General features: G+C 55.0%; 13 protein-coding genes, 1 long non-coding RNA gene and 1 pseudogene across 31 annotated transcripts in view; 4 read left to right on the plus strand and 11 right to left on the minus strand.

The window, feature by feature from the left end:
• Positions 1-2180: 2180 nt before the first annotated feature.
• Positions 2181-41026, plus strand: LOC142014962 (integrin alpha-L-like). The gene is made up of 30 exons (XM_074998294.1): positions 2181-2310; positions 12607-12715; positions 18006-18100; positions 18180-18244; positions 18545-18659; positions 18765-18895; positions 19624-19769; positions 19937-20075; positions 20788-20935; positions 22076-22143; positions 22669-22801; positions 23121-23269; positions 24302-24439; positions 24716-24919; positions 26851-26981; positions 27139-27299; positions 27418-27569; positions 28292-28417; positions 28544-28614; positions 29830-29971; positions 30504-30611; positions 31417-31496; positions 31924-32010; positions 32419-32494; positions 35021-35131; positions 36256-36342; positions 36799-36906; positions 37317-37406; positions 39061-39171; positions 39701-41026. The coding sequence occupies exons 1-30, from the start codon at positions 2247-2249 to the stop codon at positions 39851-39853; spliced, it is 3498 nt and encodes a 1165-aa protein (XP_074854395.1). The 5' UTR covers positions 2181-2246; the 3' UTR covers positions 39854-41026.
• Positions 41027-46703: 5677 nt separating this feature from the next.
• LOC142015180 (uncharacterized) lies at positions 46704-58575 on the plus strand (annotated as a pseudogene).
• Positions 58576-69226: 10651 nt separating this feature from the next.
• Positions 69227-87711, minus strand: LOC142014920 (uncharacterized). Its single transcript, XM_074998200.1, has 7 exons — positions 87426-87711; positions 74289-74430; positions 73985-74076; positions 72535-72618; positions 71415-71541; positions 71068-71181; positions 69227-70809 (listed from the first exon to the last, which is right to left on the minus strand). Exons 2-7 carry the CDS (start codon positions 74389-74391, stop codon positions 69344-69346), a joined length of 1986 nt encoding a protein of 661 aa, XP_074854301.1. The 5' UTR covers positions 74392-74430; positions 87426-87711; the 3' UTR covers positions 69227-69343.
• Positions 87712-105595: 17884 nt separating this feature from the next.
• On the minus strand, positions 105596-112653 carry LOC142014913 (uncharacterized). The gene is made up of 5 exons (XM_074998186.1): positions 112518-112653; positions 112230-112318; positions 111170-111296; positions 110822-110935; positions 105596-110499 (listed from the first exon to the last, which is right to left on the minus strand). The coding sequence occupies exons 1-5, from the start codon at positions 112618-112620 to the stop codon at positions 108113-108115; spliced, it is 2820 nt and encodes a 939-aa protein (XP_074854287.1). The 5' UTR covers positions 112621-112653; the 3' UTR covers positions 105596-108112.
• A 3387-nt stretch (positions 112654-116040) lies between these two features.
• Positions 116041-129524, minus strand: LOC142014967 (uncharacterized). Its single transcript, XR_012646075.1, has 4 exons — positions 129389-129524; positions 118051-118242; positions 117551-117688; positions 116041-116125 (listed from the first exon to the last, which is right to left on the minus strand). It is a non-coding gene; the product is annotated as an uncharacterized LOC142014967 (long non-coding RNA).
• A 12275-nt stretch (positions 129525-141799) lies between these two features.
• Positions 141800-150670, minus strand: ITPA (inosine triphosphatase). Its single transcript, XM_074998292.1, has 8 exons — positions 150537-150670; positions 150004-150061; positions 149837-149901; positions 148568-148641; positions 147057-147088; positions 144660-144775; positions 143280-143356; positions 141800-142178 (listed from the first exon to the last, which is right to left on the minus strand). Exons 1-8 carry the CDS (start codon positions 150597-150599, stop codon positions 142055-142057), a joined length of 609 nt encoding a protein of 202 aa, XP_074854393.1. The 5' UTR covers positions 150600-150670; the 3' UTR covers positions 141800-142054.
• Positions 150671-151777: 1107 nt separating this feature from the next.
• BORCS6 (BLOC-1 related complex subunit 6) lies at positions 151778-153024 on the minus strand. Its single transcript, XM_074998287.1, has one exon. It carries the CDS (start codon positions 152952-152954, stop codon positions 152235-152237), a length of 720 nt encoding a protein of 239 aa, XP_074854388.1. The 5' UTR covers positions 152955-153024; the 3' UTR covers positions 151778-152234.
• A 352-nt stretch (positions 153025-153376) lies between these two features.
• LOC142015181 (uncharacterized) lies at positions 153377-174256 on the minus strand. Its single transcript, XM_074998596.1, has 9 exons — positions 172372-174256; positions 171906-172016; positions 170179-170252; positions 169870-169996; positions 169211-169327; positions 168140-168699; positions 163204-163289; positions 160351-160511; positions 153377-158830 (listed from the first exon to the last, which is right to left on the minus strand). The coding sequence occupies exons 1-9, from the start codon at positions 174089-174091 to the stop codon at positions 157170-157172; spliced, it is 4617 nt and encodes a 1538-aa protein (XP_074854697.1). The 5' UTR covers positions 174092-174256; the 3' UTR covers positions 153377-157169.
• A 6484-nt stretch (positions 174257-180740) lies between these two features.
• On the minus strand, positions 180741-188985 carry LOC142014943 (uncharacterized). 5 transcript variants are annotated; one of them, XM_074998252.1, is made up of 6 exons: positions 188878-188985; positions 188289-188408; positions 187674-187805; positions 186472-186627; positions 186155-186253; positions 180741-185152 (listed from the first exon to the last, which is right to left on the minus strand). In XM_074998252.1, the coding sequence occupies exons 2-6, from the start codon at positions 188379-188381 to the stop codon at positions 184256-184258; spliced, it is 1377 nt and encodes a 458-aa protein (XP_074854353.1). In that variant the 5' UTR covers positions 188382-188408; positions 188878-188985; the 3' UTR covers positions 180741-184255. The 5 variants fall into 5 exon arrangements, with proteins under 5 accessions (XP_074854353.1, XP_074854349.1, XP_074854352.1 ...); XM_074998248.1 differs by having other exon boundaries at positions 187674-187811; XM_074998251.1 differs by lacking the exon at positions 188878-188985 and adding an exon at positions 188774-188808 and having other exon boundaries at positions 187674-187811.
• Positions 188986-208651: 19666 nt separating this feature from the next.
• TGFB1I1 (transforming growth factor beta 1 induced transcript 1) lies at positions 208652-222550 on the minus strand. 3 transcript variants are annotated; one of them, XR_012646071.1, is made up of 12 exons: positions 222422-222550; positions 218463-218661; positions 218137-218204; positions 217543-217685; positions 217068-217164; positions 216733-216838; positions 214749-214988; positions 214086-214259; positions 211800-211881; positions 211251-211399; positions 210253-210782; positions 208652-210219 (listed from the first exon to the last, which is right to left on the minus strand). XR_012646071.1 is itself a non-coding variant. In XM_074998220.1 (11 exons), the coding sequence occupies exons 1-11, from the start codon at positions 222547-222549 to the stop codon at positions 210516-210518; spliced, it is 1653 nt and encodes a 550-aa protein (XP_074854321.1). In that variant the 5' UTR covers position 222550; the 3' UTR covers positions 208652-210515. The 3 variants fall into 3 exon arrangements, 2 of the variants coding, with proteins under 2 accessions (XP_074854321.1, XP_074854322.1); XM_074998220.1 differs by having other exon boundaries at positions 208652-210782; XM_074998221.1 differs by having other exon boundaries at positions 208652-210782; positions 218463-218617; positions 222422-222539.
• A 1763-nt stretch (positions 222551-224313) lies between these two features.
• On the minus strand, positions 224314-230713 carry ARMC5 (armadillo repeat containing 5). Of its 2 annotated transcripts, none has more exons than XM_074998173.1 (6): positions 230388-230713; positions 229322-229429; positions 228095-228932; positions 226451-227925; positions 225360-225492; positions 224314-225176 (listed from the first exon to the last, which is right to left on the minus strand). In XM_074998173.1, the coding sequence occupies exons 1-6, from the start codon at positions 230692-230694 to the stop codon at positions 224378-224380; spliced, it is 3660 nt and encodes a 1219-aa protein (XP_074854274.1). In that variant the 5' UTR covers positions 230695-230713; the 3' UTR covers positions 224314-224377. The 2 variants fall into 2 exon arrangements, with proteins under 2 accessions (XP_074854274.1, XP_074854275.1); XM_074998174.1 differs by having other exon boundaries at positions 230419-230552.
• Positions 230714-236144: 5431 nt separating this feature from the next.
• LOC142014952 (carbonic anhydrase 4-like) lies at positions 236145-242369 on the plus strand. The gene is made up of 9 exons (XM_074998283.1): positions 236145-236162; positions 236522-236627; positions 236736-236765; positions 237267-237431; positions 238052-238200; positions 238801-238890; positions 239110-239182; positions 239898-240061; positions 240514-242369. The coding sequence occupies exons 2-9, from the start codon at positions 236549-236551 to the stop codon at positions 240712-240714; spliced, it is 951 nt and encodes a 316-aa protein (XP_074854384.1). The 5' UTR covers positions 236145-236162; positions 236522-236548; the 3' UTR covers positions 240715-242369.
• Positions 242370-246906: 4537 nt separating this feature from the next.
• SLC5A2 (solute carrier family 5 member 2) lies at positions 246907-259378 on the plus strand. 5 transcript variants are annotated; one of them, XM_074998205.1, is made up of 15 exons: positions 246907-247003; positions 251547-251618; positions 252177-252281; positions 252365-252424; positions 252712-252816; positions 252958-253063; positions 253163-253243; positions 253630-253859; positions 254120-254255; positions 254383-254490; positions 255208-255358; positions 255505-255673; positions 257833-258048; positions 258314-258464; positions 258696-259378. In XM_074998205.1, exons 2-15 carry the CDS (start codon positions 251550-251552, stop codon positions 258920-258922), a joined length of 1914 nt encoding a protein of 637 aa, XP_074854306.1. In that variant the 5' UTR covers positions 246907-247003; positions 251547-251549; the 3' UTR covers positions 258923-259378. The 5 variants fall into 5 exon arrangements, with proteins under 5 accessions (XP_074854306.1, XP_074854307.1, XP_074854308.1 ...); XM_074998206.1 differs by having other exon boundaries at positions 253708-253859; XM_074998207.1 differs by lacking the exon at positions 253163-253243.
• Positions 259379-260336: 958 nt separating this feature from the next.
• Positions 260337-266426, minus strand: LOC142014951 (phosphatidylserine decarboxylase proenzyme, mitochondrial-like). 5 transcript variants are annotated; one of them, XM_074998277.1, is made up of 7 exons: positions 266239-266426; positions 264118-264274; positions 263754-263984; positions 262669-262795; positions 262358-262489; positions 262081-262241; positions 260337-261618 (listed from the first exon to the last, which is right to left on the minus strand). In XM_074998277.1, the coding sequence occupies exons 2-7, from the start codon at positions 264238-264240 to the stop codon at positions 261394-261396; spliced, it is 999 nt and encodes a 332-aa protein (XP_074854378.1). In that variant the 5' UTR covers positions 264241-264274; positions 266239-266426; the 3' UTR covers positions 260337-261393. The 5 variants fall into 5 exon arrangements, with proteins under 5 accessions (XP_074854378.1, XP_074854381.1, XP_074854379.1 ...); XM_074998280.1 differs by lacking the exon at positions 266239-266426 and adding an exon at positions 265868-265899 and having other exon boundaries at positions 264118-264241; XM_074998278.1 differs by lacking the exon at positions 266239-266426 and adding an exon at positions 265868-265885.
• Positions 266427-266531: 105 nt separating this feature from the next.
• RUSF1 (RUS family member 1) overlaps positions 266532-276678 on the minus strand; it is a 10734-nt gene continuing 587 nt past the window's right edge. The window contains exons 2-15 of one of the 3 annotated variants that reach the window (XM_074998242.1): positions 274352-274537; positions 273839-273916; positions 273486-273600; positions 272617-272662; positions 272285-272317; positions 271680-271785; positions 271356-271457; positions 271162-271232; positions 270802-270986; positions 268294-268351; positions 268035-268105; positions 267724-267882; positions 267222-267299; positions 266532-266816 (exon numbers count right to left, since the gene is read on the minus strand). In XM_074998242.1, coding sequence (XP_074854343.1) covers positions 266722-266816; positions 267222-267299; positions 267724-267882; positions 268035-268105; positions 268294-268351; positions 270802-270986; positions 271162-271232; positions 271356-271457; positions 271680-271785; positions 272285-272317; positions 272617-272662; positions 273486-273600; positions 273839-273916; positions 274352-274501 — 1347 coding nt within the window. In that variant the 5' untranslated portion in view covers positions 274502-274537 and the 3' untranslated portion in view covers positions 266532-266721. The remainder of the gene's footprint in view (positions 266817-267221; positions 267300-267723; positions 267883-268034; positions 268106-268293; positions 268352-270801; positions 270987-271161; positions 271233-271355; positions 271458-271679; positions 271786-272284; positions 272318-272616; positions 272663-273485; positions 273601-273838; positions 273917-274351; positions 274538-276678) is intronic. The other 2 variants (XM_074998240.1, XM_074998241.1) reach the window with 2 other exon arrangements.

A 276678-nucleotide genomic window follows, 5' to 3' on the forward strand; every position in this document is an offset into this window, starting at 1 on the left:
AGAATCCACCATCACGTGGGGGGAGTTGTTCCCCTGACATTATCCTCCCTGTGAAAACCTTGCCCCTATTCCCAGTCTGACCTCGCCTCGCTTCAGCCAACAGCCAGGAGAGCTTGTGATATGCAACGTAACGGTGTCAGTGAAAAAACCCACCAAAAAATCCCCAGCCAGCCAAGCTCTGCTGCTCAGCAATCAGGGATGGACGCAGTCAGGCAGGCAAAAAACACCCTGTTCCTGGAATAGCTTCTTCTGTCGAGAACTGACCTAGGATATGTAAAAGACCTCGTCTCATGATCTATGTCTGTGCAAGGGTATGTCTTCTGTAGCTCTTCTGCTAGAAGCATTTCCCAGACCGGATGAAAAGCTCCAAGGCTTGGCTCTCTTACCAATAGAAGTTGGTCCCATAAAAGACATTTCAGCCCCTGCCAATGGTCCTTCTAAACTTTCCCACCCATAGGTGGATTTTTTCCCCATCCGCGTGGAATAATTTTACGTGCACCAAGGCATGTGCAGATGTGCACTACCCCAGGGAAAAATCTTCTCGCTGTGGATGCTCTGCTAATCAGGTGGGCAGCACTGGACTCTTGTCTGAGCAGCTGCACAAGCACATAGCATACAGGAAATGCTGGTGCCACCCCCACCTTGTGTCTGTTGCCCTCAGCCCAACCCAGTTAAAAAAATGCAGCATAAGCTACACGGTGCCTCTTCCTCGTGTAGACAAGACTCAGCTGCAGGTGGCTAGACCGCATGAAGTGGGCTTTAGGAGTCTATCCAGCCATGCAGCAAGGATGTATGCTGTTAAATCAACAAGGCCTGACATCCAGTTCTCTCACTGGCCCTCTGGCAGTGCAGTGGGGATAGGGAATTATTACCTCTGGGGAGAAGTTATTGACACCACCCGCCCCTCCCAGGTGCTGTTAGAGGGACTGGCAGCAGGCAGGTCTCCGCACAGTTACAGGCCTGCTCTGAGGCAGGAGGGGATCAGTGTTTCCTGTAAGCTGAGCGCTTGGGCAGCTGTTCTGGTGCGAGTCAGGTGCTGCCCAGCTGACCAGCAGAATGCTCACAGCCGGCAGCGTGTGTTCTTCGGTGGTGCACATCCACACATGCCTTGGTGCACAGAACAAATTTTTTTCCACACGTGGATGGCAAAAATTGTTACATAGGGAGCTCTCGCCTGGTGCTGAGATGCAGTCGCTTCTGGAGTGGAGCGCGGGGCTGTTTGACAGGAATACAGCAGAGGGAAGTGAAAGAGGCTCCTGTAGTCAGCTGAAGCCACAGCTGGGGGTGGGGCCCAGGGTGGACAGAGGGAAGCAAAATGGAATTACCCAACCAGGACGTTACTATTTTTGCTGTTTGTGTTACGGTAGCTGCCAGAGGCTGTAAGTGGGGTCAGAACCCTGTAGTGTCACTGCTGCCCAGACCGTGTGAGACGGTGCAGCCCCCAGGGACTTACAGCTTCCATCGCGCACCGCGGCTCAGTGGCCTGAGCCGGTTACCAGGAACAGAAGGCGGGTCTCTCAACCCAGGCCCTGCCCGCCTCTCAGTCCAGCCAGCCTGCCATGGGGTCACCACCTGATGCTGGTGGGGGGAAAGGAGCCAGGAATAGCTTCTTCCCCTCAACCTATCACAGAGCGGGATCACCTGGGGTCAAAAGGCACACCCCCCCTGCTCCCACAGCAAGAGCACCCTAGGAACAGTGTTCCCTCTTTGTTTTTTCCATCCATGTGTGGAATATTTTTGTGCACTGAGCATGTGCGGATGTGCACCACCCAGAGAGCCACAGGCTGTTGGCTGTGAGCACTTTGCTTGCAGAGAACACTGCCCAGCACCCCCATTTGTGCATAGCCCTTTTCAGGTCTGCTCAGATGCTGCAACCCAAGCTGCTGTTGGGGGGGTCCACCATCCAAACCCCGCAGGTTTCTCCAGCCTCCCCCTCACCTGGTGTTTTTAACCTCCCCGGATGTGAGCATGAAGAGCGGAAGGAAAAGCGCTCGCTCGGCTGCTGCTACGCTCCTCTACCCCTCCCCCTCCCCCGCAGCCCCACGACTGGGCCCTCCCTCGTGGGAAAAAGTGGGGGATAGAAATCTGCATAATCATTTCCTCCAAGCTCCACTGCCAACGCCTCCCCTCCATGCCTCTGCCCGGCACTGTGGCCACAAGGTGCCGGTGAGCCTCCGGGTGGAGTCGTCCCCTGTGTCATCTAAGCCCCCAGCTCCCTGAGCTGCTACCGCGCGCCCGGCGCCAGCATGGCCAGGACCCCGTGCGCCCTCCATCTGCTTCTGCGGCTTCTATTCGTGTCGCCTCTCAATGGTGAGTTGAAGGAAGGAGGACAGAGAGCCCTCTTCGGGGGGGCATGTGCCGGGGTGGGTGTCTGGTGGTCCCACTGATCTTTCCCATCCATTGTGTGGATTTTTTCTGTGCATTTACTGAATAATTTTTTATGTGCACTACCCATAGAAACAAAGGCCAACTGTGGTGCTCAGCTATACAGCTGGATGGAACTAAACGTCTCCTGGGGGCTGCACAAACGCCCGGCTTACTGGGAACCCTGGTGTCTAAACTCAGAGCACCTGGTGGGGCCAGAGATTGGAGGGGGAGGCAGTAGGGCAGAGGTGTTAGCATGGTATCGGCCCCCAGTTTTGGGGGAGATGGTGATTGGGGTGTGAAGACCAACCCTGGGCATGGCCATTGATTCGTGGGTTCCTCTTATTGTACCCTCTGCGGGAGGGCTGGCCACTTGGAAAGGGAGGGGTGACCAGAGAGAGAAACAGAAGCGTCCCGGCTGCCTGGCTACATCTGGTGTGGCCCATAAAGGGAGGGCAATGGGGTTTACACCCCTTTGCCCTCACTTTTGCCAACCCGATTAGATGCCCTAAGTCATTAGAGATCCCCTGGGCTAGATGGCCTTGTTCCTTTCCCTAGACATTGCGTAGCTGTGTAGCCTCCAACCTGGGCTGCGCCCGAGCAGCGTCCAGTCTGCAAATCATTCCCAGCTATTTCTCTGTGTGCTGCAGCTGGCCAGCTGCGCCCTAGCTTGTCCGAGGCTTGTTTATACTATAGGGTGATTTCAGCTCACTCCCAGACTCAGATTTCCCCCCAGAAATCTATGTCCTTTACAGCCCGACCCTGTCCAGAGGCCAATCCACATTCATATAAAGTCCATCCTGTTATTCATAAAAATAACATGCCCTCCTCGTGTTCATCTTGAGCTTCCTGGACACCTCAAATAAGACACGAGATTGGATAAAGCAGCAAAACAATGTTGCGAACTGCAAAAATGGAGACTGGGAGAGAGTACAAGTAATGAGCGGGACCCTGCAAAATTCATGGTCCAATTTGGTCATTTTTCAGGTCATAGGATTTTAAAACTCGTAAATGTCACGATTTCAACTCTTTCTATCAGAAATGGCACTGAGCTGTAATTGTAAGGGTCCTGACCCAGAAAGGAAATGTGTGTGTATGTGGTAGGGGTCACAAGGTTATTGTCAGGCAGGGTTGCTGTACAGCGACCTTTATTTCTGTGCTGCTTCTGGTGACAGCAGGGCTCTCAGAGCTGGGGGGATGGAGAGCAGCGGCTGATGGCCAGGAGCTCCACCCTGAAGGCAAAGCCACTGCCAGCAGCAGTGCAGAGGTAAGGATGGCTGAGTATGGTATCGCTACCCTTCCTTCTGGGCTGCTGCCTGCACAGTAGTAGTAGTAGTAGTAGGCATCCTTCAGTCTGCATAGACTATGGATCTCGCCCTTTATAGTTTCAATTGAGGACTTCATTTAGGTAAACACTGGTCCCTTAATCAGCAGCCACCATCTGACTGCCCAGCTCTGAAGGAAGCACAGAAGTAAGGGTGGCACTACCACATCCTCTAAAATAACCTTACGACCTCCGTGGAACTCCCTTTGGGTCAGGAGCCTCAATTTGAAAAATGCTGGTCTCCTCCATGAAATCTGTGTAGTATAGACCTCGGGTCCACCATCACTGACACACTGTCGTTGGACACTGAGCTAAATAGGAGGATCGGAAAAGCAGCCACAACTCTGTCCAGACTCAGCAAGAGAGTGTGGAATAACAACAAGCTGTACACTCACACCAAAATGTAAGTCTACAGAGCCTGCATCCTCAGCACCGTCCTTTATAGCAGCGAGACTTGGATCCTGTATGCCCGCCAGGAAAAGAGGCTGAACGTCTTCCACTTGCACTGCCTCAGGCGCATCCTTGGAATATCATGGAAGGACAGAGTGACCAACACCGCCATCCTCAAGCAAGCTGGAATCCCAACCATGCACACCCTCCTCAGGCAGCGTCGGCTCCGCTGGCTTGGCCACGTTCACAGGATGAATGATGGAAGGATTCCAAAAGACATCCTGTATGGTGAGCTAGCCTCTGGCAAAAGACCTCCTGGACACCCCCAGTTGCGCTACAAAGATGTCTGCAAGAGAGACCTCAGAGAGGTAGACATCGAGCTGGACAACTGGGAAGAACTAGCAGATGCCCGCAGCAGATGGAGGCAGGGGTTACACAAGGGCCTTCAGAAGGGCGAGATGAAGATCAGACAGCTACCAGAGGAGAAGTGAGTGCACAGAAAGCACAATAAGGACTTGCCAGACACCCACCACATCTGCAAGAGATGTAGCAAGGACTGTCACTCTTGTGTGGGTCTTCATAGTCACAGTAGACACTGTAAATGAAGTCTTCAATTGAAACTATAAAGGGTGCGATCCATAGTCTGCAGACTGAAGGATGCCTACTACTAGAGTAAAAGCACACTGAAGCCTGGATTTCCCAGGGGGAGGCCAGATTACATGGTCCATGATTTGTCTTTTTAAGAATTTGGTAAGGCTCTAGTAGTGAGGCACAAAGGTGAGAGAGGATCCCCAGTGAAGGGCCTCTATGGTGATATAATTAGAAGGGATGCCTCTTTGTTTATGAGAAGACTTATGGTTTCAGAGAACAAGGGACTTTCATGGCTTTGTTTAAATCCTTTTCAGCCAGGGCCTTGAGCAGCTAAGCTAAGTGAGGCGACTGGCGCCTCACTTAACACGCTGTGTTAAATTCAAAGCGAAGCTTTCTCAGCAGTGTGACTGACCAAACTTCTTAGGACAGGACCTTTCTCTGCTTCAATAGCTGCCTTGTTTGTCCTTTCTGGTGCCATGAATCGATGGCTGTAGAGGTGGAGAGGAGGAGGAAACTTATCCGTGGTTCTTTGGAGAGGAAGCCTATAAGGAAAGATGCTCCCTGCTTGTTTGGTGTCCCGTCCTGCTTGATATGTCTGTTTTCAGCATAAATGCATATGAAGCAGAGCGTCCTTCCCTTGCCTGAGAGAGGCCTGTTTCATTACCATCATCATCAATAATGGTGGGCTCAGCTCCCATTGGTGTCTGATGCCTCTCTGACGATTTCCTTCCATCTTTCCCTGTCCCGTGCAGAGTGACTTAGTTTCTGTAGACTGACTCCGCGTCAATCTACTACATCATCTATCCGTTCTCCGTGGGGTCTGCCTCTCTTATTCGAACCGTCCACTATGCCAAATACCAGGGTCTTGATTTTTCGTTCATCGTTCATTCTGCAAATATGCCCGCACAGTTGCCAGCCTCCATTTGGAATACGTAAAAACAAAGAGTCGTCCTCCAGCGCCTTAAAGACTAACAGGTTTATTTGGTCAGAAGCGTTTGTGGGTAAAAACCACATGCATACACCTGGTGGAGTGCTCCTTATCCATTAAAGCTTTTGCTCAAGTGAATCTGTTGGTCTTTAAGGTACCACGGGACTCCTTGTTGTTTTTGCAGATACAGGCTAACCCGGCACCCCCTCTGAGGTTTGGAATCTGTGTTACCAAGGCCAGAGGGTGCGCTCTTAGGCCTGGTCTACACTAGGGAACCAAGTAGATCCCAGATATGCAATTCTAGCTACGCGAGCGACTTTCTGTGCTAGTGCAGATCAGGGCACTGATGGCCGAGCCCAGAGAGATCGATTTGGCTGTGTCTTAACACGTGGCAAAATCGAACTCGGGAAGCTCGACCGTGGCACGGTGATCGTCTCATAAGTTTAGATGTACCCTTACAATGTCACACAGGATGCAACCACAGCTATTTCGTCAGGGCAGTACAGACGAGCAAATGGTGATTGGTCAAATCATCCCTTACAAGCAGGACTGCTGTTGGGTGGGGGACCCCAGGGAGCAGTGCGCTCAGGGCTCGGTGATTCAGAAGGGCCTGGACCTCCCAGCCACCGCCGCTGCTATGGCGGGAGTGGTGCTGGTCAGAATCCTGAGCCCATTACATCACCACCGGAGTCCCAGAGGTCTGAGGTACTGAGACAGCCTGGAAGAAGCTAGGTCCAGCCCCGTCTCTTCTACCCAAGGCCACGCCCCTTCCACCCAAGGCCACGCCCCTTTCAGGGCCTCTCCCCTCCTTGCCCAGGAGGACACCAAATCTGTCAGCCCTCTGCTCACAAGGCATCCTTTGTACAAAGACTATTACACAAGGGTGTAGCATGTGGGCACAGACAGCAGAGCCAACAGACCATGTGGCAAGGCTGGAGGGGGGCACAGCTCTGTGCCCCTGGAAAGGGTGGGGCCAAGGGTGGAAGGGGCGTGGCCTAGGGCAGTCATCGGTGATGCCCTGAGTTGACAGACATACCCCAGCCTGGACCTCCTTGGTGGTTAGAGACACCTGGGCTGGGTGCCCTGGGTCATCAGGGATATCCGAGGCGAGACGCCCTTACTAATTTCAGCCATTCTGAGCTGGAGGGCCTTAATCATCAGTGATGCTCCAGGCTGGACACTTGAAACTTTGTCATGGGACCCTGTCAACTTTCCCCTTAACTCTGCCCAACTTTAAATCCTTGGAGGGGGCGGTTTCCCCTCCTGCCAGTGGGCCCTTCCGCTGAGCAAGTGCGGCTGTTCGGAGGGGAATAGCTGTGCCCAAGGACGGCTCAGATCCCCGGCTTCCAAACATCTGTGGATCCCTTATGTAAGGGGCACCCAGCCATGAGCAGCTTGTGAAACTCACGGACCGTGGGGCTCAAGGGCAAATCGTTCCCATGCTCCAAATCAACCCAGGTGAGTCAGCAGCTCAAGGGGATGAACGGACTCCTCTTCCGAAAGGGGCAGCCCCCGCCGAGCTCTCCGGCCTGTCACAATCTCCGCTGGTCTCTCTCCTGCTCAGCACCCACTCCCCATCCTGGTCTCATGAGCACCCCCACCAGTGTGGGAACCCTCCAATGCCCCCCCCCCCGATGGGCATCTCTAATCCCTGCTCCATGCTGATACAGGAACCCTGCAGCAGCCCCCACCTAAGCAGTACCCCCAGTTGTGAGCCTCTCAACAGCCGGACCCCCTCCACCCACCTCCACGCAAGTACAGCCTCCTGTCTGGGGTCCCGCCCCCTCATGGGAACTCCCTCAACATGGTCCCCCCAAGTAGCACCCCTAATCTGTGATTCTCTCCATTGCAGGAACCTCTCCCCCAGCTCCCCAGCTAGCACCCTCTATCTGTGAGCTCCCCCCATTGCGGGAACCCCTCCTCCAGCCCCTCCCCCACCAAAGCCTCTGACTTCTCCAGCCTCCAGGACACCTGGATCCTTCGGGCTGAGAGCCATGCAGTGTCATCAGCTCACCCTATTTGGCATTTCACGTAAAGCCCCAGCTGCTGGACTCGTGCTTGAATACGAGTCGCGATTGGTTTTAAAACACAGTGAAAATCTCCAGGCCTTGCTGAGAACTGCGAGCAGCCATGACCCTTGGTGGCTCAGAAGCCAGATCAGGAAAACTGCTTATGTATCGCTGTAACAGAAAAAAACCAAACCAAACCAAAACAACCCTCTCGAGATATTTTAAAGCAATCTCATTATACCAGGGCTCTTGCCACATGGCTTTGGAGTGCCTGGGGACAGAAATACAGCAGCAGAAGGGTAGAGATTCGGACAAAAAAACACACACCAGCTTTCTGTATGATTGTGCTAAGATGCCGACAACAGCTATTTCCTTGTGGGCTGTGGTTTGGTGTGTGAAGAAAGCTCACAAAGCAAACCTCTGCTTTCCCCATGTTGATTTCCTGCTAATAGCCTTGGGGTGAATAAGCTAGAGCTGCTCGGGGGCTGGAGTGGGAAGTGCTGGCAACCAGAACTCCTGGGTTCTAGCTCCACCTGTGGAAGGAGACTAGGATTCAATGCTCCTTGTAAGCTGAGTGTTTGGGTGGCTGCCTAGGAGACATTCAGGTGCCTCCCAGCTGATGCATGGACCATGTGCCTCAATTCACCTAATAAAACTTATTCTACCAATAGATGGAAAAATTAGAGGGACCATAGGTGGGGATCTAGTGATTTGGAGCCAGAATGAGCAAGCTTTGCTGTTGCTCTGTCTCCCCTGGCCTGCAATGGAGTGAAAATGCCTCTCGGGGCTGGCAAGGACATGCAGCTGCACAGTTGTACTGCTCCAACTCCATTCGTGAGTCCAGTTTGGCATGCGCACCCTGAGTTTCACTTCCATTTCCCAACAGCAAGCGTAAAACTACAAAAGCCCCCCAGCCACGCTGGCAGTGAGCGATTGCTGATTCTTTCATACCACCGAGTTATCATAGAATCCTAGGGCTGGAAGGGCCCTCAGGAGGTCATCGAGTGCAGCCCCCTGCCTAAAGCAGGATCAACCCCAACTAAGTCATCCCAGCCAGGGCTTGGTCAAACCAGGACTTAAAAACCTCTAGGGATGGCAGTTCCATCACCTCTCCAGGTAACACATTCCAGTGCTTCACCGCCCGCCTGGGGAAATCATGGCATATAAAGACCGCTCGTCCATGTCAGCCTGGGGAGAGCTTGAACCAACGCAGCATGAGAAATGCGAGGTTGGCCCACTTCTGCCAGCAGCAACGGCGGGAGCAGCTCTAGCAAAGAGCACTTCAGTTGGTGTAACGTCGCTTGTGAGGGGGATGATCACACCCGGAATGACATGAGTTGCAGCTGCCGAGGCCGTAGTGTAAACATGGAGCTTTGAGCAGAGTCTAGCAGGTTGCTTGTTTCACACTCGGGCTTTCAACACAGCAGGGCCTCTTCCTCTTTCAGTTCTTATCACCTGCCCCTACGAAACAGGCTGGGGCCGGGAGCAGGTGGTTAGCGCAGTTGCTGACACTGGGGGAGCACTTAGCAATGCCACGGCGCACCATGCAGGGAGTTAAACAGATGGATTATAGCAGGCGATAGAACCGCTGTCGCTAAGGCTTGGTAGATGATTACGCTGCGTGCTCTAAAATCCACACACCCACTCGAATTGGCTGGAAAACTGCTGTTCCTGTCGGGACAGTGGGCCCGATGTCAGCGGATGCTCACACATGCCCCCCACTGATGGCAGGGAGAGCTGTTATCTCTCCCAGCAGCCTGCGTCTTGAGCAAAAGAGTCGTCAAAGAGTAAGGGTAGAATTTGGCTCTTCGATTGTGGGGCACAAGGCTCTTGCAGCCTTGCAGCTTCTGAAGCTAAGCACCACCCACGTCATGAAAGTCTGTGTAGGCTACAGCCTATGCCAGCGTGCCTTGCATCACTCGCGGGGGCTGGAGCAGCTACGTGACAGCAGAGCTTAGAGCAGCGACGTTAGAGAGTGTGTTGGGGCATGGAGGCCTGAGTGTGGCCTGGTGGAGTGTTATGTTCACTAGCTGGTCTCAGCCTGCAGGGGACGCCTCGTGGAAATTTGGCTTCTGTTTAAGAGCCGCTCTGCCAAAGGCCGCCCGCAGATTTGAATCTTGTTCCTGTGCTATCGTCAAGGCAGAGAGCATCATATGAATTCCCTGACAGCCTCCTTTGTGAGCACAGAGTTAAGGTGGCCCTGGGCGGTGTTGTGCCCTTCCACAATGCTAAGTTCAGCCGAAGTCAGACCTCAGAAAAGCAGGAAATAGGGAGCTCAGGTGAAGGCCCACATAACCTTAACTCTGCCCTCCTAGCAACGCAGCCAGAAGCTGGGGGAGAGGAGCGGGGCAGGGCCACGTCACACTGCTTTCCCCTGCCAGTGAGGTGGGGGGGGCTAGGGTTAGGGTTGGGGTTGGGGGGGGCTGACCCCTGCTGTGAGTGGGGGGGGCCGACCCCTGCTGTGCAGGCCTGGACCCCCAGCTACACCCTCAGTGTGCCCCGAGGCTACGGCCCTGAGCCCCTCCCACCCATGCCGTTTGGGGGGCGCTTGTGCCCCATTCGTCGGCCCCGACTCTAAAACGTAGCTCCCGCCGCCGTGACTCGCCCACTGCACCGGTGTAATAACCCCTCCTCCGGGGGGGGCGGCATGCTCGCCTCCATGGAATCACAACACAGCCTCGCTTCCCTCGCCTGTTGGAGATCAGCCCCCACCCCAGACATACACACTGCGACACTGGTGCAAGCGCGTCTGGTGCGGATGCTCACTACTTATGCACCGGGCTGGTGTGGCTGGGAAACACGGCTTTCACTGGTCTCTGTGGCCGTGCTGGACTGGCTGGGGCAGTGAAGCCACGCTCCCAGCAGTGTGGGCTGGCTGTACGCTCCCCTAAGCCTCTTCTCAGCTCCCACACAGGTGGCAGGGCCGGCCCAGATGCTGGTTCATAGGAATCCTGGTGGGTGTTCCCCGCTAAGACTGCAAAATCCCATTCACCAACCCAGTGCCAAGCTCCTGCCCCTGGTCAGGCCAGTAACTTTAAACAGTGTCCTCCAGTGACGGAGCCACCTGAGGGCTCACACTGATTTGTTTCCTCCTGTAGTTCCAGGGGAAAGCAGATCTGAAGGAAATAGCAGAGTCCAGAGAAATGCCCCCCTGGAGGCATAGAAAAGAGGCTCGAGTTGGCAGCTCAGCAGCTGTTCTGTGCTCCCTGGTGTCCGCTGTCTGCCAACAACTTCCCCCCAAAATGGGAAATTGTTGCCCAAATGATGGAGTATTGTGTCCGGTTCTGGGCGCTGCATTTCAAGAAAGATGTGGAGAAATTGGAAAGGGTCCAGAAAAGAGCAACAAGAATGATTAAAGGTCTAGAGAACGTGACCTGTGAAGAAAGGCTGAAAGAATTGGGCTTGTTTAGTTTAGGAAAGAGAAGATTGAGGGGGGACATGATAGCGGTTTTCAGGTATCTAAAAGGGTGTCACAAGGAGGAGGGAGAAAACTTGTTCTCGTTGGCCTCTGAGGATAGAACAAGAGGCAATGGGCTTAAACTGCAGCAAGGAAGGTTTAGGTTGGACATTAGGAAAAGTTCCTAACTGTCAGGGTGGTCAAACACTGGAATAAATTGCCTGGGGTGGTTGTGGAATCTCCATCTCTGGAGATATTTAAGAACAGGTTGGATAAATGCCTATCAGGAATGGTTTAGACAGTACTTGGTCCTGCCATGAGGGCAGGGGGCTGGACTCGATGGCCTCTCAAGGTCCCATCCAGTCCTAGCATTCTATGATTCCATGACTCTATGGAGGCAGATAAATGTAACCCTCAGAAAATGGGGCTGGCAGAGGTCTGGTACATGCTGCTCCCCTCGTATAACATTAGCTCTGCCCCCATGGAGCGATGCCCCAGCCTGGCCTTGCTGCTCTCCGCCCAGCTGGGACAGAGCACTGTGGGGACACGGGAGGAAGGGTCAGAACTAAGGTGATCGGCAGTCGCATGTAGCTGGGGAATGCAGTGCAACACAGACAGCAAGAGGTTCACTGACTCAGTCCCCATGTCTGCTTCCCAAGGGCATCCTTGGCTGGCACCTACTCAGAGCACAGGGGTGGTCCTTTCCCCTGAAGGGGGCACCAGCCCCAGGCTCTGTGGCACAGGGTATGGGACATGGGGCCTTGCACTTCTAGCTCCAACTTGGGGGGACCAGGCAGCTTAAGGGGTGGGAAGAGATATAGGTCACCGGCTCTGACTCCATGGCTGAAAGCGGTTCTGGTCTGACACCTCTTCAGAGGTTCCCACTGTGAGCTGAGTTTGTCAGATCTCAGCACGAATTTCCCCCTGTCCCACAAGTTGCACTAACCAGCCCCCGGTTCATGGAGGGTGGCTGGGGGCTGGAGAGAATATACTGTACAAACTGATTGCCCATCCTATGATTCCCCCCAACCCAGTTCCTATGTGGGGTGCTCTCTCAGCTCTAGGTGCACAGCAAGCTGGCTGGTCTCTTACCCGCTAATGTTGCAATGACTGCCGCATGATGCAAGCAGGGTGGGAAGGCGTGAGGTGACAGGAGCTCACCAGGGCTAAGAGCAGGGCTGGTGTCAAACCACACAGCACAAAAGACAGAACCAAAGCGGGGTTCGCACGATGGAGAGATGGTAAGAGCGTGGCGCTTGAATTAGACACCAGGTCAGGGTTGTGCGCAGTTGGGCATCACCTCTATGCAGCAGAGATCACAGGGCAGGGGGAGGGTTGGAGGAGGAGTGAAGGAGTCTCCCCAATTTTCCCACTAATTTTTTCCATCCATGTGTGGAATAAGTTTTGTTACGTGCACAGGGGCATGTGATGATGTGCACCACAGCAGAAATGCAGGCAATGAAATCTTTTCCTGGGCAGCTGCCCAAGCACTCAGCTTGCAGGGAGTGCTGGTCCCCACCCTGGATGGGCAGGGGGCTGCCTGGAAGGACACTCCTGGGGGCTACTCTGACTCAGTTTCCATCCATCCCCTTCTCCCCTGCAGGTCCAGCCCCGACCCTGGGGTACAACATTGATTCCACTCACCCGAAGGTGCTGGCCCCCAACGCAAGTAAGAATTTCGGGTACCAGGTGCTCCAGTCCAAAGATGAAAGGTAAGAGACATAACCCCACACCATGAGAGACCCAGTGTCCTGTGAACAGGGGAGTGGGATCTTGGGAAGCATAGGGAGGTGAGAGGCAGGAGTCCCAGGTTCGGTCCTGGCTATGGGGAAGGGAGCAGGAGCTACTGGCTCAGAGGGGCAGGGAACCAGGACTCCTGGGTTCTCTCCTGGCTGCAAGGAGGGAATGGGAGCTAGCGGCTTAGGGTGGGTGGGACTGGCTTTCCAGACCCTTGGGGTCCATTGTCGGCTCTAGAAGGCCAAGCAGATTCATTCCTAATGCAGGAGGCAGCGTCCTGCACCAAGGCCCCAGAGCATGGTGCGTTTCAGTGGCTACAATCGCCAGCAGTGGGCTCCATTTCAGACGGGGGAGGGCAGCTGTAACCAGGATTCCATTCCAGGCTCTTCTCAGGCACCAGGAAACTCCCGGGGGGCGGTTTTGCAGGCGGCAACTTAGCAATTAACTGACAGGAGCAGCGACCCTCATTCTCCTATAAATACCGAGGAGAGCTGTAGCATAAGCACTGTGTTGATGTTTATGGCTGCCTTTTACATATTTTCTCTAAGGCAACACCTTCCAAAGAGACAGTGAATGAAACAAAAACACCAGCCCACGGTGGCGAAAAATAAAACAGGGGGAAACTGATTCACTTTTCTTTTTTCAGTTCATCAGGGTGGGGAACCTCCAGCCGCGGGTCTGAATCCAGACTGCAGCTTGTCTGCACCCAGACCCTGCGGCTCAGGGCTCTGCTCCACAGCATCTGGCCCACAGTGGGGTTGGGGGTACAGAGTGCTGAGCCTCATGGGCTGGATCAGGCAAGCCAGAGCCGGATCCAGACCATGGGTTGTGCTGGGATCTGGGGGTAGGAAGCGACTCCAGGCTCCATGGCTGCTGTTCCCCCAGCTGGGGGAAGGGGAAGGGGAGTAGCAGAGCCACCTGGAGGCGGCATACTGCTGCTCTGATTGGCTGGAATTCTGGCCAGTCAGAGCAGTGAAGGTAGCACCTGGGAGCAGGGCTGGGGCCCAGAGCTGTGAGCATCAGGGATGAACTGGTAAAGCCGACCCTGGGCACCTCAGCCCTTCCTGTGCCCCCTCCAACCCCGACTCCCCATTTCCACCTTCCTGCCAGGTCCCTCGGCCGACCCTGGCCCCTCCCTTCCAGATGCCACACCCCAAATCCTCAAGCACTCTTCTTCCCACCTAGAGGCACACCCCCAACCTGCACCTGTACCCCCTCATGCCTAGACCTCCACCTCAAACTGCTCCTGCCCCCTCCCTCCTGCTCAGACCCCCACCCCTTCCTGCACTTCCCACCCCCCCACAGCCACTCTGGACACCCCCATGCAAATTCCCCACCCGCAGCCCACTCCTGCAGCCCACTCTGGCCCAGATCACCCACCCCCAGCCAAATCCTGCCCTGTCCCTCCTGCCCATCCCGCCCCCAATTTCCAGCCTGCCCCTCCCTCACACCCAGGCCGCATAGCCCTGGACCCCGTGCACTCAGGGACCACATCAGGACCAGAAAAAGGCTCCCCACCCCTGAATCACATAGAAGGCTTAATAATTTCGGTACTTCCCGCTACTGTGGCTGGGTTAAAAAAAGAGATGAAATATGACACATCATTTAAAAAAATACATACCAGAAAAGCCAGGAAACCGAACCAGCAAAAATCCAATTTCGACAGTGCACACTCACATAAACAAAAACCAGCAGCCCAAAAATAGCCCAACCTAGTTATTTAAACCATTTCTTTATTGCCCCATTGCTCTATAGACCTTTAAAAAGAGCCGCTTTCAAGAGTCTAATTAAATGCTGGATGTTAGCAGCATAGATCTATAACCAACAAATTTTGTCAACCAAATCTTGGCTTGGATTTAATTATATGCACTGAATGGTTTGTGCAAAGAATTATGAATAAACACAAACGATTGGAAAGAGGTCCCTGGCACGTCTAAGGGTCTGAGAGTATAACCCTTACTTCCGTGAAATTCACCGAAGACTTTGCCACCAGCAGAAATATCAAAGCCTTAAGTAAACAGAAGCTGAGACTACTTACCAGTTGGAAGAGAAAGATGCACAGCGCTGCAGACACAGCTGTGAAAGGGCTGGCTGCTTAGGCAGCATTTGTTTGTATCTGCCCGTGGAAAGGACCAGCAGCTCCTTAAAAGGTGTTTTGGAGAAAAGTCCTAGAATTCAAAAGTTCAGTTTCAACCCTGCTGAGGACTCAATATCTGCGTGTAACAGTCTGTTGAGGCCCCAGTTGGTAACCTGAACCACACCCCACTGTCGTCAAAGGAAAGGCTCTCATGGGCAAAAACAAGAGTAGATGGCCACCAGTGTTCCTTGTAAGCTGAGCACCTGAGCAGCCGCCCAGAAAAAATTCAGGTGCCTTTCAGCTGATTAGAGGAGCACCACCCACAGCCGGCAGCCTGTGTTTGTATTGGTGGTGTACATCTGCACATGCCTTGGTGCACGTAGCAAAATTTATTCCACCCATAAATGGAAAGAAAAATAGAGGGAATCCTGATGGCCGCCCTCAGGTATTGCCATTGGCTCCAAAATTGGAGAAAACGGGAAAGTTTTCAGTGTAATTGAAGCAATATTTGTAGGGTGGTGCCTGGTGACTGTTTCTCAGCAAAAAGGTAAGATCCCACATGGTCATTTCTTAGCTCTGCTGCTCGTGCAGCGAAGCAATGAAACATCCAAAGCTGGGCTAACCTGAATGTGCATGGGGCAGTAGCCCCTTCCCCTGCCTGAGCAGACCCATGTCTACAAGGGGCTTGCTCTTCCCAGCCTTTGTAACAGGGCAACCTGTGAGGACAAGGGCAGATCTGCAGCAATCATCTCTTGAGCTTCCTTCCCCACCCAGGCCTCCCTGAACCGGCTTATCTCAATGCACTTGAATAAAGTGCTGCAGAAGTTCCCAGCCCTGCTTGTGGATCTGCCCGATATACCTCTCGTAATATACTGGGGGGGTCCTGGGCCAAGCTGAGAGAACCAACCCTAGGCAAATTGCTTAAAACCGGGCCACTTACAGCCCAGGCTAGATTCTCCTTGTCAATAAGGCGAACCAAGCCAGCCACAAAAGTACATCAGCTGCCCGTCTGGCCAGCTAGAAGCTACACAAGCAAACCCACAGATTCTCCAGATGCTCCTAACACCCAGACCAACAACCCTCCTTACTCAGGAGAGGTTATGAACACCTATTTCACCAAATCCACACAGTCTTCTAGGCCCCCAAGGATGTAGCCACATTCCCAGGTCAATATATACTTAGATCTTACCCACAACAGCACACTGGGCCAATCCTCTAAAATCTAAAGGTTGAGAAAGAAAGAAAGAACAAGGTGAGAAAGAAAACTTGTTAAAGTGGTACGTTACATACATCAGTTAGAGATACTGGTGCAGGCCACAGGGATGATATAGGCTGCTGTTCTTGAAAGTCTGAAAAAACATCCTCGGAGGGATAGGTCCCCTGGTCCACCCAGGCTTAGTTCATGAGGACTGAAGAAGAACAAGATGCTCACTGCCAGGGACATATTTATAGACTTCACATGTGGAGAGAAAAATCCTTTCTTCTTCACATAGGCTGTGGCCGCACTCGGCTAAAACTTCAAAGTGGCCATGCAAACGGCCATTTCGAAGATTACAAACGAGGAGCTGAACTGAATATTCAGCGCCTCATTAGCATTAGGATGCTTCCGGCCGTGGCGCTTCGGAAGCGCCGCTTTCAAATGCGAGCGGCTGGGCGCAGCTACACGGGGGTCCTTTTCGAAAGGACCCCACACATTTCAAAATCCCCTTATAAGGGGATTTCGAAATGGCCATTTTTGAAGTTTTGGCCGTGTGATCGCAGCCATAGGCAGTGGAGGGTCCCCTGACCAGGTGACCTGTTGTGGCATTCTGCCATTGGCCACGTGGTTGGACAGCACGTCTAAGTCACTTTCTGTGCGAAGTGGAATCCAGGGCTGAGCCTCTGTTCCTTTGTTCAGCCCATGTCGCCTGACTGGAGGGTTGATCACACCTTCCATTGTCAAACAGAAATGTGTGAGCATAAGCTTTCATGGGCAAAGACCCACTTCATCAGCTGCAGTATGGGTCTTTGTGCACGGAAGCTTATGCTCATACATTTCTGTTAGTCTATAAGGTGCCACAGGACCCCGGTTGCTTTTGCAGATCCAGACGAACGCAGCTACCCCTCTGATACTTGACACCTTCCATTGTGAATCCTTAGCGCTAAAACATTTCTAATATGGGTAGAGAGCCCATAGCTATAACTTTGCATACAAAGATGGTACAGATAAACTAGTAGCATAAACAGATTCAGTGAATCACCAGCTTTCATTAGACACCGCACCTGGCCCACCTGGCACGAGATTTGGGGCACACTTAATATAGTGGGTGCAGAAATGGTTTTCATATTTAATTTAAAAATCGAGTAACAGCACATAGAGCTGGAAAGGACCTTAGGAGGTCATTAAGTCCAGTCCCCTGCCCTCTTGGCAGGACCAAGCACCATCCTTCTATTTTTTTTTTTCCCTATTTGCCCCACGTCCCAAAAGGGCCCCCTCAGGGACTGAGCTCACAACCATAGGTTCAGCAGGCCAATGCTCAAACACCTCTGCATGCCTGCTGGTAGAGCAGAGACTAGCCAGCCCCAGGGGAGGAGAGGAGAGTGCACTATCTTTTCAATCAGTGTGACTGGGGAGGAGGGAGAGACAGGATGGGAACAACAGCTTAAGTAGCTTTGGGCTGGCTAATGAGGGGAGAAGAATAAGCCAACAGAGGCAAGAAATCACTGTGGCAGCTCACCTCTGCGTCTGTTCTGCTCTTGCCAGGAATGGAACCAGGATCTCAGACGCTCTGATTCTAACCCAGCTGCTCCTGATTTCAGGGGGGCTGCCAGTCCCTCTTGCCCCTGCTACATGGCATCCTGGATTGCCAGGCCCCTGTCAACACTTTCCCTTATGGAATCCCACGCCCAGCCAGTGTACAGTCATTCCTGGGTCATCCTAAACCACGATGCCAATTTCCTGTTCCACTTTCACTACCTGAAACCGTGCTGCATCTGCCAGGGCCAGACGGGAAGTGAAAGCATGTTGGGGGGGGGGACCCACGGAGGGGCTGCCTGGAACACAGCCCTCAGAAAGGATGTGGAGTCTCATCATGGGTTAGAGCAGCGGGGTGGGAGGGCTGGGAGCCAGGCTAGCTGGGTTCTCCCCCCTGCCTGAGCAGTGTCCCTGGTGGGCAGGTATTTCCCATCTCATCCGCCTTGTTTCCCAGTCTCCTCGTGGGAGCGCCAGGTGACCAGAACACCACGGGGCAGCTGTACTGGTGCAACGTGAAGAGTGACGACTGCCAGGCCATCGCCCTGCCAGGTGGGGCTGAGGAGCAATGGGGGCGGCAGGGAGGCCCTGCATGGGGCACTGCACTGAACCCAGTTCCCTCTCCTTGCAGACAGTGCTCAGATGCCGCACCTGGGCATGTCCCTGGCCAGTGACAGTGCAGGCGACCAGCTGATGGTGAGCGTGCAGGGGGTGAGGGGACACCCGCTGCTGGAGGGGCCCTGAGAGGACATCTTCAGCTCTGCTGGGGAATCAACATCCTGCCCCACATGGGGACAGGCTCGATGGGGTGTCTCTCTGCCATCTCCTTGTGGGTTCTCCTGCTCTGTTGGGATCACACCTGGAGACCCAGGCCCCTTCCCCAGCTCCCCTCCCTGTCGGGGGTGGCTCCGTTATAGGGGTGCTGATTCCCAGGACTAAGGGTGCCCCCCGAACCTTCTACCTGGCTGGTCACTGCCTGCTCGGTGCCTCCCTTAGGCCTGCGGCGCTGGGCTGAACCGGACGTGTGATGGGAACCTGTACCTGAGTGGAGCCTGCTACCTCTTCAAGGGAGACCTGAAGCAGCCCAAGGAGATCACGCCGGGGTATGAAAGTAAGGAACAGACAAAGTTCAAAGTCCCCAGCCCCCATCGCTTTCCCACAGAACCCACGAGTCCTGACCCCCCCGCACTCCAGCCCCCTCTTTGGTTCCCCACAGAATGCCTGAAGGGGAAGGTGGATCTGGTGTTTCTCTTTGATGGATCCAACAGCATGACCACGGCACAGTTCAATGCCATCAAGGACTTCATGAGCGATGTGATAGAGAAGCTAAGAAACAGCACGATACACGTACGGGATCAACTCCTGCCCTTCCTGGTCCTGGGGGCGCTGCCCTGCAAACACTGACCTGGCCCCATCTCCCCAGACGGGGCTATGGAACTCTGCCCCACATCACAGTCATGCCCCAGTCCCAGCTTGGCACTAGGGGGCGTTCTGTTACAGGGCTCTGACCGTGCCCTATCTCCCAGATTAGCACTAGGGGGCGCTGTGTTATGGGGCTCTGACCGTGCCCTATCTCCCAGATTAGCACTAGGGGGCGCTGTGTTATGGGGCTCTGACTGTGCCTTACCTTCCAAATTAGCACTAGGGGGCGCTGTGCTGTGGGGCTCTGATCGTGCCCTATCTCACAGTTTAGCACTAGGGGGCGCTGTGTTATGGGGCTCTGACCGTGCCCTATCTCCCAGATTAGCACTAGGGGGCGCTGTGTTATGGGGCTCTGACCGTGCCCTATCTCCCAGATTAGCACTAGGGGGCGCTGTGTTATGGGGCTCTGACCGTGCCCTATCTCCCAGATTAGCACTAGGGGGCGCTGTGTTATGGGGCTCTGATCGTGCCCTATCTCCCAGTTTAGCACTAGGGGGCGTTGTGTTACGGGGCTCTGACCATGCCCTGTCTCACAGTTTAGCACCTGGGAGCGCTGTGCCGTGGGGGGTCTGGCCAGGCCCTATTTCCCGGTTTGGCTCGGGGGCAGGGGTGTGAGTCCTCAGTGCTGTTCTGACAGCTCCTTTCCCCACCAGTTTGCCGCGGTGCAGTTTAGCAGCGAGGTGAAGACAGAGTTTGACTTTAACGATTACACACGAAACCCAAACCCCCGGAAACTCCTCAAGAAGGTGCAGCACATGAAATCCCTGACAAACACCTTCCGGGCCATCCAATATGTTACGTGAGTCACCTGGGAAGTGGGAGGGTGAGCCTGGGGTTGTAACCACATCCCACACCCAACCCCAGAGGTGGCTGCATCTCTGTGCTGGGGGTGGGTCCCTGAGCAAACAGCTGCTGTGCCCAGTTCTAGAAGCGGACGCTCCTGAGTCTTTCCCCTGTGTCCTGCAGAACGAAGGTTTTCACGCCCCAGCGTGGTGCCCGGGAAGGGGTGAGGCAAGTGATGATCATTGTCACAGATGGGGACCCCACTGACCAAGGGAACGTTCAGGATGCCGAACAGAAGAAAATTGTTCGCTATATTATCGGGGTAAGGAATCTGGAGTCCTGCCTCCCAGCCCTTTGCTCTGACCACCTGCCCTCCCACCACGGGGCAGAGAACCCAGGCGTCCTGCCTCCCAGCCCCCCAGTGTAACCCACTAGAGCAGGGGTTCCCAAACTTTTCAGCATCACATCCCTCTTTTGATTTTTGAGAAACCCTCCCACGTCCCACCTCTTTTTTACCATGGGCCCAGTTGCCCCAGCTGCCTGTGAGCCGCCTGCCTGAGCCCCTCTCCTCCCCCAAAGCCAGGCACCACCAGCCCCTCATCTAACCCCATCCTGTTCCTCTTCCCCAGCCCACACTCACTCACCCACCTTTGCAAGAGGCAGCTAACTCCATGTGGGTCTTTGCCAGCTGCCTGCTTTTTATAGTGGTCACCCACCTGAACTGGCAGGGTCTGAGAGCTGGAATCAAGGGCTGGCTTTTTCTTCTGGTGGGGAAAATGTCTGGAGGCGGGGCTGGGTTGCCTTGCCTTCCCCCGGGAATTTCTTCACACCCCCTGCGGGGGCATGATCCCAGTTTGGGAAATCATACTGTAGAGCCCCCTGTGCTACCACCACTGGGCAGAGAACCCAGGCGTCCTGCCTCCCAGCCCCCCACTGTAGCCCTCTAGATCCCCCTGCGCTCCCACAGCAGGGCAGACAACTCCGATGTCCTAGCCCACTAGGAATGATGTGGGCTCCCCTCTCCTTGTCCGCAGATTGGCAATAACTTTCAGAAGGACAAGTCCGAGGTCTTGAAACAATTCGCCTCCAGCCCCACCAGCGAGTTTGTGAAGGAGCTGGACAGCGTGGAGAAGCTCAAAGGCCTCTTCAGCGAGCTGCAGGCCAAGATCTACGACATCGAAGGTGCCAGCACCTTCCCGTGGGGGCTGGATAGAGGGGACAGCCTGGCAGCATGCCCAGTCCCCATCACCCCCTGGTGGTTACACTAGATGCACACAAGGCCCAGCGCCCCATGGTGGTTACACTAAATGCACACAGGCCCCAGCACCCCCTGGTGCTTACGTTAGATGCACACAGCCCCAGCACCCCCGGTGGTTACACGAGATTTAGCGACAGGGAGATGGGGGGTGCTCCCCTGCTGCCGCTCCAAGGGCTGCCTCCTCAGCTGACATCCCCGGCTGCCCCATGCCTTGAGCAGTCAGGAAGGAAGCAGCAGTGGCAGCCGCATGGGTGGGCTCCCAGCTCCCTGCACCTCGTGGAGCTGGGAAGGAAGCGGCAGCAGTGCTCATGCCTCTTCCGGCTTTCCTGAGCCCTGGGGAGGCAGCAAGGAGGTGGAAGCAGCTGGTGGTTCCCCCAAGCCTGGGGGAGGTGAGACAGAGCTCCTACCTTTTTAGGGCCCTGCTGGCTCCCTCTTCCCGCGGCTGGAGAGCAGGCACTCACCTACAGTACATGCCCTCTGGCCAGCAGCTGGTGAGGGAAAAGGTTGGCCGGGATCCAAATACAGGACAATTGGCCCCTTTTTTAAAAACAAGTAGGGACGCCTTTATCGGTACCTTAAATATGGGACTGTCCTGCCCAGTACGGGATGGATGGTCAGTGCACCTAGATGCACACAACTGCCAGCGCCCCCTGGTGGATGCAGTAGAAGCACATAATTCCCAGCGCCCCCTGGTGGATGTACTAGATGCACACGGCCCCCAGCGCCCCTTGGTGGATGCACTACCTGTTCACGGCCCCCCCGGTCCCCCAGTGGATGGTCTGGACAGGGAGAACAGCCCAGAGCGCACACAGGACACAGAACTCAGCAGCTCCCCCACGGCTGACAAACTGAGGCAATAATCAGAACCCAGGGGTCCTGACGCTGCCTCACCTCATTTCTCTAACCCAGTGGACCTCACTCCCCCTCCAGAGCCTCTGGTAGGACCCAGGTGTCCGGGCTCCCAGCCCCCACCCCACTCCTGCACTTAGGTGCAGCTGCCTCTGGGGTGCAGAGGTCATGGGTCATGGGCTGCTCCACTCTCCTACCCCTCCTCTGTCTTGCAGGTACCAGCAATCGCAGCTCCTTCCACCTGGAGCTCTCATCCAGCGGGTTCAGTGTGGACCTGTCCAAAGTGAGATACAAGGAGGGCCCAGGGATGTGGGGGTTTGGGGTGGTGGAGGGGCCAGGGTTAATGAGTGACAGGAGGGTGGGGGAGGGCCCAGGGATGTGGGGGTTTGGGGTGAGGGAGGGACCAGGGCTAGTGAGTGACAGGAGGCTGGGGGAGGGCCCAGGGCTAGTGAGTGACAGGAAGGTGTAGGGGGAGCCAGGGCTAGTGAGTGGCAGCAGGGAGCGGGCTGTGGGGGTTCAGAGTTGAGGGGGCTGGAGCATCAGGGGGTTGAATGGGGCCCTGGGCCGAGGAGGTTTGGGAGGGTGGATACTCTGGGCCATGGGGTTTCAGAGGGGGCACGGGGGGGGCAGGGCTATAGGGGTTCAGGAGGCAGGACCTGTCCTCTGAGGGGCTGGGCTGTGGGAGTTCAGCAGGGCCTGGGGGGTGCTGAGCTGTGAGCATTAAAGGGATCCCAGAGGGATCCAAGCATGGAAGTGGAGGGCTGCCCCATTCCTCTGCCCCATGGTGCCCCCCTCTCTCTCCATGCAGGGCCAGGTGATGCTGGGGACCGTGGGGGCTGACAATTGGGCAGGGGGCCTGATTGAGTTGCACAGCGACCTGACGCAGGAGACCTTCATCAGCAGCCCCTTGGCCAGGGAGGAGATAAAGGATGCCTACATGGGTATGTGACCCCCCAGCCCTTAGGGCCTCCCAGGCACCCCAGTAGCCCCCACCTGTGGGATGGGGAGTGGGGGTCCCTTGACTGGCTCTGTGATGCAGCTGCCTCTGGGATGGAGTGCGGCAGCTGTTTATACAAGGATCCGTCACCCAGCTCGCACACAGGGGAATCCCCAGCTTGTTCCTGTAGCCCTGGGGTGAGACCAGCAGGTCTGCTGTGAAGCTCTCCGGCTGCTGATCGGGGCACCCCTGCCGCCTGGCTGCACCTCCGAGGGCAGGGTCTGTGCAGCCCCCTCTCACCCCGAGGCCTTCCCTGCCCCCAGGCTATGCGGTGAAGTCCCTGTGGCACCAGAACAGACTGTTCTATGCTGTGGGAGCCCCCCGCCACCAGCACATTGGGGCCATCGTCCTGTTTCGAAAGGACCCTGAGAGCTTCAACTGGACAGATACGCAGTCCATCAAGGGTGTGCAAGTGAGAACCAGGGCCCTTGCGGGTGGGCTCTTCTGCAGGGCACGAGCAGGAGGCTCAGCAGGGGCCGCTGTGCTGGGGGGTGGGGCGGGGGGCTCAGCAGGGGGCGCTGTGCTGCGGGGGTGGGGTGAGGGGCTCAGCGGGGGGCGCTGTGCTGCGGGGGTGGGGTGAGGGGCTCAGCGGGGGGCGCTGTGCTGTGGGGGTGGGGTGAGGGGCTCAGCAGGGGGCGCTGTGCTGCGGGGGTGGGGTGAGGGGCTCAGCGGGGGGCGCTGTGCTGTGGGGGTGGGGTGAGGGGCTCAGCAGGGGGCGCTGTGCTGAGGGGGATGGGGCCGAGGGCTCAGCGGGGGGCGCTGTGCTGTGGGGGTGGGGTGAGGGGCTCAGCGGGGGGCGCTGTGCTGCGGGGGTGGGGTGAGGGGCTCAGCGGGGGGCGCTGTGCTGCGGGGGTGGGGTGAGGGGCTCAGCAGGGGGCGCTGTGCTGCGGGGGTGGGGTGAGGGGCTCAGCAGGGGGCGCTGTGCTGTGGGGGTGGGGCAGGGGGCTCAGCGGGGGGCGCTGTGCTGCGGGGGTGGGGTGAGGGGCTCAGCAGAGGGTGCTGTGCTGTGGGGGTGGGGCAGGGGGCTCAGCGGGGGGCGCTGTGCTGCGGGGGTGGGGTGAGGGGCTCAGCAGGGGGCGCTGTGCTGTGGGGGTGGGGCGGGGGGCTCAGCAGGGGGCGCTGTGCTGCGGGGGTGGGGCCGAGGGCTCAGCGGGGGGCGCTGTGCTGCGGGGGTGGGGTGAGGGGCTCAGCAGGGGGCGCTGTGCTGTGGGGGTGGGGCGGGGGGCTCAGCAGGGGGCGCTGTGCTGCGGGGGTGGGGCCGAGGGCTCAGCGGGGGGCGCTGTGCTGCGGGGGTGGGGTGAGGGGCTCAGCAGAGGGTGCTGTGCTGTGGGGGTGGGGCGGGGGGCTCAGCAGGGAGCACTGTGCACAGGGAGCAACATGCTGCCCACTAGGAGGCGGTGTGGTTGCCCCCACCCCTCTGATCAGCACCTCCCTTTGGTTGCAGATTGGCTCCTATTTCGGGGCGGCTCTGTGCTCGGTGGATGTGGACGGGGATGGGGACACAGACATGCTGCTAGTGGGGGCTCCCCTGTACTATGAGGAGCAGAGTGGGGGCCGGGTCCACATATATCGCTGGGGTCAGGTGAGTAACCGCTCTAGGAAGCAAAGAGAGAGCTGGGGGGCCCAGCATGGGGCTGGCAATCCCCCCGGCAGGGGGTTCTCTCCTGCAGGGGCATTAGGGAGTCCCCAGGGCTGTGCTGGGGTCCCAGCAGGGGGCGCTCTCGGGGGGATTCCCAGGGTATTCTGGGGTCCAAGCAGAGGCGCTCTTGGGGGGACACTAGGGGGTTCCCTGGGCTGTGCTGGGGTCCCAGCAGAGGGCTCCAGCTCTGTATCTAACCCCTCTGTACCTGCTCTGCAGGATGAGCTCACCAGTGCCGGGGTGCTACGGGGAGACGCAGGGAACCCGCTGGGCCGCTTTGGCACAGCCATCACCGCACTGGCCGACCTGAACGGGGACGGCTGGGCTGATGTAGCCGTGGGGGCGCCGCTGGAGAGTGAGGAGCGGGGCGCTGTCTATATATACAACGGCCACAAGAGGGAGCTCATCACGCGCAACAGCCAGGTCAGAAGAGGCAGAAGGGAGCGCTGTGCTGCAGGGCTTCCTGGCTGTGCCCCACCTCCGTGAGCCATCTCCCAGCCTGGCACTAGGGGGTGCTGTGCCCTGGGGGAGGTCTCAGCCATGACCCATCTTCCAGCCTGGCAGTAGGGGGTGCTGTGCCCTGGGGGAGGTCCCAGCTATGTCCTGTCTCCCAGCCTGGCACTAGGGGGCCATGGGGCAGGTCCCAGCTATGTCCTGTCTCCCAGCCTGGCACTAGGGGGCCATGGGGCAGGTCCCAGCTATGTCCTGTCTCCCAGCCTGGCACTAGGGGGCCATGGGGCAGGTCCCAGCTATGTCCTGTCTCCCAGCCTGGCACTAGGGGGCCATGGGGCAGGTCCCATCTATGTCCAGTCTCCCAGCCTGGCACTAGGGAGCACTGTGCCCTGGGGAGTTCTGGCCACATGCCATCTCCTGGTATTACCCTTGGGGATGATACCAAGCTGAGAGGCTTTGCAAGTGCATTGGAGGATAGGGTTAACATTGAAAATGTTGCGGAGAAACTGGCGAAACAGGTTGAGGTGAGTAGGATCAACTAAGAAGAAATGCCAAACATGCCGCTTGGGGAGGAACAATCAGTTCCAGGCATACAAAATGGGAAGGGACTCGCTAGGAGAGAGTACGGCACAAAGGGCTTGTCTACGCTAGTCCCCTCTTTGAAGGGGGCGTGTAATGGAGCCCTACTGAATAGCAATGAGGCACTGGGCTGCATATACAGTACCTCATTAGCATCATTCCCGCCATGCAAACTCCAAAGTTGCTAACGTCGAAGCGCCGGCAAGCCCTGTAGCCACGAGCACTTCGAAGTGTCCTTACTTTTCCCTTATGTTTTGGGAGTAAGGGCACTTGGAAGCTGCCTGGGTACTTCAAGGTGCCCACGGCTACACGGCCCACCAGCACTTTCAAGTTAGCAACTTGGAAGTTCAGGTGGTGGGAATTATGCTAATGAGGTGCTGCATATGCAGAGCAGCTCCTCATTGCTATGCTTTGATCAGGCTCTGTTACATGCCCCCTTTGAAGGAGGGAGCTAGTGTAGACAAGCCCAAAGGGATCTAGAGGTCATAGCGGACCACAAGCGAAATATGAGTCAACAGTATGATGCTGGATGCAAAAAAATCAAACATGATTCTGGGATGAATTAACAGGAGTGTTGCGGGCAAGACACAGGAAATATTTCTACCATTCTACGCTGAGCTGATTAGGCCTCAATTGGAGGACTGTATCTAGGTCTGGGCACCACATTTCAGGAAAGAAGTGGAGAAACTGGAGAAGATCCAGAGAAGAGTAACAAGAATGATGAAAGTAACAGAGAGAAAGCTGTGCTAGTCTATATACTATCAAGACAAAAAAGCAGTCTAGTAGCACTTTAAAGACTAACAAAATAATTTATCAGGTGATGAGCTTTTGTGGGACAGATGAAGGGTCTAGAGAACATGAGCGATGAGGGAAGACTGAAAAAACTAGGCTTGTTTAGTTTGGAAAAGAAGACGGAGAGAGAACATGATAACGGCTTTCAAGCTTGTTACAAGGGGGAGGGAAAAATATTCTTAACTGCTGAGGATAGGACAAGGAGCAATGGGCTTAAATTGCAGCAAGGGCAGGTAAGGTCGGACATTAGGAAAAACTTCCTGGCAGGGTGTTAAGCACTGGAATAAATTGCTTAGGGAGGTTGTGGAATCTCCACCACCGGAGATATTTACAAGCAGGTCAGCCAGACATCTGTCAGGGATGCTCTAGTGGTGCTTGGTCCTGCTGTGGCCCAGGGACCAGACTCGATGACCTCTCAAGGTTCCTTCCGGTTCTAGTGTTCTGTGAGTCTGTGATTGTGGGGTATTTGCCATAGGGACTTTGCCATTCACATTCTCACGTGATCCCGCCCCCACCTCCATGTCCTGCAGAGAATTGAGGGATCAACAATCTCTCCAGGCCTGAAATACTTTGGCCAATCCATCCACGGACAGATGGACCTCAGTGAAGATGGACTAACGGACATCGCCGTGGGGGCTCTCGGAGAGGTGGTCGTGCTGAGGTGAAGCTGTTTAGTGGATTTCTGGCTTCTCTTCCGTGAGAGCGGGACAGCCCTGCGCGGGGTCCCGCCTGGGCTGAGGGCAGTGGGGGTGGCTGGAAGAGGAATGGAGTGCTCTCTTCAAGGAGGTGCTGCTTGACGCTGTCGGTTCTTCCCCCAGAGCTCGGCCTGTCCTGACGGTGGTCCCCACAGTGCAGTTCTCACCCAAGGAAATCCCTGTAAAGCAGGTCACCTGCGCAGGGGGGTCTTCCTCCCAGCAGGGTGTTCAGAGTAACCTCACCATCTGCTTCAACACCAGCCAAGCCACCACCCAGTACCGAGGTCAGAATCTGCCACCCATGCGGCCTTCCACTGACCCACCCCTGCCCCAGAGCTCCCAGCCCCCCCTGTTCCAATGCCCTCACCTCTGTTCCAACCTTCCCCCCTTCTCGCCCATCAGCGCCACTCTCGGCCAAGCTCACCTACCAGCTGGAGGTGGACGACAACCGCGTGATGAGCCGAGGGCTGTTCGGGAATGGGCAGAGGAACATGTCTGGGATCCTGAACATCATGGATGGGAAGCCCTGCATCATGGAAGGGATCCAGATAGCGGTAAGGGCTGCTCTGGGACCACGGCAGCCACCTTGGCAGTGGGGCGCCGCGGCTGTCAGTCTGTCACCCAGTACCACAATGTGGCCACTTCTGGGGTGGGGCACAGGGACTGGTTATATAGGGGTCCCTGGCCTGGCACTATGATGCAGCGGACTCTGGGGTGGGGCGCAGGGATTGGTTATAGGGGAAACTCCTGCAGGTGACACTGAGATGCAGCTGCCTCTGGGGTGGGGAGTGGGGACTCTATAGGGGAATTCTTCGCCTCACGCTGAGATGTGGCCACCTCTGGGGTGGGGCACAGGAACTGGCTATAGAGGGATCCCTTGCTTGGCTCTAAGATGCAGCTGATGCAAGGGTCTGTGGCAAGGACTGGTTATAGGGGGATTCCTTGCCTAGTGCTGAGATAGAGCTGCCTCTGGGATGCGGTGCCAGGACTCGGTATACAGGGATCCCTTGCTTGGCACACAGGTGCAGTTGACATGGGTGGGGCACATGGACTGGTTATGGAGGAATTCCCAAATGAGGCACTGAGATGCAGCTGCTTCTGGGGCAGAGCTCAGGGACTGGCTGGAGAGGGATTCCTGAGCCACCACTGAGATGCAGCCACCTCTGAGTGGGATGCAGGGACAGGTTATAGGGAGTTCCCTCGCATGGCTCTGAGGTGCAGCTGCCTCTGGGCTGGAGCAGGGGGGCTGTTTATACTGAGCTTGCTCTCCACGCAGAGCTGCATTAAGGACTACTTGACTTCAATCAAGATCTCGCTGAGCTATGCCCTTCAAGAGGACGACGTCTCCAGCGCGCTCCCACACCCGGTGCTGAACCCCCTGTACACATTGTCTGTGACGGAGGTGAGGGGAGCCCCAATGGGCATCACGCAGCGGTCGCACTGGCTGGGCTCTGGGGCTGATCCCGGAGGTGCCCAGCCTGGTCTGCCCGAGCTGGCGTGAACTCTCTGGCTCTGTTCCCTGCTGCAGATCCCCTTCGAGAAGAACTGTGGAGTGGATGGGGTGTGCGAAGCCGACCTGCGAGTCCACTTCCGAAACAGGTATCACACAGGGACCTGGCAGCAGGAGCTGGGCAGGGGCCCAGCAGGGGGCGCTGTGCTGCAGGGGGCAGGCAGGGGCCCAGCAGGAGGCGCTGTGCTGCAGCGGGCAGGGGGGGGCCCAGTGGGGGGTGCTGTGCTGCAGCAGGCAGGCAGGGGCCCAGCAGGGGCGCTGTGCTGCAGGGAGCAGGGTGGGAGCCCAGCAGGGGGGTTTTGTGCTGCAGCGGGCAGGCGGGGGCCCAGCAGGGGGGTGTTGTGCTGCAGCGGGCAGGCGGGGGCCCAGCCGGGGGGCGCTGTGCTGCAGGGGGCAGGCGGAGGCCCAGCCGGGGGGCGCTGTGCTGCAGCAGGCAGGCAGGGGCCCAGCCGGGGGGCGCTGTGCTGCAGCAGGCAGGCAGGGGCCCAGCAGGGGGCGCTGTGCTGCAGGGGGCAGGCGGAGGCCCAGCCGGGGGGCGCTGTGCTGCAGCAGGCAGGCAGGGGCCCAGCAGGGGGTGCTGTGCTGCAGGGGGCAGGCGGAGGCCCAGCCGGGGGGCGCTGTGCTGCAGCAGGCAGGCAGGGGCCCAGCAGGGGGGTGCTGTGCTGCAGCGGGCAGGCAGGGGCCCAGCAGGGGGGTGTTGTGCTGCAGCAGGCAGGCAGGGGCCCAGCAGGGGGTGCTGTGCTGCAGTGGGCAGGCGGGGGCCCAGCAGGGGGTGCTGTGCTGCAGCGGGCAGGCAGGGGCCCAGCAGGGGGTGCTGTGCTGCAGGGGGCAGGCGGGGGCCCAGCCGGGGGGCGCTGTGCTGCAGCAGGCAGGCGGGGGCCCAGCCGGGGGGCGCTGTGCTGCAGGGGGCAGGCGGGGGCCCAGCAGGGGGCGCTGTGCTGCTTTGGTGACCTCAGTGCCCCAATGTCTGAGTATTTCCAATATCTCTCCTCTCACCATGGTGCCATTAACCCTTTAATCACCATGGAGGGACAGTGACCAGTTGTGCTCCCACCAACTGTGCCCAGCTACTCCCACCCACCCCCCAATGACCCTTCCCCTGCCAGTCATCCAGCTCTGACCATAAGGCTGCCCCTTAGCCTGGGGGATGGGATAGCAAATCCAGTCTTGGGGGCGGGGAGAGGGGTCTGCTCCCATGCACCGCAGGTTTCCCGGACACCTGGGTCCTTTGCCATCCCTCTCCCCCAAACATTATGGGCTGCTCAGCTGGAGAGCAGCTGCTTACAGGCCTCTCACCCCTGCAGCTCGCAGCATGTGCTGGTGTCGCCCTCCGAGGAGCTAAAGGTGGAGGTGGAGCTCGTCAACAGCGGGGAAGATGCCTACCACACAGCGGTGTGCCTGTCCCAGCAGCCAGGCCTGTCCTTCCGCAAAGCCTCCGTGCTGGAGGTAGGGAGGGGCTCAGGCTCCTCGCAGACCCAGCTGCATTGGGACATTCAGGGCAGCTTTCCTCCGGACCCAGCTCAGGGCAGCCTGGGCAGTGTTCCCTGGAAGCTGAGGGCTCGGGCAGCTGCCCAGGAGAGAATTCAGGTGCCACCCAGCTGATTAGCAGAGCGCCCACAGCCAGCAGCGTGTGCATCTTGGGTGGTGCACATCTGCAGCTGCCTTGGTTCACAGAACAAAATTTATTCTGCATGTGGGTGGAAAAACTTGGAGGGAACACTGGTCAGGGGAAGGGGAATAGGACATGCAGTCCTTCCCCTCTGGCGGGCACCAGCTCTGATTGTGCCCCAGGCTCCAGAGGGTGCGGAATGGGCTATGGGCGTGCCAGCTCCGACCTGCTCCAGCTCTGGTGGCCCAGCTGGCTCAGGCTGTGGGTGTGGTCTCTCAAGCATTGCTGGCTGGGTTTGGGGTTTTCTCCAGCTGGCAGGGATTGGGGCGTCTGTCCCCCTGACGTCTTAGGGGTGTTGTCCCCACACAGTCCAGCGTCCAGACCAGCCTGAGCTGCAATGGCCTGGAGGCCCCAGATGCTAAGGTCAGGGACTTGTGCTGTAACATCAGCCACCCCATCTACAGGGAGGCCAGCCAGGTGAGTCAGCAGCATGCTGGGCCGTGGTACAGAGTGGGGGAGGAGGTGCCATGTCATAGGGTGTGCTGCGGGGAGCAAGCTCCATGCAGTAGGGGGCGCTGTGCTGCAGGGAGGGGGCACTCACTTGGGGGTGCTGTGCTGCAGGGAGGGGACACTCACTAGGGGGCACTGTGCTGCAGGGAGGGCTGTTCTCACTAGGGGGCGCTGTGCTGCAGGGAGGGGACACTCACTTGGGGGTGCTGTGCTGCAGGGAGGGGACACTCACTAGGGGGCACTGTGCTGCAGGGAGGGCTGTTCTCACTAGGGGGCGCTGTGCTGCAGGGAGGGCTGTTCTCACTAGGGAGCGCTGTGCTGCAGGGAGGGGACACTCACTAGGGGGCACTGTGCTGCAGGGAGGGCTGTTCTCACTAGGGGGCACTGTGCTGCAGGGAGGGCTGTTCTCACTAGGGGGCGCTGTGCTGCAGGGAGGGGACACTCACTAGGGGGCACTGTGCTGCAGGGAGGGCTGTTCTCACTAGGGGGCGCTGTGCTGCAGGGAGGGCTGTTCTCACTAGGGAGCGCTGTGCTGCAGGGAGGGGACACTCACTAGGGGGCGCTGTGCTGCAGGGAGGGGACACTCACTAGGGGGCGCTGTGCTGCAGGGAGGGCTGTTCTCACTAGGGAGCGCTGTGCTGCAGGGAGGGGACACTCACTAGGGGGCGCTGTTCTCAGTAGGGGGCGCTGTGCTGCAGGGAGGGCTGTTCTCACTAGGGGGCGCTCTCCCCTCACAGTCGGTGCTGACTCCCATCCTTCTTACCCTGGGCAGGTTGTGATCCAGCTGCTGTTTGACATTCTCAGCAACAGGTTCTGGGAGGACTATCTGGAGCTGCAAGTCAGTGCCAGCAGGTGTGGGGAGAGCACTGGACTAACCGCTTTAGAGTCTGGCCTGAGCTGCCTCTGGGGCCAGCCATGTGGCTCTGAGTTGTCCCTCCCACTGCCCCACAGCCACCGTGGCTGGGACACTGCATGGTTGAGGCTTGTGCCCAGTTGCTCCTCAGACACCCCACCCAAAGCAAGCAGGGCTGTGTCCTGGCACCCTGCCCCAGAGGTGGCTGCATCTCTGCACCAGGGAAGGGACCCTGTGTAACAGCCCCCACGTTCCACCCCACAGACAGGTGTATTTCAGAGCTCAGGGCGTGATGGAACATAGCACACGCTGTCGGGCGTTTAAGGAACCATCGATATCAGGGCCGTCTGGTAGGCTGGAGCTGGTGTCAGGAGCAGATAGCCCAGCACTCATTTGCCTCTTGTCCATCTGATTTTCCCCTGACAGCGACAATGAGAATAAGCAGACCCTTACAGATAACAGACACACTCGGAAGATCCCAGTCCTCTACCCCGTAAAGATCATCACCAACAGGTAAGACTCCTCCCCTCACCCCTCCCACAGCCGGGGTAGAAGCCAGGAGCCCTGACTCCTTCCTGCTGGACAGAGTTCCTTCTCAATTTTTCCATCCATGTGCAGAATAAATTTTGCTTTGTGCACCAAGGAAGGTGTGGAGGTGCACCACACCTAGACACACCCGCTGCTCTTCTAATCAGCTGGACCACACCTGACTCTCTCCTGGGCAGCCACCCCAGCGCTCAGCTGCTGGGGAACAGTGCTGCCAGACCCTTCTCTAACCCGCTATACCTTATGCCCCTTCCAGAGCTGGGAGAGAACCCAGGAGTCCTGCCCCCCGCCCCATGCCTGAATCTCTCTCTCCCCCCAGCCGGTGGGTCAGTGCCATCCCCAGTTTCTCCTCTCACTGTTGTCCCTCCCCTGCAGACTGGATGGCTTCACCCACTACATCAGCTTCAGCTCCCTGCACCCAGAGAACATGACCGTGCAGCATTTGTACCAGGTGAGGGGCTGGGCTTGGCTGGGCAGGATGTGTCCACTGCTCCGGGATCCAACGGGAGGCGCCCTCCCCTCCAGCTCTGTGACACTGACCTTGGACTTGCCATACAGTGAGCCGCACGGTGCTCTCCACCGTTCGCACCCCCCCTTGTGTGTAATCCAGGACGTATGGGCGGCCTTGCCGCGCCCCTCGCTCAACTTCCTGGAGCGAGCCCTGTGAGAGGGCACCCCCCACCCCCCGCCCCACTGCAACTCCTCCAGCGCTGGTTTTGGGGCCCCAATTCCACCGGTCTCCCCCCCGCATGCTCCTAGCCGGCTGCACCAGTTGCAGCTGGTCTGTGTTAGAACCGCACCTAGAGCACATCTGCACACACTTGTGCTCCGCACTCTCCAGTCCTGCCCTGGCACCAAATGGCAGGACAACCTGACACCTAGGGAGGGTGAGGAACGCAGTGGGCCAGCCTGTATTCCACCTTGATCCCAAGGCCCACCGGGGACATCGGTTGGCAGCTCCTCCATGGAGCTGTGAGCCTGGGCGTGTACTTGGCGCGGTTCACCCCGTCCCTGAAGCCTGTCTCCTTCTGTGGCGTGAGGGAAATCCTGGCGCACACCTAGCTAGAATGTGCCAGGTTGCAACCCCTGTTCTGGCTCCTCCAGAACATCCTCTTGAGGTTCTGGCTGCCCTTCTCCCCGCACCTGTTCCTCTTCGCACACCCTATCCACGGCCCCACAAAGTCACGAGTCCTCCTCGTCCACCTCCTCCTGGCCCTTGCCAAAGCTGCGATCTATCACACCAGGAGGAGGATGGCGGACAAGGGGTGCGCTGCGACCGTGGGGCCTACTTCTGTTCCTCCCTTATTTCGCGCATCCAGGCACAGTTCTCCTGGGCAGCGTCCACTAGCTCCTTAGCCAGCTTCGAGGAGCAGTGGGCGCTGTCCGGGGTTCTCTGCTCAGGGTCCCCTTCCGGTTCCCTCCTGTGACCCTCACTGCCCGCCCCTAGGTTTTTTTTAATTTGCTCCAAGAGTTTAGTTGAGTCTGGGTCGAGTAGCCCCTCCTGCTAGGCTGAGGGAGGGGCCTTGGTGATAGGTTTAGCTTTACCACCACCAGCACTCAAATAGTCCCCCACTGCAAGGTCTGTCTTCCTTTAGGAAACCCAATAACTCAGTAACTGTACTGATTTTTTTTCCATCGTGACTGATCACACTGAACCATTCTCATTTCATAAAGTCTAAAGCAGCGTCATCAAATCTGTCCCCCTCGGTGACCTTGGCCGTGGAGTTTCTGTACAATAATTCCTAGAGCAGATCTTTTAGAAGCATATCCAAGCTTGACTGAAAAGCTGTCAGTGATGGAGGCAAAAAAAATCACAGCTGCTTTCATTTCACTGCCTCAACGTGACTTCAGAAGGGGCTCCGTTACTCACAGCTTTTGTACTGTTGAGGGACAAGAAAAATTATTAATGCATTTGTGTGTATCTATAATCCCTTAATGTACAAGCATTTGTCTTTGCAAGAATAATTACAAGCCTAGAAATTGGTCTTCCAAAGACCATTACTCACCAGCCAGAGCAAAATCCACTCAGACTTGTTGCTTGAAAATTAAGAACATGGAGTTAAGAGATTCCATAGTTATTTGTCTCAGATTATTGATTCATTTTACATTTGGTTTTACTTCCCTTGGTGAAGAGAATCTCTTTCCTCCAACTTGATGGCTCACACCTGGTCACTTGGAGGGACTGAAACCTGCTATTAGATTTTGCACACTCAGTTCTGGTATTGATTTATTGATGGCCAGTACCCAGAGGCAGAGACCTCACACTAGGGTGAATGAAGTCTCTGCTCTACAGCCTTGCCTGAGAGCCAGCTGGCCTTTAGCTCCTGTGGTAGAGCACAGGGCTTTAGCCCTCTATGAGCCCAGGTTCAATCCTTAGTGCTAGCAATCCAGGCCTGTTGGGGTTACACTTGTGTAAGAAAGCCACAGCCTACTAGAGAAGTGACACCCGCAGGGAAGTGGTTGGTCTGCACAGTACTTACTTTAGCAAAATACCAATAAGCACAGTGGTTTCTTTGTTTTATTGTTATGTTTTTTTAATAAATATCAATTTAACTTCCCAAAAAAAAGCCACAGCTCCTTTCTCCAGCTCCCGCTTGGCTCACCGCCCATGCCCTGTGCCCCAGCCTGTGTGTAGCACCCCCCTGCCACCACCACACCTGAGCCCCTCAGCTAGGGCCACCAGATCTCCCTGTCCCAAATACAGGACGAGGAGATATGGATGGGAGGGGCAGCTCCTCCCGGCTGCACTGACCCTCGGGGAGCTGGGGAGGAGGCGGCCCTCCCTGGGAGCCCGGGGAAATCGGCAGCCACTGGCAGAAAAGGTCGGGGTGGGGTGGGACGGCCCAAATACGGGACAGTTAGTTGAGGGTGCCTTTTTGGCAAACCAAAAACAGGACCGTCCCCACCCGCAGCGTCCCGCCCCTGCTGCCCCAGCTGCAGGCCCTGAGCCCCATTGCTCTTGGCGTTTTCCCGGCAGGTGAAGAACCTGCTGCCAGGGAGTTTCCCACAGCCAGATGTGAAGGCATTTGTGATGGTGCCGCAGGCACTCCCAGATGGGCTCAGCTGGAAGCTGCAGGAGATAAAGACGGTGGGTACAACAGGGAGGAGTGAAGGCCAGAAACAGAGTGTGTTGCACGGACACCTAGTGCCAGGCTGGGAGACAGGCGCAGCCCCCTACAGCCAGGCTGGGAGACGGGCGCAGCCCCCTAGTGCCAGGCTGCGAAATGGGCGCAGCCCCCTAGTGCCAGGCTGGGAAATGGGCACAACCCCCTAGTGCCAGGCTGGGAGACGGGCGCAGCCCCCTAGAGCCAGGCTGGGAGACAGGCGCAGCCCCCTAGTGCCAGGCCGGGAAATGGGCACAGCCCCCTAGAGCCAGGCTGGGAGACAGGCGCAGCCCCCTAGTGCCAGGCCGGGAAATGTGCACAGCCCCCTAGTGCCAGGCTGGGAAATGGGTGCAGCCCCCTAGAGCCAGGCTGGGAGACAGGCGCAGCCCCCTAGTGCCAGGCCGGGAAATGGGCACAGCCCCCTAGTGCCAGGCCGGGAAATGGGCACAGCCCCCTAGTGCCAGGCTGGGAAATGGGTGCAGCCCCCTAGTGCCCGGCTGGGAAATGGGCACAGCCCCCTAGTGCCAGGCTGGGAGACGGGCGCAGCCCCCTAGTGCCAGGCTGCGAAATGGGCGCAGCCCCCTAGAGCCAGGCTGGGAGACGGGCACAGCCCTCGTGCCAGGGCAGCAGAGGAACACAGACAGCCTCCTAGTGCCAGGCACGGGATGGGCTATGGCGGGAGCCCCAGAGCACACACCCCGTAGCACTGGGCTGGGTTACAGGACACAGGCAGGAGCTGACAATCAGCTGTTCCAGACGCCCACACCTTCGGGCAGGTGACCGTATCCGGGACAGGGCGCTATGGTGGGGAGGGGAGGCTCCTCCCGCCTCCACTGAGCCCCAGGGAACTGGGGAGGTGGCGGCCGCTGTCAGCCTACCCGGGAGGCCAGGGACGTGGCAGCCGCCGGCACTCCCCTGCTTTCCCGAGGTTCAGGGAAGTGACTCCCTCCAGCAGCTGCTGGGGGGGGGCTCAAATGCGGGACAATTCGTCCCTTTTAAAAAATAAGTCAGGACGCCGGTTTGGTGTCGCAAATTCGGGACCATCCCGGCCAGTATGGGACGGATGGTCACCCTTCCACATGGCAGAATCACCTCTTCCTGCCCCCAGGATCGCAACATGCCCTGCCTGCCTGTTTCCAAGTCCAGGACAACCAACGGGACCGATGCCGTCAGCCCCTGCTTCCGCCCCACCGAGGTAGGAGTCTCTCTCCCGGACAATGTGCAGGACACACTTCTCAGCCCCAAGACCTTTATGGATTCTCACCTGCTGCTGAGATGCAGCCACCTCTGGGGTGGGGGAAGGGCGATGGGCTGTGTATTCAGGGGTCCCTTTCCCAGCACTGAGATGCAGCCACCTCTGGGGTGGCGATGAGCTGTGTACACAGGGATCCCTTTCCCAGCACTCAGATGCAGCCACCTCTGGGGTGGCTATGAGCTGTGTACACAGGGATCCCTTTCCCAGCACTCAGATGCAGCCACCTCTGGGGTGGTGTGGGGGGTGGTGATGGGCTGTGTAGACAGGGGTCCCTTTCCCAGCACTCAAATGCAGCCACCTCTGGAGCAGGGCACAGGGGCTCTTTATACATCTCAGGTCCCTTGAGAAAAGAGCTGTTTGTGCTCACACACACACACACACTGTGCTTCTTCCTAGAGCTGCTCCCCTGCAAACGTGGACTTCTACGCGTGCAGCCTGGGCCCAATCAACACGTCCTCCGTCATCACCGTCACTGCGCTGCTCTTGGCCCCCAGAGACATTCAGGTCGGGGCTCGGGGAGCCGGGGAGGCTAAGGGGCCTTTGTTCTCTTGGGTGGGGCTCCTGGCTGGCTCAGGGCCAGGGAGGGAATCCCAGGCACTACCCACCCCCTCAGCAAAGGGCCTGAGCCCCTCACCCCGGCTTTCGGTCTCAGTTGGGGACTGGGCTGTGTCCTGCTCCTGTGCTGATCCCTAACCCTAATCCTGCCCCTGGGGGAGGCGGCTGTCTGTGGGGAGCCCAGCAGTGCAATGCCGCCACCGCTGGGGCAGGGCTTGGGGACTGTTTGGACAGGGGGTCTTTGCCCGAAGCCGAGATGCAGCCGCCTCTTGGGGGGAGGGCGCCTGATCGACCCCACAGGCCAAACCTCTGACAGTGGGGGCCAGGGTGTCTGAGGCCCGGTGTCTCTCTCCCTCCAGCGCTCCTCCCAGTCCCAGTTCTGCACGGCCGTGTGCCTCACCTTCAACACCAGCAAGTTCCTCAGCCAAGACAATTTCACACAATCCGAGGTAATGAGCTGGCCCACAAGCCCTGCCCCTTTATCTACCCCTTGCTGCTTGTGAGCAGCTGCCCCGCTGCCAACCCCACAACTCCACCTCCGAGATTCGATGGTCCCTGTGATTTTGTTCCACATGGGTGGAATAAATTTTATGTGCACCGAGGCATATGTGGATGTGCCCCACCCACAACAGCGCACACCGGCAGCTGTGGGCGCTCTGCTAAGCAGCTGGGCGGCATTTGCATCTCTCCTGGGCGGCCTCCCACGCGCTCAGCTTACAGGGAACCCTGCTCCCCACCATCCTGCCCAAACCTTCCCCTGGGGATCTGCTCCTCCCCGAGGGCCGCTCAGCCCGCGTGCTGTGTCCGCCCTACCCGGAGACACGAGCACAAGCAAGCAGAGCCTGTTTGGGTGCCCAGTGGCCTACAACAGGAAATCAGCACAATGCCCTAAGCCCCCTCCCTGCTTGGGGAGGAGGTGAATTGACGCAAACTCCGGCAGGTGGGGTCTGTTACAAGACGTACTCGGGATCTTTTTAGAGGGACAAGGCAAGAACGCTGCGTTTACTGAGAATACAGCACCATTATATTATATGCATATAATATGTATCGTTTACACACACACACACACACACACACACACACCCTCTTGTGTCAAGTATCGGAGGGGTAGCTGTGTTAGTCTGGATCTATAACAGCAACAAAGTGTCCTGTGGCACCTTATAGACTAACAGAAAAGTTTTGAGCATGAGTTTTCATGAGCACAGACTCACTTCATGTGATGCATCTGATGAAGTGAGTCTGTGCTCACGAAAGCTCATGCTCAAAACTCTTCTGTTGGTCTATAAGGTGCCACAGGACCCTTCGTTGCTGTTACCCCTCTTGTGGTTGCTTATAGTTACCAGACGTTGCTCGCTTGAATCCATTGACCAGATGGACGAGAGGTGAGCGTGGAGCCAGGTTCTGTTCATCCAGATCGAGGCTCCGATGTTGACAAGAGGAGAAGAGGAACCCAGCCCTGTAGGGATGCACACGTCTTTTATAGCTCTTAGCTCACAGTTCTGGTTCTGTCCCACTGCCCCAGGCACTGTGAGTCACCAGTCAATGGCAGACGGGCTTGACCCTTTCCCACTGCCCAGGTTTCTGTGCGACTCATCCCCTGCAGATGGGACTCAATCTTCCTCCCTGGGTGGGTCACTGCTGTAGAGTCCAGTTCTTATTGTTCTTCACCCACCAAGTCTTTCTTGCCCAGAGAGGTGGCTCCAGAGGGTAACTCTCTAAGCATCCACATTCACGCTTCCAGGTGACTCTCATACACCCCCATTGTCACACACAGCACAAATGTTACAGGCTTATGCAAGAGTAAAATGGAGTTTTCAGTACAATATAGAATCCGGTACAAAGTGTCTTGTGAATATAAAATGACCAATATATAAAGGATAATACGAAGGCAGAAAGCAGGGTATAAAATTACAAATCTAAAGAGTAATACAGAAGTCTGTGGCCTGTTAGAAAGATACAGGGTGAGACCAAGCGACATAGAAATGCAAAATGCTATTAAAATACACCCAGTCATTTAGTAGCAGAGAGATAGCCGTGCTAGTCCATTTAGGGTCTCCCCCCCCACACAGCGCGCCCCATTATGCCCTGTGTCTGTCCCTGCAGATCACCACCAAGGTGGAGCTGGTGCACGTGATGAATTACCTCCCCGTGTACATAGGCAGCGGTGTAGGGGGGCTGCTTCTACTGATCCTGTGTATCGTTGTCCTCTACAAGGTGAGATGGGCTGGGTGGGTGGGGGGCCCCTGGTCGCTCTGCAATGGGGTGTTGCAGCGGAGTTCCCGGGTGAAACAGCAGATAACATCACTTCATCTTTCTCCAGCACCGTTTCCCCCTCTGGGATCCCAAAGGCCCCTGCAGATTGCAGGGACCGTAGCCCTCCCTGAGTGCTCCTCCTGAAATGCAGCCACCTCTGGGGTGGGGCACGCCGGGGGAGGGTGTTTCTCCAGTGAGCCCCTGCGGGGTCATGAGATGACTCCATCTCTATGGTGCCAACAGCGCTGGGGAGGGACTGAAACAGAATTCTGTGTCCAGCTCAAACCGCCGTGCAGACCTGGCTGGCTCAGCGTGGAGGGGCTGGGACACGGGGCCTTTCTCCTCTCGGGGCCGCTGGCTCCAGTACGAGGGAAGAGGGGCAGAGAATGGAGCACAGGACCTTTCCCCTTTAAGGGCGACCCCAGCTGCAGTGCGTCTCAGTGTTTCTCATCCCCTTGTCATCGAGGGTGGTTTTGTCTCTTCCCGGCAGTGTGGCTTCTTCAAGCGCAATTTCAAAGACAAGCTAGACTGCGAGCCAGCAGCTTCCAACGGGGCGGCACCCGCCGAGGCCGGCAAGGAGGGGGAGGAAACGGGAGATGGAGAATGCAAGGAGGCTCTCACGGACGGTGCTCCCGCTGAATGATCGGACACTTCCTGCCCCCAGACCATGCAGCCAAGACTGTCTCTTCACTCCATCCCCACCTCTGCAGGCACCTCCTGCCCCCAGCTCAGCCAGGAGCTGCCCCCAGAGGCCCCTTGTCTCATGAGGGCAAGGGGCTCTAGCCTGGTCTAGGTGGAGCAGCTGCCCCCCAGGACCTGAGACCCTCCTCGCTGGCCTCCACCGCAGAGCCAGGGGCTGAGCTGGCTCCACTGTCTCCTGAGGGGGAAGGGGAGACTCAGGTGTGATGTGCTGGGGGCGTTCCGACTGCGTTGAGCCCACTTAGGGAAGGACACCACTTCTCCAGGCCTTCCCAGCCACAGGCGCCTCCTTGGCAGCCAGTCCCTTGAAATGGGTAAAGTCTCTGCCGTCGGGCTGCCAGCACTGCCCAGATTTGTGCCCTGGGACACCAGATGTGGACCGTAATGTGTGTTTGCGAAGCCAGATCAACTGTTGCGTGGGGTGTGATTTAACCCACCTGGGGAAACACCAGGACCTTGTTGACTGGGCCTGTGGCTTGAGCAGCAACTGTTTACTCTTTGTCGAGGCCCTGGCCCAGCATGAATGCACTCGGTCTTCCTGGAACCAACTCGATGCCTCATCTTTTTATCTGCTGCCACCTTCTTCACGCATTTACTTGTGTCTCTGTGTTCCGGCGACATGCGGCACCCTATGCTGGGGCTCCCACCGCAGGGTGGGATTTCTCTGGCACGTGCCTGAGTTTCCTCTAGTTCTGAGACAAGATGATTTTACTTCTGTATTTGGCACGGGCATGACCACAGCCAGACTCCTGCAGCCTGTTCTAACACCTGTCGTTCCCTGAAGATGTGAATACATTGGAGAGGGTCAAAGAAGAGCTGCGAGAATGATCAATTACACAACCTGCCCTACAGGGAGAGACGGGTGGGGGGGAGCCTCAATCTATTTTGCATCACAAAGAGAGGGCTAATGGGGGCCTTGCTCAGCGTCTCTAAGAAAGGAACAAATATTTGTTACTGGCCTCTTCGAACTAGCAGAAAGTATCCGGACAAATTCAGAACCCAGGGCTCTGTTTTGAACAGGGAGAGTAATTAGCCATTGGAAAAGTTTACCCAGGGCTGAAATGGATTCTCTACCGTGCCAAGTTTTAACTCAAGTTTGGAGGATGGTGTAAAAAAAGCTCTGCCCTGAATTACTTTGGGGACATTCTCTGGCTTTTTTTTTTTCCTGGTAATTTCCCAGCGGGTCGTACTAGAGGCCGCCGAGGGGGCTGTGGAATCCATTGTGCAGTGGCGGGGGGTAAGCTTTTCCCACGGCCAGGACGGAAAGCCGATCCTCCTTTTGTAACGGACGCGGCCCTGCTGGTGAGCAGATCCCCCGTGCAGGGAAGGCCCCAAATGACTCTCCTGCAGCAGCTGGATGCTAAGGCCTAAACCCACCGAGAGAGCTTAGTGGAACCCACAGCCCTGCGCTAGGTGCCCAGGGAAAGAGGTTTTCAAATTCCAACAACCTGAGCAGGAGCCTCCTCCAGTAGGAGACACTGAGGGGTGGGGGGATCGGTCCAAAAAGGTGCCAGACCTATGGGCCAGAGCTAGGCCTCTCCTGCCATGTGGGATTCCCAGCTGTAAACCCCCACCTGGAGTTAGGGGTCTCCACCAGCCCAGAGCTTTCTTACGAAGAAACAGTGACAATGATCACCAGCTGCCCAGCACTCCCCTGGGAGCTAGGTGGCCCCAACCCCCCAGTTCAAGCCCCCTCACATACAATTATTTAAGCCCAGCTGAAGTGCATCAGGAGAGCTGCCTGCCCGGAAAACCCCATCAGCCAGAGGCTAGGGAGCTCCCCTGGGAAATGTCCTTAAGGGCATTGCTGCAGCTCAAGGCAGAGAGGGAAGGCGAACCTGTCTCCTCCCCTGCCAGCCCAGGGCTCTAACCAGGGGAGGGGTTAATAGGCCACCCGCCAGATGTCCTGTGGCGTGCAGCATTCACGGCCCCGGATCGCTTTGTAAACCCACCTCCCCAAAGCCCCAGTGTCGGGAATTTCGTGGGAGTGGAGCCTGGCTTTGACACCCAGGAAACAACAGCTCTGGCCTCTGGTGGGAGGGAACCTACAGGCCCCTCTCGCTGGTGTCTGGGCTCAATGTTCAGTCCAGACACGAGGGGGCAGACAACCATTGGGCTGATTTAACCTGCTCGGGAAACCAGCAGCTCCTCCAACCTCTTGCTGCGATCTCTGGAGATACAGGGAAGTTGTAACCAGGGCCCTGCCGCATTCAGGGTGGAGAATTCCCCCACGGAACCAACCCGGCAGGGGCCACCGGGGAAGCTGAGGCTGGAGGACTTTTAAGGACTGAGCGAGTCAGGGCATTAGCTGGCGGTTTTGTTGGAACACCAGCAGCTCTGGGGCTCTAGCAGGGCCCTGAGGTGGGCGCCGGCTGGTGGAGGAGAACATTCCCTGCTGAGCCACCCCTGCCCCAGCACTGGCTAGCACCCAGCAGGGGCTCCAAGGGGACAGCTCCCCCAGCCGCTGGGTTTGAACCTGAGCCCTCTGGGTATTCACGCACCAACCAGCCATCGCTGTGCTCAGGGCCAGCGCCCAGGGCGCTGCTCGTAGGGCCAGAGCACGGCACAGACGGGTTGTCCTGCGTGCCAGCTAAGCCTGGACTCCCCCGATCCAGGCACCCCAGGGCTGGGCTGGCCCCGGGGACAGAGCTCTCTGGGGGAGGGCTGGGCCGGGAACTCAGCCAAGGTGGGCTGGGAGGAATTGTCATACGCCCCCCATCTACTTGTCCCTTCCCTTCCCCTGCTGCCTTTTGCCCTTCCTGCCCAGCGTGGGGGCACCGGGGTCGGCGTGGAGCCGGAAGGCCTGGCCGCAGTGGGGGCGGGGGAAAGGGAGCTCGGGCGTATGGGAGCGCTGGTGGTCACCCCGGAGCGCTGGCTGCACGGCGGGCAAGGGACGGGCTTCTCGCCCCTGGGCCCCCACCAGGGCTGCACCGGGTCCAAGCCGAGCCCGACACTGCACCTGCGCTCCCGGCAGTGTCGGGGCGAGAAGCCCTTGGGGGCGTGCCCAGGGGTGAGCAGTTGGAGCGCTGGCGGAGGCCTTGCTGCGCCCGTTCTGCGGGTAGAGCTGCTCGCCGGCGGGGGCCTTCTGCCAGGAGCGCTGCCCGCACGTGGGGCAGGCGTAGGGCTTCTTGCCCCGTGCGCGTGGCTGTCGTGGGCCGGGTGCGAGCTGGTGCCAAAGCGGTTCCCAGAGGGGGGCACAGGGCGAATTCCTGTCCCCGAGGGGTCTGGGGAGCTGCTCGGGGGGGGGGTCTCCCCACTGCTGTCCTGCCACATCAGTGTCTCCCTGGAGAAACTCCACCCCTGCAGGTCCTGCAGGCTGGGGATTCTCCGGCACCGGCTGGGAGACAGTGAGTCCAGATGGGCCGGCACGGGGGTGTCACCGGCTGGAGCTGGGCCAGAGCCCCCCCAGACCCTGCTCAGACGTGCTGGGTCCCGCTTGGCATGGCAGTGGCTCTCAGCCAGGTCAAGGCCCCATTGCGCCAGGTGCTGCACAGACCCAGCCAGGGCAAGGCCCCATTGCGCCAGGTGCTGCACACACAGAGTAACAGGCCTGGCAGGCACTCAGCCAGCCGGGCACTCAGTTGTCCCAGCACTCAGCCATCCAGGCGTGAACTGTCCAGGCCCCCAGCCCAGCCTCTAGCAGTAGCAGGGCAGCTCCCCCGGGCTGCTCCCAGAGATCCCGGCTGGAAACCACACAGAGCTTTGCTCCAGCTCAGGAGGACGCTTTGGGCGAGGCGCAGGCGGCTCTGCAGGCCCCAGCTCCTGGCAAGTGTGGAACAGGCTCACGGGGGGGATCCCCCCTCACCCCCCAGCCGGCGTCTCTTCCCCCACCTGTGTAACCGCCTCTGGAGCTCTCACCCCCCCACCACCCGGGGGTCCAGGACCTGCAGCTCCTCCCCCGGATCCAGGCGGGAGGCCGGGCACCTGCGGGGGTGGAGGGAATGAGGCTGTTTGTTCCTGGCTTTGCTCCAGCCCCAGTTGCTTGGGGGGTGTCTATAACCCGCCCCCCCCCCCGTGGCTCTGATTCCCCCAACCTGCTGGCCCAGGGCTGGCAGGGGGCTCTCACCTCCCCCGCCTCCTACTGCCCCCGAGCTGCCTGGGGGGGACTCTCTCGCCCGCCCCCCTTTGGTGCTGAGCTCTCTATTTCACACTGCCCCAGAGCTGTGGGAGGGAGGGGTCTCCAGCCGCTGCTTGGCTCCAACCTGCCCCACCTCCTGCTGCCCCTGAGCTGGATGGGCGGGTGTCCAGCCCCCCTTTGGCTCCGACCCCCCCTCACAGCTGTGTCCTCCCCCAGCACCGTCCTGCCCAGCTGGGCTCCCTCCACGCACCGTTCACGCCTGTGCTCTGGGTGCTGCAGTCGGGGCTTTGTTCGTGCTCAGCCCCGGCCGCCAGGGCAGGGGGCACCAGGAAGGGCCCTGTGCTGGTCCAGCGCTTCACACTGGCCTGGCACTTCCAAGGCCCTTCCAGGAGCCAGCACCACAGCGGGGGATGCGGGAGAGCTCTGCCTTCTCCTGGCCAGGCAGGGATGGGGGCTCCAGGGGCAGGCGGGGGGAGGATCCATCACTGCAGAGAGCCCAGGCCAGGAGCTGCTATTGCTTCAGCATCCACTGGCGAGTCATTCCACACAGGCACTAGCAGGATCAGCCTTGAGATGCAGCCACCTCTGGGGTGGGGCTGGGTATCCCAGGATCCCTCCCTAGGGGCTAAGACGCAGCCACCTCTGGGATGGGGCTGGGTATCCTGAGATCCCTTCCTGGGGGCTGAGATGCAGCCACCTCTGGGGTGGGGTGCAGAGGCCATTTCCACAGTAATCCCTTCCCAGAAACCCCCTCTGGGGTGGAGCCAGGCATAAAGGCCAGAATAGGTTAGGCCTAAGGCCCACCGAGCCCAGTCTCCTGTCTTCTGACAGAGGCCGATGCCAGATGCCCGAGAGGAACAAACAGAACAGGGTATAATTAAGTGATCCATCCCGGTCAGCCATGGCCAACCCTGACAGAGGCGAGGGACACCATCCCTACCCAGCCTGGCTTATAGCCATGAAGGACCTACCCGCCATGTGTTTACCCCGGTCTTCTGTGAGCCCCATTACAGCCTTGACCTTTCCAACATCCTCTGCCCGGGAAGGCTGCAGGTTTGCCTGTACGTTGTGTGAGGAACTGGAGGATCAGCAGCTGGGCAGCCGCTCAGGAGAGATTCAGGGGCCACCCAGCTGATTAGCACAGTGCCCGCAGCCGCTTGCACTGGGCAGCTTGTGCTCCTGCGGGTGGTGCGCTGCTGTGCGTGCCTGGGTGCACATAATAAAATTTATTCTGCCAAAGGATGGGGAAAAAATTAGCAGGAACCCTGGTGAAGAAACAAGCCCTTTTGTGTGTTTTCAACCCGCTGCCTAGGAATTTCACTAGCTCGTGCGTAGGAGTACATACCACATCCTTACTTACTTTCTCATAAGAACGGCCATAATGGGTCAACCCAAAGGTCCATCCAGCCCAGTAGCCTGTCTGCTGACAGTGGCCAGTGCCAGGTGCCCTGAGGGGGGGCGGGGGACAATGATCAAGAGATTAATCTCCTGCCATCCATCTCCAGCCTTTGACAATCAGAGGCCAGGGACACCATTCCTACCCTTGGCTAATAGCCTTTTATGGACCTAACCTCCATGAAGGTATCTAGCTCTTTCTTAAGTTCTGTTCTAGTCCTGGCCTTCACAGTCTGCTCTGGCGAGGAGTTCCACAGGTTAACTGTGCCCTGAGTGAAGAAGAACTTTCTTTTAGTATTTTTAAACCTGCGACCCATTAATGTCATTTGGTGTCTTCTAGTTCTCCACACCAGCCTTCATTTTACAGACCTCCAGCGCACACCCCCTTAATTATCTGTGCCTTGCTGAAAAGTCCCAGTCTTACTACCTGCTCCTTGTATAGAAGCTGTTCCTTATTCTTAGCCGTTCTGTTCCCCTTTCCAGAACCTTTTCCAATGCTCAGCTCTCTTTTCTGAGATGAGCTGACCATACCTGCCTGCAGTACTCAGGCTGTGGGCATACCCTGCCTTTGTACAGAGGACTATAAGCTCTGAGCCAGGATCCATGTACAGCAAAACAACAGACATCCCTTCATCACCGATTAGCACAGCTTGGTGGCTGGAAGATTCCTGCACACTTGATGCGACCGCTGAGTTGTCGCAATATCTTGGGTAAATCATTCCTCTGCCTCTGTTTCTCTGCCAGCCTTTGCCAAGCTAATTATTTACCTATTCTACATCCAGTAGTAACCCCTTAGTCTGACCCTGGGCACCACCCGGCGCGATGGAACTCTGAGCTTCCATGAGGCCTGTATGTTGGGTTAATTAGTAGGAAAAAAAAAAAAGAAACTGTAATATTGTATTTGGGAAAAATGAAACTGTAATGTTATATCAGTTCTTTCTATGGTAAGTAATAAGATAACTCTGAACACAGCATTAGTCTAATGCTCTCAGTTTATTATTGTAATTTATATTTATAATTCAAGTTATGCTGTCATATGTACCATTAAGGACAAAACCAGGCTCCATATTGTAACCAAGGGTCCATTGTGATCCCATACTCCATTCTGGAAAGCTCTGTTGAAACCAAACCTCTACCTACATTGAACAGGAACAGAGGCTGGTCTGGTCTGGCCTGGCCTGGTCTGGCTGTGGGCAGAAGAAGTGGGTCTGTCCCACAAAAGTTCATCGCCTAATAAATTGTTTTGTTACTCTTCAAAGTGCTACTGGACTGCTTGTTTGTTTGGATTCTACCTAAATGGTGTGACTAGGGTGGGAATGGGATGAGCTGTGTTAATGGGGAGTGTGTGATTGACCCTCAGCACCAGCCCGTCCTGCTGATCAAACACCAGTGGCTGAAGAGTGCAGACGACTCCCTGAAGGCGAGAAAACGATCCACCCCGAAGAGAAAAGGACAAAGTCCCGTTAAGGAGGAGGTGAAAGTCATGTCTGAACACAGAGGCAACGTGACACAGCAGGACCCATAGGCTGACATCTAACTTGAAATCTATAAAAGAAGGGGGGAGAAGGGAAAGCCTGTGGGTAACGTTCTGCTTGTAACACCAAAGAGCATCGGGGCCCCCGACAGGGACCCAGCTCCTCCTTGTTCCTGGCTTTCCTGGCCAGTTAGCCACCACGGGCTGCGAACTCAAGCCACAGACTCCAGCTAGGATCAGGACTGGTAACTATATAGCAGCTGCAGAACACTTGGGGTGTGTGTATGTGTTAACACTTGGTGGGGGTGTGTAGAGGTATTAGGCATTAGATATTGGTTACATTCTTATAATTACTGCCTTGTCCCCTGAAAAGATCCTGTGCATTTTATCTGTATAACATGCAGGTGCTACTATTAAGATTAATTATAATAAGAGTAATTAATTCATCATTCTGCTGTTCCCAATCTTAAACCAAAGCATTTTCGGATAAGAAAAAAATAAGCCCAAGAGAAATTATAACTGGATGTCTTTGCAAGTGACAACTACACCCCGCCTCATATTCAGAGCCATTATGGAAGAGTGTGGGGCAGGGTTCCCTGCAGGGGGAGCCCTTGGGCAGCTGCCCAGGAGAGATTCGGGTGCTGCCCAGCTGGTCAGCAGAGCTCCCACAGCTGGCAGCCTGTGTTTCTACTCCTCTGAAACACGCCCCCCCCCCCCCCAACACACTCATTCATCTGATGAAGCCGGTCTTTGCCCACAAAAGCTTATGCTCCAACGCGTCTGTTAGTCTACAAGGTGCCACAGGACTTCCTGTTGTGTTTCTTTTGGTAGTGCACATCTGTACAGGGTCTGGTGCACATAACAAAATTTATTCCACAGATGGGTGGAAAAAAATTAGAGCACGGGATCATTTACAGTCCCAGCTGGCGTCTCCAAAGAGACTAAACGCCATTGGCCAGCCCTGTGGTGGGGTGAGAAGTGGGGAGGTTGCAGCTCTCTGATCCCATCAGCAGAAGGAGAATCCAAGCGTCGCCAGCAGAGCAAAATTCAACAGCTGCGTTTGTCTGTCCCCACAGGGAGGGGCTGTTATTGGCGTGCGTGGGAAAGTTCTCATTGGCTCAGTTCCCCAGGGAAGGTGAATCACCCGTAGCACAATTGGTGTGAATTGGCCGGATCCCCAGCAGGCATAAAAGCGCTGTTGACCCACCCACATCAATGGAGTTAGGCCAGTTTACACCAGCTGATGCTCTGGCCTGTGGATTTGGCTGGGAATTGGATCAGGCCCTGAACTTCAGGACTCAGGCAGCTACCTTGAATCTCTTTGGAATCTCTGCCAAGCTCTGCTACGCGGAGTGAGACTCAGTCCCCTCTGCAGGGCCAATGCCTGGCAGCTGGAGCAGTGGCAGGTTAACACACAGGCCCGCAGGGGCCCTGGCCAATTCCATGGCTCGGGCAGGAGGACTGGAACTCAGCCCCCCATCCTCCTCTTATGCCCACAACCTTTCTCCTCCGCAGCCTGCACCCAGGGCAGACTGCAAGCCAGAACCAGGCTGTGTAGGGTGAGCGTAGTTCACACAATCTCCCTGCACAGAGCTGGCCTGAGCCATCCAGCACCTGAGCCTCCCTCCTCCCCAGCACAAGGCTGACCTGAACCCCACTGATCCTTCCTTCCACCCCCTGCAAAAAACACCCCCCCCACTGTTTTGGCAGCCAGCAGGACAGATGCTCAGTTTTGCCAAAAAACTCGGGCTGTCCAGGGCAGGGCTGAAAATGGCCTACCCTGGCCACAACAGGACGTAGGCTGTTGGGGGCAAAGGAAGAGTATAAGCAGCAGAAGAGTTAAAAATGAAAGTTATGGTCATGCTTTGAAATGAATGTGGTCTGAACCGTCTCCTTGGCTGGTAGATGTTATCTGGCCCTGTATGCTTCTAAGTGGGCTCTGTCTCAACTGTCTCCTTGGCTGGTAGATGTTGTTGGGTCTTACAGGCATCTCACAGTTAACGTACAGAGATATGCGTCTCATAGAGCTGGAAGAGACCTCAGGAGGCAATGGAATCTAGTTTTCCGCTCTCTTGGGAGGATCAAGCATCATCTCCCCTTTTTTTCCTTTGCCCCAGGCTCCTATGTGGCCCCCCTCAAGGGCTGAGCTCACAACCCTGGATTTAGCAGGTCTATGCTCAAACCACTGAGCTACCCCCACCGCCCCCTGCTCCTGTCACCTCCTTTTCCCATCCCTGAGTGACTGCAGAAGGATGCTCATGGGAAATGGAAAACCAGTGGGAAAAGTCTGTGGTACCCAACGGGTGCAAGAAAACAAGGGAGCAGCTAAAGGCAAAATGAGAGACGCCTGCAGGCGCACCAAGTAAGGAATGAGCAGCGATCCATAGAAGAGAGAGGACCACGGTGGCAGGGGCCAACCATCAGGCAGAAGCTCCCGACGGTGCCCTCTGCTCAGATCGCCTGGCCGGCCGACCAGCTCAGGAGCCGCCAGGAGAAGACAGCATGAACCGCTTCCAGCTTGTGCTGATATACTGCCGCGAACTGGAAGTGTGCTTGAAAGTGTGAGTGAGTTCCCTTTTCCCCTCCCAGCGTTCATACACTCAGCTGCAGAATCCTAGGGCTGGAAGGGACCTCAGGGACCTCAAGCAACTCCTGTAAGGCGATCCTTTCTCCTTCACGCCTCAAAGCAGCTGCAGCCCTTCCCCTTGCAACATTTTGGTATAGAGGGGAAAGGTGTAATGACCAGTGCAGGTAGCACCTTCCCCAACAGCTGGCCCATTGCTGCCTTAGTGTTAATCTGGCTTGTTTTCATACTGGGTGCTGTCCTGGCGGGAAAGGGCAGAGTTAAGGGTAAGGAGACCACTTGCCCGGTATTGACCTGACTGGTGCTCTTCCTGAGACATTTGTGTCCTGTTCAGTACTGGGATGAAAGCAGACAGGGTTTTGTCTTGGACGGGGGACAGTGTCCTACCACTTTTCTTATGGCCTGTCCTTGCACAGAGGTCAGACTCACAACAGTGGGGACAGGGCATTGTTTAAGACACTGCCCCCATGTGGCATGATTTAGCACTCGCCAGGAGTAAGGGGTCACACCTAGGGGTGCCGGGTGGTGCTTTTAAATATGATGCCCGTCACGTGGTGTGAGCTCACACACGCTTTGTCCTCCCAGGGTCTGGAAGTATCAGCGTGTTTTCTGGGGGGTCGCCTCCTTTCAAATTGATTTCAGCTGGACCACCCCCCCGCCCCCACCAAAAGCCCCACCTCTTTCCCAAAGCCACGCCTCCTTCACCAGGCTCCACACACCCCCCTCTCAGGCCCTGCCTGCTCCTTCTCTGGTTCTTGCTTCTTCTCCCCAAAGCCTTATTTTTGTTGTTCACTGGCCATTGTCCCCTGCAACTTGGTCTCTGAATTGCCTCCCCCAGCGGGTCTCCCTTTCCTCTGGGAGCCTTCCTGCAGGCGGATGGGGCTGAGCAGGGGTTGACCTCCTGACCAGTCCATGGTCATTGGACTTTGTACTAACCACACACTGCCACATCCCCATTTCAGTCACACTTCCTGGTTGAAAAGCAGATGCCTGGAAACCCTAAACAGCTCCAGGACACAGGTGTCGGACCGCCAGGAGAAAACCCACAGGGGTAGCAAATCTAGTGCTCCAGAACCTGGGAGCAGCCACCTGAGCTCCAAGTAGGAGGACATGTATCCCATCTGTATGTACTGGAGTACATATTGTTGTGCAGATGTGGAAAAGGTCCCCAGAAAGTTACTTGAGTAAAAGTACAGCGGAGGGGGAGATCTACTTAAGTACAAGGCACCAGTGTTCCCCTGGAAAACAACTTGACTAAAAGCACAACACACCCCCACACACGCTCACATACACAAACATTGTACTCAGGGACCCAGCAGTGAAAGCAACTGCACTTTTACTCAAGTCCCTTTTGGGGTATTTCTTCCACCACTGCTGTTGTATATTGGGTTGTGGTAGTGATAGATCTGGCATACTGGGTTGTCCTAGCAACAGAGATGGTGGTTGTCATGGTAACTGTGAGAGATCACTAGGGGGTTAGCCCAGGTTTTGGTTGGTACTAGCTTGTGGGGCAGGGTGTCGTAACTGGCAAAGCAGCTCTGCGCCCCCCACCACAGGGTTTTTCGGCAATAACTTACCACCAAGTTCTGACATCTAACTAAGTCATTTGGGAACAGAGGCTGCACACAGCCAGAGTGCGTCCACACGGGCGAGGCCCAGTTTGAAATAAGAGCAATGATGGGCTACGTCCTGGGGGCTCGATTAAGTTGTAATTACCTCTTTTGGGTGCACACTGAAGCTGCGTCTATACTACGAAGAAATTCGAGCTTAAGGCAGCTAACTCGATGGGACGAAGTGACCGTTTTCACTGCAAATACCAATAGCTTGATTTAGGGAGCAAAAGATCATGGGAGCCGGATGGGTGTAGTGTCAAGTTTGAATAAAAGTTACTGTGGAAGGCTGAGTGGCCCTGCTACACCTGGTTCCCTGCCACTCAGGGGAGTTGGGAAACTGACCAGCACAGCAGCCCTGGTCAGTTTACCTTGCAGAACCCATGAAACTGACCAGCGCAGCTCCTGGGAGCCAGGTGCAGAAACCCTGTTCAGTTGCAGGGCTCCCCGCAGCTGTGGGACCCGGGAAGCAGGCGGCAGGGTGAGCACTCCCAGCACTGGGGGCGCAGCGAGGGGAAGAGGGACAGTGCAGAATGGGGGGCAGAGGGAACCATGGGATAGGTTACCACAATGTACTGTGGCAACAGTCCATTATTTGGCCACTCCAGTGTGGCAGCAGGAACCGGGCTGTGTGCAGACTCTGTGGGAAGTGAGGCTGCTCCGCATCCCATTGCTAACCCTCCCGCCCCGACACCCCATTAAATCGACTTCAGTACGAGGGGAATCTACCCGGCAGTGTCGACATAGCTTGAGTGAATTCCGAAGCCCGAGGGCTGAAAGTGGCTGCTGGGGGTGGAGGGACCCAGCCCAGCCTGGCGCTGTGCAGGCACTTGTGCACGTGCGCGCACGAGGAGTGGTGCACTCACCGCACCAGGGTCGTTACCAAACCTGCTCCCCGCGCTCCCGCCCAGCGCTGCGCATGGCTGGGCTATCTTGTTCAGAAGGTGCTTTTCTAGGCCGGGGAGTGAGGTATGGGGCAGCTGCGGAGCAACTGGAAATCCAATGGTGTATCCTTATAGGCTGCAGTTGTGACTGGGGGCAGGGGTGCAGGGATTCAGGGTGTCTCTGGAGCAAGGGGTGCTGGGATTTGGGTTGTGACTGGGGCAGGGGTGCCGGAATTCAGAGTGTCTCTGGAGCAGGGGGTGCTGGGATTTGAGGTGTGACCCGGGGCAAGAGCTGGGGTGCCAGACACTGCACAGCAAAGCAGTGAGCACTCTGGGTCCATTCACCAACCTCCCTGGCACAGCCCTGCCCTTGGCTGCCCGCATGTGGCCGCTTCACTTTCCTTTAGCATTGGGTTTATTTTTTCCCTCCAACTCAGTCTGATTTGCTGAGCAGGAGCCGATTCTCAGCATTGCAGCCAGCAGGGCAGGTCCCAGGGTACCTGCAGCAGCTCCCGCCCCCTGGTTACAGCACCTAGGCCCAGTCTTGGGTTTTCACTCTGCCTCCCGGCACCGATCCAGCTGCCCTCAAGCACAGCTGCCAGTGGCAAAAGGCCATGCACCCTGAGGAAGTGGGGTCTGCTTATGGAAGCTCAGGACCTAATACAAGGGTCTGTAACATGCGGCTCCGGAGCCACGTGTGGCCTTTTAAGGACTTCCTTGTGGCTCTGGGTGCTGTAATTGGAAAGTAAATAAACCTCCACCTGACTATTTCTGATAAATTGTGAATACCTAAAAGCCCAACAATGAACAACTCGTATCGAAATAGCAAGCAATATGTGAGCCCGAAACATTGGATAACTTCCCCTTTAAGAACAACAAGAAGTCCTGTGGCACCTCACAGGCTGACAGGTATTTTGGAGCATCAGCTTTTGTGGGCGAAGACCCGCTGCCCAGAAGAGCTTATACTCCAAAATCTCTCCATTCCAAACAGCTAAATGTAGGGCCTTGCGTGTTGGATAGTAACAGCGAGGAAGCCGTGCTAGTCTATCCACTATCAAAACAAAAAGCAGTCAAGTAGCACTTTAAAGACTAGCCAAATGGTTTATTAGGTGATGAGCTTTCATGGGACAGACCCACTTCTTCAGACCATAGCCAGACCAGAACAGACTCAATATTTAAGGCACAGAGAACCAAAAACAGTAATCAAGGAGGACAAATCAGAAGAAGATAATCAAGGTGAGCAAATCAGAGAGTGGAGGGGTGGGGGGGAAGGTCAAGAGGAGTACGAGGAGGGCGTCCCCTTACCCCGGGAGGCAAAGGCCCGTCCTGACCAGCAGGTTAGGCAATTGCAGCTCAGCTTGTGTCTGCTGCCAGGCCTTACTTTATACCCCACTGGTCAGGTACACCCTTCCTTATCTTAAGACACCGGCTGTATTCTGTAGCCTTGAAGGTGCCAGGTTCGAAAGACCGTTTATGGCTGAATTTACTTGGCCAAATTTACATCTGTTTGTTAAGGGATAACCAAATCACTTAGACAGGACATTCCTTCCCTTATGGGCATAATTCCTCTCCTGGAACGGTATGTGGGCATATCAATTAACAGCAACAGCTCCAGGGCATCCTGAGGCCCCAAGTTTCTGGGACAACATGTTTGCCTCCTCTTATCTATCCCTTCTTTCTCTCTGGTTACGATGACCCAGCACATTTGTGCTGCGAGGTATGCGGGGGGCAGGGGCGGGGTTTGCCTGGCTACAGCTGTTGAGTGGGGCAGTCTCGTCGGACTGCAGAAGGAGGAAGGAGGGCCAGGATCCTGGATCAGGGACCTTTCCCCAAGGTGGATTGTACTGATGGCTTCTGGTTTGTGTGCTGACAAGTCAGTTCTGTGCTGCGTCCTTGTTGACTAATAAACCTTCTGTTCTCCCTGCTGAATGAGAGTCGCATCTGACTGTGGGTGGGGGGGCAGGGCCTGGGGACCCCCCCACATTCCATGACACCCTCACCAAATAGGTTTTGCTTTGTCGGCAGGAGAGCACTCGGGTTGTGAGATCAAAAGAGAAAAGCTTTTTGAGATGATGGAGCCGCCATTCAGTGCAAGGTCACAGAGGTTCCTCCAGCCAGGACCACAGCTGAGTGGTGACTTTAAAGAGAATCAGCAGTCTCCACAGCAACCAGGTAATGAGTTGTGCAGTGGGGCGGGTGGTTCTGGAGAGTTTGAGTAGAAGAGCTGGGAGGAGCATCCCCAAGGCAGCCTGTATGAAACCATCAGAGCAGCATTCGGTTGTCTAGCAGCATCTGAAGGGTGGCGGGTTCCCTGTTCCTAGCAGAGCTGTGAGGTCCGGGCGCATACATGCCTGTGTGGGTCCCTCTGACACTATCTTTATCTTCCTTTAGACCTTCCTGCACCTCATTTGTTTGTTCCCTGTAAAGCGGGGAATGGAGGAGACCGGGATGTGGTGGCCTCGCTCCGTAGGTTCGGCTTTATGGTGAGAGGTGAAACCGTCTGCGCTGTTCTTCCTGCTGGGCCAGGCTGCTTCCTTGTCTGTCTTTGCTCATTCCTCCCACCTCCTCCATCGCTCAGTGCTTTCTCCAGTCATTTTTCTTCTCCACCAATACCATAGTCACAGCCCTCCCTGTGGGAGCTGCCTTGAGCACGTGGAACTGCTCCTAGTTCATCCTAGCTCAGTTCACGTCACTCTAGTTGCAGGCTTCAGCCCTGGCCATTCATTCTTTCACTGAACAGTGAGACTATCACAGGAACAACATCTGCCCAGAGGGTTCCATGTGGCTGCAGACTCTTGCTTCAGTGCCCTGAGTTGGGGCTACAAGCTCTGTGGGGTGGGGCCACGATCACAAAAGACCCTTTGGGATGTTCCCCAAGGTGCTAATCATGCCACTACACCCACCGTCTTACTCTCTGGGGCTTTCTGCCACCCTGTCCTATTGAGCCAGAGCCTCTGGTTTCCCCCAGCCAAGGCACAGAGCTGGGTTTACCGCCCTCGCATAGAGCAGTACAGACCCTGATTTACCACAGCTCCGGGTGGATGCAATTCTGGGCCACAGCACCCAGGAAACCAACTCCCAGAAGGGATCAACCCCCCGAATAAATCTGCCTCTTTCTGTACAGAAGCTTTGCACAGAGAGGGCTCATCAGGTAAACCCCTTTATCAATGAAAAGGAGATATGCACGGTGGTAGCTCTTCCACAGGAATAATTACTTACAGTGGGCTTGTTTATAAACAAAAGAGGTTTATTAAGCAAAACCAATAGGATTTAAATTGTTATAAGTAAAAACAAACAGATCAAAGTGAGTTACCAAATTAAAAGAAACGCATAGCTAGTTCTGTTCCACTCAGACTCTAGTTCCATGTGAGTTCTCACCCTAAACAGCTGTTCTCACATCAGCTGAAAGCTTCCAAGACTGGAATGATCTTATCCTGACCTGGTTCTCCAGTTCACTGTAAAGTTCTCTCTCCCTCATAGGGTGTCTCAGGCACTTTCCAAAGCAGAGTGAAGACAAGGATGGAGGAGCCCTCATGGCCACTTTATCCTCTCTCCCCAGTGCAGGTAAGACCATTGTTTTCTTCGTGTAGAAGTAAACTCCAAGACGGAGATTGTCAGGTGAGTGAATCACTTGTCCAGGCCTCTTTCAGCTCTGGCTCAGGCTGTAGACGTTGCCTGCCTGTTGGTCTGAGTCTGCACAACAAACTTCCCAGATGTGGCTTGGCACCCATTAAAGCTCTTTGTCAGTTAAGTATTGTGACTGACATGACAACAACCCTCTCACACTAGGGTAGTCACACGTCCTGGCGAGGTCGTTATAGACACCAGTGGTTTGGAATACAAATACACAGACCAGGGTCAGCAATCCCTGGCACGGATACCAAGAGTGGCACATGAGCCAATTTTCATTGGCACACGAGGCGGGAGATCAGCGCCACCCCTCCCCCGCAGGCAGCCAGCTGGGAGCTTGCTCAAACCCAGACTCCCTGTGCATTAACAACAGACCAGCTAACGCTGCCAGCCACTGTCTATACAGTGAAGCTCTGCATCTTCATTTAGTTATTGATGAAGATGTTGTAAGTAGGACTATTAGTGACTTTAAAAATTAGGAGGGGGAGGGATAACTCAGTGGTTTGAGCATTGGCCTGCTAAACCCAGGGTTGTGAGCTCAATCCTTCAGGAGGCCATTTAGGGATTGGGGCAAATAGATGTCAAGGATGGTGCTTGGTCCTGCCAAGAGGGCAGGGGACTGGACTAGATGACCTCCCAAGGTCCCTTCCAGTTCTAGGAGGTGTGTGTGTGTGTGTGTACCTCCCGGATGCCCCCCAGTTGCACTACAAAGATGTCTGCAAGAGAGACCTCAGAGAGGTAGACATCGAGCTGGACAACTGGGAAGAACTAGCAGACGACCACAGCAGATGGAGGCAGGGGTTACACAAGGGCCTTCAGAAGGGCGAGATGAGGATCAGACAGCTAGCAGAGGAGAAGCGAGCGCAGAGAAAGCACAATAAGGGCTTGCCAGACACCCACGACATCTGCAAGAGATGCAGCAAGGACTGTCACTCTCATGTGGGTCTTCGTAGACACTGTAAATGAAGTCCTCAATTGAAACTATAAAGGGCGTGATCCATAGTCTGTGCAGACTGAAGGATGCCTCCTACTACTAGTGTGTGTATGTATCTCCTTGGCACTTGCACCATACCTAGAGGTCAAATTTTCAGCCCTCCACCTCAGACAGGTTGCTGACCCTGGACATAGACAATACTCATAACTTCAAATACAAAAATGACACATGCACAAAAACAGGCTCTACAGTTCCAGCAGATTATAGCATTAAAATCATCGGTTACAAGGGATGTTTTGTCCAAAGCATTTCTGAGTTATGCATATTTATATTTATAACCTATTTTCCATAAAGCCTAGAGGTGCAGGTGCCGCTGACCTTTGAGGAGGTGGCCGTGTACTTCTCGGCGGCTGAGTGGGCTCTTTTGGATGACAAGCAGAGGGAACTCTACAGGGATGTCATGCAGGAGAATTATGAGACTCTTGTCTCATTAGGTGAGCCGCTGCTACAGTCCCCATAGCAAAGACATGGCCTAAATCTCCGAGAAGGAACACAGCCCAGTTCCCCTCAGACAGCCTGCTGGCCAGCCTGGGATGCACCATCTTTTATAACCCATCTGGGTTGTGTCTGTCCCCTTCAGAAAAGAAAGTCTTGGAATGTTCTTTGTGGCTCGTTGTTCAACGAACATTTAACACCTTGTAACATGTGTAACTCTTCCCAATGAGCAGGCGTTCCCATCGCTAAACCAGAGGTGCTGTCCCAGACGGAGCGAGGGGAGGAGCTGTGGATCCCAGATCTCCATGGCCCTGAGGAAAGGGAGATCCCAAGAGGCAGCAGCACTGGTGAGGAATGTGTGTTACGAACCGAGAGAGCCTCTGGGACTGAGGGAACAGCCTGACCCCGAGCAGAAGCTTTTCCTCCCCCAGCCTTTTTGTTAAAGTTTACGTGAGACTTTGAAGTAGAACTGGTCCCTCTTCCCCCTACTGTGGAAAGGTTCAGGGGAATTCACTTCCTGCCCAGCAGGTTCTGTTTACAACCATAAATCCCTTTTCTGAGCCCTCCGTCCCCAGCACAGGGAGTCAACAATATTCGGATTCTCTCTCCCAATAGGTGCTGGGACAGCAAGTGAAAACAAGGATGAGAGTCCCCAACAGGAAGGGTTTGTGGGCCTGACTCTGCACAGGATGTTCTCAGGAAGAATGTGGTTTCCTGACAGGGCAGATGGCAGTGAGAGTCAGGGCAGGATGGGACAACAGAGGAGAGATCCTCCAGGCAGGAGTAAATCCACTCACAGCAAAAGTGGGGAGAGAGGCAGCGGATTTATTCAACATAACAAAGTTTCTAAGAAGCTGAGCTGCCTCATCGCCCACCAGGGCCCCAGTTACCAGGCCCAGCCACGTACAAGTAGCAGCTCCAGGAAAAGCTTCGGTGGCAATTCAGCGGAAGGTCCGAAAGTGGACCCCAGAGAGAGAAGTTACAGCTGTGCGGAATGCGGGAAAAGCTATTACCACAATTCGCACCTCCGATGGCACCAGAAAAAACACACGGGAGAATCTCCACATATGCCCGGACTGCGGAAAGAGCTTTAACTGCCGGTCGTCACTTGACAGACATGAAAAAATCCACACCGTGGAGAAAAACTACAGCTGTGCAGAATGCGGGAGGAAGTTCAGAGAATACCTGCATCTGACTTCGCATCAGACAATCCACACGGGAGAGAAAGCCTATCAGTGTCCTGACTGCGGGAAAAGCTTCAGGCTGAAAGGGATCCTTTGTACACAAAAAAACCCACACCACAGAGAAGCCTTTTTAGTGTACTGAATGCGGGCAACACTTCAGGCAGAAGGAAGTCCTCCAGAAACATCTCCAGGTCCACAGTGGGGAGAGACCCTATCAATGTCCTCAGTGCGGGAAAAGCTTCTGTCAGAAGTTCTCCCTGTCCCAGCATCAGGCCACACACCAGGAGCTGAAGCCTCACACACGTACGGAATGTGGGAAGGATTTTGTTCAGAAATTGTACCTGGTTCAATACATGGTGAACCTCCAGGCGGAAAAGAACCGACTCCAGCCAATGTAACTGCAGATTAAATAGATTTATAATCGCAATGGCAGGAAACTGGGGGGGTGATGTTTAGTTTTATGCCAGTGAAACTCTTTTACATCCACACTTATTCTAAGCCACACAGTTTAAGAAGGATGCATGGGTAGTATTACCTTACTTATGATGATCCTGGAATCGTAGAACACTCGAACTGGAAGGGACCTCAAGAGGTCTTCAAGTCCAGTCCCCTGACCCCACAGCAGAACCAAGCACTAGCTAGATCTTGGGTCAGCAACCCCCAGCACAGGTGCCAAGAGCAGCACGTGAGCCAGTTTTCATCAGCACGTGAGGTGAGAGCTTGGCCCTCCCCCTCCTCCCGCACGCAGCCAGGAGCTTGCTCGAAGCCTGGGGAGTAACAAAAGACCAGCTAATGCCACCAAGCACCATCTAAACGGTGAAGCTCTGCATTTTAATTGATTTCTAATGAAGCTGTTGCGTGTAGGACTATTAGGCTACGTCTACACGTGCAGCCAACATCGAAATAGATTATTTCGATGTTGTGACATCGAAATAGTCTATTTCGATGAATAACGTCTACACATCCTCCAGGGCCGGCAACGTCGATGTTCAACTTCGACGTTGCTCAGCCCAACATCGAAATAGGCGCAGCGAGGGAACGTCTACACGTCAAAGTAGCACACATCGAAATAGGGATGCCAGGCACAGCTGCAGACAGGGTCACAGGGCGGACTCAACAGCAAGCCGCTCCCTTAAAGGGCCCCTCCCAGACACAGTTGCACTAAACAACACAAGATACACAGAGCTGACAACTGGTTGCAGACCCTGTGCCTGCAGCATAGATCCCCAGCTGCCGCAGAAGCAGCCAGAAGCCCTGGGCTAAGGGCTGCTGCCCACGGTGACCATAGAGCCCCGCAGGGGCTGGAGAGAGAGCATCTCTCAACCCCCCAGCTGATGGCCGCCATGGAGGACCCAGCAATTTCGACGTTGCGGGACGCGGATCGTCTACACGGTCCCTACTTCGACGTTGAACGTTGAAGTAGGGCGCTATTCCTATCTCCTCATGAGGTTAGCGACTTCGACGTCTCGCCACCTAACGTCGAAGTTAACTTCGAAATAGCGCCCGACGCGTGTAGACGCGACGGGCGCTATTTCGAAGTTGGTGCCACTACTTTGAAGTAGCGTGCACGTGTAGACGCAGCTTTAGTGACTTTAAAAAGTATCACTGCCGCTCAGACAGTAGCTAGAGGTCAGAAGGTCAAATTTCGGCACTCTGCCTGGGAAAGGTTACTGACCCCCTGAGCTCGATCGTCCCTGACAAATGTTTGTCTATCCTGCCCTTAAACATCTCCAACAGCGGAGACAGACAGTGTAGTCCAGTGTTTCAGCACCCTCACTATTGGGAAGCTTTTCTTAATGTCCGGCCTAAACCTCCCTTGCTGCAATTTAAGCCCATTGCTTCTTGTCCTACCCTCAGAGGTTGGTGGGAGGGGAAGAAAGCTGGTGAAGGGAGGAACAGCTCTTCCACTGGGCTGGGTGGCTGGTGTGTGGGCATTTCAGAGCAATGGAGATGGATTGTATGAGTTGAGTGGGGTGTTATCCACGGGTGACACACATGGAACGCATGTCCATGTGAGCAGTGTTCCCTGTAAGCTGAGCACTTGGGCGTCCACTTAGGAGAGAATCAAATGCCGCCCAGCTGATGAGCAGAGTGCTCAGAGCCAGCAGTGTGTTTGTGTCCTGGTGGTGCACATCCACCCATGCCTCAGTGCATGGAATAAAATTTATTCCTCACCTGGTGGGAAAAAAAATTAGAGGACACATTGCACATGTGCTCAGAATGTGACTAGAGCCCTCAGTGGATACAGAATTCGGTAGTTGCATCTGTATCCCCCAAAATGAGCTGCGGATCTCTGCATCTGCAGCTGCAAACAACTGTGACTATAACGTGGATAGCTGCACATTTGCAAGGGTCTAAATAGGACATCCGGACTGGCTGTGCCAGTGGGACAATCGCATTCGGCCCCTGAACACAGGTGGAGATGCCGTTGGGTAATGTTACCCTCCACCTGCTGCGAAGACACAGATATTTTATAAATGATGAGCTGTCTCAAAATGTAACTGGACCTCAGGACTCAGCACTGAGCAGTTATGTGCCTAGCAGAGCCCTGCAGAGCTGGAGGTATGGATCGGGTGCTGGGATGGGCCATAAGCAACCTGCAGGCTGGACAGGGTTCGTCGTAATCAGACCCCAATGAGCTGCTAGATGCCCCCCAGCACCCCAGGCTTAAACCTCCCTGTGGCCCCTAGCCAACTCCCAGCTTAACCCTGCCCCTTGCAGCCCCAAACCACCCCCCACAACCCAGGATTCACTTACTTTGTACAGGAACTCCGTGTTTTGCCTGCCTCCGCTGCTCATTCATCAGCTGCTCTTTACCCTGGCTGTGCGGCTTCCCCAGCCCTCCAGCTCCCCACACGTAGATCAGAGCAGGGATAGCGCTCAGCGCCCTGCCGGCTGAAACAATAGGACTTCATTTAATTGGTTTAATGTCCATTTAAAAATGGCACCACCGATGGCTCCACTGGCCAGATAAAAGCCCTGTGGGCCAGATTCTGACCCACAGGTCACTGGTTGGACACTCCTGGTCTATTCCCTGGCTCCTGGCTGCGGTCAGGCACAGCTGATTTTTCTCCTATGTGGTAAGTGCTCCACCGGGGGCAGCGTATGTGGTAGCACAAACCCTGCTTCCCCCTTGCACTATTGGGGGTCTAGAAAAAATGCCCATCGTCCTTGGTGCAGGGACCTGCTGCTGTGCATGCAGAGCAGGGAATAGATGCCCCAACTGTTTCACAGTTTAACTCAGCCGGGCGGATTGCTGGGCATGAAACGGAGAACAGCAAACGCCTCGTGTGACTTGCAGCTGGCTGAGCCTGAGTGTGGCTTGTTACCTGGCAATGGCCCGGGGGGCTGCGCAGCTGGGCCAAGCATAGACTGCAGGCCTGACGGCTTGCGAGGAAACTAGGGAATGGAGAGGAACTGGGAGCCAGCTGGTGGCAGATGGTTTAACCAGTCACTGCAAGTCTGAAATGTCCTGCTGTGGCGGCGACCTGTGAGTGGAATAGCAGGACAAGGAAGTAACCAGGTTGTCCTCTGTGGCTCCGTCTACACTAGCCCCTTCTTTTGGAAAGGAGCGTGATAATGAGCGAGGTCGGAATATGCTAATGATGTGCTGCATATTCATATTTATGCATATTCGTGGCAGCACCTCATTAGCATAACAGCAATCACAGCACCTGGAAAGTGCTGCTTTCGAATGGCGCGCTGCCTGTGGAGATGGGGGCCTTTGCAAAGGACACCCCACTCTTCGAAAGCCCCCCTGTTCCTACAACTAAATAAGAACAAGGGGCTTTCAAAGGCGGGGGGGGGTGTCTTTCTGAAAGGCCCCCGTCTCCACAGGCGGCGTGCATTGCAAAAGCGACATTTTCAAATTGCTGCAGCTGCCATTGTGTCAATGAGGCACTGCGTATTCATGGCAGCACCTCGTTAGCAGCTTCCGACCTGGCTCATTACCATGCCCCTTTCCAGAAGAAGGGGCTGGTGTAGCCATCGCCTGCTAGTTGTATTTAAAGGAATTGTGTGGGTTCCTTTGCAGGGGGCTAAAGCGAACCGCCACACTTAGCAATTGTACCTGTGTCACTCCTTGACCACAGGCATGCGAGGTACGTCACACTCGTGCCCTTACTCGCACGCACACGCACGCTGTGGTTTGCTGTTGTTACCGACTCGCTGCACTGAGCCGCGATTGGAACTGCCCAAGGAGCTGGGTCACTGAGGAACCTCGAACTCTCACCTGCCTAGGGGGGCGCCCCTTGGCGGGAGAGGGATGCTGGCAAGAGGCTGTACTCAGTCAGCTGGGCCCCCCACTCAGGGCAAGGGGCGGGTCTGGGGCTCCCCACAGCAGCCCAGGTTCCCCAGCTGGCTCTTACCACAGCTTAAAGGGCCCTAGGGCCCGTTGTGGCCGGGATAGGCCGTTTTCAGCCCTGCTCTGGACAGCCTGAGCTTTTTGGCAAAACTGGGCACCTGTCCTGTTGGCTGCAACCAGTATTTTGGGTGGAAAGGGGTTTTTTTTGGGGGGAAGGGAAGTAGTGGGGGTCAGGACAGCCCCATGCAGGGGAAGAGGGCGGCTCAGGCCAGCTCTTTGTCAGGGAGGAGGAAAGCTCAGGTGGCCAGCTCTGTGCGGGGAGTGTGGGCCGGGAGGATACGCTCACCGTCACAGCCTGGTTCTGGCTTGCAGTCTGCCCTGCGTGCAGGGCTGCAGGCATGAGCCACGGAATTGGCCAGGGCCCTTGTGGGCCTGTGTGTTAACCTGCCACTGCCCCAGCTGCCAGGCATTGGCCCTGCAGAGGGGACTGAGTCTCATTCCCCATAGCAGAGCTTGGCAGAGCCTGCAAAGGGACTCAAGGTAGCTGCCTGAGTCCTGAAGTTCAGGGCCTGATCCAATTCCCAGCCAAATCCACAGGCCAGAGCGCCAGCTGGTGTAAACTGTCCAAGCCCCATTGATGTAGGTGGGTCAACAGCCCTTTGACACCTGCTGGGGATCCAGCCAATTGATGCCAACTGCGCTACAGTTGATTCGCCCTCCCTGGGGAGCTGAGCCAATGAGAACCTTTCCCTTCACGCCAATAACACCCCCCCACCCCCAGCGGGACAGACAAATGCAGCTGTTGAATGTTGCTCTGCTGGCAGTGCTTGGATTCTCCTGCTGATGTGATCAGAGAGCTGCAGCCTCCACACGCCCCACCCAACCACAGGGCTGGCCAATGACATTTAGCCTTGCTGGAAACATCAGTTAGGGGTGCAAATGACCCCTCCCCCCTATGCCAGTGTTACCTCTAGTTTTTTCATCCATGGGTGGAATAAATTTTGTTCTGTGCATTGTGACATGTACACCACCAAGAACACACTCTCTCTCTCTCTCTCTCTCTCACTGCTGCCAGCTGTGGGAGCTCTGCTAATCAGCTGGGCAACACCTGCCTCACTCCTGGACGGCGGCCCAGCTGCTCATTGGAGTTAGGTGGATTTCCTGCCGTAGTGTCCTCGTGGGTTTTGGCTCCGTCGATGACGAGAAGCAGACAGCCACTTGCGTGTGTGGTCTCTGATGTGGGCCCGATGACCACAGCAGCCACCGGGAGAGGGGCCCCCAAAGTCCACACACCAGTTAAGGAGCAAAGGCCCCAGGCCAGGTGTACTGTAAAGTGCACTACAGTAACAGCTGGCAGTCAACTGTGCTGAACCACTGCACATAGGTACCTGCCACAATGGACAGGCTTAGCCAGTGGGAAACGTCCACTGCTCCTTCGGTGGCAGAGACAGTTCCTGCCCCCCCACCCCAACTCCCCAGACACCACTTTATGTACGGGTACAAACCTCTCTCTCTCTCTCTCTCTCACTCACACACTCACACACACACAGAGAGAGAGAGAGAGAGTGTTGAGGTACCAGATTACTACCAACTCCCTGTACCTTGTGGTCTAATTAGATGAGTTCAATGCATCATTCTGTCACTTTCAACCCTTTCCTCAACCTGTCTTTAGCTTGATGGGTGGGTAGCAAGGACCTTGTCAGTGCTCTATTGGCACCTTGTGACTGCACCTTATGACTGGTACCAATTACTGTTCTGCACTTGAACCAATTACCAATTAGTGGTTGCACTCTCAGCCGCCTTCTGCCAGCAGGAGCCTGCCTCGTGCTCATGGATTAACTTTGCTTTAGGTTAGCCACGCTTTGGCCACTGTTAGTTCGGCCTCAGCCCAGGCCTGTGCTGCATGGGCCTAGGCTTTCATCTTACTACAGCCCCCCCCCCTTTTTGTTTTTTCTGGGGCGCGTTAACCCATCGGCCTGGAAAAAAAATCACAGTGCACAGCCTGGCAGCGACCCAGTGGGCTAAAGACTGTTAGGTGGACTCCTTTCGTTACCCTTCACAAATTCATGCTCCAGCTGGCCTCAGTCTGCACATCCCGCCTACACCTGTGGGACAGATTTTATGAGCCATGTATGCTTCAGTCCTTTACACTGGGCTGGGACTGGCAGACCCAGGACTATTGTTGGTATGTGGGGCCTGTTGGGGTGTGAAGGGTTACAGTGGACTTTTCCCCAAGTAAGAATTAAAACAAGGGCTGGAGTGATAATTTTTCTTAAATATACTGTAGCAGATACAGGAACACAGAACGATGGTTCTTATGCTTCTCACTAGCCCTTTGGTACGTGATAGCTATATGTGGTGTGAGATAGCGAGATATATATGTCATACACATATCAGGATATTCATGTATACGTGCTTACCATTGCCACACGTCATACTCCAATCTCAAGTGGTTGAGTGTGTTGACGATCACAAGGTTTTTTTTTTGGTTTGCTGGTTTTTCTCTGTCACGCTCGCTGTGGGTTTTTTTGGTCTGTGTAGTGTTGCGGAACAGTTACTTTATGCCTTATGCTGGTGTTTCTCAATATGCGGCATTCGTACCAGTGGTGGTACTTGAAAGGATTTCAAGGGGTACGCAGCAGAAAATAAATGACTAAAACTCAGGAGACGCACTGGGACATCACTGGAATGGAAGTAAGCCGATGAGGCTGAATTCCCCCAAGGGGTACACGAATGTTTTAAGTTTGGGAAACACTGGCTTATACTGTTAGGGTCCAGCTAGGGCAGTGTTAATCGCTACGTCCATTCCTTTCTTTAGCCCAGATTGTGTTTGCTTGGGTGGTTTGTCTAATCATGTAGCAGCACATGCAACGTAGGGCCACAATTGCTACGGCCTGGGTTACCATTCGGAATACACTGAGGGTTAATATCGACACTAACCCATGGCTGATGAACCACAATCCATCTTCCAGTGTTCACTGATGCAGCAAAATCGATCTCCAGGCTCAGCCATCGACCCTGGTGCTCCATGTTATCACAGGGAGTCATGCACAGCGGCCCAAGCCCAAAGAGCCCCCATCTACGCTAGGGTAGGAAGTCAATTCTGATACGTCAATACTTGCTACAACACCACCACCAAGGCCGGGTCTACACTAGAGTTTTGTTGACATGAGGGGTCTTCTGTAGACGTAGCTCAGGGACCGTCTACACACTTAAAGCCTTCTGTCGACAGAGTCTTGCCAGAACTCTGCATTTGCCTTGACAGCATGAGGCATAACAATCTGGCGGCAGAGTACTGGTGATTAGCGATTGTAGCCCAGCACTCAACCAGCCACCATCCTTAATGCAGCAAGCACAATTAATTTCCAAGCCACAGTTTCCAATACCAATTGCATGGTGGGGTAATGCTGTATGAAGGTCTCATTTGCCAAAGCGCCCAAGCAGTTTGCGTAGTACACGTTGACTACTTTTTGGGCCCACCTTGGAACCGCTCTCAGGAGGTACCTAGTTCTACTATCCTCAGGGTCCAGTCTTGGTACTTTGTTGATCTGGCAAAAATGCAGAAGCTCTGGGGAAATGTGACCTACCCCTTGCCTCTAGGAGTCCTGTGGCACCTTAGAGACTAACTGCTTTATTGGCGCATAAGCTTTCGTGGGCAAAGACCTTCGCCCACAAAAACTTATGCGCCAAAAAAGTGGTTAGTCTCTAAGGTGCCACAGGACTTCTGGTTGTATTTGCGGCTACAGACTAACATGGTGCCCCCCTCTGACACTCTTTGCCTCTGTATTTATTTGAGGATAGCTGTGCGGCCTACTACTCGTGGCCAGTTTTGTAACCGCACTTGCAGTAGACTGTCCTTAACTATTTCAATTACTTGAGGCCCCCCTAGGCCTCACAAACAACTGCCAATGAAACAATAAGGCTGTTCATCATTGACCAAATGGTAGCATTTAGGTGAGTGAATCCTGGGGCAATGAAATGCACGGGCTCAATTGCCATTGCATGCTGACCCAATCATAAACCACTCCTGCCTCATTCATGTGTTCGCTGCTTTACTTATTCCATTAACCATGCTGCTAATTTTTACACTGAGATGTGGAATGTTTGCTGAATTCTGTCCCCGCTACTTGCGTTAAATCAAACCCCAGAAGATTGACCCTGACCTGGTTGAACTGCCAGTGAGTATTGATGCATCCTAAGTATACCAGTGTAATTACACCCCTGTGATTCCCCAGCGTGCCACACATTTACAGGAAGTTACGCGGGTATAACCGCACTGGCAAAATTATACCAGTAAAACCTCTGGAGTAGAGATGCAGATAAAGTCAAATAAATACAGTCACCTGTGTCAAAAACAGAGGTAAAATCAGCTCAGTGCTGCTACTCTGTATGGCAGCTTATCATATCAGGGCAGTTCCCACCCATACACAGAATACACAGCTGCATCAGGTACCTGAAAATTTAGGACACCTCTGGGTCATAGTGTCCGTCCACCCACCCACCTCCCTCTTCCTACCCCTGCTCTGTGGCTCTGCTTCCTCTGGAGGAGATCTAATGTTAGCAGACACAGAACCCATGAAGGAGCCACTCAAATGGTAATGAAGCGCTTTGACAGACATTTGCCAGCCCCTGGTATTTACTGTCTAGTTTTGAATTTAATTTGTGAGTCAACAGGACCTGAGTTCAAAAGTTGCATTAAAAATATTTCATTAGTGCATTGCCCTGGCTGCTCCCGAGAATAGGGGCACCAGTTTAATAGTACTGCGTAAGACCCTGTACAGCCTAAGCGTGGCCCTGCAGCTTCTGGCTCTCAGGGTACCATGAGCTGTTTGGGGACAGCCCTGCCATGGGAGCTCAGATTCAACTGATCATCCACCACAAATCCCAAATAATTTAATTTAGCTGGAGGAAAAGGATGACTGTTGTCTTGCACCCGGTCTGCCAACGGACCCAGTTCGCAGTGAGTCAGCCACCTGTCCTCTTCGTTATTTATCACATCCAGGAGGAGAGTCTCATCTGTAAACTTGTGTGTCATTTTATGGGCTTTTTCCAGGGCATCAATGCTAGTGTTAGATAGCATAGGATGGGGCGGGCTATAAATGGCTGCAAGATGGATGTGGTTCACCATGGTTCGCCCTTGGGGGGCCACCAGAGGCTTTATTTACTGGCATGTCTGCAGGTCTGGCCCACTGACAGCTGCCATTGGCTGCAGTTTGCCGTTGCCAGCCAACGGGAGGTGCCGGAAGCAGCACAGACCAGGCTCCGGCTTCCTACAGCTCCCATTGGCCAAGAACGGAGAAATGCAGCCAACAAGAGCTGTGAGCAGCCATACCTGCAACACACTGATAAACAAACCATCTGCCAGGGGCTCACCCCATGAACCATGTCCAGCCCATAGGCTGCTTCTTGCCCATCCCAGCACCGGCTCAATACCCCCAGCTCTGCAGGACTCTGCTAGACACATAATTGCTCAGGCTGATTCCTGATGTACAGTTAAGTTACATTGAGACATCTCAGCTAGCCAGGTTTGAGTCCATTCATTCAGTGCCCTGTTTGTTATTTATAAAAGACCTGTGCATTCGCAGAGAGCAACATTTTGTTTTACCAAATGGGATCTCCACATGTATCCAGGAGCTGGAGGAAGTTGCCCCAGGGTGTCATGCTGAGACCCCTACAAATCTGTGGCTATCCACTTACTAATGACAGGTTTTGCATGTGCGGATACAGATTATCCACATCTCATTGTGGGGGGATACAGATGCAGCTGCCCAATTCTACAGCCACTGAGGGCTCTAGTCACATTCTGAGCTCATGTGCAACGTGCCCTCTAAATTTTTTTCCACCCGTGAGGAATAAATTTTATTCCATGCACTGAGGCATGGGCGGATGTGCACCACCAGGACAAAAGCATGCTGCTGGCTCTGGGCACTCTGCTCATCAGCTGGGTGGCATTTGAATCCCTCCTGGGCAGCTGTCCACGTGCTCAGCTTACAGGAAATACTGATCACATGGACATGCATTCCATGTGTGGCACCCATCGATAACATATCACTGCTCAACTCGTACAATCCACCTCCATTCCTCTGAAATTCCCACAAACCAGCCGCCCAGCCCAGTGGAAGAGCTGTTCCTCCCTTCACCAGCTTTCTTCCCCTCCCACCAACCTCTGAGAGGAGGACAAAAAAACCAATGAACTTAAATTGCAGCAAGGGAGGTCTAGGCAGGGATCAGCAACCTTTCCAAGACAGTGCTGAAATGTGACCCTTTGACCTCTAAGTACAGTCCTACTGCCAGTGATACTTGTTAAAGTCACTAATAGTCCTACTTAAAATAGCTTCACTGAGGTACAAAGAGGCAGCGCTTTACTGTTTAGATGATGGTTGGCTGCAATAAGTGGTCTTTTGTTAATCCACAGGCAGCATGGCTTTGAGCAACCACCCGGCTGCATGGGGGGAAGAGGAGCAGGGCTGAGCTGTCGTGTGCCAATGAAAACTGGCTCACGTACCACTCTTGGCATCTGTGATGGAGGTTGCTGACCCAAGATCTAGCCAGTGCTTGGTTCTGATGTGGGGCCGGGGATTCAACCTGAAGACCTCTCAAGGCCCCTACCAGTTCAAGTATTCTAGGACTCTGTGATCATCATAACTAAGGTAATACTACCCATGCATCTTTCTTAAGCCGTGTGGCTTAGAATAAGTGTGGATGTAAAGGAGTTTCACTGGAATAAAAATAAATATCACCCCCAGTTTTCTGCCATTGCAATTATAAATCTATTTAATCTGCAGTTACATTGGCTGCAGTCAGTTCTTTTCCACATGGAGGTTTGCCGTGTGTTGAACCAGGTGCGATTTCTGAACACAACCCTACTCACTTTCCGTACGTTTGTGAGGCTTCACCTTCTTGTGCGTGGCCCTATGCTGGGACAGGGAGAACAGCTGACGGAAGCTTTTCTTGCATTGAGGGCACTGAAAGGGTCTCTCCCCGGTGTGGACCCGGAGATGTTTCCTTAGCGTGTCTTTCCGCCCGAAGTGTTGCCCGCATTCAGTGCATTTGAAAGGTTTCACTCCGGTGTGAATTTTACGGTGAGCAGAAAGATACTCTTTCAGCCTGAAGTTCTTCCCGCAGTCGGGACACTGATAGGGTTTCTCACCGGTGTGGATTGTCTCATGCAAAGTGAGATGCACGTACTCTCTGAACTTCCTCCCGCATTCCGCACAGCTGTAGTTTTTCTCCACGGTGTGGATTCTTTTGTGTGCCTTGAGCGCCGACCAGCAGTCAAAGCTCTTTCCGCACTCGGGACAGACGTGGTTCCTCACTCCCGTGTGTTTTTTCTGGTGCCATTGGAGGTGACAATTGTGGTAATAGCTCCTCCCGCATTCCGCACAGTGGTAACGTTTCTCTCTGGAGTCGACTTTCGGACCTGCTGCTGAGTCGCTGCTGACGCTTTTCTTGTGGCTGTTACTTGTGCTTGGCTGTGGCCGGGAACTGGTGCCTTGCGGGGTGATGGGGCAGTTCAGTTTCTTAGAAACTTTGTGACGTTTGCTAGATCGGCTGCCTCTCTCTACCGTGGGGCACTCCTGCTGCCTTTGGGCTGCTCCTGTTCTTTCACAGGTTTCTCCGAACTTGGAGCACTGGGGTCTACTTGACAACAACTTGTCCTGCTCTGTTCTCACAAGCCCTTCCTTCAGGGGGTTCCTGTTCCCGTTCTCACTCACGGGCCCGTCGTTAAACTCACCAGATGCTTCTCTTGAATGGATTCTCTGATGCTGAATGAGCCTCTCTCTCAGGATAAAGACCTGGCCACACACCAGACATTTCTGGGGTCCCTCCAGCTTGTGCACTGTGTAACCATGAAGAATGAGGCTTACCTTTTTTCTGAAGCTTCTCCCACATTCATTGCATTGATAGGGTTTCTCCCCTCTGTGACTTTTCAGATGGCACTGAAGGTATTCTTGTCGAGAAAAGCATTTGCCACACTCACTACACTGAACGCCATGCTTTTCCACAAGGGTTTGCTTACAATTTTGCATCAGGAATGAGCTGTTACCGAAACCTTCCCCCTCTTGGTTGACGGTATTTGGTTCTGTACTCATATGTGTTACTTGGTGGAAGCTGGTGTCATTGGATTTCCTTAACCCTCTTTTGTTGGGAATGGATTTACTCTGGCCTGGAGGGTCGCTCCCTTGTTGTCCCATCCTGCCCAGACTCTCGCTGGCATCCACCCTGTTAGGGCGCCGCGTTCTTCCTGAGCACATCCTGCGCAGCTTCAGTCCCACAGATCTTTCTTGTTGGGGACTCTCATCGTTGTTTTCACTTGCTGTCCCGGCACCTGTTGGGAGAGAGAATCCGGATACTGTTGACTTCGTGTGCTAGGGACGGAGGGCTCAGCAAAGGGATTTATGATTGAAAACAGAACCTGCTGGGCAGGAAGTGAATTCCCCTGAACCTTTCCACAGTAGGGGGAAGAGGGACCAGTTCTACCACGAAGTCTTATGTACAATTTAAGAAAAAGGCTGGGGGAGGAAAAGCTTCTGCTCGGGGTCAGGCTGTTCCCTCAGTCTCTCGGTTCGTAACACACATTCCTCACCAGTGCTGCTGCCTCTTGGGATCTCCCTTTCCTCAGGGCCATGGAGATCTGGGATCCACAGCTCCTCCCCTCGCTGCATCTGGGACAGCACCTCTGGTTTAGCGATGGGAACTCCTGCTCATTGGGAAGAGTTACACGTATGACAAGGTGTTAGGTGTTCATCACTCACTTAACTACACAGAACATCCAAGACTTTCTTTTCTGAAGGGGACAGACACAACCCAGACGGGTTATAAAAGATGGTGCATCCCAGGCTGGCCAGCAGGCTGTCTGAGGGGAACTGGGCTGTGTTCCTTCTCGGAGATTTAGGCCATGTCTTTGCTATGGGGACTGTAGCAGCGGCTCACCTAATGAGACGAGAGTCTCATAATTCTCCTGCATGACATCCCTGTAGAGTTCCCTCTGCTTGTCATCCAAAAGAGCCCACTCAGCCGCCGAGAAGTACACGGCCACCTCCTCAAAGGTCAGCGGCATCTGAAATGACAGGTGTCCTCTGCTCAGCACCTGTCTGCTCTGGCCACACTCCCACCACTCGGGCACAAGCTGAGCAGCAAAGGGCAGAGCTGTCGCTGCCAGTGCAGCATCGGAGGAGGAGAACGAATCCCGTTTCCCACTACCCCAACCTCCTGCACGGAGCCAGGGGTGCCAGACTCAGCCTGCTCTCAGAGCTCCCTGTGACAGACCCTCCAGCCCCCTGCACCTCTAGGCTTTATGGAAAATAGGTTATAAATATAAATATGCATAACTCAGAAATGCTTTGGACAAAATATCCCTTGTAACCTATGATTTTAATGCTATAATCTGCTGGAACTGTAGAGCCTGTTTTTGTGCATGTGTCATTTTGTATTTGAAGTTACAAGTATTGTCTAGTTCAGGGGTCAGCAACCTTTCCAAGGTGGAGGGCCAAAATTTGACCTTTTGACCAACAGGTACAGTCCGGGTGCTGGTGGTAGTTTTTAAAGTCACTAATAGTCCTACTTATAACAGCTTTATTAATAAATAAATCATGATGCAGACCTTTCCTGTTTAGGCAGTGGTTGGCAGTATTAGCTGGTCTTTTGTTAATCCACAGGCAGTATGGCTTTGAGCAAGCTCCCAGCTGCATGGGAGAGGAAGGGTGGGGCTGACCTCCCACCTCACATGCCTCTCTTGGCATCCGTGCCGGGGGTTGCTGATCCTGGTCTACATATTACATTCCAAAATGCTGGTGTCTGTGAAGACCTCACCAGAAGGTGTGGTTACCCTAGTGTGAAAGGGCTGTTGCCCAGTGACTAGCAATATTTAACTGACAAAGGGTTTTAACGGGTGCCAAGCCACATTTAGAAAGAGTGCTGTGAAGCCTCAGACTAGCACATATTAAATGCCTGCAGCCTGAACCAGGGCTGAAATCGGCCTGGACAGGTGATTCACTCATGCGACAATCTCCCTCTTGGAGTATACTTTTACACAAAGAAAACAATGGCTTACCTTCACAGGGGAGAGAGGATAAAGTGGCCATGAGGGCTCCTCCATCTTTGTCTTCAGCCTACCTTGGAAAGTGCCTGAGACACCCTAGGAGGGAAGAGAACTTGGGAGTGACCTGAACAACCAGGTCAGGATAAGATCATTCCAGTCTCAGAAGCTTTCACCTGATGTAAGAACAGCTGTTTAAGGTGGGAACTCACACATATTTAGAGTCTCAGTAAAATGAATGACCTAGGCATTTTCTTTCAGTTGAATTCAGTAACACATTTGATCTGTTTATTTTTACTTATAATCACTGTGGCAGGGCCAGGGTGGAAGCCCCCTCAGAGGGAGCCCAAACAAACAGAAGGGCCTGCAGGACAATTACAGGCAGCTGCGCGGGAAATGGCTCAACCTAATTGGGACCAGCTGACTCCATGACTGGGCTAACGAGAGGCCTTTAAAAACCCTTCACAGTGGGAAGGGCAGGGAGAGAGTGTGAGAGGCAAGCAGAGAAATGCAAGGAGACCAGAGTAGTGGGAGAGAGCAGGTTTGAGAGGACCAGAAGAGAGCACCAGGAACTACAGAGGGAGAGTGGGGAGCTTCAGAGGATCACGAGCGGGGACTTGCGACCGCTGCAGCCTGGGGAAGTACCAGGGGAATTGTCTGGGGAAGTGGCCAAGGGAGGAGAGCTGCTGTGCTAAGAGAGTCGACCCTCCCACCTAGCAGCCGCATAGGGTCCCTGGGCCGGAACCCGGCACCCCAGCAAGGGCAGCTGGGCCCTTAAGTTGGCCCAACGGACTGAATAGAGGGCAGAGGCCCAGGAATAGGACTGACTTTGTCACGCCACTTAAATCCTACTGTTTTCACTTAATACAACTCTTTTGTTTATAAACAAGCCCAGTGTAAGTAATTACTTCCTGGGGAGGGCTACCAGTGTGCACATTCCCCTTTCATTGACAAAGGGGCTTACCTAATGAGCTCTCTCTGTGCAAATGTTTCGTATGGAAAGAGGCGGATTTATTTGAAGTTTCATCCCTTCTGGGGTTGGTTTCCTGGCTGCTGTGGCCTAGACCTGCCTCCTCCCAGAACTGGGGTAAATCAGCATCTGCATTGCTGTATATGGGGCAGCAACCCCCAACTCTATTCTCAGCTAAGGGGGAGCAAAGGTGCTGGTTCAATAGGACAGGGTGGTGGGCAGCCCCAGAGAGCAAGACGGTGGGTGTCCTGGCATGAGCAGTGCATTCAGGAACATCCCCAGGGGTCTTCTGTGGCTGCAGTCTGTCACACTCCCTACCCCTACAGCTCCCAGTCCCAACCCAGGCCACTGAAGCAAGTGCCTGAAGCCACATGGAACCCTCTGAGCACTGGAGAAAGCACTGAGTGATGGAGGAGGTGGGAGGAATGAGCAAAGACAGACAAGGAAGCAGCCCGGCCCAGCAGGAAGAACAGCGCAGACGGTTTCACCTCTCACCATAAAGCCGAACCTACGGAGCGAGGCCACCACATCCCGGTCTCCTCCATTCCCCGCTTTACAGGGAACAAACAAATAAGGTGCAGGAAGGTCTAAAGGAAGATAAAGATACTGTCAGAGGGACCCACACAGGCATGTATGCACCCGGACCTCATAGCTCTGCTAGGAACAGGGAACCCGCCACCCTCCAGATGCTGCTAGACAACCAAATGCTGCTCTGATTGTTTCATACAGGCTGCCTTGGGGATGTTCCTCCCGGCTCTTCCTACTCACACTCCCCAGAACCACCCACACAACTCGTTACCTGATTGCTGTGGAGACTGCTGATTCTCTCTAAAGTCACCCCTCAGCTGTGGTCCTGGCTGGAGGAACCTCTGTGACCTTGCACTGAATGGCGGCTCCATCATCCCAGAAACCCTTTCTCTTCCAATCTCACAAACTGCGACCTAGGAAATACAGACGTTGACAGCGCTGTATGAGGGACAGTGGTATAATGGAGGGGCCGTTCTCTGCTTTACAGTTATTGGACACTGTTGGGTGTGCCACGCACCTCAAAAGGGGCTTTAGGTCTGGTTGGGTTCTGCTTGCTGATAACTGGAAGAGACCCCTCTGGTTTATAGCCTTGTGCCCAGACCAAGCCTTTTTCCTTCCTGCCCTGGTTTTCAATTTCCAGTGACACCTTCCTGCACTCAGGTGATGTTACCTCTGCCTTTTATTTGGTCTTGGCACCTCGCACTTTCCAATCTGCACTGCGCTCCTGAAGGTAGTTATTTTTATCCTTTTTAATGCACGTTATGACGACCATTAACTTGTTTTACCCTCGATCCCACCCACACTCGTCAGTCGCCAAGATTCCCTGGTATCCGGCGCTGTACAAAGAGACAACAAAAATGACATTTGCTACCCCAAAGAACTTTCCTTGCTATAATCCCTCTACACTGTTGGGGCATCATTCAGAGGGGGATCCAATTTTCTCATTAGTAGAATTTTATTTAATGGCAACAATTTTGTTTGAACTTCTCCCTGATTCTGGATTTCTCTGTGCCTCTGTCACGACGTGTTTTAGAAGGAACAACTCCACGGCTCCAAATGGCATTTGCTCAGCCGCTAGCTGCACTATTCTTTCAGCAGGGCTGCGTTCACCCAGGGGGCTTGTCACCACAGCCACCTTGCTGAGGGCGTGCGGCCTTCAGCCCCGACCGAGGTACCCATGCCAGCGTGAGTTTGAAGTGAGGACCAGGCTGAAGTTTTAGAGCACAGACAACTCTTTCAGCTGCATATGCAGAGGTTTATCTGGTGCCCTTGACTGTTTCACCATTTCTTTATATCAGGTCTACACTGGACATCAAAGTCGACTGGAGATACAGAATTCTAGCTACAGTAACTGCATACCTAGAATCGACTCCTCTGCAGTCGACTTACCTGGCCATCCTCACAGAGAAATCAACAGGAGAAACTCTCCCATCGACATCCATTACCCCACGCCGTACTGAGGAGTGCAGAGGTCGGCTGCTGACCCCGACAGTTTGATTTGACACCTCTCAAACAGGTGAGTGAAATCAAACTCCTGATCTTCCTCACAGTGAAAACAGACGTAAGCTGCGTCTACACGTGCACGCTACTTCGAAGTAGCGGCACCAACTTCGAAATAGCGCCCGTCGCGTCTACACGCGTTGGGCGCTATTTCGAAGTTAACTTCGACGTTAGGCGGCGAGACGTCGAAGTCGCTAACCTCATGAGGAGATAGGAATAGCGCCCTACTTCGACGTTCAACGTCGAAGTAGGGACCGTGTAGACGATCCGCGTCCCGCAACGTCGAAATTGCTGGGTCCTCCATGGTGGCCATCAGCTGGGGGGTTGAGAGATGCTCTCTCTCCAGCCCCTGCGGGGCTCTATGGTCACCGTGGGCAGCAGCCCTTAGCCCAGGGCTTCTGGCTGCTTCTGCGGCAGCTGGGGATCTATGCTGCAGGCACAGGGTCTGCAACCAGTTGTCAGCTCTGTGTATCTTGTGTTGTTTAGTGCAACTGTGTCTGGGAGGGGCCCTTTAAGGGAGCGGCTGGCTGTTGAGTCCGCCCTGTGACCCTGTCTGCAGCTGTGCCTGGCATCCCTATTTCGATGTGTGCTACTTTGACATGTAGACATTCCCTCGCTGTGCCTATTTCGATGTTGGGCTGAGCAACGTCGAAGTTGAACATTGACGTTGCCGGCCCTGGAGGACGTGTAGACGTTATTCATCGAAATAGACTATTTCGATGTTGGCTGCACGTGTAGACGTAGCCCCTGAGTCCAAAAGGTTTTTACCTCAAACTAAGCTTTACGGAAGTGATACCTGAGACTAGTTCCAAGAAATACCTGAGACATTTAACTCCAAGATTACTGGCTGAATCTGATCAATATTCCAATGGTAGGGAGGTCAGACTGGCTTTGTGTCAGTAATGGGGATCACACAGTCACATGCATCAAAGACAAAACTACCTAAGCATCACACGGGGTCTTTTAATTTCTCACTTGCGTTTCATAGAGTCATGGGAACGCTCAGACAGGCAGGATCCACAGAGGATCACCAGGTCTATTCCCAGCACTGAGGAACCACCAAGAAAACCTCCCAGACCATCACCAGTAGCGTTTGTGTAACCTCTTCCTATAAGCTGGTGAGGATGGGAATTCCACAACTGCCCATGGGAGATTATTCCAGAGCTCAACAACCCTTCTAGTGAGAACATTTTTTCCCTCATACACCAATTCCTCTTATGAACATTGGCAAACCCCCCTGGATGGATACACCCTCCCACTCTCACTGCCCATCTTTGACCACTACTTTTGGTGTCATAACTTTTGCATCCACCAGAGAGTAATTTCATCTTGGCCACTCTTCCCTCGTTTGCTCCTGAGAACATTATGTGGGACTGTGTCAAAAACAATGCTTCCTCTCAGCTGAGCACTTGGGCAGACACCCAGGAGAGATTCAGGTGCCGTCCGGCTGATCAGCAGAGCATCCACCGTGCCGAGGGCCGGCACCATGTGTGGTGCACATCAGCACATGCCTGGGCGTGCGTAACAAAATTTATTCCACACAAGTATGGAAAAAATTGGAGGGAACCCCAGTGAAAAGTCTAAATAAAACTGAGATGGGGCATGTCTACTGCTTCCCAGCTGTCCATTAGGCCAGTAACCCTCAGCCAGCAGCAACCAGCATGAAAAATGTTGTTAACTGTTGTGACAAAGTCCCTCGTCAGCCCCTGTGGGTCCCTGCGCTTCCTGGTGGTTCTCTGTTGTGCCTCAGAGACTCATGGAGACCCCTTATCTGCCCAGGCCTTTCCAAAGGCAGGAGTCTCCGCTTAGCAAGCCATCCTCATCATAGGCAAGTCCAGAGTGGGGAGGATAAAGCCAGTCCCCTTGCAGGCCCGCGCCAGCTCCAGTGGAGTAATCCCTCTGGGGAAGGGTGCGGGGGAGTCCAGACGCGCCCTCTACCCTGGACTCCGGCCCAGGGTCCCTGCGAGGATAAGAGGCAACTGGCAGGGCCTTCACCCCGGCCCGAAAGTAGCAACCTCACCCTGGGCCACTTCACCCACCGCTTCCCCGTGGTACCTTCTCGCTCGCTCGCTCTGCTCTGCTCCTCCGCTGCACCTTCCAAAGCCTTCCCCGCCTGCAACCAGCGAGGGGAACCTTTCATAGGGAGTGCCGGGCCTCAGCGGACCAGTGAGGGCTTGGGCCTAGGCAGGGAACGCTCTGTCCTCCAGGCCGCAGGGATCCCACCTGGGGAGCCCCGCGGCTGGGAGGTGAGGCACTGGGGGACAGGCAGCCTTTGGCTGCTCTAGCCCCCTCTGGGGCTGTCCCTTGGCCCCCTTTTCTTTTTGGGCCAGCTTCTCTCCTTCCCTGCCTTGGGCAGGTTGCCTCTTCCTCCCCCCCACGCCACCCTTCCCAGTTAGTTTCCCTCTGGAGCTGCTGGGCGGGTGGCGTGGGGGGGGACTCTTGCTGCCCTGCCTCTTGGCAGGGAAGGGGGTACCCTTCCCCCCCTTTTTTTCCATCCTCGCGGGGGGGGGGAGTTTTCTGGCCCTCCATTTGGGCCCACTTTTTCCATCCGCTGGCTGCTGCATCCTCGCTGCTCCGGAGGAGGTTAGGGGATTTCTTAGGCGGTGGCTGGGCTTCCCTCCACAGCTTGCTGCGGAGTGGCTGTGGGGGGGTGAGTTTAGGTGGGGCCCCTCTCCACCGGGGCTCCAGAGGGGTGGCTGCGTAGTTGGGGGTGGGGTGTTAGGGTGTGGTCCCTGCCCCACCCCTGCAGCCACCGCCTCCTTTACTGTCCCCCCACATTCAGCTGCCACCAGGGCCCTCTCCATCTGGGCCCCACCCTCACCATCTGCCCCTTCCTCCTGTTCTGTGAGGCTCTGCAGCAGCTGCTGTGGGCCCACCCATCAGGCACCCGCGGGCACATCCCTCCCTTTATACCCCCGGCCCCCCTTTCTGGTTGGCTCTGCCACCCCCTTTCTTCCCCCTCTTCTCCCTCCCCTTTGTGCCCGCAAATCCCCCCCTTTTGTTTTTTGTTAGGTGCCTGAGCCCTTCCCCCTCCTTGCACTCACCTCCCCACACACACACATCTATACACACCTCTCGAATTCCCCCCACATCCCAGTGCAGAAGCAGGAGCCATCTTAGCCTCTTGTGCTGGGAGTTGTGGCTTTTTTTGTGTTCCCCTTTCCTTTGTTTTTTTTACCCTCCTCCCTCTCTCCTGCTGCCCCACCCCCGCCTGTCCAGGTCCTCAGCCTGGCTGGTGGGGGGGGAGCAGCCATTTTCTTTTTCCCCTCTCCCCTCCCCCGCTAGTTACAGGACCTTATACCTTACAAAATGGCCTCCCCACCCACTGGGGGGTTGTCCATAGACGTCCCCCTCCCCCTCCACTGTCACTCCTTCCACCTCTGCAGCGGCGGCCGACTCGTCCAGGGCCGCCGGAAACACTGCGATGGTTGAGGGCGTGGGCTCCAGGGCTCCTGCTGCCCCCGCTGAGGCGCCCTCCTCCAGCGACCCCGCCCTGAATTCCCCCCCCCCCACCCACAAAAGGGCAGAAAGGGCCAGGGGACCAAGAAGGGCAAGAGCCCCGCCCGGAAGGCCAAACCTCCCGTGGCTGGGCCCTCCACCCCAGCTGCTGATGCACCTGCTGCAGCCCCTCCTTCCTGCCCCCCTGCTCCCACCACTGATCCTGAGGGCTCAGATCCCCCGGCCCCCAGGTGGCGGTGGCCGCTGCGCACCCTGCTCCTTCCGCCTTCGCTCGGAATACCATCCCCGACGGTCGCGGCCCCTTCCCCGCGCTCACCAGGAGGCACGGAGTCCGCTGCCTCATGGTGTCGGCCTCACCCCACGTGGAGACCTACGTGTGGGCGCTGGCGCGGGTGGTGGGGCCCGCGGCCGTGGTGGCCTCTCGAATGTCGGGGAAGATCGTCGTCTTCCTGGCGTCAGAGGCCGTTGCGCAGGAGGCGGTGGAAAGGGGCTTGGCGGTCAGGGGCCTCCACGTGCCCCTGGAGCCGCTCGAGGACCTGGGCGTGCGGGTGGTTTTCTCCTCCGTCCCGCCCTTCCTCCCCAACTCTGCCTTTCTGCCTTTCCTCACCTCCCTGGGCTGGCCCTTGTCGGTCCTGAGTCCCCTCCCTCTAGGCTGCAAAGACCCCGCCCTACAGCACGTGCTCTCCTTCCACCGGCAGGTGCGACTCCAACTGCCGCCGGCGGCAGCACAGGAGGGGACTATACTGGTGCCCTATCAAGGGGCCCAGTGCCAGGTCTATTACACTCTGGGGGAGGCCTGGTGCTTCGTGTGTCGGGCGGCAGGGCATGTCCGGAGGGATTGCCCCCTGGCCTGGCATGAAAGAGAGGAGCCCGGCACCTCCTCCGACCCGGGGGGCGCCAGCCACATGCCTGGCGACGCCCTGACCGCGACAGGCCCTGGGACTGCTCCTCCTTCTCCCGCTCCAGAAAACACCACCACCGCTCGGGCGGCAGAGGACACCCGAGCGCAGGGCAGGGAGCAAGAAGAAGCAGGAGCCGGTGCCCAAGCGGGCATTCAAAGCGGGTCTGCGCACGCCCGGCACTCCACCCTGTCGGAGGACGGGCTGCATGTGCCGCGCAAGGCGCTAAAGAGAGCTGCCAGCCCCGATCCACCCGCTGGACCCCCGGCCATAGACCATCCCTCAGCCGGGGGTGACCGAGGTTGCCGCGGCGGCAATGAAGGACATCATTTCTCCTGCCCCGGAGCCCGAGCCCAAAAAGGCGGAGGCCGTTAGCCCTGAGCCCGCGCCCTCCTCCGACACCCCTCCAGCAGCTGCCCAGACCACTGTTGGGGGGCGCCCGGAGGAGGTGAGCCTCAGCCTCACCCTCCTCTCGCAGCAGGTAGAGGCCCTAGGTCTGACCCCGGCTGCCTTGGACGTGGACGGCCTGCTGCTGGAAGCCTGCGGGCCAGCCGCCCATAACCAGCCGCTCCTCTTGCCTTCACTTCCCCCACCTGCCAGTCATCCCACAACAATTACTCCCTCTTGCCCCGGGTCATCACAGGGTGCAACCGCCCCCCGAGCTGAGGACCACCTCCCAGCTGCAGCTGTCGTGCTCCTAGATAGCCCGGAAGGATTTGTGTTCTCCCCGTACCCTGCCCCCCCCAGTATCGAAAACCCTGACGCCGACCCTTCCACCTCACCGGTGCCCACTATGAGACACACTGGCACCTTGCCCTTCACCCCCCCTCCCCTCTTGCCACCTGGAAAAGCCACCCCCAACATCCCTCTTATTCATACTCCCACTCCCACTTTAGTCCCCACTTCCACCCCATCTTCCAGTCAAAGTTCCGTCCCAGAACCTGCGCCCCAACCCCCTCCGGACCCTCTCCCTCCTCCTCCTCCTCTCCCTCCCCCACCCCTCTCCCTCCGCCTTCCCCTTCTGTCCACGACCCTCGCCCTGCCCCCAATACATTCATCACCCTTACCCCCATCCCCATTTTTCCTGCACCTCCCCCCAGCCCTCATCCGTTCATAACTGCCCCTGAGGCTGCAATCCCTTGGGAGGCTCCCTTTGTCTTGCCCTCTCCCAGCACCTCCGGAGCTGCTCTCCCTCTGCCACCCCTAGTCCTCCCAAAACCAAGCCCCAGCCACTGCATGACCTTCCCTGCCGGCCACGGGGCCCAAAAGGATACGAGGCGGAGGGGCACTCAGGACCCTGAGACCTCGGCACCCCATGCGCTGGCGGACGAGATGCGCAAGTTCTTGGAGGACATTCGCGGCTCCAAGAACAAAGTAGCTCTCACCCTCCAGCGCTGGGGTGACTTCCATCTCATCCTTGAGTCCGTGAGGGCCCTTCTGAAGGAGGGCAAGGGGACCGGGAGGAGGGACGCCACAGCCTACCAACGCGCCCGCGGCTTCCGTGACGCTCTAATCACCTATGGCGTCGGCCACAGCTTGCTGCGCGGCCCCACAGGGACCGCTGGTGTTCCCTCCAGCGAGGATCCTCCCCAGCTCTCTAAATGTCGCCAATCTTTGCCACCTCTAACGCCAGGGGCTGCGGGTCAGGTCTCCGCAGGTGCCGGGTGCTCTCCTTCCTCCGACAGGCGGGGTACTTGGTCACCTTCCTCCAGGAGACCCACACTAGTCTGGCCGCCGAAGCCAGCTGGCGGATGGAGTGGGGAGACGGGATCCATCTTAGTCACCTCTCGGCCCACCGGGCCGGGATAACGACCCTGTTCTCCCCAGGCCTGCAGCCCAAGGTCCTGGGGAGCGTTGAGGTCATGCCAGGCCGCCTGCTGTATCTCTGAGTACGGGTGGAGGGGCTGCCCCTCCACCTCGTCAACGTCTGCGCCCCAACATCCGGCCCGGAGAGAACATCTTCCAGCAGGCGGCAGCCTTCCTCGACTCCATTGATCCTCACAAGTGCCTGGTCCTCGGCGGGGATTTCAACCGCACCCTCGAGGAGCGGGACCGTATGGGGACCGAGCAGTGCCAGGCCGCTGCGGACGTCCTTAGGGAGCTCATCAATCATCGCTCCCTGGTGGACGTCTGGCGCAGCCACCACCCAGACGAGGACGCCGTCTTTACCTACGTCCGGTTGGTGGGCCACAAATCCATACACTCCCGGTTGGACCACATCTGCATCTGCCGGCAACATCTCTCTCAGGCCCACCCCTCCAGCGTGCGGCCAGCCCCCTTCTCGGACCACCACCTGGTGGCCATGAAGGCTTCTCTTTCGCCGGGGAAACGGGGGTCGGCCTACTGGCATTTTAATAACAGTCTGCTGGAGGATGTGGGCTTTGTGGCGTCCTTCCGGGAGTTCTGGCTGGCCTGGTGCGGGCAACGGTGCGCCCTTCCCTCGGCGCGGTGGTGGTGGGATCTGGGAAAGGTGTGCACGCGGCTCTTCTGCCGCGACTATGCCCAGGGGGCCAGCCGGCGGCAGGATGCGTTGATAGGACAGCTGGAGCGGGAGGTTCTTGAGCTGGAGAGGCGCCTGGCCACCAGCCCCGGGGATCCATCCCTCTGCGGCACGTACCAGGAGAAGCGGGACGAGCTCAGGGCCCTCGACGCTCTTCAGGCACAGGGGGCCTTTGTGAGGTTGCAGATCCAGCCCCTCTGGGAGATGGACCGTGGCTCCCGCTTCTTTTACGCCCTGGAGAAAAAGAGGGGTGCCAAGAAACATATCCTCTGCCTCCTTGTGGAGGATGGCACCTCTCTTACGGATCCGGTGGAGACGCGTGAGAGGGCTCGCGCCTTCTACGCCACCCTTTTCTCCCTGGATCCAACCAACGCCTGCAGAGTGCTTTGGGACCAACTCCCTTCGGTCAGCACAGGCGACTGGGACCGGCTAGAGCTTCCTCTCACTCTGGCTGAGCTCTCGGAAGCCCTCCGTCTCATGCCCACCAATAAATCTCCAGGCATGGACGGGCTGACCGTGGAGTTCTACCGCGTATTTTGGGATGTCCTCGGCCCAGACCTGCTTAGCGTCTGGGCCGAGTTCTTGCAAAGCAGGATCCTCCCCCTGTCATGCAGGCAGGCCGTCCTCACCCTGCTGCCCAAAAGGGGGACCCCCGCGACCTTCGGAACTGGCGTCTCATCTCGCTCCTCAGCACGGACTACAAGGTTATCATTAAAGCCATCTCCCGTCACTTGGGGTCCGTGCTGCAGGACGTGGTCCACCCCGACCAGACCTACACCGTCCCAGGCCACACCATCTTTGACAACCTCTATCTGGTCCGGGATCTCTTGCAGCTCGGGTGTAGGGATGGTCTGTCGTTCGCCCTCCTGTCCCTGGATCAGGAGAAGGTGTTCGACAGGATGGACCACGGGTATCTCCTGGGCACTCTGCGGGCCTTCAGCTTCGGACCTCGTTTCATTGGGTTTCTCCAAGTGCTGTACGCTGCCTCAGAGTGTTTGGTCAAGCTCAACTGGACCCTGACCGCTCCGGTCAGCTTCGGGTGAGGAGTGCGTCAAGGCTGCCCGCTGTCAGGCCAGCTCTACGCTCTGGCCATCGAGCCCTTCCTCCGTCTCCTTCGACGAAGGCTGACAGGGTTGGTGCTCCATGAGCTGGAGCTGCGGCTGGTTCTGTCAGCGTATGCCGACGATGTACTCCTTGTGGTCCAGGACCCGGGAGACCTGGTGCGGTTGGAGGCCTCCCAAGCTGTTTACTCGGCAGCCTCCTCTGCCTGGGTTAACTGGGTCAAGAGCTCTGGCCTGGTGGTCGGGGCTGGGTGGCAGGCGGGCCGCCTCCCACCCGCGCTTCAGGCCATCCGGTGGAGCGCGGGTCCGCTGTCCTATCTGGGCGTCTTTCTATCTGCCACGCATCCCTCTCTACCCGAAAACTGGCAGGGTGGCTGCGCGGTTGCGGAGGTGGACAGGGCTGCTCCAGTGCCTCTCCCTATGGTGCTTAACCAACTAGTCCTGTCCATGCTCTGGCACCGTCTCAACACCCTTGTCCCACCCCGGGTTTCCTGTCTGACCTCCAGAAGGTAGTTCTGGAGTTCTTCTGGCCAGGACTGCACTGGGCCCCTGCAGGGGTTCTCCATCTCCCCCCGGAGGAGGGAGGACAGGGCCTGACCTGCCTCCGCACTCAGGTCCATGTCTTCCGCCTCCGGGCCCTGCAGGGACTCCTCAACAGCAATAGTGCAGATAGTCCAGCGAGGAGCACGCTGGCGCATGCTTTCCTCCGTCGCTTCCGAGGGCTCCGATACAACCGGCAGCTCCTTTACTTGCCTTTGAGAGGCCATCCGCGAGACCTCTCGGAGCTGCCGGCCTTCCACCAGGACCTCCTCCGCACCTGGCAGCTGCTCGCAGTCTCCAGGTCCTTAGGGGCCGCCGCAGGGGACAATCTCCTCGCGGAGCCCCTGCTACACAACCCCTACCTCTGTGTGCAGGTGGCGGAGTCCCCCCCGGTGTGCCGGAGGCTGGTCCTCGGTGGAATCACCAGGGTTGGAGACCTCCTAGATTACGACCGGGGAGACTGGATGGAGGCCCCGGCGCTCGCCCAGTGCATGGGGCTCTCCACCCTACGCTCTCCCCGGCACGTACTCGAGGAGGTGAAGGCTGCCCTGCCACCCGCTGCTCACGCCTACCTACGCCGGGTCCTGCGAGAGGGTGCACCCCGCCCCCCTCTCACTCCTGGTCCTCCGGATCTCTCTGTGGACCCCCAGCTCTGCGAGCCTTCCCGCCGCTGCCCCGCCGCATCATCCTAGCTGGCTGCTCGCCTTGCAGCCAGTCCCCTTCCAAACCGTGCCCCGACGTCATCTGTACATGCTCTTGCTTCACACGCTCCACTTCCCCACCCTCACATCCCACCCAGATTACAGGTGGCGGGACCTTTTACCACCTTCGGAGGGTGGGGAGCCGCGGTGGGCCAGCCTTTATTCTACCCTGGTCCCGCAGCCCGCCGGGGACATTAGCTGGAGAATCTTGCATGGGGCGGTGAGCACGGGCGTGTACCTGGCGCGGTTCACCCCCCTCCCAGACACTTGCTTTTTTTGTGGCACGAGGGAGACCCTGGCACACATTTACATTGTGTGTGCCAGGTTGCAGCCCCTCTTCCGGCTCCTCCAGAACCTCCTGCTGAGGTTCTGGCTGCACTTTTCCCTGCAACTTCTTATCCTTGCACACCCCATCCGTGGCCCCACCAAGTCGCGGGACCTCCTCGTCAGCCTCCTCCTGGCTATGGCCAAGGTAGCCATTTATAACACTCGGGAGAGAAGGCTGGCGGGGGGAAGCCTGCGACTGTGGGGCCTATTTCCGCTCCGCTCTCCGCTCACGCATCCAGGCAGAGTTCCTTTGGGCGACGTCCACTGGCTCTCTCGACACCTTTGAGGGGCAGTGGGTGCTGTCCGGGGTTCTCTGCTCGGTGTCCCCTTCTGGTTCCCTCGTTTTAAACCTCTGACCCCCACTCCCATCCCTGTTTTTTCTTTAGTTGTCTCCCGCACTCTGTTGGGGCCATGGTTTTTTTTAATGGGTTCCCTCTTCTATTAAGAGGGGCCTTTTAGTCGTGGATGGGCTACGCCTACCAACTCCCTGGTCTTCAAATAGTAGGCATCCTTCAGTCTGCATAGACTATGGATCACGCCCTTTATAGTTTCAATTGAGGGCTTCATTTACAGCGTCTACTGCGACTAAATACCACAGTCTTCAGCCTCTGTAGTATTTTCCCAGCCACAGGAATATTAAATGTAATCATATTATGGTCACTATTACCAAGCAGTCCAGAAATATTCACGTCATGGACCAGATCTTATGCTCCACTTACGACTAAATCCAGAATTGGCTCTCCCCTTGTGGGTTCCAGGACTACCTGCTCTAAGAAGCAGTCATTTAAGGTGTCAGGAAACTTTATCTCAGCTGTCTGTCCCGAGGTGACGTGCACCGTCTATATGGGGATACTTGAAATCCCCCATTATTATTGTTTTTTTTTTAAATTTTGATAGCCCCCCTAACCTCCCTGAGCATTTCACAGCCACTATCACAATCCCGATCAGATGGTCGGTAATATAACCCTACCATTACATTCTTATTATTTAGGCATGGGCTTACTATCCAGAGAGATCCTATGGAACAGTTTGGCTCATTTACGATTTTTACTTCGTTTGATTTTACACCTTCTTTAACGTACAGTGCCACCCCCGCACCCTTCCCAGCACAACCTGTTCTGTCCTCCCCAGACATTTTGTACCCGGGTATTACTGTGTCCCATTGATTATCCTCATTCCACCAAGTGTCTGTAGCTGTGTCTACACGTGCACGCTACTTCAAAGTAGCGGCACTAACTTCGAAATAGCGCCCGTCGCGGCTACACGCGTCGGGCGCTATTTCGAAGTTAACTTCGACGTTAGGCGGCGAGACGTCGAAGTCCCTAACCTCATGAGGGGATCGGAATAGCGCCCTACTTCGACGTTCAACGTCGAAGTAGGGACCGTGTAGACGATCTGCGTCCCGCAACGTCGAAATTGCCGGGTCCTCCATGGCAGCCATCAGCTGGGGGGTTGAGAGATGCTCTCTCTCCAGCCCCTGCAGGGCTCTATGGTCACTGTGTGCAGCAGCCCTTAGCCCAGGGCTTCTGGCTGCTGCTGCGGCAGCTGGGGATCCATGCTGCAGGCACAGGGTCTGCAACCAGTTGTCGGCTCTGTGTATCTTGTGTTGTTTAGTACAACTGTGTCTGGGAGGGGCCCTTTAAGGGAGCGGCTGGCTGTTGAGTCCGCCCTGTGACCCTGTCTGCAGCTGTGCCTGGCACCCTTATTTCGATGTGTGCTACTGTGGCGTGTAGATGTTCCCTCGCAGCGCCTATTTCGATGTGGTGCTGCGCAACGTCAATGTTGAACATCGACGTTGCCAGCCCTGGAGGACGTGTAGACGTTATTCATCGAAATAGGCTACTTCGATGTAGGCTTCACGTGTAGACGTAGCTTGTGATACCTCTTATATCGATATCTTCATTTAATACAGGGCACTGCCGCTCCCCCGTCTCATTGTTTAGACGTCTAGCATTTGTACATCAGCACTTTCAGAAGTTGTCGCTCTTCAGCCGCCTGCCATTACAGGGTGTAATTGAAGGGGACTCCCTTATACTTGACTGTTCCCCATCAGACACCACCTGCGTTTTATCACGATCCTGCCCTGAGATCCACCCTCCGAACCACGTGCGCCCCCGCACCTGTCCGCTTCCCCCCCCAGCCCCAGGACGTCACACACCTGGTTCGCGGGCCGGTTGCGGGGGAGGGGGACCGTCTGTCCCTCCATCTGGGGCTTTGTCTCAGACCGGCGCCTATTTCCGGCCCCCGGCGGGGCCCGTGCGAGCCGCGACCCGGAGCTGCAGGGGCCCCTGGCGGGCGCAGCCGCTCGGCTCGGCTCGGCTGATCCCCGCCCCCCCCGCCCGCTGCCCGGCTCTGCCCTGGGGTCGGGCCCGCTCCCGCCCCGCCGGGCTCCCCGCGGCTGCCATCCCCGCCCCCACTCACCGCTCCACCCGCGGAGCCGCCTCCGTTCGCCCCGGCAGGAAGCGCCGCGGCGGGATCCCGGGGCGATGAGAGCGGGCCCAGCCCCCGCCTCTGCTCCTGCTCCTGCTCCTGCTCCTCCGGCCGGGCCGGGCCGGGCCGGGTCACCGCAGCCCTGTCACGTTGTCCGGGGTCAGCGGGACACGCAGCGGCTGCATCTGCTCTGCCGAGTTCTGTGCCGAGGTCCCGGCGCGGGCGCGGGCGCACGCGGGACGTTCTTTCGGAAGTGCACGGGCCGCCCGCGGCTCCCTTCCAGCGCCCTCCTCCTCCCGCCGCTCCCCGGCACAGCGCCCCCTGCGGAAGCTTCTTTGGAAAGCAAAGGAGGAGACGCCCCGCTGGATCCCTGGCCGGGGCTTTCCGAAGAGCGGAGGCTGCGGGGACGCTCTCTTTCGAAAGATCTCTGGAGTGTAGACGTAGCCAGAGCGGCTTTGCTGGGCCTTCCCTGCTTGCCAGGCCCGTGTGCGGCAGGTTGGGCTTCCCTCCCCTCTCCAGCCACGGAGAGGTGGGCACGGCCGTTTGTGGCGTGACCACAACGGTGCGGCAAGCGGCGGCCTGCAAGTGCCCAGTGGGTGAGCAAGGCTTCGTTAGCCAGTCAGAACCCGGCGTGCACTGACGGACCCATCCGAGGCGCTAAGGGCTTAGTCACAGAGGCAGAAGTGAGGCTGCTGCTTCGGCAAGCATTAAAAACGCCTGAGAAGGAGCCGACGCGCTGCATTGGCCCAGCCGGTTGCTTCTGTGTCCAAACCCCGATAAAAGGTCAACTCTCCTATCCCGAATCGGAGACCTGTGAGCCTTGACAAGTGCATCGGCCGGCCCGAGTCGCTTGTCTCTCATGCTGAAAATCTGGATCCTTTTGGCTAGATGTTGGTGTGGGCTCTGCTCGCCATCTGCGGTTTGGTAACCGCCCTGTAAAGGGAAGTTACTCACCGTAGTACCGATGGTTCTTTGAGATATGTCCCCGTGGGTGCTCCACAATAGATGTCGGGCTCGCCCGGCGCCGCAGATCGGAATTCTTCCAGCAGTTTCTCCTGGATCGTGCATGCGCCGGCGCGCGCCGCTCCCTTGCGTGTCCCCGGCCATGTGCGTGATCCGGTCCCCACCAGTTCCTTGACCAACCGCCTCGGATGCTCCTGAAAGACACTAGACAGAGATCCGAAGCGGGGAGGATGGGTGCGTGGTGGAGCACCCACGGGGACACATCTCGAAGAACCATTGTTACTACGGTGAGTAACTTCCCTTTCTTCATTGAGTGTCCCCGTGGGTGCTCCACAATAGGTGACTACCCAGCAGTAACCCAAGAAAGGAGGTGGGTAATCGGTTTATGTGCAGCTTGCCCCCGAGAGGACTGCTGTCGAGAGACGGGTATCCTCTTGGAATACCCGAGGTAGGGCATAATGCTTGGCGAAGGTGTCATAGGATGACCAGGTCGCCGTTCTACAGATGTCCGTCAACGCGATGCCCTTAAAGAAGGCTGTTGACGCCGCCACTGCCCTGGTGGAGTGAGCCCTAGGCGGGGCCAGCAAAGGAGTCTTTTGAAGCTCGTAGCACGTTTTTATACAGGACACAATGTGCTTTGAGATTCTCTGTGAAGAGAGACCTTCTCCTTTTGACCTGGGAGCGAGAGAGACTAGAAGCCTGTCCGTTTTCCGGAAGGACTTAGTTCTGTCTATGTAGAAGGCCAACGCCCTTCTCACATCCAGGAGATGCAGGCGTGTCTCCTTGCTGGAGCTGTGAGGCTTCGGGTAAAACGAGGGTAAAACTATTGGTTCGTTAAGATGGAATTCTGAAGAAACTTTTGGAACAAAGGCTGGGTGCAGCCATAAGGTTACCGCCTCCTTTGAGAAAACTGTGCAGGGCGGCGTTGCCATAACTGCTGCAAGCTCACTGACCCTGCGAGCTGACGTAATTGCAAGGAGGAAGGTTGTTTTTGTCGTAAGGAGACGTAGGGGAACTGTGGCTAATGGTTCAAAAGGTGGACCCGTGAGCGTGCTGAGCACCAGGTCCAGGTTCCACGATGGTGGAAGCGGTTTCCGAGGGAGGTACAGGTTTACCAACCCCTTCAAGAACCTGGTAACGATAGGATGGGCAAATACCATGGGCTCCTCCTCTGTATGCCGAAAGGCTGATATAGCGGCGAGGTGGACTTTTAGCGAGGATAAGGAAAGTCCGCCCCTCTTGAGGTCCAATAAGTATTCAGGTATTACTGGTATAGGAACGTCAAGGGGAGCTAACTGCTTGGCGGAACACCAGGCTGTGAATCGAGTCCATTTCTGCTTATAAGTCTTCCTGGTGGAGGTCCTTCGGCTACTTTCCAGGACTTGTTGTACTCCCTCTGTGCATGTACTTTCTAAGGAGCTGAGCCATGGATTAGCCATGCTTGTAGGTGCAGGCTCTAAGGGTTCGGGTGCACTATGGACCCCTGGGCCTGCGTGAGTAGGTCCGGCGCCACGGGTAGGGGGAGCAGTGGGCGGTCTGACATGCACAGAAGCAAGGGAAACCATTGCTGCTGATCCCACGTTGGGACTACTAGTATCATGCGAGCTCTCTCTCTTCTGGCTTTCTGCAAGACCTTGTGGATAAGCGTTGTGGGGGGGAACGCGTAAAGTAGGGGGGCCTTCCATGGAATCATGAATGCGTCCCCCAGGGACCCCCGCCCCACTCCTGCCCTGGAGCAGTACTGGGGACATTTCTTGTTGTGCTGTGTGGCAAACAGATCGATCTGGGGAAACCCCCATGTATGAAAGGTCGGTCGTAGCAGATTGGCGTGGATCTGCCATTTGTGCATGAGTGCGAAGCGCCTGCTCAGCTGATCTGCTTTCATGTTGTGAGCGCCCGGCAAGTACGAGGCTTTCAACGTAATGTTGTTGGCGATGCACCAGTTCCACAGTCGGACTGCTTCCGCACATAGGGCACGGGATCGGGCTCCTCCTTGTCGATTTATGTAAAACATAGTGGAGGTATTGTCTGTATTGATCCCGACTACTTTGCCACATATGTGGTCTCAGAAATGCTTGCAGGCGTTGAACACTGCTCTGAGCTCCAGTATGTTTATGTGCAGTGACTGTTCCACAGGGGACCATAGCCCTTGCGTCACCTTGTCGCCGTTGTGCGCTCCCCATCCTATGGGGGAGGCGTCGGTAGTAAGAAAAATAGAAATTTGTGGTTGGTGAAAGGGCACCCCTGCTAGCAAGTTCTTGGGGTTTACCCACCACGCCAGGGATCTGCACACCTCTGTCGTGGGCGACACTACCCTGTGAACAGTGTGGGATGCCGGCTTGTAGACGCTCACCAGCCAATGCTGCAGGCTTCGCATGTGCAATCTGGCATTCTGTACCACAAATGTTGCTGCCGCCATATGGCCCAGCAGCTGTAAGCACGTTAAGACCGGCACTGTGGGTCTGTATGTAATGACTTGCACCAGTGTACTGATGGCACGAAAGCGGGCGTCGGGTAGATACACCCTTGCTGTGATAGAGTTTATGCGCGCCCCTATGAACTCTATGTCCTGTGTGGGGTCGGTCTTTGACTTCGCGAGGTTGATGACTAGGCCCAGAGAAGAACACGTGTCCGCTGTGACGTGTATCATGCGTAGGACCTCTGCCTTCGAGGCTCCTTTCAGTAGGCAGTCGTCCAGGTATGGAAATATGAATACCCCCTGTCTGTGCAGGTAGGCTGACACCACTGCCAAGGTTTTGGTAAAGACTCTGGGGGCCGAGGAGAGGCCGAACGGAAGAACCCTGTACTTGAAGTGTTCCTTGCCGACCATGAAGCAGAGGAAGCGCCTGTGTGCTGGGTGGATCGTTATATGAAAGTAAGCATCTTGTAAGTCGAGGGCTGCAAACCAATCTCCATCGTCCAGTGCCGTGAGTATGGAGGAGACTGTAATCATCCGAAACCGTTGCTTGTGGAAGTAGCGGTTGAGGCCCCGAAGATCTAAGATGGGCCTCCAGCCTCCTCTTTTCTTCTCTGTGAGGAAGTAGCCTGAATAAAACCCTTTCCCCTGGAATTGTTCCGGCACTCTTTCCACCGCCCCTATGAACACAAGGTGGTCCACCTCCTGTTTGAGCCTTGCCTCGTGGGCAGCGTCCCGGAGGTGGGGCCTGGAGGGAGGCTTCGTCGGTGGGAGCGACTGGAAGGGGATTGCGTAACCCGTGGCTATCATCTCCAGCACCCATTTGTCTGCGGTGATCTTTTGCCATTGGGAGTGAAACGGTCTGAGGCGATGATGGAACATGAGATGAGAGTGGCATTGCGCGATGGTAGTGATAGTGCAGCCCTCGACATGCCCGTCAAACTTGTTGCCTTTGGGCCTGTCCCGAGGGTGTACGGCTTTGTTGGGAACGTCGCCTGGGAGTTCTGTACTGTTGCTGCTGTTGATGTCGCCCTTGGTCGTAGCCCCGTTGATACTGCACACGCTGTGGTTGGTACGGGTAGCGTCTTTGCTGAGGGTAATATTTTTTCTTCCTATATGGAGGGGTATAAATACCCAGGGTTCTAAGTGTAGCTCTCGAGTCCTTACTGGAGTGGAGGACTGAGTTGGTTGAGTCTGCAAACAACTTTTGCGTGTCAAAGGGAAGATCCACGATCTTCGCCTGTAGATCCCTCAGGATGCCCGATGTCTGGAGCCAGGATTCTCTACACGTGACCACTGCTGTAGCCGTTGAGCGTGCTGCCGTATCTGCCACGTCCAGGGTGATCTGGACTCCCGTCCTCGAAGCTGCGTAGCCCTCTTGCACAATTGCCTTTAACACCGGCTTCTTATCTTCCGGAAGTGAATCCATGAGAGAAGTAAGCCTGGAGTAATTATCGAAGTTATGGTTCGCTAGGTGTGCTGCATAATTTGCCATTCTCAATAGCAGGGTGGAAGAGGAATATACCTTCCTGCCAAACAGCTCTAGCTTCTTGGCATCTTTGTCCGATCCCCCCGATTTGTACTGAGAAGTCTTTGACCTCTGCTGGGACGATTTGACCACCCGTGAGTTCGGTTGTGGGTGACTGAAGAGGAACTCCATGCCCTTTGCCGGGACAAAGTACTTCTTATCCGCTCTTTTGTTCACAGGCGGAAGAGAGGCTGGAGTCTGCCATATGATAGTGTCTGACTCCAGAACGGCTTCGTCCAGCGGGATAGCAATTTTGGATGAAGCCGGGGGTCTCAAATTTTTCAGGAGTTTGTGATGTTTCTCCTGCGCTTCTGCCGTTTGAATGCCTTGCGTGAAAGCCACTCTTTTAAACAGCTCCTGAAACTGTTTGAGGTCATCCGGGGGAGCGACATCCCTGGGGGCCATGGCCTCATCTGGGAAGGCTGAGGAGGAACCACTAGGGTAAACCTCCCTCGAACTCTCAGGTTCCTGCGGTCGATGGTGTACCTGCTCGCTGGAGGACTGCGAAGGAAAGTCTCGGGGTTCTAAAATTAACTCCCCTTGAGATAACTGAGTTTCCATCCCCGCCCGGGAGTGTCCACGGAGGTATTGGCTGGCCGGGGGGACCTGCCCCTGGGCGTAGGCCTGGGGTGTCTGTGTCCAGCATGATAGGAATGACCATGGCGGCACGGATCCAGGGACGGAGACCTGGACCACTCTCGGGGTGTGTACCCCCGATGTCTGGGAGAGCGAGACCTCCGCGATGACACAGATAGCGGTGACACTGGTTTGTGATAGTACTCCAGCGGATCCAATCCCAGAAAGGGTGAAGGTGGCCCAAGCCATGGTGACATTGGTTGGAGGAACGGAGAAGGAGGTTCTGGAGAGGCCGGTGGAGACCCAGGCCTTCTGGGTGGCGTGTGTAGCACAGGGGGAGAGCTTGTTGTTAGCAGCAGCTCAGCCCTGTCCGGAGAAGGGCTGCGGTGCCGGGTTTTTGCTCTTGCCTTTCCCCTCCCCTGCGGGGCTGGCACCGCCCCCTGCCGCACCAGGGATCTTGGCCCCGCTGTCGGCGCCGCGCTCTGCCCGCTCAGCTGCAGTGCCGCGCGGATAACGTCCTCTGGTGCCTGCGGGCTCCGTGCCTGCTGGCCCTGCACCGTTGGTGCCGCAGGGGTCGGTGCCGCCTGTGGTGGTGCCCCCGGTTCCTGCGCTGGCCTGGCCGCCGCTCTAGGCGCTGCGCGTACCGGCTGTTTTGTAATCGGAGGCTCAGCCTCTGCCACGTGCGCTGCCGCGGTGCTGCTTGTCTGAGTATGCAGCTGGGGGCTGTGTGCTCTGCCCGTCCCGCTCGCTGAGACCGCCGGCAGGGATTGAGCTGGGGAGAGCTCCCTCTGTTTTTGCACCGAGGGGGTAAGAGAAGCTGCCTTCCTTTTGTGGAACCCAGAGGGCCCTTCTGATTGCCTCTCCGGCACATCTGGCTTTAGGGCTTTATCAAACAAGAGCATTTTAAGACGCATTTCTCTGTCCTTCCTTGCCCTGGCTCTGAGCTTAGCACAGTGGGAACACTTCTGGGTAACATGTGATTCCCCCAGGCATCGGATGCATTCACTATGCCCATTGGAGGCCGGCATAGCTTCACAGCAGGACTCACACTTTTTAAAGCCTGAAGAAGCCATCGCGGTGAGTCTTTTACTGTTAATAGGGTACTTAGCACCTTATTCATGCCTGTTTACCCGAATTGCGGACCCCGGCCTGCAGGGCAGCATGTGGCCTACTGGCCTTCACGTCCACTCTTCTTCTCCACTCCTCTCCCTCTCTTTTTTTTTTTTTTTTTTGAAAAAAAAAGAAACAACAATTTACACGTAGAAACACTGTCTAATCTGACTCTGGCCGTAGCCTGAGCGGATTCCGTCTGCAGCCGATGGCGGTTGAGAAGGAACTGGCGGGGACCGGATCGCACACGTGGCCGGGGATGTGCAAGGCAGCGGCGCGCGCCAGCGCATGCGCAATCCAGGAGAAACTGCTGGAAGAATTCTGATCTGCGGCGCCGGGCGAGCCCGACACCTATTGTGGAGCATCCACGGGGACACTGGATGAAGAAGTACAGGCTTCCCCTGTCCGTCACCCGACGTTGCATTGGGATAGACAGCTCGAGCGTGCTAGGTATCCCCCTTTAATTCCTCTTCTAACAGTGATTAAGCCATCGTTAATAAAGTTTTTTTATCTTCGCTGCTTCACTCATCCAGCGAACACCCTTTACTCCCAGAACAAGCCGTGACTTCGGGCGTTGTTGACCGCCCAAAGTGGGGGCTTGGCCCCATAGGGCTGAGCAGCGAGTCATTGAGTCACTGGGAGGCTGCTCTGCCCAGCCTGCTGCCCCCATCCTGGCCTCCCGTAGCCCTGGGTTGCCCAGCGAGGGGGTGTGCTACACCTGGGCCTATCCACAGTGGGTGCTGTGCTCATGGTTGTAACGGTGAAGACGAGCTCAAAGCCAGAGCCAGAGAAGAACAGCACCCACCCTGCCAGAATTCCCCTCTTGGGGTGCCCTGGGAATTGTAGGCTCCCTGGTCCTCCCTGTCCCCCATCCGCAGGCCTGGCGTTCACCCTAGAGCCAAAGTGAGGGCAGTTCCAGCTCCCCTGCACAGCGCAGGGGCGTTTCATTGCCAGCTAAAAGGTTTCATGAAGTTTAGAGACCGGTCCGGTTATAATTCTTTTTTAGGGACTTTCTGTGAATTTGCCGTTGACTGACAACCCTGGACCTGCGTGACCTGCATGGGGCCGGTCCTGTGCCCCCCGCTGAGGGGCCTTTACTGGCTGCCTGGCTCCCCTTCTTACCTGGCTAGGAGGTGGAGCCACAGGGGAGAGGTGAAGGAGCAGGGCCACAGAGAGGGGGTGGCCTCCTGGCCAGGGCAAGCAAAGGCCCCTTCACCCTCCCCCCTGTGGGACGAGGCAGGTGCCACCCCTGAGTTTCACCCTCTTCAGTGCTTTGGTAACAAATACCCTATCCTGGCTGAGACAAATGGGGCGATACCAAAGCTTGTGAGGCGGCTGTGATGAAGTGGGGGTGGGGATTTGATTCCCCTGGGTGGGCTGCATGTGTTCCCTGATGCCCTGGAGTTAGGGTGACCTTCTGTCCCGGACAGCCCCGTATTTCGGGCACCAGGGAGGCATCCCAACCTATTGCCCAGTATTGCCACCCCACCCCCCCAGCCACCACCACATGCCCACACATACCCACGTGCTCTCTGGCCACAGGAGGAGGAGGGAGTGGGGGTGCTGCCAAGTCAAGGGAGGTTGGGCCCAAGGTGGTGGCTGCCACCCAGTTCCTGGCTTCCTGTGCTGAGCACTGGCAGCTGCTGCCCTGTTCCCAGCTCCCCGAGGCTTGGGGAAGCCAGGAGTTTCACTGGCCTGGTGGCAGCCCTGTTCCCAGCACCCCAAGTCATGGAGCGGCCAAAAGCCACAGCTGCGCCCCCTCTCCCCCCCAGCAGGGTGGCAGCCCCCACAGAGCAGCCACAGTCTGACTCCAATATAAGGTGACCATCTGTCCTGCTTTGGCCAGGATGGGGTCATTCCCACATGTCCTGTATTTGGCCAGGAGAGAGAGGCTCACCCTACCTGGAGTTCAGGGCAGTTTTCCTGAGTTCCACTCGGCAGCCTCAGTGGGCTCTAGGTGACACCCTTGTGGTTGGGGGCTCTTTAGGGGCTCCCCTCAGGGCCTCCTCTCCCCAAGATGGCTTGGACTGTGGTTTTGGCGCTGACTTGTCTGGACCACTGTTATGGGAAAGTCATTTATATGTCATTTTATATGCATGTTTTAAAGAGTTTGTTCGCTTAGCTTAGCACTAGTAGCTAAAGTAGCTGAAGCCTTAGGCCCAGGTCAAGCTGACCTGAGAGAAATGCTGAAAACAACAGCTGCAGAACCAGTAAAAATTGCCCGATATCGTGCTAATTGGAAGTTTGCAAAATGGGAGATAAAAGAAGAATGTAAGGAGCTGGGATAATGGCCTCCTGAAGAAGATCAAACACCCAGCAACAGACTGTCCTCTTAGCAACAGAACCATCCAATGGGGCAGAGTAAAGACCCCTACTCAAATTAGGTGATTGGGCTTTGGACAGGGGTATGGGCGGTGTTACAAACTGTAAAGGGTATAATTGCCAGCGATTTCTGGGAGGTGGGGTCCCTCTCTGGAGGTACCCAGCTCGAGCTGTAATTCTGTACCTCAATAAAGGATACTTGTGGATTGGACTCTGAACTTGATGTAACTCTCCCCCTCACCCTCGCAAGTGTGGTGTTGGGTTCGACTCTAGGATCCCACAGAGTTCCAAGTTCAGAGTCCAATCCACAAGTATCCTTTATTAGGGTACCAAATTACAGCTCGAGCTGGGTGCATCCAGAGAGGGACCCCGCCTCCCAAAAATCACTGACAATTATACTCTTTACAGTTCATAACACCGCCCATACCCCAGTCCAAAGTCCAATCCCCTAATTTGAGTAGGGGTCTTTACCACTCCTCATTGGATGGTTCCGTTGCTAAGAGGACAGTCTGTTGCTGGGTGTTTGATCTTCTTCAGGAGGCCATTATCCCAGCTCCTTACATTCCTCTCTTATCTCTATTTCGCAAACTTCCAATTAGCACGATATCGGGCAGTTTTCACCGGTTCTGCAGCTGCTGTTTTTAGCATTCCTCTCAGGTCAGCTTGACCTGGGCCTAAGGCTTCAGCTACTTTAGCTACTAGTGCTAAGCTAGGAGAACAAACTCTTTAAAACTTGCATATAAAATGACATATAAATGATTTTCCCATAACACTTAACAACCACGCTGTGTCCCTGTCGAGTGCTGAACCTTCTGTTCTACCTGCTGTGGGAGAGTGACTCCTGCCTGCGGATGGGGGCCAGGGCCTGGTGACCCCCACACTCTGTCACAGTGGTAAATAAGGACGAGGATTGGGCATTCCTACCAAGCAAGGGGATTAACCACTGTGGAGGGGGAAACTGTTGCTTAACAACACAGGAACGCTTCTCAGATTGTCCAAGCAACAACCGGTCTCCACCTTGGGCTGCCCTTCTCCTTCCTCCCTGAGGAGCTGATGAGTTCTGCTCCGAACCCTAAAGGGGCTAGGGGCGAATGGTGAGTGTAGCTGGGACAAGGAGGCCCCTTTTGTCAGTATAGTGTATTGTACAGCGTGTTACCGGGTTGGTTGTCTTGATGCAACTATAATTGGGGTTTCCACCACACCATCAGTAAGAGAAAGAGAACAGCGCCCAGCAAAGAAATAAGCAGCCCCTGGGGTTTGTCTAACTCCCAGTAATTATCGAGGACAGCCCATGGGTTAGTGGAATTCATCAGGTGGTGTGGTGAGAGGGGACAGGATTTCTGACATTTAAAGGAGAGACTAGCTACCTTGGGGTGGGTGAGAGATTATAACATCCAAACAATGACAATGCCTTGTGCTGAAGAGCATGGAGGCTCAATGGTCCTGCTTCCCGGGTGAGGCAGCTGCTTTCAGAACTTCCCGGTCATCGGGTTGAAACCCTTTCGGGGGCCCTGGGGTGTCTTTGCCGCAGCCTTACACAGCACCCTTACAGGCTCACGGAAACTAAAGACACACATACATACACCACTGAGACATATAGCTGAAGCAAGATATTAAAGAAAGAAAGAAACCCAAGGATGACTATGCAATTGCTAGTTTTTTACTTATGCAGCTGAGCAGGTACAGGAACAAAACACTGCATCTGGCTATCTAAGCTATACTGTTACAAATTTCTTCGTGGTACCAATAGGTATTCACGCACTACTCTGCCTTAACTCGGAGCAGGCGGGAGGAGCTATGAAGGGTGGTCGGTCCTTGTCGCAGACAGCATCCGGTCCCTCCAGGATTCGGGAGTTCCTCCCCCTCCTTACGTTGTTGCCCCTCTTTATGGTCCTGCCGTTTGCTGGCTCCACGTGAGGCTTGACACATCACATCCTGGCTGCTCCTTCTTCTCTTTGCTTGCAAACCCTCCGCACTGCCCCCCCCCACCACTTTCCATCTTACACAACTATACCTTTCCTTTATACTACGAATTTCCTTTTAAGCATGGGGAGAGCGCCGCTCGGGTTGCCGAGTCAGGGATCATGCGTTCTTTCCTGTTTACCAATTTTGAGCTGAGGGTAGGGGTGACAAAAGTCACTTACATAGCCTGCAGGCAATTTAGCTGAAAAGACAAAAACCCCGGTTTAGGCCTGTCTCCTATACTTTGGTTCCTCACTTCTTGCCCTGAGGGTGGCAAACATTGCGGGGTTGCTTTTTCATGCCAAGTTAGCCTCCCTTGTATATACTGTGTTCGTCTCCATCCCATGCACTACCCTGTGTCTTGCATACCTCACCACGTTGTTCAGGTGCCTATGCAATTCACCCTAACATGCCCGAGCACAGCCCATGACTTAGGGTTCGCTAGACTAGTTTTACGCACTCCCTTGAGGGCACATTCCCGCTCTTTTGGCCCAAAACTAGGTAGACGTGTGACCTGAGTTCTGCCTGCTTCACCTGTTCTAAGGGGCCATCCTTCTGAGTGGCAGAGTTTGGAGTGGCTCAGGCTACATCTACACTACCACAGAAGACTGACCTGCTCAGGGTCAATCTTCTAGGGTTTGATTTCACACATCTAGTTTGGATGCACATAAGCAACCTCTCGGGGCTCAGTCAACTCCTGTACCCCTTGCAGGATGTGAGGAGGAAGGGAGGTCGAAGGGAGAAACTGTCCTGTTGACCTTCCCCTGTATAAATAAGTTAGCCGAGTGCAGAGTCGTTGATTTTTAACTATGGCATTGGCATAGCTAATGTGTATCCGTGGTTGACTTTCTCCGTCTAGTACAGAAATAGCCTTAGAGGTGCACGCCAGTACCGCCATGTGGGTCAGCTTGCGGGAAGGTGAGCAGATCTGCTCACATGGGGTGGGTTACCAGCTGCCACCTCTCTTAACCTGAGGGCCAGCACATACCTATGATGATGCAGAGACAGCGAGTGAGTCATGCCAGCACTGGGGAGCTAACATGTAATTAACTATCTGGAGATGGTCTTCCAGCTGCAGGACATGGTAGTGATTCCTTAATCCTCCATTCCCTTACCTGGGTCCCATCTCAAGGGAGAGCACTCACCTGTGTCTCAGCATACCACTTCCTTGTTACCTACCTTTACTTGTGGGGATCTGTGTTAGACCCATGTGTTCTATCCCTTGGTGTACCACTTGTTGACCTTGTTTGAACAGTTGAATAAATATCCTGTTTGTTTGCACCCATATTCTAGTTGATTTTGTTTCTTTTAAGGGGCTAAGACAAACCCCGATGACAGAGACAGGCTGGGAGGCGGGGGGTTGCTCTCAGTTAGCTTCTTTTCTGCCAAGCATACCAACCAACACCTGGAACACACTTCTGTGGGAAGTGATGGGTTCTTCTCTTGATGTCTTCAGCTCAAGGCTGGAGGTTTTGGTAAGTGTTCTTTAGTCAAACGTAAATTCTTGGGAATGTGGGGGAAATGCAATGGCCGGTGATATACAGATCGGATTAGATTATGTAGACCTCAGGAACTCCTTTCCACTGTGCAGTGTTGAAACTTGGAGCCCATGGAATTTCCACAAAGGACCAGATGAGTTACGCTAGCTGAACTAATAGACAGGAAGCCAGGCTAGTCTATATACTATCAAAAAAGCAGTCAAGTCACACTTTAAAGACTAACAAAATAATTAATTAGGTGAGCTTTGGGCCTGTCCCACAAAAGCTCATCACCTAATAAATTATTTTGTTGTTCTTTAAAGTGTGACTTGACTGCTTTTTTGTTTTGATAGTTGAACTAATGTATAATGAATAGCTGAGGAAGCTCCCTCAGGGCCCAAACAACAAGTGACAGAATTAGACTAGGGACAGCTTTGGCTATAACTGCGCACTGCCAGTTCTAACGGAGTGAGTAGTGCTGACCATTGTCCAACTCAGGACTAGATGGACAACAGGTCTGCTCTGATGTACCTATTGGGGCTGAACAATGTCGTGGCAGTTAACAGAAGAGTTGACTTAGGAGAGGAGTGAGATATTCAGATCCCCATCTCTTCCTGGTGAGAGCAAAATGGAGACCTTTAGCAAACCCCTGGGATGAGGAATTTACCCGAACAACCTTCCCAAGACAAAGTAATGTGTTGCCTAGTAATGAGCCACAAGGATGCTTGTGCACTAGTGTCACAGCTGTCCCCAGCACAAAGAAGTACACAACCTGTTTCACAATAGGCACAGCTGCCCCTGCTCTAGGGCATGTGTGTTTAAGAGCAACAAGAGTTAATGGTGTAGAGCAGAACTTGTTTTGTTACATCAGCCTATTGGGAAAGGAGAAGAAAGGTAACTCTGTCCTGCTTGCCCCATTATCATCTCTAAATGCCTCACACGTTTGGGACACCGTCCTCAGGCCTTAGGAAATTCACGCACTATGCGGCTCCATTCCCATTCCAGCTGGAAATGTGCTCTTGTAACTTGGTTTGAGGCTGGTTGCTCGTTAAGTTTCACAGCAGCTACTGCCACCTGAGATAATGCAGCTCCTTCAATTTATTGATTAGCAAGAAAACTGCATAATCCAGAAAATTCAGACATACCAGTGGAGAGAACAGTCTTCCAGTGACTGTTACTTGCATCTTTTTTGTGCCAATGACCAACCAATCAGTAACAGCTCATCAATCTACTGAATCCTTCAGCGTTTGGGTGTCTGTCTGTGACTCTTTCCATTTGTCCGTCTGTGACTCCATTTGTTCAAGAACTCCCCCTCAATGGTAAGAGATGGGACCACCAAATTCAAGTTGCAGCTTCCTGTTATCCTCCCTTAAAGCACGGTCAGCATTTGGCTGTGCCAGGACAATGAGATGTGCCTGGAATGTGATTGTTTCTTATCAAATGGAAAGGGAGTGGAGTGATAGCATGGACAGGTGTACTCATAAACGACAACTGTTGACTTGCGGGGGGCGGATTTTGCTGGAATTATGGATTTGGGAAGGCTTGACAATTTGACTTAAAATTTAAAGATCAAGGTTCACACCTTTCCCGGGGCTAACACTAAGAGTCGGAGACAGGGTGTGTCTCAGGCTAGAGGAGAATTTTTGGCATTATTAGTGATTACACAGACATCACTTTTAGCAGCACTTATGGTTTCTTTATTTTAGCAACACGATGGTATTAAAGCAGCACTTAGCTACAAACTGAAGATGTTTAATGCAGTTAATATTTGGCAACAGACAGAGATTTTACTTAACAATGTTATAACAATTAATACAAGTCACATAACTAACTGCACTTATGGTTTAAACTTACGCTATACCAGCAGGGTACAATACTCACTGACTCCTCTGGACTGTCTAGAAGCCAAGGCCTGATCGCTTCGATCAGTGCGGAAGGTGTTATTGCAATGAGTAGAATTTATGAAAAAGAAAAGGTTGTTTTAAGAATAGCAGTAGCAAAGATAAGCGATAGCAGAGCTAATAGAGAGAGCCTGAGAAGGCGACAGCTACCCCTCAGGTGCAGATTTTGTTTAGCACCCACTCCCCATGCAGAGAGGGGGTTTTTATAGCCATTTTACCCTATAATACTTAAATACTGATGCTAAATTAAGCTTTCATTTTATAGAATTTCCAGAAACGCCCCAAGTTTTCTGAAGACCTCAACATGGTAAACCCCTTTGATTGTATTTAATAGAAAGTTTTTTAAGACCAATTTCTGATAAAAGGTTGTGCAAAATAACCTGGTGACTCCAAAGTGAACGGCCACGCTCGGGCATGTTAGGGTGAATTGTATGGGCACTTGAACAACACGGTGAGGTACGTGGGATGGAGGCAGGGCCCAGAGACCCTTTTAAAATGCTATAGAGAAATATGCCTCAGCACAAAAAGGCTAAAACACTAACCCCAGGGCAAGAACTGAGGAACCAAGTGAATTGGGGACGTCTAAACCAGTTAGCATTGGAATGTCCTGAATTGCTTACAGCCTGCACTGACAGCAGTAAGTGACTTCAGCTGCATCCTCCCCACCTAAACTGATAAGCAGGAAAGACCCATAGCCTCTGACCCATCAGCAGCCCAGAGGTGCCAGCTGCGTACCTTAAAGGGAAAAAATAAGTATGAGACGTATTGTTGTGTAAAATGGGCGTGGGGCTGCAGGCGAAGAGAAGCAGAGGCAACCGGGATGTGTCAGGCCTCGGGCGGAGCCAGCAAACAGTAAGACTATAAAGGGGGACAACAAAGTAAGGAGGAGGAGGAACTCCTGAACCCTGGAGAGACGGGACACTGTCTGCAACCAGGCCTGATCGCCCTTCGCCGCTCCTCCTGCCTGCTCGCAAGTTAGCTAGAGTAGGGTGCAAATACCTATCGGGACCATGAAACTCTGTATTAGTAGTATAACTCAAGTAACATGATGCAACGGTGCATCTTGTTCCCGTATCTGCTTAACTACGTAAGTAAACCCTTTTATTGAAGCTGTTTGTATCCTGTCCTGTGGTAAGTTTGTCTACATGTTTGGTGTGTTTATGTTTTAGTTTCATGAGCTTGTAAGGGTCACGTTTAAGGCTGAGGCAAAGACACCTCAGGACCCCCGAAAGGGCTTTGACCCAATGACCGGGAAGTTCTGAAAGCAAGCAGCCTCAGCTGGGAAGCGTGATCCACTGAACCTCCGTGTGCTACAGGACAGAGTGTTGTGTGTGTCTGTATGTCACACCCTCCTATTAACCCTTGAGCGCTACCCCCTGAAACTCGAAATTCACACTTCTTGGAGAAAGGCCTGCTAGAAATTGGGATAGATAATGGCCAATGAATTCTACCAACCCGTGGGCTGTGTTAGATAACTACGGGGAATTAGAAGAACCCCAGGGGGTGCTTCTCTTTCTCTTGGGTGTAATTTTGTTCCTTCTGTTGGTACTGTGGTGTAAGCCACAGCTATGACTACACCAGTTTCGTAACAGCAAAATCAGTCTCGGTGGTGCACATCATCACTGCGAAGCCCTCCCTTTTCCCAACACTTCACTCACCTCCACCCTTATTTAGGACCTGGAGCACAACATATTTGCTCCTCAAAGGTCAGGGGAAAAACACCATTAGGTGACCTTTCTTCAGATTTAATTAAGGCCATCACACCTTTCCTGTTGGGGTTGGCGGGGAAAGCTCGAACACCAGTTGCCGTTAGAAAGAGACACAGATAGCGAACGTTTACGTACATGACTTAACATTATGAACGTGACCTTAACTTGTCTTATAAACAGAGTGAAAGAAGAGGACTTTGCACAAAGCCCCTCGTGCCAGGTTTCACTGGCAGGCTCCTTGCGTTACTGCTGACAGGACAGATAAGAACGATAGCTCTCCCTAGGCCTAAATTAGCTGTATTATAATAGCTTCCTGATAGATGGATATGTTAAAACAATTACCATAATCAAACTCCAATGAAGCTGGCAAAGGCTATGCAATGGGGCGGGAGGGGAGCAAGCAGGGGAGACAGTTAGACCCCAGGACGACCAAAGGCGGGCAGCAAGCACCCTACCCTAGAGATCAAAGTGCTGGCTGGCAGCATGGACCTGCCACGCTAGCCTGCCCCAGGCCAGCCAGCACTGCCCCCCACTGCCTCGGCCACCCACAGGGAGCAGCTGGTGGCTGGGCTGTGCGGCTGCTGCCACCCCAAGGGAGTGCTGCAGGGTGGCCTGCCCAGCCTCCGCTGTCGTGGGCTGGCCCCAGAAAAAAAAATGGTGGGCAAGGTCTATGGCTTTGGCCGCCCAAGCAGCACCAACGTGGGGAGCCGCCACCGTTAGAGCCCCAGTGCCCCTGCCTGAGTCCCCCACCCCCTGCCCTGAATCCCCTCTCACACTCCCAGCTCTGTCCTGCCCTCTCATCCCCTAACCCCTGCCCTGAGCCCTCACAAGGACCCAAGCAACACCCGCTAAATCTCTAGTGACTAATTATGCGTAAGTACCTGGTAGTGGACAGGAATTTAAACTGTGATGGTGTATCTATAGATCAGTGTTCCCGTAAATTAAAAGACAGTAAACAAGTCAGCTTTGAATGAATTTATTTAAACAGTTAAGACAGAAAATACAGAGAAGCATTCAGTTACCCTAACTGTGAAAGGCCTTTTTCAGAGCATCCGGCCTGTCTGGAAGCTGTCTGCCACTGGTTTTACTTCCTTAGCACTTCTTGTGGTAATTATACTCTGGGAACTCTCCTTAGTTCAACATTTCTGAGCCCTTATCAATTTCTCCTTTTGGTGTGTACATCTCCATGTCAGGCTCTTTCTTCAGTTGCCTCTTCCTTGTAATTTTCCACCTGTTTCAATGTCTCTTTGTTACTCACTGTTTATGGCCTTTTTTGGACATTTTTAGTCATTAAATTTCTTGCAAATATGCTGCAAATAGCAGATTGCAAAATATAGCTCATTACATATAAAAATGTCATGCATTGCTGCATTGTAAAATTCTATTCCCTGCTAGACAGATTTATTTTTACTGCAAAGCAGCATGGAAACCTTGTCCCCAGGCAAGCTGTAAAATCTTTTCTGACCCATCTTTAAGTATCAGCACCCATGTTCCCCATAATCTTTTCCACCCAGGTGCAGATTTTTTCCCTCCATGTGCAGAAAAAAAAATATGCATAAGCCATGTGTGAACATGCACCATCAGCAGAAACAAAAAAAAACACCTAGCAGTGAATGCTCCACTGATCAGCTGGGCAGCGTCTGACTCTCCTGAGTGGCTGCACAAGCCCACAGCTTACAGGGAACACTGGGCAACACCGGCACCTGTTCCAATTTGCTGATACCATCACATATACTCCAGTTGTTTACAGCCTAGTTACTTCCTTCCTTCTTGTGTTCCTACCACTTGCTGCCTAAGGGACATGCGAAACATTCATGATGTGCAATGAATAGTTAAAATACCTGTCAAAAGCTCTCAGTACCACTCCATTGCTTATTTCGCTAGCAAGCATAGCGATCTGTGACACACAGGCCGTGTCTACACTAGCCCAAATCGTTGAACTGGCCATGCAAATGGCCATTTTGAAGATTACTAATGAGGTGCTGAAATGCATATTCAGCGCCTCATTAGTATGCCGCCGGCTGTGACTCTTTGAAATTGCTTCGTTTCGCTCCTGTGCAGCTTGTCCAGACGGGGGTCCTTTTCAAAAGGACCCCGCCAACGTCAAAATCCCCTCATTCCTATCAGCAGATAGGAATAAGGGGATTTCGACGTTGGCGGGGTCCTTTTGAAGAGGAGCCCCATCTGGATGAGCTGTACGAGAGCGAAATGTGTCAATTTTGAAGAGCCGCGGCCGGCGGCATGCTAATGAGGCGCGCCTCATTGTAGACGTAGCCATATACTTTATACACACTGCATAGCCGCACAGCCTTCTGGGACTTTGGTTCATAAGCTAACAAGTCATATTCCAGCTTAACTAACTGCACGTTTAACAGGGGTTTTCTCTTTTCCATTTCATACTCAGCATTCTGCCCACTGTAGTTTTAGGAGTAAAGAGTGAAACATTTTGGGCAGCTATTCCATACAGGAGAAGGAGAAGGTCCCTGCACCAGGGATGATGGGTATTTATTTATTTTTATTTCGGATTCCTTCAGGGGACTCCGGGAAGCTTAGCTCCAGGAGGAAATCGGACCTTCATTACCAGTTACACTGGCCCAGTTAAGGTACTTGTTTTATGGCAGAAAAATCCCAGTGCACTTAAACACTTCCAGGAACCAAGGAATAGCTCAGGGTTGGGCAATAATTTTCACAGAGGGGCCACTCCATGAATTTCAGTCCTGGTTGCAGGCCAGCTCTGGGCCCCCCTGGAAGGGGCGGGGCCTTGGGTGGAAGGGGCGGGGCTGAGGGCAACAAACAGATACCAGAAGGAGTGAGTGTGAAAGAGAGACACTTTGTGTGTGAGAGGCAGGCTGTGTGACACAGATGGAGTGTGTGCCGCTGGTGTATGTGCCAGCGACTGTGTGCGGCACAGACTGGGTATGTGTGACGGTGACACAGTGCGTATGCTGGCTGCTGTTGGGTAAGTTTCTGCGAGAAGCCGCCCTCTTTTCCCCCCTCCGCCCCTGCACAGCCAGCAGGGGAATCCTAGGAGCAGGGAGGGGCAGCTGAACACATGCTGCTGGCTGTGAGCTCTGCTGATCAGCTGAGTGGGCCACAGAGAAATGCTTGGCAAGTCGGATCTGGACCCGAGGGCTGATTTTGCCCACCCCTGGCATAGACTGACTTGCTGGGGATGGAAGATCAGGATAAGATGCACAGGTTGGCAACCCATTTTTACCCACAGGCCTTTGAAAGAAAGCTGTATGGTTCGTGCTACAGCCAGTTAGCACATGGCAGAAAGCTGCTGTGTGGGTGGGACAACGCTGGCTTGCTCCTTTCCACCTGTCACCATTAAAATTTCTCTCACTAACTGCTTAAAATATACCAGTGTCATAGCTCTGTAATTCCCATGTTGACATGTTTACAGGAAGTTATGCCAGTAGAACCATACAGGCAAAGTTACACCAGTAAATCTTCATGAGCAGATAAACCCGGAAACATATTTTCAAAATACAGTCGCACAGTGCCAAACACAGAGGTAAAATAACCTGTTCCTCTTCAAGATTCCCGTTTATGCATCTCCTCTGGAGACAGCATCGCACTGGGAGCTCATGTGCAATGGGTGACCCAGCACAACCCCAAATCTCTTTCAGACTCACACCTTTCCAGGAGCGAAGCCGTTAGGTACGGCCCCCAGTCTTCATTCATTCAGGTTCGCATTTACACTGAGCCATACTAAAATGCATTAAAATCCAGTTGCCAAAGTGATCCAGTTCACTGTGAATCAGCGACCTGACCTCTTCATTATTTACTACTCTCCGACTTCGTGTGTCATCTGCAACTTTCATCAATGATCATTTTATTTTTTTCCAGGCCATTGATAAAAATGTTACAATAATTGATCTCGATTGGAACTAAATAGAAACACGCCGATGACCTACTCGTTAACAGGAGCGTTGCGAGCAAGGCGCGAGAAGTCATTCTTCAGCTCTACTCTGCGCTGATTAGGCCCCGATTGGAGTATTGTGTCCTGTTTTGGTCACTACATTTTCAAGAAAGATGTGGAGAAATTGGAGAAGGTCCAGGGAAGAGCACCAATGATGATTAAAGGTCAAGAGAACATGAGCGATGAGGGAAGACCGAAAGAACAGGCTTATTTAGTTTAGAAACAAGAAGGCTGAGAGGGGACATGATTGTAGCTGTCAAGTACCTAAAAGAGGATTACAAGGAGGAGGGAGAAAAATTGTTCTCGTTGGCCTCTGAGGATAGGACAAGGAGCAATGGGCTTAAGCTGCGGCAAGGGAGGTTCAGGTTGGACATGAGGAAAAGTTCCTAACTGTCAGGGTGGTCAAACACTGGAATAAATTGTCTAGGGAGGTTGTGGAATCTCCATCACTGGAGATATTTAACAGCAGGTTAGATAGCTGTCTATCAGGGATGGTCTTGATGCTACTTGATGCTACTGCCATCAGGGCAGGGGATTGGACCTGATGACCTCTCGAGGTCCCTTCCAGTTCTAGCGTTCTATGATTCTATGACTCCCTGTTTTCAGTTATGTTTTGAGACATCTCAGTTCTCCAGGTTTTAATCCATCTCTTGAGTGACATGTTAATTTCATATACCATTTCAGATAAAATACCCGGGTCTTCGAGATGGGCAGAGGATGTCATTGTGTTCCACAAAACTCCATTTGCTCTATTGGTTTCCTTGTGAAGTGGTTTTGCCACGTGTTGGTCAAGGTTTGATCGCTGTTTGAGATTCCTGATGCATAGCCTGATGCTTGGTGAAGGTGGCCTTCTTACGAAACCTTTTGCCGCACTCCATACATTTGTGAGGTTTCTCCTCCTGATGAGTAGACTGATGATGGATAAAGTTGGACTTCTGTGAAAAGGCTTTCTCACACACAGTACATTTGTAAAGTTTCTCAGTCTGGTGTATTAACAGATGCTGGGTGAGGTGGTACTTCTGAAAATACCTTTTGCCGCATTCCGTACATTCATGACGCCTCTCTCCCACATGCAATAACTGATGCTGGGAAAGAGCAAACTTCTGACGAAAACGCTTCTCACAATGGGTGCACTGATAGGGCCGCTCGTCAGTGTGGGTTCTCATGTGTTTAGTCATGGTGGACTTCCGCCCAAAGCCTTGCCCACATTCAGTGCATTTATAAGGTTTATCCCCCGTGTGGGTTCTACGGTGGCTGGTAAAGTGCCCACGCAGCCTGAAGCTTTTGTCACAGTCGGGACACTGATAGGGTCTCTCTTCCCTGTGGATGAGCTGGTGCATAGTCAGGTAGGAGTGCTCACTGAACTTTTTCCCACAATCAGCGCAGGTGTAGTTTTTCTCCTCTTTATGTGTCCTTTCATGTCTGCTGAGTATTGACCTGTACACAAAGCTCTTGCCGCAGTCAGCGCATACAAAGGGTCTCTCACCAGTGTGATTCTTCTGATGCCTTCGAAGGTGAGCATACTGGCGGTAGCTTTTTCCACATTCAGCACAACTGTAACGTTTCTCCTCCAGGAGGATTTTCGGCTTTACAGCAGGGGCTGAGCTACTACTGGAGCTGTTCTCCGCATCACCATTTGCGTTTGTTGTTGCTCCACTATTCATGTTCTGGAGGGCGATGGGGCTTTTTAGTTTCTCGGAATCTCTTTCCCGATGATTCGATGCATGGTCTCTTTTGCGTCCTGGGTGTCTGTGGTGCCGTCCTGTTGTGGCCTGTCTTCCAAAGCCTTTTCCCTGCTCAGGACCCTGGGGTCTCTCTGAGAGCATCCTATGTGATTCCGCTTCTGCAGGTGCTTCCCGCTGAAGACTCTTAGCCTGATCTTCCCTCCTGATGCCATCATTAAACTCTCCCGGTTCTTCTACTGCATGGATCTTCTGATGCTGAAGAAGTCTCTCTCTCAGGACAAAGAGCTGGCCACAGTCCACACACTTGTAGGGTCTTTCCACTTTGTGCACAATGTAACGATGATACACAAGGATGGTCTCCTTTCGAAATCTTTTCCCACACTCAGCACATTTATAAGGTTGTTCCATCCTGTGACTCTTGATGTGATCTTTGAGGACTGAGTGCTGACTGAAGCTTTTCCCGCATTCTTTACATTTATAAGGTCTCTCACCTTTGTGGGTTCTCAGGTGCAGCTGAAGGTATTTTTCTTTAGCAAAGCTTACCCGGCACTCGCTACACTTGTAAACGGTCTTTTGAGCACGAGTTTGAGGATGGAGAGAGCTGTTATTGAAACTTTCCTCAAGTTCAGTGCCTGTATTTGGTCTCCCTCCCGGGCAGTCACTCTGCTGTGTGCTGGTGTCTTTGGAAGTCCCTGAGTTGCAAGTGGATTTACTTTGTCTCCCGTTTGGAGGATCAGTGTGTTGCTGTTTTGCTGTGTCCCTATTTTCACTGGCATCTCCCTGCTCAGGGCACTGAGGTCTCCCTGACAACATGATGCCTGGCTTGGCTTTTGCAGGCCCTTTCTTCTGGGGAGTCCTGGCCCTGTTCTCACTAACAACCCCGTCGCTCACCCTTCTAGATGCCTCTTTGGTGTGGAGCCTCTGGTGCTGAATAAGCTTCTCTCTCAGGATAAAGATCTGGCCACACACGTCACACTTATGGGGTGTCTCTGACTTGTGCTCTGTGTAACCATGAAGAACGAGGCTTGTCCTGCGTCTGAAGCTCTTCCCACATTCCTTACACTGATAGGGTTTCTCCCCTCTGTGAATTTCCAGATGGAGCTGAAGGTTTTCTTGCTGAGAGAAGCATTTGCCACATTCACTACACCTGAGCGCACGCTTTTCTGCACTAGTTCGCTGATGATTTTGAACAAGGCGGGAGCCTTTACCAAAACCTTCCCCCTCTTGGTTGACGGTATTTGGTGTTGCCCTCATATGTGTTACTTGGTGGGAGCTGGTGTCCTTGGATTTCCTCACACCACCTTTGCCGTGAGTGGATTTACTCCAGCCTGGAGGGTCCCTCCTGTGTCGTTCCACCCTGCCCTGACTCTCACTGGCATCTGTCCCATTGGTGCACCACGTTCTGCCTGAGAACATCTTGTGCATCTTCAGAACCACAGACCCCTCCTGCTGGGGACTCTCCTCTTTGATTTCATGTGCTGTCCAGGCACCTGTTGGGAGAGAGAACCCACATAGGATTGACTCCCTGCGCTGGGGCCAGATGGCCCAGCAGAGGGACTTATTCGTAACAGAATGTGAGAGGCAGGAAATGAATTCTACCTAATGGAAGGCCAGGGCCCAGTGCTGCCTCAAAGTCCCACCAGGGATCAGGCAGAATGATTGAGAGCCAGGAGTGACTCCTGTCAGGAGGACAGGGCACAAGAGTGAGTCAGACGAGATGAGATAAACAGGGAGAGGATTCAGTCGGTGTGCTGGGATCCCACCTTTCCCCAGTCCCCGATGGTTTCTCCTTTGGTATCACTCACTCCTCACCAGTGCTGCTGCCTGTTGGGATTTCTCTTTCCTCGGTGCCCTGGAGATCTGGGATCCACAGCTCCTCCCCTCGCTGCATCTGGGACGGCACCTCTGGTTTAGCGATGGGAACTCCTGCTCATTGGGAAGAGTTACACATGTTACAAGGTGTTAAATGTTCATTGAACAACGAGCCACAAAGAACATTCCAAGACTTTCTTTTCTGAAGGGGACAGACACAACCCAGACGGGTTATAAAAGATGGTGCGTCCCAGGCTGGCCAGCAGGCTGTCTGAGGGGAACTGGGCTGTGTTCCTTCTCGGAGATTTAGGCCATGTCTTTGCTATGGGGACTGTAGCAGCGGCTCACCTAATGAGACGAGAGTCTCATAATTCTCCTGCATGACATCCCTGTAGAGTTCCCTCTGCTTGTCATCCAAAAGAGCCCACTCAGCCGCCGAGAAGTACACGGCCACCTCCTCAAAGGTCAGCGGCATCTGAAATGACAGGTGTCCTCTGCTCAGCACCTGTCTGCTCTGGCCACAGTCCCACCACTCGGGCACAAGCGGAGCAGAAAAAGGCAGAGGTGTCGCTGCCAGTGCAGCATCGGAGGAGGAGAATGAATCCCATTTCCCACTACCCCAACCTCCTGCATGCAGCCAGGGATGCCTGACTCAGCCTGCTCTCAGAGCTCCCCATCCCTCAGGCCCACCAAGGGCATGGGAGTGGAAGGGAAGGGGCCAGGCTGGGGCCAGGACCCCCTAGGAGCAGAGCTAGGCAGGTGACTGCTGGGGGGCAGAAGGGGAAAGGGACTGAACTGGAAACAGAAGAGCTGGGGGGCAGAGCTGAGCAGGTTTGATGGGCGTGGCTGAGAGGGGATGGAGGGTGGGAGGGGCACTTCCAGGCAGGCTGAGGGCAGGGCTGCGACCAACCAGGGGTCCTCTGACTGAGGGATGGCACTTGGGGTTTCCCTGGCCAGTGGGGTGGCTTGGGGATCTGTCTGAGGGAAGGGCACAGGGACCTGTGCTGGGCTGCTCTGGGGCCTGGAATTCCTGTGAGCAGGCTTGTGGCCTGCCCTCTGTACAAGGGTCGTAGTCCCAACCCAGGCCACTGGAGCAAGCATCTGCAGCCGCAAGGGAGCCCCTCTGAGCCCATGCTGTGTTCCCGTGATAGTCTCACTGCTCAGTCCTGGGATGAATGGCGCCCATGGTAGTGTCCTGAAGTGAGCTATGGAAGATGTGGGAGCAGCTCCAGATGCACAAGGCACCGCCCCAAAAAGGGGGATGATTATTTTATTGACGGGGAAGAAAGAGTTGGACAGACCATTGAGCAGTGGAGGAGCTGGGATGACATGTGCAGAATGAGCAAAGACAGACAAGGAAGCAACATGGAGTAGGAGGGGAAACAACACAGGCTGTTTCACCACTCACCATACAGCTGAACGGACAGAGCAAGGCCACCATGTCCTGGGCTCCTTCATTCCCCTTATGTACAACAGACAGGTGAGGTCCAGGAAGCTCTAAAGGATGACAAGGATACCATTAGAAGGACTCACACAAACCCATACGTTCCAAGCCCTCACATATCTACTTGGAACAAGGAACCATCCATCCTTCACTTGTCACTAGACAACCAAGTACTGTTCCGATGATTTCATACAGGCTGCACGCTTTCCACGTTCCCCTACAACTCATGCATCCCCATACATGACTTATTACCTAGTTGCCATGGATACTGCCGATTCTCTCTGAAGTCACTGCTCAGCTGTGGTCCTGGCTGGAGGAACCTCTGTGACTGTGCACTGGAAGGAGGCTCCATCATCTCAGAAGTCCTTTCTTTTCTGATTACACAAGCCGAGACCTGGGAAATATATACGTTGACAGCTCTGTGTGAGGGACAATGGTATAATGGAGGCCAAGGCCATGACCGATGGCTCTCAGATTCTCTATTTTACTGTTGTTGGACACTGACGGGCCTGCCACACACAGCTGTGTCCCCCCTCCACACTTTTCCGTCTTCCAATTTTCACCAATATCAGTTGAGTTCTTCCCAATGATGATTGGAAGAGACCCTTCAGTTTTGCATTTCTTGGTTGTAGCCTTCTGCCCATACCAAGCCTTCTTCCTTCCTGATTTTTTCTTTCTAGTTGTGCCTCTCTGCGCTCAAGTGACGTCACCTCAATTCTGCCTTTTGTTTGACTGGTCATGGCACCTGGGAACAGTAGATCACAATTGCATTCCTGAAACTTAGCTTCTTTTATTCTTTTTAATTAACATTGTTAATATTGACTGTACTGCCCTCAAGCCTAGGAGCCCTGGACATGCTGCATTTTGAGGAAAAAATTCCCCTAACTTCACCCCATGCAGGACATGATGCCTCACTGTCTAATGTGCCACTGTTTGGTCCTTACAGCCAAGCCACCACTTGCTGTATTTGGGCAGGGGCTAGCCCGCAAGGTGAACTGAGACCCTGGCTCTCCTGATGCTCTGTAAAGTGGCTAGATATGATCACCTTGCTGATCACAAAGAAATGAATTTGAAAAGGGTTTGTGGCAGTGTGATGTCATCTTCTCACCCTGCATTGTCCTCAAATGGCCACTTGTCAGAAGTCTCTTTCCCCAGTGAGATACTGTTTGAGTCATCTGCATCACAGAACTTTAACCAAATGTGCCCAGATAGCCCCCACTGTCATCTTCCCAGAGTGCACTGCCCTCATTGCAAACCAGAAGGCCAATTTTCGGAAGGGAAGTAGGAAAAGTGGGGAATCCCAGGAGGCATTGATGTCCCGTGGTTAGCACCACTCAGAAGACGAGCAGGAAAGACAGAGAGCCTTGCTTTCTAGCGGGTAGGCTCTCTTCCCCCGTCGACAATCAGTGGTCCCCTCTGGTGAAAGAACACCTTTCACGAGGCAGGGCAGCAAGTCAGGGATTTGTCAGTCCCACATATTACAGTGTCTCTGCATCATGCTACACTAACCTCAGTGGTCCCCTGGGGGAAGAACACCCTGAGTGTGAGCCTCCTGAGAAATCGGTACAGGAGCCAAAGGGATCGGTAAAGGTGCTCAGGCTACAATAATCTCTGAGCATTTTAGGAAACCTGCAAATTTTCTTGCATTCAGTGGGGCTGGGCACCTGTGGTCCACACTCAAGAGTTATTCTGCCTGCGAATAACAAGGATGCCTTTCCCTGTTCTGACTGTGCCGTGGTAACAGGAACCTCAGTGGTTCTTTCCCATGGGGGGAGAGTTCCCCCCAGCGACACCCAGCCCCCAGAAATCTTTCCTGCCTTTGGAGCCTTCACCACACACAAGCCAGGACATGCTGCACTGCACCGCAGGTACATGTTTTTACTGGGTTGGGGTTAGCCATGTGGTGTGGCTGGGTGAGTTGGATGGTTCCTGGAGGGGGAGAGGGTTGTCCCCTGTACAAATGTGACCTGCAGAAGTTTCTCAGCATCTCTTAAAAGCATGACCCCCACAGCCTAGCTGCCACGTGGTGTGGTGGGGCAGGGGCTGGCCTACCACACAGCACTGGAGGGCAGCGGGGTAGCCACATGGTGAAGTCAGGGCTAGACCCCCAAATGCAAGGCACCCGTGGGGAAGCAGGGCCTCCACGCACAAATACGCAGCACTGAAAAAAAATCTCAGCCTCTCCTGCTATATCCCCTGCAGGGAAGGAGCCTTCACCTGGCGCAGGACATGATGCCCTGCTGTCTCTTGTGCCACTGTCTGGTCCTTATAGCCAAGCTGCCATGTGCTGTATTTGGGCAGGGGCTAGCCTGCAAGGCAAACTGAGACCCTGGCTCTCCTGATGCTCTTGAAAGTGGGTGGATCCTATCGCCTTGCTGATCACAAAGAAATGAATTTAAAATTCCAGGCTTCCTGTTTCCTCCTTCCTGCTCACAGAGATAGCTCATTCAACCCAACAGAGCTATGCTGTCACACACATACAAAAACAACCACCCACACATTGGGTGTCTCCAAATCACAAAAACATGGGGGCTGTAACAACCCTTTCCAGTGGCTTGAAACTCAATTTACTGTCAGCAGAATAGCAGTCCTGAACTAAGCTGGCATCCAGTTAAAAAGAGTTGTGCAGGAGGTTGTCTGAGCAGAAGTTGGCTTTAGCAGCTTAATCTGTAACACTTTATCACTTTTGCATTTCCTTTACAAATAACTTTTCATTGAAGGGTCAAAGTTATTATCGGTTACAGATACTATGAACCTTAAAATACACAAAAGAAAAAGAGAAACAAAGCATTTGTAAAAAAAAATAAAAAGACTTTAAAAACAATGATAACTATCAAGCAAATTATAAAACCCTGCGATTTTTCAAACAAATGTTTGCAGATTACTTTGAGTTCTTAGCCAAAACAAAGCAGCTCAAACTTACTACAATTGCTAGTTTGCCGGCATTTCCAGTTACAGAATGCGCACCTTAACCTAGGGGTGAGCAAACTTTTTCCATCGGGACCCACTTTCGTCCCTGCAATTAGCAGCACACACCGCCCCCTCCCCCACCTATCTAACGGAATCCAAACAAACGGAAATTTCAGTTATGTTCATATGAAGAAAAACCCTTTGGGCACGTGTAGGAAAATAAGGCTGTAGAATGTAAACACTGTATTCATTGGTGTATAAATGTGAATATACACACACGCATAAAAGCGGTAATATGGTTCAACATTTTTAAAGAGATGGATGAGCCTGTGACCCAGAAGCTAATCATGCTGTGTCCCCTTATGAAATTTCCCATACACCCCCAAAGGGGCCTGCCCCCACTTTGCTCACCCCAGCCTTAACCTTAACCAATTTTGGCCCACGGATTTCTGATCCCAAATCTTCTAGTTTACTAGACACAATCTTATCACAATCCAAGAATGATAGAATTTACAAATCTAATATGACTAGGTGCTATCAAAACCACAGTTAAACCTTTCTGAAGTAAACAAAGCTAAGAACATATAACTCACTACTAAAGTAGCTAAAACAAACAAACTTGTGGCTGGATGGAAAATGTATATGTGAGTAGAAGATTTTATAAAATTTTAGTTGTTTACCCACAGCTTCCTGGACTGCCCAGTTATTACAAGAGGTGGATCTGGAATGTGAAATTTATTACCACAGTACCTCAGAGGCTTCCTGGTGGACCATAACCCCATTCTGCTAGGCACTGCAGTGTGAAATGCAAGTTTGGGTGTAAATATCACTACATGGAATGGTGACTGAAAGAAAATTAGCACTTACAGTTTTCTTTGTCCAGCCACGGATGCCAGCAGTTCCTCTAAGTCCCTGAGCTGATGGAGATTCTTCCTGGTGCTTGCTTAAGACTGGAGAAGAGAAAGGTTCTAGTAGGGTAAAATGCTTCTGTAACTCAGGAAACACCTTCTGTGCAAGGGATCTATTGCTTTTCAAACATAAAGGTGCTTCAACCAATTGTACCAAAGAAATTATTTCTTCCAAGTCTTTCACACGGAACTCTGAGCTGAAGGTAAACTACAGCTCTGTGTCTGCCACTGCAGGAAAGAACGTCCCACTTCACTCACACCACAACCTCTAGCTACTCCTCCTCTTTCCACCCAAAAGTGATCATCAAATGAGGAGAGTTCTTTACAGCTTTGTTCCATTTTCAGCCCTTCAGGCTGAAGAACTCAGCAAGAAGCTTTAACTGTACAGTGAACCCTGGCACTCTGGGTCAGCTCGTTACTACAGGAAGAGGCTGGAGTAAATAGTCTCAGAGAGGTAGCCGTGTTAGGTTGTATCTTTGCAAAACAAAGCAAGCAGTCCTGTAGCACCTTAAAGACTAATGCTTTTATTTATTAGGTGATGAACTTTCATGGGAAAGACCCACTTCTTCAGATTCTGGAGCAGAACTGAGAAAGAACTTAGAAATCAGCGAAATGTAAAAAATAAAGAGGAGGAAGAGGAAGGAGGGGGAGAGAAAGAGAAAAACAAAGAAAAACTTCTGGGAAGAATAAGATAAGTGGGATGCCTGCCACCCCTGCAAATATCAAAGGCAGGGAAATTGTACTTGTAAAGCTGGAGTACGGAACCTCCCAATTCCCTCCCATCCCCCCATTCTGTGAAAAGTCCTGAGTTACTTCCCCCTTATCAGTAATAAGCTATGACACGTCTTTCTCCATTTCTGAAGAAGCGGGTCTGCCCCACAAAAGCTCATCACCTAATAAATTATTCTGTTGGTCTTTAAAGTGCTACAGGACTGCTGGTTTGTTTTAAGCTATGAGAACACAGGGAAGGCCACTATAAGTTTCTATCTTGCCCTTTTCGAAGCATGCCATTGGCCTAGTGTGGAACCTTTATTTTGTTCATGTGAATTAAAAATTTGCATTAGTAGCTACTGTTTTATAACTTTGTCATTTCTACTGTGTTATATTTTACTTTCTTTCATTTACTATCACTTTCATGAAGTGTCCAGTTTTAGGTGCCACTCTTCGGGACAAACTCGAAAGGTGCACAAAGACCAAAAAGTCCTCCCCAAATGGGTTTTCAGAAAGGATAAAAAAAATCTGTAATGTTTGGTCTTCAGTAAAGGGGTTGGGGTATGGCAGGGGGACTGCTAACAATCTTCAAATAATGACTCCTTTAAAGAGGAATCTGACCAATTGTTCTCCATGTCCACTGAAAGCAGAACATGAAGCAATTGGCTTAATCTGCAACAAGGGAGATTTCACCTTGAGAGCAGGAAGACGCTCTGTATCTAGGAGGAGAGGGAAGGCCTAGAACAGGTTACTTACGCAAATGGTGGAATTCTCATCACTGGAGATTTTTAAGAACAGGCTTCACAAACAGTGGTTGAGGGTAGTCTAGGGTTATCTGGTCTGGCCTCAGAATGGAGCACAAACAACCATAAGGTCCCTTCCAGCCCGACGTTTCTGTGAGTGTAGAAACTGCGTGGTCATCTCCAAGCTTGGCTCAGAAGCCTTTGGCCTCATTGGCTCAAACATACACTCCATCGCTTCTATTGGCCAAGCTCATTGCAGACACCTCGTTCCATCCCCTTCCCCTAGCCTCCTTTGGGCCAATCACCCATCACGCTCTATTTCAGAGACCCCCTACAAACCCCCCCAACAACTCCACCACCACATCAGGGGCCCAGGTGTGCCATCTCACTTCCCCCTCTGCCTCATGCAAGGGAATCTGTGTGCCTCCTTTCACCATGCCGGGATCCCCTATTCTCCCGCACACATCCAAGGTTCTGAATGCCTTCCAGTTCTGCCCCAACATGCTTTTTTACCTTGGTCTGGGTGTCAGTATTGTAAACTCCATTGGGACATGCTGATGGGGGCTCAACTGGTTCTTTGATCTGTCGACAATTTTCAAAGTTAACAGGCCCGCCAAGCAGATGCCAGGGGCTCCATGTGTCTCCTGTACTCCTCCTTCTAGTCGTCCGATTTTCACTAAAATCTGTCATGGCCTAGAACAGTCCCTGAAGTTATCAAATTAATCAGATGTGGTATTCAAAAACAACAGTTATCACTTCACAGCCAAACAGAGAAAAAGGCAATTATCACTGCAGAGGGCTACCACCTTTTCATTGACAAAGGCTACGTCTACACTAGCACACTACGTCGAAGTAGCCTATTTCAACGTAAGAACATCGAAATAGGCTACTTCAACGTGTATCATCTATACGTCCTCCAGGGCTGGTGCCATCGACGTTCAACGTCGAAGTAGCGACGGAGAATGTTGAAAGGAGCCGCCCTGGAAGGAAATGCGGAGTGTCCACACACACAAGCTCTCCCCGTCGAGATAAGGGGCCAGCAAAGCCCCAAGCCGATCCCTTAAAGGGCCCCTTCCAGACACACTCGGCCTCCACAGCATGACCAGGGAGAGGTAGAAAGCTGCTGATGGATGTGCCAAGTTTTGCTGCTGAGATGCATTTTGTGCATGGATGCGCCACGGTTTTACCTAACAAACACCCAGTTTTGCCGGGAAAAGCCTCTCGTGTAGATGTAGCCCTTCTGTGTGTGCCCAAGGCCTCTTGTATTGCACAAGTGTCATAAAAGAAGACATAAGCAGGCCTGAGGGCCAGGATGGAATTTTGACTCCTGTAGTACAACCAAGTCCACAACCCTATGTTACAGCCTTGAACCCTGAAGACATAAACACAAGCAGGCTGGGCACCTCTAGCCGGGAACCAAGCCACAACTTTCCCCTAACAGGGGTAGCTTCTCTCTCCCTTCTCTTATCCCAGACTCCCCATACTAACCACTTCTGCCAGCACATGAAGAGGAGAAGAGCATGATCTCCTTAGGGCTGTAGCCTAGTTTGCCTTTGGTACATTTACTTCTACTGTAGTGCAGTGAAGAGCCTTGCCTCTGTTATATTTACGGTTTGCATTACACTCAGCAGTAATGAAAGAAACGTATAATTCTGGATTCTGTAAGACATTCACTTCTGCAACTCAGCATAAGGCTTGAAGCTTATCGCTCTGAACAGAGAAACTAGGCACAAATAAATGGCCCAAAGGAAAACCCTAAGTTATTGGGGGAACTGGAAGTAAAGTTTAAGAAGGTCTCAGCATAGGTACAGGAGTCAGCTGCAGAAGCGTCTGGGCAACAAACTGACGTACTTAAGAAACAACTGAGGCTGGCCCACTTGCTTGCCTATATGTTTTTTCTTAAAAGTTTCCTACAGAGTTGATTATTTGTTTTATTACAATATGTTTCTATTAAAGTATGTTTTGGCTGTAACCAGGGCCGGTCCTAGCCAATTGGTGGCCCAGGACAGGGGGTGCCCAGCAGCGAAGTGCCCACCTAGGAGTGCAGACAGCGTGATGGGGGCCACCCAGGAATGGGGAGGCCACCCATGAGCACGGGCAGCATAGCAGGTCCGGACCAGCTTGAGAGCAGGGGGCCACCTGGGAGCGCGGGCAGCATGGCAGAAGTTGCCTGGAAGCAGGGAGACTGGCCGGGAGTGCAGGCAGTGCGGAGCTTTTTGGCAGCTCCTTGAAAGGGGCGACCGCCTGGCTTGCCTGCCCCTAGGACCAGCTCTGGCTGTAACAGAAGGACTTACAGGCTACATCCCATATGTTAAGCTAAGACAAAGTTAACATATATATGTTTGAGACTTTTTACCTAGATAGATGATGATGAGCTGAGCAAAAGGGCCATATATGGTTGTGATCTTTAACATAGAGGATGCATTAAAGCACGTTAGCGTAGGGGCTTTCCCAAGTTTAAAAGGGTATGAATTTAACAGGCACGTCACAGCTTGGAAAGAACTGAAATAACTAGTTAGTACAGAAATAAGAAATGTGGTAGTTAACCACAAATTGGCCATCATAACAAATGGATGTATGTGAGAATAAACTGAGATCACTAATAAACTAACCTATATAGGAAAAAGACACTCCAACATTAGTAAAATGAAGAAATACAAATAAGGGGGGAAAATCCCCTACTTTATATGCATCAAACATAGTGGTGTCAGCATAACCCATTATAAAAGTTATGTTGACATACAGTCACCAGAGCAATTCAATTGCTTTTGTGCATCCACACTGTGCTCCCGGTCAGAGCACTTGTACCCACTGTACAGTCAAAAGGACGGGTACTGTGGGGTGCCTCCCACGAGCCGATCTCAGCTGACATGAGCAACACAGTCTCTATCCTACCATAAAGACACAATTTCATCAAAAGACAAGCTAAGGCTACATCTGCACTACAGTTCAAATCCATGCTCTGAGATTGATCCAGTGGTAGTCTATTCAGTGTGCTGACCAGAGTTAGGAATTTGAGCAGGAATATCAATTTGGAAAACAAGTATCAGAGGGGTCACTGGGTTAGTCTATACCTGCAAAAACAACAGGAAGTCCTGAGGCACCTCAGAAACTAACAGATTCTTTGGAGCTGTGGGCAAAGACTGGCTTTGTCAGATGAATGCATGCAAGCATCTGATGAAGAGGGGTTTTGCCCACAAAAGCTTATGCACCAAAAAATCTGTTAATCTATAAGGTGCTACAGGACTTCTTGTTAATTTGGATAACAGCTCTCCAATCTGACCTAAAAATCTCTAGGTTTGCTCTCTACTCTGGACTATAACAGCAACGAAGGGTCCTGTGGCACCTTATAGACTAACAGAAAAGTTTTGAGCATGAGCTTTCGTGAGCACAGACTCACTTCATCAGATGCTGGTCTTGGAAATCTGCAGGGCCAGGTATAAATAAGACAGAGCAAGGGTGGGGATGCTCTGGCTTATTTATACCTGGCCCTGCAGATTTCCAAGACCAGCATCTGATGAAGTGAGGCTGTGCTCACGAAAGCTCATGCTCAAAACTTTTCTGTTAGTCTATAAGGTGCCACAGGACCCTTCGTTGCTGTTACAGATCCAGACTAACACGGGTACCCCTCCGCTACTTGACTCTGGACTATAGTTATTCAGAGCTAAAAGGGCTCTGTGTCTGGAGGTAGGTCTCGGGATCTGTAGTAATCACACATCTGTGATAGACAATATCATAGCAGTACAATTTTGTTACAGTCAGTAGTGGAATTTCACACAATCCAATGTCTGCATACTGAGTAGGTCGGCCTGGTTAGTTACATACATGTAGTTTGAATATACAATCACATGGATGCCCACTATAACATCAGACTCACACTTCCTCCCTAAGTACCCACTCCACTCCGCCAGTGGTGAGAGGTGAGAGTAGCACAGTAGAGGAAACTTTAAAGACTTAAAGAGAGAAAGATTAGTATTACCAGGAGACAAGAAGAATTTTAGAGAAGTCTTGGAAGATCTTTAGAATCCCTGTGAAAAAATTCCTCATCACGCTATCAGCCATGGGGCGTTGTAGGCCTCTTTGTGTCACTCCGGCCCAACCTCCCAACAGCAGAACCAAACTTCCATACCCTGAGATTTTTTAGGGTACGCACATCTGACTGGGGATTAAGCTAAAACACCCTTTGAATGTGCAGATGTCACTCTGTAGCCTCATGAAGAAATTCCTAAAATGGGTATCTGCAGTTAAAATACCAAGAAATACCACCGGATGACTTTTAGTGATCCTGCTTCTGCTTTAGGGTAAACAGTGCCCAGTTTACCTGGGCTCTTAAATTTTTGGCACCTGCTGATACCACACAAGATAAATGCATCTTGTTGACTTCGGGGGACTTTTATTGGAATGATGGATTTGGGAAGGATCACCAATCTGATTTAAGATTTAAAGATTAAGGTTTGCACCTTTCCCAAGGTAACAAAGTCTGAGACAGAGCATGTCTCAGGCTAGATGTGAGTTTTCGGGATTTCCAGTGGTTACACACACAACACTTTTAGCAGCACTTATGGTTTGTTTATTTTAGCAGGACAATGATATTAAAGCAGCACTTAACAGATACAAACTGAAGATGTTTAATACAGTTAATATCTGGTTACAAGCAGAGATTTTACTTAATGGTATAACAACAAATACAAGTTAATTAACTAAATGCACTTGTGGTTCAAACTTATGCTATACCAGCAGGGTACAATACTCACTGGCTCCTCTGAACTGTCTAGAAGCTGAGGCCTGCTTGCTTTGATCGGGGAGGATGGTGTTACTGCAGTGGGTAGAATTCAAACAAAACAGTGGAAAAACAGACGGTTGTTCTAAGAATATTGGTAGCACAGATAACAGACAGAGGGTTGTGCCTTGAGGAGGAGAGAGAGATGCCTCAGGTGCAGATTCTGTCTAGCACCTGCTCCCCATGCAGTGAGGGGTTCTTATAACCATTTTACCTTATAGGCTACATTCACACTATCCCAAAACTTCGAAATGGCCATTTGCATGGCCATTTTGAAGTTTACTAATGAAGCGCTGACATACATATTCAGCGCCTCATTAGAATGCCAGCAGCAGCAGCACTTTGAAATTGATGCGGATCGCCGCCGTGCGGCTCGTCCAGGTGGGGCTCCTAGGGATTTCGAAGTTGCTGGGGTCCTTTCGAAAATGAGCCCTGCCGCATGACGGCGAGCCGTGTCAATTTTGAAGTGTCGCGGGATAGTGGAGACATGGCCATAGTGCTTAAATATTAATATTAAATTAAGCTCTGATTTCATAGAATCTTTAACAATCAACAACACCCCAAGTTTCCTGATGACCTCAGGCCAGTTTCTCAGGACCAATTTCTGATAAAAGGTTGAGGGAAAAATACTATTAGGTGACCTTTACTCAAATTCAATTACATATATAGAGATACACATCTCATAGAACTGGAAGGGACATTGGGAAGTCATTGAGTCCAGTCCCCTGCCTTCTTGGCAGGACCAAACACCATCCCCCCTGCCCCCTTTTTTTTTAACCTATTTGCCCCAGACCCCAAATGGCCTCCTCAAGGATTGAGCTTATAGCTCCGGGTTTAGCAGGCCAATGCTCAGAGCACTGTGCTATCACTCTGTGATGGGGTTCAGGGGTCCTCAAGCACTGCACCTTGTCCACAGGCAGGAGTGACTCTCACTCAGCAGTTAAAACAGGAAGTTTATTAGTCAACAAAGGCACAGCTCAGCACAGAGGTGTTAGTACAGCAGGCAGAGACAATCACTCCAACCCATCCTGGGGAGAGGAGCCCAAGGGGTGCCCCATCTGGGGTGTAGCTTCCCCCTAGCCAGGCTGGCTCGTTCCAACTCTCTCCCCCCAGCTTCTAACTGCCGCCTCCCATTCAAACCCAGCTTGGATCCTCCCTGCTCTTTGGTCAGGTCAGAGGTGTTACCTGCCAGCTTAGGTTACAGCCCCAAGGGGTCGTCCTTAGCCTCTGTGAGCTGCTCTGCCTGTCACACACATACATCCAGCCTGAGTCTCACATGCACCCCCCAACAATTCCATCACACCCTCCCTCCTTGGGGCTCCCACATCTTTCCTGTTAGGGTGGGTGGGGGAAGTCTGACCACCAGTTGGCATCAGAAAATGCTGCAGATAGCAAAGATTTATGTGCATGTCTTAACATGACTAACATAACATGTCTGACCTTAACTTTTCTTACAAACAGGGTGAAAGAAAAACATTTTGCACAAAACCCCTCATGCCATATTTCACTGGCAGGCTGCTTGCGTTACTGCTGACAGGAAAGATAAGAAAAGATGGACCTCCCTGGGCATGAGTTAGCTGTGCTATAATAGCTTCTTGATATATGGCTGTAGTAAAACAAAGCCTTACCCAAACTACAATTCAAACTGCGATTAAGCTAGCAAAGGCTATGCTGATTTAGTATGAAAGACAGCTATAACGTACACTTTATATTGTTCTTTGTTCAGATATTTAAGTGTATATAAGGGTTAACTTCTCTCCTTTATTAAGTTTTCACAAATGACTGTTTTTTCAATTCCAGTATGGGATTTCCATGCATAAAAATTTAATTTGTTGGTGTGGAGGTACAGGTTTTACATCCTCCTCCCTTTGAGTTATCTAGTGGCCAAGTCTCTTCCCAACCACTGGACTGCAGAGAGACATCTTTCCCTATAATTTCTTTAACCTGACAAATAGGACTGAGGATTGAGTATAAAAGTTCACTTATTCCCTTGTGTTGGTATGTTTTGCTTTAGATGGTCAAACAACTGAGTGTGTACTTAGTGTCAGGTGTAGTTAGGTGGATACACTGCCACAGTGTACTCACGGGTCTTTGGCTGCATCAATAATGATAAGCAGAGGGCTGTCTGCGTGTGTGTTCAATGATGTGGACCCAACGACCACAGCAGACCCTGTGACGGCCCCCAAAAGCCACAGACAGATCAGGATCAAAGGTGCCAGGCCAGGTTTATTGTAAAGCAAAGTACAATAACAGTTGTCAGGAGATTCTATAGAATCACTGTGTTTATGTACCTGCCACAATGGAATGACTTAGTCAGTGGGAAATTTCCACTGCCACCTAGGTCATACAAAGACTGTCCCCCCATGGTACCACTTTATATATAGGTACAAAAAAATTACACCCCACGGCTGATGTATCAAGTTGCCACCCTCTGATGTTGGCAGGTTACCCATCACCCTCTACCTCGTGGTTTAATTAGATCATCTCTATCAATCATGCTGTCATTTTAGACCCTTTCCTGGACCTGGGCCTGTATCTGACAGGAGTGGGTACCAAGATCTTTTTTAATGAGCTGGTGGTACCTTGTGATTTCAACTTATGACTGGTACCAATTATTGTTCTGCACCTGGGCTGATTACCAATTAGCATTTGCACTCTCAGCCCTGTTTGTGCCGTGTTCTCTCAGCATGAGCCTGCCTCTTGCTCACAGCTTAATTTTGCTTTATGTTAACCATACTTTGTCCATTGTTAGCTAGGCCTTGGACCTCAGACCTGACCTGTGCTGTATGGTCTTAGGCCTTCATCTTACTACATAAACCACTGAGAACCTGGGACTAATGAGAATAACAGAATATGTCCGGTCCCTTTTTTCCTGATTGGGCTTCTTCTCAGGCCAATTTATCAGTCTTTCCATTTTTGTAGCATAAGGTTCTAACTTTTAATGTGCCCCCACTCCTTTTTTTTACTGCTAACCAATGGATATATTTTAGTAATGACACATACTTAACAGGGGAATCATTAGAAGATGGGAATGCATGTTTCTGAACATGGTAGAGACAAAGAGAATCACATATCCATGCAGAGTTTGAAAACAGGCAGATGTTTGGTTTATGGTGGCAGCAGAGAACTGCACACAGTACTCCAAAACACAAGTAACGGCTGCTATATCAGCACACTGAGCTGAATTTGGAGTGTAAGAATGTCTTTTTCCCAGTGCTTTCCATTTCCCTTGGGAGGAGCTGCATGGATTTTAAACTCGATATACAATTTTTCCTGATGGTAAAAACTAGAACCATCTTTAAAACAATTATACCCCTTAAAAGAATTTGTTCCCTGGATCAATGGTCAGAAAAGCTTCTTTTTCACCTCCCCAGCCCGATTCAGTTGCTTAGCATCAGGACACACACATGGCACCTGCTCATTCAAGCACACTCAAAGTTGCAAAATATTCTGTTGTTAAGCCCTAAACATTGTCACAACTGACTCTCATTTCTGCAGGGAGATAGTGATCTGGGTCTCTGTGACCGTGGGCAGTTCTGGGCTTCTTCTGAAAAAGAAACATGATACTGAGCCCCCACACAGAGTCCAAATGCACAACCCTCTCGAGGGGTAACACTCACTCAAATGTCCAGGATTATTACCTGGATTAGAAAACCATTTTGTCAGCACTGGTACCTAGGGAACGCAGAAACACCCTGGGCCTAACCCTGGAGGTTCCTCAATTTTCACAGTGTAAAAACCGCAAGTTATTCAAAGTGTGTCAACTGGGGCTCCTGACCTACCTACCTTAAGGTCTCCCTGGGAATGTGCCTTGACCAACAGGGCCCATGCCACTTGAAAGACGTGCCATCATTTATACGTATGTATTAATCCTTTTCTGCAAATGGGGAAGAAAGTTATTGACCAATCAACTAACATATTGTGGTTCATCTGTATTCTCTTTCATGTTACTCTGCCATGCTGCACTTAGCAGCAGATGGAACAGATGTGGAGACTTAGAGTATTTGCTTCAGGTTAGACAGGTTTTTTTTCCAGTCTTTCCTATCCTGTACTTAGGGGGCAAGATACTCCATAATACTCAATTCACTACAAGCTGTAGGATTTTAATCCAATCTTCCCTTGGTAAACCAAACACTCTTGCTGTTTCTTGCACACAATGTGCATGCATTACGACTGAAGAATCCTCCATCATTTCTGCTTGCGTGGCTACCAAATCTAGGGTCTTAATATCTGCAACAGTTGCGACGGGGCAACCTGAAACAGAATCTGGGGTTCTCCTCCCGTAATTAGGAACCAGGCTTCCTAATTCCACACAGCTTTTTTCTCAATCTGTTGACAGCAGCTTCATGTCTCACGGCTGAGAGGTGGAACGCTGCCAGTGAAAGTGCTGAGTTTTGTTGACAAACTGTCGACGAAGTGCATTTCGTGTGCAGACGTTCCACCAGTTTTGTCGCTAGCGTAACTGAAGCCTAAAAGTTTGCACCTTCCCCTTGGTTAACCCTGCAATCGGGATAAAGTTTGCCCCAAGCTGGAGGAGAGTTTTTGAGAACCCCAGCAATTTCGCAGGCAACACTGTTTAGCAGCACTTATGGTTTGTTTATTTGTAGCCGCATGATGATATTAAAACAGTAAACAACAGACAGAAACTGAATGATGTTAGGTACAGTTAATATCTGATTACAAACAAGCACTTATTTAAATATGCTAAAACAGCTCATACAGTTTGCTTAACTGTCTGCACCTAGAATTTACACTTATGCTATGCAAACAGGATACAATACTTCCTGCTTCTTTGAACCTTCTGAGCGAGACTCACTTTACTCCACAGTCAGTGAGAAAGGTGTTATTACTGTGGGTGGAGTATAGAGTTAAAGTGTAGTGGGAAAAAAAAAAGTTGGTACCAAGAATAGATATAAAGAGGAGAAAATGGCGCTCTGACTGGTGCTAGGTGCCACCCACACCCTCGGTATGAAGCCACACTTTTGCCACACGCAGTGAGGTGTTGTATACCGTTCTGCCTCTCAGCACTTCAATACTGATGCTAAATTAAGCTTGCAATTCTGTGGAAATCCTTGAAATACCCCAAACTGATCAATGAGCTTAAATTGGGGTCTCCCCTCTGACTGTGCCCCTATGCGTCAGTCCCTAGGGGCAAATTCCAGCAAAGGGCAGGAAAACACGTTGTTGACCTTTAATCAAATTATCAGTCAGTAAGGCAAAGGCCTACTGTGTCTCCCACACCCTTCTGACCACCATTTTGTACATATATTTAGGATTATATTTTCCAATATGCATTACTTTGCACTAAACAACATTAAAATCCATCCACCATTTTGTCGCCCGGTCTCTCTCTCACACACACACACCAGACAACTACTTACCCTATGGAGCAGGTAATCGCTCCTTGTTCACCTGGAGAACTCCCCTGCCAAAGTCACTGATAGCTGCTCCTGTTCGCTAGCTCCTCTGGTCACTTAGGAAAGGATGTGCAAGTGGGGCACAGGCCTGCTCAGGCACGGAAGGGTGAAATTTCCTAAGTGGGTTGCAGCACTTACTTAACCATGCTAAAGCAGCTTACTGCTGCTGGGTCTCAGGCTCATCCATCTCATTTAAAATGTTGAAGTCTGTTACTGCTTTTATGTCTGTGTAGTCACATTTATGTACCAATTTATAAAGTTTTTACATTCTACAGACTTCTTTTCTTACACGTCAAAAGGTTTTGTTTTTTTTTGTCATATGAGCATAACCTAAATTTCTGTCAGTTTTGATGACATTTGACAGATTGGCCATGGGGCCCTACTAATTGCAGGGATGAAAAGTGGGGCAGGACCTAAAAAGTATTCTCCCCTCTGACTTAGGACCAGGCTGATGGGTGTGAAAAGGATTTGGTATCAAAGTCTCATTAAGAAGCTCACAGCCTTGCCTTGCAGGATTCTAACCTCAGCATATGGTCCTTTTGGGCAGGCAGTATCTTTTAGGCAAGCAGCAAGTAACCCCCAAACACATACACTAGAGACAAGCACTTACCCCAGCTCGTTTTAATTTTCAGACAAAGATCTTCTCTTTATTACTCACTGGACTATGTAACAAACTATATGATGAAAGCTCTGCTGTTCTTAATGCTGAAATTGAAGGCATCCTTCCACAGAAACAAGAAGTAACACCTCACGCTGGTTTTCATACTTATTCTGGCAAATCCCAAGAAAAGAATAAAGGGGTGTGGGAAGTTCCTCTTCCTCTGCTCAATGACTAATGTGCTCCTAGCTAACTGAGGTGTCTCTTTCCTCTCTTGAGACCTGCCAAACAGCCGGGGGAAACCGAGGCAGGTGGCTCAGAGGTACAGTCCCAGGAGAACCAAGGAGACTAAACAACTGCAGCCTTTCTGCAGCTTATTTAAAACATGCATCAGTTTCTCTTGCCATCATGGATATATGGGTCACCAGGCCCAATCCGACTGCGACTATCTTATTCATATCATATATTATAACTTCAACTCTTCAACAACATGCCCCTTAAATGAGCATATCACTTTGAATACTACTACTCCATCTACTTTTAAGAAGAAAATGCAAAACACCTGGCCAGGAAAGTTAAAACCCTAAGTCAACCACAGTACAGAACAGGAAATACTGGGACCATTGCTAAGAAGCAGGTTTCCTGTGCTCTAACAGTCAGTTAGAAGATCAAGGCAGACAGAGCCTCTGCTCTCTAATTCTTTAACTTTTGCCTCAGGTGAGATTCCCAGGGGTCTAACAGTGGGGCTGGCTCAACAGTTCTGTTGCCCGATTTAGGAGGTTATTATTAATTTGGGTAGTGTGGATTATAGACTCACAAAATAATTTGATCAAAAGATATAAGATTCTTGTTCCAGAATCAAGCTACACAGAACAGCTAAAGGACCCTCAGGTGTATAATAGGACACTTACACTTACTTAAAAATTGTATTGAGATAAATGGAATAGCATTAAATAGTAATTAAATGGTAAAATAAATCAAGGTTACAAATCCCATGCTATTATTTTACAGATACACATGGCATTGCATTCTCCAAAGCTTGATTAATATACTTACATTCTTCCTTGGCGACAAGATGGTAAGAGAGAAAGGCCCAGCCTCACCTCCAACATGCCAAGAGAATTCAGGTTCAGATTCTTCAATTCTACTACTACTACTAGTGAGTGGGAGGTGCAGAACTTGAAAGAAGATAATACTAAGAGATACTGAAGCTAACTCAAAACAAAAAAGCAGTAAAGTAGCAATTTAAAGACTAACAAAATAAATACTTTACTGCTTTTTTGTTTTGATAGTGTATAGACTAGCAGGGCTTTCTCTCTGAAGCTAACTCAGTTTACTTAACTGACTTAAAACCTAACATTAAAACTAAGACTAGTTGACTAGAGAGTTTTGTTGACAAAACTGGCATTTTGTTGACAAACCTGTGGAGTATCCACATTCCCCAGGAGTTCTGTCAACGATGAATCAACAGAACATAGCAATTCCTTCGACAGTGTCCTGCTGCTCCCCCACAAGGAATAATTCCTCTGTTGATAGAGATCTGTTGACAGAAAGCTGGTCTGGATGTTCCAGGGGGCCTTCTGTCGACAGGCAGGGCTTCCGGGACAGGGGGTGGTTCTGTCTGCTGTGCTTCCAGTTGGCCGTTTTGTCGCTAGAGCAGTTGGGCACTCCAGCCGCGCTGTTGACAGAGAAGACCAAAAGAGAGATCTGCTTTGCTGACTGGCCATTATCTGTCCACAGAACCCTTGTCGGAAGATATCTTCCGACAGAAACTTCTCTCAACAGATTATTCTAGTGTAGACTTAGCAGTAAACTAAAAACAAAGCTTAAAAACTAGCTTAGAAAACAAGCTCAAGTGCTGAGAACAAATAAAAATGACATCTGACAAGGTAGGTCATACCTCCTCATAGGGCATAAGTGTTCAGGCCCTCCTTCCATGTACAAACTTAGACTTGGAATCATTAGATTAGGTCAAATTTAGGTGACAAGTCACATTTCTAACAAATCAGTCCACACTACAGGGTCCACTCCATCGACTTTAAGGGATCCTAAGGTTGACTTTTGTGCTCCTGCTTTTCACGAGGAGTAACACCAGATTCGCCCCTGAATGGTCAATCTTATGGTAGTGCAGACAGAGCATTGTGAAATACGATATTCTTGGCCTCCTGGAGGTGTCCTACAGTGCCCCAATATGACTGTTCTGGCCACCACTTTCATCTCCACTGCTCTCCAAGTGTGTATGAAGCAGCCTGGAATAATTTGGATTTCATTCCGTTTGGCCAGTGTGGCAAGCAGAGCAGGTAACACACCTCAGCAACACAACTCAGGTGCATATCTGCTCATGAATTCCCAAGGTCGCAGACAAGCTCCAGCACAGAGTGTACAGGAGAGACAGGATTTCAGTGTATGGAAGGATGAATCTGTGCTGGGAAAACTACTAAGCAGCAAAAGAAATGCAGACATATACGCCCAAATCCCATAAGACATGGAGGAAAAAGGATACACCAGGAATGTCCAGCAGCACCGCATGAAAATAAAGGTGCACAGGAAGGTGTACTGTAAAACAATGGAAGCAAACGGATATCCTGGGCCACCGCTGCAAACATGCTGCTTCTATGAGCAGCTGCATGGGATTCTAGGGAGTGATCCTGCCACTGTGTCCCCAGTCCTTGCATACCTCCAAAGAAATTCCTCAGGAATCCTCTGGCAACAAGAAGAAGGACACGGGGGATGAGGAAGAGGAGGAGCGTGACAATGGTCAGCAGGCAAATGGAGCAGCTGATCTCACCAACAGCCAGGAACTTTTTTTTAACACTAGATCTCATCCCCTCCTCCCAGGGCATTTTGCAGCCAGACCCTGATAGTGAAGAGGGCACCTCTGGTGAGTTCTCCTTTTTAATCATGCTACAAGTAGGTTAAGGCAACAGGGTGTGATGTATGGTAACCACTGTACTTACACAGCCCAGACCCTGGGAACAACTTGTTAACGTGTCTGGGCACAGAGCACCAATCCTCCTTGCACATCTCCATAAAGCTCTCAGACAGGTTCTCTTTAATTCTTCTCACAAGGTTTTTGGGGAGGCCTGCCTTATTCTGACCTCCTCCGTAGACACCTTTCCACCCCAAGCCACCAGTAAGTAATGTGGTGTCATGGCACCACAGAGCAGTGCAGCGTGACAACCAGCCTTTGCCCACTTTCAGTCAGTATACGTTCCTTATCAATGTTGGTTACTCAAAGGAGGCTAATATCTCTTTTGGAAACCTAGAGGAGGCAGGAGAAGGAACACTAAGCCACTACCTGACAGCACAAGAAATAACACCCCCACCACTCGTCCGGGCTGCTGGAGGATGGGAAATATTCACTGTTCCAGGCAAAGAGACAGAGGTGGTCGGGGGGCGAAGAGACGATGTGGTGACTGAGAGCAAGGTACACAGCCACAGAAGCTGCTCGACCATGCCCCTGCCTTCCCTGGGCTGCTGGGGGAAGAGAAATTTTCACTGCCCAAGCCAAGGGGATGCAGGGAGAAGACCACACAGTGACAGAGAGCCAGGCACACACAGCAACCACCACTGCCACAACCCCCAGCCTCCACCCCCACCCATCCCCCTCACCGTTTGCTTGCAGCGTGCACAGCAGCAGAAACTGCTTTTGCAGCACAAGCTTGAAAGCATGTCCCCAGTCTGTGCCTTAACATGGCTGAAAGTGAACCATGTCAAGCAGATCCTTAAGATCTTTGCGTAGTACCTGCTACACAAAGGACACCTAGAAGCCAAAATTTGTCCTTGCAGGGAACACATCCCTATAGTCTTTCACAGAGACTCAATTGTGAGATCGTTTTGTGTGTTGTTAAACTTATCTACATTAAATGTATCCCCTTAATGTCTGGCCTTCACTTATTTTTTGTTGCAGTGTGTTCAAAGGTGGGCTCTTTGACCCCACTTGCCTCTTCCCTCCACCTCCCCAGCTGTTAGACTGGCAAGGATGCACAGGAGAAAACAAACGTGGGACTATATGTTCATAGAGGATACGGAAGCCACCTGCGTGGAGAGGGCACAGCTAAACGCATGGAGATTTACGCTGGAGAACAGGTGAGCTGACTGGGAAGAAAAGAGAGTGACTTGAGAAGCAAGGAGATAGCACAGAGAGCATGAACTGGAAACCAGAGGGAGATGATAAGGCAGCAAACAGAAAGAGCTCCTGCAGTCCCTGGTACAGGAGCACAAAGTCCCACTGTGGCCCGTGATGAATCACAAACCCTCCTCACCCTCAGCACAGCAAGAATGTGAGTATGGGGGGAGAACTGAAGGGCAGCCTTACATTCCACTCCCAGGGATGCTTCTGAGAGCACAGCTCTGACATTCCCCCACCTATGACAGCAAAATGCCTTTGCTTACGAAGGCCCCTGCCATGAACTACTTTTGTGTCCCATGAATAAAAACAATTAAGCCAAAAAAACAGCATGTGTTGCATTGGGACGGGGCGGAGGGGTAAACGGCAAGCACATGCCATGCAGCTGGGACATCCTTAAGAGCAACAGATGTGTTTTCTGGTCATTCATAAAGCTGTTTTTCAAAGCCTCCCTGATAAGTATTGCCCCTCGCTGTGTTCTCCTTATTACCCAGGTGTTTGGCTGCTCATAATTATTGGCCAGGTGATCAGCCTCTGCCCTCCAGCTTGTGATGAAATTTTCCCCCTTGATCTCACAAATAACGAAGCACACAGCAGGCTGCCACTACAAGGAGAATGTTGTCTTCGATGCAGTCTAACTGAGTCAGGAGGCTCCTGAATCTGGCTTTTAAACAGCCAAATACACATTCTACTACCATTCTGCACTTGCTCAGCCTGTAGTTGAACTGCTCCTCACTGCGGTCCAAGCAGCCTAAGCACGGCTTCATGAGCCAAGGGAGCAAGGGGTAAGCAGGGTCACTCGGAATCACTATTGACGTCTCTGAGTCTCCAGTGATGATTTTCTGGTCTGAGAAAAAAGTCCCTTTCTGCAGTTTGCTGAACAGACCAGAGTTCCTAAAGATGCATGCATCGGGCATCTTTCCTGACCATCCCACACTGTTAATGAAATGACCCTTGTGATCCTGCAACACCAGGAGGAAGTACCCCTTGTGGTTTATGTCTGTGCCCTCCTCAGTCTTCATTGCTCTCACAGCTGCACAGGCTCTATACATACTGCAGCACACTGTGTGAGGTGTTCACAATACTTGCCAAAACAGTTTTAAGCTGCACGTTGCCAAGCCCTTGCAATGGCATCTGCACGAATATGAAGATAAAGGGCATGAAAACACTTTTTGCCTTTGCTTTCCAAAGCGAGGGGGAGGAGAGAAGTGCACTATGGGATGCTGACAACACACACCCAAAACCACCTATGGCACATTTTTGTCTCATCACACGCTAGCACAGAACCCCATACTGCAATGGGCAGCAGGAACTATTTATTGTCATTACTGTCTGCCTAGAGTGAAAGGTCCCAAACATATATATGTTAACAGTCCTGTAGCACAGTGTTTTCCAGAGAGTTGTACATGTACCCCTGGTGGTTCGCAAAAGGATTTCAAGGGGTACACAACAGAAAATAACTTACTAAACATCAGGAGATAAGCACTGGGATGGCATTGGGAGAGGAGGTAAGCCAATAAGGTGAAGTCCCAAAAAGGGTATGTGAATGTTTTAAGTTTGGTAAATACTTCTGTAGCACCTTAAACACTAACAAATTTATTTATTAGGTAATGAGCTATCAGGATAAGTCCCACTTCTTCAGGGGTCTTACCCACAAAAACTCATTTCCTAATAAATAAATTCATTAGTCTTTAAGCTGCTACAGGACTTCTTGTTTTTCTGAAGCTACAGACTAACACGGCTACCCCGCTAAGAATATATATGCTAACTTAGCTATGTGGATGAAAGGTCCCAGGTCTAGATAAGCTAACTTTGCCTTAGCTCAATATACAGGATGTGGCCTGTAGGTCCCTGCATTGCAGCTAAACTAATTTACTATAAACTTATTGTAATAATCAAAGCCATAATACAAACTCCACCAGAAAAACAATATACAGGCAAGCCATATTAGCCCTAGAGGTTATGAGTTTAAAATCTTTTGCTTTTTCCTGGACTGCCACATATCTGGTGTACAAAGTGGGGAGTGGGCCCCCTCTGGGGATCATGAAATTTCATAAGGTGGAGCGCAGCATGAATAGCTGCTGAGGCTATGTCTATACTTCTGAGAAGATTGACCCGGTCATGGTCGATCTTCCGGAGTTTGATTTTGTACATCTGGAAAGATGCACAAAATTAATCTCTCGGGCTGGCAGTTGACCCCTGTACTCCATGCTATTGTGTGGAGTAAGGGAGGTCAACAGGAGAAATGCTCCTGTCAACCCACCTTAGTTAGGACAGTCAGGTAAATTAATTTCTGATATGTTGATTCTAGCTACGCAAAGGCCGTAGCTAGAATTACATATCTGAAATCAACACCGATTAACAACATTTTTGCATTCTACATAGTTATTTTCTTACACATGCCAAAAGATCTTTTTTATATTAACATTACCGAAATTTCCATCAGTTTAGATCACATTCGACAGGTTGGGAGCGCTCCTGCTAATTGCAAGAATGAAAAGTGGGGTCCCACATAAAAGTCTGAGATTGACCAACTGGTGATCAATTTAGTGGTTCTAGTTAAGACCTGCCAAATTGCCTGCAGATTGCTCTCACATCAGCCTGTTACTTTGTCCCAGAGAAATTGGTAGGAGAGTTTCTTCCATCAACTCCAGCTATATAAGTACACAGCTGAAGTTGACTCTATCATTAGGACGGCATCTACACCACATCATTTTATCACTGTGTCCCCACCAACCAATGCAAAGACATAAAAGCAGAGCCAGGGTTCCTTGACATGGGTAGTAAAGAACAATACCTTTGGCATAATGAAAGTCACCATAACAAAAATATCATAGGGATAGCCAAGTTAGCTTGTATCTTCAAAAACAACATGAAGTCCTGTGGCACTTTACAGACTAACAGATATTTTGGAGCATAAGCTTTCATGGGCAAAGACCCGCTTCATCAGATGCATGAATGGTGGGGTTCCAGAGGAGGGTTTAAAGAGAGTCTCAGTCAAGGGGAAGGCCAGAGTTTACAAGGTCTCTTCAGTCACAGAGGATGTGGCCCATTATCTGCAGCTAATGCAGAGTTGAGAGCCTCAAGAGAGGAGAAATCAGGTCAATTCAGTCAGTGAGGATGTGGCCCATTATCAGTAGCTAATGTGGAAGTGTGACCATTGAGTGGAGAAGCTTGGAGGTGTGACCACTGAGCAGAGAAGCTGCTTTTGTAACTGGCCAGCCACTCCCAGTCTCTGTTCAGTCCTTGGTTGATGGTGTCAAATTTGCACACGAATTGCAGCTCCGCTTAATGCTCCAAAATATCCGTTCGTCTACAAGGTGTCACAGGACTTCTTGTTGCAAAAAACACACATCAAAGGCAACAAAATTAGACTATGCGACTAGAAGTATAAACAAATACAACAAGAAGTCTTGTGGCACCTTATAGACTAACAGATATTTTGGAGCATAAGCTTTTGTGGGCAAAGAAAGCCCACGAAAGCTTATGCTCCAAAATATCTGTTAGTCTATAAGGCGCCACAAGACTTCCTGTTGTATTTGAAGACGCAGACTAACAGGGCCACCTCTCTGAAGTACAAACAGTTCAGCATCTGCGCGTGCGACAGATGAACAATGAAGCACAGTGCAATCGCTCACTGGATCGAGATGGGGGCAGCCCACCTGGCCTAGGCGGGGGCTTTTCATATGGCCCTGGGAAGAGGGTGCTGAGCCGCACCACCCTGAGAAGGGGGAAGCCCCTCTGCCTGCCACACCCTCCCCCGCCCCTACAGATGGCCGGGCGCACCCTGGCTCCCAACGCCAGCCCCAGCTGTGTGCCCCCGTGCCCCTCCCCCCGCACAGACTGCCCAGCCCCCACCCTTGAGCGGGGGCCGCCCGGGGCGGGCAGCGCCGCTGCTGCCTACGGTCGCTCAGCCAGGGCCGGGGCCGAGGGCAGCGTAAGCCTGGCCGCCGCTCGTAACGTTAAACCGGCTGAGGGGAGCGGGGAGCGGGGAGCAACCCCGCCCCCACTAGCCGCGGCGTTCAGCGCGCACCTCTCCCCTCCCCCATCTGTAACGGCCGCGCGCCCCCCCGCCCCCTTCTCGTAACGGTCGCGCGCCCACCACCCCCGCGTCTCCTTCACGGCCGCCCGCCCGCCCGCCCGCCCCGCGCTCCTTCTCTGTCACGGGCTCGCGCCCTCTAACGGCCACGGCGCGAATTTTCCCCGCCTCCCGCGCAACCGCCACAGCGCCCCCTGCTCCTCGGCAGCGGTAGCGCCGCCCCACTGACAGCGCGGGAGGGAACTAGAACTGCGCCCGAGTTTACAGCACTGGCTGCACCCGGCCCCAGCCCCTACCTTGGGCACCGCTGCCAGGTCCCCGGGGGAGGCTCCCGCCTCCGCTCGCCTCTCGCCTCGCTCACCGCTCCCACCAATCAGCAGCAGAGCGGGTATGAGAGTGACAAGCCGTCTAACCAATAGCAGTGCTCCGCCCCCCCCCCTCCCCAGCCGCGCGGGCCAGTGTCTCTGACAGGGGGAGAGACGGGGCGTAGCAGGGGATGTTCCAGAGTGGGGAACCTGCGGGGGGACTTTGTTTTCGGGTCTGCCCCCTCTGACCTATGACTCCCTAGGTTCGCCCTGCGCGAGCGATCACAGCTGTGAGGGGCTGCAAAGGCTCTGAGCGGGAGGGAGGCGGCGGGACCTGCAGCCGAATCCCAGCACGCGCCTCACCGCACTTAATTAAGGGGGTTACAATCAACTGGCTGAGGTGGTGACTAAGGGCAGATGAACCCGCCTGGATTAGTTAGAGGAAAGCAGGAGGGGGCTGCACCTGTACCCAGATCACCAGCCTCGCGCTCCCTCCCCACGGACTGGAGGAGTTTTAGGACCAGCCGCGCTCGTGGGTGGGGCGGGGGTGAGGCAGTTAGAGCAGAGGAGACTTTAGCAGAGAAGTGGAAGAGATCTTCTGTCCACAGCCCAAACTCCGCACGTAAAAGCGGATCGAAAGTGCACCCGCTCTGTCGACCGAGAATGGCCAAACTGCCCGTTCGCTCTCTCGATAGAATAGCCAACCTGAAGCTCAGCAAACAGGGCAGCCCAGGGAATCAGAAGCCCCATCTGTCCACAGAGGGACATTCATGTGTCTTTTTTCATTGAAAGAAATTGTTGACAAAGTTATTCCTCATCCCAAGAGGCAGACTGTGCAGTGTATGAAAAAATACTCCCATTTGTTTTAAACATTTTGCTTGTTAATTTCATTTGGCGATCCCAAGGGCTTCTCTCATGAAACAAGGTAACACTTCCTTATTTATTTTTTCTATACAGGTTATGATTGTATATACCTCTGTCACATCCCCTGTAGTGGTCTGTTTTCCAAGTTCAAAAGTCCCCGGTTTAGTAATCTCTCCTCATATGGAACCATTCCACACCTCTAATAATTTTGTTGCCCTTTCTGAACCTTTTCCTATGCTAACAGACCTCTTCTCAGCTGAGGTAACCAGATGTGCACAAGTATTCAAATGATAGGCATACCATTTCTACAGAGGTGGTATATGTTCTGTTTCATTATCTATCCATTTCTTAATCCTTCTATTCACTTTTTTGATTACTGCTCTATATTAAGTGGGTATTTTCAGACAAATATCCATAATGATTCAGATCTCTTTCTTGAGTGGTAACAAATTTAGAGCCCATCATTTGATATAATTGGGATTATGTTTTCCAATGGGTATTATTTTGCATATACCAATATTAAATTTCATCTGCTCTTTTGTTTGCCAATCACCCAGTTGTGAGAGATCATTTTGGAGCTCTTTGTAGCTGGGGACTTAACTATCTTTAGTTTTGTATCATCTGCAGATTTTGCCACCTCACTGTTTACCCCTTTCTCCAGATTATGTATGAATACAGTAGGCCTCCAATTTACAGAGAGGTTGCATTCTTGCATAAGTCAAATTTCGCAGAACTCAGGGGAGCTGTGAAACTGACCAGTACAACTGCGCTGCTGCCAGCTTCACCGTTCCTGGCACTGGTGGCAGCCAAGAGCCAGGCTGTGCCCCTAACAAAAGCTGTGGAACAGCTCCTGTCAGTCGCAGCAGCAGAGAGTCAGGGTATCAGCTGTCGCCACTGACAGGAATGGAGAAACTGCAGCAGCACTGCACTGGTCAGTTTCAGGGCTCCCCTGAGTGGCAGGCAGCCCAGAGGCAGGCACCAGCTTCCCACCCCTCAGAGCTGCTTTAACCAGAGATTTGTGCAACCTGAGTGTGTGTATCTCAGGGTTCTACTGTACCCTCAACAGGACTAGTCCCACCACAGACCCCAGGTGACACCATTATTGACTTCTGTCCATACTGAGAGTATGTCCTCTGGAATAGTGGCCTAAGCATGAAGGGGCACATGAATATTTAGCAGAAATGTTTGGAATGGAAATACCTTGCAACACCAACTACAAACCATCACGTGAATTTGACCTTGTAAATAGGAAGCAGGCAGCAGCATTTCCCCAGAAGATAAACAAACTTGCTGTTCATAGCTTTTGGCTGAATAAGTAGGGCTGAGCAAACCCCTAAGCTCTAAAGCAGTGTTTCTCACCCAGGAGGACACAGGGGTCTTCCAAAGATACAACTCATGTAGCTATTTACCTAGTTTTACAACAGGCTACATAAAAATACTAGTAAAAAGTCAGTACAATCTAAAAGTTCATTCAGACAATGACTTGTTTCTACTGCTTCCTATGCCTTGTGCTGAAATATAAATACATTTCTATTCCAATTAATTTATTTGATAAGATGGTAGAAAGTCAACAAGTGTTCAGTTGTGGTCCTCTGTGGTATTTTTGCAAGTAAGTAGTTTTTAAATGAGGCGTAACTTGGCAGTATGCAAAACAACTCTGACTCCTGCAAAGGGTTCAATAATCTGGAAAGGTCAAATGGCACTTATTCCATTAGGACCATGTTTCTCAACCAGCGGTATGCCCATCCCTGGGGTACCTGAGAGAAGGCTGGGGGTACTTTTATTAAAGAGGTTGAGAAACACTCCCCTGTAGACTTTTGGAGTGCAGCTATGTAACAAAAGTCTACATTTGTAAGCATGGTGGAGCACCAGCCACTCACTTTGGGTCCCACACTTCCTGGTGGCCTTTTAGCATGTCTCAGAGGCTCATGGTGACCCTCATACTGCCACTTGTCTTGCCAAAGGCAAGAGACTCTGCTTACCCAGCCATTCAAATCACAGACAAATCTTTAGGCTGGAGAAAACCCACTCCAGCAGTTCTTGCTCCCTCTTATTTCTGCCAGGGCAGCTCCCATAAGGCATGGGGAGGGGTGGTGGGAACCCAGGCCCACCCACTACTCTGCGATATGGCCCAGGGCCCATGAAGAAAAGCAGCTGATGGGGTTTCTCCTTTGCCCCAATTGCAGTAGCCTTTCCATGGACCACTTCTCTACCCACTGTCCTTCTCACCTTCACTCAGGTGCCTGGTTGGGCTTTTCCCTGACTCCAAACCTCTGTTTGCTCCACACTTCTTCTATTCCCCTCTCCCACCCATTACCTGGGGTACCCCTTTTAAGGTGAACCTCCTGGCCTTAACTGGCCACAGGTACCTCATTAGCCTGTTGCTACAAGCCAGCTCTTAATGAGTCTCAGGTGCCTTCTAAGGAGGAAATAAGAACCGACTCACCCAGCTCCCTGCATATTGGCCTCCATTAGGCTCCTGCAGCCCACTGCCTTCAGCCTGCCACACAAGTTACATACACATAATGAAACTGCACTATAGCATCTGTATGAGGTGAACTGAAAAATACTGTTCATTTTTAGTGCAAATATTTGTAATAAAAACTCATATAAAGTGAGCACTGTACAGTTTGTATTCCACGTTGCACACACACATCTGAACTGTGGCCAGCTAATGGTGAGAGGGGTGTAGCTCAGGGAGAGAGAAGTGATGTGATAAAGGACCCCATTCAACCAACATTCCCATTGCAAGGTGGGAAACAGACAAATGACACCAGGCAGCTGCTCTGGGACTGGGTTTTTGCCAAAGGTGACAAGCTTTTGAATATATTCATGGCGTTTTCTCAAACTAATGCTTGGTTCCCTTGCACTTTAAAAGTGCTTTGTTAGATACACAGGCACAGCTTGTGAGGAAGAAAATACTGCCTCTTAGAGCCACATTGGGTAATGGTAAATTTTCCCAGATTAGTGGGTGAGAGCTCAATACTCCCATCAACAGGTCAAAATCTGGAATTGTCTTTATCAGAGTATCACAGAGGTAGCCAGAACAAAAAGCAGTCAAGTAGCACTGTAAAGACTAGCAAAATAGTTTATTAGGTGAGCTTTCGTGGGACAGACCCACTTCTTCAGACCATAGCCAGACCAGAACAGACTCAGGTTAGTCTGTATCTTCAAAAACAAGAAGTCCCATGGCACCTTACGGACTAACATATTTTGGAGCATAAGCTTTCACCTGCACAGAGCCGCTTCATCAGATGAATGACACAAAAACATCTGTTAGTCTACAAGGTGCCACAGGACTTCTTGTTGCTTATCACAGAGGTGCACAGTTTAGCATTCTGCATCACATGCCAAACAGATAATGTTTATAGCTGACTTCTGTTCGGTTAGTTTTCAAAATCTAAGTCACCATCAGAAAACTGAGACAACAAAATTCAACTACTTCTGCAGACAACGGATCTCCACGGGGGACTGCACCTTTCTTTGGAACTTTGTAGGGGTCCACAAAGGAGAAAAGGTTGAAAAGTACTGGCACAGATAATTCACCTCCCCAAGAGGTGGCTGCTCAGTTGATGGAAAAATTCTTCCATTGATCTAGTGCTGTCTACATGGGGACTGAAGTCAGCTTAATTAGGTCACTGAGCTTTGTGGATATTCACATACGGAGCAGCTCTTAGTTGGCCCCTGTCCCAGGCTACCAGGGCTCTCTGGTCCAGTAGCATCCAAGAGCATGCCAGTCCATGGATGTCGCCAGACCAGACAGTCACAGATTTTAGAGGTTAAACCTGTACTTTCTATAGGTATTTTAGCTGCTAGGACTACAACACACAAACAGAGGGAGAAAGGGAAAATTATGGTCCTTTTTCCCCACTGAACTTGTGTCAGTGATCGACTGACTGATCTTCCCATCACCTACCAAAATCCTGTTGCTAGGGCAACTGCATAGTGCAGAACAGAAGCGGTAGGCTGAGCAACACAATGCCACCCTCCTGGGACAAGCTGTGCGATACCACTGCTATCAAACACTATACCCAGTGCACTTCAGCCCCTGCAAATCAGCAAAGGCCCATTGGCTTCTGCAGACTCTTCAGACAGAACATCAGGAAACAAAACAAAAAAAATCACACCAGTTTTACAGTGAGCAGCTTTATTCTACACCAACAACCTTCAATGGGCCTCACACGTTACACACAACTTTCTGTAAAAGTACGGTGTCCCAAAGGGTGTGTCTTCATTGCAATCAAAGACTCACAGATGAGTCAGCTGACTTTGGCTCATAGGGCTCAGCCCAAGCCCCGTGAGCCTGAGTTAATTGAGCAGAGCTCTGAGGCGCAGCTGCCAGGGGGAGTTTACTGCAGTGTGGATGTAACCCAGGACACCAGAACCTAACTAGGGCTGGAGGTGGCCTCTGCTGGGTTGTTCTGCCGGCTGAAGTAGCTGGAGAGCTCTTTCAGTGCTCGGTAACGATGAGAGATAGAGTTCTTCACTGCCTTGGGCAGCTCGGCGTACCTGGGAAGTGGGAGAAAACAGGACTAGCCGCAATCCCAACCGAGTGTCTAAACAGGGTTTATTGGTAACTGCATCCACCTGATTTCCCACGGCCCACTGAGAGGCTGAGCCCACCCCCGTCACTGGCTATCACAATGCCAGACTAGACTAGATCCGCCCCATGTGACGTTCTTACACTCGGTTACAGAAGTGGTTCCTTTGCCGTGCTTTGTACACGTGATTAGGGTCCCTCTACTGACTCTGGACTTCACTTTAGTACCAGCCCTTTGTAACAAGCAGGCTCTTTGCCAGGCTTAACTGACTGAGCTCTTCACCATCTTATTCAGAGGACGAGGAACTGAGTGCAGTTCTAAGGAGAGTCCTAAGGTGAGCGAAGGAGAGCCAGACCCAGTGTTCCCTGTAAGCTGAGCACTGGGGAGATTGCCCAGTACAGATTCATGTGCCACCCAGCTGATCAGCAGAGTGCCCAGAGCTGACGGCATCTGTTTCTATTGATGGTGCACATCTGCACATGCCTTGATGCACAGAACAAAATTTATTCCAAATATGGAAGAAATCAGAGGAACCCCGGTCAGATCCTGGGTCTCCATTGCCCTGGACTTGCCCAGTCATTTGCTCTAATGCAAAGCCATGTCTGTCCATGCATTTAAGGACCCTACTCGAGTTATGCAACTCTGAGGAGTGAGAGAAAATAAAAACCAGGTTTACTCCTCCAATAGTCCATTGACTAGGAGCAGAACCGTCCCTGCAGGTCTCCAAAGCCTGAGAGGAGCTGGAAGATGGGAAATGGTTCCTTAGAACCACACTGCGCACACAGGTCTTCTGGCCTCCTGCCCTATGGGTGTGGGATGGTCCTTAAGCTGCAAAGGGAACCCTTCTGAGCATTCAGGTAGTTCCCTGCAAAGGACAGTCCATACGAACTACTTTCCCTTCCCAGACTAGGCCAGGCTGACTCACATGCCCCTCCTCCCCACGGTCAGAGCTGTTCAGCTTTAAGCCCATCTCAACACCCCTCGAGCAGAGGTTCCACTTTATGCATTAACAGAACCTTTGTTTTCTTGATTTTCTCAAGTACAGAATGAAAGGCAAAGAGGCACTTACGTCTGGTCGTAGCCATCAGGCTGGAAGCAAGGATCCCAGCCAAAGTCTCGGGGGCCTCTGGGTTCAACAATGCGACCCTGCCAATTCAGGGAGGAAGAAGAAAGAAGGGTTTTTTTTTTCCTTGGTGCTGCTCTGCCACATTTACATTCCCGGTCATTACACACCGAAAAATTCACCTGTTACATTTCAGACTGAGATCTGCTTTGGGAAACCACCCAAAGTTACAAGACTGTTAGCAATCCTCCAAGACAGGGCCAAGGTAAACAACTAGGATCTCTTGGTTTTGTGTTCCACCTTCTTACATCTGTGCCATAGGCAGACCAACCTTGTACACTGCCCTTCACCCTCCTCTGGTGGACCTGCTCAACACACACATCTCAGGGCGTTGAGGCTTCAGGCCTCAGCCCCCAAAAAGAACAACAAAATGATGGCCTCACTGGGTCAGACCAAAGGTCCATCAAGCCCAATATCCTGCCTGCCGACAGAGGCCAATGCCTGACACCCCAGAGGGAGTGAACGGAACAGGTAATCACCAAAGTGATCCCTCTTCTGACATCCATTTACAGCTTCTGACAGACAGAGGCTAGGGACACCATTCTTATCCTGCCTGGCTAGTAGCCATTGATGGACTTAACGTCCATGAATTTAACTGGTTCTTTTTTGAATCCTGTTAAAGGCTTGGTCTTCACAGCCTCCTCCTGTCTGAAGGATAAAGTAATAGGCATAGGCGCAGGAGGAGCAACTCAATCGGATTTAAGGCTGGCTGGAGAGACCACTAGGAATGAGTGGAGAAGACAGGTCCGCTGCGTTCAGTTCTGGCTTCTCAGTACCAACAAGACATTGGTGTATTTGAGGGAGTTCAGAGAAGAGCACCCCCCAAATTCAAACCAAAATGGTAGGGTCTGGAAAGACGGACACCAGACGAAAGCATTAAATATGCACAACAGCAGAAGGGGCTTGGAGCACTTCTACCAGCTCACTGACATAGTGCAGCTGGAACGCTCTGCTTCTAGAGGAGGCTTGGAGGGCTGAACAGTCACTTGGCTCAGGAGTGGAGACAAGAGAACATGGAGGATAATTCAAAACCTTCAACTAACAGTTTTAAACTCTGATGCCTCAGCATCACCATGAGCAGCCTGATCTTCAGCATCCCCGTCTCTCCCTGAATGCTATGGGAGTTGCCAGCACTCAGTAACCCTGAAAAATCTGGCCATTTATGTACAGGGCTAATAGGGAGGCATGGGGCCAAGACAAGCCACCCGTGCTTTAAAATGTTGCCTTAGCGGAAGCAGAGCTGCAAACGGACTCCTTACAAGCCCCCAACCCGCCAGTCTACTCTACTTGCAGGGACTTCTCGTGCACAGAAATCTGAATACCTACACAGGTTTGGCCTTTGAACAGCTTTACCGGGTCCTCTGGGTTTCCAGTGCTGAATGCAAAGGTGCAGAGAGCATAAGCAGACTTGTCATCAAACCCCGCCAACAGCTTGTACAGACCTAGCAACAGAAGAAAGGTGCTGTCATCTCCATGTTCTATTCACAAAGGACACCACCCACAAGAGGCAACCTGCGACGAGGGGAGGGGAACCCCCATGCAAGTTACATTTTGTGCCCCCCATGGCAGGCCTCCCACAGACTGCATCCACACTGACAAGAGAGAGGGAGTATTTCCAGGCATAAGCAGGGACTGTGTGTTTCAAGGGTATTTCACAGATCAGGATTCCTGGGCTCTACTCAGGACTCTTCCACAGGATCCTTGCAAGGGAGTGAATAAATGTTCTCAAAGTATTTTGCAATACCTGGATGAGATGCTACAGAACTGCCTAGGAGCATCGTTCTACTGAGCTCATACTAAGGGTTACATCTCCTGTAACTTGTGGTCAGTTTCCCACTGTCCAGGCTTGTGACAACATTATGTCCTGCAGTGGAGAGCAGGGCTGAGTTGATTACCTAAGTAAGGAGGCTCTTGGCTAAGTCACCTGAAGGGACAGAACCCTGGACCTCTGGATCTAAAAGTAAGAGGAGCTTCAACTAAACATCCAACTCCATCTCCTTGGAGGCGGCAGCAGACTCATCCATGGCCCAGCCTCTGGAGAGCCGTAGCCCCACCAAGTATTAGCAGGGGTTCCATGTACATTTTGTACAGTTAGTAATTCACTTTCCATAAGTGAGTTCCCTAGATAACAGGAGCAACGCAGCTCACCAAACTCTGGGCATCACCCCTCTTAGTTTGTGTAGAGTTCTCACAGACACTGAAGGCTGACAACTGCCCTCCTGCTCTCAAGGGTGAAGAAATCCCCTTAATGAAAGAGACATGGAATGTACAAATCCACTGCCTACCTGGGAAACCCCATCAAAGGTCCCACTGCAATCAAGCAATGAGCTTTGCTGTTCCCACCCAGCTGCCCTCCCACTCCTTTGGCCATCTCCCAAACCATCTGCAGTAGGAATGCCCCTCAATTAGCTTTGTGAGGTCCCTGGTGGAATGGACTCCAGTGGCCAAGGGTGACTGGTTACCATCTGTGCAAAGCAGCGGAGGTGCACACAGAGTAAAGATCAGAGCAGGCACCATCTTAAGAGCTTATACCAGAAACCAGTCAGTAGACTAGAGAGCAAAGGAAATACCAAGGAAGTGGTGCAAACGGGGGCCAGGACATAACGTAACGTAACATAATTGGAGATACACACCTCCTAGAACTGTAAGGGACCTCAGGAGGTCATCTAGTCCAGTCCCCTGCCCTCTTGGCAGGACCAAGCACCATCCCGGACATCTATTTGCCCCAATCCCTAAATGACCTCCTCGAGGATTGAACTCACAACCCAGCGTTTAGCAGGCCAATGCTCAAACCACCAGAAGGCTGAGTTGCCTGGGTGACCCAATATGCATCATGCTAGTTCCCATTGTTCTTTGTGTGGTTTTTCAAACTTGTATAAAAGGAGGGCAGGAGTTGGAGACTGCAGAGAAAAGGAAGGTGGATTTGGAGGCTGATTTGTGGGATCCAGGAGAACTCTCCAGGACCGGGCACGGATGAGTAAGGCAGAAGAAAATAAAGGTGGACCAAGGACCACCAGGAGTTGTGGGTGACCAATGATGAGATGCAGGTCAGGACAGAGCTATGAGGTGCCTTGAAAGTGAGGATGAAAGAGCGGATGCAGAAAGGGAAGCAAACAAAGATGAGTACTGTATTCAGAAGAACAAGCAGAATTTGGTGGTACCAGAGGGACACAATAGGGGAGACAGGAAGACCACTACAAAGCAGGAGATCCGGAAGACACAGACAGGGGATGGATGGCTTTGGCATAGGTAGGAAAAGAAGTGTTAGGATTCAGTAATAGTCTGCATGGTTCTGGGGCAGGAAGAGAAGGCGAGGGTGACATAAGGTTGTGGTCCTGTGTTGCCACATTGAGCTGGTAACTGCAGGGCAGTCAGGAAGAGATGATTTCGGTAGGAATGCAGATATGAATCTGAAGAGCACAGGAGAGGTAGATTTGGGAGTCACTGTCACAAGACGGTTGCTGAAGCGATCGGCGCAGATGAATCTACCCACTGATTAAGGTGCAGATTGGGGGGGCAGGGCAGAATATGAAGGGACATGTGCAGACCGTGAGGAATGAGGAGAAGTGAGCGGTCCCAGAATTAGGACAGGAACCAGTCAAATGCAGAGTGGTGAAAGCCCAGAGGGAAAAGGGATTCAGGTCGCAGTGTTGCTCGGATGCACAGGAGTGTATGATTCTGAACAGCAAGTCGCATACAGAGCAGGCATTCAAAGGGAAATACCTTCCGGCTTTAACTTCTCCAGAAACCATTTTCTGAAACATAAGAGAACAAATGTCAGTGGCAGGGCTATTTTCTGCCATCCCCAGCAATGGAAATCTGTTTAGAGCAACATTCTATGCTGGATTTCTCCCTGCAGTTTCCCTAGCCCTATGAATCCCTGTTGAATTTGCACTGTTTAATAGACTTACACTGCGCTGTATATTAACAAACCTTATGAAATGCAGATTTCGACTTCCAACTAGGAAGTTACTGACCACTGGGGGTCAGCTGAAACCAGTAAGGCTCCTCTCCAGGTTAGGTTAAACTTACATAGAGCTCATTGCAGGATTGGGGTCTATTTTTTTTTAAATAAATGAGTCTGGCTCTTTAGCCCAAGAGTTTACTCCAACACTTTTGCTATTCTGATTGCATGCCAGTCTGCCGTCTAGTACCTAGCATGTATGTTCAGTACTTTAGAGAGACACACAGACTAATGGTTAAAGCAGAGGAGCCAGATGTTAGTTCTTCTATTGAGTTGCTGTGCAGTTTTGGGAAAGTCATTTAACCTCTCCATGCAGCAGTAAACCCCTTTGTAAAATGGAAATAGTAGCTACCTCCCTAAGTGACTTTATTTAAATATTTCCTAAGTATTCAACAGAGAACCATAAAAGTGCTAAATATTGCTGAGGCCAAATGATCGTAAGAATAACTCCCACAAATGAGCAGTGAGATGGTAAAAATAAAATCCTTCATTTTAAGATTTTTCCTCCTTCCAGAATCACTAAGTCCATTCCCTCCCATCTGGGGAGTGACCATTTGCAGTTTTATTGTGAGAAATAAAGAATGTGAGGTGCAGAAGGAAATAATCACATTCGACCTTCCATGTTTTCTACATGGGGAACCTGAACAAATGGAGCAAATTGCAGAGGAATTGCATACCTAAAAGCAAGGCCAACTGCTAGGGCAGGACTTTGCTGGAGGAGTTCTTAACAATTACATTTAGAAATCTTACCACCAGTTGAACCTACAGCAACCTCAAGGGTCCCATTATACACTAAAATAAATCCAGTGATTTGAATTAACACAACTCTGTAGTTTTGTCTCTATTGAAGTGGCAGAATGAACACAATTCCTCCCCAGCTGACTTCAGTGTAGTTCCGCAAAGGATAAATTTGGTCCAACCACTTTAAAGCATAGTTTTGGTTTAAGGGACTGACCCTGCAAAGCATGCCTGTGCAATGTCTGCAGTGAGTTTCCAGGGATTGCTTTGCAGGGCGAGGTCCTAGCAGGGATGCAGGAAAAGTGGGCAATAGTTGGGAAAACATCAGGACCACTCCCACCATCCTATGCACAATGAAGCAGGGACAAAGGGAATGCAGATCCCCTCCCTTCAGGGTGAAGCTGCAGAACTAGAAGAGCAAACAGTACACAAGAGAGTTCTGCTCCTGGGGTTGGGAAGGAAGCACACCTCAACCACCTACTGTCCCATCACCCCATAGTTTGGAAATATATGCATATTCACTGCTACTTACATGTATGGCCCTGGGAGGCCCCCCAAGGCATTGAAACACAAGCAGGTGTCTTCTACTATAACAGGTCCCTGAATCTGCAGAGTAGAAGTCAAGGAAACCGAAATATTAGATTGAAGGGGAAGAAATCTTCTCTACTGCCTTTTTGGTTACAATCCATTGCGTTTCCATGGGATGTTAGAGGCTTCCCAAAAACACAGCAGCACCCATTAATGCTCCTTAAATCCGAGGCTATATACATGAGAGCACACAACAGAACCTGTGCTCTGCACCTGCAGCTAGAAGTGCCACTCCCAAGGCAGTGATAGTAAGCTCTCCTGGGGAAGTCTGAGGACAGCTAATCTAAAACATTCATATACAGAACAGTGCTGGAACACCCTAAAAGGGGGAAGGGATTCTTGCAGCATCTGCAGCAATGGCAGTTTCATTGACGCCCAAGCCCTAACTGGCTTCTTCTTTCTGAAAAAAAAATCTGCATCTGGGCTCTATGCATAACAGCCTGCAGAAGTCACAGGCTGGTGAAGAACTACTTTATTACCAACCATATGATACCATGGAAACAATGGAGCGGTCCCCACACCCGCAAATGGGACTGCAGAGCAGGGGGTTCAGAGAGCCATGGTCACTGATTTTTATCATGTGTATGGTTAACAACAGGGGGATGGGGCAGGGTGAGTGGGACAGCAGGGACTTAGGAGGAAGAAGTGATCTGGGTGTGGGACATCAGAGGGAATGGACAGCACAGGGGGCAAGGCCACAGTTCAGGGCCCACACTTTTAGGGAGTTTCCACTGCTTCTGCTCACAATAGGTACCTGGTAACAGAACCAGCCTCTGTTCTATGGATGTGCAAGGCCAGAACCCTGCAGACAGACACTCTACATATTTCACCATGTCTCTATTCTACCAAACTAGCAAACAAGACGACTAATAACCTAAGACAGAAGCAGCTACCGGAGCGTTCTGCCAAAGCAAATAAGCTGACCGACATCATTCTCGGCATTAGAGATCAGTGAGATCAGGTCAAGGATGGGTCTTTGCTGGGGAAGACCCCATCGTTGACTTTTTCCTCATAAAGGTCCCTATTGTCATTTCTCTGTAGCTATAGTCAAATCCTTTTTGTTGACACCAGTCCATGGCTAATTAATTCCCCAGATCCAACTCTGAGCCAAATGCGTATATTGTCATGTGGTGGGTAAGAGGTGGGTCATTTGGCCTAAACTTTGTTTTTGACTGACACCGGAGGAAGTGGGGAAAGCGGAAAAGGAAGTGACCTGGTTCGCTGCTTCCCGGCATTTCTGAGTGGAGATCTCATCGGGTTCCCCTTGGTATTCTGGCACTGCAATGACAAGTGGGATTATTAGCAGGGGCAAAAGGGGGAATGACCAATAGCTGCTAACATGTTACTGTTACTGAGCGAGAAACAGAGTCATAGACTTACAGTCAATTTTTTTGGCAACCAGTTTGTATGGAAACGCATCCCCCAGGATTTGAAGGACCTGTTGGGAACAAGACAGCGTATGTTCAGCCAGTTCTACAGGCTGGGGACACTACCTGGCCCAGCATAAGTGATACTGGGCCCAACGTCTTCCCGCTCCTGCCACAGGGGCTCTCTCCACCAGCCTAGGAGCCAAGAACTACAGCCAGGAAGGCAACAGCAGGGGGGACCACTGGATGGGAGAGTATTTGGCTGACAGGAGAGACAAGGGATATCTCTCCAGGACACCCACTTAGGCTCATGCCCAGTGGGGTCGGAACAGCTCCCTTCACAGCCGGAGCCCACCCAGAAACAAGTTGAGCGCTAGGCTGTTAACTCTGGAACCTAGCGACGGCATCACCTGACCCGACAAGCAGCCACGGGAAAAGGCGTGGCCCGTTGCGCACGCGGGGGGTGGGGCTTAGCGGACCCCGAACTTCCTTCCGGTACAGTGGCCCCCATGTTCAAACCGCGCAGCTCTTCCCACCCTAGCCCACCTCTTCCAGCTTCTTCGCATTGCTGGTCACGAACACCACGTTTCTTCCAGCCGTGCCGGCCATCGCACAGTCACAGCGCCTGCGCGCTAGCCTGCCAATCACAGCCTCACTGGCCGGCAGCCACAACAACGCGCCCCGCCCACTGGAACCGGCGAATGAGAGAGGAGCGCTGCAGGCCGAGAGCGAACCGAACTTCCCGCCTCGCGGGGACTGACAGGAGTCCTGTGACGCATTTCCGCTGACGTGCAGCCGGGTGTGTTCCGCCACAGGACAATTCTGCTCATCTCAGCCGCAACGTGTTCGACCGGATCGGAAGTGCTTGTCTGCGTCTCCAGGAGACCGGAAGTGCCTTTCTGCTAACACCCTGGAGCCGGAAGTGCGGGAGAGGGTCGCTCGGTTACCGACCATCCGCCGGAATAGGGTGATGCTGCTTCTCCAGCCCTGCCCGCAGGGAGAGCCCCTCTCCCGGCCTCAGGGGTGGGGGTCGCTAAGGGCTTTCCCCGCCCGGCTGCCCTGCTCCAGTTCGCGGGCTCCCGCCGCCGGGGAAGGAGGTGGTCTGCTGGGTCCAGCCGCGCAAACCCACCCCCGGGCTGCTGTGACGAACTGGGGCCCGCGTGGGCTGAGCCGGGGCGAACCCTCCTCCCCTGGGCTTTAGCAGCCCCCCAGTTGGTTGTGGGGCCCTCCCGGGCCGGGTCTGCCCAGGAGAGGAAACAGCTGCGAACAGGCAGAGCCGGCCTTTATTACGTTCCCCTTACAACACGGCCCGCCCCTCTCCGGGCCTGGGAGCTGCGCCGTTCCTTCGTTCCATGCCCCAGATGTGCTGCTGAACGACCACTTCCCTACCGCACAATTTGCCAGAGATTAAATCCCTGCTGTTCTCAAAAAACTAACCAGCCCAAGGGTACAAGAGCCGGAGAGATTATTTACACCACTGTCATCTCCTCCAGATTTAGTGTAGGTCACAGGTTAAGCTATTAAATATGAATGGCAGAGCCAGCAGAGGTTTGGGGGGATTATCCTGAATCAGCTCACTGGATATTAACGGGTTGGGCAGACTCTTCAGATGCTGAACACTCAGAAACCGAGAATTTCAAAGTGCCGGGCACTGGTCTTGTTCTTCACGCACTGGAATCAAAAGTAAATCTCCCCTTCAAAGGCAACAGAGTTAGAACTAGCCAGAGCTGTATTGAAAATAACACCAGTAAGGCTCAACAGCAGTTCTTTCTTGTGGACACATTTTAGGTTGTCTGGTAAATGACTGAGTAGCTTTATTAAGTATAAATATTTTTACTATACAGAGAAAGATGAAATACACAGATGAGAATCCCTTTCACTATTCCTTGTCAGACTAACTATTCTTCACACCTGGGATTCTGTCCCCCACTGAGGTTGGGGTTCAACTCCTACTGCACTTACATGCACAATTCCCTTAGGGTCCTTTGAATTCCCCTGCATGCATCATCCTCTCTTAGGAACAGAGAGGGTGGGACGTTTTCAAGTAGTAGTTCAAGGGGGAAATCGGCCCCTTTGCAGGCACCTCTCTGCAAAGCAGTGTCTGCTTTTAGTGTAACCGGCTTATGGCAGCACAGGGACAGACAATACACAACCATGGGCAGTTTTCCCTTTTTCCCCGCATAGCGAGTCCTTCCCCTCTCCCCTCCCATTAACAAACCAGCAGAGAAATACTTTCCGCCGGCGCTACTTGCACAGCGACTCGAATATCTCCAGGGTCCTTTTGATCTCCCGGATCTGTTTGGCCAGGGCGTGTACCGGCTGCATGGAGCGGTCCAGCTCCTCGCAGCGGGCCATAAGGGTGTACATCCCTTTGATGCTCATGTCTACGGACTCGCCCAAGCTGTCCACGGCGTCGCGGTAGGTCTGGATGTAGCCCACGCTCAGGGCCGTCATGTTCTGGATGGTGCGGTTCAAGCTTCTGATCATCTGGTCCACTTTGTAGGCCACCTCTTGGGTCAGCCGCTCCAGCTGCTGCAGCACCTGGGGGTCGATGGGGGGGATGTCGGCCACTTTGCTCCGCGCCAGCCCGGGGAAGGGTTGGCCCGAGGGCTCTGGCTCCTCCAAGCTGCCCCTGGAGCTCAGCTTGATTTTCAGCTGCAGGTTGTTGGCTACAAAGTGGGTGAGGTCTCCGTCGTGGCTGACCGTCCCTTCCAGCTCCAGGGCGCTGGAGATGGTGGCCCGGCGCCCTTCCTGCGCCCGGCTGGCCCCATACGCCTGGCTGATCCCGTCCAAGCTGCGGCTGTCCAGCAGCCGCCCTCCGCTCATCCTGTCCCCGGCTGCTGCCGCCTGCTGCGGCCTCCGCGAGCCTTCCCTGGACGGATCCTCCGGGCTGGCAGCGGCCGCCGGGGGCTGGACGCGAACCTGGGCCATGATGTGCTGCGGCAGGTTGGCCCCGCGCTCCATGCTCCGGGGCGGGGTGTCCCAGAGCACAGGCCGGGAGGGAGGGGGACGGCAAGAGCGGAGGAGGAGCCGCTTGGGGAGAAAGGCAGAGCCCGGCTTGCTCCGCCCCGGCGCTTCTTTCCCAGAAGGAGGAGCTGGGAGAAGGGCGGGTCCCTGATTGGGCTCCCGCAGGCAGAGAGCGAATCACCAGCCCCACTGTCGGGCAGAGGGGGCGAAGAGGAGACGGGAGGATGTGGGCGCAGGGGCCAGTCGGCTCTGGGAAGAGAAGGTAGAAGAAGAGGCCGGTGAAGGGAGTAAGGGAAGGATTCCTGGAGCCACGCTGATCTCCTGCAGAGCACAGGCCGGGGAATCTCACCTAGTGACCTCTGTAATAGGCCCAATCACTTGCGGCTGTCGGAAGCCCTGGTTCTCAACCAGGGCTCGATTGTAACACAAAGGCAGTCATGGAGCACTTTAAAGACTAACAGAATAATTTATTAGGTGATGAGCTTTCGTGGCACAGACCCACTTCTCCAGATGTAAAGGATACCACAAACTACAATAGTGCATTATTTCAAATTACATTCAGCTTATGTGTAGACATAGCCTTAGAGACCGACAAATGTATTAGGTCATGAGTTGTCGTGGGTAAAACCCACATCATCAGATGTCTGTCTCATCTGATGTTGACTTTATCCACAAAAGCTCATGAGCTAATTGTTAGTCTCTAAGGAGCCACAGGACAGCTTGTTGTTATTGAAATGTAAGTACAAGTGTTACATGATCAAATGAGAAAGTCAGCCAGTTTTGGAGTATTGGTGTCCTGTAACACTTCTGTATTTTTATGCCTTATTTTATAAGCAAGACGTTTTTTAAGTGAGGTGAAGCTTGAGGGTACACAAAACAAATCAGATTCCTGAAAGGGATACAACAGGCTGGAAAAGTTGAGAGCCACTGGCCTAAAACATCTCTTCCAGAAAGGTCCCTGGTCTAGATTGGAACACTTCCAGTAGAGCACATCCTGTGTGGGAACAGGCACATACCTGTAGTAGTAGGCATCCTTCAGTCTGCACAGACTATGGATCGCGCCCTTTATAGTTTCCATTGAGGACTTCATTTACAGCGTCTATTGTGACTATGAAGACCCACATGAGAGTGACAGTCCTTGCTGCATCTCTTGCAGATGTAGTGGGTGTCTCGCAAGCCCTTATTGTGCTTTCTGTGTGCTCGCTTGTAAACAGTGTGGGAATGGTCATCACATTGTGTTGTGGAACTCATCAGAGCAGGAAGCTGGATTTCCCTGGCAAGAGGGGGGCAGAGCCCTTGGCATGGAGCGGGGATACAGGATCCTGATATGGGGAAATGTGATAGCACACAGAACCCCTCACCCACTCAAAGAAACAGTCTAAGAGAATGGTCTTTCTATGACTGACAAAGGATTAAAAAATTAATCGTGATTAATCACACGGTTAAATACTTTTTTTTTAAATTAGCCATTATGGTCACAGAGAAAAAAACTTGAACATGGGAACCCTAAAGGCCCAGAACCCAGAAAGCAAACAGAACCACCACTTTATTTTTCTACAAATCTCCTGATTTGCAAATCATATCTCCCCATTTTTGCATGCTTGGGATTAGCAATATGGCAGGATGTGCAGCATGCAATTTTGCCCAATGTGAGCAGGATTTCCTATAAGTGCCAGTTCTGCAATGATATCTGCTAACGTAGACCCATGCAGCATCCTAGGACAGGGAAAAGGCATTCACAAGAGCCATTCTCATGGCAGGACCAGCATTGTATTAGGTATTGTGCCGGCAGAGGCCAGTTTCTGACACGGGAAAATGAACAACATGAACCTGGTGCAATATGTGACAACAGGAGTAAGGGTAATTCCTACCTGAGACTTGGGAACTGCCAGCCTGTGACCTGAAGCATGACATTCCACTAGCCCTCATTACTTGGGATATTGGTACGCTCCAGGCCTTTTACAAAATCTAATCATAAACTTGTTTATTGAGAGCTCTCTCTAGCTCTCTGGACAATATAGTGTACCTTCGCTGAAGTATTGACATGGCTACCTTTCTGCAAGCCAACAGTCTTCCAAGAGCTAATTCCAGCACCTCCACCTTTTCCCCCTCTACTCCTCCCCCAGCACTGAGCAAATTACCTTCCAGTCAACACACAAATGTTTTGTTATGGGTGGTAAAGTGCAGCTGGGCTGAGCAAATGTGCTGCAAGTCAGTTTACAAAATTAGCATTTAAGTGGTCTAAGGGAATCCAAAGCCATCTCTGCGGCTGTAGTTGAATCTCTGCTTTGGATTGCAACAGCGTCAGGCACTGCAAAGCGTAAAGTAGGGCTGTCAATTCTGACCCGTAGGTGTTAACTGACAGCCCTACTTAATACCTGTACTCGGCCCAGGGGGACCCCCTCCCTCCAATCTCCTGGATCTTGCTGACTCTCTCTGCCCCTTCCCCTGCTCCCAGAGAGTTTGAGATGATTCACAGTCTCTAGGCTTGGGAGAGATCATAGGGCTGGAAGAGCCCTCAGGAGGTCATCAAGTCCAACCCCCTGCTCAAAGCAGGGCCAATGCCAGCTAAATCATCCCAGCCAGGGCTTTGTCAAGCAGGGACTTAAAAACCTCTGGGTCAGGGATGTGTGAGCTCAACAGGCCACTAAGGACCAGCAGGACTGCTCCCAGACAAGCTGGACAGATGGTGCTCTCAGATTTGGGTGCTTTTCAACACTACTCAGAGAGAGAAGGAGCTCATAATGATTATGGGTGTTTGTAGGGAACCACAGGGAATTCCTGACCTCTCCAGGAGTTACCTCTTCAGTGCCTTATACAAATCTTCAGCACAGGGGAAAAGTTTTGCTGCCACATCAATCCTACAGAGGTCTGAGCATCCGAACTTCCCAGCGACCAACACCCCAAGAGGAGACTTCCTTCCCATCCCAGAAAGGTTCCACAACAGTACTTTGTTCACATCTAATCACAGGGTGGACTACAGGATGCAGCAGACACAGCGAGAGACAGTCCCTGCCCAAAAAGGCTCATAGTGTGAGGAGATACAGGGAGAACTTTGAGGATCCCCATTTTACAATTTGGGAACAAAGATTCAAATAAATTAACGAGCTGGTCTAAAGCCCGTGGGAGTCTTCCCACCGACTTCACCAGGATTTTAATCAACCCACAAACCCTGGCCCCAGGGGCGGGGGAGGAGCAGAGAGTGAAAAGAGCAGGGGAGATGCAGGAGCGTGAAGGGACAGGGACACAGGCACGGATGGTACGGGAGGGACCGAGCCAATGGGCAAACCCCACAAATTCTGGGTACACCCACCCTAGCCCAAGGCTGTCTTGGCTGTGACAACCTTGCAGCCCACCGTGGGCCGGTCTACACTCGACCTGAAAGCGGCTCTTCGATATTAGACAATCTTAGATACACAATTCCAGCTACAATTGCATAGCTGGAATCAACGTGCCCAAGACTGATCTTTCTGGCTGTCCCCACAGAAGGAGGCTGAGAGGAAAAACTCTCCCATTGACTCTCTTATTTCTCCTGAGAACGAGGAGTACGAGAGTCCACTGTCAAGCCCTGATGGTCTGATGTAACATCTCCACTAGCTGTCCTGAGCTGGTTGATCTTCCAGTAAATGCACACGTACCCTCAGCTGAAGGGCCACTCACCTGGCCCATGCACTAGCCTAGGCTGGCCAGCGCTGGTCTGGGTGCAGGAGTGGGATTCCTAGGGGCTACCATGTACAGAGAAGAATTCACCACCACCAAGATACTATTTATTGACCAGGAAGGAAGGAAGGGGAAAGCGAACCCTGGCTGAAGAGCATCATTTCACTCTCATCTAGGCCAGGGTGGTGCAGCAGCCTTGGTTTCTGGTACCAAAGCTAAAACTACTACAGCTCTACCACGATGGGCGAGCGGAGCAGGGCCTAGGAGGGGTTAATGATCCTTGCCACGCAGGGGACAGGGGAACTAACCCAGCCCAGGACACCACACCCTCTAACTCCAGGGAGGGGGCATCCCCGGGACCACTGAGAAGCAGAACCTAACAGCCCTTCACGTGTTCCTGTCATAAAACGTGTGTTTTGTTTTCATTCCATCCTCTCGGGCTCTGACCCCTTCATCTTCTCCTCAGGTTTCAGGGTGAAGGGGCCTCACCACACTGAATTCCCACCCCCCATTTGATGTTCAAACATTTGCTCCAGCCCTGCCCCCAAACCTTCATTCAGGCTCCTCTTTAATCTGCAAAGGGGGTGCTGGCTCCTCTTCAATTCCATGGGGCAGCTCCGGCTGCTCCTCTTTAACCCGACAGGGCCCGTCTTGAATACACAGAGGTGTCCCCGGCTCCTGCTTCACCTGCAGGAGTGTCTCTGGCTCTTCCTTCACCTCTGGGGACAGCTCAGAGTCCCACGTCCCCGGTGGGAGCACCAGCACGTCCTCGGGCTCAGGGCCATCCTCCCCGGGCCGCACAAAGGGGTCCCGGTAGAACCGCATCCCCACAGCCTCGGGGGAGCCAGCGCCCCCCTTGGCGTGAGTCCGCTGGTGCTTGGCGAGAGCGGAGCGCTGGCTGAAGCTCTTGCCGCAGCGGGCGCAGGAGAAGGGCCTCTCCTGCGTGTGGATGCGGGTGTGCTGCACCAGCGTGGAGCTCTGCTTGAAACCCTTGCCGCAGTGGGCGCAGCAGAAGGGCCGCTCGCCGGTGTGGGTGCGGTGGTGCCGCTTGAGGGCCGACATGCCGCTGAAGTTGCGCCCGCACTGGGCGCAGGCGTAGGGCGACTCACCCGTGTGGGTGCGGCGGTGCTGGGTCAGCGCCGAGCTCTGGCTGAAGCCCTTGCCGCACTGGGCGCAGGTGTAGGGCCGCTCGCCCGTGTGCAGGCGCCGGTGGGTGGTCAGCACCGAGCGCTGGCTGAAGCTGCGCCCGCAGTCCTCGCAGCGGTAGGGCGTCTCCCCGGTGTGGGTGCGCCGGTGCTGCACCAGGGCCGAGCTGGCCACGAAGCGCTTGGGGCAGTCGGGGCACTGGTGCGGCTTCTCCCCGGTGTGGGAGCGCTGGTGCTGCAGCAGCGAGTGCCGCTTGGTGAAGCTCTTGCCGCAGACGCCGCAGAGGTTGGGCTGCACCCCCGAGTGGCCCCGGACGTGGTCGTTGAAGGCGGCACGGCGCATGAAGCTCTCCCCGCACTGGGGGCAGACGTGGGGCTTCTCCCCGGTGTGCAGCCGTCGGTGCTCCGTCAGCGAGGAGCCGCGCCGGAAGCCCTTCCCGCACTCGGGGCAGGTGTGGGGCTGCTCCCCGGGGTGCGCCACCAGGTGCGCCACCAGGGCAGCCACCTCCCCGAAGCGCCGGCCGCAAACCGTGCACCGGTAGGGCAGCTCCCCGGCGTGGGCGCTCTGGTGCCGGAGCAGGCCGGCCCGGGTGCCGCAGGCCGCCCCACAGCGGGTGCAAAGGTGGGGCTTGAGCCCGGCGTGGCCGCGGGCGTGGCGGGTCAGGTGGCCCTGCTGGCGGAAGCTCTTCCCACACTGGGTGCAGGGGTAGGGCCGGGCGCCGCTGTGGATGTGCTGGTGTTTGCGGAGGGTGGAGCGGAAGGCGAAGCTGCGCCCGCAGTCGGGGCAGCTGTAGGGCTTCTCGCCCGTGTGCACCCGCTGGTGCTTGCGGAGGTCGTGGCTCTTCCCAAAGCTCTTCCCACAGTCCCCACAGACGATGCGGCTCACTCGGCTGGGCTGGGCCGGGGAAGTGGGTTTAACCGGGGCCTTCTCCCACCCCAGCTCCTCCTCACCCTGGTTCTCCAATACCTCTCCCCGCTCAGGGCTCTCGGGCAGCATGTGTAGCATCTCTCCCAGGGGCCCTTCCTGCTGGGGATTCTCCTCCTCATTGCTCTCCGTCCCGCCGCCTGCTGGGAGAGAGAGGATCCAACTAGGGCTTGTTCCCTGTGCGTGCACGTAGAGGTGGGCAGCAGCGCAGCAAAGGGGGTTGTCGCTGAGCAGCAAACCCGGTGGGCAGGATTATCGCCTCAAGCCCCCAAGGGGAGAAAAAAGGGCCAGTTCTGCTCCAGTGGCCCAGCTGAGCGCTCAGAGACAGACAGAGGGGAGGGCCGGGCAGAGCTGGGAGTGACACCAGCCGCGGGGACAATACTGAGATAAGACAGACAAGCAGCCCTGGGGCACCCTAGGCTACGTCTGCACCCTGCCCCTGCTCGAAATAAGAAATGCAAATTTCAGCATGTAAATTGTGTATCGTATTTGAGTCAATTTTGAAATAGCTATTTTGGGATGCGATACTGGCTACACAGCACCAGATTTCAAAGTGCAGCGCTATTTTGAGTAAACCCTGTATATGGGGGATAGGGATAGCTCAGTGATTTGAGCATTAGCCTGCTAACCTCAGGGTTGTGAGCTCAATCCTTGAAGGGGGCCAGTTAGGGATCTGGGGCAAATAGATTTTTAAAAAGCAACCGTCACAGACGGTGCTTGCTTGGTGACCTCCCAAGGTCCTTTCCATACATTTTTATATATTTCAAAATACCAGGTGCGCTTTCTAGATACCAGGTTACTATTTTGGGATACCTCAGCATCCCAAAGTACAGGAAACTCTTTCATATCCAGCAGCCCCAGACTGGGAGGTTGCTGGATATTCAAATATTCTGGAAAATAGAGAGGAATACCTAGCCATGCATAACACTGATGAAAAACAAGGTTAGCTACTAAGAAACAAAAACATAAGCAGAGTATTTCCCAACAAAGGTATTGTACACTGTAAACTTGCCTGTATTTGCTGTTCTTACTTTCATTCTACTGTACTTATGGAACATTTAACTAAAATTGACTTCTGGTGACAATGGCGGTTATTTGAGAGTCCCTGATGACGGAGTGCTGGAGATGAAAGAGTTCACTGTATCTATGCCGTGTAAACACATCTTTAGAGACTACCACATTTATTAGCTTCTGAGCTTCCATGGGCAAACCCCACCTCCTCCCATGGAGATGAAGAGGAAAAACAGAATCCAGGGTTTATACAACAGCAGAGGGGAAAAGTTACCGGTCACTAGCAGGCCCAGAGAATGAAGCAAATTAAATGTGATGCGTCTCATTCGTGCAAACATCAAAGGTGGAGAAATGGCCCATGTAATGCACAGAAGATCCTAGTGACAGGTAACTTCCTGCCCCCACCTTCCCTGCTACATAAACTGGATTCTATTTTCTACTCCAAATCTATCTTTTACCCACACCAGCTCCTGCCCCAATAAATGTGTTAGTCCCTAAGGTGCCCCAGGACTGAGTGTGAATCGTGAAGCTGCCGACTAACCTGGCTGCCCCTGAGTCTGTCTGAGAGGGGACAGAATGGAGGGGCTGCCCGTGGCTCCGCTTCCCCCTGCTCTCCCGGGCAGGCGGTGAGTCAGCATCACTCACTCCTCACCTGTGCAGGCACCTTGCGAGATCTCCTTCTCCTCGGAGACCTGGAGATCTGGGACACTCAGCAGCTCCCCCGGCTCCATGCAGGGGATCACAGCCAGGTCAGGGCTGGAGAATCCTGCGGACAGGGAAGCAACCGAGGAAGCTGGTGCTGTGTGACATCTCCTGGGAGGGCTTCATCTGGGGAACACTCCTGGACTTTAACCTTGGTCATATTCTCTGCCTGGGGGGAACACAGTATCCAAGAGGGGGGAAGTTCATGGCACCCAGGACACCTTCCTCAACCCCCTGTCCCTGTCCCTGTCCCTGTCCCCGTCCCCACTCCTTCTCCCAAGCCCTGCTCCGCCCCTCCCCACCCCCATCCTACTTCTTCCACCCCAAGCAGTGATCCCTGTCAGCTGCGCACATGGGCAGACACCCAGGAGAGATTCAGGTGCTGCCCAGCTGATTAGCTAAGCACCCACAGCGGCCTACGTGTGTTTCTATTGGAGGTGCACATCCGCACATGCCTTGGTGCACATAATAAAATGCATTCCACCCCAGAGGGAAAGAATTAGAGGGAACCCTGCTCCCAAGCCACCTCCCCTGAGTGACACGGCTGGGCGCTGGGGGAGCAGGCTGGGGCCATGTTGCTCCACTTCCCATTACTGCCAGTGAGCGTGGGGTGGCCCAGAAACCGCAAGGCTGGGGGTGGCTGCCCCAAACTGAGACAGCTCTGCCCATTCAGCAGTGAAATGCCAGCGGGGAGAGATGGGTGCTGCCCTAGCCGAGAGTCAAGGAGACCCACGCACAGGCTGTGGCTCAAGCCAGCTCAAACTAGGAAGCCATTTGAAAACTTGCTAACTGACTTGAGGCCCTTCCAAGACCGGAGACAACCCAGAGCAGCTGCCCAGGGCAGTTCAATATGCAGTGCCACACCCATGCCCCGCTGTGCCAAGCCCTCGAGAAGTAGCAGCTCCTCACCCAGCGAGGGCAGGGTGTCAGAACCCTCATGTAAGATGCCCCACAGAGCTGCCTCTGCCCTTCATCCAGCTCATTCCACTCTTCCTGGGAGAAGCATATGGCCACCTCCTTGAACATCACTAGCACCTGGAGCAACACAGGGCCCCGTCAGAACCCATGGTACCAACTCCCTGCCCTGCACGAAGGCAGGGCATCAGCCAGAAGGAGCAGAGCTGAAAGCTGGTGGTGAAGCAGCGAGCGGTCCCCCTGGCGTCTGTTTTGGAAAGGAGATGGGTTTGGGAAGAAAGAAGCCACTGTGAAGTGGGCTGAGGTGGGAAAGGAAGAGAAGAGATACGCTCCCACAACAGGGAGCAAAGAGCCACACCCAAGAGACTGTTCCCATCCTCTGGTCCAACCCCTGGGGAACTCAGGGGAGATGGTTTCATTCAGACTGCCCAGGCCTTTCCAAGGTGGCAAAGTAGGAGTGAAACCTGAGGGAAAGTGGTGAGACACCCCAGTGCACCTTGTCTCTCTCTACATCCTACGGTCCTTGCCAACCCCTTCCTGGTACCAAACCTGCCCATTCTAAGCGAGGTGGGGAAAAACTAAACAACTCCAGCTGCCTCTTGTGAGCTCTTCCCAGTCAGGGAGGTCACGTTGGCAGGCACAGGGAGACCTTCTGAAGAGCTGATCCCCACCTCACTGCTTCTCAACCTCCATGCTCTGAGGACACAAAGGATTGTAGGAGTTGGGCAACACACGCTTGTGTACATCTGCCTGACTGTCTGCCCACCCACCCCGGAAGTCTGTCTCCTTCAGGGCACCCCTCGTGCCAACTGATGGTCCCTCTCGCCCTTTCACTGCACTACCTTTACTCCCCTAAACATTAGACCAGCCAGACTGGGTCAGACCAAGGGTCTATCAATGCCAGATGCCCCAGAGGAAATGACCAGAACAGATAATCAAGGGATTCCTTCCCGGTAACCCATCCCCAGCTTCTGACAAACAGAGGCTAGGGACACCATTGCTGCCCATCCTGGCCAATAGCCCATTACAGACTGATCCTCCATGAATTTATCCAGCTCTTCTCTGAAACCTGTTAAAATCCTGGTCGTCACAACATCCTCTGGCCAGGATTCCCACAGGTTGACTGCCTGTCGCGTAAAGAAATACTTCCTTTTGTTTTATATCTGCTGCCATTGGTGACCCCTAATTCTTATGTTATGGGGAACAAATAAATAACTTTTCCTGATTTACATTCTCCCCATCAGTCATGATTTTATAGACCTCTGGCCTCCCCCTGCCCTCACCCCACCCCCTTAGTCTCCTCTTTTCTAAGCCGAAAAGCCCCAGACTTTTGAATCTCTCCTCACATGGCAGCTGTTCCAAACCCACCATCATTTTTGCTGGCCCACTGTGCTGCCCCACACCCTCCCCCTATCTTCACACCCAGGCCTGAGGAATACTCAGCACATTCCCAGCAGCAGGAGGGAGACAGGAGTCTGGCAGGCACTGGCCTCATTTTCCCAGGCTCTGAGGGTCACCGTCTTAGCCAACACACCAGGGAGCTGCAGGACGTAAGGTGCACACGCAGCTACAGCTGGAGCTGAAATGCCAAGGCTCCCCAGAGCAGGCTGGAACTGAAACCAATCCTTTGTGGGTCAGGCCCATGTTCTAAAAGCACCAGTGTGCAACCAGTGCATCTCAGTGGCGTGAGAGAAGGAAATCAGTCGCCTTGCGGGTGAACGTGTCCTTATATGACCTCCCGCACCTGTGACAAGTCTCTGTCCTCCCTTGGGGAGGGGAACCCTGCGGCTAGGGCATAAAGAGGATATAAGCAGTAGAAATGGAGGAGAAGGGAAGGGAGGGCTTGGTAGGCCAGCTGCGCCAGGAACATGGCAGGGTAAGAGCTCACCTGGCAGCTGGGCACAAGGAGTCAGGGCAGGGGCTGCTGCCCTCCATCACTGCCCTCCTCATGCGGGCTGGGCAGCTGGAGCAGATCTGGAAGGGAACCAGGGTCAGAGACCAGACCCAGCTAAGTCAGGGCACCTCTGGGGTTGTACCCCAGGGCCAGAACCCTTCCGTGTTCCCACATGGAGCAGGCCTGGCCGGGAACCAGATCAGCCTCTTGAGCAGCCTCCAAGCTCCAGCCACTTGGGGAGCCGCTCCCGCTCCCCCTCCCCCGGGAGCTCCTCTGTGGGGGAGGTGCAGCCCCACCTGCTGAGACCTCCCAGCCCCCATGCACGGCTCCGGCCAGGGACCGTCTGGACGGGGAGGGGGAAACAGGCTGGACACAGGACACCTGGCAGCTCCCCCACTGATTCCGCCAGTGCTGCTCCACCCCACAGCCCCGCTACTCCAGCCCGGCCCCTCCCCCAGCTCTGCCAGTGCGCCCCCGCCCTGCCCCACAGCCCCGCTACCCCAGCCCGGCCCCGACCCCTCCCCCAGCTCTGCCAGTGCGCCCCCGCCCTGCCCCACAGCCCCGCTACCCCAGCCCGGCCCCTCCCCCAGCTCTGCCGGTGCGCCCCCGCCCTGCCCCACAGCCCCGCTACCCCAGCCCGGCCCCTCCCCCAGCTCTGCCAGTGCGCCCCCGCCCTGCCCCACAGCCCCGCTACCCCAGCCCGGCTCCGACCCCTCCCCCAGCTCTGCCAGTGCGCCCCCGCCCTGCCCCACAGCCCCGCTACCCCAGCCCGGCCCCGACCCCTCCCCCAGCTCTGCCAGTGCGCCCCCGCCCTGCCCCACAGCCCCGCTACCCCAGCCCGGCCCCGACCCCTCCCCCAGCTCTGCCGGTGCGCCCCCGCCCTGCCCCACAGCCCCGCTACCCCAGCCCGGCCCCGACCCCTCCCCCAGCTCTGCCAGTGCGCCCCCGCCCTGCCCCACAGCCCCGCTACCCCAGCCCGGCCCCTCCCCCAGCTCTGCCAGTGCGCCCCCGCCCTGCCCCACAGCCCCGCTACCCCAGCCCGGCTCCGACCCCTCCCCCAGCTCTGCCAGTGCGCCCCCGCCCTGCCCCACAGCCCCGCTACTCCAGCCCGGCCCCTCCCCCAGCTCTGCCGGTGCCCCTCCATACTCGCCCGACTGCCGCTCCCCGGCTGGGACCCCCGCCCCACTCAGGGCACCGGCTCCCGGCGGGCCGGGCCGGGCCTAGCGGACAGAGTTGCAGGGCGGGACTCTCAGCCAGGCCGGCCCAGGAAGGTGCCCGGCTTATTGCGTCCCCAGCGCTCCGCTTCCGGCCTCGGCTCGGCTCGGCCGCCTCCGCCCCCAGCGACCGCGAGCGGCGCCCCGCCCCGCCCCGCCCGCTGCCGAACCAGCCCCCACCGCGGGATCCCCGCCCCGCCCCCTCCGCCAGCAGCTCCCGAACCAGCCCCCACCGCGGGATCCCCGCCCCGCCCCCACCACCGGCAGCTCCCGAACCCGCCGCGGGATCGCCGGCGTCCCACGTGCATGTGCCGTTTCCCAGCGGGCGGTACCTTAGGCTCCACTAAGTGGGGGTGGGGAGAATCCCGCCCCCCCTTAGCAGGGGCGAGTGCTGCCTGGGGGGCGGGGCACCCCATTTGGCAATGACAACTGGGGGCACAGTCAGGGCCGAGCTTAGGTTTCAGTTTGCCCCGCTACTCTAAACCCACCACTTAGCTCTTACTAACTCCTGTGGGGAGGGGGACTCTGGGAGCCGCTCTGCCCTGGCAGTCAGTGCTGACCCCAATGGGGTGAGGGGTCTACAGGGACCTGCAGCCAGTGGCTTTTTTGTCATATTGATGCAGTTCCAGCTTTCATGCTGAGCTTAAACATGGGTCTGGAAAGTGGTTGTTTTTGAAGTCCTATTACTGCCTCCCCAAGGCTGGTGCCTTGATAACAATAGCCTGGCTGCTTCATTTCATGGACCAGCCCATCCTGAAACCCTCTGCAGTGCCTGTGGGAGACAGGAATTTCTTCCCCCCTCCAAAATGCTGACATCAAAGCAAAAAGTTTGTTTCCAGCTACCAGTCTTGGCTCTCCATGTTCTGTGCTGTTATTTAGCTGTAATTTACCTATAATGTCTTCTCAGAGCCCAGTTAGCATTGGAAAGGTTGGTAATGGTGCTAGACAATATTGACCTCCCATGGTCAAGTAAATTCTTTTGTTCAGCACCAGTCAGGTCCCTAGAGTGCCAGTCTAGAGAGATGCAACCTGTACTTCTATTGCATTCAGCACCAGTGAGTTAGGCGCACTGAACTGCCGTGGGGTTTTAAAATTAGGACAACATAACACTTAGATACAGAGATTTATTTTACAAAGCTACAGAATGTTTCAGCCAAAGATCCCAAATCGCCGTATGGTGGAAAATTGGTCTTAACCTCAGTTTACAAATGAAGCAAGTGAAATACAAGCAGAAGAGATTTATATTTTAATACAGCATGTCAGAGCCAAAATGCTCACAGGTCCTGACTGCCTACTCTAATCAGCTAGACCTCCCTTCCACCCCACCTTGCCAGAGCTGGGACAGATGAACGCAGGAGTCCTGACTTCCCCAGTGGGCTACAGTGCCTTCCAGACTCAGCTTATCCCACCCTTTTTCTCTGTTTAAGAAAGTTGGAAACTTGCATACCTCAAGCCAGAGAGTTAGTAACCCCTCCTCTGCAGATCTGGCACAGCCACACCCCGAGCCAAGCTCCAACTGACCCAGAGATTCTTAAAGGATAACAAGGAACAGATAAACAAGCACTAAATTAAATAACAGCATTCGCTTATTCCTCTCTAGACACAGCCGATGCAAAGCCATGCTGGGGACCTGGCTGAGGAAGGCTCCAGCATTCAAAGATGCGGACGGATTTGGGATTTGTTATTTATATGACTAGTGCAAAGGGTCTTTGCTGGGATCAGGGCTTCCATTGTGCTCATACCACTGGAGACCAGGGCTCTGACTGTGCTAGGTGCAGCACAGACACCCACTGAGACTGGGCCCCCCCCCCATGTGCCAGGCACTGCAAAGACCCCCGCCAGATTATCAGGCCTCCATTGTGCCAGGTGCTGCACGGACACAGTCAGAGCCAGGCCCTGCCCGCACAGGTTAAATAAGACAAGGAATAGGAGAGCAGACCATGGGGAGTGCCTTGCTGAGAGCCAAGGATCAGCATGGGGGTGGGGGGGTTAATGGTTACTACTGAGCAAGGGGGAAATGAACCTCCTTCGGGGCCAGTTGGCACCTTGAGAGCAGATGTGATTCTCCACCTCATTTTCTCCTCCATCGACTGCTTTGTGGCTTATGCACACAACACGGCTGCCAATGTCACAGCCTTAGCACACAGGGCTGAACAAGTACCTCAAGATATCCTATCATCTTAGGCAGAGCTCAGATCGTTGAACTGGAAGGGACCTTAAGAGGTTACTGAGTCCAGTCCCAGGCCCCCACAGCAGGACTCAGCACCATCCCAGACTGATTTGTTTTTTTTAACTTGCCCCAGACCCTGAAAAGGCCCTCTCAAGGGCTGAACTCAGAACTCTGGGTTTACAAGGCTGATGCTCTACCCACTGAGCTAAAGCATAAAGGGCCTTAGCTCAAGCTGAAGACCAAACCCCTTTTAACGAGGGTTGTAGGAGACTCCTAGCCTTCCTGCACCAGGGATGCACTCACCAACAGGTTACACTACTGCCTCCCAGCTGACAGGCCTGTCCCATTAGCTCAGACCAAAGGGAACCGTGGATAGAGCTAGCTGGAAATGTTCCTGGGTCTGGTGCACCCCACCCCCAAAAAAATTTGGATGCAGTTGCGGGGAACTCTTGCCTGCAATTTTCAATTAAAATTTTGTGAAGGTTGGGTTCAGCAAAAGATGGGATAATTTCAGCCAACTCCCCCACCCCCCAAAAATTAAATTTGGAAATGCTTCAAGGGAGTTGTCGTTTCCTTGCCTTGTGCTTCCATTCTCTTCCCAAAGCTGGCCTACCTGCTTGGACTACATCTCCCAGGATGTACTACGATAGCTGTCAGGAGATGGGAGGTGAGGCATCGCGGGGGATATAGTTCAGAGAGTACAACCAAACCACAACTCTCAGGAAACACGAGGGCACATATACACACATCCAAACATTTGTTTCTGGCTGAAATGTTTCTGTTTTCAGGAATCAGTTTCTTTAGCCAAAGGGAAAAAACGATCCATGGAATACGAATACTTTTAATGGAAAAATGTCAAAACCCCAAATAGTCCATCAAAATAAAGTTTAAGTGATTTTGTTTCAGCCATAACAACTGTGCTCAGCTCTCAACTAGTGCTTTCTATCATAAGAGCTCAAGGAACTTTACAAAAAAAAGCCGTATGATTATCCCCCTTCTTCATGTGGGGAAACTGAGGCACCGGGTCAGCTGTGAGTTGCCTTAGATCACCCAGCAAGCCGGCGGCTGAGCTAGGAAGAGCACCCCCAAGCTCTGTCCACTCCATCAGAGGTTCTCAACCTTTCCAGACTCCTGCACCTGGTTCAGGAGTCTGATTTGTCTTGCAGGCTCCCAAGTTTCACCTCCACTTACAGCTGGCCTGCCTACAAAATCAGACATAAAAATACAAATGTGGCCCATTATTCCTGAAGAACGCTTTGCTTCCTCACTCTGCCTGTATGAGACTTTAGTTGTTGTCCTGACTTTGCTAGTGCCTGTGGTCAGACTAGGCACATCTCCAGGCGACTGGCTGTACCTCGGGAACAACCTCTGCATTAGACCACACTGTCTCCCTGTCCTGCTCCAGGTCTTAGATCCAGTGACTACAGCTTCCATCCTTGCCTTCCTGCCAGCTGCTCTCTTCTCATCCCGCTGCCTCCTGCCCAGATCCATGACCCTTGTGACAATCCCATCACCCACTCTCCTCTTCCACAGGCTCAGCAGCTCACATCCCATCAACCTCCTGCTCGAGGTCCTGGGCCTGGACAAAGGCATCCTTGTAGACCCTTGCCCCCACAGGCCCGTTGGTGGGGTCTCTGTGGTTCAGGTGCTCAGTCTGGTGCCAGGTCAGCATAGCACTGTGTCGGATGCCCCTGCCGCACTCAACACAGAAACAGGGCCCCTCCTGAGCATGGACACGCCGGTGCCGGCTCAGAGCCGAGCTGAGCTTGAAGCTCTTCCTGCAGTGGGTGCAGGGGAAGGGCCGCTCACCAGTATGGACGCGCTGGTGGCGATCCAAGCTGGAGCGGATGGCGAAGCCCCTCCCACAATTGGGGCACTGGTAGGGTCTCTCACCTGTGTGCGTACGCTGGTGTTTGATCAACTCTGAGTTCTTTGTGAAGCTTTTCCCACAACCCCCGCAGCTGATGGGCCCTGCCCTCCTGCGCCATGACTCCTCCGCTCCCCACAGCCATCCCTGGCTGTCGCCAGACCTCTGGGATAGCCCATTCAGCTTTGCTCCCACAGGACTTCGCTGCTGGGAATTCTCCTTCTCTGTCCTGGCACCTGCTGGGAGATAGACAGAGAATCCAGCTTGGAGTCATAATTTTACCAAGGTTCAGTGTTCCCTCTAATCTTTGCCATCCGTATGCACATTGTTTCTATGTGTGGAATAATTTTATGTGCACTGAGGCAGGTGAAAATGTGCACCACACCTAGAAACAAAAACCCAGCTGTGTGCGCTCTGCTGATCAGCTGGAGGACATTTGAATCTCTTCTAAGCAGCCGCACAAGTGCACAGATCACAGGGAATGCTGCCAAGGTGCAAAATGCGTAGCCTCAAGAGATTCTAAGGCCAGAAGAGAGCAGCACCTAACCTAGCCTCCTAGCTGGTATTGGGGTCCTGTCCCCGCAACTCAAGGAACCTCTCCTGTAACAGCAACCTGACACACCCACAGGGTCTCCTAGAGCCAGGAAGCTGGTGCTTAGAAGTGGGGGGGGCTCTCAGGGGTTATCCTGAGATCCCAGCTTTTCTACTCATTCCTGGAGAGTCTCCCAGTCAGTGTTGCTCATTCCTCACCTGGGCGGGTGCCTCTCAGGATCCCCTTTCCCTTGGAGCCTTTGAGGTTAGTTACCCTCAGCTGTTCCCCTCGCACCATCTGAGAGATCACAGCCCTGTCAGGGACAGGGAATCCTGCTTGGGAGGAGGAAACAGGTGAGATGAGCTAGGTGAAGTCCCTGAGAGGGTTCAGTGCACAGAATGTGCCTGCGTGGTAACCCCGGCCCTGTTCTCTGTATGGAGATATTCACAGGCCTATTGGGGCAGGGCGGTGCCGAGGGACAGGCTGTGCCCCTGTAGGGGAGTCAGGAAACTCCACACACAGCAAGGAGCCAAAAGGCTCAGGGACACGCTGGGCTGCTCCTAGCTCTGCAGAAGCAGAACCACAGCTGGGCGCACAGCCAGCCTTAGGAGGGCGTATAGCGACTTGGTGCCTGTGCGAACAGGAGTAAGGAAATGCAGCCACCTAGAGAGCCCTGGGGCAGGGCTCAAACTACCCCTGTGAATCCCCTTCCAATGAGGGGTGATGGGGGTGACGGTCTCTCCTGTGTGATTTGGGGCAAGGCAAATGCCCCAGCAATCTACAGGGCTGGGGACGAGGCCTGGGCTGAGCTGTTCTGGGTGCATCAGCGGCTCCCTGCTCCATAAGCCCCGAGCCCCAAGGGGCAGCAGCATCTCACCCAGTGAGATCAGAGTCTGGTAATTCTCCTGCATGATGTCCCCATACAGCTGCCGCTGCCCTACGTCCAGGAGCTCCCACTCCTCCCGTGAGAAATACACGGCCACCTCCTCGAACACCACCAGCACCTGGAACCAGAACAGACCTTGCTCAGCTCCCACTGCTCTGGCCACAGCCCCGGTGCTGGGTCAGAGGTCAGGCAGCAAGGGGCACCGCAGGATGAGCCCAAAGAGGGGTGTACAGCAGGACCCTGGGGGAAGGTGAAGTGATCGTCTCATTAACTGCTTGCACATCCTACTGTGCATCTCACCTGCCAGCCAGCTGCAGCGCCCACCGCCAGCTCCCAGGCCAAGCAGCTCCCCCTCTTACCCAGGACAGGCCAATCTGCGAAGAGGACGGGGGCCAGGTCAGAGGCCAGGGCCCAGCCCCACAGGGGTGTGTACGGCGCCCTTTGGAGCAGGGGTCCCTCTGCTGGAGACCCATGGCTGGCCTAGCCCCACAGAGGGGTGTATTGCCCCTTTTACAGCAGGTCGCTCTCTCGGAGACCCATGGCTCGCAGAGCAGCCAGAGGGCCCTGCTGGGGTCATCCTGGAGCACGTGGGCAGTTGCGGGGACATCCCCCGACCCCGGGGCATAGGAGCCCTGCTGGCAACTCCTAAGCGGGGCTCTGGGCGGGCTCGGGACACTCCCGGCTTGTCCCAGGCACCGCTGGTGCCCGGCTCCTTAGCGCCCGCTTCTGCTGCCTCCAACTCTGCGGGGCGCTCCCCGCCCGGCCCAGCGCCCCCAGTACCCATGTCCCACAGCTCCGGCAGCGGCTGGTCCGGGGAGCGCCGGGGAAGGCCCGCGGGCCGCGACCCAGGGCAGGCGTCTGACGCCGCGCGCCCCAGCTCGGAGCTCGGGGGGTTCCATCTTGGGTGACGTCACACCAGCCGGAACCAATCGCCTGCCCCGGAGCCAGGGAATGAATGAAGCTTTTGCGTGTGGTCTGTCCTCCCCCCTGCCCTCAGTCCCGCAGCCCCTAGCCCCGCGACCGTCCCACACTCCCACCCCCCAGCCCCAGCCCCCACTTCTGCCAGCGTCCCACGCTCCCACCCCACAGCCCCTGGGCTTCCTTCATCTCTCCCCGGTATCACAACACTGTGCCAAGTGTTGCTGTGTAGCAGGGAGGTGGGCTGAGGGTTAGAAGGGAGCGCTCACCCCTATATCAACTCTGACCCCAATGCCCCCGAGTGGTGGTAAGGAACACAGGCTGAGCAGGCATGGGAGACAGGCCTTTGCCGTGAACGTTAGAGCCAGCCTGGGTGCAGCAGCAGGATGAACATGGCAGACATGGAAGATTACAAGGTGCTTGAAAGTGGCACTGGGTGGGGAATACTGGGAGTCCAAGGGTTCTGTGGAGCCGGGGCAGAATACTGGGAGCCTGAGGATTCCATGGCAGCTGGGTATGGAATGTTGGGAATGCAGAGTTCCATGGTAGTGGAGGCGTGAGGGGGTAACATTGGGAACCCCAAAGTTCCGCAGCAGCTAGGAACAGAATGCTGGGGGCCTGAGGATTCCATGGCTGTTGGGGCTGGAACGTTGAGACCCAAAAGTTCTGGGGTATTCAATGGGGAAAACTGCACAATCAGGAGGGACTCAAGCTTCAGCCCTGGCGCTGAATCAGAGTGTGGAGATGGGTGAGCAGCACCCTGTGGCCCTGCCCCCTGACTGAGGCCCGCTGTGGTGCTATTGTAATACAAAGAGTTGAGCCCCTGGCCCTCACAGCGCATCAGCCATCCCCAGAGCTCAGTGCTTTACCACAGCCTTAATTAGCAACAACACTGTGCTACAGATGGGGAAACTCCCCCTTTTGGGCCCCTCCTCTTTCATAGACCTGGCTAGGAATCAGGAATCTTATCTCCCAGACCCCTTGTTCCAACCACTGGCTCCCGGTCTCTTCCCTTTCCAAGGGTGGAGATAGAACCCAGGAGTCCTAATTCCCGATCCAGGACCCAACTCATTAAATACACACCAAGTCCCACACCCCACTGCCCTCACCTTTCCAACCTGCAGCCCTCTGCGTGCCAGCGGTGTGCCCCAGCTGCTGCCCCCGCAGAGCTGCCACAGACTGGGTGTGAGGGAGGTACTGGGGGTTTATTGTGCTCAAACAGAAGTAGAAAGAGACAACAGATTAAAAAAAGTCCTTGCGCCCATCACAACTCAGACCAGCCGGGGAGTCTTGAGGGTCAAAGGGCATACACATCAGCCCATCTCTTTGACCTCGTGGGGAGCATTACCAGCCCCGGGAGAGGGGCAGGGGTAGAGACAAGGCACAGAGAGGGTGAGAGCCAGGGAGTGACAGCACAGGCTGGGCCTGCAAAAGTTAATGATCCCTGTTGAGTGGAGGGGGGTGCCCCCAGCTCCAGTGCAGAGGAGATCCTGGTTCAGAAGTGACTCAGGCTCTCCCCTATTCTCCGTGACACCCAAATCCAGCCATGCCCCCTCCTTCTGCCCGCTCAGTAGCACTCCGGCTCCTCTTTGACCTGCAAGTCCAGCTCTGCATCCCACGTCCCAGGAGGCAGCACCAGCACCTCCCCCACCCCGTCCTCCTCGTCCTCGTCCCGCGGCTGCACGAAGGGGTCGCGGTAGAGCCGGGCCCCGCCGGGCCCCATCAGCGGGTCACTCTCCTTGGCGTGGGTGCGCTGGTGCTGCGTGAGGGCGGAGCCCTGGGAAAAGCTCCGCCCGCACTGTGGGCAGGGGTAGGGGCGCTCGCCTGTGTGCACCCGCTGGTGCTGGATGAGGGTGGAGCCCTGGGAGAAGGCCTTGCCGCACTGAGCACAGACGTAAGGTTTCTCCCCCGTGTGGGTGCGGCCGTGCTGGGCCAAGGCTGAGCTGTGCTTGAAGGCCTTGCCACACTGGGCGCAGCGGTAGGGCCGCTCCCCGGTGTGGATGCGCTCGTGCCGCTTGAGGGCTGAGAGGTCCCCAAAGCGCTTGCCGCAGGCCCCGCAGCCGTAGGGCGTCTCCCCGGTGTGGATGCGCTGGTGGGTGGCCAGCGCCGAGCTCTGGCTGAAGCCCTTGCCGCAGTCGGCGCAGCGGTAGGGCCGCTCCCCCGTGTGCACCCGCTGGTGGCGCTTGAGGGCCTTGCGGTCGCTGAAGCGCTTCTGGCACTCGGGGCAGGGGAAGGGGCGCTCGCCGGTGTGCAGGCGCTGGTGGGTGATGAGGGCCGAGCTGACGCTGAAGCTGCGCCCGCAGTCGCCGCAGACGTAGGGCCGCTCGCCGGTGTGGGTGCGCCGGTGCAGCACCAGGGAGGAGCGCTGGCTGAAGCCCTTGCCACACTGGGGGCAGCCGTAGGGGCGCTCGCCGGTGTGCACCCGCTGGTGCTCCCGCAGCGAGGAGCCGCGCCGGAAGCCCTTCCCGCACTCGGGGCAGACGTGGGGCTTCCCGCCGTGGGTCGCCGCGTGGCCTGCCAGGGCCGCCGCCTCCCCGAAGTGCCGCCCGCACTCGGGGCACTTGAAGGGCAGCTCCCCGGCGTGGGCGCTCTGGTGCCGCAGCAGGTCGGCGCGGGTGCCGCAGGCCTCCCCGCAGCGGGCGCAAACGTGGGGTTTCTCCGCGGCATGGCCGCGGGCGTGGCGGGTCAGGTGCTCCTTGTGGCGGAAGCTCTTCCCGCACTGGGCACAGGGGTAGGGCCGGGCGCCGCTGTGGATGCGCTGGTGGCGCAGGAGGTTGGAGCTGTTGGTGAAGCCCTTCCCACAGTCGGGGCACTGGTAGGGCCGCTCGCCCGTGTGGGTGCGCTCGTGCTTGATGAACTCCGAGTCCTTGGCGAAGCTCTTCCCGCAGGCCCCGCAGATGATGGGCCCCTCGCGGGTGGCCCGGCCTGGCAGGGCCCCCTCGCCTTCTCGCTTCGCCCGCCTCTGCTGGCCTGGCGCACCAGCCTCCTCCAGCTCAGGGCTGCGGGATGCCCCATGAGGCTCTGTTCCTGCGGGGGCTTCCCAGGGCGGAATTTCCTCCTCCGGCCTGGCGCCTGCGGGAGGAGAGAGAGAGAGAATCCAGGCAGGGGGCATTCCCTGCAAAGGGAGCAGAAAACCTGACAGGCGGGAAGCAAACCCCCCCTCTCCGACCCTTTCCCAGAGGGGAGAGAAGGGGCCCGGCAGCCCCAAGTGACCCCATGCGCTCTGCACCTCTCCATTACGGAAAGGAGTTGGCTGTAAGGACGGCTCAGGAGGCCGACAAGCTGGTGTCTGCATCACCCAGTGCCCCACTGGTTACCCATTTCCTGCTGCACTTTGGGATCCTCTGTGCACCCAGCCAGAGACTGGTTCTCTGCTGCCACGGGAGTGTTTTCCTCCATCTCATTCTGGCACAGGCCATCAGCAATGGGTTCAGTGCAGCTGCCCGGCTGCGCCATCCAACGACAGGCCCTGGAGACGGCTGAAGACAGCAGTCAGCAGAGACCGAGCAGGCCAGGAACTGCTCAGAGTCGTCTGCAGAGAGCCACACGTACCAGGATCCCAGAGCCCCCTGCCTGCCACAGGCACCCGGCTGGCTGGAGGAACCCGCCTCTCGGGAGCCAGCAGCCTGGGGTTAGAGGAGACTACAGCAGGCTGGGTGGCGGGTGCTGCCCCCAGTACAGCTCCACGGGTCCCACTCTCTCCCACCCAACAGCCCCTGCCATCCCCACCCTGGGCCCCCTCAGCGCCGTCAGCTCCCCTCCCTCTCTCCCTCCCACCCACCCCACAGCCCCTGCCGTCCCCACCCTGTCCCTCTCACCCCACAGCCCCTACTGTCCCCCGCCGGGCCCTCCGCCCCCCAGTGCTGTCAGCCACCCTCCCTCCGTCCCTCCCACCCCACAGCCTCTGCCGTCCCCCCCCGCGATGCCCTCAACCCCTCCCGCGGCCCCTGCCAGCTGCTGCACCGGGCCTGGCCGGGCGCTCGCTACCAACCCGGCTCCGGCGCTCCCCAGCCCACGTGCCCCGGGGCGCTCAGCCCGCAGCGGCCAATGCGCTGTGCAGCAGGAAGTTGCTTTCGGAGCTGCCTCCTCCTCTTCCCCAGCGCGGGCAGCTCTATGGTTTTAACCCGCTAAACCCGACGCAGCTCCCGCGCGCCGCGCGCCTGTGTCAGAGCCCTGCGCCGCACCCCAGAGCTGGCTGCATTTCAGCCTGAGCCAGGGGATCCCGGTACAAACCGCCCTGCGCCGCACCCCAGAGCTGGCTGCATTTCAGCACTGGCTGGGCAAGCTCAGTACAACCCCATGCCTGCGGCAGGGGCAGCGCTGGGGCTCACACGGCCAGCGGGGTGTCCCCGTCCAAGGCCCAGGCATCATTTTTTCAGGCCCAGTGCCCGCCCCCGCTTTCAGTCTCTGATCAGGTGCAACCTTTAACCCCCTCCCCACAGCCATCCGCCGCCGCCAGACCCACTCCCGCAGCACACAGGGCTCGTCTCAGGCCCGTGGGGACTGCAGGGGCTACTTGGCTGTGCGCCCAACGTTTCTGTACGTGGCTCGGTGGTGGCCCCCAGGGTCACTATTCCGGGGGTCGCTCTGCTCCATCCCGAGGTCGCAGGTTCAACTCCCGCTGAGCCGCCCTGGGGCTCCAGCCAGGTTCGGGCGCGTTGCTATGGTGGTGTTTCCGCCGCAGCTCCCCATTATGGGCAGCTGGTACCTCAGGTTTGCTAGAATCGGTTTCCTCCAGCACCCAGGCCAGGGGGCTGGTTAAGGTGGGGGGATGCTGGAGTCTCTTTCAGCCTGTCCTGCCTCGCTGTTGGCAAAGGCTGGTCAGTGCCTATGGACAAGTGCCCAGGGCTGAGAGCCAAAAAATTCACTGCAGAGGGAGCCCTGGCCTTGCCAGCCACAATTGGGGTGCGTGGGTAAGATGTGAATGGAAAGCACTGGAGGGAGAGAAAGCCCTTGGGGGAGTCTCACGTGGGGGCTGGCTGGGTCCGGCAACGCCAGCCTCCACTGCAAGTCTTCTCATGCCAGTGCCCAGAGGTAGCTCTGTGCCTTACCCAGCTCACAGCCACACAAGGAAGCTCCTATGTGACCACCTTGGAGGGGGTCAGACAGGCCATGGCTGGGTGCCAACTGGGCTGTGGGGGTGGAATATGGAGATCGAAGCCTGGGGGCGCTGGGCTTACCTGGGAAAATGGGGCACCACCTCCCCAGAGGTGGCTGCAAGTCAGCATCAGCCAAGGGATCCCTGTGTAAACTGCCCTCATGCCGCACCTCAGAGGTGGCTGCATTTCAGCACTGGCCGGGCAAACTCAGTACAACCCTGTCACTGTAGCAGGGGCAGCACAGGGGCTCACAAGGCCAGAGGGGGGTGTGATTCCCTCTCACTGAGGGAGTCACGCTCTGCCCCCTGTGATCCCTGAGTCTCGGCCATTTCTCCGCAGGGAGCCGGATTAGAGCACCTCTGACCCCAAAGGAGGAGGCAGGAGAGCGCAGATTGGAGCTGGGGCAGCCCCTGCAGGGCAACACCAAGGACACAGCATTGGGACCATTTGTTTATTGCATGGGGACAGCAGCCCCGCTCCCCCAGCAAGGAACCAGAGTCCCAACAGAACAGAGCTTGGGGCAAGGAGCCTCTGCAGGCAGCTGCTACAGGGCCAGGATGGGGCATCCCCAGCTGCCGTGGGCCACCTCTCCTAGCAGCTCCATGCAGCAGGAGAGGGGAACAGCCCCGTATTTCAGTCCCTAATGATTTCATATCTGAAAATTACACCTGCTGTGGCCATATTCCAGGCTCCTGGCTGGCGACCTGGAAACCCTCCGCCAGCACCACAGCCTGCGTCCCGGCCTGGGGGTGACACCCCCCACCCAGCGCTGGGTCTCCTGGGGCAGGATGGTGAGAAACTGCTCCAGCATCTGCTTCTTGGTGTACCAGTCCGGCCTCAGCCACGCCTGGGAGAGGAGGCAGAGGTGGCCATGTGCCTGCTGGGGCCCCTCAGACTCCTGGTAGCAGAACCCCCTGAAGCGTAGCTGATGCATCTCCATGCCGACGGGTCCAGGAGCAGCCAGCTCCTCTGCTTCCTCTTTGGGAACCAGACCACACCCAAGTGGGGGCTGGAACGGGAGCCCGAGAGTGACTGGGGGAGCCACTTGGGCAGCCATGGCCCATCCGTGAGTTGGAGCACAGGTGGATCACCTGGGTCAGCAGTGAACCTATTACAGCACCATCGGGGGGCGCGGGGGGGCAGATCCAAGGAGCAATGGTGGGATCAGACCAGGGGATGATCACTGCTATGGAGAAGGGGAAAGAAGTCAGAGTCATGGAAGGAACAGCCCATTACCCACACAAATTCTTTACCCCTTCTACACTTCAGGGACACACACACCTTTATCCAATTTGTACAGCTCAAGTCCTGACTCTGTTACTTTAAACTCCCTCCCTAACCCAATTCCTAACCCAATTCCTAGGGCTCAGGGCATAATGCCCTGTGGGTCTGCAGGATCCGTGCCACTGACAAAGCCTTACACAGCAATATTCTTATTCTCTGTTTATTGACAATTACCAAGAATGCAGAATACAGGCTAAGCACCCAGTGTCATGTTCACCAGTCCTGATAAAGGCAGGCCGACTTCCCCGGTTGGGACAGAAAATGTCAGTCTCTAGAGGCTGGTTGCTGCACCTCAAGGTCTTGGGGGTGAGTCCCTTTCAGGTCTTTTCCTTCTCGATCTTTTCCCTCCTTGGGCTCCAGTTTAAGTAGTGAACCTTGAGTCCTGCTTAGCTCTACTTTGACCAATTATGTTAGTATAATTTCACTAACCAATCATAACTTGCAGTAACAGAATCACCTAGCCAGTCATAACCCACCACCTTACACCGAGCAAAACTAATTATAAAGCAAATGGGAACAATGACAAACCAGACAGAAAACAGTAGAACAGTGAAAACAATCATCATAGAATGGGGATTCCACATCCTCAGCCATTGATAAGCCATTGCTTGTCAGATGAAATGCTGTTAACTAAGTACCAGAGAGGGAGCCAAGTTAGTCTGTATCTTCGAAAACAACAAGAAGTCCTGAGGCACCATATAGACTAACAGATATTTTGGAGCATAAGCTTTCGTGGGCAGGAAAGCTTGTGCTCCAACATGTGTTAATCTATAAGGTGCCACAGGACTTCTTCTTGCTGTTAACCAAGTTTTCTTTACCCATCTTGAAATCTGCTTTCTTTATCTGCAGACAGTGGGTGGCTAGGATGGGGTCTCCCTCTTAACAGCCTGATGTGACACTATCATAATGAGATTTTAGATCTGTGGTTCATAACCTGGGGTGCATGCACCCCCTGGGGGGGTGTGATGCCCTTTCTGGGGGTGTGAGATATGCCAGATCTTTAAGAAAGTAAATCATTGAAAACACAAATTAAGCACAGGCACGTAAGTACAACTACTTTGTTTCATCAACCTAGGTATTTATTAACTTTGCACATTTTTAACCATGACTGTAATATACAAACAAAAAATTTATTTTCAAGTTTTTCAGCTATTTGTAGTGAAATTCTCTCACTACAAAATACAGCATACTGCCACGTTGCGGGGTATTTCTTGATGTATGCACAGATGATGATGTGGCAGTACAGCAGCTTTGTTTGAAATCAGTTAGCTGCTAACTCTCAGTGCGTGGGTTACAGGTAAGGGGGGCGAGAACATATTTTGAGAACCAAAGGGGTGCAGGCTGCAGTAAAGGTTAAGAACCACTGGTTTAGATGGAACACGAGTATGTAACTTGTAGCTCTGCAGTTAACGGCTGCTCCTCTTCATTCTGGCTGTAGAGGAAGGTCACTCAACACGGCCATAGAATATTGGTTATACAATTACACCCCCAGCTCAGGTGTGGTGGGAAAAAACCAGACCCAGAGCAGCAGCCCCCAACATTGGAGACTCTTGATCTCCTAAGAACTTTAACCCATTTAACGAATCACGGACTCCTGACCTGCATTCCCCGTAAGCTGAGCACTTGAGCAGCCGCTCTAAGACAGATTCAGGTGCTGCCCAGCTGGTTAGCAGAGCATCCACAGTCGGCTGTGTGGGTTTCTATGAGTGGTGCATATCCACGCATGCCTCAGTGCACATAGTAAAATTTATTTTTCCCATGGATGGAAAAAATTGGAGAGAACCACCCTGCTCCTGACTCCCAGGTCCACATCCCTCCCCACTTTTTAAACCCACCAGATCCCACTCGCCTCAGTGCAGGGGAGAAAACCCAGGAGTCTAATATCCCAAACCCTCCCATCCCCCGCTCCCACTTCCTTTGCAGAGCCAGGGAAAGAACGCAGGAGTCCAGGCTCCCACTTCTCTCCCTCTCCCCCTCGTTCTTCCCACCAGCCCCTCCTCTTGTCCCAGTCCAGGGGAGAGAACCCAGGAGTCCGGGCTCCCAGCTCCAACCCACCAGTCCCCCACTCCTCAATGCAGGGGACAGAACCCCGGCGTCCCGGCTCCCAGCCCCCTCTACCCGCCCGAGACGGAGATGGACCCAGGAGTCCGAGCTCACCGCCCATAAGATGCCCCCCGGAGCGGGACTCACTCACTCACCGCCCCGGGACGAAGCCAGCACGCTCCTGTCGGCGGCACAGCTGGGCCAGGGCGTCCGCAGCGGCGAGCGGGGAGTGGCTCAGCCATCTGCCACTCGGTGTAACGGGGAGAGGCGGGGCCGCTGCTATTGGAAGAGCTGCATGTCCATCAAGGCCCCGGCCAGCCCCCACCCCACCCCTGCCCATTGCCTTTGGGGCTGGAGCCCCTCCAAGGGGAGGGGGAGGGTAAGGCCAGCAGGGCCCTAAGTCACTGGAGCCCCCCTCCTGCGAGCCTAGGGACCCTGTCAACACAAACCCCAGAGCCAGGGAGAGAACCCAAGAGTCCTGGGACCCAGCCCCCTCCCCCCACTAGCCTCCCCTCCCCAAGCTGGGCTAGAGCCCTGATGGGGCAGGGAATCAGGACTCCTGGGTTCTCTCCCTGGCTCCGGAGGGAAGTGGGGGCTAGTAGGCTACAGCCAAGGCTGTAACCTTGGTGGCCCTGCTGTAAGCCTGTGACCAGCAAGGAAGCCAGCCGCAATCCCTCTGTAGCCCCACACTGGGCTGAGTTGGTTGGGTTTCAGTACAGCTGCTCAGACGTGGGCTGGGGCTCCCCTTCCGCACCAGAGAAGCTGCACCTGAAAATCCAGGCTAGAGACAGCAGCTGCCTTTTCTCCTTGCTGTTCTCCTCCCTGAGGGTTTGTTTTCCAAGGACACAGGCTTGGACGTCAACAAAGCCCTTGGCCAGTTTCTCCCCCACCAGAGGCTTATCTCCATCTGTGACATCCTCCTCCTGACTATTGGACCAAGGCCTTTTCCAGCCAAAGAGAAAGGGGTGGTGTGAAAATCAAAGCCTCACTTAACTCCTTTTCAAATCCTTTCACCCCGCTTCCTTCTTTTGCTGGGCCTTGGAGTTGTGTCTGGACTAAGGCCTGCTTCTGCCTGACAACTCCTTTCAATGGGATTAGGGCCTCTGTTGCACCCCATGCTGTGAGATCAGGGCCCTCCTTCATGTCCCGCCCACAGGTGCTGGAAATAAGGGTACTGAAACAGCAGCTGGCTTGAAATGGTTTCCATTATATACTCTCATCCCTTGTTGGAGTACTTTACTTATGAGTACTCACTAAAAGGAGGGACACATACTTCTTTGTTCACTCAACAAGTGAGCTCTCCCAATCAAGACAAGCCTGATCCCCTCCCCATGGGTCCAAACTCCCAAAGCCTAAACCCCCAAGCTGGCCCCACAGACCCAAACTGCTAGTGCCTCACCCTATCCCATGGACCCAACCAGCCACCAAATTTTAACCCTCTCTCCCACTTGTGGCCCAAAACTACCCCCAGCTTTTAACTCTCCCCAACCCCCAAACCCACCTGTGACACCAACAGACCTGAGGTGCTGGCCCCAGAGCTAGAACCTGGGAGCATAGGGTCTAAAGCCCTGCACTCTACCACGAGCTAAAGACCGGTTGGCTCCTAGCCAAGGCTGTAGAGCAGAAACTTCACACACCCCAGCTGAGGTCTCAGTGCCTCTGGGTACTACACAAGGTTCACTTACCTTTCAGAAGCAGTACCAGCTGCTGCTACTCCTTCACCAAATTAGGAGCACTAGGAACCAGAGACTTTTGTGTGTATTTTAATGGTAATTTAGTGTCCTTACGTGTTTTCACCTCCAAGCAGAAAGTTGGGAACCACTTGCGCTCGTACAGTGAGGGATGATTGTATAAGGTTTCCAGTTTAGTTCAACACCTCTCAGCACATCCCCCCTCAACCAAGAAAACTTTTTCAGCAGCCTTGGCCACCACACCTGGTACTAATTTCACTGGCGTGGAAGGAAAGCAGTAGGCTATTTCTGGCTCTGTGAGAAGACAAGCGAGATCAGTGGCCTGCCCCAGCAGAAGTTCTTCATACCAGGAAAGAGACTTGAATTCCTCCACAAGTTCCTACCCATCTCTGAGCGTACGCAATGGTGACAGTGTACAGATATTCCAAGATGGGCATGTGGCTGTAAAACCAGCAAAAAGCCCAGAACATCTGCAAACCAGGATCCGACAGAGATACAGCTATTCGTTCTCACTTGGTGAACGTGTCATGGTCTGTGCAAGAGAGCACATCTAACAGAACAACAAGAAGTCTTGTGGCACCTTATAGACTAACACATATTTTGGAGCAGAAGCTTTCGTGGGCAAAGACCCACTTCATCAGACGCTTCTGCTCCTAAATATCTGTTAGTCTATAAGGTACCACAAGACTTCTTGTTGTTCTTGAAGCTACAGACTACCTCTCTAACGGAACGTGAGCAGAGCTGGGAGAGTCTACCCTAGGAAATACAGTATGAAGACCCAGTTCACATCAAGGTCACTAAAGGGACTGGGTAGGGAAAAAACAACTAAATTTCTCGGATTTTTTTTTTTTCGGTCTCAAGTTGCTAGTTCAAAAATGACATTTTTTTCTTTTGAAGTTTCTCTTACTTCTACTTGTAAAATAAAGTCGAGTGCTTTAAAATGCTTAAGATTAAAACAAATCATCTCATCCGACCCCAAATGTTTCCCCTCTTCTAACTTTTTGAGTGGCTGAAAACATCTAAACATTTGGATTTGGGCTCAAACCCAAACCAATTTTTCCCAAGAGTGTGGAACTGCTCAGAATAGGCAGTCCCTTGCTCCCAGTCTGTGTCTGTGCAGGAGACAGAGAGACCATATGTGAAGCCAACATAAATATGTTATTATTCATGTCCCAGTTATGTTGTTAATTATTGTTGATCTATCTGTACTGAGGCAGTGTCGCCAGCCCAGCTCAAGTACTGGCACCGCAACGTGTCAGGGGCTGTACAGCCATCCACCCCCGGCAGACTCTGCTACAGGGAGCCCTCTACTGGCAGAAAGAAGCCAGGCAATCGGAGTTTGACAAGATTGTACAAACTTAGTTCCCTCTTTTGTTATCCCCTTCAAACGTACAAGGGCTTCCTTCCCCTCCCCCCACTCCTGCCACCCCCAAAAGAGCTGAGTTTGGCCCAGTGGGTTGTGAAGGCAAGGGAACAGGGAGGCATGACTTCTGGTTTCCAGCCTCATCTCTACCACTCACCAGCTGTGATGATGTTGGTTAAATCACTTCCATTTTTGTGCCTGTTTCCCCACCCCGCCACCCTTTGTTTAGGCTAGGTGCTCACCCCGCCTACTACCCGCTTGCTAGGGGCTGTACAGCTCCAAGCACGAAAAGGCCAACCGTCCGCCACCATTGCCTGTACCTAACAAGGCCAGGGGAAGCTCTACTAGATTCCACGAGACCCAGATTGTCTACTTCTACACTAGGGATTGATTCTCCACTACCTCCAACCCTCTGAGGCAGACCAGATGGGGCTGTTACTGCTCCCTGCAGCGTTGCGCAGCCTTGAAATATACACCACGAAACAAGACTCTGGGCTCCAGGAATCCTCTCTGGCTACTTTAAGCCCAGGATGGGGCATTCTCTGGCTGGCAGTGGGCTCCTGGACCAGCACATCTGTGTGCCTCTGAGAGAGGAGCTGGAGGGTGCAGCCAGGCTGTCCCTCCGTGGGGGAGCATCTGTCTCTGCAATCTGATGGGAGGCAGCCCCTCCAGCTTGCACCAGCCTCACACATCCCCACCCGACTCCCCAATGAGGAGCAGAAAGTGAGGCCCCGAATATCTCAACCAAGGGCCAGGCTGATACCACACATGGGCTGGGCCTGCAGGAGTGGAGGGGGAGACAGCCCATCCCAGGGCGCTCTGCCCCAGCTCCTCCAGCACAGAGGGGGTTCCAGGCTGAGCGCTGCAGAAACCACTCGGACAAAGCAGTGTCTGGCTTGGATTTTTTTGCCCACTCAAACAAAAGAGAAGTACAGCCTGTTCTGCCCACAGCACCTACTCACACTGCCCTACTGGCACATCCTCCCTCCAACCCCCTGCTGCTTTCCAGCTGCACTCCCAGTCTTGGGACGGTGGGAAGGGGAACTGAATGGGAATTCACAGAGATACGTGGGACATCCATTTCTGGGCTCCCTTGTGACCACAGGTGCAGGGAAATCAGATCTCACTTGGGTCACTCCCTGGAAAGCCAAACTGCATCCTGGTCTATTGCTTCCCCTCCAAAATGTCATCTCCTCTGTACCCACCCCACAGCACTAGGACTACGAAACCAGGACAAAATCCCCAGCACCCTGAGTCCCTCCCCCTTCCACAGAGGGTCTGAGATTTGACTCCTCATCAGCCCCATCTACTGATTTTTTGCAACACCACAGTGGGGGCTGGGCTCACTAGGGAGGGGATGTCCCCACACGCTTTGAGGAACCTTGATCTCCACTAGCCTAAATCCACTCCCCCTGCCCCACATAATTCAGCTCCAAGCCCTCTGAGTTTTTCCTTCCAGCAGGGAAGGGAAGATGGACAACAGGAGATCCTAGTTTACAGCTCAGCCAACTCCCCCTCAGTCCCCTCCATGGCTGAGTTGTCTCAGCCTAGCAGGAGTAATGCAACAAATGAGGGAGCCTAGGAGGCAGGCGGCTCACCTGCCCCCCAGCTGCATCCAGCCAGGGCTGCTACACTGTTGCAGAAGGTTCTGAAAGTCCTGCTACAGTTGCTGGCAGAGCTCCACCCCCTGTGAGAACTAAGCCCCGCCTCTGCAGGAGCTGAGCTCACAGTTGGGTGCTGAACTGGGGGCCTGGCAGCTAAGTGAGCACCAAGTCCCGCCCTCTCCCCAATGCCTTCCAACAGGGGGTTCCGGGACCAAGAGACAAGACCACCAACTGAGTTAATCCCACCTCCAAGGGGATGCAATTCCCACCCCCCTGCAGGAACCAATCCCACAGCCTGTGCCTGTACAAAATGCCTGAAGTGGGGTGGGAAGGGCTAGACGTGCTAAGCCCCACCCAGGTCACAGGCTCCACCCCCTACGTCCAACAGCTATTGCCACACTCAGTACACCTATAGGGTCCCTCTGCCGGGTGATCTGGCTGCTGCAGGTGGCTGGGGCTGAGCTGGAAGCCCTTACCACACTGGCTGCAGATGTAGAGGCGGTCAGCCCCGTTGGCACTGGCAGCATTGGCAGCACCGGTGTTGGAATGGGTGCGCCGGTGCCGGATGATGTGGGAGCTGAGGCGGAAGCTCTTGCCGCACTCGGCACAGATGTAGGGCTTCTCGCCAGTGTGGACGCGCCAGTGGTCCACCAGGTTGGAATGGTGGGTGAAGGCCTTGCCGCACTCGGCGCAGCCGTAGGGCTTTTCACCAGTGTGGGTGCGCCGGTGGTTGACCAGGGTGGAGCTGCCGGAAAAGCGCTTGCCGCATTCAGAGCACTGGTAGGGCTTCTCGCCGGTGTGCGTGCGCCGGTGGCGGGCCAGGCAGGAGCTGCCTGTGAATCGCTTGCCACAGACGCCGCACTGGTAGGGGGTGACGCCGGTGTGGGTGCGCCGGTGCAGGTTGTAGTTGGAGCTCTGGCTGAAGGCCTTGCCGCACTCGGCGCAGACGTAGGGGCGCTCCCCGGTGTGGAAGCGCTGGTGCTGCAGCAGGTTGGAGCTGGCGGTGAAGGCCTTGCCGCATTCCCCGCAGACGTAGGGGCGCTCGCCGGTGTGGGTGCGCTGGTGTTTGGTGAGGGCCGAGCTCTGGGTGAAGCTGCGCCCACACTCCCCACAGGAGAAGGGCTTCTCGCCCGTGTGGATGATCTGGTGCTTCACCAGGTTGGAGCGACGGCTGAAGCTCTTGCCGCACTCCGCGCAAGTGTTGGAGCGGTCCAGCACAGGTGCCTTTGCCCTGCTCCCACCCCCTGGGGACGCCATCAGCTGCAGGATGGGCTGTAGTGGGGAGGACATCAGGGCATTAACCTATTTCTGCAGAGCCAGGAAAGGAGCCCCTGGTCCTGCTTCCAGCCCAGAGCGGGAGGCTAGAACCCAGATGTCCTGACTCCCACCCTAACTCAGTAGCCCCCACTGCCCTTCCAGAACCAGGGATAACTCCCCTCAGGAGAGAGGCAGAGACAAGAAACCTTCTCCTGGCACTGCCACCCCACCCTGTCCACAGCCCTCTCAGTCTGCTACTTCTCCTTTAGTCCCTCACTAACTGTAATCCCAGCATTCCATCCCCAGAACTCTCAGGCCTTCCCTTCCGTCCCAACATTCCATCCCCAGAACCCTCAGGCCTTCCCTTCCGTCCCAACATTCCATCCCTGGAATCCTCAGGCCTCCCTTCCCCACTCCCCCACCAATATTCTACCCCTGGAACACTCTGGGCCTCTCCCACTGACTCCTGCAAAATTCTGCCCCAGAACCTCAGATCTCTTACCCATCACCCCAACTCTCCAGCCTGGAACGCTCAGCCCCCACCCCCAACAACATTCAGCCCCGGAACTCCTCAGGCCTCCTCACCTGTCCCTCAACATTCCATCCCCCCAAACCCTCAGCCCCCAGCTTCCCTCTCAATATTCTGCTCCAAGAACCCTCAGGCCTTCACCCCTCTCCCCCAACATTCCATCCCTGGGCCCCTGGGAGCCTCCCCCCGCATCAACATCCTGTCCCTACTTTCAGTGGGCTGGTTGGGGGTGAACTAGTGCCACTAAGGGGGATTACCCCAGAAAGGGGCTCACTAGAATCCCCTCAGTCCTGTAACCCCATAATCCCTCCCACCCATCTCACCCCAGCCCAGGGAGCCCTGATTTCACGCCTTCTTTTCCCAATAGCTGAGCAAACAGTCCCCACAACACCACCCCACACTTGCATCTTGCCCCTTTGCTGTGGGCCCTCACTGGTGCTCAGGGGTGAACAAGGAGCTGTGGCCCCCAGCCCTCCTTGGTTACTCACCGAATTCCCCTCCACTGGGATCCTCAGCTTCTGCACCTCAAACTTGGATTCCTCTGAATCCACCACTGGCTCCTCTTCACGGCATGCCACCGACTCCAGCTGGGGCAGGAGGCAGGGTTAGAGCAAAGGAGCTGCTGTCCTGCATCCACCCAGCCACCTCCCAGTTCGATCAGCCCAGCCCCCTTCCCGTCACACCCCCACCCAGGTTGGCTCCATGCCCCCTTGGCCTAGCCGTCTCAGTCCCCATTTCAACCCAGCTAACCTTCCCCCTGCATTGACCCAGCCACCTCCCCATTCCCCAGCACAGCCCCACTCACTGAATTTCCATCCATGGAAACCCGCAGCTTCTGGACTTCAAACTCCTGGTCTTCCTCCTCCTCTGTCTTTACCCTTCTAATTACCAGCTCCTCTTCTTCCTCCTCTCCCTCCTCCTCCTCCTCAGACAGCTCCTCTGGGAAAGCAGCAGAGTCCAGCTTGGGAAAAGGCAAGTGGGGATGGGGTTAAACAGCAAGGCTGGGGCACGCCAGCCTACTGCCTCCCCACAGACCGGATCCAGGTACCAGGCGCAGCTTGCTGGCCCAGACAGGGCCGGGCTGGGCTGGGGCTCCTCTCACTGATAGATAAGTGTTTAGCCCTATGTGGGAAACAGAGGCATGGGATAGAACAAAGCCATTACAGGTCGAACCTCTCTAGTCCGGCACCCTTGGGACCTCACCAGTGCCAAAGGAGAGAATCTGCCAAACCATGGAAGGTCAATATTGTCTAGCACCTTACCACCACTTCCACTGCTTACCGGGCTCTGAGAAGACATTTAGGGTGAATTACAGCTCAACAACAGCACAGAACACTGAGAGCCAGAATCGGTGGCTGTAAACAGACTTTATGGGACCATGGGAAACTTGGCCACACTCATGATAAGTGGCCATCCAGGGAAACAAAATCATTCTGGACCACAGCTCTGGCTAGACAAGAGAGGCTCAACCTGTACTTGAGGTTCCAGAACTGGCAACAGAACCAGTCGTCCTGACTTACAGTACTCCCCTGCTCTAACCACTAGGCCCCACTCTCCTCCAAGATCCAGGGAGAGGACCCAGAAGGCATGAATCCCACACCTCTCAACCACCCAAAGGGAGCTAGCAGAGCTCCAATGGCTTAACGCCCTGCATGCAGTAAATTGCCCTGCTCTTGGGGCCTTCCCACCCCCAATAAAAAAACTGCTCAGCTATTTCTGGGATAACATTCACCCGAATCTTTTCACAGGTCCAAGAGCTTGATTCTCTCTGGAGAGGCATGCAGGGATTGTTTAGACGGGGTCCCTTGCCTGGCACTGCAATGCAGCCACCTCTGGGGTGCGGCCTGGGAACAGTGTATGCCGGGGTCCTTAACCCAGCACTGTGCTGTTGCCATCCTGGGCTCGGCACCCTGAGGAACTCCTCTCCTGCCTCCATGCCTGCAGTATAGCACTCCCTGGGTTCACATGGGCGAGTGGGAGCAATTTATCTGCACATTGGTTACTCACTGAATCGCCATCTGCTGGGATCCTCAGCCTCTGCACCTGGAACTCCTGGGCCTCCTCCTCCTCTTCTTCCTGCTGCTGCTCAGGCTGCCCCTCCAGAGGAACGGGGGAGTCCCACTTTGGTGGGGAAGGGGACTGCGACTAAAGGGGGGTGCATCAGAAGGGAAGGAGGACTCAGCAAGACAAGCTCCTATTCTAGACCTTTCTGGATGTGGCAGGGCCCAGGATCCATTGTATAAATACAACTGATCCCTCCCAAGCCCTGATGGTAGGGCAGCAGGCTGCTCACTCCCCAGAGCTAGCTGCATATCTACAAAAGGTGGGAACAAGGTTAATACAGTTCTCAGCCCAGCCAGCCCCCTTCTTGCTGTTCCTTCCCCCTCCCTCCCAAAAGACCCAGCCACTACCCCCTGTTTCTACTCCTTTGAGCCAGATCCTGAGCCCAACCAGCCACCCCCAAACCTCACCCTGGGGCCAGTCAACCAACCACCATCACTCCATCCAGATCAGTCCCTCAGCTTCCTGCGTGGGGCCAGCTGGCAGCAAGTCAGCACAGATGCCCCTATAGAGCAGCAGGGGAATCCCCAAAGGGACAGTCCCTGACCCCTGGTCACTCACTGAATCCCCATCCATGGAGGCTGCCTGCCTCAATCCATCAGACTGGGAACCCCCCTCCTGCTCCTCCATCTCATCTTCTTCCTCCTCCTCCATGGGGTCCGGAGATGGGGCCAAGTGCAGCTTTAGGAAAGGAAAACATATGGTCCAAACCAGCTCCACGCACCAAGTACCAGCCCCCACACCCAGAGCCAGGGCTAGAACCCAGGATTCCCCGTTCTGGCCCCGTTCCCCCAGCCCCCACACCCAGAGCCAGGCCTAGAACCCAGGAGTCCTGACCCTCGAACTCCCCTCCCCCAGGGCAGGGACCCGCATTGCTCGCTGAGCTCAGGATAGATCTACCCCTCTCTGTTCCCGAAGCCGCCGCACCCGGGCCCAGCCAGGATCGCCCTCCCACCTCCAGAGCCCCGCCCCAGCAATCAGCTGTTCCCCGCCCATCCCCCCTGCACGTGCTGCTCCCACGACCCTCCCCCCACCCGCCACGTTACCCCGCTGGCTCGGGGGGGGCCTCCCCCTGCCAGGGACTCCGGAGGAAGTTGGGGCCGGTGCTGACTGCTTCCTGTGCCCCCCCACCGCCAGCCCCCCCACTCACCGCGGGGACGGGCTCCCCAGCTGGGCTCCCCACCCGTGGGTGCGCCCCCGGTTCCAGCTCGCCCAGCGCTGCTGTCCCCGCGGGGAGGGAGCGGAGACAACGTTTCGGGGGCGGGGGGGAGCGAGGGAGAGGATGTGGGGGGGGACCCACGAGAATCTCCGCAGTGATTGGCTGGGACAGGCCACCCCCCACCCAGCCCGGCTGCCATTGGCCGGGAGAGCAGCCGCAGACCGAGTGGATTGGGAGCGGAGGAGAGATCCTGACCGCACTGCCCGCCCCCGCCTCGGAGGGGAACCCAGGAGTCCTGCCTCCCCGCCCCCACATGCACCTCTAACCCACTAGACCTCACTGGCTCGGTGGCTCCCCAGCCGCAGCCACCAAGAATAGAACCCAGGAGTCCTGGGCCCTGGCTACGCCTGACGTGGAGACCGCTCCTTAGCCACAGCTGAGAATAAACCCAGGCGTCCCGGCTCCCCACGCCCCTCCCCCACTCTAACCCGCTAGCCTGCCCTCCCAGAGCAGGGGCCAGAACCCAGGACTTTTGGATCCCGCCCCCCCCACCTACTAGACTTCATTTCCCACAGCCAAGAATAGAACCCAGGCGTCCTGACTCCCAGCCACTGGTGCTGTAACCATTACACCCCACTCTCCACTCCACCAGAATGGAACCCAGGTGTCCTGAGTTCTGTGTGGGAGTTCAGACCCGGCCTCCCGCCTTACCCTCTGCTCCAATAGTTAGTGCACAGTTCATTCACAACCCGAGGCTGTTCTGAGTGGATGTCTGAGTTCCCGGGTGACAGCGGAGAGAAAGGGAACGAAGGGGTTGTGTGTAAACTGAGTCCCAGAGAGACACAATAGCGCCTTCGTGTCGCCCCCTGAGAATCTAGGAGTAGAGTGAGGCTGAGTGGCTAGAATAGTGGCCTGGGGGATCAGGATTTCTGCATTCTCTGGCTCCAGGAAGGTATGGGGGTAGAGGGGAGGAAGCTGCCTGGCTCCTATTCCTGACTCTAGGGTGGCTGGGAGAGTAAGGGGATCGGGTGTGGAGTCGGGGCCAGGGCTAGGGCTCCCTCTAATTTTTTCCATCCATGGGCAGAATAAATTTTGTTGTGTGCGCCAAGGCATATGGGGATGTGCACCACCAGCAGAAACGCACACTGCCGGCTGTGACTGCTCTGTGAATCATCTGGGCAGCACCTGAATCTCTCCTGGGTGCCCACCCAACTGCTCAGCTGACAGAGAACACTGGTCAGGACTCCTGGGATCTAGCTCTAGAAAAGGAAGAGCACAGAGCTGGGGTGGGGAGCTCAGGAGCCCTGAGTTCTATCTCTGACTCTTGCAGGGCTTGTCTTGCTTCTGTCCCCACTCTGGTCTTTCTAAGGAGTGTCTACCTTATGCCCAGCTTGGTTGCCTGGTTGGGAATTTCCCTTGTACCTGGACACTTGAGAATTAAAATATACTGTCAAGCTTCAGACCAGAGACACAGGGCCGGGCAGGGAAGGTGGGTCCTTCCTTTCCCTGCACCTGACTGCTGGGGGCACTGTGGTTCCTGGTGCCCAAGGGGAAGGATTCCCATCTGCAATCAGACGGCCTCCTTGGAGAACCTATGGGACTGAACTACCCCAATCCCACCTGCTGCAGAAGCAGCAGAAGAGACAGGAAACTGCTGCCTATGAGAGGTGGTCAGAAGCATGAGCGAATCAAAACCAAAGGGGAACCAGAGATAAGCCCTCCAGCCAGCTCTGAGACAGCTCGGCTGTGCTCTGTCTTTCCCTCTGGGGAAAAATGTGGGGAGATTCCCTTGCTGCCCATCAGGCTTTTCTTCTCAGGCCCACATCTACACGAGCAACCTCTGTTCACAGAAGAGACTGTTGGAAGGGATTTCCCAGCAAAATTTCTCTTGACAGATTGCATCTTGGCATACAAGTACATTGAAAGGGCAATCCGCTCTGTTGGCAGTGAGCAGCCAGTCTGCCCGGCCCTCTCTCGACGGGTCGGCTGACGAAGCTCTGCAAACAGGGCTGCCCGGGGTCTTCTGGTCTTCACAGCATCCTCTGGCAAGGAGTTCCACAGGTTGACAGAGCCATGCAGGGCATGCCAGAGCCCTGGGTAGGGAGGAGGAGATCCCAGCCAAGCCCACCACTGATGTGCACGATGGTGGATTGACCCTACAAATGCACAGCATGTGGGAAGGATTCTGGCTCATCTCCCAGCTCCTCAGGGAATTGATCAGATATGTCTAGATGATGCCATGAGGTAGCCCATGCCCGATATTGCAGAGAAAGGAGAAACAAAACAAAACAAAACAAAAAATACTCAAGGCTGCAGACAACCTGACCCAAGAGAAAATTCCTTCCTGACCCCCAGTCTGGCTAATCTACGTCTTAGAAGACCCATCAGCCAGGCATCTAGAAGGAGTATTTTCTGGACCAGTTCAGAGCTCTGGCTCATCCTACCCAGTGTCCCGATTCCAGGTGAAAAAAACACTTCTCAGAATGCACCTGTCCAGCTGTGCATCAAAAGTCCTTCCTCACATCTGCAGCAATGAATCTCTGAAGCATAAGGGTTGATTATACTTATTGTCATAATGCAGAGCTCCAAGCATGATGAATACTTCAGTGATTCAAACAAGGCCATCAGAGAGGCTGTGCTGCAAAGGGGACCAAATGCAGGTCCCCCACCTCCTAGGTTAGGACTGTAACCACTGGGACATCCAGTCTCCACTGTCCCAGCTGGGAGAAAGGCAAAACTCTTGGCAGGGCAATAATTATTGTAAAGAATGGGGTTTTTGCAGCTGCCTTTGTGGTGGGGATCAAACATCCAAAGCCAGCAGGGAGCTGGGAAAAGCCTCAGCCGCAAATTTTTTCCATTTTTGTCATTGGAAGGAGCTGAAGGCACATGAATAATAAGGAACTGACAGCAGTTTGCAGGAAGCTTTCTCAGTGGCAGGCTGTCGTGGAATGCAGAGGGGCAGCTGGGTTAGTCTGTAGCTTCACGAATGCCAAGCAATCCTGTAACACCCAAGGCTATGTCTGCACAGCAGCGTTATTTTGAAATAAGCTGTTTTGGAAAAGATTTTGGATGCGCTACATCTTCTATCAAAATAGGCCCTATTCCCTTTCTACACAGCCCCTATTTCGAAATAGATGCTATTCCTCATAGAATGAGGGTTACCAATTTCCAAATAAGCCGTCCGCTATTTGGAAATAGTGGTTGCATTGTGTAGCTACTCAAAAAGTCATTTCAGAATAGCAGCCATTGTTCTGAAGTAACTTTGCTGGGTAGACACCCTTAGGCCGTGTCTACACTGGCCCCTCCCTTTTGGAAGGGGCATGTTGATGAGGGAGTTCAGAAGATGCTAATGAGGCGCTGACATGAATATGCAGTGCCTCATTAGCATAATGATGTTCACGCACAATGTGAAAGTACCGCCCGGGTAGATGGAGGCCTTTTGAAAGGACCCCCTGATTTCGAAAGCCCCTTCTTCCTGTTTGGTTTGAGGAAGAAGGGGCTTTCGAAGTCAGGCTGGTCTTTTTGAAAGTCCTCCATCTACATGGGCAGCATGCGATTTGAAAGTGGCACTTTTGAATCATGTGCAGCCACCATTATGCTAATGAGGTGCTGCATATTCATGTCAGCACCTCATTAGCATCTTCCAAACTCCCTCATTAACATGCCCCTTCCGAAAGACAGAGGCCAATGTAGACGCAGCCTCAGAGACTAAGGCTATGTCTATGCTAGGCAAAGTAAGTCAAACGCAGATATACAATTCTAGCTATGGCAATTGCAAAGCTAGAATTGACTTATTGGTACTTGGCTGTCCTTACTGAACAAGGTCAATGGGAGAGTTTCTCCCGTCAACCTCCCTTCCTCTTTGCATCTCGTGAGGAGCACAGGAGTCAACTGCCGGCCCCTGAGAGGTTGATTTCATGCCTCCCTACTAGATGTGTAAAACTGAACCCTGAAAGATCAACCCGGAGTGGTTCGATCTTGTGGGCTAGCGTAGACAGAGCCTAATCAATTTATGTCACGAGCTTTCATGGGTAAGACCCACTTTTCCTCTAGGGGTCTTCTTACAAGCTCCTCTGCAATGCTGCTTCTGGAACCCAGATACTGGGCTAGACGGGCATTTGGTTTTGATCCAAGCAGAAGGACGCAGGGGTCTGATCAGGAACCGCAGGGCCTGGGGACACTGGGTGGATGAGCCCCTTGGTAGCACTTTTTGCTTAATTTGACCAATGTCCCTTTGCTGTTCCCTGAAAGTGGGTTTGTAAAAAGCTGAACCTCCCTGCTCCAGCAGGGGGCATGGAGGCACTGAGAGTTAGGAGGGGAGCATCACTTTGCCTTGAATGCAGGAGAGCCCTGCAGTCCTGCATTGCAGAATAACTAGTCCACAGAGCCAGCTGGAGACCCGGGTTCACTGACTCAGACCATAAGCCGCTGAAGAACCCTGCGGTACCCTGGCTTACGCAGCACTCTGGCCCTTTGGACACTGGGGGATTTTAGTAGAAAGCCTGTGGAACCTGGACCTTGTACAGAAAACATATAAAACTGCTGGAGGCTTCCACACACGCAGCCTGATATCAATACTGCACATTCGATGGCAGGACAGAGTTACAAACCTGGAAGTCCTGGACAGAGCAGGAACCACAAGCATTGAAGCCATGATTCTGAAAGCCCAGATTTCCTGGACAGGGCACGTCATATGAATGGAGGAGTCAAGAATCCCTAAGCAACTCCTCTACAGTGAACTCTCCCAGGGCAAAAGGAATCAAGGCAGGCCTTGCAAGAGGTATAAAGACTGCGTGAAGGCCAACGTTGCTCATGCTGGTTTAAAACCAGATCAGCTCAAGCAGCATGCAAAAGACCGACCAGGCTGGCGTGCTCTCATACAATACACATATGACAACTTTGAAGAGCAGCGACGCGTACGCCTCATTGATGCTTGTGAGAGGAAGAAAGCAACAGCAGCAGCCACACCAACAGAACCAGGACAATTCCCTTGCCCCCACGCCGTTCAAAGCGTGGACTCCTCAGCCACATGTGAGTCCACAACCGATGAGTCTGTGCAAGCTCAAGACGTCATTGTCGAACACAACAGACTACCTACACACAGTAGAAAGCCTAGCTCCCACCAATGGGCTAGTCTTTGGGTGGCATAGGGTAAGGTCTACCCATGGGTATGCCCTGCACAGCCAACCACCCATATTCCCCACTCCTGCTCTGGGGGCTCTGCAGGGGCAGAAGCTGGGGAGGTGCAGGGGGTGGTGAACTCTCCTGGCCTAGACAGACCAGACTCTCTTAGCTGCAATGGTGTTTGGTCTGTCCAGTCCAGGAGAGTTGGCAGTGTCGGAGCAGGGCAGGGAGGGAGGGAGTCTCACCTGTAGCCTGGGGGCTACGGGGGGAAGTTGTGGGCAGCAATGAGTGGTGGGAGCATGGGCCAGAGGAGCAGAGTGGTGCTTTCAAGGGAAAACCACTGCTTCTCTCCAGCTGCTGGCTGTGCGGCTGCTCCCTGCTCCTCTGGAGTCCTCTGCAGGGTTCTCTGTAAGCTGAGTGCTTGGGCGGCTGCCCAGGAGAGATTCAGGTGCCACCGAGCTGATTAGCAAAGCGCCCATAGCGAACAGCACGTTTCTATTAGCGGTGCACATCTGCACGTGCCTTGGTGCACACAACAAAGTTTAATCCACCCATGGCTGGAAATAATTCGCAGGAACCCTGTGCCTCCAGTGCCACTCACTGCTGCCTGGCAAGCAGGAGATGGGTGCAGCTCATGGGGCGAGGGGGGAACAACTGGGGGATGGAGGCTGCCAGAGCCCTGGTGCTGAGCCCATGCTGAGATGCAGCCAGTCTGGATGGGGTCACTGGAGCTACACTGCTTGCAGCTGCTTAGTGTCCCATCCCCAGATTCAGTGGTGCCCTAGGCAGCTGCCCACAGCCAGCCCGGACTCTAACCGCGGTAGGTGTATCAGCCCCTCTACCAGCTGACGGGGGGATAGCTAATGTGAACCAATTTTCTGACAAGGCTCCAGAGGCTCCTGGCAAATACAGGGCTGTGAGCCTCGCTTGGATACCCGGAAAATGGATTGAAACCGAATTACCAGGGAGAGACAAATCCGAAGAGGTGGGAAAGAGTGAAAACATTGTGTTCTTCACAGGGACTCGCCCTCCCCAGGCTGGTGGAGTTCTTTGAGGGGGTTGCTAAGCGTGTGGCTGGGGGAATCCAGTGGATATATGGTACTTAGATTTCCAGAAAGCCTTTGACAAGGTCCCTCCCCAAAGGCTCCTGAGCCAAGTAACGGCCATGGGAGAAGCGGGAAGGTCCTCTCGTGGATCGGTAACTGGTTAAAGAGTCGGCATACGTGGTCCGTTTTCAGAGTGCTGAGAGACACACTGTGGCTTTCCCAAGGACTGGTGCCAAGACCAGGGTTCCCACTAATGTTTCTCATCCATGGATGGAATAAATTTTGTTATGTGCACCCAGGCATGTGCGAGTGTGCACCACCTATAGAAATACCTTCTGCCCCCTGTGAACACTGTGGGCACTCTGTTAACCAGCACCAAGGGGCTGGCGCTCCAGGCCCCTTTGAAACACTGGGGCAAGATCTGACTGCCCTAGGCCCATCCCTTTCTGCCCTAGGCTCCACCTCTTCTGTCCTAGGCCCTCCTCCTTCTGTCCTAGGCCCTGTCCCTTCTATCCTAGGCCCCTCCCCTTATGTCCTAGGCCCCCATCCTTCTGTTCTAGGCCCTGTCTTTTCTGTCCTAGGCCCTGCACCTTCTGTCATAGGCCCCACCTCTTCTGTCCTAGGCCCCGCCTCTTCTGTCCTAAACCATGCCCCTTCTGCCCTTGGCTTTGCCTCTTCCACGGGCCAGGAGAGGGGCCCTGAGTATAGCTTCAGCTGAACGGGCTAGGATGGAGACAGTTTGTTGCCCTTTGGTAGAGGCTGAGGTGGGGGAGGAGGGTGAGAATAGGTGTGGAGAGGCAGGAAGGGTGCATAGAAAACCGCGATCTCTGGGTGGACGTTGTGCCCCTAAGACGGCTTGCAAGAAGTTTCTGCAGCCATTGTTTGAAAGAGAGAAGAGACGATGAGCGCGGCGTATTCCCGGGGAGGCAGACAGGGACAAGCTGCAGTGGAGGCTGGGCTCACAAAGCCAGCAGAAGACCATAACGTGAGCCGCGTCAGAGCCAGAAGGAGCTGCACGAACGGGAGGGTGTGATAAGGGCAGCCAAGGGCCAGACCGGAACACAAGGGCTGGTGTTTCCTGGAGGGTTCAGTCAAGGGCGAAGCTCAATCCTGGGAGGGAGGGTTGGTCTGGCTTGTACTGCAAACCACAGAACCCTGATGCTGCCTCCTGGGGGCTGCAGTGGGAAAAATGGGGTGTGGGGCACGGCCACACGTCTTCCCAATAGCAGCACTAGAGCCGCTTGGTTGGTTCAGATGCCCGACGTCCCCCAGGATGACGGGAACAGACGTCTCAAGCTGAGTTCCCTGGAAGCTACACGATTGCTCAGCAAGCTAGTGGGTGCTGCTCAGGTGAGCAGGGAACCTGCCAGTCCTGGACCTGTCATGGCCATGGGAGAGGCAGCCCTCTCCCTGCCCCAGCTTAGCCCTGGGGATGCCTCTCCTCTTGGGTCCCGGTGCTGCTGTGAGGGGGAGAGAGTGGGGGGAAGCCCTTTCTCCCACTGTAGCCCCAGAGCAGCCTGCACCCCAAGCCTCTCACCCCCAGCCCCATCCTGGAGCCCACACCGCCAGCCAGAGCCCTCCCATCCCTGCCCCGCAACCCTGTGCCCCAGACCTGAGCCTCCTTCTACATTCTGAACCTCTTGGGCTTCCCCACCACCACATGAAGTTGTTATGTGCACCCATATGAAGGCGGTGTTGCGCAATGTCTCACACATCCCCTCCGTGTCGCACGTTCCCTCCATGCTGGTGCACATAACAAAATTCATTCCAAAAATGTGTGGGATAAATGAGAGGGACCACTGATTGCAAGAGAACTATTTAACCCTGCTCCGCTTAAGCGACAACCAGGAGCCCTGTGGCACCTGAAAGACTAACAAACGTAATGAGGCATAAGCCAGAGAAATCCAAAGTATAGACCAGGGGTTCCCCAACTTTTCTGCATCACGCCACCCTTTTGATTTTTGAGAAACCCTCACGTTCCCCCACCTCTTCTTTACCATCATCCAACCCCCATTAACAAAAAGTTCAATTCGTAATTTAAAATAAACACAGAAACTTGATATAAAATCGTAACAGAGAGAAAGCCATGCTAATCCATATACTATCAAAACAGAAAAGCAGTCAAGTAGCACTTTAAAGACTAACAAAATAGTTTATTAGGTGAGGAGCTTTTGTGGGACAGACCCACTTCTTCAGCCCAGAGCCAGACCAGAACAGACTCAATATTCAAGGCACAGAGAACCAAAAACAGTAATCAAGGTTGACAAATCGGAAAAAATATTATCAAGGTGAGCAAATCAGAGAGCAGAGGGGCAGAAGGAGCAGGGGAAGTCAAGAATTAGATAAAGCAAAGCATGTAATGAGTCCCTATAATGAGCTAGAAAATTGCAATCCCAGTTCAAACCACAAGTTAATGTGTCAAATTTGAATATATATGAGAGTTCAGCAGCCTCTTTTCCCAAACGGCTGTGGAAGTTCCTTTTCAGTAAAACACAGACTTTCAGGTCATTAACAGAATGGCCCACTCCATTACTATTTTTGGTTCTCTGTGCCTGAAATATTGAGTCTGTTCTGGTCTGGCTCTGGGCTGAATAAGTGGGTCTGTCCCACAAAAGCTCCTCACCTAATGAATTATTTTGTTAGTCTTTAAAGTGCTACTGAACTGCTTTTTTGTTTTGATATAAAAAGTTATTTAAAATTTAAAGTAAGCACAAATAGCTTTTCTTGGTCCCTTGCGGGTGCCTGGTGCAGCCCCAGCTGGCCAGTGGCCTGACTCCCGTGCCAGCCACCCACCTGCCAGAGACCTGCACTGCCAGAGTCACCTGCCCAAGCCCCATGCTGCCAGAGCCAGCCACCCGCCTGCCAGCCATACGAGCGCCATGCTGCTGGGACCAAACATCCACCCACCAGCTGCCTGTCCCAGCTGCAAACCAGCTGCCAGAGCCTCTCCCATCCCACGAAGCCAGGCACAGACCCCCCAGCTCTCACCCTATCGCCATCCCCTTCACCTGAGCCAGGCACCTCCAGCCCCCCATCTAACCCCATCCTCCTCCTTCTCCCCGCCCAACCCACACTCATTCCCCTTTGCAGAAGGCAGCCAGCTCCACGTGGGTCTTTGCCAGCTGCCTGCTTTTTATAGCAGCTGTGCCGGGTCACCCACGTAAGATGGCAGGGGCTGAGAGTTGGAAGCAAAGGCCGGCTGTTTCTTTGGGTGTGGGGAATGATGCAGGGGCCGGGTTGCCTCATGCCCCCCCCCGGAACTTCTTCACACACCCCCCAGCGTGGGAAACCATGGTTTAGAAGAGCCCTCAGACCACGTTTAGAGGTTACTCCAGGTGCAGCTGGAATTTGGGTTTAGGACAATGGCTCAACTTAAGGCTGAGAGCCCCAAGCGCTGGAAAAGAAGTTTAAGGGCTGGGACACACCTGTGTAGGCAAAGGTAGGAAAGGGAACAAGTTTCAGCAAAACTGCCAGTCCAGTAACAACAGCTGTGGTTCTGAAGTTACCAAACCAGCCGGCTGTAATGACCCTTGTGTAACCACCCGCGGACGGCCTGGAATCTGGGACTCCTGGAGCTTAGTGCAGGAGCCTCGACAGGCTGAGCTAAAAGGCAGCTAGTTCTCAGCCAAGGCTGGAGAGGAAACTCGGTCTGTCTGTTCGTGGTCCAGGTGCCACCACATGGGACAGTGAACCACATCCAGAAGCAACAAGAAGTCCTGGGACACCTTATAGACCAGGAGTTCCGCAGCTTTTCTGCAGCACGTCCCCCTTTTGATTTTTGAGAAACCCTCCCTTGTCCCACCTCTTTTTTACCATGGGCCCAGTCGCCCCAACTGCCTGTGAGCCGCCTGCCTGAGCCCCTCTCCTCCCCCAGAGCCAGGCACCGCCAGCCCCTCATCTAACCCCATCCTCTTCCTCCCCGCAACCCACACTCACTCACCTTTGCAGGAGGCAGCTAACTCTACGTGAGCCTTCGCTGACTGCCTGCTTTTTATAGAGGCTGCTTCGGGTTGCCCATGTGAAATAGCTGGGGCTGAGAGACAGAAAGAAGGGCCAGCTTTTTCTTTGATGGGGGAGTAACCGGGGGGGCTCCCTCGTGCCCATCCTGGAATTTCTTCACGCAGCCCCCACGGGGGCACACCCCCCAGTTTGGAAAACCATGTTATAGACTAACATATTTTGGAGCGTAAGCAGGTTTTTGCCCACAAAAGCTCATGCTCCAAAATATCTTAGTCTATAAGGTGCCACAGGACTTCTTGTTGTTTTGGAAGATACAGACTAACACAGGTACCTCTCTGATACATCTCCAGAAGGTAAGAGAGAGGGAGCCGTGTGAGTCGTATTCCAACAAAACAAACCAGCAGAAATGTGGCACTTTAAAGACTGACAAAATGATTTATTCGGTGATAAAATCATTTTGTTAGTCTTCAAAGTGCTACATTTCTGCTGGTTTGTTTTATATCCAGAAGGTGTGTGGGTTACACATGCATTTTGCCTAAAGAAAGCAGCCGGCTTGGAGAGGGAACTGCAGTCTCTGCAGGTAGTTAATAGTGTGTCTGGGGGCAGTAGTGTGGAGAGCTTTAAAAAGGTCGTGCTCACCAAACTGAAGGAAAAGAAAAAAATTAGCCCTGGTACAAGTTCAGACAACTTTTCTGGAGTCCCCTCTGGAAGTAACACTAATCACCTGAAAAGAAAAGGTGGGAAGTGTACTTCCCCAGGCGGGGATTCTGATTCTGTATGCGTTTTCTAAAAGAGGAGCAACGGATAAAAGAGAAGCCAGAATAATACAGAACTTGGAGGTTAGTGTCCAAAAATCCTGAGTTGACTCAGGGAAATACCAGAGTGTGTAACGTAACACAAGCTGAAGGAACATTGCTTTTACGATTCAGTTTAAGCGGGAAAACACCAGCAATGTTTAGAGTTCAGCTGCTGCCTTAAACAGGGCAGGAAGAGTAATAGGTACAGTACAGAGTGGATGGCCACCTGCAGAGAAAAAAGCCTGAAGAAGCATCAGGGGTCAGGCAAAAGGAAATAAGCCCAACAAACCAACGTAAGGGACCCGAGTGTGGAATAAATTTTGTTACATGCATGAAGGCATGTGCAGAGGTGCACCACCAATAGAAGCATGGGCTGACTGCTGTGGTTCCATTAAAACATGGAAGGGGCAGCCCATAGAAAAGAGTTAAAACCCACTGCAAGTTTAGTAAGTCTCATGTATTCTCCTCCTTATGTATTTGACAGCCAGTGGAAGAATTGTGTGGTCAAAGTTAAGACCAGTATGTTCGTATGTCACCTTCAAATCGGAGGCGTTCCCAGGATTGAAGAAAGAGTCCCAGGGAATGTCGCACTAACCAGAGACCTGTAGGCAACGTGTGGGGGTGCACAGGGGGCCACATGCAACCCCAGCGTCACCCACCCCCTGCACTCACTATCAACACCAAGTTGCTTATGATGAGTCTGCAGGGGGGGTCCTGCCCTTCCCCTGGAGTGGCGCAGCCTGAAAGCCGTGGGAGCTGCCTAGCTCATGCTACTCCTAGGCTGCATCACTCCAGGGGATGTGGGGGGGTGTCCTGCACTCACTGGCAGTGGGAGGGGGCGGAGCAGGGGAAGGAGGGGCATGCGTGGGGTGGGTAGAAGAGGGTGGGGTTTGGGGGAAGAGAGTGGGGCAGAGGTATGTGGCCAGCAGCCCCTGCACCTAGAATCCCTGCACTGGTCACCTCTGCATAGACACAGGGAGTAGCAGGGTGGAAGGAATAAGATTTGGGATTGTGGAAACAGGAGTCAAGGGCTGTGTCTACACTACAGCGATCTGCCAACAGAAGTTACTGTCAGGAGGGATCTTCCGGCAAAACTTCTCTCGACAGAGCACGTCCACACACGAAAGCAGATCGAAGAAGAAAGAGACAGTGAATACAGAAAAGTTATTGACTTGTTCCCATAATAGAAGAACTGGAGGACACCAAATGAAATTAATGGGTATCAGGTTCAAAACTAATAAAAGAAAGTTTTTCTTCACACAGCTCACAGTCAACTTGTGGAACTCCTTGCCAGAGGACGCTGTGAAGGCCAGGACTCTAACCGAGTTTAAAAAAGAGCTCGATAAATGTTTGGAGGTTAGGTCCATAGATGGCTATTAGCAAGGGGTAAGGTACGGTGCCCCTAGCCTTTTGTCGAAGGCGGGAGATGGGTGGCAGGAGACAAATCGCTTGATCGTTGCCTCTGATTCACCTCCTCTGGGGCACCAACCATTGGCTACTGTCAGCAGACAGGATACTGGGCTGGATGGACCTTTGGTCTGACCCAGTATGTCCGTTCTAATGTTCTTATGTTCCCTCTGTGTACAGAGAGCAGCCAGCCGGCCCAGCTGCTCTCTCGACAGAACAGCCAACTGGAAGCTCGGCAAACAGGGCCCCCAGAGCGTCTACACGGCTTTTTGGTCAACAGCAACTGTTGACAAAGGCGTTATTCCTGCTGGCGGAGAGGCAGACTGCAGCCAGAAGAACTGCCGAGTTTTGTCACCAGACTGTCGCCAAAACACACTTTGTGCGTAGATGCGCCGTGGGTTTGGTCGACAAAACTCTCTACGATAGACGTAGCCAATGGATTTGGCCTAACAGGGACTATGGTTCTTATACCGTTGCAATGTAGCAACGCTTGTGAGTAAATTACCATGGGACCAACATTAAAGGATCATCGCAGTTACAATGTAATTTAATAAACAATTTATGACGGGAAATGGAATCAGGCATTGAAAAACAATGAGAAAAGGAAGGGCTGTTGGATAAAAGTTTTGTTTAATAAAAAGACTTAAAATAGTCCCGTGGGCAGGAAAAAAAAACGGGGCCTCTCTTTATTTTGTTTGATAAAAAGAAGGAAGCCAGGGAGTGGAGGACACAGCTGTAGTCATGCTGGCTCTTCTGGGTGCCAGTGGTTAGCAGATTCTGCTGTGGTGGTCTGATGTTAGACGTGGTGACACCACCAGAAAAAATCCAGTGGGACAAACCTAACCAAACTGCTGCTGCTAATGGTAACATGAGCCGCCTCTTTCCATTCCCCGAAGAACTAACAGGATGTGAGCAGCCTGCTGAAAAAGGAGATCTAAGGCAAGGAAAGGCAGTAAAACCCAGGGAATCGCAGGGCTCCCTGGTTAATGGCTTTGGAATTTGTTCCCTGTAAGCTGAATACCCAGGAGTGATTCAGGGGCCACCAAGCGGAGTGCTTACCATACGCACAGCTGGCAGCATGTGTCCTATGGGTGGTGCGCATCTGCACATGCCTCTGTGCATATAACAAAACTTATTCCATGAATGGATGAAAAAGATTAGCGGGAAACTGGTGCCTGGTCTAGCAATCCTTTAGTGGCCACTCTGATGTAAGTGTAGCCCTAGCCAATAGTAACCAAGGTAAAGAAAGGAAGAATAATACCACAGTGGTATGCAAATGGTCCATAGAAATGAAGAAGGAGGGATGGGATCTGTAACCCGGAGGCACTGAGCCCACTGAGAGGGTAGCGTGAAGTGTGTGCTACAGCCTTAGCTGAGGGCAAGCTGGCTTTTAGTTCATGGGATAGAGGTAGATGGCTTCAGCCTCTAAGGTCACATGTTCAGTCCCACCAGCCAATGCCCAGGGTCTGTTGGCTTTACAAGTATCTTCCTCCTGTTTACAATGGTAATTATGAGAGAGGACCATACCCAACGGGAGACCGCACCCAGTCCCTCGGATGATGGAGAGACCATCCACATCTTTGTAGTCCTCAGGGGACAAAAATGTCCATAGTTACAGACAAAAAAGAGGAAACCACGGACTTTGTCACTGACCTAACACTCGGGGGGCAGAACATACTAAGGTTAAAGAGTAACCCAGGGAACAGTAAGCCTGTGTTATAGTTCAAAGGAGCAGAGGTGTGTCTCTGGAGATACAGAGAGTTAAATAATTAGGAGAAAACCCTCCCATGGTTTTAATAGCGAGATACGCCTCTGAGTGGTTCCCAGAAGAAAGGGAACCCGGGGTGTTGAAATGGAACGCTGACAATGTTGAAATGAACACCAAAGCCCTAAGAAGGGGTTGATAGGATGGTGATTCATTGCTTGGCTCAGAAAGATGGTCGTATCAATGAATCAGTTCAGCTTGCAGGCAGTGTGAGGCAGTCAGTGAGTAGCGTGAAATGACGGGTGTAAAAGGTTAGTATGTCAAGTATTGTTTTCCTATGAGCGTGAAGAAATTTAACAAGGGAGCCAGACAGTGGGACATGGAAAATTGTTGGCACTAAATAATTAGTAAGATCTTAACCATATGAGGGGTATCCAAGCCCGACCAAGGTAAAATAGGGCCTTGCATATTAGAAGAAGATGTTAGAAGGCAATTAATAGGAGATCCCACCTACTCCTTAAAGAAAATAGTTGTAGACTTCCTTGAATATCTCATACATACAACCAGTTGGTGTAACTGGTTTGAAGTTAATTGTTCATGTACCATATAACAGAACCCTGAGGAAAACAAAATGTCTGAGATATAACAACAGATTGAACCTCTCTAGCCTAACACTCTCTGGTCCAGCAACATCGGTGGTCTGGCATTATTTTATTTAGCTGGATGTCCAGTTACCAGGGGTTTGGCCAAGTTTCCTGTGGTCCCATGAAGTTTGTTTACAGTCACCAGTCCTGACTCTCAGAGTTCTATGTTGTTATTTAGTGTAATTTACCCCTAAATGTCTTCAAAGAGCCTGGTAAGCAGTGAACAGGTTGGTAATGTGCTAGAAAATATTGACTTCCTGTGGTGTGGCAAATTCTCTTGTTCAGCACCGTCCAGGTCCAGAGGGTACCGAATTAGAAAGATTTAACCTGTACTACTGCAACAGGATGTGGTTTTGAATGCTCATGGCCAGAAATAAAGAGTCAAGTTGGCTCAGGTTCAGTTGCATGGGAAGCTGAACTCAGTACCACTGGGAATGAATGTAAGTTCAGGGACAGAACTATTGAGGCATCCTGATTTGCAAGAACAATTTCAAAAGGCTCTGGCAAGTGCACAAAAAGTCATCATCACTGTGCCTCACTCTAGCGCTGGAACGGACTAAATACAAAAAGCTACTCAGCCTACGAGGGGATGGGCGAACATTTTGGGTGGGCCCTAACAGCAACTGGCTAATACTGGTTTACAGCCTGGTCTGAGGGGCGCTCCAGATTTTCGTGCCGGTCACACTCGTCTTCTTGGATTGCTGGACCAAAGAGAAACGAAAGCTGCTAGCGCAGGTACAGTCAGCAAGCAGCAAAAGAACCGTAGCAGGCCACAAAGCATGAAGCCCTAGTGAGGCAGAATCGGGGCGGACAGAATATTGTGCCACTGAAAAGCAATAGCTACTTCCTCGTCCGGAGAGCCTTAGCCACTGTTGGACAAAACCAAACATCCACTGAACTCACCAGTGAGGTTGGGCTGATGAAGAAGTCTATCACCCAACAAGGAGGGCACCTGTACAAGAGCTTGTTTTCAGCCGCTTCATGCTGTGTTAGGAAAACACACAGGGGTAGTTACCCCAGGATGGCCACCTTAGTGTGGAACAGCTAAAGGGGATATTTTCATGGGAATAGCCATGTTACACTAGGACTAGCCAAAACAAAAAGCAGTCAAGTAGCACTTTAAAGACTAGCAAAATAATTTATTAGGTGAGCTTTCGTGGGACAGACTCAGTCTGTTCTGGTCTGGCTATGGTCTGAAGAAGTGGGTCTGTCCCACGAAAGCTCATCACCTAATAAATTATTTTGCTAGTCTTTAAAGTGCTACTTGACTGCTTTTTGTTTTGATAGTCTATAGACTAGCACGGCTCCCTCTCTGTTACTATAGGACTAGCCAGAGTGTGGTAGACACACCAGGACAGCCAGAGTGGGATAGTTACATGGGAATGGTTCCACTATCCTGGGACTAGATGAACAGGGGTGGATACACCAGGACAGCCAGAGTGAGATAGTTCCATGGGAATGTTCCATTACCAGGACTCGCTGACGTGGGGTAGATACACCAGGACAGCTGTGCTAGTTGGTGTCCCTTGTGCAGACAAACCCTAATTCCACCCCCTCCAGAGCCTTCTGAACACGCAGTCCTGGCACTCCCCGCTCTCTGTCCCCAGACATTGTGAATTAGTGGGTGTGGGTCCCACATCCTGGGCCTGGTGGGGGGAGGAGCAGCCCAGGTTCCATGCCATGTGGGATCTGTAGTGATCAGAAAGGTCTGGCTGAAGCTTTCCAGCTGCTGGGGAGTTTGTGGGGTCTCTCTGCAGCATGGATCTGCTCGTATTGGCGTGGTGGGAGCTCAGGAGAGGTCCTTCCCTCAGAGCTGACACTAGGACGGCCACTCCCAGGAGGGCAGGGGGGCAGCTGTGCTGGATAAAATCAGTGCTGTGGCCAAAGTCCGTCCTGCTGTCAGGACATTTATAGGGTCTCTCTGCCACATGGGTGCTCTGCATTCTGTCAGGATCACAGCCGGCCTGATGTGGGGGTTGCTTCCAGCTAGGGGTCCCCTCATGCTGGGTCCATGCTGCCCTGATGTGTTCCTCCTCTCCTAGGGGTCTGTACTGTGAAGGGTCCCCATGTTCCCAGCAGCTCCCAGCTCCAGGATATCCTGTGGGACTCGGCTCCCATAGGCCCTTCCCACTGGAGATTCTCCTTCTCCATCCTGGCATCTGCTGGGAGGGAGAGAGAATTCAGCCAGGTCCTGGTCCCCATACCAAGCAGAGAGGCAGGGCCAAACCCACCAGACGGTCAGGAAGTGCATTCCCCAAGCTCTTCCCCAGGAAAGAGAACAGGGGCGGTTTCATCAGCCCAGCTGAGCCCCAGGGAAAAACTAGGGGAGGGGAATAATGTTCCCTGTAAGCTGAACGCTTGAGCAGCCACCCAGGAGGGAATCAGCTGCTGTCCAGCCAGCAGCATGTGTATCTATTGTGGTGCGCAGCTGCACAGGCCTCGGTGCACAGAACAAACTTTATTCCACCTGCAGATGGAAAAAGTTAGAGGGAACACAGGAAGTGATGGCTGCTGTGGTAACCCCATAGACCTCATGCCTTTCCAGGAGCTGGGCGGGGAAGCCCAGGAGCTCTATCACCCAGGCCCATGCTGCAGGGTAAGGGATCTGCAGCAGCTCCACCCTGGCAGAGAAAGTCACATGAGCAGGTCTGGGAGCAGTTGATTTTTATCAGGAGCATCAGTAAATGTCACCTGAACGGCACACTCAGCGATGGAAGAAAGCATGTTGCCACCAATAATAACGAGCATTTACAGCCAACAGAAGAAAAATGCCGCCCAGGATCTTCCTAGCATTTGATTTAAGGCTGTTGACTTGATATTTCATGACATCCAATGTTGACAGTTTGTGTTTCCAACAGGGTGACTGGGTGAGTCACCGGCTTTGCTGCCATTAAACAGTCTGACTCTCCACCCACTGTTGGCCATCGTGAATATTTAAATCAGTGCAAATACGAAAAAAAAAAAAAGGCTTAGAAGTAAGTACGGATGTTATCGGTCAGTGTCCTGAAACCAAAACTCAAATACTTCCGTTACTCCCAGCCTGCTGCATCCTGAACCTCAGTCTCTCATGGGCCATCCACACTGTGTTTTAACCTCCAAAGCGGGTGTGCCCAGAGCGGGCTGGAGTTTGGGCACCGAAGCTACAGGAGGCAGCTGAGTCTGTAGATGTGAAAATGCAGTGTAGGCACCCCCCCCTCCCCCCCAGCCAGGCTTCCCTTTAATAGTTTCCATCCAGGCACAGAATAAATTTTGTGATGTGCACCAATGCAGGTGTGGATGTCCACCACTCACAGAAACACAGGCTGCCGGCTCTGGGTGGCTGCCCAAGCTCTCAGCTGATAGGGAGCACTGCCCCCAGTGGCCCCTCCCTCCCCTCAACCCCCTGAGCTCTCTGCCAGGGGTTCCTGGCCAGCCCCTATGCCTGGCAGATCTGACTTCCATGCACCCTGCCCTCAGTGGGAGCTGGAGTCTAGCTTCCCCTCCCCAACACCCAAACAACACAGAGAAAGGCCCTCCCCAGGGGGGATCATCCCCCTAAAGCTGCACCGGCTCCACATGGACCTCAGCCGGGCTGATCCCTGCTGGACCCTGACAGATCCCTGTGTCACAGCCAGCCCACAAACCACCCTATAACAAGACATTTGTTGCAGGGCTTTGGCCACAGAAGGCTCCCCTATCAGCCGCCCACCCAGCCAGGGGGCATACATTCACCCTGGCTCCATCATTAGGGGTTCCTGCCCAACCTGGTCTCTTCAGCAGCCTGGGATATAATCACCAGCATCTTTCCTTCTGGGGAGTCCCCATCACCCACCTGGCTGGGCACAGCAGGGACTCCTGGGAAGAAAGTGGGGTCTAGTGGGTAGAGCGGGGGGTGGGGTCAGGGCTGAGACTGTGAGCCAGGACTCCTGCATTCTGTCCACTTCCCCTCTAACTTTTCCCATCCATGTGTGGAATAAATTTTATGTGCACTGATGCCTGTGTGTATGTGCACCACCCCATAAGCACAAAACCCACCTGTGGGCACACTGGTCATCTGCTGGGTAGTGCCAAAATCTCTCCTGACTGCCCCATAAGTGCATCCCTTAAGTGAACGCTGGTTTCTGTCCCCAGCTCTGGGAGTCATGTTAGCGTGAACAACCCTGGGGGCGGGGGGGCCATGATGAAGTCCCCACTCCAGCACCTCCCTGGAACAGGAGCTGGGGAGAGGGAGCAGTAGGCAGACACATGCGTCAGTGGGACAGTGGAGCCGAGTGGGGGGCTGAAGGTCCCAGCGCCACAGCAGAAGACAAAGCTACATGTGGTCTTATGCTCTGGAGTCACTGTGGAGGCACTCCCCCGAAAGACCTGAGTTCTGCTCCCGAGTCACTGCCCTTCTCTGTGCCTCAGTTTCCTTTTATGCATTCATTGCACAACTATTTTGAGCTTGACAGTCCCCACGACCAATGGGAAGCAGCCAGCCTCCAGGACAGTAGGCCAATGAGGGAGTTGATCATAGACCGCTTCTGCTGGCCAAGGAACTACAACTACCAGGGTGCCATGGGTTCCCCCATCATGCCTTGCAGGCTCCCCCTACACAGTGCAGCAGGGAGGAAGGGAGAGAAACCAAACATGGGGAGGGGATGAGGGGGAAGTATTCACACACCCCCGGCCTGCATACAAACCCTCTATCCCTTCTGAAAGCGCCTCACTAGGCATTATTTGGGGGCAGCTCTCTGGCCTGTGTTATACCGGAGCTGAGCTGAGCTCAGCTGATCACAACAGTCCCTTGTGGCCTTGGACCATGCGAATTTATTACCCTTGTGTGGAACATTTTCCCACCAGGCTCGATGGAAGACTAAGGGGCTGAAGCAAGTCATGAGGCGTGTGACCGGGAAGGCTCTTAACATTCAGGCTCTTTCGTGGACTCACACACATCAGAGAAAGAGTCTCTGCCTCTCCCTGCACCCTGCCCCAGAACACTGACGCACGTGCGCGCACACACACACACACACACAGGGCGCGCCACAGGTAGACACAGAAGGCGCTGATTCCCCCCCAGCAGGGGGCAGCACTGCCCACTCCTTTCTCTTACAGGCGCAGGTGTTACGTCAAAGGTGGCTTTTATTCCGTAATACCCATGAATACAGCAGTGAGAGCGCACAGGCGAGCAATGACTCGGGCGTGCCAGTCCCCGCCGGGCCCCTGACAGCAGTGAGTGGCGAAGCATTCTGGGCTTATACAGTAAAAGAAAAAAGAAAGTGACCCTGATATAACCCTAGACCACTCGAGCTCTGCCTGCTCACCTAGCAAGTAACCTGGGACCAGCACCCCCTAGGGGGGTAAGGCCCCCACCCTGCCCCCCTGGCCAACAGTATGAGCCAGCCAGGGGTTGGGGTGGATCAGAGCTGGTGCCCCCTAGAGGGTAAAGGCCCTGTCTCATGCCCTGATCTCTTCATTCTTATTGCGGTCCTCTTTCAGACCAGAGAGCTCTCTGCCTACGCTTGTTTTCTCCTCCCTCACCAGCTTGCTGTCTCTTCCTGACCCTCTCGCCCAGCTGGACCAGAGCCTGGAGTGCTGTCATGCCTTAAAAGAGCCCAACATTACAATAAATATTTAGTGCTTCAGCATAACTGAGTGTATAAAAAAAGCAATAAAAAAAAAAGACAAGACACACTGTGGAACACAGGAGCATCACTGTAAGAAAGCAATCACCTCTCCACACACCAGCACCCCCTTGGTGGGAAAAGCCTCAGCTCTCTACCCCGTTGTCTCTGGAGAGGAACACAGTGGATCCCTCGCCCTGCACTGAGATGCAGCCACCTTGGGGGTGAAGTACAGGGGCTGTGTATACAGGGATCCCTCACCCTGCACTGAGATGCAGCAACCTCTGGGGTGGGGGGCAGGAGCCATTTAACACCCACATCATGTGAAAGGTGAGAACTGTTGATGCCAGTTTGGGGAAACACCCCCTGTGTTTAAACAGCAATACATTAACATGAGTATAAAATACTTCCCTTATTTGTGCTTGTAATAAACTCTTTTCCCCTTCTCCCCCAAAGCATCTCCACCCACCCCATTTCCCCCCCCACACACACACATACCCCCACAGCTGCAGGGACTTTGCGGTCCTATGACATTTAAAAATGAGTTTTGGAAAAAATAAGCTACTCCCCCTTCACTATACCCAGGCCAGGGCTTAGCCAGTGCCCCACCCTGTGGGCCTGGGGTGCAAATTCTGCTTAGCACAGGGGCGGGGCCTCCAGGCAGCCTCCTGGGGCAGGGCCTGTCGGCAGCAGGGTGGGAATGACAGGCATGCTGTGGGTGTGGCTCTAAAAGAGGCGGGGCTTCTTTGGTTGGCTTGGGAGGCGTGGCTTATGCAGCCTTTGGCAATGATTGACAGGGCTGTGCCGGAGGCCATCGATCCTCCCCACTTAACAATGGTGGGAGTGGCTTAGCCAGGTAAGGCGCCTGCTGGGCAGTGCCCTTGCCTGCCAGGATGGGGCGTGTGTGATTTGTGCTAAGGGCATAGCAATAGTGGGGGCTTCCGGGGTGTGATGGAGCCAAGGGTGGGGACTCCTGGGGTATGGCTTGTCTAGGGGTGAGGCTTGCCAGGGTGTGGCTGAGATTGGGAACACAGCAGGGCAGGCCGTGGCTGAGCAAGGAGGCAGGGCCTGCCAGGGGTGTGGCCGAGCCAGGGGCGGGGCCTGCCAGGGGTGTGGCCGAGCCAGGGGCGGGGCCTGCCTGGATAAGGCTGAGCCAGTGGGAGGGGCCTGCCAGGGTGTGACCAGCCCATGAGGTGAGGCCTGCCAGGGTGTGGCCGAGCCAGGGGCGGGGCCTGCCTGGATAAGGCTGAGCCAGTGGGAGGGGCCTGCCAGGGGGTGGCTGCGCCAGGGGGTGGGGCCTGCCTGGATAAGGCTGAGCCAGTGGGCGGGGCCTGCCAGGGTGTGGCTGGGGCAGGGGGCGGGGCTCAGCCGAAGAGCTTGAGGAAGCAGGGGTGGCAGTAGGGCTTGTCGTTCTGCTCCTTGAAGGTGCCCTTGTTGAGCTGCTTGAGGCAGAAGGCGCAGACGAAGTGCTCAGGGTGGAACTTGCGGGCCATGGCCGTGATGCAGCGCCCTGCGATGGGCTTCTCGCAGCCCCAGCACAGCGAGCCCCGCTGCTTGTGGTAGTGCGTCTCGCAGAAGGGCCGCCCGCCGTGCTCGAAGAAACTGCCCTGCAGGAACGGCGCGTAGCACTCCTGGGCAGAGGGGCGGGAGGGGTCAGGGCACGTGCCCCGCACATGCTGCCCCGGCTTCCCGCCCCTGCGGCTGCATTGCCCCTCCCCCTTCCACCCACTGCCCCCAACCTCACCCCTCCACGTCGCCCCTCCCCCTCTTGCTCCCCCGCTGCCCTCTCCATCCCCCACTTCCCCCACTGCACCTTCCCTTTGCACCATCCTCCTGCCCCTCCCCCACTCCCCACCCTCCCCCAATGCCTTCAGTGTGCCCCTCCCCCACCCTCCCACCCAGCATTGCATTTTCTCCATCCTCCTTGTCCCTTCTTCCCCCACCGCCCCCACTCCCCCCTCCCTTTTCTCCACAATGCACCTTCCCTTCGTGCCGCCCCTCCCCCACTTCCCCTTCAATCCCCCATCTCCCCCCGGCACTGCACGTGCCCTCTCCTCCCTGTCCCTCCCCCCCAGCAGTGCTGCCGGGCCCAGGCTCACCCTGCAGACGAAGCATTCGGGGTGCCAGAGGGCGCTGAGGGCTGAGATGTAGTTCTCCAGGATGGCCTGGCCGCAGCCCTGGCAGCGGGTGGAGAAGAGCTCATAGAAGTCCTGGCGGCAGTACTGCTGGCCGTCCTTCTCGTGGAAGCCTGCGGGAGGAGAGAGAGAGAGTAGGGCCCCAGTGGTCTCCCCAGTGACCAGCCGCACTGCGGCAGGGCGGGAAGGGCACAGCAAGCAAGGGGTCTGGATGCTCCCACAGAGGATGCAGTGGGGCGCAGAGCCAGTTGTGGGGAGCCAGGTTCTGTCAGGCAGTGGGGTGAAGAGCCAGTTGGGGGCCAGTCTCTGTCAGGCAGTGGGGCGCAGAGCCAGTTGGGGGCCAGTCTCTGTCAGGCAGTGGGGCGCAGTGCCAGTTGGGGGGAGCCAGGTTCTGTCAGGCAGTGGGGCGCAGAGCCAGTTGGGGGCCAGTCTCTGTCAGGCAGTGGGGCGCAGTGCCAGTTGGGGGCTGGTCTGCCTCATGGAGGGTTTATTGAGGTGCAGATATTCACTCACCTTCCTCCCCAAACGGCCTCCCGCACTTCACACAGCAGAAATGCTCCGGGTGCCAGTTCTTATCCAGAGCCGTCACCATTTTCTGGAAGGGGCAGAGTCCAGGTGTGATGTTCTGTACCTCAAAACAGCACCCTGGGCTCCCCTCCCCTCCCCAGTCACCACAGGGCCCCACCAGCCACTGCCGCCTCCCCCACCATACGGCTGTGCGGCGTTTTGTGTGGCGTGTGCCTAGTGAGGGATCCTTTCCCAAGTCCTGCCCCATGGAACGCTGAGCTCCTGTTGGATCGGAGGAGTGACCGTTGTTGCTGAAGTTCTGAAGCGTTACTCGGTGTGTTACTGACCTACCTTGTCAGGCTGGGAAAGTCCACAGCTGGTCTTTGCCTGGCAAGGTGGATTTACCTCCGCACCAGACTGGCACATGTTGATGGCCCATTAACTGGAATCCACTCTCCCAATGGCCAACTCAGGGACTTCTCAGTGGGCACTAACCCCCAGCCCCGGCCCTACCCCCCAGAGTGCTCCACCCTCTTCTTGCAGGGCCACCCTAAGCCCTATCCCAGCAGGGCTCTTTCTGGAAGCGTGAGGAAAGAATAAAAGAGGGACAATGAAATCACTGCTCAGCCTCTCTCCTCCCCCAGCCCAACACCTGGAGGAGCACCTGGAAGACAAACACTTTGAACTGGGGAGACCGGTCCCTTGCACTGAGCTGCTGGTAATATCTACGAGGGGGAGAAACTGTTTGCTTCGACTCTCACTTAGTCTGTAGAATTAAGACTGTGAATTAAATTTTTATTTCTTATGTAACCAACCTTGATCTCCAGTGCAAGCTCTTATAGTCCTTCAGCATCTCTCTCTCTGTAACGAGAAGTCCTGTGGCACCTTTGCCACAGGACGTCTTGTTCTCGAAGATACAAACTAACACGGCCACCTCTCTGATACTTGTCTCTTTCTTTAGTTCGTGGATCTGTTTTATATTTCACCTAAAACTTTTGGTTGAAAAGCTTGAGGACTCTCAGCTCCAGTTGACAAGCACGGCTGCTACTTTGTGTTGAAGTGGTCAACTAACTAATGAGCTTGCCCTGTCCCAGTGAGTCTTGAGCACTGCAAGATGGTATATTTCTGCCGTGCAAGGCTGGGGTTTGGGGTGATTAGTGCCTCTCTCTGTATAGTTCAGGAGGGGTTTGCAGAGCCTTTATGCAGTCTAGGCTGGGGACGGGGCTCCACAGGCTAATGGCCGAGTGATAGCAGCACCTGGAGAGGCTTGCTGCTTGCCATTTGTGTAGCTTTCTGAGAGACAGCCCTGGCTGGAGAGTTAAGGGGGCATAGGAGTCCCACAGTTTCAGTTTGTACCCTGGAGGTCCCTCCCATTGCACGGGGTGAGAAGAACCCACTTATCTGCAGAGGGTGCCAGGACTCTAGCATCCCCTGCACCACACTGCACCCTGGAGCTGCATGGCGTGACAATGCACTGCACTGGGCAGTTCTGCCTTGTAGTCCATGACTTTTGTCTTCTTGCACTGCAGTGTTTCACATAATGTTGTGTCATGCTGCATCATCCCATATTTTCACACTGCAGTGCTGGACGCTGCTTTCTGAGTCATTACCCTGTCTTGTCTGGCAAGGCACTGGAAATCAGTACTGGTCAATTTTTTTACAGTGCACTGACTTTTATTGCAATGCAACCTGCAACTCAACCTTGCATGTCATAAGAGTGCAGGACATCATGCTGCTTTGGACAGCATTACACTGCATACTACAGCCTAACCACCCACGCTGCTGGGTCACACTGCATGCAATCAGTACCTACAGGATTGCATTGCATGGCATTGTGCTGCACTGCGCTCAGTTACTGCATTGCTTATACTGCACTCTGTAGCACTATAACTCAATATATAGCACTATATTCTACCTTGTTGCATTGTACAACGTGGGACAGAACTGTCACACTGTTTCACTGCATACACTGCATTGTGTGGCACTGGGCTGTCTCACTGTGCTGCACTCTTGCAATGTGCTGCCTTATTTAGCACTGCACTAACATTGCACTGAACTGTGTGTGCTGTGTTCTCACACTGAACATCACTCCATACGTTAACACTGCCCCGTACCCTCCTTGTAAGGAATTGCACAACCCTCTGACACTGCATCCCATTGCATGGCACTGTGCTCTCACGCTTTGTGACACTGCACTCTCTTGCACTGCATTGTGCAGCACTGGATTCTCGTGCATTGCACTGCGCTGTGCGGGCAGGGCAGGCACTGGGCGCTGCGTGGTGGCCAACTCACATCCAGGATGGGCTCGTTGCAGAGGCCGCAGCGGGGCGAGAAGAGCTGGAAGTAATCCTTCTCGCAGTAGGGGGCGCCGTCCTTCTCAAAGAAGTTGCTGCCTCCCATCTCCACCTGGCAGTGGGTGCAGACAAAGTGCTCCGGGTGCCAGGTGCTGCCCAGTGCTGTCACCACCTGGGTGGAGGGAAGGCAGACGGACAGACAGATGGATAGATCCACCCGTTCCTGAGCAGGGAAAAGACCCAGATCCCCCCTCCTTTGCCCCCCTCCCCACATTGGCCCTTCCTTTCCCCCACTCCGGTCCTGGCTTTCCCCCTCCCCCAGACCCCTTCCTGCCTCCCCCTCATTTCCTCCTCTGCCAAGTCACCCCTCCCCAGATGTCCCCCGTATCTCGCCCGGGTGCTCCCTGGTTCCCCCTGCACTGTCCCGCCCACCTCCCCTCTGGTCTGCCAACACGCACTGCGTCTCCCAGCTGCCCTCCTAACCTGACCCACTCTCTCGTCCCCTCCCCCTCCCCCAAGCCCGTCCCCTGCTTCCACTCCCTCCTCAGCTCCGCCCCCATTGGTCTCCTCTACCCTGCTCCACTGCCCACCCCCCAGCCTCTGACTCCCACCCCGATTCCCCCTCCCTTCGCCCTCCAGGTGTCCCCAGGCCTGGCCAGACCTGTCCGGCGATGGGCTTCTGGCAGGAAGCGCACAGCCCCTTGGTGCCAGTGGGGATGCCCTGGCGACTCAGGTCCGACTGCAGCATCACCAGCATGCTGTCCAAGGTGCCGCTCTGCGGGGCTGGCGCTGCTGCAGGGAGGGGCGCCATGGGGCTGGGGCAGACGGACGACGCCACTGGCTGCTGCACCAGGGAGAGGCGGGCAGGAGCTGCAGGGGGCGCAGCAGGGGTCCCCGGGAGCTGGAAGGGAACCGGCTGTGAGATGAGGTGCTGGGATGCATTGCACCCCTTGGCAGCAAACAGCGCAACGCAGCACCAGGCTGACTCCCAAGGGGCAGGGGTGCAGCACATGACATGCGGCAAAACCAAGCTGCCCACGTGGGCAACGGGCAGGGTTGTGGGGCCCTACAGTTGCCACAAGCCCAAATGGCACCAAACTGCCCCACCCACCTGAGGACCCCTAACTGTGTCTGTCCCTGCCACACAGAAGATGGATGAACCACCGTGCCCAGTGCCTCTGCCCCAGCCACAATAGGTGCCCCAGGTCCCTGCTCCCAGCTCCCCACAGCAGCCCATAACCCATGCTGGGGCAGATCTGATCAGCCTGGCAGCACTAGAGTCTCATCTGGTGGCCACCCACACCCAGCACCCCCAGCTGGCAGCCTGGGTTTCTATTGGTGGTGCACATCGGCCCGTGCTGCAGTGCAGGCAACAACATTTATTCTGCACATGGGTGGAAAAACACAGGAAAACCTGACGGCAGCACACGACTCCACACCAGCTGCCAATCTGACAGAGGTCTCTGCTGCCAGTGGCTGTGACGTGGGCATTGCACCCGGTCATCTGATACCTACCACGGTGACAGAAGATCCCTCGCCAGCGGGGCAGCACCCTCCTGCATTGTGCCATGAGGAGACACGGGGGCTGTGGCAAACCACGCCAGGCTCTATAAATGCCCCATGCCATGCACGGCCATGTCAGCGAGCTACAGAGCTGCACACTGCCCCATGCACTCCCCTGCTCAGAATACCACCAAGCCAGGTCCCACAGTGACCCCTTGCTGCCCCAGGGCTGTCCGGTGCCAGACAGCCCCCCACGGCACACAGCAGCAGCAGGCCAGGTTGAGCCAAGTACCGGAGTGAGGGCTGCCCGAAGGCTGGTGCCAGGGCTCCCGCAGGGTGGCTCTGGGCAGGGGATAGGCAGTGAGCTGTCCGAACTAGCCGCCAGCTCCCCCCCAAACCACACCGCTGCTCTCCTGCTTTGGGAGCACACCCACTTGTGTGCCACTTTCTTCTTTTTCACACTCATGATCACAGTTCCCATCGCCGCCATTTGGCACCCGCACCTGTGGTTTCTCACCCACACCTGGATGTTTCTGCTAGTGCCCCATGAACCCTTCCACGTTCACCCACCTGCTGCATCGCTCACTCTCGTGCTGCAATTTGCACACACAAATTCCACATGGCACAAATACCGTGTGCCTGCCTGCAGGCTCGTGAACTTCTGTTCACGTGTACGCCCGGGGATGGTCATTTCCACACACACATCCCTTGAACCTCCAACTCACATACTAAGGCTCTTTATCACTTATTTGCACACACATGCTCTCCTGCAATCCTTTGCCCATAGTGCATCTCATGCACATGTTCATTTGCACGCCCCTTTCACGATCATTTAGGGGCACATGCAGGCATACATTGGAAGTCCATTGGTGCAAGCATTTTTACAGTTTCTTGTGCTTCCCATTTCCATGCACGCTGATTTGCACACCCATCATTTCTTGCACCAGTGGGCACACACATACTCCCTTGTCCATTACCAGCCTATAACACACGAATGTTCCTCTTGCACACACACCATCCCTGTCGCTTTGTTCACACCCATACTTAGTTGGGGTCCCCTCGGGGGATCGGATGAGCCCGAAACTCATTCCTCCCACCCCAGACTTAACCTCCTTCCCCAGACTGCCTCTGGTCAGACTCACGTTGCTCTGGACTCGAAAATCAGACAGGGAGGCCATGAGCTTGTCTAACTCCAGGGTAGCGGACGTGGCTGATGGCTTCACAGGAGGCGGGGTGGAGCCAGGGGAGCTAGGAGAGAAATGATAGCAAAGTCTTTGAGCCTCCAACTGCCCCCAAAGGTGCCCAGTTCTGTTTCTACGGGAATCCCTCACACAGCCTGAGATACAGCCACCTCTGGGGTGGGGCATTGGGGCTGAATATATAGGGCCTTGCCACCATTCAGCACTGAACCAGGACTCCCAACCCATGGCATAGGTAACCCCATGGACCAATGGCCAGGAACAGGAGGGTCACTTACTGGGTGGGGGAACCCCCTTCCCCAGCATCCTCTGGCTTCTCCTTCCACTTCTCCCCATCAGGGCCCTTGTTGGATGGGAACTGGGACATGATTTCATCTGGGGAAAAGACAGACAGACACACAGACAGACACACAGAGACACAGACACACAGACACACAACCATGTTTCCATTAGTTGCCTGCAGTGACCAAGCTCATCCACTGGGGAAGTATTTCTCCCCGTGTGCACCCTGCAAAATAAAATTTATTAACCCTGCGCTACAGCAGGGGGTGGTCCTGATCCCAGCCCAGCAGGGGGGTGTCGGAGCCCCCGGGGCAGCGCTGAGCCCAGCCCAGCCCAGCCCAGCAGGGGATGACGGAGGCCCAGAGGGGAGCGCTGAGCCCAGCCCAGCAGGGGGCAGTGCTGATCCCAGCCCAGCAGGGGGCGGTAGCACCCCAGAGGGGCGGTGCCACAGCAGGGTTGGCAGCCATGTACCTGTGATGTTGAACTGTGTGGCGTTGAGCTCCTGCAGCAGCCGGTCCAGCTCGCAGAGGCCGGCCCCCAGCACCCCGCTGGAGGAGGAGAAGGGTGGTGCGCCTGGCTCCTTCGGCCGGGGTGAGCGGGGCTTGCAGACGGTGCTGGGGGTGCAGAGGGTGAGCAGCGTGTGGGGAGATGCCCCTGGGCACCCACAGGAAGGAGCCAGTTCCCACCCGGCCCAGGAGCAGCGGGGAGGCAGGGCAGGCGGAGAAGCTATTTATAGGGAACCTCCTAATGGAGAGGCTGGACGGGGGCCAGCTGGGACTGGGCCAGAGCCAAGGGGGAGGCCTGCTGGGTTCTCCTCCCCCACCTCTGCCTGCTCCTCCCGCATCCCCACCCCGACTCCTCCCCTCCCCTCCCCTCCCCCCACCTGCTTTACCAGTCTCCACCTCTCACCCCACCCATTTCTTCTCCCCTCCCCGCATCCCACACACCCCACCCCAGCAGTCTCTCCCTCCCTTCCCTGCCTGCCCACCCCCAAGTTCCTCCCACGCCACTGTGCCCTTCCCTCCCTCCCATTACCAGCCCCTGGAGACTGGGCCTGGGCCCCACCTGTAGAGATGCTCTTTATCGCCCCCGTTAGGTGCAGCCGAAACGGACGGTGGATTCATGGACAGGACCTGCAGAGAGAGAGACGTGGGGTCTCCACCCATCTGTGATAGGAGATTGCTGGGGCTCAGACTAAGTGGGGAGACACAGCCACCTCTGGGGTGGAGCACAGAGGCTGAGGAGCAGCTGCACAGGGATGAAGGGCCCACCCTGCTCCCTGCAGCCCAGCACCCCCTCGCGCCCCGCTGGGGCTCTAGGGCCAGGCTGGCATTCACTGCCAGAGGAGAGCACCCCCACTTAGCCTCCACTGCAGTACCCCCTAGGATTACCTGCTGCTGAGGGTTGTACGGCGGTGGAGGGGGCCGGGCCTCAGGCGTCCCATCCTGCCCCGCTCCGTGGGCATGGGCTGCCCCAGAGTCCGTGAGCAGTACCGGGCGCTTGGAGATGTGGGAGGTCGTGGTCTCCAGATCAGCCAGCAGAGCATCTGTCAGAGGAGCAGAGAGAGAGGCAGGGGGGTCGGGGGAGAGGCTAGGATGGATGGGGGGTTGGGGAAGGAGGGGCAGCACAGGATGTAGGAAGCAGAGACAAGGGACGAGGATGGAGGAGAAGATGCCCAGTTCTAGGGCTATGGAAATCACCCCAAGATGTGCAGCTTCCCAGAGCTGCAGGAAGCATCCTGGAGTCCTGATCGTCTCTCCACTCTGACCGACTGGAGCCCGTGGCCCTCCTGGAGCTGGGATACAGCCCAGGCATCCTGACTCCCAGTGCCCCCCATCTCTCCGACCACTACACATCACTTCCGTCCCAAGACCAGGTGTCAGTGCTCCAGAAGCAGCCGTGTGTGCTGGGACCATGGGCTGGCTGTGGCACTTGTACGTGCCAAAGACCACTATATGGGGGCGCAGCGGGAAAGAAGGGGAGCCAGAGTCACCTGGAAAAGGAGACAGGACAGGAGGAGATGGGAGGTTGGGGGGGTGGATAGAGGGGCACTGGGATCAGAACAGACCATGAGGGGACAGAGCCTCACCCTGCTCCATGCAGCACGGCACCCCCTGCGGAGCTCCCAGCCCCTCCCTGCAGCACAGCGCCCCCTGCAGAGCCCCCACCCCTCCCTGCAGCACAGCGCCCCCTGGTGGGCTTCCCTTACTCCCTGCAGCGTGGGGCTCCCTGCTGTGCCCCCCACACTCTCTGCTGCACAGCATCCCCTAGCACTGTGGTAGGGAACTTGCGGCCACAGGGGGGGTCTGCGTGTGACCCATGTGGAGAGTGGCCAGATGCCCCTAGTTTCCATCCAGGTAGGTCTTTTCCTACTGGTATTTGCGGAGTGGCACGCACGTGAAGTGAGGTGTGTGCTGGCTACATACGGCATTGACTGAGCACCGTGCGTGCCCCCCACAGCCGATCCCAGCGCTGCGACGGTTCGGTCAGCACACCCCGCAGAGTTTGGGTACGTCAGCGCAATTAGCAAAACTGCCCTCTCCCCAGAGGCTGCTGTGGGTGCAACAGTCTTGCGGCCCGTGAAGAGAGGAGGGCCACTTATGCAGCCTGTGCACTAGCCTAGGTTGCCCATCGCTGCCCTGGCACTGCACTGGGGCCAGCCTGGTCTCTCTGGGGAGCGTGCCCCTGCTCTGCCCCAGAGATCTCCCAGCCAGCTCCTGCCTCCCACACAATCCCTCCTTTGTGGGAACAGTTTCCACCACAGACAGAGCCCCACAGAGCCCTTTTCATTCCCCAGCAGCCATAGCAGCCAAGCCAGGGAGGGGCTGGACCACAGATCCCACACCAGCCTGATGCAGCCCTCACCAGAACCCTGGGCAAGCAAACCAGCACCGCAGCCACACGAGACCCTGCCATAACACAGAGTGCTCACTCTGCCCCTACGATAACAACCTCTTCCATAACCCAGTGCCGACCACCCCTTCTGCTGCAACAAACCTGCACTGCACAGGAGGGCCTGGTACAGTGGGCACCCGCCCACAACAAAGCAGTATTCTTGGCTTATGGGAGACCCTACAAAAATAAACCGTTGCCTGTAACTCACCAACACAACACAGCAGTGCGCGTAAAGCTGAGACCCTATGAAAACAAACCAGCACGCACCACCCCTATTTCACAAGGGGTTTCAGCCAACCAAGCCGTTCTTGGCGCTCACAAGACACCGTACAATAACAAACCAGCGTTTACAGCCCTGTGCTCACACAAGAGACCCTACAATAACAAAATATTGTCTCAAAAGTCCCTGATGTGAAAAACTGGAGTTTAGCTCCAAGGCCTACAAGGGACCATATAAAAATAAAGGGGGGGCTTGTGGGTGACCCTCTGATAACAAAGAAGTTTCAGCCACCCTGGAGGCCCCAAAGAGACCCTACGATAACAACCCAGCCTGGGCAGAGCTGAAGGGACCCTACATTAACAAATCGGTGCTTGTAGTCATGGCACTCAAAGGACACCGCACAATAACAACCCACGATACATACAACCCCTCTGTCAGTTACAGGAGACCCTACAATAACAACCCACGATACCTACAACCCCTCCGTCAGTTACAGGAGACCCTACAATAACAACCCACGATGCCTACAACCCCTCTGTCAGTTACAGGAGACTCCACAATAACAACTCACGATGCATAAAACCCCTCTGTGAGTTACAGGAGACCCTACAATAACAACCCACGATGCCTACAACCCCTCTGTCAGTTACAGGAGACCCTACAATAACAACCCAGGATGCATACAACCCCCCTGTCAGTTACAGGAGACCCTACAATAACAAACAGGGCAAGGGGACAGACTGGGAAAGTGAGATTCGGGTTTGGTGAACCTAGGGTAGGTGCTGCCCAACCAATGTCTCCCTCCCCCCCAGCCAGACCCCCACACTCCGTGGCTCCCCCCATCCTGGTCACACCTGTTGCGAGCTGCCCACTCCCCGGCTGGTTTGGGGCTAGAAAGGAGGGAGGGCTCCACTCCTGCTGGGAGAGGGTGCTGGGGAAATCTGGCAGCAGTGTGCATAACAGGGAGGTCTGAGTGACCCCCCACATACTCCTGCCCTGTCAGACATCTGCCTTGCTGGGCTCACTGGGGCTCCTACCTGAGCTGAGTCAAGACATCCTCCGCACCCCACATCTCAGCACTCCAAGCCCCCCATCTCGCTCCCTCCTCTGGGATCCAGACCCCATCTTACAGCTCAGCTGCTCCTCCCAGATCCTGAGACCTCCCTCTCCCCGCAGGTCTGCCCGTCCTGCTCCTTGCATGCAGCCTCCCAGCCCTGACCCCCAGCCTTCACCTTCCTGGGGTGAAACCCCCAACCCTACCAGACCCCTTTCCTAGGACACCACCATTCACCCCCAGTTAGCGTGAGGCAGCTCCACATCCCCCAATGACCTAGCTCTCCCACTGCCCCTCCAACCCCCAGTCCGGGGACCAGCCCCCCATGCAGCCCTGGGCCCCCATTGTCATGACACAGCATCCCAGCACTGCCCCCACACCCTGCAGCACACCCCCTTTAAGGGAGCAAGAGAAGGGACCCTGTGACCCCTGGCTCTAATTCTCAGAGGGGGACAGAGCTTGTGGGGGGTCCCCTGCTTTTTAGGCTGGGCCCTGCCCCAGGCACCTCCACTCCCTGAAGCCATGGGTATTTGGGGGAGGACTTTCTTTCCCTCCCTATGGGCACAGGCTGGGAGGCCGGGGAGTGGTTCCAGGACTCCTGGGTTCTAGCCTGAGGGGTTACAGGGGTCAGGGCAGGGGCAGGGAACCCGCATTCCTGGGTCCCAGCCCCAAGGGTTGGAGGACAGGGGGTCAGAACAGAAGCAGGGAACCCGGACTCCTAGGTCCCAGTCCCAGAGGTTGGGGAGGGGGTCAGAGCAGGGTCAGGGAGCTCGGACTCCTACGTCCCAGCCCCAGAGGTTGGAGGAGGCGGGGTCAGAGCAGAGTCAGGGAGCCGGACTCCTGGGTCCCAGTCCCAGAGGTTGGGGAGGGTGTCAGAGCAGGGTCAGGGAGCCCGGACTCCTGGGTCCCAGTCCTAGGGGTTGTGGGGGGTCAGAGCAGGAGCAGAGAACCCGGACTCCTGGGTCCCAACCCCAGATGTTGGCGGGGGTGGTCCGGGTAGCTGCAGGGAACCCGGACTCCTGGGTCCTGCCAGGTCTGGGGCACAGGGGAGAGAGCTGGGTGGAGGGGGACGAAAGTGAGAGAGGGAAGAGAAGAAAGAAAGAGGCGGGGGCGCAGGGCGGGGGCGCGGCGGGCTGCCCGGGGGTCCCACGCGGGTCCCAGCCCATCAGCGGGTCCCTTACCCAGGTCGTCCATGGCGGCCCGGCCCCAGCGGCGGATGGAGGGAGAGCCCCGCCGCCCCCCCGCCCGGCCCGTGACGCGTCTTCCCGGAGAGCCGCCGAGCCCGGCTCGGCCCCTGCGCGCTGACCATGTATGGCAACGGGGCACGGCGGGGGCGGCAGCCCGGACGCCTGGGTTCCAGCCCCGGGGGAGTGGGTGGAGGGGGGCAGAGCAAGGGCCGGGTGGCTGGGTGCCAGGACGGGGTTAGGGGGCAGAGCTGGGCTCAGCAGCCCGGACACGTGGGTCCCAGCTCGACAGGACGAAGATGGGCAGCAGAGAGCCCGGACTCCTGGGTCCCAGCCTCGAGAGAATGGGCGGGGGAGTCAAGAGCCCGGACTCCTGGGTTGCAACCGCGAGGGAAGAGGCAGGGGCTGTCAGCCCGGACTCCTGGGTCTCTGCCCGCCAGAAGGGGAAGGGAGGGGTCAGAGAGCCCGGACTCCTGGGTCCCAGCCCGCCACGGTTGGGGCGGGGGGTGGGGTCAGAGCACGGGCTGGCAGCCCGGACTCCTGCCCCCCTCGATAAACAAAGGGAGCAATTGTTTGCGGTCCCCCCCATAGTGCTTTGGGGGTTATTCCCGCCGAGGGCCCCGAACGCGCCCCGCGCCGCTCGGGGGAAGGGCGGGGCTGGGAGCCCGGACTCCTGGGTTCCCGCCACAGCTGCCGCCCAAGTCAACGAGAGACCCAAGGCGAGAACCCGCCCAAGGCTGAGAGCAGGGGGCTGGGGCGAGCGGGGACCCCAAGGAGTGGGTGATGGGGGCTGGCAGCACTGGGGGGTAGGGAGGCACCCCAGTAATAGTGGGCACAGAGCGGGAAGTTGAGGACGAGCGGAAGGCTGGAGGGGCTCCCAGGGCGGGGCAGGCTGTGGGGTGAGCAACAGCAACTTCCTGTGCCTGTGGGAAAGGGGTGGGGCAGGCAACCAGCACCAAGCAGGGACCCCCCCTGGCCTGAGTCCTCCTCCCCTCCCCCAACCAGCCAGGGGTGACGGCCCCACCCCCCAGGACAAATCACCCCTTGCTACTGTCCCCACACTTGGCGGGGGGGTGGGGGTGTTAGAAGCCAGGACACCTGGGTTCCTGCCCCAGCTCAGGGTGGAAAGCCAGGAATTTTGAGATCTCCCTCCACATTGAGAGGGGGGCAGGGGAGTCAGGTACAGGGGGGAAGTGGTTGGGGGGTGGGGTCAGGACTCCTGGGTTCTTCACTTGGAGGGCAAGAAAGAGGGCTGGGAGCCAGGACGCCTGGGTTCCCTCCCCAACTCCGGGTGGAGAGCCAGGAATGTTAGAATCTCTCCCCTCAGCCTGCAGCGGGGAGCAGGGGAGGGAGGCAGGGTCCTGTGTTCTCCCCCCAGCTTGGAATGGGGCCACACAATAAAGACACACACAGATGCTCTGATCCAGCCCAGCCTGTATTGCTCCGGACAGCAGCTTATTCCAGCCATTGCAGATGCCCACCTGCAGCCCTTCACCCCTCCCCACAGCTGGGGGGGGGGGCACAGCCCAGTGCTCCCCCCACATGGCAGGCAGGAACCAGGGAGGGGGAGCTCTGGGCAGACAGCTCCCACAGTGCCCCTGGCCGCTGGGGTTGGGGGGCAGGGAAATCTCTTTAGCCTCAGACAGGGAAGTGTGGGGCAGCCCCCTACACCAAACCCCTCCCTTGGGATAAGGGGCAGGCAGGAGGGGCCATTGCCCAATGGGTGGAAGTGGGGGAGACTCATCCATGATCCACCCCTGACCTGGGGTGCACGAGCTGGTCCCCTCTGGCCCCAGACCTCACGCAACAGGGGACCCCTGTCCCTCATCCTTCCCCTGCCATCACCCCCTTTCAGCCCTCAGCCCCCACCTCACCCCCACAAGCCCCCGTCCGGACCCATGAACGCCTGAGCTTCCACCATCCCCCCACCCCCAAGGGCCATGGGGGAGGCCCCTAAGTCCCATCAGTGCCCAGTGCCCAGGGCGTCTCCATGGCAACCGCCAGCAGTTCCTGGGCCAACCCCTGGGGGTCGCGGGCAGCTCGGAGGACCCGCGCCAGTGCGGCTGCCCGGGCGGTGGGCTCCTGGGGTGCCCCCAGCAGGACGTAGTGAGCACAGTGCCTCAGCAGCCGCCCCTGGCCCAGCCGCTCCCCCAGGCAGTAGAGCAGCTCCGGGCGGGCGCCAGGGCCCAGGCAGTGCTGGCAGACAGCCGCCTCCACCAGCTCCTGCAGCTCGGGCAGCAGGAACTGCTCAGCCAGCGCCAGCGTCTGCTCAGCCAGCTGCCCCTCGCCGGGCGGGAAGGGGGCAGCCAGCACAGGGCAGGCCGTGTCCCGGCAGCCATGCAGGAAGTGAGTCAGTGCCAGGAAGGGGGCGAGTGCCACCCCCCGGATGGGCACCAGGGCCTGGTGTGCCTCAGCAAAGCCGCCCGCCAGCATGGCCCGCAGCACGTCGGAGCCGGCGCAGGCTGCCTGGCGCGAGGCTGGCACCAGGGCACCCGAGTCCAGCCGGAAGCGCAGGTCGGCCCCGCCCACCTCCAGCAGGCGCTGGTAGGGGCAGGGCTGGCAGGACGCCAGGCGGCAGCGCTTGGGGGCGGGCGGGGCCAGCAGGGGGGGCGGGGGGGCGGCCCCCAGCAGCAGGGCGAGCGAGTCGGCGGCGTAGAAGGTGAAGGGTGGGTCGGCACCGCGCGCCAGCGCGGCCAGCAGGAGGCGCAGGCCCGAGTGCTCCAGGAGCAGCCGCCGACAGAGGGACTTCTTCCTGCAGGGGGCAGGACGGGTCAGTGGCCAGCCTTGACACCCCTCCCCCCCACATCAGCCCCCCCCACCCCCCCCAGCTTGGCATCCAGCCCTGCTTCCCCCCACCACCACCGCTGTCCCCCAGCTGGGCCCTGCTGCTCCCAGTCCAACCACACCAGCCCCAGGCCCCCCCAGCGCCACCCACCTGCAGATGAGGGGCAGGGCGAGAGCGCACGCCACCTGGTCGGCCTCGGAGCCCGAGAGCAGCATGTGGGTGAGGACGCCTGCCCCGAAGGGTGACTCGGCCTGGACACACAGATTGCACAGCAGGGCCTCGCCTGGGGGCATGGGGGGGCCTGTCAGAGCCCGGCTGACATGGCATCCCCCACCATCCTAGAGCGCAGACCCCTCCCCTTGCTTTCAAAGCACTTGTCCCTTTGCCAGCACCCTTCCACCTACAGCCCCTGCCCCACCCCCCAGCACACACCCCACCCCCAACACCCTTCCACCTAGAGCCCCTGCCCCACCCCCCAGCACACACCCCACCCCAACACCCTTCCACCTAGAGCCCCTGCCCCACCCCCCAGCACACACCCCACCCCAACACCCTTCCACCTACAGCCCCTGCCCCACCCCCCAGCACACACCCCACCCCCAACACCCTTCCACCTAGAGCCCCTGCCCCACCCCCCAGCACACGCCCCACCCCAACACCCTTCCACCTAGAGCCCCTGCCCCACCCCCCAGCACACACCCCACCCCCAACACCCTTCCACCTAGAGCCCCTGCCCCACCCCAACACCCTTCCACCTACAGCCCCTGCCCCACCCCCCAGCACACACCCCACCCCCAACACCCTTCCACCTACAGCCCCTGCCCCACCCCCCCAGCACATGCCCCACCCCCAGCACCCTTCCACCTAGAGCCCCCTGCCCCTATGGCATGGGACCATGCCCTAAACACCCCATGGCAGGAGACAGGCTGAAGCATAGCTCCCTTCCCCCCTTGATGCCTCCAGCCCTTGCCCCACAGCTCCCCCTAGGGCCACAAGGGGGCACCATGAACCCAAGAGCCCAGATCCGGGGCTCCCCCTGAGCTGGGGAGCAGCAGACCCCATTAACCTAGAGCAAAGCTCCATTCCCTCAGCGTGGGGAGGGTCACTGGGTTAGGGTGACCCCAACACTCTGGGGACAGAGCGCTCACACACAGGGATTCTGAGAGGCCCGGAATGCAGCCAGGGATGCCCTGGTGACCCCTGTGGCCTGGGACTGGGGCACAGCAGGAAAAAGGACTCACCCAACTCCTTGAACCTCCCGCCATCCTGGTGCCCAGCGCCTGGACTTGTAGGTCTCTTGTGCCCCATGGTGGAGGCGGCGGCCTCGTCTGGAGACACGCCCAGCACCAGCCAGGCCCGTAGCAGGGAGGGGGCATAGCAGCGCACGAAGGCCTCCAGGCAGATGGGGTTGCAGGTGAGCCGGTGCAGCAGCCGCAGGCAGCGAGGGGATGGGGCAGGAGCTCCGGTGACATAGGCCAGCAGCCCGCGCAGCACCGGGCCTGTCACCAGGCTGCGGCTGGGGTCCTCGGCTTGGGAGAACCGCGACAGCAGCAGTAATGCAGGCGCCTCAGGGGCTGAGAGCTCCTCCTCCCCACCCCACAGTGAGAGCCGGGGGGCCAGGGCTTCACCAGGGGCATGGGGCAGAGCCAGCGGGGACGGGGCTGCGTCCAGATGGAGACGGGATTTGCTTCGGCGGCGTGAGCAGAAAACCAGGGGTCGGGGCTCCAGAAAGTCATCAGCTAAGAGGCGCTGCTCAGTCCCAGTGGGAATTGGTGACACTGGAGGCAGGAGCTCGGGTACGGGGCTCGGTGCCGGTTTGGCCTGGCTGGTCCCAGTGGGAATTGGTGACACCGGAGGCAGAATCTCGGTTGCAGGGTTTGGTGCCGGATCGGCCCGGCTGGTCCCAGACAGAATCGGCGACACCGGAGGCAGGAGCTCAGGTATGGGGCTCGGTGCCGGATCGGCCCGGCTGGTCCCGGTGGGAATCAGCGACACTGGGTGCAGGTCAGACAGCGATGTGACCTGCCTCTCAGCCCCCACAGGACTTGGTGGTACCAATACTGAGTCTGGCTCATCTGATGGTGCCACAATGTACTGGCCAGGTCCAGCGGGAACCAGCGAGGCTGGACACGACTCTTCGGTGGCTGGATTTTGCCGGTCAGTCCGAGCGACGTTTGGCAAGAGCACCTCGTTCAGGGCTGCCGAGGGCAGCAGCTGAGCCTGCGGGTTCCAAGCTGAGCCAGCAGCCCCCAGTGCCATCCCTGCTGGACAATCTCTGTTGGTCCCAGTGGAGTTTGGTGCGGCCAGCAGCTCCGCAGACGCTGCGCAGGGCTCGCTGGTCCTGGCTGGATTTGGCATGGCTGTCCTATGCCTGTCAGCCAAATCTGGTGCCACAGCTGGCAGGAACTCTGCTGGCTGGGACCGGCCAGCTGCGACTGGACACAAACACTCCTCTGAGCCTGGCCTCTTTGCTCCTTGGCTCCCACCAGCCTCAGCTGAGGCTGGCGCTGCGGCGGGGAACAAGTGCTGCACCCCAGCAGCCAGGTCCAGCGACGGAGCATCCGAGCAGGCAGAGGAGCCCAGCCCTACTGGGAGGCGGCTGGATCCCGGTAGGTCATCTTGCAGCTCAAGCACAGGGCTGAGGGAGCCGTCGGGGGACCATTGTGGGGAGAGGTCACCAGGACTGGTGATATAACCCTCAGCGAGCAGCCAGGACCTGCAGCAAGAGGGGAGGGGAGGTGAGAGTCAGCAGGGAGGTGCCAAGCAAGCCCTGGGCACAGGGAGAAAGAGAGGAGCCCAGCTGGGACCCAGGAGCCCCAGGCAGAGGGGAGCACTAGGGAGGGAAGAGGAGGAACCAGCCCCATGCACGCCGGGGAGGTGCCCACCTGAGGCTCTGGAAGCTGGCTGACTCCCCGCCTGGCGCCCCGCTCTCCCGTCGCCCCTCAGAGGGGAAGTCAAAGGAGGCTGCATCTCGCTCATCCTCGCTGTCTCCCTCCTCGGCCTCGGCCCTTTCCTGGTGGTGTGCGGCCCACTGGCCCTGGGCTGCCAGCCGCCCCACCAGCAGCGCCACCAGCCCGCCAGCCTGCAGAGCCTCCAGCGCCTCCTGGTCATAGAAGAAGGCCACGAAGGCCACAACCACACGGGCATGGCAGCCCCGCTGGCGCCTGTCCTGCAGCAGTGCCAGCAGCAGCTCCAGCCCACCGGCCTCCCGCACCCGGCTGCGGTTCACCGCCTCCCGGCACAGCAGGCACAGCGCCCGGACCAGGGGGTGCAGGAGGGCACCAGCAGCTCCCGCCCCATGCTGGCGCTGGATCTCACCTACCAGCACAGACACACCCCCGGCGTTGCCCACCGCGGGCCGCAGCATCCCCTGCAGACAGAGGTTGGCCAGCGCCGAGATGGCCGCCTCCTGCACCACCCGCTTGCTGTGCCCGGCGAGTGCCACCAGGGGTGCCACCCCGCCCCCCAGGCTCAGCTGCTCTGCGCAGTCCCGGCTGCAACCTTTGGTGAGCTCCAGCAGGGCCCGGGCAGCTGCAGCAGCCAGGGCGTGGTCCTCAGGGCTGGCAGCCAGGCGCTCTGAGATGGCCCGCACCGCCCCCTGCTGGGCCAGTGCCAGGCGGTGCGCTGGGGTGGCACCCAGGTTGCGCAGGGCCCGAATAACACTCTGCAGGCACTCGCTGTCCTGGGAGCTGGCAAGGATCTGCACCAGAGGGGGCACTGCGCCTGCGAGGGGCAGAGAGAAACAGGGGGTTAAGTGAGCCCCAAATCCTGGGAATTAACCTCAACTGCCCTCCTCCCAGGTCAGCAGGGGACTCCTCAGCGTGGGGGTGAAGCCTGCACTGCTCCTCTCCTGGAAAGGGTTAAGCCCACAATTACTCCCGCAGGAGATCAGAGTGGTCTCCCCAATAGGAGTGAACCCCATTATCCTCCAGGTCAGCTAAGGCCCCCCAGTATGGGGGTAAGCCTCAATATTACCCCCATAAGTGATCAGAAGTGGGGTTCCTTGGATGGGAATGATCCCCATTACCTCTGTCGGTATCACCCCAAGTCTAGTAAGAGCAGAGGGTAAGAGTCAGAGTCCCTAGCTGGCGAGGGGCCGCAACCCCACTCACCAGCATCATGGATAGCCTGTAGGTTTTCTGCATCGATGGCCAGGTTGCCGAGAGCCCGTGCTGTCCGGTTTTGGATACTCTCCACTCCAAGGGCTTTCAGGATCATCACTGGGAAGGGAGAGAAAGAAATCATCTGCAATCCACAGTAAGTGCTTTACCCCACGTATGAATCTGCGAGACACCCAGCTCCAGGGGGGCAGGCAGGGACTGCTCATCTTTCATTGGGCAGCGAGATGCAGCTGCCTCTGGAGTGGAGCTGGGTGACAGACACAAGGAGAGATGGGCAGGGGCACGGGACTTTACCACCAGCGGGGACCCCAGATTGCACCACACATGCACAGGAACAATGCTGGGCCACCCCATAGCTGGGAGGGGAGAAATGAAGCCATAACACCAGTAGAGGAGCCCACCCTGCACAATCCGGGGGTACAGGAACCCCAGACTCAACCTCTCAGGGCAGGCAGGTGCAGGATAACCTGGACCGTACCATGTCTGGGGAACCTCACACTCCAACCCAGCCCCGGGGAAATGCAGAGAATTCTGAGATGTGCCACATTTTTGGGGCGGGGGAGCACCCTGGATCACACCATTACAGAGTGGTGGGTTCCAAGCTACACCTCTGGGCTAACAGGTGCAAGGAGAATGGAGACTGTACCACGGTAACCTGCCTTCACAGGCCTGGCCAGTGTAAGTAACCCCAGACTATTCCACTCCATGTCAGGGGGACCACAGACAGTACCACCATAGCTGCACCCCAGGATTGCCAGGAACAGGGTAACCCCCGGACTTTACCACTCTGGCTCAGGGAGACCCAGGCTGCACCCCCAGGGCTAGCAAGAGCAGGGTAAGCTCGGATTATACCACTGTGGTTTAAGGGGCACCAGGCTGCCCCCCAGGGCTGGCACGAGCAGGATAACTCAGGACTGGACCATTCTGATTTAAGGGGACCCAGGCTGCACTCCCATGGTTAGCAAGAGCAGAGTAACCCCGGACTGTGCCAATTTGCGTCGGGGATTCCCCCCTCCGCGTCATTCACCCAGAGAGGGGATTCCCACACGTCACTCACCCAGCGAGGGGATCCCCCCCAGCTCCCGCACCTGGGCCCGGCTCCCCGCCTCGGTGCAACAGTTGCCCAGGATGCTGAGGGCCAGGTCCAGGGTGCGGCGGGGCCGGAGAGCCCCGGCCAGGAGCCCCAGCAGCGGCCCCAGCCCCCCGCGGGCCCGGAATCGCTCGATGCCGCCGGGCTGCTTGATGTGCCGGGTCCGCAGGGCCAGCAGCGCCCGGCCCAGCCCGGGCTCGACCCCGCCCCGCAGCTGGGCCAGGCAGTAGCCCAGCGACTCGGCGGGGCAGCTCCCCCCGGCTGCGGCAGCCATCGTGGGAGAGGCCCAAGGGCAAGAGCAAGGCAGGGGGTAGCCTTGAAAGGGGGGTTCGGCCCCGGGGCATTGTGGGAGCTGTAGTTCTGGTTGCCCCAGAGCCCGCACAGCGGGCGGGCCCGCTGAACTACAATTCCTATGAGGTACCGCGCTCGCGAGGACCGTGCGCGATGCATTGTGGGGGAGGTAGTTTTGCGCCCTATCAGAGGGAAGGGGAAAGGACTATATTTCCCAGAAGGCACAGCGCCGGCACGTGGGAGCGGGAGGAGCGCACAGGAAGCAATGCCTCTCGGATGTGCGGTTCCCCGCTCCCAGCGCGGGGAGCGGGCACGGGGCAGCCCCGGGGTCTCCCACCTGCCCGGCACTGAGGAGTGGGGAGGAGCCAACAGGGAAGTGGGGGGCCACGGAGAATGATGGGGCGGGACCAGAATGTTAAACAGTTGGCGTCCTCCACCCGAGCTGTCTGCCTGGAGCTGTATTTAACCCGGGAGCCAGCGCCCGACCCCCAGCTCGGGCAGGGCAGTGGGGTCCAGTGGGTTGAAGGGGGCCCGGACTCGGACTCGGACTCGGGACTCCTGCGTCCAGTCCTCAGCTGTGGCAGGACAGAGAGGTCCTGTGAGTTGCAGGGGGGGGGGGAGCCAGGACTCCTGGGTTCTGCCACTTGCCCCTTTCCCTGTTGCTGCCTAACGATCCCCATAGGGAAGGCCAGGAGAACATGGGAGCAAACTCCCATAGGCAGAGCAGAACTGAGCTGAGCTGGGCATTTGCCTGCTTCAGGGGAGCCCAGGCCCCTGTGTCCTTGATGTCTACATCCCCCATGACATCCGCCCCGAGTGCGGCCACACCTGTGTCCTCTGGGGCACTTTGGTGCTGAGGGCGAAGCACCAACCCCAGCTTTGACCCCTCTGAGCCAAACCCTCTGGCAAACAGGCATGAACAGGGGTGGGGAGCCCCCACCAGACCATGGGGGTCCCAGGCTGTGATCCCTTGTGGCAGGGGGCAGACATAGAACACCAGGACTCCCAAGTTCTCTCCCGAGTTCTGGGAGAAGAGTGGGGCCTAGTGGTCAAAGCGGGGCTGGAGGCTGGAGTCAGGACACCTCGATTTTTTTCCTCCAGCTCTTTCTCCCCTGCCCAGAGATGGGCTCTCCCACGGAGGCCAGACTCTGCTGCCCTGGCACAGCAATGAGGGCAGCCGACTTGGCGGGGCCTGCGCTGTGCCCAGTAACATCTGCAGCCGAAGGGGCAATAAACAAGGGAGATGAGGGGAAACAAATCCCAGCACCAGGTAGCAAGCCCCCAGGTAAGGGTTTCGGACAGCTCCACTTAGATGCCTGCTTTGTTCACCTGGTGTTGCATCAGGGAGTGGAGAGGAGCCATAGCAGAGATAGGAACGCACTACACCAGGGCATGATCATAGAGTCATAGGGCCAGAAGGGCCTGGTATAACTCCCTGTTGGCACCTGAAAGACCCCACTGCCCTGTCAGAACCAGGGAACAAGCGCTGAAGTCCTGGCTCCTGTAGTTCCTCCAGACAGCTAGAGCCCATCCCTTCCCTCACTCCAGTCCCCTCCTGCAGTGCAGGGTACCCCCTGGGGCTCCAAGCCCGCAGAGACAGCCAGAAGTGACAAGCAAGGACTATGTGACCTCTGTCTGCACCACCCCAGCCCGTGGAGAGATCAGCTGTTGGGGTGAAGCTCGGCTGAGTTTACACTGTCAGCACCTCCTGTTTATAGGCTTCCAGCGAGGAAGAGAGATATGCTCCCCTCTGGGGACAGGACAGACCAGTTCCCACAAGCTCAGGGGTGGAAGTTACTTACAGTTTCTTACAGGCCCTGTCCTATGGCAGCCTAGGACCCTGCCAGCTCTTCCCATAACTCCCTGCTGGCCAGTTCTTGCCGGAGCTGTGTCCCAGGTCCCACCCGCTGATGCTCGCCTCTGTGCAAGCTGCCCCGTTAGCCAAACTTTCCCAGTTGGCCTCGGAGATGCTGCAGATAAGGAGCATGAATCCTCTGTCCCATATCGCTGCAGAGATCTGAGCCCCCCACCCCACCCCGTACTGGTCCTGATCCCCCCCTCCCTGGTTTTATCCCTGCTCCCTTCCCAGAGCTGGGAAGAGAACCCAGGTGCCCTGATTCCCAGCTCCCTTCCACCTTCCACTCACTACTTTACTTTAGTTTACTCACTACTACTCACTACTCTCTGATTTGCTCACCTTGATTATCTTTTTCTGATTTGTCCTTCTTGCTTACTGTTTTTGGTTCTCTGTGCCTTAAATATTGAGTCTGGTCTGGTCTGGCTATGGTCTAAAGAAGTGGGTCTGTCCCACGAAAGCTCACCTCATAAACCATTTTGCTAGTCTTTAAAGTGCTACTTGACTGCTTTTTGTTTTGATAGTGCATAGACTAGCACGGCTTCCTCTCTGTTACTATTCACTACTTTAAATTCCTCCCAGCCCATTAACAACTGTCATGGTCTGTCCAGGTCACAGATGGGAGGCAGTGACAGGTCACCCTGCAGTTTAAAACCTGATCAGGGTGGTGGTGTGTCAACAAAGTGCTCGGGCCTCACCCTCCTGTCCTGTTTTCTGAGTGAGTCCCGGAGAAACTGTGGCTCTGGGCCAAAAACCAGTCAGGGATATTCACCCATTTTGAGCCTTCTTGCAGCCCAGCCTGGAGCCAAGACACCAGGTTCCTTTTCCTGCTCAGGAGGGGAGTGGGGTGTAGGGGTCACAGCAGTGGGGGACTGGAAGTCAGGACTCCTGGGTTCTATTGTGGCTCTGGGAGGGGAGTAGGGTGTAGGGGTTACAGCAGTGGGGGTCTGGGAGTCAGGACTCCTGGGTTCTCTCCCTGCTCCAGGAGGGGAGAGAGGCCAAGCATATGAGCTGGGTGGTGGGTCATGACCCTAGTTAGGGGATCCAGGAAGTCTTGTGGCCATGGGAGAGCTGTGGGTAGTCCCCAATAGCTGGGCAGGGTGTAGGAGTAATACCAGCCTGACACTGCCATGAGTCAGTCCCGGCTGGCTGTGTCAGGAGTGAGATGCTGCAGTCCCTGCCCAGGAAGATGGGTTGCTCTATCCACCCAATGCGAGTTTCAGCAGATGGGGAAACAGATCCAGGTATCATCACAGCATGGCCTGATAGGAAACAGTATTGGAGCCTTCCCAGGGCAGAAACATCAGCTGCCAACCCTACTTGCTGCTGTGGGCCCCCCCCACCCCCCAGGCTGCTCAGCTGTGGGTGCTGGCCCAGGGCAACACTAGGGGGTGTTGTGCTGTCCTTGGGGGGTAGAGGGGTGCTCCATGGGGGCTCTCTCTCTCTCGATCTCTCTGAGTGCCAATAACTGAGGGTAGCAAATTCTAGGCTATCAAAACACAAAAGCAGTCCAGCAGCACTTTAAAGACTAACAAAATAATGTATTAGGTGATGAGCTTCCGTGGGACAGACCCACTTCTTCAGCCCAGAGCCAGACCAGACCAGACTCAATATTTAAGGCACAGAGAACCAAAACCAGTAAGCAAGGTTGGAAAATCAGAAAAATTGTAATCAAGGTGAGCAAATCAGAAGAGAAGAGGGGCGGTGGGGGGAAGTCAAGAGTCAGATAAATCAAATTCGACACATTAACACGTGGTTTGAACCGGGACGCCAGTTTCCTGGCCCTTTACAAGAACTCTTTTATATACTTTGTTTTATCTGACTCTTGAATTCCCCCCCTCCTACCAGCCCTCTTCTCTTCTATTTTTGGTTCTCTGTGCCTTAAATATTGAGTCTGTTCTGGTCTGGCTCTGGGCTGAAGAAGTGGGTCTGTCCCACGAAAGCTCATCACCTAATAAATTATTTTGTTCGTCTTTGAAGTGCTACCGGACTGCTTTTTGTTTTGATAGAATATAGGCTAACACGGTGACCTCTTTGTTATTATAAATTCTTGTCTAATGATATAGGGCTGGGAGCCAAGACTCGTGGGTTGTCTCATACCTGTTCTGGAAGGGGAGTAAAGCCTAATGGATAAGGCAAGGGCTGGGCACCAAGACTCATGGGTTCGCTCACATTTGCTCTGGGAGGGAAGTAAGGTCCACTGGTCAAAAGAGGAACTGGACACCAGGATGCCGGGGTTCTCTTCCCAGCTCTGCAGGGGCAATAAGGCCTAGTGGTTGGGGGAGGAGCTGGGAGCTAGACTTCTTGGGTTCTCTCCCCAGTGCTGAGAGGGCAACAGGGCCTAGTGCAGGAGTGGGGAACCTCCGCCTCACCACTTAATTTCCGCCCCCCGCAGAAAGCTCTACACCACAGGCTGGAAACCCCAGTGTGTCCCACTGGCCCCTAGGCGACTTGCTCGCCCCATGCCCCAGCATTGGCTGCACAGCTCCCATTGGCTGGGAACCATGGCCAATGGCAGCTGCTGAGGTGGTGCCTGTGGGCAGGAATGACTCATGCCACGAAGAGCCACCTGCCCGCTCTACCTAGGGGCCAGACGTGGCAGCAGCTTCTCTGAGCAGCATGACATCAGGGCAGGCAGGGGGCTTATCTTAGCCCCCCTGCACCTCTGAGCAGGAGTCACCCCAGTTAAGTGCCACCCAGCCAGAGGCCACGCCCCAAACTTCCTTCCCCAGGTCAGATCACCCTCCTGCACCTGCACTGCCTTACACCCCAAACCTCCCACCCCCTCTGTGTTCCCCTCCCCACCTCCTGCACCTCAACCCACTGCCCCTGGCCTGAGCCTCCTGACCACACTGAACCCCTCCTTTCTGTCCCCCAAGGCTCCACCCCCTTCCCACGAGGCTGGAGCCGTGACTGTAGGGGGGGAGCCCCAAGCTGGCTATGTGTAGCTCAGGATTATTTTTTCCTGTGGGTCAGTGGTGTTCCCAGCCCTGGTCTAGTGGTCAGACAAGGTCTGGGTGCCAGGACTCCTGGGTTCTCTCCCCTGCTCTGGGAGAGGAGTGGGGGCTGGTGGGTTTGGGTGGAGCCAGGACTCCTGGGTTCTCTCCCCAGCAGTAAGGGACAGTGACTCCTGGGCAGCCCCTCACCCCACAGTAGTGGGGTGGTGCTCTCCTGACAGTGGGGGACGTGCTCTGTCCCATGCCAGTCTGCCCTGTCACTTCCCCCTTGCACCATCTTCCCCGTGCATCCCTTCCAAGAAAATCACCAGTTGTCATGTATTTAGGGCAGCTTCCCCCACACCCTGGGGCCATCGAGGGGCTGGCTGTGGCCACAAAGGGGTGACTTTGGCACCCTAGGGGGCAGGAGCCCTCTTCCCCCCGCCTCCCGCCTGCCACCCCTTCTTCCTCTCCGGGTGACCTGCTTTTCTCCTTCCCTCCCTCGGTCCCCGGCCCTGCCCCTCCCCGGGGGTTTGTAACTCATCCTGCCCTGTAATTCCACCCAGCCAGCCGGGCTGGGCTAGGCAGTGAGCTGGGTATATAAGGAGCAGCCAGGAGCCCTTCACCCTGCAGTGTTGACTTCCCCGCCAGCCAGTACAGGTGAGAGCTGCTGAACATCCCCAGGGGCTGGCCCCTCGAGGGGTGCCACTGAGGGAGGGTGGGCCTGGACCCTCAAGGGCACCAGCTCAGGGGGGAGGGGGTCAGCCCCAAGAGCAGTACTAGCCCTTGGGAGGGGATGGACCCTGAGCCCTAGAGTGGTGCCAGCTCTGGGGGAGGGATGGGACCTGAACAGAGCAAGGGGGGATGAGGCCCAGCCCCTCATGGGGCATCAGACTTGGCAGGGGAGGTGGGACATGGGGCTGGGGTTTTGCCCCATCTCTGGCCTGGCTCCAGCATGGGGGACTGGCCGGCACAGAGCAGGACTGTTAACTCCTGTCTCTCCAACTCCCTGCCACCAGTTCCCCTCAGCAGCCGAGGTCAGAGAGATGAATCCCGCCTGGGTGCAGCACCTCCTCGCTCTGGGCATGCTCCTGGGAGCTGGCCACGCCAGTTCCAGTGCCACAGGTACCGCTCCCCCACCCCCCCCGGGCCCAGCCCCTAGGAAGGGGCAACAGAATGGGCTTCCTGGCCACCTCTCTGCTCTGACTGCCCCCATCTCTGTCTGTCCTGCAGATACCTGGTGCTACACAGACCCCAAGTGCGGTAAGAGAACCCGGCTGCCCCTGGGACACAGACAGGGGCCCTCCGGTCACACCCAGAGAGGGAGTTAATTGCGCTGCTGTGTGTTTGGATGGGTGGGGAAACTGAGGCACGGGGAAGGGAAGAGTCAGCATTTCAGAGCCAGGGCTAGAGCACTGGCGTCCTCCCGCCCAGCTCCACCCACTGCATAAACCACAGGACGGACACCAGCCCCTCCCGGCACCACGTGGAAAACCCAAGAGTCTGCCCTGCACTAACCCACTAGGCAGCCCTCCTGGTGGTAGCTCCAGAGAGAACCCAGGCATCCTGACTCCCAGTGCCCCCACTCTGCCCCAGCAGGGCCCCCTCCCCTGGCAGAGCTGGGCACAGAACCCAGGAGTCCTGACTCCAAGATTAAAATTTACCTCATGCAACCACCTCTGGGGTGGGTGACAGCTGCTGATTAACATTCTGACTCCTCCCCCGTTTCCTTCCCCCTCCCTGATGGCTCCTCCTCTCTCCTAGGGCCGGCGACCTGGGGAGCTCTGGGGCAGTGCAATGGCCTCAAGCAGTCCCCGATCAACATCAACACCAGTGCGGCTGTGCCCAATGCCCAGCTAGATGCACTGAGTCTCACTGGCTATGAGGATGGGGAAAAGCTGAGCTCCATGGAAAACAATGGGAAGACAGGTAGGTGCAGACGGGCCTCTAGGGGTGAGCGCCCTGTGCCAGGCCGGATGTCTGAGTCCCATCCCCACCCCAGTCTGGGGGCAAGGGGTGAGCGCCCTCTGCCGGGCCAGACGCCTGGGTCCCACAGCCAGAAGTAGGCATTTTAGCACCCAGGGTGAGTGAGCCTGTTTGTGTCCCCCTGGAGGGGAAGTGGGATACAAGCCCCCCCCCCGATTTCTGCCTTCTCTTTAGCACAGTTTAGGGGAGCTGCATCCCACCTGCCCACAGCGCCCAGAGGCATGTCTCCCAGCAGCTTCTGATCCACTGCTCCTGGCAGCAGGTGGCACTTTTCAAGCAGGGGCACAGGTGGGCACCGCTGCCCCACTTGCCCTGCCCTGCCAGGTGCCAGCCCTCGGCAGCGAGCACCCAGGGCTCCCTCTGACACCAGGCCCCCTCTAATTTTTTCCATCCGTGGGGAGAATAAATTTTATTCTGCGCACTGAGCCAAGCGCAGATGCGCACCCCCAGCAGACACACAGGGCGCTCTGCTAACTTGAACCTCTGCTGGGCGTCCGCCCACAGGCTCAGCTGACAGGGAACCCCGGTCCCATCGCCTGGGTGGGTTTCTCTCCCCCCTACAGTGTATGTGCATGTAGAAGATGGGCTCCGTCTCCGTGGGCAGGGGCTCCCATATGTCTACACGGCCCAGTCCTTCCACCTGCACTGGGGCGAGGGGAAGCAGAAGCCTGGCTCGGAGCATCTCATCAGTGACAAACAATTTGACATGGAGGTGAGAGAGGCGAGAGGGGGCCCCCTCCAGTGCCTCACTGCAGAGCAAGTGGGGGCTGGGAGGTTGAGAACAGAGGTGGCTGCTCAGCAGGGGGTGCTGTGTTGTGATGTGGGGACAGCAGGGGGCGCAGCGCTGCAGGGAGTGGGACTGGGGACCCAGCAGGGGGCGCTGCGCTGCGTTGCAGGGAGCGGGACTGGGGACCCACCAGGGGGCACTGTGCTGCAGGGAGCGGGACTGGGGACCCAGCAGGGGGCGCTGCGCTGCGTTGCAGGGAGCGGGACTGGGGACCCAGCAGGGGGGCGCTGCGCTGCAGGGAGTGGGACTGGGGACCCAGCAGGGGGCGCTGCGCTGCAGCGAGTGGGCCTGGGGACCCAGCAGGGGGAGCTGCGTTGCGTTGCAGGGAGCTGGACTGGGGACCCAGCAGGGGGGCGCTGCGCTGCGTTGCAGGGAGCGGGCCTGGGGACCCAGCAGGGGGTGCTGCGCTGCAGGGAGCGGGTCTGGGGACGCAGCAGGGGGGTGCTGTGCTGTGGGGGGAGCTGGGGGAAGCCTGACAGGGGGTTCTGTAGGGGTGCTCACCAACTGTTCTCTCTCCCCATTTAGCTCCACATTGTTCATACCAAGAACAATCTGAACACGTCCGATGCCCTCCAGGATCCCCAGGGCGTCGCTGTGCTGGCCTTCTTCCTCCAGGTGAGCAACAGGGCAGGGCGATGAGCCAGGACTCCGTGGGTGGTGGGGCGTTTCCTGGGTTAGGGCTGCGGGGGCTGCGCAGCAGGACTCCTGGGTTCTCCCAAGGGGAAGTGGCATCTAATGATTCAAGGTAGGACTGGAGTCTCCTCAGTTGCTTGATGAGTCACACCCCCCGTGCCTCAGTTTCCCTGCGTGTACTCATGGGATCTTGTCCCTCAGGCCTCAGACCAGGCGGACTCCTCTGATGCCTGGGATTCCTTCACCCAGTGCCTGAAGAAGGTGCCTGTGGAGAGTGAGTATGATGGGGTTGAGTTGCCTTAGGCTGGGCAGTGGTTCTCAACCAGTGGCCCATGGGCCACGTGTGGCCCAATCAGCACAGAGCTGGGCCCATGTGACATCCACGGGCTATCCAGGCAGTGCTGGATGGGGCCCACCGTGATAAATGGGCTGAGAACCACCTGATTCTGACATGGGTGGGGCTGGAAACTCCTCTGGTGCCTGGACCATGGCCCCACCCCCTGCTCTGCCCTGACTCCCACCCTACCTCCTCCACCAAGACCTCCCCATGCCCCAAGCCTGCTGGGGCAGGGCCCCCAGTACTTGCCCCCCAGCTGCTCACATCTCCCCTTCACCCCAATGACTCAGGAGGTGGCAGCTAAGGGGCGGAGCCTGGGTGGGGTGCGCAGAGGGGCTGGGGGCATGACAGAATGACAGGTGAAGCAATTTCTAATGGTACAAAGGAGTGTGAGCTGGGAGCCAGGACTCCTGGGTTCTGACCCCACACCTGGAAGCAGAGTAGGGGTAAGTGAGTTAGAGGAGGGAGGTTGGAAGCCAGGACTCCTGGGTTCTGTGGGGTTTAGTGAAATGGGGAGGGCTGGGAGCCAGGACTCCTGGGTTCTGTGGGGTTTAGTGAATTGGGGAGGGCTGGGAGCCAGGACTCCTGGGTTCCAGCCCCAGCTCTGGGAGGGGCCAAGTAGGGCCCTCACTCTCTCTGTCTGCCCCTCCAGGGAACACTGTGCATTTGGACGATGTCTTTTCCCTGAGTGATCTGCTGGGTCCGGTGGACCTCGCCCGATACTACCGTTACAAGGGCTCCCTCACCACCCCTAACTGCACCGAAGCCGTGATCTGGACAGTCTTCCCTGACCCCATCCTGGTGTCGCCAGATGTGGTGAGTGTGGGGGGAGGGAGGGAGTCAGGTCTCCTCCGGGGTCCTCTCTCCAGCTTTGGGGGGGCAGCCGCACTGCCTGTGAGAGATTCCAGTGCCGCCCAGCTGGTTAGTGCGCACCCACAGCTGTCAGCGTGTGATTCTAAGGGTGGTGCCCACCTGCACATACTGCAGCGCACAGAACAAAATTTATTCTGCCCCAGATGGAAAAGATTAGCGTGAACAACAGTGGGGAGAGTGAGGGGCTGGGAGCCAGGACTCCTGGGTTCTTTTTCCGGCTCGCCCCGCCCCCATTGTTCAAACATTCCATCCTCTCCCCTGCAAAGCGATCCCTACTAAAACCGCCCCCGTTCTCCCCATTGACAGGGTGTCCTGCTCACCACCCCGCAGGGCACCCCAACTTTGCCTCCCTCCTATGGGGCCCCTCCCCCACTAACCTCTCTCCCTCCTCCCAGGTGGATGCGTTTCCCTCCATCCTCCGCTCCAAAGACGGCTCCAAGCTGTACAACAACTTCCGGCCTGTCCAGAGCCTCGGGGATCGCCAAGTGCAGGCCTCGGCAGCCCTGCAAAACTCCCATAGTGCCTCCCCCGCCCTGCACCCTGCAGCCCTCCTCCTCCTACTGCTCAGCACCGCAGCCCTCATCTGGCATCTGTAGCGGGGACTGGTACCTCGGGGCATTGCTCAGGAGCAGGGGGCTGCTGGGAGCTGGGACCGGCTCTGTCCCAGACTCCCTTTAGACCATGATGAACTGCCAGCCCTGCTCTGGGCCTCAGTTTCCCCATCTGTGTAATGGGGGGAGGTTCTGCCGCAAGGCGACAGCACTGATCGCAGCCCTCTTTGAGACTTGAGGGGGACGCGCCGATGAAGCATGAGCCTCCCCAGCCCCAGGAGTTCAGACGGCGTGCGTGGAGGGGGGTTTACTGAGTGGTGTGCCTGTGTGTCCACCTGTCTGTCTTATTGCTCCCTGCTGGAGATCTGAGCCCTGCCTTGTGTGTCCATCTGTCTGTCCTACTGTCCTCTGCCGGAGGGGTGAGCCCCGCCCTGTGTCTGTGTGTCAGGCGATGTCTGTGCTGCAGGGTGTTTTCGGAAATAACTGATGTTGACATTTGACCGTTGAAATCAGTTATTTCCGAAAAGAGCACTCCCACAGGCGAGCCCAATGGCGAACCAAGAGCAATGGCGGGACGCCTTCCTGGAGACCAATGAAGTTGTAATTACCTCTGCTTAGTACACGCAGAGTCTGTTTCAAAGCTGAAAGGGGGCCAGCGAGAGTTGTTCCTTTTGGTCGAGTGACTATTTTGAGTTCAGTGTCCTGCTAGTGCAGAATGAGAAGATTTCCAGTGTAGACACAAAGGGGTTCCCCCCCCCGCCAGAAAATAGGGGTTTTTCCACAAAAAGCCAGCAGTGTAGACAAGCTGTAAGAGTGTCCGTCCGTCCAACCTGCTGGCAGTGTGAGCTCCCCCCACCGTTTGTGTCCACCCATCTGTCCTGCTGATGAAATGAACCCTGCCCTGTCTGTCCGTCTGTCCTACTGTCCCCTGCTGAAGATATGAGCCCTGCTCTGTGTGTGTGTGTGTGTGTGTGTGTGTGTGTGTGTAAAAGGCAACAAGGCCAAACGTCACTTGTGGTGGAGGCAGCAATTTCCTGCAATTCCCTAGACGAACCCAGACAAACCTCGCTGAATTAAGTTCACGTGCTCTAGGAACGCATTGTGTTAAACAGGCAGCGGGTGCTGCATTGTTGTGGGATTGCATGAACCAGCTTTAAGGGAAGACACAACTAACTGCCTCGGAAGGTTGTGGAATCTCCATCATTGGCATATTTAAGAGCAGGTTAGCTAGACGTCTGTCTGTGAGGGTCTACGTTGTGCTTGGTCCTGCTGTGGAGGCAGGGGGCTGAACTTGATGACTCCTCAAGGTCCCTTCCAGTGCCTAATGTTCTGTGATTCCAAGAGAAGTGTCTGAAGGATGAACAGTCAGTTGAGTGGGATCCTTAGGAGAGGCTTTGAAGGACATCAAGGTGACATCTCACCTCTGCATCCAACATGCTGATGCGCTACCCATTGTCTGCTGAGCTGCTGAGGGAGGACAAGACCAGAGCCCTGAACTGGATAAAAGGAAGGACTCCAATTGAGGGAGATTCGTAGTTGATCTAGCAGCTCTTGGGAACTCCTGCCTTGAAGGCCCTGATCACCTGCCAAAGCCTTGGTTGGGGCTGAGGTGATCTCTGAAGAGCTTTTGAGGTTCTTGTGGTGTTCTCTGTATGTTTTCTCTGTCGTGCTTTCACCTTGAGAATAAAGGTGCTTGCTGGGTGGTGACTTACCTGTAGGCCCTGACGCTGGTGGGACCCTCTGAGGAGAAGACAACACAGGCTTGTGGACTGCTGGGGAGTTCATAGTTTAGGCAGTTTACAGGGTAGCCTAGAAACCACCCTCCCCGTCCCATCCCACGAAGGGGTAAGATACAAGTCTGTGTCCAAAAGAGGTGATGGCTGAGGAGCTGGGCACTTCAAGGGGGTGTCTTTACTGGATAGTTGCAGTGGCCCTGATGTGGGATACCAGGCAGTGCCCTGCGAGCTCCCTGTGACCAGGGAAAAGCCAGGGAACTCCTGGCCCTGTTGGCTAAAAGCAGCTTGGGGTAATAGCTGAGCACCACCTGCCTGTGTTCAAAGAAGCAGGACTTTGTACATTCCAAGACTGCATCACAGTGACCATCAGATGCCTTCTCTTGCGACAGCCAGCTGGGCCTTCCTGCAGAATCTGACAAGCTGCTCAGGCTGAGAAGGGGCAACAGAGAATCATACCTAACCAGCTCCCTGGTTTATTGTGAGGCTTAACTCTGTAGCTTCTGGGAAGAGCTGTGCTGTTTGCATTCAGAAGGGGCTATAGAATTAATCACTAGGGTTTGGAGTTTGCTAAGTGGTCACCATCCGTGTTCGCTCCGATTTTCTCCCCCCCATGTGCAGAATGAATTTTGTTCTGTGCACCAAGGCATGTACAGATATGCACCACTCTGATCATCAGCTGGATGGCACCCGATGCTCTCCTGGGCAGCCGCCTAAGTGCTCAGCTTATAGGGAACACTGGTCAGCGTGTACTGGGAGCTCTTTGGGAAAGGGACCATGTCCCACCATGTGTGTGCAGCTCCTAGCACAATGGAGCCTTGATCTTGGTCTGGGTCTGGGTCTGGGTCTGTGCAGTGCCGGGCGCGATTGGCCTCTGAGCTCAGGTGGGGTTTGTAATAGTCACTGTGCAATAATTTAACAAGTTAATAAGATGTTAATGTTATTAGTAAAATGTTAATATATAAGTTAAATGTTAATAAGATGACTGTAAAATAATTTAAATAATAATAAATTGGTAATTTAAGAATCAAACAGGAGACAATCTGTGTGTGTGTGTGTGTGTGGTGTGTGTGTGTGTGTGTGTATGTGTGTGTGTGAGACGCTGCCCCTTCTGGAGCCCTGAGCCCTGTTCTCGGTCCTACTGGGAGAAATAAGCCCTGGGGTGCTGCCCCCAGCTGGGGGTAACGAGTCCTGCTGTCTGTGTGCCAACGGGAGTGTGGCCAAGTCCATGTATTTCCAGTGGCTTTGGGGGCTTCTCACTTCAACATGGGGGAAGCAGGGGGCATTTTTAGGGTTCCCTTAATAGACATACACATGCTGGGGCTTGGATTGGCTGTAACGCTGAAAGCAACGAAATGTCACCGTTTAACTCCCCGAGGAACTAGGCTGCTTCCGCTGCCCGAATGTACCGTACTGATGTTTTGTGGGGGTCTCGATAAGGAGAACAGGGCTTGTTAAGTCTAATTAAAGTTCTTTGATGTCTAGTTCTAATGCAGTCAATCATAAAGACAATGGTTAAACCCCAGGCCCTCTTTTGGGTTGAGCTAATTGATTTTGAACAAATATGAAGAAGTCTTGTGGCACCTTATATAGACTAACAGATTTTTTGGAGCATGAGCTTTCATAGGCAAAGACCCGCTTCATCAGATGCATCTGAAGAAGTGGGTCTTTGCCCATGAAATCTTATGCTCCAAAATATCTGTTCATCTATAAGGTGCCTCAGGACTTCTCGTTATTTTTGCGGATACCAACTAACACGGTGTCCCCTCTGATTTTGGTCAGTGGGCCTAGGGAACAGGAAGGGTTACATTTCCGGGGGAGAGGACGTCGGGGGGAATAAATGGTTGACAAGTATCAGCTAATAATTAGTCCTTTGGGCCATAAAGGACGACTGGGTTTGCTGACCCAGCTTCGACCTTCGCAAAAAGAGTTTTCAGAAAGTTAAGAGAATATTTCAGTGAAACTCAAAAAGATTTCCACACCCCCATTCGCCAACTGCGCAAAGCACCATCCAGCCCTGGCATAGGGGACAGTAAACACAACACACAAGAAACGCTGTCCTGCAAACTTCCTCTAGGTTCTGTGCTTGTCACACAGCCTCACGTAACTCTCTCTCAGTGGTCACTCAACAACGAGCAGGCCGGCTTCATGTCACTCCTGCTTGCGGGTCTTTTCCCGGCTGACCAGCCTGATTCTGGAGCTGCAGCTCTTATCACAGAAGGGGCAGGTGTTGGTCACTGTTGGGGGCCTGAGGCAGGTTTTGTTGCTCTCTTCTTCTTCTCTGCGTCCCCTCACCTGCCCTGCAGTGGGACCTCTCAAATTGCGCCACCCCCTCACGGATCACCGCTCTTCACTGGGGACGGTGCTGAGCAAGGTTCTCCCAAGTGTCAACACCACTGCTGCCGTTTTTCACGTGTTCCTTCAGCACGTCCTTATACCTCCTACTCTGCCCCCAGCGCCCCTCTGCCCTGCCTCCAACTCGGAACACAGACTCTGTCGCGGAGGCGCTGATCAGACACCCGAACCACGTGACCAGTCCAACGAAGTTGTTGGGAATGATAATGGCTTCAATGCTGGTCATGTTCAAGGCCCCCGGGAGACTAGTGTTCATGTACCTGCCCTCCCAAGAGAGATCTAGGATTCTCCTGAGGCGGCTTTGGTGATGTTGTTCAAGTGAAGCTTGAGGTCACACCATGGCCAAGCCACGCTCCCCTGTTGTGTTTATAAAAAGCACACAGGATCTTTCTCAGGGTGTCAGCCAATGCGCCACACTTACAGTAGAAAAGCAGATAGCATGTGCTCACTCACACACACACACACACACACACACACACACACAGAGTCCTGCCATTTGATGTTACAGTTACCAGTATGTCGCTCGCTTTCAATTAGTCAGCCAAGCTAATGAACTACGAGGATGGATCAGGACCAGGTGCTTTTGGCCTGGGCTGAGATCCCAGTGGAAGTGGCTGACGAACCCAAAATCTGTGGCACAGCAGCCCCCTCCTTAGAGTAGGTCTCTTGCATTGGGATCCGTGGATTTGGCATCCCTTCGCTGGTGCTTGCTTCTTCTCAAGTTTCTTAATGTTTCCTTAAGCTGAATAGTAACAGAGAGACAGCAGTGCTGGTCTATATACTATCAAAACAAAAAGCAGTCATAGGCTAAGATCATAGGCTAAGAGCTGAAGAAGTGGGTCGGTCCCACGAAAGCTCATCACCTAATAAATTATTTTGTTAGTCTTTAAAGTGCTACTGGACTGCTTTTGTGTTTCCTTAAGCTGTTCTTCTCTCTCCTCTACGTCCCATCCAGCTGGTCCTCCTTGAAGACTGTCTGCTTCCTTCTACAGGGCCATCAATATGCCCGTTTCTGACATTGTAATGAAGACAGGCAACCATCCCGTGCCTGTTCTGGTCCCTCAGAACATCTGGACATGTTCTCCCACGGGCCTCACTCACACAACATGGACTTTCATTAGCACAAAGACGATATCAGCACCAAAACAGAGCAACAAGATAGTTTGAACACTCACCCCTCACGCTCTTCAGTCTGAGGTTGATGTCAGATACAGGTGAACTATTACAACAGTGTCCGAAATCAGATATAACTACAACAGAATTTTATACTCCGTCCCTTTTCCCTGGCCCTGGTCCCCTCTACTCTTCCACCCCACTCAGTGTGCAAACTCCAGTGCCCTTCATCTGAGGGCCTCAGTGACCTCCGGGCTCGTTCCGCCTCTGCCACAGAGCCGGGATGTTGCTCTGTGCCAGTGGCATGCAAGGCACAGGCAGCCCACACCAACTGCCTCGCCAAAGGCAGGCCGGGTCTCCGGACGTCCTGCGTCCGTAGCGGCTGCATCTCCTGTGCCTGGAGCGCTGCAGGGACCGTTCTGTGGCCAAACGTCACAGACGCCGCAGGCGGTCACGTAAGATGCTGCGAAGTCCATTTGCCGCATTTCCACTGCCGAATCCGGCCAGTTTGGTTTATTCAGGCCAGTTCTTTGGAAATCCCCATCAGCTGGTAGGTCTGTGCAACACAGAGGAGCGAGTGAACGGATCCTCTGTGACAGCCAAGTCCCTATTTCTCTGCCCCTTCCCCTCTCTCACAGCCCAGCCTGGGGCCCAGGCTCCCTCAAGTGCACTTGTGGGGCCCCAGCTAATACACCAGCCCCTCTCCTTGCCAGAGCCCAGCTGTAGGGTGCTCCCATCTCTTTGGTGGCTTTTGGTACCTGTCTACCTCACTGCCGGGGTGAGCATCACACTGGGCAGGGGTGGGAGCTGGGAGGCAGGGCACGTGCGTTCTGTCTTTGCTCAGGGAGCCAGGACGCCTGGGTTCTGTCCCCATCGCTGGGGGCTGGGACTCATTCTTACTTCCTCCTTCTCTGCAGCCGCTAGGTTGGTTAATCACCGATCCGGCCCCATGACCAGCTTTGCTATTAACCAGCCCCGCTGGCCCCCAGGGGCCCTTCCCAGAGACATCATTTAGGGGCAGAGAGAGAGACAGCATGGAGGGGCTGCCGCTGTCTGAAGCTGCCATCAACAACCCCGCCGACATCAGCGTCATCGTGGGCTATTTCATTCTGGTCGTCACCGTGGGGCTCTGGGTAGGTGACATGGGGCGCGGCCTGTTGCCAAAGCGCCGGTGGCTGTGGGGCAGGTAGAGAGCTGGCTTTCTCATCTGGGACCCCCAACCACCAGGCAGGGCCCTGGATCCAGAACAGAATGAACCAGCCCCAAATTAGACCCACAATTTGATTTCAGGACATCTGCCCAGCCCCATCCATCCGCCTCTCTCTAGCCAGCTTTCCTGTCCACACCCCACTATTGACCCCACCGTCCCCACAGCTGACCCCTGTCTATCCACCCCCACCCCCTAACGACCCATCACCCACCCAGCCCCATAACACCCCCTAGCTATCCATCCCCTGCCAACGACCCATCTCTCACCACTGCACCTCTCCACCCAGCCCCCCTGCACAACCCCTAGTCTGCCACTCACCAACACGCAAAGCCCTCTGTCAACCCATCGGCCCACCAAGCCCCCCAGATACCCCTCTAACCACCCATCTCCCACTCACCCCCACACACAACGCTCTGGCCAGCCAGATGTCCTATACACACCTATCGGCCCATCCTCATAGACACCCCTGTGTACGACCCACCCACTCACCCCCTTCTAGCGAAGTACCCAACCAACCCCATCAGATCCTTCCTTCCATCCATCCACCTCTGTACACATCCCTCCATCAGCCCGTCCTTCCTTCCTCCCCATCCACCCCATATACCACTCTCTATCCACCCAACCACTACCTCATCACAGTATCCACTCACTTCATGAGAGGGGGGAAGTCCAAGTCCCTGCTCTTCAGGCAGGGGAAAGGGAGGATTGAACTAGGAACCACCCCCACCCCAGGCTGAGGGCTCCAAGCGCCAGGCTGGAAGTCACAACCTGGGCACCACTGCTGGCTGGTTTATATGGAGCCAGGCAGGTGCTTGGCTTATTCTCAGGAGGTACAAAGGAGCCACTGGTCCCCAGGCAATGGGTTCCCAGTTGTGCCTCTCTGCAGCCTGGAATTAAGGAGAACTCCAGGAAGGGGGCAGGAGTTAGGACACCACATCTTGGTGGCTCCCCACCTTGGCTGGCTCCCCACCTTGCACGCTGGGATTTGTGGTTCCCATCCTAAGGTTCTCCTCATTGGTTGTGTAGGAAGGCTGGTGACTAGCTCCATCTTTGGTGCTCCCAGGGTTGGCCCAGTGACTTTCCCATGCAAAACACCACAATGCCTAAGCCCTTGTGTTCAGCTTGTCTCTGCAACCCAACTGGCTTTGGTGGTTGACACGCCTCGAACCCAAGTTGGCAGCATGACTGATGTATCTAGAACCCAAACTGCTGGCTCTAGGATGGGGCTGTCCTTGGCCCAACCACCCCTTTTACATCTCTGTCCCTTCCACCCATAATAGCTCCTCTCCTCTGCCCTAGGAGGGTCCCATCTCACGGCCTCACCTTGGCCGTACGGTTGTTTTTTGCTCTTTGCCTAGTCGCAGCTCACTGGTCGCAGCTCCAGTTGGCCGGGGCCGGGGGAAGAAGGTGTTAATTATTACCTGGAAGGACAAGCTCCAGGAATGCGTATGGGGCTTGTAATGAGGGATAAATTTCAACAGATTAGTCAGGGAGAAGAACTGCATCATGCCCAACATCCCTTATATTAATAAGTCACTGCAGCCCCTGTCAACCACAGCCCACCCCCACCAGGTCATCTCTTCCTTGGGGGCACCTCAGCCTTCTCCTCCACACAGCAAAGGCCCCAAGCGTTGGCGTAACCACCCAGAGGGGGACTGGAACCTGGGACCTCTGGTGCTTAGTGCGGGCACCGCTACAGCACGAGCTCAGCGCCCGTGCAGGTGCTGGAGGAGACTCATCCTGGCTCTCTGTCAGTGGTCTAGGTGCCACTCCATGGGGCTGTGACCCACATCTGTGGGTTACAGTAGGACCCCCCTGACTTACTGAGGCAAGCTGTGATCATTGCTGTGGGATTCCTCGCTCTGGGCCAGGCTGGCTCACACCTGAGGCCCCCCCCCACCCCCCCGTCTCCAGCAATGTGGGAGACGCACCCAGCGTCCCCTCAAACTTTGTCCCTCCACAGGCTGAATAAATTTTGTTGCATGCACCAAGGCAAGTGTGAATGTGCACCACCAATGGAAACACGTGCCCCTGCCCCTCTGTGCCCCCAGCAACCCCCTGTGTACCTCTGCCCCAGGTGGTCCTCTGCCCAGCTTGGCTCCTTCCTCTTTCTGCCCCCCCACCAAAGCTTCCTGTCATGCTCTGCCCCCCCCCCCGCCCCAGCAGCCCTGTGCTGCCATCCCTGCTTGGCTCCTTTCTCCCAGTCATCCCTGCCTATCTCCCCCCTTCGCTTCTCCCTTCCCAGCCCGGGTCCCCTGCCCCTCTTACTCCCTGCTGTCCTGTGCCTGGTTCTCCCCCAGACCCCTCCTCCTCTTCCCTCCTGGCTCTCCCCCTACCCCATTCCCAGACCAGCTCTCCCCCCCGCTCACTCACACGGTTACAACCCCCAGGCTCCCTCCCGCCCTGAAGCTCTGGGGATACCAGCTCTGGGGCTGGCATCCTGCAGCCCTACCGGGCTGCTCCAGGCACGTCCCCATACACCCACACAGCCAGTTCTGCCTGGTCTCTGATAGGGAGCCCCCCGGACCAGGAGCTGTGGCACCACCTCTGACGAGATTAAGCCACTGAACTAGCTCCACTTTCAGGCTTGGCCTCCACGACTTCAGGGGAAAGGATATTGCCTTGGAAACACGGACAAGTGTAGAGTCCTGCACGTGGGACAGCAGAATCCCAAGCATTCTTGTAGGCTGGGGACCATGTGGCTCAGCAGCAGTACAGCGGAAAGGGACCTAGTGGTTATGGTGGATGAAGGGCTGGATATGAGTCAACAGTGTGCCCTTGTAGCCAAGAAGGCTAACAGCATATTGGGGTCAGGTATCGGAGGGGTACCCGTGTTAGTCTGGATCTGTAACAGCAACAAAGGGTCCTGTGGCACCTTATGGACTAACAGAAAAGTTTTGAGCATGAGCTTTCATGAAGTGAGCCTGTGCTCACGACAGCTCATGCTCAAAACTTTTCTGTTAGCATACTGGGGTGCATTAGCAGGAGCATTTCGAGCAGATCTAGACACATGGTTGTTTCCCTGTATTCAGCACTGGTGAGGCCACATCTGGAATATTGTGTCCAGTTTTGGTCCCCCCAGTATAAAAAGGATGTGGATTTGCTGGAGCAGGTTCAGCGAAGGGCAACAAAAATGATTAAGGGTCTGGAGCACAAGACCTATGAGGAGAAGCTGAGGGATTTGGGCTTGTTTAGTTTACAGAAGAGAAGACTTAGAGGTGATTTAATAGCAGCCTTCAACTTCCTGAAGGGGAGCTCTAAAGAGAAGGGTGAGAAACTGTTCTCAGTGGTGTCAGATGGCAGAACAAGGAGTAATGGTCTGACATTGAAGAGGGAGAGGTGCAGGTTGGATATTAGGAAAAACTACTTCCCCAGGAGGGTGATGAAGCACTGGAATGTGTTTCCTAGAGAGCTGGTGGAGTCTCCATCCCTAGAGGTTTTTAAGTCCCGGCTTGACAAGGTCCTGGCTGGGATGACTTAGTTGGGGTTGGTCCTGCTTTGGGCAGGGGACTGGACTTGATGACCTCCTGAGGTCCCTTCCAGCCCTGCCCCCTGGGGCTTGGCTCCAGGAGCTCAGGCTACTTATCTTAACAAAGAGCCATTTAAGTGGGTGGGTCTGATCACAGGGTGTGGCCGTCTATATGGGGAGCAGGTGGCACTCATGGCCAGTGGATGCTGCAAGGAGCAGAAGTTTCTCAGGGATCCAAAAGAGCTGGATAAATTCACGGCAGCTGCGTCCATCGATGGCAGTTACCCGGCTGGGCAAGGAGGGTGGCCCTTGCCTCCGTTTGTCAGAGGCTGGCGATGGATGGCAGGGGAGGGACCAACCACTTGCTGATGACCCAGTCAGTTCACCCTCTCTGGGGCATCAGGTGTTGGCCACTGTTGGAAGGCAGAAGATTGGGCTAGAGAGCCCTTCGGTAAGCCCCACTGCGGCTGTTCTGTGGGGGTCTGGCAAACAGGTCTGACCCAGAGGCCGGAGGTGCAGCTGGACAATACTTTTCTAAGGGGGGGAGGGCGGGTTGGAATTTACTCTTGGAGCAACTTTCCAGGCCTTGGCTGGTTCTCCATGACCAGCAGGGAGGGATGTTTCTTTAACAGATCTGCTCTAGTTCAACCTACATGACTAAAGGGCCAAGGTGATTAGGTCCAGCACAGGGCTCCCCATAAGCTGAGTACATGGCCAGCCACCCAGGAGAGATTCAGATGCCACCCAGCTGATTATCAAAGCTGCTGCAGCCGGTAGCATGGGTTGCTGTGGATGGTGCATGTCGGCACATGCCATGGGGCACAGAATAAAATTTATTCTGCACATGGATGGAAAAATGAGTGGAGCCTTTGGTCCAGCCCTCTGGGGATTCACCCCTTGTGAGGAGACAAAGCGGGGTGGGGATCTCCGGAGCTGGCGGAGAAAAGCAAACACATGGCCGACAGCAAATCCCCTCCTCCTGGTCTCGCCCCCACAGTCCATGTACCGCACCAACCGGAGCAGCATCGGGGGCTACTTCCTGGCGGGTAGAAACATGGTCTGGTGGCCGGTGAGTTTTGCAATGGGGTGGGGGCGCTAGACAGCCAGACAGATGTGGGCAGGAGGACAGGTACGCGGGGGGAGGCGGGGTATGGGATTCCCCATCGGTTTCGGGCAGGATGGGGGTGGGGTCCTGTTTGACCCAAGCTGCAGCAGGGATGAGGCAGGGGCAAAGGCTAGACATCGAGGGACCATAGACTGGGGGACTGGGAGCAGGAGTGCCCAGGGACAGGGGTTGGTGTCAGGTGCTGTGCCCAGGGGCAGGGGTGGGGTTGGGACAGTGCTGGGGGGCAGGGGTTAGTGTTAGGGGCAGTGCCCAGGGGAAGGGGTTGGCATTAGGGGCAGTGCCCAGGGGCAGGGAATGGCATTAGGGCAATGCCCGGGGGTCGGTGTTAGGGGCAGTGCCTGGGGGAGGGGTTGGTATTAGGGGCAGTGCCCAGGGGCAGGCAGTTGGGGGTGGGGCAGTGCCCAGGGGTTGGTGTTAGGGGCAGTGCCCAGGGGTTGGTGTTAGGGGCAGTGCCTGGGGCATCTCCCCATTGCCCACGCTGTCTCCGCACCTGCACTGCAGGTGGGCGCCTCGCTCTTTGCCAGTAACATCGGCAGTGGGCACTTCGTGGGCCTGGCTGGCACCGGGGCTGCCAACGGCCTGGCTGTGGCCGGCTTTGAGTGGAATGTAAGTGACTCTCTGTGCCCATAGCCCTGCCCCTGCCCTGCCTCCTCTGCGGCATCACCCCACCCTGACCCCTCTCCCCACAGGCTCTGTTTGTGGTCCTCCTCCTCGGGTGGCTCTTCGTACCCGTCTACCTCACTGCTGGGGTGAGCATCACACTGGGCAGGGGGTGGCTGGGAGCCAGGACGCCTCGGTTCTGTCCCAGCTCTGGGAGGGCAGGGGGCTCTTGTGGGTTGGGGGGGTGGCTGGGAGCCAGGACACCTGGGTTCTGCCCCAGCTCTGGGATGGTGGGGGGCTCTCGTGGGTTAGAGTCGGGGGCTGGGAGCCAGGACGCCTGGGTTCTGTCCCCCACTCCGGGAGGAGGATGGGGTCTGTTGGGGCAGTGCTGGGGCCAGGACTCCTGGGTTCCATTCTGTTCCGCCTCCCCCTGCAGGTGATCACGATGCCCCAGTACCTGAAGAAGCGCTTCGGAGGGCAGCGAATCCAGATCTACCTCTCTGTCCTCTCCCTCTTCCTCTACATCTTCACTAAAATCTCAGTGCGTGGTTCCCTCTCCTCCGGGGCGGGGCTGGGCTGGGCTGGGGGCAGCGGGGCAGGAGCGCTGGCTGGGGGAGGTGCTGTGCCCAGCAGGGGGTGCTGTGACCTCCTCCCATGCTGAGCCCTCTATCGCCCCCTGTAGGTGGACATGTTCTCCGGGGCTGTCTTCATCCAGCAGGCGCTGGGCTGGGACATCTACGTGGCCGTCATTGCCCTGCTCATCATTACCGCCATCTACACGGTGACAGGTAAGGGGGCTGCGGCTGGGCTGGGGCTGGAGGAGAGGAGGGGGGCTGGGAACCAAGACGCCTGGGTTCTGTCCCCACCCCCCGTCCTTGCTCTCGCAGGGGGGCTGGCGGCCCTGATGTACACAGACACGGTGCAAACCTTCGTCATCATCGCGGGAGCCTTCATCCTCATGGGCTTTGGTGAGTGAGCCCTGCCTGCGGGCGGGGCAGGGACTGCAGCTCCCAGGGAGCGCCCGGCACCTCTCGGCCCAGCACGGACTTTGCAGGGAGCAGGGCCGGGGGAGGGCTCCCAGTGACTCCAGCCCCACTGGGGGCATTGTGGGGGGGCGCCCAGCGACTCTAGCCCCAGCAGAGACACTGCGAGGAGGCAGGTAGGGACTGGATGTGGGGGTGGGGGGGCAGTGGTGGTTCCAGCCCCAGCAGGGGGAGCAGGGTGGGGCACTGGTTGTGGGGGGCACTGGGAATGGGGGATGCTCCCTGTACCTACAGCTCCTGCCCCTCCCCGCTGTGGGGAGCGGGCTGCTGCGCTCCCCCCACTCACAGCGCCCTGCCTGGTTGCTTTGCAGCGTTTAACGAGGTGGGGGGCTATCGGGGGCTCTTTGCCCGCTACCTGGAGGCCATTCCCAACACAACCCTCTCGCCAGCCCCGGCCCTGTACAACATCTCCGCCACCTGCTACCAGCCCCGCCCCGACGCCTTCCACCTCCTCCGCGACCCCCTGACCGGAGACCTCCCCTGGCCTGCGCTCATCTTCGGCCTCACCATTGTCTCCACGTGGTACTGGTGCAGCGACCAGGTATGGAGTAGGCCACGGGGCCTTGGTCTTCCCCCTGGAGGCGCCGGCACCCAGGGCAAGGGACTGGCTGGCTCAGTGCTGGGGGTGGGGGGGGGTGGGACCTGGGGGATGCCGGGTCTGATCCAGCCCCAGTGTCTGGCTGCTCGGGGATCGGAGGGATGGCTCTGGGCCCATCCCCCAGGGCGTGCCAGCTCCAATCCAGCTGTAGGGGTGGGGCAGGCTGGCACAGAGCCATTTACTGGGGCTTTCACTGCCCGCAGGTGATAGTGCAGCGTTGCCTAGCAGGCAAGAGCCTGACGCACGTCAAAGCCGGCTGCATCCTCTGCGGGTACCTGAAGCTGCTGCCAATGTTCCTCATGGTCATGCCCGGAATGATCAGCCGCATCCTCTACAAAGGTGTGGTGCCCCTGAGCACACCGGGGCTAGGGACAGCTGGGCACTGCTGCTGGGCTACCAGTGTCCCAGGCCATAGCCCCCCTGCCTGGAGCCCCGGCTCCCCCCGTTGAGCCCCTTTTCTCCCCAGATGAGGTGGCCTGCGTGGTGCCGGAGGAGTGCAAGCGGATCTGCGGCACTGAAGTTGGCTGCTCCAACATCGCCTACCCCAAGCTGGTGGTGAAGCTCATGCCTGACGGTAAGCAGCTGGAGCCGGTTGCTTTTGCCCTCCTGCGTTGCTGGAGGGCACCATTCTGCAGGAACCAGAGGCGGGCCAGAGCTCAGCAGGGGGCACTGTGGCGCAGGGGGCCCAGCAGGGGGCGCTGTGGTGCAGAGGGTGGTGCTGGGGGCCCAGCAGGGGGCACTGTGGTGCAGGGGGTGGTGCTGGGGGGTCAGCAGGGGGGCGCATTGTGCAGGGGGCAGGCAGGGGCTCAGCAGGGGGCACTGTGGTGCTGGGGGCCCAGCAGGGGGCGCTGTGGTGCTGGGGGTCAGTGGAGGGAGCTGTGGTGCAGGGCGCGGTGCTGGGGGTCAGTGGAGGGCGCTGCGGTGCAGAGCATGGTGCTGGGGGCCCAGCAGGGGGCGCTGTGGTGCAGGGGGTTGTGCTGGGGGCCCGGCAGGGGGCGCTGTGGTGCAGGGGGTTGTGCTGGGGGCCAGCGGAGGGCACTGTGGTGCAGGGCGTGGTGCTGGGGGCCCAGCAGGGGGCGCTGTGGTGCAGGGGGTTGTGCTGGGGGCCAGCGGGGGGGCGCTGTGGTGCAGCGAGTGGTGCTGGGGGCCAGCGGGGGGCACTGTGGTGCAGGGCATGGTGCTGGGGGCCCAGCAGGGGGTGCTGTGGTGCAGGGGGCAGGCAGGGGCTCAGCAGGGGAGGCTGCGTCATGGGGAGGGGGGGGGCCATATGACTCTCTGTCGCCCCCTATAGGTGCACGGGGCTTGATGCTGGCTGTGATGCTGGCCGCCCTGATGAGCTCCCTGGCCTCCATCTTCAACAGCAGCAGCACCCTGTTCACCATGGACATCTACAGCCGCCTGCGGCCCCAGGCCAGGACCAGGGAGCTGCTGATTGTGGGCAGGTGAGGGTGCACCCGGGGGCCTGTGCCGTGGGGAGTGCGATGCCCCTAGGGCTGCTGTGAGCCCAGTCATAGCCCATGTACCAGTCATCACCGGGGCGCTGACCCCCCACAAGCATGCCCTGCCCCTCACCATGGTCTCTGGGCAGGGTGTGGATCCTGTGCATTGTGGTCATCAGCATTGCCTGGATCCCAGTGGTGCAGGCGGCACAGGGTGGGCAGCTCTTCGATTACATGCAGTCCATCGCCAGCTACCTGGCGCCACCCATCGCGGCCGTCTTCTTCCTTGCCATCTTCGTCAAGAGGGTCAATGAGCCTGTGAGTTCTGGGGACCCAGGTGTCCAGGCATGGCGTGGAGGGGCCGGTGGAGTGGTGGACCCAGGCATCTGGGCATGGCAAGGAGGGGCCGGTGGAGTGGGGGACCCAGGTGTCAGGGCATGGCAAGGAGGGGCCGGTGGTATGAGGGACCCAGGCATCCTGGCATGGCGAGGAAGGGCTGGTGGAGTGGGGGACCCAGGCTTCCAGGCATGGGGTGGGGCGCTGGTGGCATGGGGAACCCAGATGTCTGTGCAGTTGGAGGCTGCATGAGCTGGGGGGGTCGGGCAGGAGCAAGGCCTCTGGGCAGTGGTAAGTGAGGGACCCAGGAGTCCGGGCAATGGGAATAGTGCAGGAAATAGTGAGGAGTGGGGAGGGTGCAGTGTGGAGTGCTGACACCATCTAGACCAGCTCAAGCATGTGAACACCAGTCTCAGGGCAGACTTTCACCACAACACACAATACTCAGGTTACTCCCTGGCCCACCGGCCCAGTCCCTCGCCCCAGGTCATTGCAGCTCAGCTCTCCCACTGCAGCCCAGGCTGGTCGTCGGGCCCGTAACAACCTCGCTAACCATTCAGTGACTCAGATGAAGAAACATGAGAGCAGGTTACGAGGGCAAAGCAGGTTAAACCTACCCGCTCCAGTGAGTCAATGTGGCAGAACCATCTGTAACAGCAGGACCCTGCAAATTCCCAGCCACGAAAGAGACATCACAGGCTGTGAAATCTGGTCTTATTTGTGCTTTTCACCTATGCTATGCAGATTTCCTGAGCTCAGAGTTTCTCATCCTGGAGCTGGGGGAGGGGGGATTGCAGTGGGGTCACAAGGACATGTTGCGGGGGCGGGGGGTGTTGACATACTGCCACCCTTACTTCTGCGCTGCCTTCAGATCTGGCTGACCAGATAGCAGCGGCTGCTGGCTGGGTGCCCAGCTCTACAGGCAGCAAGGCGGCCAGCAGCAGCACAGAAATAAGGATAGCAGTACCCCAATAATACATTTGCAGCCCCCTGGCCAACCCCTTTTTGGGTCAGGACCCTTCCAGTTACACCACCAGGACACTGCAGAATTAAAGAGCGGAAATGGTGAACTTCAGGATTTTTTTTAACTCTTATGACTGTGAAAATGTTCCAAATGGACCCAGAATTCGGCAGAGCCCTAGTAACGTGCCAGCCCTGGATATCCAGGGAAGCCCATTCAAGCCAGCTTGGTGCAGCTACCCAGGCACGGCCCCAGGCTCTAGGAGTCTGCCAGGACTATGCCCGGATGTCCACACAGCAGGGAAACAGTCCCATAGCCCATCCCCCCCGGCATAGGCATCACCCTACTGCAAGGACAGACGCTACAGGTCAGCTGCTGTTGGGCTGGAGTTAGCCCCTCCTTTGGCAAAGTGGCGTTTCACACCTGGTGGCATTTGCTCCCTGCCCGGTGCATCACAGTTCGGCTACGGCTACCCCTCCGAGCTAACAGCGGGTCGCTTGGAGTAACTTTGCTAGCGGCAACGCGACACACATCCTCTTTCCAAATAAGCTGGAAGTCACGGGTGCGATATTTCGAAACCGGTGACCCTCCTTGCAGGAGGAAAGAGGCGTTTCGAAACAGAAGCCACAGACTAGTGCTCTGGGGCCGGCTGTGCTATTTCCAAATGGCTGGAGGCTATTTTGAAGTGCATTTTGGGTGTCGCTGGGGTGTTGCGAAATAGCTCATTCGAAACAGCGCCGAACCCCTCTGTTGTGTGGCCACAGCCTTCCAGGGCAGCTGCTCAGGAACAGGGAGCGGCAATAAACACTGCACCAAGTCGCACCCTGCAAGTCTCAGGCTGGACAGGGCCATGAGCTCAGCCGGGTCACAGCAGTGCCTGTGTCACTGTTCAGGGAGACCAAGGGGCCGTGGCACCCACAGCAGGCAGCTGAGGGAGCACAAGAAGGTGCAAGGAACCCAGGCATCTGGGCGGGCAGGTGGGCAGTAGGAGGATGGAGGAGAGGTGGAGGGTGCAGGGACCCAAGTGCTGGGCACAGGGAAGACAGTGGATGGGGGGACCCAGGCCAGTGGGCAGGGGAAGAGCAGGAGGGGTTGGAGGGTGGGAGGGGACCCCAGGCATCCTGGCAGTGGGAGGATGGGGGGGCCATGGAGGGTGACCCCTTCCCCTTTCTCCACACAGGGGGCATTCTGGGGGCTGGTCGGGGGGCTGCTGATGGGCCTGGCTCGGATGCTGCCTGAATTCGCATACGGCACTGGCAGCTGCATCTTCCCCAGCGCCTGCCCTCGCCTCATCTGCGGCGTGCACTACCTCTACTTCGCCATCATCCTCTTCCTCATCAGCGTCGGCCTGGTCCTGGTGGTATCGCTCTGCACCCCGCCCATCCCCGACAAGAATGTGAGCAACCCGCGGGAGGGAGGGAGCGGACCGTGGAGTCCGGGGCAGCTGCAGAGGATGCTCACTCCTCGTGGGAGAGTCCAGTGTGGGGATATGTCCAGACAGGGTACTCCCCCCCGTCCCCCGAGAGAGAGAGAGAGAAAATGGACCCAGGCATCCGGGACAGCAGTGGAGGGCACGCGTGCCTCGGGGCGAGGGCGAGCTGGGAGCTGGATGTCTCAGTGCAAAGGTCTTACCGTGTTCCCCCCACGCGCATCCCACCCAGCTCCATCGGCTGGTGTTCAGCCTGCGTCACAGCAAGGCGGAGCACGTGGAGATGGACATGGCGGAGGAGGAGGAGAGGAGACGGAGAGAACGGGGGCAGCAACCAGGCGTGGCCGAGAATGGGACAGTGGAGCATGTGTTGGAGGTGGAAGGTGGGGCACAACAGGACTATGTGCTGCAGAGTGGGGGCGCTGTGCTGCAGGGAGCCGGGGTTGGGGGGGGAAGCCCAGCAGGGGGCGCTGTGCTGCAGGGGCAGGCAGGGGCCCAGCAGGGGGCGCTGCGCTGCAGGGGGCAGGGTGGGGGCCCAGCAGGGGGCGCTGTGCTGCAGGGGGCAGGGCTGGAGGTTCAGCAGGGGGCGCTGTTCACTCTTTCTCTTTCTCCAGCTGCCCCAGCAGGTCGGCCCCGGAGCTCCCGGGGGCGCTGCATGGCCTGGCTGTGCCACCTGTGGGGCACGGTGGAGAGGACACCGGACTCAAGTGTGCCCAAAGAGGCTGAGGAGCCGCAGCAGCTGCCAGACATCGCAGAGCACCCGACCTGGAGCCGTGTGGTCAACCTCAACGCCATCATCATGATGGCCAGCGCCCTCTTCCTGTGGGGCTACTACGCCTGAGCTGCTACCCGCCCCTTTGGCCGTGCCATGGGATTCCCATGCCACCTCCTGTCTGTGCCACAGGGCATCCTTGCCAGCTCTCCCCCGGCAATGGCACCAGATAAACCCTATGGTCAAAATCATCTCGTTTAGCCCTTCCCCCTAAACCTGTACACCCCCCTCCAGCTAGTCCAGCCCACCCCCACCCCCACCCCATGGCAGGCAGGTTCCCCTCTGCCCAATACCAGAGGCTCCCCCCACCCCCACCAGCCATGCACCGCAGTGGTCAGCAATGGGCTTGTGTAACCTCCCTTCCCCCAGATATGCTCTGGGGGACCCCCACCCCCGCCCAGTACTGAGACCACAGACAGAGGGTGCAAACAGGAGGGGGACAGCCCCCAGCCCTCACTGACCTCCCCACTGTGAAAGTCAAGCTGGGGAAAGCCTGGAGTGGAAGAACTAGACAATTCTAGGATATATTTGAGTCTGTCTGTCTGCCTGTTCAAGAACTCCTCCAAACCAGCAAGTGCTAGGGCCTCCCAAGGCAGTGCACAGCTTCCTCTGATCGTAATTGAAAGCAAGATCAGGGACTGGTTGTGCCAGGACGAGAGGTGCCTGGAATGGGACTGGCTTCTCCCCAAACCAGACAGAAAAGGGACAGAATCACCAGGCAGCTGAAAGGGGCTGGCTGGGGGTCACCCCTCCCCCATATGGGACTGCCCCAGTCCTGAGCTTCCCACCCCTCAGGGGCCCTTTAGGGAAGCCAGGGGCGGGGGCACGGCCGAAGTGCCAGGCTGGAGAGGGACGTGGCTCGCTGCTCCCATGTCAGTCAGGGAGAGAGGGGCAAGGGCCCTTTGCTGCGTTTCCCACCCTGGCTGGGGAGGGGTTAAGAGCTTCTAAGGATGACGAACAAAACCCCCCACTTGATGGAATTCCTCTTTTAAAAAATGTACTAAAAGCCAGTCATGCGGGAGAATGTGAACATGCCCTTTCTTCAGCCACCCTGCCCACAACTGAGCTTCATCCAAGTAACCCCAGGTTTGAAAAAGCCCCACATTTAACTAACGCCCACACCCGTTCCTTGTATCGTCCAACAAACCCAGGCAACCTCACGAACGACCTGTGTAACACCAGGGAGGAAGTTCTCGTAAATACAAAAACCCCAGCCTGTGTCTGCTTACCCCCAGGGTGCCCACCCGTCCCCTTCTGGGCAGGACAGCCCCGCGTTTCGGGCGCCAGGAGGGCGTTCCAGATTTATTTGAACAGACTAATTGACCTGTATTCAGGCCCCCAGCTGAGCTGACCCTTTCCCCCACAAGCCCAGCCACAGCAGCAGGCAGGGTGACCATTGTGGTGGGGTTCAGGGTCCCCAAGCACTGCACCTCATCTGCAGGCAGGAGTGACTCTCACCCAGCAGGTGGAACGGGGAGTTTATTAGGCGACAGAGGCACAGCTCAGCACAGAGGTGTCAGTACGGCCGAAAGAGACAATCACTCCAACCCATCCTGGGGAGGGCAGCCCGAGGGGTGCCCCATCTGGGGTGTAGCTTCCCCTCTAGCCAGGCTGGCTCCTTCAAACTCTCTCCCCCACAGCTTCTAACTGCCGCCTCCCATTCAAACCCAGCTCGGCTCCTCCCTGCTCTTTGGTCAGGTCAGAGGTGTTACCTGCCAGCTTAGGTTACAACCCCAGGGGGTCGTCCTTAGCCTCTGTGAGCTGCTTTGCCTCTCACACACACACATCCAGCAGTCAAGTAGCACTTTAAAGACTCGCAAAATAATTTATTAGGTGATGAGCTTTCGTGGGACAGACCCACTTCTTCAGACCATAGCCAGACCAGAACAGAAAGGCTGCAGGTCCCACACCCCAGACCCAGCAGGATAAAGGGGCTGTGTATGAAAGCAAAGCTCTCGCTCAGCCAGGCGCTGTTCAGGCCCCTTATGGAGCTGGGGGTGCAGACAGGATGGTATGAAACTCTCCCCCGGATTCAACCCCAAGGCATGCAGGAGGGAGCTCCCTTCAGCCCCGTTCCCATCATCCCTCGCTGGAGTTAAGGGGCTCCTCAGATTCTCCACCATCGCTCCACCCCACTTCAAACCAAGTACCCGCTTCCCCGCCTTAGAATTAAAGGGAGGCACTCAGTCACCCCCTAGTCCCTCACTGGAAAGGGGGGGTCCTTGCCCATTGATGGGGGGCTCTGTTCCCCCCTTGAAAATATAGCTAAGATGAGGGTCCCACCGATGTTGCCACTGTTAAGGGGTGTCAAAGCCCCTCCCATCCCCCCAGGAGACGGCTGAAGGGGTTATTGGAATGGGGAACCCCTCGCTCCCCCTCAGGAAAGTGGGATCCAATTCTCCCCCGTGAAACCGGGGTTTCCCTTCTCCCACAAGTCCGCTGTCCCCTCCCTGTGTTCCGCTGAACCTGGGGTGTCTCCCCCAGCGCAGTCAAGCAGTTCCCCAAACTCCCTAGGAAACTGGGACCCTCTCCCTGCAGCATCAGAGGCTGCCCAGCGCCTGCCCCACCCGCACCCTGCGCCCAGCACTGGTGCGGAAGCCGAAGTGCCGGGGCCCCTGGAAGAGGAGGATGATGGTGGAGCCCAGGTTGAATTCACCCAGGCCGGCCCCCTTGGGGGCAGGAACCCCGTCTGGCCCCACCCAGGCTGTGTAGCTGCAGTCATGGTAGCCGCCCTGCACGTGGTGGGCACAGTTGGTGCAAAGGTCCTGCCAGAGAGAAAAGGGTGTTACCATGGTGACAGGCACCTCCACACGCCACGTTGGCTCTGATTTGCAAGTCACGTGATTGTGCACTCACTGCCTCGACACGCAAGCTCACAAGTGGGCACACGCTCACCAGAGGTACTCAACGTGTAAGCCACGCACACTCACCAGGGCCCCCCTTGTCTGATCCCCCCAGCATGTGCAGACTCACCAGGGCCCCCCCTTGTCCGATCCCACGAGTGTGTGCACATGCACCAGGGCCCCCCCGTCTGATCCCACGAGTGTGTGCACCCTCACCAGGGCACCCCTTCTCTCATCCCACGAGTGTGTGCACACTCACCAGGGTCCCCCTTGTCCGATCCCATGAGTGTGCTCTCACTCACTCAGCTTCCCATGTGCAACACGCTCACCAGGGCCCCCATCTGGACTTCCAAGGCCTGCCCCCCCCAGGGCTCCTAGCCCCACCTGGTCACAGTAGATGCGGATGGAGCCCACGTTGGTGGCCCCCACGGCCGTCAGGGAGAAGAAGCCGTGTGCCCACTCCCCGCTCAGCACCACCCGCTCGTTGTGGCAGAACAGCCCGGGGATCCAGCGCACCACACTGGGGCTCACTGACATCAGGGAGCCTGCCACAGATGGACGCGGGGTGGGGCAGACAGACGGACAGAGGGAAAGAGGAGACCCCAGTGTTAGTGACAACCGGGGTAATGTTCCCCCACCCCCTTCCCCGGCTGTGCCATACCAGGGAAGTGCCGGCGGTGCCGGATGTGCCAGTCAGTGGGCGAGTGGAAGCGGTGATAGTCACCTGGTGCCAGATAGATGACGCAATGATAGAGCCGGTGCCCTGGGCGCCCCCATGGGGAGAGACCCTGGCCTGGAGGAGAGCAGTAGACAGCAAAGGGTTAATCCTTGCCATTGGATTGGGACCCCTCCTCTTGGATTGCCCTGCCCCCTGCCCAGCATGGCTTCCTCAGCCCCCAGATGGGTCCCAGGGATCAGTCTCAGTCTCCCCCCATGGCTCCTGGGGTCCCCACTGCCCCACCCCTCACTCACCCCCATCTCCCCTCCAGTCCTGGGGACCCAGGAAGCTCTCCAGGGAGTACGTCATCCCCTTCACTTGCTCCAGGCGGCTCCTCCGCACCCGGCCCAGGTGCACAATCTGGCCATCCGCTGGGCTGACCTGCAACCAGCAGGGACAAGATGAGAAGCGGGAATGTCCTCGCACGGGGACTCACGAGGGCAGGCCAGGGCTTTCACTCCTGTACCAGGTGGGCACTGACGGGGGGGAGCTCACAACCTCTGGGGAGCGGTGCACTGGAAAAGGCTCTGGGGAGATTCCAGGCTGGCCCTTGCACAGACATGTGTAAAGCTCCTGTGAAAAGCCTAGCTGTGAAAGTGCCAGGCCCAACCTTCCAGGCAACGTGCTTGTGTCTTGCACACGCAGGAGGCTCATGTGCGGCTGCTCACTCAGCCCTGGTGAGCTGTAGCCAGTGCTGGCTCAGGGCACTGCCAGGCACACCTGTGGGTGAGCAGGTCTGCAACCCGGGTGAGCCTGGCCTCCGGCAGGGACATCCCATTGTCACTGTGGGGGATGTACCGTGTCAAAGGGGGTTCATGGGAAGGGAAGAGCATAACATGGGGAATGGGAGAATGGGACATACCACAGCAGAGGAGGGGGGACCTGGGACATATAATTTGCATGGGCGGGTGGTGGGACATTCCCTGCTATGGTGGGGGGAAATCAAAATGAGACCTGTCATACAGGCAAGAGGGAGTGCGGCAGGGGTGGGATGTAGCCATACCGTGAAGGGGTTGGATTGAATATACCATCTCAAGAGGAGGTGGGGAACAGGGATGTACCAGACCAAGGGAAGGCCATGCCATGGAAGGGCAACGAGGGGGCAGTGTGGGGTATACCATGCCTGGGAAGGGCAATGGGGGACAGCACAGGACATACCATGCCATAAGAAGGCAAGGCAGGAGGGGGCAAAGGGTAGAATGTACCATGTCGTGAGAGGGAAAGGGAGAGAGAGGGGCATTGCAGGGTGGGATGTACCATGATATGGGTGATGGGGGTACAGGGCAGGATGTTCCATGCCTTGGAAGGGCAATGGGGTGGGGAACAGGGTGGGACATACCATGTCATGGGGGGCGATGGGGCGCACCCAGGGCTTGAGCGGGCGCCGGAAGAGCTCCCCCAGGCTGCGGTAGCCGCTCAGATCTTCCTCAGCCGCCTCGGCCATGTTGACGGAGAAGGCCCAGACGTAGAGCGCCAGCAGGGGGCGCCGCAGCCAGCGGGGCAGCGCCAGCCCCGTCAGCACCCCCCAGAGCCGTGACAGCAGGCGGGTGGGGGCGCGGCGGTACGCAGCCTGCAGGGGGCAGAATCAGCCTGGAGCGCTCGCCCCATAGAGCTCCCTGAATACCCCGTCTCCTCCTCTCCCACCCCAGATACCCCCGCCCCTCCTCCCCCTCACTGCCCCCCTTTCTGCCCCCCGCCCCGACCTTGCTGGTGGGCCGCAGCCCAGCACGGGTGAGGGGCTTGAGGATCTGCCAGGGGCGGAGCTGCTGGGCACGGCTGGGCATCCGGGGCAGGTGGCGCTGAAGGGAGAGCCTGGGGACGGCCATCCTGGAGGAACACGTACAGCACCACAGCTCAGCCCTGGGGGAGAAACCAGGACAGGGAACGGGACCCAGGCATCCAGGAGGGCAGCGCTAGGCACTCGCCCCCAGGAGTTATGAAGTGCTCTGCCTGTGCCTGGGCTGATCGCAGCCTCTGGGCCGAGGGTGTCACAACCCCACAGGCAGCCCCCAAAGCCAGGCTGGGCCCCACAGCCATCAGGGGAACAGAACCCAGACTCGGGGCTGCCACAGGGCTAGAGAACACCCACCCAGATGGCCAGCCTACTCCCCAGGAGCCAGGCACAGAGCAACACAACACACAGCTACACAGTATCACACCCAGAGTACAACTGTGTTGTGCACAGTTTAACCCACAGAGCACACCTTATAACACACACACACTTGCAGCCTCAGTGTAACACACAGAAGGTGGCACGTACACGGCACATAAACCAGCATAGCATACTATCAGGGTAAGACAGCAAAACAGCGTCCCACGTAGAGCACAGTGTAAGACACACACAGATGCACAAGGGTAACACCTACATACAACCTGACAGACAGAGAGCATAATAGTGTTACACACCCACAACAGACTGCAGTTCACGCACACTGATAGACTGCATCTGTGTGTACCAGTGTCACACTGAGGGTAACACACTGTCATATGCCCACAGTGTAACACACAAAACACACACCCAGCAGCTGCGAGCGGGGGCTGACTCCTGAAAACCTGCAAACACAGCCCTGCACTCCCACAAACACAGGAGCCGTGCACAGATCCGCAGACACACACGGACTACAGCCACTGAGGAGTGACTCCTGGCCGGGGGGGTCACACACACAGGAAACAGGCTCCCTCATCAGCAATATGACACATACTGCCATGAATGACACTCCCTCCCACCCCACTATATCTACGCACAGGAAACAGCATTCAGACGCACTCACTGACAGCACAACATGCAACCAGTGCCAACACACCACACACAGCTGACACACTGACCCCACCCCACAACACACACACACACACACACACACTCTCACTGGCAGCACGACGGCGACTCGCAGACACCCACTGACGTTGGAGTGTACACGCACACACACAAAGACCCCACAGCTCAGCACAGACACAGCGCACGCAAACATTGCCCAGCAGCTGCCCACCCCATGGTACACAGAATGACAGTGACACAGTCACACACAAGGATGTGCAAAATAAGACACACACACACACACACACACAGTGACACTAGGGCACAGAATACTCCTAGCAATCACACACTATGACACTACAGTGGATAACATTCACACAAACCCAAAATCACACACAGAGAGAACTCCTGACAATCCCACACTGTGACAACACAGAGGAACATTCCCACAAACACACCACACACAGAGAAAACACAAACATAACCACGTACAATTGGCCACTGACAATACAGAGGGTAACACTGTCACAACCACAACATCCCATGCACATAGAGAACACCACCACAACCACACAGAAAAACTCTTGATGGACATGAACACAAAACCACTCCCACTACCAGGGTACGGAGGTCGGGGATGCTCCACACTTTCACACAGTGAATGACAACACACAAATCACACACACACACACACTCACTGGAAGCAGGGTGCTGCCAGCCGGGCTCCAGCTCTCCCACTCACCAGTGCTCAGGACTGGCCATCACGTGACATGGGCACAATGACTCAAGCTTGCACTGAAGGGCGGGGCCTGGCCTCATGACATTGTCTCTGTACAAGCCCATGGGTTTATCATCACCCCACATGGCAGGACCATGACCTCACTGGGCCACGCACAAACGGGGGGGGGACTGCAAACAGTGGGAGGGGCTTGACCTATGCCCCAGATGCAGCCGCATCTCAGCACAGGTGAGGAATCCCTGTGTAAAGTGCCCCTGCGCCTCACCCCAGAGGTGGCTGCATCTCAACACCAGGCAAGGCACCCTCATATAAACAGCCTCTGTATCTCACCAGCAGTGGTCCCGGGAAGCTGAGCGCTGGGGCGGCCGCCCAGGAGAGATTCAGGTGCCACCCAGCTGATTAGCAGCGCGCCCACAGCCGGCAGCCTGTGCGTCTATGGGTGGTGCACATATGCACATGACTTGGTGGACATAAAATTTATTCCACACATGGATGGAAAAAGTCAGTGGGAGTCCTGCCCAAGAGAGGGGGGCTGCACGTCAGCCCTGGGTAAGGCACACCTGTATAGACAGCCCCTGAACCCAGAATCTCAGCTCACCCCTGAGCAGGGAAAACCCCCAAGCCCCCATGGAGCGAGAAACATTTTATTTCCAAGAAGTACAGAGGAGCGGAGCGAGTCCAGTTCCCAGTGCCTGTCGCTCTGGTCCCACATGGAGCTGGACTGGCGCTGGTCCTGGGGCGAGCCCAGTAAGGCTCAGAGCATTTTGGCCTCGTTGGGGTCTGTACAGTGGTGGGGCCCGGCAGGGGCCGGAGCTACAGAACTTTCTTGTCCTTTGGGCTCCAGTCCAGACGCCATTCCTCCGCTCCAAGCAGGTTCCGATCCGTGACCCAGCCCGCCGAGACCAGCCCTGCAAGAGAGAGTCCAGCCCGGGGCCGGGGGATGTGTGTTTCTCCAGGACGGGGAGCCCCCACTGGACAGGGGCACTAGGGGACACCCCATGGGTGAAAATGCAGTGGACGGGGGTCTCCCATCTCCCCAGGAGAGGGGCCAACAGGGAAGACACCAGCACTGAGTGCGTGGGAGGGATCTGCACAGCAGAGGGGCACTGCAGGGGGTGGGGCCATTCCCCAGCAGGGGGTGCTCTCCCCAGGGACAGGCTGGGCGGGGACAGGACGTACAGGGCCCTGTGATGAGGTTAAGGGGGACAGGGCTGCATACAGGGTGTGAAGGGGACACTCCACAGCAGGGGATGCTCTCCCAGCCCCGGAGACTAGGGGCCCCTGAGGGCTGAGCACCCAGAGGTCCCAGTTACCTGCTAGGAACTCGGGGAACAGCCTGTCCAGCAGCTGGTGGGTCTCCGTTAGCACAGGCCAGACCTCCCCGTCCGGGGCTGAAAGACACAGCAGAGCTGGCTGGGATGGGGGGCAGGTGCTGGGAGCCCACAGAGCCGCCCCCTCCCAGAAGATCAGACATATGGGGCATATGGCTGCCCAGCTGATTAGCAGAGCACCCACCAGGCCCCTGCTGACGGGGAGGGCGGCTGTTGCCCCCAGGCTTGGCATTTCAAAGGGGCCCAGAGCTTCGGCCCCCACCTCTGCTGCCACTCAGTGTGGGGCTGTGCGGGACTTGGGGGTGGAGGCGGAGCTGCCAGCCTTAAGCCCCGCCCTTCCATCCTTGGCCACACCCCTCCCGGGGCAGGGAGCCACGTCCCCCTTCCATCGTGCCCCTGGGCCCAAAGTGGATGTTGGCGCCACTGGCCTCCCACAGCCAGCAGCACGTGTTTCTATTCGTGGTCCCCCTGTCCCACCCCTCACCTCCACGCAGCTGACTCTGCAGCTTCTGCAGCATCTCTCCCTCCAGGGTGGCCAGAGGCAGGGCCTGGCACAGCAGGGCCTCCAGCAGCAGGGCGTGGGCACAGGCCTGGATGGCATCCACGCTGCTGGCCCCATGGTGCAGGGCCACAGCCACAGTGCCTGGGGGGAGAAGGGCACAGCAGGGTGTCCCACACCACCTCCCGGCACTGCCAGCCCGGACTCCTGGGTCCCCTTTTCCCTCCTCATCTCTGCCCCCTCTGGCTGCTGTGCTGGACACCCAGGTCCCATTCCCCCTCCCTGTCTCCCCTCACCAGCTTGGCGGTTCAGAGAGATGAGGTAGTTCCCTGAGTGGCTCTGGCAGGCCTGATGGAAGTCAGATACGCTGCAGGATGGAGAGAAGGGAAGAATACTCAGAGAAGGTGACACAGACACTGGTAACCTCTGGAACTCCCTGCCACAGGATGTTACAGGGTGAAGATCCACCCAGGACTCAGAGGTTTCTATGACCAGGAAGAGTGACCTGTGAGTCCTTGGGAACCCGCGAGAGACAAGTTAAACTCTGTTACTCACCTAGAGACCAGCATGTGGAGTGGGGCACCCAGAGTTATCCCAAGATGCCGCTGGAGTCCTGCAGAGATGTGAGGAGCAAAGAGTGTGGTTATTTGGGTTTCGGGGGGAGGAGGCAATGGCCACAGCGTGGGGGACTGGCCAATCATGAGGGCAGGGAATGGGACACAGGGGATGCTGGCTCCACTCTGAGCCCAGGGTTGGGGGGACTCTCTGCCTTGAGGCAAGGTAAGATCTTGAAAAGATCGTGAAGTGAGAGTTCTTGAGATTAAGGAACGGTACAAGGGACAGTAGCAAAATAAATACAATGGATTTCAAGAAGGCAAATTTTAGCAAACTCAGGGAGCTGGTAGCGAAGGTCCCATGGGAAGCAAGACTAAGAGGAAAAACAATTGAAGCAGTTAGCAGTTTTTCAGAGGGACATTATTAAAGGCACAGCAGCAAATGAGTCCACTGGGTAAAGAAGACAAGAAGTATAGCAAGAGGCCGCCCTGTCTCAATCAAAGAGAAGTCCTATAAAAAGTGAAAACTGGGTCAAAGTACAAAGGATGAATATAACTAAGTAGCACACGTATGGGGTGGCAAAATTAGAAAGTTTAGCAAGAGATATAAAGGGCAACAAGAAAACATTTTAACAATACATCAGAAGCAAGAGGAAGACCAAGGACAAGGTAGGCCCCTTGCTTAACGAAGAGAGAACACAATAACAGAAAACATGAAAACAGCAGAGGTGCTTAATGGTTTCTTTGTTTCGATCTTCACCAAGAAGGTTGGTGGTGGCTGGATGCCCACAATAGTGAATGCTGGAGAACAGGATGTAGGTTCAGATGTTAAAACAGGAAAATAACAAGTTAAAAACTACTTAGAAAAGTTAGATGTCTTCAAGTCACCGGGGTCTGAGGAAATGCATCCTAGACTACTCAAGGAGCTGATTGAGATGGTATTGGAGCCACTAGCTATCATCTTTGAAAAGTCACGGAAGTCTGGAGAGATTCCAGAAGGCTGGAAAAGGGAAAATATAGTGTCCATCTATAGAAAGGGAAATAAGGACAACCCAGGAAACTACAGACCCATTACTTTAACTTCTTTGCCAGAAAAGATAATGGAGCAAACAATTAAGGAACCCGTTTTCCAACATCTGGAAGACAATAAAGTAACAAGTCACAGCCAGCAGGGATTCATTAAGAACAAATCATGTCAAACCAACCTGTCAGCTTGCCTTGATAGGACAACAAGCATTGCAGATAAGGGGGAAGTGGTAGATGTGGTATACTTAGACTTTAGTAAGACATTTGATACAGTCTTGCGAAATCTTCTTATCAATAAACTAGGGAAATACCACCTAGACAGGGCTACTTTAAGGTGGGTGCATAACTGGTTGGATAACTGTTCCCAGGGAGTAGTTATTAATGTTCACAGTCATGCTGGACGGGCATAACAAGTGGGGCCTTGGAGGCATGAGTTTTGGGGCAGGTTCTATTCAATATCTTCATCAACAATTTAGATGGTGGCATAGAGAGAATGCGTCTGAACTTTGCAGATGATACCAAGCTGGGAGGGGTTGCAACTGCTTTGGAGAATAGAGTCGGAATTCAAAATGATCTGGACAAACTGGAGAAATGGTCTGAGGTAACCAAGATGAAGTCCAATAAGGACAAATGCAAAGTGCTGCACTTGGGAAGGAACAATCAGTTTTACACAATCAAAAAGGGAAGTGAGTTTCTAGAAAGGAGTACGGCAGAAAGGGATCTCGGGGTCATAGCAGAACACAAGCTAAATATGAGTCAACAGTGTGACACTATTGCAAAAAAAAAAAAAAGCAAACGTCATTCTAACATGCATTAACAAGGTGTTATCAGCAAGATTCGAGGAGCAATTCTTCCGCTCTACTCTGTGCTAAAGAGGCCTCAAGTGCAGTAGTGCGTCCAGTTCTAGGTGCTACATTTCAGGTAAGCCATTGAGAAATTGGAGAGGGACCAGAGACGAGCAACAAAAATGATTAAAGGTCTAGAAAACATGACCTATGAAGGGAGGGTTAAAGAACTGAGTTTGTTTAGTTTGGAAAGAAGACAGCTGAGAGGAGACAAGATAACGGTTTTCAAGTATCTAAAAGTGTGTTACGTGGAGGAGGGAGAAAACTTGTTCTCCTTGGCCTCTGAGAATAGGACAGGCAGCAATGGGCTTAAATTGCAGCAAGGGAGGTTTAAACTGGACAGTAGAAAAAAATTCCTAGGTGCCAGGGTGGTGAAGCACTGGAATAAATTGCCTGGGGAGGTGGTGGAATCTCCCTCCTTGCAGATATTTAAGAGCAGGTTAGACAGACCTCTGTCAGGGATGGTCTAGATGGTGCCTGGCTCTACCGCAGGGGCAGAGACTGGACTCAATGACCTCTTGAGGTTCTTTCCAGTTCTAGTGTTCTGTGGTTCTCAGGAGACTTGATCTCTCTGTCTCTGCCATGCTGAGGTTTCCCTCCTTCTCCCCATTCCCATACCCCCCATGGCTCCCAGTCACCTGGCAGCAGGGGCTCCTGGGGGTTGATGTGGGCAGGTGTGGGGACCCAGCCCTGACCCAGGAAGTGGTGCAGGGCGAGTCGCAGCCGGGCCCGGTTGAGCGTCTCCATGCAGACAGCCCGCACGGCCCGGTAGTTGGCATAGAGGTGCAGAGCCGTGAACAGGCCATAGAGGGCGTAGGTGAGCCTGAGGGAGGAGGGGGAAGGGACAAGGGTCAGAGAGATTGATTCAGGCCTGGCCAGACCCAGAATTCCCCACAATCCCCTGCACCTCTTGCCTCCCACAATCCCCTCTGACCCACCCAACACTGGTGCAATCACCCGCGCCCACCAGACACAGCCCTGGGCTTGGGGTCACTCACTGGAGCCTGTTGGTGACGAGCGGGATGAGGAGGAGGCTAACGAGCAGGCCGGCTAGATTCACCAGGGTCTCCTGTGGGAAGGAGACCGTGAGTGAGGGTGCCCGCTGCAGCATTCTGGGGGTGCCCACCCCTCTGCTCCCCAGGCTCTGGGTGCCCCTTAACGCTGACCCCCCCCTTCCTAAGCAGGATCGCACCTGGCTCCCGTCCTTGGCCGAGACGTCCGCCATGTTGTCCCGCCGGGCCTGGTGCATGGTGAGGGCTGCCCGGGTGGCACCTCCAGCTACTCCCACGATGCACTGGGGCAGAAAGAGAGGAGTGGGGGTGGGGTGCAATCCCCAATGCCAACCCCTCTCTGTGGCAATGCCCCAATCCCCCCGTGCCAACCCCTGCCCAAGCCAGCGCCTCCCCCACATCACGCCAGTCTCCCCTTCCCCTCATGCCAGCTTCCTAGTACCACGCCCCCCACGAACAACCCCTCACGTCCATCTCCTCCCACACCCCAACCCCATCCCTGCTACCTTGAAGAAGCCGCTGGTGCAGACGATGAGAGTGAAGCATGCTGGGAAGGCAGGGGCCAAGATCTCCATGAAGATGGCCAGGTCATTGAGCGCATCTGCGAAGAGCCTGTGGGGTCCAACAGGTGGGGGAGGTGGGGCATGGTAGGTTAGAGGTCAGGTGTCACCCCATGGGGGGAGGTCCAAGGGCACTCCATGGCATGCAGGGTTGAGAATGGCACCATGAGGTTCAAAGAGTGAAGGTCACCCAGGGGTTGAGGTCAAAGGTCAAGGGTCGAGCAACTGATGTCGAAAAGTCACGGTCTGCTCCATGGGGGGGTCAAAGGGCAAAGGTCACGGTGGAGCCACAAGGCAAGCATGGCCCAGCGGAGGGTCAGAAGGTGAAGGTCGCCCAATGGGGGCTCAGAAGACAAACGCCCAAGGGGAGCTCAGAGCGTGAGGGTCACCTGAGAGGTTCAAGGGGGGATGGTCTAGCAAGCGGGGACCAGCCAATGGGAGGCAGCCCAGGGATGGGGACATTGGTGTGAAGGTCACCCAGGGACAAGGACCTGGGGGCAGCGATGTCTGGGGAAAAGGGGAATGGACAGGTGGGTCCTTTCCTTGCTCACCTCCACTGCTTGGCGTCGCAGTCCAGCTTGCTCCTGAACGAAGGGAGAAGAGAGGTCAATGGGACCGTAAGACAGACCTACCAGCACTGGTGACCAGGGTTACCAGGAAGCTGAGCGCTTGGACAGCCACTCAGGAGAGATTCAGGTGCTGCCCAGAGGGTCAGCAGAGTGCCCACAGCGAACCACATTGGGCAGCGTGTGTTTGCACTGGTGGTGCACATCGGTACAGACTTTGGTGCACATAAAATTCATTCTGCCCATAGATGGAAAAAATTAGTGGGAGCCCCACTGGTGACCCTGAAACCTCCCCCTCCGCTGGGCATTCAACTCACCCTTTCATCCAGGCAAAAAGGATCCGGCCAACCATCCCCGTGCCATCTGCAGCAGACAGAGAAGGGTGTCAGGAGAGCTAGAGAAACGGCAGGTCCCACTGGGTGAATGAGGGACTCAGGAAAGTCTGTGGATCCAGTATGAGGAGCAAGCGGGGGGTGTCACAGAGCACGATGTGGGAACCCAGGAATGGGGCAGTCCCAGGCTGGGATGAAGATGAAAATTCATTGATCCCCAGGCCAGATAGGACCAGTGGGCTCATCTCCTCCGACACATGCCAGAGACCATAGCTGGTAGAAAAGCCTTTCCGCCTGATTTAACAGTTGTCCATAATGGACAACCCACCACGACCCTCGGGAAATCATTCCGGCGTTTATTACTGGCACTGTGAAATATTCACCCTGCTTTCCAGTCTAGCTTCAAATTGCAGCCACTGGATCAGCTTGGACCAGCCTCTGCTCAACTGAAGATCTCATGACTAAATATTTGTTACCCAGGGGATGTTCCTTACAGACTGTGATCAAATCAACCCTTCACCTTCTCTTGGTTAAGCTGAATAGACCAAACTCCCTGTAAGCCATGTATTCTTATTGTCTTACTTCCTCTGGCCAAATGTTCTCCTTGTGTCTCTTTACTTCCCTTATCCGCATTCTACAACTCCCAAGCTCAGAGCTATAACCATGATGAGGAAGTTCCCCTCTCTTCCATTCATTACAGGTTGTTCTTACATTTTTGAGAGCCGCCTTCATTTCCCCACTACACCAGGTCAGTTTTTGAAGCTTCTTCGGGGGTGGGACTCGGAGTAGAGGTTTCTGGAGTGGGCGTCCCAGGGCCAGGATGGATCAAGGGGATTCAGCAGGTTGTGTCTCACCTTTGAGTATCCAGGTGACAGTGGCTGCGGCAACAGTGGAGGTCTGGTCCCCTACGCCCACCCCCTTCAGCACAGCCTGCGTGGCCAGCGCCCCCGTGATGCTGCTGGCAAAGGCCTGGGGGAGCAGGGCAAATTGTTACTATAGAGGGGATACCCTGACCAACCTCTCCTGACCCTTGGCTTCCTAGTGCCCACAATTACCCCATCAGCCCTCAGTCGGTTCCCCCCACCCCAGTACCATCAAGAGGGGAATTTGGTTCTGAGCTCCCCAAATGTACTGCTAAGCAACAGGGGTTCCCGCAATCCTCCAGGTCTGGGGCTGGGTTCCCTCCTCCCCCTCTTCACCGGCTCACCTGCACAGTGTCCCATATCTGGTACGGCAGGTAGTCTGTGCTCACGCTCTCAGGGTACCCCTGGGGCAGAAACACGGACTGCAGCAGAGAAAAGGGGGTGCAAAGGTGAGCAGAACAGAGAACTTCTAGGGAATCAGAGAGCACACATCCTGCCCTGACATCCCCAGTGGATCAACAGAACCCCCCACAAACTCTCCAACCCCCTGTAAATGCCTCCAACTCTCCCTGCCCCACCTTGCCCACCCCCGTGCACCCCGGTATCAAACTCAGCCAACTTTCACAACCTCCAATCCCTCCCCCCACCAATGCAGCCTGCCTGAGCTGCCTTCCCAATCCATAACCTCCACCCTGAGCTCTTGTGCTCTCCCCATTTACCCCTCTTACTTCTGCGTCCCTCCTCCCCTGCCCACGTCCAACTTAGCCAGCAGCCCTCCTGGCTCCGTTCAACTGCCCATCTCTGCTCTCAGTCCCCCCTTGGGCCATTCGCCCTTGGACACCAACTCCTCATCTCACCATGAAGATCTCCCGCAGCGAGCGCCATCCCCCGCGCCCTGGTTCGTCCCCCACACAGCTGAGGTGCCCGTCGGGTGACGGCAGATAGCACCGGGCACTGCGGGAGCCGTACTGCTCTGTGCACAGTGGCTGTATCCCCAGATTGGGCATAGCCGGAGCTTGGGTTAGACAGAGAGAGGGAGACGCCTACGGGCAGGAGAAGAGAACACAACATCCCGCCGGCACACATTCACACACACAATGTTGCACACGCACAGCACATAAACAGTGTAGGATGCAGAGACTACACATATCCTGGGTCACATTCTGCGCGCAGTCGGTGGGTTACGCGTTGTGGGTGTGTTGTTTGTGTTACACCCCAGGATTGCCTTAGAGCAGCGTTTCCCAGCTGGGGGTCCACGAGGGGAAAATAAGGGTTCCGTGAGAAATCCCATTACAAGAGCCGACTCCCCTGCAGCGCCCTGCCCTGCCGCCGCTCAAACAGTGCAACTCAATTGAATTGAAACCAAAAAGCAGTCCAGTAGCACTTCAAAGACTAATAAAATCATTTATTAGGCGATGAGCTTTCGTGGGACAGACCCACTTCTTCAGCCCAGAGCCAGACCAGACCAGACTCAATATTTAAGGCACAGAGAACCAAAAATAGTAATCAAGGTTGACAAATCAGAAAAAAATTATCAAGGTGAGCAAATCAGAGAGAAGAGGGGCAAGTGAGTCAAGAATTAAAAGAAGCCAAGTATGCAAAAGAGCCCCTATAGTGTCCCAGAAAATTTGCATCCTGGGTTCAAACCACGTGTTAATGTGTCCAATTTGAATATGAAAGAGAGTTCAGCAGCCTCTCTTTCCAAAGCAGAGTGAAAATTTTTCTGTTACTAATCAATTGAATTGGTTTAACGGCCGGCAGGAGGTGGGAGGGATCCGGCTGTAAAACTAACTGAATTTAGCTCCATTATTTCAGTGGTGGCAAAGCAGGGAGCCACAGAGAGCCCCTCACTTCCCCACTCCCCATGCTACCTGAGTGGCCACACCCCTCCAGTGGGCACGGCTTGGCTTACGCCAGCCTCCCTCCTGCTGCGCGCACATGGCTGCCCAGCTTAGGCTCTCCAGCCAGCGCCACGGATGGGTTAGTCCTGGGGGCTGGTTTGGGGCTGAGGCAGGTTAATCCTGGGGATGCGGGGCAGGTTTGAGGCTGAGAGGGGTTAATCCTGGGGATGGAGGGGTGGGTTTGTGGGATGGGGGGGCTAAAGATTGGAGACAAGGCCGCAGATTTGGGGGTTGATGGGGGAAGAGCCTGGGAACGGGATTCCCCAAAAGTCTTTGGAGTTTAAAAGGTTTCCATGGCCAAACAAAATTGGGAAACCCTGTACTGGAGCATGTTGTAGGCACATAATCTGTGTGCAGTCTATGTTAGGTACTGTAAGGTAAAAATTCCTCAGGCAGGCCATGGTTTGTGCTAAAGACCCTCGATTTGATTCTGGAGCAGGCCTATAATATAGAAACCCAGCTAGCATGAGTGGAAAGACACCTCGCTGGGCCCCCTTATCTCCCTCACAATACCCAGAGAAGGGCAGGAAGGGCCTTGAAGCCTGAAGGGAGGAATAGCTGTTTCAGCAACTACATTCCAAGGAGAGGCCCTGCAAGTGGAAACCCATTGTTAGTGTCGCCTGCTGTTAATGGCTTCTAATGACTTGTGCTTTAAATCTTCCAGATAACACCCCCAGAGGCGCCACTGTGGAGACATCGCCACATTCTCTATCTTATCTTGACACAAACTGGTCACTGAGAACAAGAAGAAGATGTCCTGTGGCAACCTTACAGACTAACAGAGATTTTGGAGCATAAGCTTTCGTGGGCAAAGACCCGCTTCGTCAGATGCATGAGTGGGGGTGGTTTCAGAGGGGTATTTAAAGAGTGGGGTCCCAGTAAAAGGGAGGGCCAAGAACTGGTCATTGTATATCTGTTTTGGTTAAGGTGTAGAGGAAACCACCTGTACTAGAGATAAGCTATGGGCGGGGATACTCTGTAACCTTTTTAGATTATTGGCTTCCTGTGCTCATTTCGCCTTGTTGCTAGAACCTATCCAGGCGTGGGTGAGACCCATGTCGTAGTTTTTCCCCCCACCCATCAGTAATCTATATAATCAATTGTAATCTATTGTCTGGTAGTGCTTCACTGAGTCGTGATGGGCGAAGGAGCACTCCACGAGCGCTGTGTGTAATAAACCCTCCTGCTTGTTTCATACCTGGTGTCCAACATATACCACGTGTCAGAGGATGGTGTGTGTGCAACGCATTTTGTGTGCATGCATATTATGCTGTGTGTGTGCA

Source organism: Carettochelys insculpta, chromosome 6 (genome assembly GCF_033958435.1).
Source record: "Carettochelys insculpta isolate YL-2023 chromosome 6, ASM3395843v1, whole genome shotgun sequence".
NCBI lineage: Eukaryota > Metazoa > Chordata > Testudines > Carettochelyidae > Carettochelys > Carettochelys insculpta.

Coding starts and splice junctions, on each gene's coding strand:
- LOC142014962 (XM_074998294.1), top strand. CDS start 2,247: ATGGCCAGGACCCCGTGCGCCCTCCATCTGCTTCTGCGGCTTCTATTC. Junction 27,300..27,417: donor AGCCACCACCCAGTACCGAG/GTCAGAATCTGC, acceptor CTCGCCCATCAG/CGCCACTCTCGGCCAAGCTC. Junction 32,011..32,418: donor GTAAAGATCATCACCAACAG/GTAAGACTCCTC, acceptor CCTCCCCTGCAG/ACTGGATGGCTTCACCCACT.
- LOC142014920 (XM_074998200.1), bottom strand. CDS start 74,391: ATGATGGAGCCGCCATTCAGTGCAAGGTCACAGAGGTTCCTCCAGCCA. Junction 74,077..74,288: donor GCAGTCTCCACAGCAATCAG/GTAACGAGTTGT, acceptor ATCTTCCTTTAG/ACCTTCCTGCACCTTATTTG. Junction 71,542..72,534: donor ATCCTCTCTCCCCTGTGAAG/GTAAGCCATTGT, acceptor CTGTCATTTCAG/ATGCCGCTGACCTTTGAGGA.
- LOC142014913 (XM_074998186.1), bottom strand. CDS start 112,620: ATGATGGAGCCTCCTTCCAGTGCACAGTCACAGAGGTTCCTCCAGCCA. Junction 111,297..112,229: donor TCTGTCCGTTCAGCTGTATG/GTGAGTGGTGAA, acceptor CTGTCATTTCAG/ATGCCGCTGACCTTTGAGGA. Junction 110,936..111,169: donor TGAGACTCTCGTCTCATTAG/GTGAGCCGCTGC, acceptor CCCAATGAGCAG/GAGTTCCCATCGCTAAACCA.
- ITPA (XM_074998292.1), bottom strand. CDS start 150,599: ATGGCCGGCACGGCTGGAAGAAACGTGGTGTTCGTGACCAGCAATGCG. Junction 148,642..149,836: donor GCCGGGAAGCAGCGAACCAG/GTCACTTCCTTT, acceptor TCTACTCTGCAG/ATTCAGGGACCTGTTATAGT. Junction 142,179..143,279: donor CCTGATGGCTACGACCAGAC/GTAAGTGCCTCT, acceptor CCCACTTCCCAG/GTACGCCGAGCTGCCCAAGG.
- BORCS6 (XM_074998287.1), bottom strand. CDS start 152,954: ATGGAGCGCGGGGCCAACCTGCCGCAGCACATCATGGCCCAGGTTCGC.
- LOC142015181 (XM_074998596.1), bottom strand. CDS start 174,091: ATGCAGACACCAGCTTGTCGGCCTCCTGAGCCGTCCTTACAGCCAACT. Junction 169,997..170,178: donor GCGCTGCAGCTGGCTGGCAG/GTGAGATGCACA, acceptor TTCTGGTTCCAG/GTGCTGGTGGTGTTCGAGGA. Junction 168,700..169,210: donor CCTGAGAGGCACCCGCCCAG/GTGAGGAATGAG, acceptor TCTATCTCCCAG/CAGGTGCCAGGACAGAGAAG.
- LOC142014943 (XM_074998248.1), bottom strand. CDS start 188,381: ATGGAGGAGGAGGAAGAAGATGAGATGGAGGAGCAGGAGGGGGGTTCC. Junction 187,812..188,288: donor CCTCCATGGATGGGGATTCA/GTGAGTGACCAG, acceptor ACCCCCCTTTAG/TCGCAGTCCCCTTCCCCACC. Junction 186,254..186,471: donor TTTCCATGGATGGAAATTCA/GTGAGTGGGGCT, acceptor CTCCTGCCCCAG/CTGGAGTCGGTGGCATGCCG.
- TGFB1I1 (XM_074998220.1), bottom strand. CDS start 222,549: ATGGTCAGCGCGCAGGGGCCGAGCCGGGCTCGGCGGCTCTCCGGGAAG. Junction 216,839..217,067: donor GAAGGGGGTTCCCCCACCCA/GTAAGTGACCCT, acceptor TTTCTCTCCTAG/CTCCCCTGGCTCCACCCCGC. Junction 214,260..214,748: donor AGAAGCCCATCGCCGGACAG/GTCTGGCCAGGC, acceptor CCCTCCACCCAG/GTGGTGACAGCACTGGGCAG.
- ARMC5 (XM_074998173.1), bottom strand. CDS start 230,694: ATGGCTGCCGCAGCCGGGGGGAGCTGCCCCGCCGAGTCGCTGGGCTAC. Junction 227,926..228,094: donor GCCAGCTTCCAGAGCCTCAG/GTGGGCACCTCC, acceptor CTCTTGCTGCAG/GTCCTGGCTGCTCGCTGAGG. Junction 225,493..226,450: donor CGGGAGGTTCAAGGAGTTGG/GTGAGTCCTTTT, acceptor CCATGCCCCCAG/GCGAGGCCCTGCTGTGCAAT.
- LOC142014952 (XM_074998283.1), top strand. CDS start 236,549: ATGAATCCCGCCTGGGTGCAGCACCTCCTCGCTCTGGGCATGCTCCTG. Junction 236,766..237,266: donor CTACACAGACCCCAAGTGCG/GTAAGAGAACCC, acceptor CCTCTCTCCTAG/GGCCGGCGACCTGGGGAGCT. Junction 237,432..238,051: donor GGAAAACAATGGGAAGACAG/GTAGGTGCAGAC, acceptor TCCCCCCTACAG/TGTATGTGCATGTAGAAGAT.
- SLC5A2 (XM_074998205.1), top strand. CDS start 251,550: ATGTACCGCACCAACCGGAGCAGCATCGGGGGCTACTTCCTGGCGGGT. Junction 253,064..253,162: donor CGCCATCTACACGGTGACAG/GTAAGGGGGCTG, acceptor TTGCTCTCGCAG/GGGGGCTGGCGGCCCTGATG. Junction 253,244..253,629: donor CTTCATCCTCATGGGCTTTG/GTGAGTGAGCCC, acceptor GTTGCTTTGCAG/CGTTTAACGAGGTGGGGGGC.
- LOC142014951 (XM_074998277.1), bottom strand. CDS start 264,240: ATGGCCGTCCCCAGGCTCTCCCTTCAGCGCCACCTGCCCCGGATGCCC. Junction 262,796..263,753: donor CCATCGCCCCCCATGACATG/GTATGTCCCACC, acceptor TGCTGGTTGCAG/GTCAGCCCAGCGGATGGCCA. Junction 262,242..262,357: donor GCACCGCCGGCACTTCCCTG/GTATGGCACAGC, acceptor CATCTGTGGCAG/GCTCCCTGATGTCAGTGAGC.